The sequence below is a fragment of the Achroia grisella genome, unplaced genomic scaffold (genome assembly GCF_030625045.1).
Source record: "Achroia grisella isolate CSIRO2021 unplaced genomic scaffold, CSIRO_AGI_Agris_v1 utg546, whole genome shotgun sequence".
Taxonomy (NCBI): Eukaryota; Metazoa; Arthropoda; class Insecta; order Lepidoptera; family Pyralidae; genus Achroia; species Achroia grisella.
In genome coordinates this window covers 4,845,895-5,132,242 of record NW_026712931.1, presented here as the reverse complement: position 1 = coordinate 5,132,242, position 286,348 = coordinate 4,845,895, and the positions used below count along the sequence as shown (strand labels likewise).

Sequence of the window (286,348 nt, the reverse complement as noted above, 5' to 3'; positions counted from 1 at the left end):
TAACTATAGGTGATAGGTGTAGTTAATAATGAATAAAAAATTAATGCAATGATATATTACCTTTTATATTGAATAAAAACTCTTCTTCATCCGCAGTTTTTATTTTTATTTCTTTTGAACAGGTTACGCGGCTAGCCTTGCCATTTAAATATGTCTAGAATAAATATTTTACATTGGCTAGTCAAAGAATTTGTCATAATAATAATATTAATAGCGAAGTACTCTATATCTATTTACTGGAATGAAATTAATTTGTTGACTTTGTTAGTCAAGTTTCCACAACTTTTGGCAAATCATTATATAAATGACTTCCTATAAATAACATCCGCTTCCGTAAACGAGAACCTGGATTCAATTCTTGGTCGGGCTAATTATACAAGATACCATATTCATATTAATTTTAAAATAAAATTGTGTCTAAACCACATGCTAGATTTGTGTTGAATATTTTTTTTCTTTTTATTCAACGCAAATTTAGCATGTCTTTGTCCCATTATCATGATGTTACCAATAAATAAAATAAAGATTGGAGAACAATAATGAAAGCAATACATTTTACGAGTCAATATGAATACTGCTAATAGCTTAGGAAGAAGCTGTTATACTTGGATAGCCATACCATAGCGGAATCAAATACCTATTTAATTAGTAAAGATGAATCCTAAAGATGACAGGATAAAACACAAATGAGCTTTATGGAAGAATTCGTACACTGATGTGCAACAGCCCGGGAGGTTTCCGAGTACGAGAGACCGTGAGCACAGGAAGATCTATAATTTATTATATATAATTCTAAAAGGAATTACAATAATCTTGTAATTCCTAGGACCATTTTTAGATAGCGGTAGGATTCCATCGGATGAATTTGCCATGTAATTCAGATGGAATAATTACATCACTGAACACGCTGATGATGAGCAATAATCATTTTATGATCAACCAAATATATTAGTCTTCTTACATTAGTAGTGGTAGTAGTAAGGTATCCGTGACCTTTTGACCCTGCAACATTTCATTTTGCTTTAACAATGCACTTTTGAATGATGAAAAAGAAATTAACGAAGTTGGTTTTTTTACCATAGGAGGCGAATACAGGTTGACATAGTACAGTGCAAGCAAGGCGGGTAAGTACATATTACTGACAATCCCCAGTCCTCACCTAGGAAATTACCACTAATAATTAATTCTACCATGTACGGCGATGTACCTAATGAAAGCAGTTAGTAAATCGTTGATATCGATTAGAACGGAAACAAAGAGATGACCTTTACATGTATCGTATACCTACTTGTTGGTGAATATTGCACTATATTGTTTAGGTATTTTTTTCTAATATCAATCGTTGTATCTGTCGATATATTAATATTAGTGCTTGCATGAATGTGTTTTGATTACAATAATAAGTAATCACAGTGAAATAATTATAGCAAAATAATATTTATGTTCCGCTTTTGTATTAGGATTCTGTAAAATAGATGTAAGAGTAGAACAAATGAATAATGAAGATACCTATAGATGATATAGGTTCATGACTTCTGTTACCTCTCTAACCGTATGATCACTTACCATCCTGTCCACTTGTCTCCCGTCAGAGTATAGTATTAGCGACATATCATTATATTATTAAAATCATCTTATTGAAGAGTAAGTGCTTTTTCTACAGCGCAAGATTATGTAAGCTTGTCAGCGAGAATCTGCAAGTAAACTGTTTTTGATAACAGCAAATAATTACCCTGGCATTACATCTTCTCTAATAAACATTAATAATAATACAATATTTATTGTTAAACCAGTTAACCTATAATAGCTCGCCACGACTCTGCTCGGTTTGAACAATGTAAATAACGTGTGAATGGAACGAAATCCCATAGCAATTATTTAATAAAGATTATATTTCTACTTTGTTTTTCTTATATTATGGCGTGGCACAAAGGGCATTCATGTCGAAAAACTATAGTAATCAAAACTGACATATATAAAAAGTGTATCATATATAATATAAGGTTTATAAAAAGAATGGTAGGCAAGCTGCCAGCAATATTTATACAAATAAATAAAATTGAAGTGCGTGTAAGAAATTTCAAATTAACAGCTTTTCACTAAATGCTTATGCATATATACAGTACCTACAAAAAAAATAACTTTATATTTTTTGCCCTTATGTACGGTCTGTTTATTCTTGCTGATTTCTGAAACTTCTTGCGGATTTTTCACTCGCAGATGTTATATGGAGTAACTAAGACGACCATTAATTTAAAAATTTATATTACCGTTACTTTAGAAATTCTATGTATTTTAATAAAAAAAATCAAATTCCACGTGAACGAAGTCGCGAATAATGAAATATGTACCTACTTGTATTCATGATGTTTATGGATATTTAATTAATCGGATCTTTCGAAATATATTCCTTCTGAATGATGCAAATTTCACTAAAAAAATCCACTCCATTTGTTATACACATACATAGAGATTTGATATAAAATAACTTTCGATATATTAATATTATAGGGATGTAATGTTGGTACTTTATTGAATAAACATGAATAACATACCGAGTAGCTTGGATGGAATGATAAAAGAGATCTACTCTCACGCAAAAAAAAGAAATATTGATTTATGAAATATTTTACTAACTATTAGTCAGCAATATTTTCTGAGACAAATTCTATTAGGAAATGGGATAATTAGGCATAAATTATTGCACAGTCATTGTTAGGTTCGCTCTCACAATATCTAGGATTAAAAGTATGTAGTAACATAGGAGGTGTATATAAGTTGATAGTTCACTTCATGGGAAATTACTACAATAGCCCATCAACGAACACGTATACACACTTAAGAATTAGGTACTTATCAGTATACCTATCATATAGTAGCGAAAATTCACCGGATTCCTATAAATGCATAGATATTTACCGTAGGCGTCACCGGATACCTACGGATTGTCTAACAAAAAAATGCATGGCATCCCACTTGGTTATATGTAATTTTTACCATTACAAGTTGTCGGAGAGGTTGAAAAGTAATCGGCTATCATGGTATAAGTATGTAATATTATGTTATCTGTGGTATAAGTATGTAAAGTGTATGAATGAAGATAATATTTTAAGGAAGCTGTTATATATGAATGTTGATGGTTATAAGGGCAGAGGAAGGCCGAAAAAGAGATGGATGGAATGTCCCACATTCCTATGATATGGCAAGAAAGGGAGTAAATGACGAGATGACTGCAAACAGGGATGAATGGAAGAGAAAAACATTAGGCCGACCCCAAATAAATGGGATTAGGAAGAAGCAGATGTTGACGATTATTACAAACGCGTAAGTTTGTGAGCATGAATGGATAGATTGATGGATGTATGTTTTTTAATCTTTTACGCAAAAACTACTGAACGGATTTTAATAAAACTTTACAGTAATCGTCATTGTCACAACTCTTCTCTCTTACAACTTACCTCGCTCCCTATAGCTTATTCATCAGAATAACAATAGTCTATAAATTTCATGTGGGTGAAACCGCGGGCACAGGTAGTATATATATGCCTATGCTTATTATTATTATTCTTAGATTAATACGAACTACGTTGTTATCAATATTAGCTTCCAGGAATCAATAAATGCCTCCATAGTACATCTATTATTACTATTTACTCATTCGCTTGCAGAATGGGCAAAAAAATCGATTGTTATTCTTTGAAAAAAATATAATAGTTATATATTAACATGATATAAACAGTCACACACTTAAATATCGGAGTGTGTATCTATGTGATTCTGACTTGAATAGAAAATTGTAAAAGATAAAAATATAAATATACCATGAGTTTCTAATCTTGTATACTCATACATTCTATGATCTAGACCTTCAAGCATAAATTTTCTTTGAAAAACTAAGAGCAGTAGCGATAGGAGATCTTTCAAAGAAATTATTCTATTGATAATCAGTACATTATGTGCCAAAATCTTAGCAACCAAACAATTATTTTACTTCCTAAAAAGACAAGTAAATGTGTCCATGAGGTCAAGAAATTTCAAGGCCAGATAAATAATAACGATATAGTCATAAACAATAAAGCACTTATAGTGTAATCACGATTATAAAATAATATACATAAACTGTACCATCAAGTTGTTATCTTCATTAATCTCATTTCATATCAGTATTTTACTGATATGGAATAAAAATGGGGTTTTATAGTTTTTAAACGCATTACAAATAGCATAAAAACTACAGACGCGTTGAACGCGGTAAATTTTGTAAAAAGTTGTTTGTGTGGAACACTCACATACTCACATTCACGTGAGTAATTCATAAGTGAGATGTAACAATGAGTGTCACACTCACTCTCATTTGTTTCTGCGGGAAGCAGCTTATTTTGTAACCTGGGTTTCGGTTGAATCGTGAGATTTGGGAGTGGAATTATAGTAGAGATTTTTTTTCGGACTACTCTAATGCTGTTGGCCGCAGCTGACCTTTATACTTTTACCGGACGATAGGTCGCAAGGGCATATGGCACTCCAAATTTGCGGAAGGAGTTATGCAGTGACTTAGGGCCCACTACTGCCTGAAGGATACGATTTTAATCTGATGGTACAGATAGGCTCGGCTTATAGATAGTTCGGCTCAGGGCTTCGTAATTTCGATCCCCGTTTGAATTGGACGGAAGATCGATCGAGGGTGTCGCACCTCACTCCAATTTATTTCAGCGCGGAGTAGCTTGTTTTTTAACCTGGGTTTCGTTTGAAGCGTGAGATATAGCTGTGAAGTTATAGGGTACAGAGGCTAAACTTCTTCTTTTAGCTTAGCTTAAAAATGGAATAACGACGAGGTGTTTATTTTAAGTTTTTATAAAGTGTAAACAATAAGTAAAAATTTAACAAGTTTAAAAAAACCTAAAAGAAAGGTTTAATGCATACAGCTCATCTAGTTTTATTGAAAAATCGCTTGTGAAAGTATAACGAAGAAAGGTCGTCCTGGAGGTCGGTCAACGCACCTTCCGCCCTATTGAGACAATCGCTTTACACAAAAAAATATTCAGTTCGTGTCCTAATATCCGCATATCCAATTCAGTTAAAGATTTTGTGAACATACTTCCTGATATTATTATATAAAGGGGAAAAATTAGATTTTTCGTATGTTTCTTTGTTTGTACTGAATTATGTATTAAAAATAATCGTGATAGAAATTTCTGTTATGATAATAGAATTAAATATAGTAGAATATTTATAATTAATGTTTATTCAAATAATCATACTTTTGAATAATCATACTTTTTTATTACACCGCTCATTTCTGATAGTCCATTCAGTTTTCATAATATATATAAAAATAATACTAGGCGTTATCTGTTATTTATCTACTTATTTGATATAAAAGATAACCTAATTTAAATTTACGTAAAATTTCATCAAGGTTCGAAAGTATCTGAAAAGATAACAAATCGACAAAGAGAAACATGCTTTCGCATTTATTATACTGGCTATATCTTGCCACTTTGTCTGCTTCTGTAGATATAAAAGAGGAATCATATTCATCCTCGGGATAATATGATCTTTACGTAAAATTTGATTACAACCCATCAGCTGTTTAGTTGTATAAAGCTGAACACTGAGAGAGAAACTGACACACTACGGATTTGTAATATCTGTATAGATTATTCTTTTAATCGTTTACCTATAATTTGTAGTTTGGAAAGTATATTCTTTAAAAGAATACAACACGTGAAAGAAAACAAATGACACCTGTGCCAACGAAATTATTTTGAGGTAACGAGGTCGTCTTATATTTAGCTATCTATAGCCCGATTAATGGAATAAATAAATAGCAATTAGGTTATTGTTTGAATTATGCACGGCCTAAAAGCCACTAAAAGGTTATAGTGAAACAGTTTCCGTATGTCTGCTATTTTTAAATCAGCGGTATTCTGGGGTTGAATTCGTGATCGAGAAATCGATCGTGTATTATTAAGGTGAAGTATCTATTACTAGATAAGTAACACAATTGAAAGATTTGTTAATTGAAACTTATCTACAATTATCGTTGATTCCATTGTAGTGTAACGCATATTTTTTCATGTTGCAAGCATAGTTTTCATGTTGATATTATACTTGTGTACTTTTGTTTTAATCTTAAATAATGGTTCTACGAATTTTTAAAACAATATTATTTTATTATAAACTTTTAAAATTGTATATTAAAAAAAATAACAAATTCCAAAATCTACCTATGTATTTGTGCGTAAGAAGCATTCTTATTATATTTCCTCTCGTTTTTTTTTCAAATTCGTCTTAAATATTTGTAGTGTTTGCCCATACCTACAGCGAACGAGTTTTATTGAATTAATATTTGCAGTCTATTTTAAATTTACTTGACCTATGAACTATGAAGTAGAAATTTTAGAATTCAGTGGAAATCTAAATTTAACACGCCTGCAACAGTGACTCGTAATTATGAGAAATATCAATATTAAATAAATGAAACTTTCTTAGTACGTATCACAGGTACGTAATATTGATTTCAATATTACTATAGTACCTCCTATTATTATTCACTTAGATCTAATTTTATTGGATAAAATATTGACTCATTTTTTAATTAATGTAACTTGAATATTTATACTTATGATAATGTAGTACCTACCTATATTACTTTAATATTGTTATAGTGTTATATATGTTTCGGTACTATTTAGAAAAAATAATACAGAATAAATTCTATCCTGAAACCTATAGGTCCTACCAAATTACTAAACGATAATCTTAATTTATTACTAGATGTTTTTCATTCGTGGTTTTTGTTTTCCACATTTTGTTATGTGAGTATTCTGGTGGTTCATAATAACAGATAACATTCAACAAATCATCTATTTTGAAATTCATTTAGGTATATTTACAAAGATTACCGTAGGTACGGACTGGCCATAGTTTGAGTTAAAAGCCCATAAACAAAATTATGGTTACGTAAAAATATACTCATTTTCATTCAGTCAACATAATAATTATAATTAGATAGCAATTTAATAATATATCAACTCTCTTAAATTTTATTCTGTGGCAGTATGCGCAACTACCATAATATTGGTAACATGTGAAATTGAATATTCGAAATTTAAAATATTATAGTATACAGCATTAAGAATAAAAAATAGGTTACTAAAGAGGTTTCACCACAACTACTATTATAGTTTATGTTATTTATATAATGGTAAAATAATGTCAAATAAATATTCTAAGGCGCACAGGAATGGTAATTATTATTCAATTGCATAGGTATTTATAGAAATAGTAATTATTTAATGAATTAGATTAATTAGTAATAAGTACATAATAAGTAAGAGTAGTAAGTAAGAAAGTTAATAAGTAGATACATTATTATTATTTCGGTCCAAAGGTACGAAAAAGTATTGACGTAATTTGGGATTATTAATACAAATAAACTGATACAGTAAAACAACGTAAAAATGCAAATTATGATATATGGGTATCAGGTGTCTGGTTCGAGATGGAAAACAAATTTTACGATATCTGAGAATAGAACTGAAGATGTGTTGTTTTCTGGTTAAAAATAATTTCAGGTTATGATTTATGAACAAAAGGTATGGTGGTAGGTAATTTATACATTCCTGGTGAATTCTTATAAACGTTCGTGGTAAAGATTTTTATTGCCAGTCCTTCTCATCTCGAAATCATTCCGAACTGAAGGTAGATTTGGAATACATGAATAAATAGAATGATAATATTGTAATAGACCTACATGAATAAAGATATTTTTAATTTGAATTTGAGTTAACACTATTAAACAAGAAAAACAAAGTCTTCTGAGTGATCTCTGTCTGATCTTGGAAATTTATCACGGTTGTCCCAAATTATTTTTCAAGAAGTATATATATTAAGGTTTCTTAAGGGTCAGCAATGCGTACGTATCACCTCTGATGTCTCAGGCGTCCATAGGGTATGATAACCCTTTACCATCAGATGGGCCGTAAAATAATTTGCCGTCATAGTAGTTTTGAAAATAAAAATGTTCACAGCCGACGGAAAATAATGGAGCATTCCATTTGGTAGACTGTCCGGTCTCCTATTTCAGATACAACTACTATTTGTAGTTAAGGATAGAGTTAGGCGTAATTCAAAACTTCGGATATATGGTTCGACGACGCGGCCTCGATGTACAAATGAGGAAGCAATTGACACCAACGCATCGGTGACCTCTCAAATTGTAGAGATTCTAGAACAGTTCATTATTATTTCATAACTATCGTAGATTCGAAGATAATCTCTTTCATACCGTCCACAAATGGTAATGCTTACCTGTAGATACATATAAACAACACCACCTGTGTCACAGAACATAGCTACTGTGTAACGTCACATATTTATAATGTCACTAATTAGGTATTTAGGTACCTACAGCTTTGTATATAATAGGCAATTGAATACTCCCAAAAGTATTCTAAACGAAAAGAAGTTCTTCTGTTGTGTGTTCTATTAATATGTGTATTTCATACACATAATTTCACTTCAGTTTTTTTTAATCATTACGGAGCCATGTTAACTATACTCTGCAATAAGCAGAAAGATCCGATCTCTAGCCTTTTACATGTTTATTTATCCTGCATTTTGCCATATTTTTATTTCGTTTAGACAACACCCGCCTGTAGAAGCCAAAAACAGTACTGAAATACTTGGATATTATTTCCAACGAGACATTTTGGAATATTCATACTAAATCGATTACTGTTTCATTATATTTACTTGTTCCAATGTGTTGTTGTACAATCAGTTGTGCACCTACTTAAACAAAATTTCCCGTGGCTGCAATATTTCCGTAAAAAAATTTCATGAGACTGGAATATCAATCAAGCACACGGTCCGGATATAGGTATACATATATGAACAGCACGACAGACGTCACTCAATTATGTTCCAAATAATAATTATAACACCACTATCTACTCTACTATTATCAATTCAGATAGAATAGTCCCGTATATAAAAATAACTTAGTTAATCCATATCACAAAGATTCAGTAGTTATCCATTCATTTGTAAATTTTTCTCGAGTGACGTCGCATAGTAAGATATGATAAAGGACATCCTACAGTACCAATGAACATTTCAAATACAAGCCAACAACAAACACACTGATGAGTGACGAGTGACGAGTTGTACTTGCTTTAGTGCGATCTTAGTGCGCTTGTACTGAAGAATACGCGCGGTCATTTGTAACTTTGAATTTGTTATACATTGAATAATTTACTTTGGTTAGTTTTTGTCTGTTTGATTGACTATCTTGTGACCATGTTGTCTGCAAGAGATTGCTTTAAGCGATAATGCCGCCTTTTGTTAGTATATTTTTATTTTAAATTCTATTTTTTTATAAATATTTTTTTTGGACAATAGAGTATTATTATTATTAACTGTCTAGCGATATAAATATGGGAAATGAACTAAAATAATCTAAAGAATATACTATACGGCTTGCCCTAGTCAAGTTAAATATTCTTAACGAATGTTAGCCTGTCAATTGTTGTGTTCATCATATCCTCAATAGTTTAGTCAGAGAGAATTTCGTAACATGTTTCTTAGTCCTGAGCAATTGACTGATATACGCCACCGATATGAACTAAACATAATAATTCAGAAAGTGGAGGAGGGAAGGTAAGTAACGGTTCTTTTACGTAAAAAACACTGTTTTTAAAAGACAATGCCTAATATATTGTAATGTATACAATTTTCTAGAGGGCAACTGCACTCTATGCCACCCCACTTCCTCTCCGCTACGCCCATGTATATAGTAGGTAGTATTGGTTATATTATTATATATATACAATGAACAAAGGTCAGCGAGGTGCTAACAACGAGGTACATACGAGTATGTGTGGTTTTTTAATACAGTGATTCAGTTTACTGGTCAGTTACCGCAGTCTAAAACAATGATTAAGCATTGAGTACAGTGGATACTGTATTTTAATTAGATTAATTATTATCTGCTGTGCTTTTAGATTCATATTTCTGTACTTGTGATTCGTACTTCATGAAGTATATTAAGTACCTATGTGCTAATAAACAACGAGGGTTTCCGCAATAAATTATTAATAAATCATTAATATTATAATCGAGTAGAATATCCGTTCAAAATAGCATTCCTAATGTATCTATTTATTGATTTCGATTCAATTAATATGTCGAAATAACCTAACAAACAACGTAAAACATTAAACTTGTTTTTGCTCTCTCGTAATGCTTTAAACGGCATATAGATTACGTCATTGTTTTGTTTCTGAGTCTTAATGATGAGTCAATTGAGAATATTATTCTATTTTGTTACTTAGGACGATTGTAGCTTGGTTTACTGTTAAGAATGACAGTATAAATTAGTAAAAAGGTTAAAATGAAACTCGTTCCTTGGTACGGTATATTACCTTCAGGATACAACGAGAAAATATAATACAATGTACTATAAAACAATAGCATTCAAAATATATCGAATAAATAAATAAATGACCCTGGATAATTAACACAGATGGACAACTAGATTCCAGTCCCACGGTAAGCAGAGCTAGATAACTGATATAAATAGTTAGTTTTTTTTGTAATTACTAATACATAATATATATAAAAAACACCCAGATCGATACAAACAATCGTACTCATTAATACAAATGTTTATATCGTGCAAGGAATCGAACCCGCGACCATCGGACGTAAAGCGGTGTGCTAAAACTCTAGACCACCGAGGTCGTTACTTGAAGTCAGAAGAGTATCAAAATACAATAAAAAAAGAGTCAAAAAGAGTCAAAAGATGTAGTAGAAACTAATACCCAGGTATAAATGATAATAAAATGTACAGATCACATAAATACGATCTGTATGGATAGCAGAGAGATGAAAATAAATTAAAAGAAACTGAAGAATATGAACAAGAAGCAGACAGACAGCTTAATTTCTGTGCTTAGATAACAATGAAATATATTACGTAAATATGGCACCTATTTAAAATACGTTATTAGTACAAAAATATTGCCATTTTTATGTCGAAACACGAAAACAATATATTATGACTTTTGTTTTTGAAGTAATGCTAAACGAGTTCACAACTTGTTAAAAATGATGTGTAAATAGGTACATACATATATCTTCAAAGCAATATGTATGAGTAATTTAGGTATCGACTCACGTTTCACTGTAAATGAAATTACATTCGGAAGTCGTTAATATCGACCGATCTCATGGTTCCGTTTACATAAACGTTCGTGAGAATTTCACCTCAATATAAGTCACTTGTCACGTTCAATTATTGAGCCAATTCAGTTACAATTCAATTACCTAGTAGCGAATGTTTAGGGATGGTTAGTAATGGGGACTCTATTATCCTCCGCTGGTGCCCCGCAGTGTACACCTTTAGTGTAGACTGGTGCATCATTTCATTATCACTTATTAAAACAATAGCCTTAACAACAACCTTCCTATGCTAACAGTATCTATATGTTGACAAGGCAGCAATGAGACCAGTTAACTTAATCGTGGTGATATAGCCAAAGCACGCTCCGTTATATGTTAGCAATAAAAAAATAAAAAATGAATCTGTATTATTGTAAACATTTACAAAATTTATTTGTAAAGAATACAAACTGAATTTATTCTCAGTTCTTCTTATATCGAAATTATTCAGAACTGACGGTAGATTTCACATATCATTAGAGTCTGTAATGTACCTACATGAATAAAGATATTTTATATTTTGAATTTGTGTACGAATAAATTTGGTACCAATATGAACACCAAAACTATAATTTTTATGCCTTTTTGTGTGCCTGTCTCTGTTTGTTACCTTTTCCAATCAAACGTCTGAACGAATCTTAATTAATTTTGGATAGATTGTATATCCGAAGAGACATACCTAGGCAAAATTGTATTTGTAAACAATCTGGTCAAGTCGCGGAGTACAACTTGTTTATTAGAAATAAACAAAATTAATAATGCAAAAACAGAACGTAATAACAGTATGCTGTATACATACATATAATCTATTTTAAGATTTTCTTTGTGTCCTTGTGTAAAAATATTCATCAAGGCGTCAACATTAAACTAATTACGAGCACAAAAACAATTTTTATTTGCAATCTTCCTCCCCTAAACATTAGCTTTGTTCAAAACATTGTTGTCTGAGACAGTAGACGAGAATTTTCGCTGACTGAAAAAATAAATACAGCTAATTAACTAACACCAAGATTTAAGGTCAGTTTTAACATCAACAAACTTAGAAATCAGTGTAGAAGACGTAAATATAATGTGGAACACTTTATTTTGGTCGTATTCGAACTAGTAGATTATAAGAGATGAGATAGTCAGAGGCATTATCTACTGTCGCCGTTATGGTGAATGCAATAGTTCATATACTATACTATCATACACTTTTGTGTGCCATCGGTATTTCTATCGAGTTCACTATACATCTATACATATAAATAAAATTGGAGTGTCTGTTTGTACTATTGAAATGACCGTTGTTTACTTTTTACATGCATATGAATATAGTATACGGTACATAATAATAATATTTTATTTACAATTTTTGTCTGTCTGTTTCGGCTAATCTCTGAAATGGCTGGACCTCTGAATATCTGAATTTGCGTGAAAATGTAACAAACATCCATCCATCCATTTCTAGTCACAACTTTCGCGTTTATAATACTATTATAGTAAGATTTACTTGTATCTATCAATATACTATATTCACTAACATAATATCTACGTAATAAGTTATTACCTACTAGCCTGCTGGCCTGCTTACTGAGGAAACGGTAACCGGTCCTAATAAACGTTTCTACTTCCTAGGAAGTTGAAATAAGTATATATATTAAAGTTCCTAATCTTGAAATAACATAGGTATATTCAGAAAATGCAATTTCCCGAATTTACTTGTAGATTTCGGAACGAGAACGCGCCCAATTTTCTATTTGACATTTCTAGCAAACTTGTACTAAGTTATTTATCAAAGTTACATGTGAAAGTTTAACTTAAAACAGACTTAAAGTGTAACTAGGTTTGTCTTTAAAAGTACTTAAGCATTAAGACCGACTTATGACATCATACACTTTTTAACTGTTTCTTTCGTTTGTATAATTATCGACTGTGCAAATAAAGAATGTTAAATTCGATTATTGTTTTCTTATCTATGTACCTATATAATGCATTACATTTTGCGAATTCAGTAGGATGTTTCTAGAAAGGGCCATATTATGGTTTTCGTTCTGGGAAATATTAAAAATGAGAATTATTCGCGCCATTACTAGCAATGTACCTAACATTGCTAGTAATGGCGCGAATAATTCTCATTTTTAATATTTCCCTGGAAATTGAAGCATATTAACTACACAGATGAATATTTATGTTTAGTCATCTCTTAATCCGATAAATCATTCCAATTTGTATAGGTTTACAAGTATATTTCCAATTACAAATGTATGACATATCAGTGCTTATTAATTAATTCTCCAAATTTGGAGATATCAATCAAATATCGTTTATACACGATTAGATACTGCAATGGAATCATGTTGGATACACTGGATAATGAATTAATGACACTGGGATTGTCGTATCATCATAAGGTTTAATCTCATATTAGATGATGAATTATATCTCATAAAAGTTATTTAAGTACGTAATTGACGTTAGATTCTTACATAGAAGTTTATAAATATGACTACATGTGAAATATAGTAGGTATATGAGAAAAATATATTATTATTAAAATGATAAAATAGAAAATAAAGAAGAACTTTTGTAGTGTTTTTGTTATTCACATTGTTTACAAATAATAAATTTTAATACAAAGTCGTGGGCTCGGCTAGTACCTACATATAATAAATTCGTTTATGGCAAGGCTGAGCAGTACCTACATCGTGACCGTCGGAGACGATATGAATTATCTCGTTATTCACAACTGGCTGTTCCGGTGCACTGGGTGTGTCAGTACTGAGTTGTATTATTTTGTCCTTATAGATTACTAGTGATTTCATCCGGCTTCTCGCAGATGTTATAAGAATACGAATTACTCGGCTTTTCTGTACTATAATACACGTATACGTGTAAAATAACCTTCCTCTTTTAATCATATTCATTGGTGAAATGTAATAAAATCCATTTCGCCATTAAAAAGATTTAAGCGTAGAAACGGCGGCGACTTTGTTTTATACTATTTAAAGACTAGCTACTAGCTAGCGTACTTTGCGAGGTATTTTTTTATGCGAGCCTCTCGCTTGAAGTTGAGTTGGAATTGTATGTAATATTATGTTATCTGTGGTAGTAATGACATAGTATAAAAAAATTAGGACTAATGACCCTATTGCTAGCAAAGATATGTCAGACTGTCCTCTACGCGAAACCATCACAGTTAATTCCTGGTTTACCAAACCTGACTTCATCCAGCAAATTACGTAGAATTAACTGTTACCACCAAATTTGTTGTAGCTACAGCAATGTACCACGTGTCGATCTACCTGACCTGGTACATTGCTGTAATATCAAGTTTACAAAACATAAACGACACTTTAATAGAGTTAGTTACTTATAATGGGTAATAAAACAATGGCGCATAGGTATTGCTACAAATGTTATCAATCAACAAGAACGCAGTTAACTTTGACTAATAAACCAGAATATGTATTCTTCTCATGTATTAGAGCGGATCGCAATTGAATATCAAAACATTGCATAGATGAACTAGTGTATAGTAAATCAAATACAAAAACCATGATTTGTTTTTTTTACACATTTTTTTTATGGATCATAATGGAATGGTGCACCCGCTTGCGCTAACGGTTTATGCTGGCAGGGCACCAATGGGGGATGATAAGATGAGGCATGAGGTCAGGCTTATCGTGACAAATTCATCAAGAATTTATTTCGATGGTTTCCAGGGGGAACCGCCTGGAGGTCAACCTGACATGGTACATTGCTCAAGTAAATCTTTTTCTCCAATAAATAAAGTAGAATACTCAATGGCCGTGATACATCTCATATATCATAAGCGCAAGCAGAGCACCATTACATGATTACCCATGAAAAAATTCCAATATACTTCTGTGTCTAGTAATTGTAATAAATGTTTAATGAGTAGGTGCTAAATCTAGCAATTTACCATTAAATGCAATTATTAACCACGTCAAATGAGTTACATACCTACAGTTAATTTTAGGTAATAAACATTGTGAGAAATCTCGTATTAGATTAATGGAGTAACGCATGAGTCATACAACTGTTCCACAAATTACCTATCTGTAGATGACGATTTTAATGACGATGTTTGACCCAGAAATCTTCACTAAATTACGCATTACGTTATTTCTGTTGATAAGCAATTAAGTACTTACTAAATATAGGTATCCCTTAGTGATTAATGAAATAAAAACCTAAGCAATTAAGGAAATACATATTGTTTTAAGTTATAAGTACTTTATATGAGAGTCTCGCCCTGGCTGTTTAATATTAGTAGCAATAGTTGTTAATATTGTGAAAAAAAAATGGCTCGGTGCTTCAAGATATGCCAGATAGAGAAACGCCTGAGAAACGGTCTCTGCGTTGGATTATGATGTATTAAAAATAAAATGTATAACAATCATTACACCTAGCTTCTTTATCATCAGATAGGTTAAGCACATTTAACTCTTCTCATGGCCAGTGTCGTCTAGCTGATGGTAACCTATCTGATGGTAAAATGAAATGACTATTTATTGCTTAAAATGTGATATGTTGTTTTTAAGGTCTTTGCAATTAGTTTCACACATTTTGTCATTTCTGACATGCAACAAACAAAACAGATGTCAATTTTGGTTATTCTTAATTAGTCAATATTAAGTACGTACATTATTTATAATATGAGTAATGAGTATGTCAATTTCTTATTAATGAAATATTTATTAATTATACATGTCAATGTTTTTAATTAAGCATGTACTCCTGAACACTGTAGTAAGATTTGCTGATTATCCATCTATGTAAGAGCTAAATGTGCTTACATATATTCCATATTAATATTTCGGCTACAAAATTCTGTCATCCTTCACTCACCTATACAGTTTTATACCTCTCTCTCCCCAACCCATGTTCTCAGTTAATCTGGGATCGGTTCTCCCTGTACATCTGAGCCGTGTAACTCTGTTCTGGGTTGTCTGGTAAGGTCCACCTGCTTTTTAATATTGTTCCACCAAGTGGCTCGTGGCCTACCCATACCAGAGGTATAGAGGTCAAGTTTGGTATATTGAGCACTTTTTTAACCACGTAGTTGTTTTTCGTCTTTGAATATGGCCATGCCAGCGTCAGTGACTTTCTCTAACTTTTTCCACGATAGTAGAAGCTACTCGGCTATTATTTTATATGACCTTTGTAAACATATTTAATCCAATTTACTCCTTATTTGTTGTGAGTCTCTATTATTTGTACTATCACCATCGACCACACATACGAATAGAATAATTTTCAAAGAAAATATTATAGTTGAGCCCCTTGTGGAATTACTAGAGCAATTAGTAAAACATATTAGAGAATCATTGTATAATTGCTCCCGTGTGAGGCGCTAGTTACGAATAAGAAGGATATATAATATAATAACATTTCATTTTCTGAGAAATTAAATCAAGAACATTAAACACAATCCGTGAGCGGCCGTAATTAATCATTCGCAATTAGGTGACGTTATTAAATAATAGGTATTCGTATTTACCTACTAAATTCCGAGGCAATTGAAATATTATAAATAACTGTATATTTTCCTGGTACCTTAATACTTGTTATAGATATTAGTAATAGACTAATATTAAAACATCCTTTTAACTTTATATGTACAGCAAGTTCCAATCCTACCTTTATTAGCCGTTTATATATTGTTTACAATTGTAAACATATTCAAAATAGTGTTGTATAATTTTAAAATCCATTACATACACTAAATCTAACTGAATAACAATCCATGAAATATCACGTTGATTTGTTTGCTGCTTGCTATTTTGCTTTTGTCAAAATCAAATCAAAACAAATAACATATGCTTTCTAATAATTACTCTGTTATGAAAAGATAGACGTTGTTGTGAAGAGATATACTTTTATACGGCCAGTTCTACACGAGTTCTCATTGAAAACTATAAATTGAATTATATACATATATATGAATAATCATACAATTTACGTATGCAGTGATTTTACACTTTCCAGTATGATAAATTTAATGCAATATAAATAGATTTATTTATCTTCAAAATTTGTCATATTAACTCTTATCGAGCCTACTGAAATCGTTCAACAAATATCTAAATACAAAATATACGAAATATTAATGAAAATAGAACGAAGCTCGTCCACATTCTACTGTCACCATTAAATTATTAATTTATCAATATTCAAAGGTAAATAAAAACAAACAAAAAATCATGATAAAATACATTTTTAATTAATTTTCTAAATATGAAGAATTAGGCAGTTATTAATCAAAATATTTTTTGATAATGTTACCCACCTATATGAGTTTACATCTAATGAGAGGAAGATTAAATTTGTGTTTAATTATTTAAACTTATTTATGAGTGGTCGGCCTTAATACTGAATAATAAACAGTAGTTATACAATTAATCATTATTATTAATAAATAATAAAAAATAACTTGAAATGCTATAAAATAATATACTCGTACATTATAGATATTTATACGCGTATACATATATAATATATAGTAATATTATGCAATACATTAATAAAATTACGAAAGAAACAAAAGCTTCAAATAACAGTTATTTCAAATATATACTACATTTGAATACTTTATAATGTATGTTAATTAATAATATCGTTGTTACAATACGTTTTAAAATAATCAAGATCTGCTACTTTGTTATATAACGCGGTTGCTAACAATTGTCAATTGTAACAGATTAAGAGTGGTAGGTTTGCGATTCTATGAGTCATTTTAGAAATGCAATTGGATATAAACGAAATTTTATCATTCGCAGTCTCAACTGTGAAATAGTCTAATCGAAAAAGCATAGATTTTAATTCGTTTCAAATACAAATAGCAACTGGGTTACTTAAACCCTTGGTGTCAAGTTTTATATTAATCGCTACAATTTCATCAGTAAATTGAAGTTTTATCCAAATTATGTAACTAAAAATACAGTAGGTGGGTATTCCTGTTAAAACCATATAAAAAGACATATATATGATATTTTCTGATACCTTTAAGACATTTATGTTCTGATATATATTTAGCGTATTAAACAAGGATGTTCGATACAAAAACATCGAAGCGGAGTTCGATCTTTATCGATGTATGGAATATCTGAGAATGACTAATAATTAATAAAAACATTATTGTTACCCATTAGCCTATAAGTGTTCTTGTATTTTTAAGTCACTAGGTACTTGATATCGTTTTTTTAGAAGGCAATTATTTTTATTCGCGTCGATACTCAATTGCTTTTTTGTTTTTACGTCAATGTTACAAAAGCCTTAATGTCTGTAATTTTAGACTGTACATCGATGAATATCGATCATCCCTAGTAATAAATAAGTATAAAGCAGGTCATGGAACAGTAGCAGATACAACTTTAAGATAAATATTAAAGATGTCTATTTAATGAGAACTTGTTTCAATTCTTAAGACGAATGCGTTATTTGGTTGAATCCTACACGGCTAGCACGCGAGACCGCCGCCTTCGTTGCGTTCCAGCTCTCTTCGTACATACTCCGCTTGTTTCTCTGTCAATCCCAGGATCGAGACTTCTTTTTCGAACTGCGTAATGCCGCCGACACCAACCAGATACCCGTTCAATCTGGCCGCCAAATGAGACGTCTGCAACCTTGCGGAGTCGATTCCCAAACTGCGGCAGAGATCCTTGTGGCCTTGCAACCGATATTTTTGATGGTAGCTGTAAATTAATAAAAGAACAAATTAATAATTTGTGAAAGTAAAATAAACTATAATCTTCAGTTCTGTGTGATGAAAGAGAAATTACGGGACGAATTCAGAATAAAGTTAGTGCACAAATATATAAAATTTTAGGTTAACATAGGATACTATTTACCCGAAGACACGCGGGCAACACAGCGGGATTTATCTACTATACTTATTATATATTTATTTCATATTTCGTCGATTAAATAGATAAATGTAATTTTTCAAAATTATTAGCAAGAATTGCCTCCTTTTGTATAATCAATTAAATTAACCACACCGTCTTAATCATTATCTAAATACTTTTGAAATTATGTAATACTTAATACTTCTGTGTAAATTTATAACTTAAAAAAAATAATAATTTAAATGTTTGTCTTGGAAATAAAAAAACGACGACGATTTGTATTTTATTTTATTGATGGAATTATACAAGTTATATTTTTCATTGAAGGTACTATAGTGTGGTATGACATGGTGGTATCACACGGATGTCAACCTGACGTGGCACATTTCAACATTACTACAACAGCGGGGCAACTTTTCATCATTACTAATAATTATATTAAAATTGTTTATTGTTAATTCCACTTTATCGTTATACTAGCTTGCCCCGGCTTTGCGCGGGTGTACATGTATTTTATATATATATATAAACCATCCTCTAGAATCACTCTATCTATTAAAAAACCGCTTCAAAATACGTTGTGTAGTTTTAAAGATTTAAGCATACATAAGGACGGACAGACAACGACAGCGACTTTGTTTTATACTATGTAATGATTGCAATATATAAAGGTAACTCATTACGATATATTATTCTCACGCATATCTGAATATCCATAAAAATAAGAAACGACAAACGGAGGTGATGTCGATGATACTATTAAATTCTATTGATAACAGGTAACAGCTGCCCATTTTTATCGATTCATTCGATTTTGTTTGTCATCCAAATTCATATAAAATCTTTTTCGTGACACTTTGAGCCGGATTAAGGAAAACACAACGGAATATTTTTGATAGCCGGACAAACTCTTGTTTATTATGCAAAAATGTAATGAAGGTTGCAGGCCGACGTGAAGCCATTATAAACAGTCCTCTCTCTTATAAAGGGATAGACCATGACACATATTTTATACAAACGACAGTTTGTAATTATGAATTCTATACTATCAATACGGCACTAATAAATTAGATATGAATATTCATAACCAATTTTGACATAAAGACAAAACTTTAGCTTAATCATTTATTTATAATAATTGGTATATTTAATAAATAATTAAAATAACACATAAAAAATTGTATACATTATTAATAAATGACGGACTCGGTAGTCTAGCGGTTTAACACACCGCGTTAATTCAATAGTCGTGGATTCGATATCTCGCACGATACAAACATTTGTATTCAGAGAATAGCATGACTGATATAAACAGTAATTCTATACTCTGGTCTGGGTGTTTTCTATGTATATTATGTGCTTAAAAGGTATTTCTCTAGTATCCCCATAGCATAATGTCTTATTTTGATACTAGATGGCGCTATGTGAATTGTATTGGGTTGTTTTTATTATCATTATAGTAAATACTTAAATTGAAGTGTTTTATTCTACCTATTGTACCACAAATATATTTACGCAGTGTAATTTTGAAAAGAAGACCTTTCAAATAGAATTAATATACTTTAATGAGTATATCTAAAATTCATTAAGTACATCATCACTTCAGTGTTGAAAATTTCAAGTATGCTAAACATCAGTGTAACTTTTAAAAGTATTTATCGCTGGAATTATACTTTTTTTACATTAGTCTTCTGCCCTGGCTTCGTCCCGCTCACTCATAAATATGAGCTTATATAACTTTCTGAATTTTGCTATTATGTTAATATAATACCTATGTCATTATAAAAATAGATAATTGTAGTAGTGTGATAGATTTTAAACGGGAAGAATTTCTGAAATCGGTGCAGTAGTATCAGAGATTATTTCTTTTTTATTTTAAGTAGATATGCATTATTTACAACTTTTGTATAGATTATATAGACTTTTGCATCAGGCGCAATTAAGAAGGCGATTTGATATCTTTTGTTTGATCTCTCATTTGATCTCGTACAAAAGTCAATGTAACTGATCTTGTAACCGACCTTCCGTATATTCCTTATCTAATTTGAAATTACATTAAACTTCAATCAGACTTAGCCACTTTTAGTCTATTATATTGAGATTCCTTTTTTTAAATTTATCAAAAAAACTTAATATAAGCGTTTTCAAATAGACATTGTTTTATTTTGTCGTTAAATAGGAATTTCTCAATTGTCATAATTAAATATGAAGTTCGAATTGTTAAATACTTCAACAATTCAGAGTCAAACAGATAGTAATTCCATTTCTTAAAATTAAGCACCCATAAGTTCAATTTCCATTCCTTAAAAGTAAGCATGTTTTGGAACTGGATTTGTTTGCTAATCTGAAAATATACGATTACTTTAAAGCTACAAGGGGAGACGAACTTCTTAGTATTCCATAGATTCTTGCGGGTGCCGGGTCTATCTTGGGGCAGAGAGGAAAACTCTGAGCAGTTCCCGGGACTTGTGACTCGGGTACAGGTTTAAGGGGCTCTTTTGTCAACGTACGTCAACACTCATCTTCACCGCTCATGTTTCTCTCTCTGCCCAGTCAAATCTGGTAGTAGTCTGCTAGTGCAGCTTTAGACACACGTAGGGTTTGTCTAATGAGGTATAAGTGTTTAATGACCTAGTGTTGAATTTCTAACGATGGCCTAACTGACCTGCGGTAACTTCCGCTGGTGCCTTTTCGGATGAAAAATATGGTCACTTTCGGACTACCAAGTTATTTTTATTTTATATTATATATATTATTAGTTTATTATGAGCGTAGGGCACCATACTCCATTCCATTAAAACGCATTAAAAGAAAAAAAATATTTACTCTTCAGCGGCATAGAAGGCGCCGGCCGGTGCGATTTCAGTGCGGAGCTGGCCGTCACATTGGGTCTGCATGGCGTTGTATGAAGTTTGGGCCAGTTGTCGCTGCTCCTCATCATGGTACAGGATCAATGATTGGTACTGAATTACGAAAACAAAAATTGTTAAAATAACTTTATATAGTTTTCAATATATGTGACAACTATTGCGATAGTATATCAGTCAACAAATTCTAAAATAAAAAGAAGTAATTTCAATAATTAATTATTTAAAATGGTCTCTCAAATAAACAACAGCATCCTTAATAACGTAAACAACAATAGTTAAATATTCTCTTTCATTTACTCTTTCATTATGTGCCTAATTAGACAAGTAGCTGGGTAATTATGCCGCAAATATAAGTATAGATATTTTTCGCATATGATTATATTAAAGTACCCACATTTCCAACTGGCAAACCCTCATTAGAATCTCATTAGTTATATTATATAACTAATGAACTAATGATTTGCGTTTAAGTGAGTCGTTTTTCGTTTGTCATTAAAATCTGGCAGTGTATTCTTAAAACTATTTTTATAAACATGAATAATTAAAAAATGTTAAATTAGTATTGTAAATATATATATATTTTTGTAAATATACGTAATCTTTTTGAGTAGTGCCTATACAATGTCTTTGATATTATTGTTATATTTAGTTTATATTTCTGTCTTTATTTTTTCGTAAGAATTATAATATTTATTATCATAAAAAACATTAATACGAACATTTTAACAAAATTGCAAATTATAACCGGATTCAATAATGAAACTCGTTAAAAAATAGATAATATTGAAAAAAAAGTAAAGTGTAAACTGTAAGTCCGTACTTATTCCCTCGTATCTTAATAGTCAAACTGGCTTAGAACATGAGAGGGAGAGAAATCGCAGAACAATCACCAAAAACCTCGTGCAGAGAGTATAATACGCTGCCTCACTTATGATCTGATCTGATCGCGGGTCTCGTAACCGAGAATATTTAAATTTGGCTAGATGAAACCGCAAACGGTGTTTTGCTATATACATTTAAGTACTATTCGCTATTAAAAATAGGAGTTGGTGATAGACGGGTAAAAATGTAGGGTAGTATGTATTTTAACTGCCATTTAAAAAAAAAATTGTTGATAAAATTAAAAAAAATGTAAGGGGTGGACAACCTTTATCACTTAGGGTCTAGTCATTCTCAGGCCTATTGAATATGTATATGGTATGAGTATGGTAACTAATATTGTAAGACAAGAATTTTATATATAAGTCAATTAACAGAATAAACATCTAGTTTAAAAATATCATGAACCATTTAATTTAATCGGGCCGGTACTGGTATGAAGATAAAATTAAATCAGACAACAAAATCGTGACCTAGGATTTAATTGTGAGTATTATCTCAAAAAATTGCTCACCCAAACATACGAGTAAATGCTATTTTTATAAATGAGCGTAAATATGACTACTTTTATCATGTATTTTAATAACGAGTGGAAAAATCAAATTCGACTCAATGATAATGAATGTTGCTACGGTGACCAAATGTTTTATCAAAACAAAATAATTCTGCATTTAGTACAATGCTGGTCGATACCTATTCAGAATTAAACGATTTATGCCAGAAAAAAAACAACACCAAGAGTCAAACAAACAGGATAAATTGTCGAAGTATTTCGTTGAAGGTACCTACAATATTTTCGAGCTAAAACTGGCGTTGTGACCCAACCTACATATATGTACATAACATATCTTTTTTTATGAAAATCTTACTGGGTGCACATACCCACGTGTGTGACGTTGTTCTTGCAAATATTGTCCATTATTCAGATGAGAATCAAAAGGGGAAAAGAGGTTTGGAAAAATCAGGAAAAAAGGAAGGAACAAGGAAAGTAGTGGGATGAAGGTTTTCACTCCACCTCACTACTTTCCTTTATTTCATGAAACTGCGAGTGCCATTTCTTCTACGTCGGTCTTTTGAAATTACCCCAATGCACAATGGCTTTATAAATTGCTTTATTACCTACTAGCTACCCGTCCCGGCTACGCACGGGTGTACATATATGATGGTTGCATATAAACCTTCCTCTTGAATCACTCTATCTATTGCTAAAAATTGTAATAAAATCCGTTACGTACTTTAAAAGATCTAAGTGAACAGACAGCGGAAGTGACTTCATTAATGAAAAGACAAATTGCTTTATTACCTAATTTTCCATAATTAACTCAATTATTTATATTATAGTATTTAAATAGTTTGAAAATTTTTAGGATTGCTAGGAAGGTATTAAAAGAATATACCGTACCGTACTTAGTCTATGGCCACAGCATCTGTCACCTGTAGAATAGGTCAAAAACAACAACCTCTGTGACTAGTAGAGGTGGTCAAAAAGGTGTTAAAATCTCATCACCTGACGACCTCATGAGGAAGTAGGTATATATAGGTATTGTATGTCACCTGACTAGAGATGTGCTTAGAGACAAAAATGAATACCATGTCTATAGTGGAAAAACCGAAAACATGTCTCATTAATATTAATAAGAGCCAAACGACTCATAAACCTATACTACATTATTCCTTAATTAAATTCATCAAGTCTCACAGTGGTTGTGGAACCCAGAACCTGTATTTTTATAAAAACTTATAAGTCACCTCTGTGTCTCAAAGTCACTTTGCTTGCGTTGTTTCTTTTTCTCTTTTTGTAATAAACCATACCTGGTCTAATATTACATGCATACATAATTCCGGAGAAGGTAGGTGTTATTAGCATATTATAATGACAAGTCAAAACAATATATACGAAAATGAGTTTTTTAAAGACAAGACTAAATGGTGGTCTTAGGCAATATAAAGACATAATAATTTAGCATTAAAAAATTTAATTAACTGCTGCGTTAAATATTATTATTATATATGAATTATCATTATATACTAGTAATAATTAGTAATACACCAATTCAGGAAGGTAGCATTATCTTAAAAATAATGCCAGCATTTAGGATCTGGGTCCCATAACATTATTAAAACAATTTGAACAGGTCGCCTTATTAATGTACTAATGTTTAGCCGTAAAAACAAACAGACAGAGAAATGCACTTTCACGTTAACAATTTTAGTGTGGATTGTAATATATCTACCAGAAATATTACCTGTCTTTTTAGCTTGGTGGTTAATCCGTATTCGTGGTTGGCCCAAAACATATCCAACAGGTCTTCATATGTTACACTCTTAGGGTCGTAATCCAGTTCAATCACCTCCGTGTGGTCTCCCCTGAAAATATTTAAGTAACCAATTATATATGCGTTTGATCTCTATACATACATCTACACCCTCCAATCGATCCCTCGTCCTATTGAAACGGGGATCGAAATGACGACGGCCTGACCCGTTTCAAATCCTAAATCTATGTAAGTATCCGTCAGCCGCACGATATTGTCAATAGTTTTAGCCATTGTATGTAATTGTAAAATAATTTGGTTTTTATTAATTGAAAATATATATACTTAATATTTACACAAGAGGAATAAAACAATACACAACGTGACAGTCTTTTTCGTATATGGAGTGAAAGTTTTGTAATTAAGTTTTTCACTAAATGAACCAAGAAGCATTTTATATCAATAAAGAACTAAAAGAACCAAGAATTGGCTATATCTCATTAAAAGCTGCTCCACATAATTTGTCCCCAGTAATGACAGATAATAAGGTATTCCTTTTGTGGCATAACGTAACTGGTAACATACTGGACATAATTTAAGATACAGGTTATGCTAATAAGTTTTCTTTTTTATATAATTGGAATGACAAGCAAGCCGATGGCCCATGGAATGGTCAGTCATAACTATATCCTAAATACATGAACAGCACAACGGACGGGTGGCGGGATTGACAGTAATGTGGACTAATAATCCAATTGCTAGTCATGTACCATGTTAGGTTGACCTGCACGCGGTTCCCTCTGGAAACCAATTTTTTTTCAACAATTACAACCATTTGGGACTGTCACGCCTCTTTTCCTGTAAGAAAGCTATTTGAAATAGGACTGAGTTACGACGGCGACTTTTTACAAAGCCCACCTTGCGTAAAAAGGCTCTATTTTTTCATGTAATTGTATCGACTACTTATTACTAATATACATACTGATTACGTATAGTGACAGACAAGAAAAATGAACTTTGTCCATATAGAGAATATGAAAAAGACCAACGAATGATTAATGTTATCAACAACCAGATATCCGCTGGTGCCAAAAATTTATACAAATATTTAAATAGTTCATATTCTTACTACATTTGTACTATATCAGTTTTTAATCACCGACCTTAAGATCATTATTTAACTCTATATAACACTTTAAACAATTCCCTATATAACATTTATAGTTTAGAATACTTTATAGCTATTGTTCTTGAATGTTCAGCATGCATGCATATCATATATTAATTTAATTAATTTAACTAATAGTCCGCCCGACATCGCCCCGATGATGTAAATTTATGATTTTTATAACTATGGTTTTTATGAGAATGAAATATAAATTTCTCAAATCTGTGGTTTCAGATTTGACTATTTTTATAACATTATGTATAGATTTGTGACAGTACACGATCTCACTCTCTCTGTCAGAGCGACGGGTCAATAGCACCGAATGCCATCAGGCAATTTCAAACGCATAAAATAAAATTTATATAGTTTCATGAGATTATACAAAATTTCACAATTTTGTTTGTATGCCATATACATTTATAGTGAAACAAAATTTTCCCTCTCTATATATTGTAGAGTAGAAACTCTATACTTATGATGAGTGGATAAAAAATTCGCATGATTATAGACTTGGCGTTAGTTTTAATTTAACTGAAATAAGATCTCTGGGTCCTTCAAAATGATTGGAATATACAAGTAATACGAATGTATATATATGTTACACTCATAAATTTATAGGAATGATTAAGACAATCACGTATATTGGCATTCTTTCAATTGACTTATAATGTATTAAGGCCACTGCCGGGAGTACGTATAGTTTCTACATAATTTATTGTCTATGCAATTTGTTCGTCGTTCGCCTGTCTAATATAAAGTCAATGTACCACCAACCTTCAGTAAATGTGTTAAATTCTTTGTGACGTTTATTTAAAATTGTTTAAATATTTTATGATAGATGAAAAATATATCCAAGGCTTATTAACATTTCAAAATTCACGCTTAATATCTTTGTAAGAAATAAGAAAATACCTACCACTTTTCCAATTTATAAATTTGACTATATTTGCATTTTCATTTGTACCTGTTAAGTACAAGTATAAATGAAAATGTAAATATAGTACATATAGTGTATATGTAATACTGTACATATATGTAAAATGCCCGAATCTTTGAACTGTCGAAGTAGCTATGTTAAAATAAAAATGTAGAGATACGTAAGCATATTTTCGTACACGACTACCTTTCGTTCACCGCTCCTTTAATAAAATTCTCACTCGACTAGAGAAACAAAACACATCATTCGAAATTCGAAAATCGAAATATAACCTAGTATCAAACTGCATAAAAAGGCAGGTATTCTCTTAATGAAGATTGACACTAGTTCATAATGATTAGAACAACAAGTCATGGTACCTATTTAACATTAATTGTATACAAACTAAAAACATCAATGTTATTTTTATTTATATTTACTCGGAAGTGTAATCAATGTAAAATCATTGAAATTCGTAGCGTTACATAAACTTGGTCTAACGTCTGTCGGCGTGCGTACTGCGTACACGCATCTAACCCGCCTTGACCTTGTCGCGACGCGCAACCTTGCGTGCCGTCGAATATTACGACTAGCTTTGTACTGTTTGTTTGCATCAATCTTAATTCAAACATTCGCGTAGTAACAACTACGTAGTACTCAATATGATGTTTATATACACTATTAAAAAAAGTAACGCATACATCCATATTTAAATGTTACTAGGGTATCTCCAGTTTCTGTGGAAATGACCTTAGTGTTTACTTACAATTTAATTAATGAAATTATGAAAATAAAAACTCGGTGATCCAGCGGATTAACACCGCTTTACTTCCAATGGTCGTGGATTCGATTCCTCGCGCGGTAAAAACAGTTATATTCATGAGTATGATTGTTTGTGTAGGTCTGGATGTTTTCTATGTATATTATGTACGTGTTTAGAAAAAATGTATCTAAGTATTTATATCAGTTAAGATGATGATACTACCCTACGCATTCCGTCTACGGCGACCGCTTCAAGGACTCCCAAAGCTTTCATGTCCCCATTTTCTTATAATAGCTATTTAAACCGAAAATGCGGAAGAAATAAAATTGATTTTGTCAGTAAAATAAAATAAATGGTAGGTTTACTATTTGTACCTACTTCGTACCCACCATGACATTAGACATGTGCGAGACGTGGGTGTATATCATCACGCGTGGCATATTTTGGCATTGGCTTTCTTTACTGAAAATAGTCTGGTCTAGACCAATGAACGACTTTTACTAGAGAGAGAGACTGTAAAATTCGACTGCGTGGGTACCTCAGTCTCACCTGTTTCAGCCGCTAAATAGCTTGCTTTGTAAACTATGTGTCGATTATAGCGTGCGATTACATAGTGTCATTACAGGATAACAGTCATAACCTTAGTCCTGTGGACTTGTTATGAATGTTAATGGAATGGTGCACCCGCCTGCGCTATTGGTTTACGCTGGCGGGGCACCAGTGGAGGATGATAGGATGAACATGAGGTTCCCTCTGGAAACCATCGGGATAAATTCCTGGTGAATTTGTCACGTTGGGCTAACTAACCTGACCTCATGTTCATCCTATCATCCTCCACTGGTGCCCCGCCAGCGTAAACCGTTAGCGCATATGGGAGCATCATTCCATTATCATTCACTAAAACAAAAAAAAAAAAACAATCCCCTTCGCCCCATGATAACGTCATGTCCGTAATGCTGTCCATGTATGTGACAGTTATCACTCAGCATCAGGTCTGAAGTCAGCTTCTTTGCCATATACATGTATATTTCCGTTGGGTGTTTGGTGTAACTTGAACAAATAGATATACCAATTTTATTTGTCAGCTTTTTTTGCCCATGTTTAATAACTCATAACACTAGCCTAAAGATATTGTTAGATAATGTTGATAAATAATATCGGTATGTATTATTTTTGGTATCTAATGCGTACCCAACATGTGATTGATATATTTTTACTAAATATTTTTTCCAATTGTTTCGCCAACAACCGGACGTTTCCTTCAGGATATTTGTTTTGTCTACAGTCTTTATTTACATTAATGTCTCATACTTCATACATTACACATTCTAACAATTATATTGACATTCTAATGAATTCTAACAACTAGGTAACCATTTTTCCTTAAAGACAGATTTTACTTAATTATTAATTTATTATTAATTAATTTTACTTTTCATATACAAAAACATACTATTTATTTATTACTAGCTACTCGCCCCTGGTTTACATCTATTATATGTATATATAAATCTTCCTCTTAAATCACTCTATTAAAGAAACCGCTTCAAAATTCGTTGCGTAGTTTTAAAGGTTTAAGCATACATAGAGACGTACAGGCAGCGACAGCGACTTTTATACTTATGTAATGATTATGCTTACATTTTCGTGAGGGTGTACATTTGTTGGCACTTACAATATATTAATGATAATCAATAATCAAATGACAATAATAATTAAAACATCTGTACAACGCAATCAATAGGAGGCGGTGTATTGGAAATGTTCACGAAATTATTGCATCCTCTTCGGGGGATATTATTCTCCACTTTTTACCATATACCTTAACCAATATTTGCTAACATATTCTGTGAAAATTTCAGCCTAAGTCCGCCAATCGTCCTTAACCTCAATACAGAAACACATAAACAGACAGTTTTCGCGTTGACACAACTTTCATTGTCACGACCATCTTTTATTTGCATAGGCATGTAGATCTATTATTATTTACGTAAGTATATTAACCCTGTTGTTTCATATTCAGTTTAGTGAATACATATTATTAGCACAGCATTTTGATTTATTACATTTTTTATATTAAGTCTTAAACATCCGAAGGCATAAAAATTCATGTATACATACAGCAAAACTACAATCACGGCAGCTAACCTAACAGATAATAATAGCTAGAACAACGTCTAGTGGGGTCATTTGCCTTCTAAATATCGATTAATACGTCCTTGGTTTCAAATGTAGTTGCTTTTTCCTGGCAGACTATTGTTAAGAATGTTGTTCTGTTTCAGTACAATATTGATCATAAAAAAATCCAATTAGCTACAAATAGGTACATCAAATAATGTGACACGGGAAGACGTGATAATAATATAGAGATATACTAGTCCCTTGCTAACAATATACCTGTCTGTGTATATATCTAGAAACTACTTTGTTTAGAATCAAATCGTAACTCTTTTTTATTTTGTTTAAATTTTATGTACCTAATAAATGTATTTTAGCATAAACACTGCGTTACATGTTCCAAATGACCCTGTTCTAGTTTTGCGCTTATTTATTATACAGTAAAGTGGAAACTGTATTTAATCAAAATTATAATTATTAAAGCTTGGTATTACTGTGGATTAGTAATTTATTACCTTTACTTACATCCAGAGAGTCGTTAGATCAAATCTGGCAGACAACAAAAATAATATTGATTGACAAAGCCACTGACTATCCTATCTGGAATAACATTCGTGACAATATATTTTATATATTCTATGAAGCATTTGATATACGGTGGTTTAATTCATAATTCACCCATCGTTATATGTATAGAGTAGTCTAATCGGACTCTACATAGTATAGAACAGAATATTCTCAAGAATTGTATTCGTATATTTAAGTAATAATAAATAATCTTTGCCGCAGTGGACTTTATTCAACTTGCTAATTCTAATAGTAATTCTTCGTTATTTATAAAAATATAATACCTACTGTCTTTGTACTATGATAAGATTCAGCATCATTCTCATTTTAACTATACAAATATTAGGTCAAGAAAATTATCCAAATTTGTAAAATGTAAAAATAGTTTATGCCGCATATGGGCCCTTGTATGTTTAGAGTCGAGCCTGCAAAAGCATACTCTAACTTCTCCCAAATTATAAAACTATATCAAAAATTTCCTAATATCCTCACAGGCGAGCAGCGAACTCGATGTTTTGAAGATTAAAGTACGTTGGGATCACAGTTACGTCGTCTAGTTATGTGTTAGTGGCCGTTTCGTTTTCCTATTCAGGTTTAGTAGTATTTTACTGGTCGTTGATTTACCAATTTGATTTCACATGGGATGGTATTTTAGTTTATGATATAACAATGGGTTAGAGGATTTGTACAAAGTTCGTGTGTTCATGAAATCTACGACCCCATCCACTCTCCTAGAGATGGTCTTAAATCGATTGTGACATCGCATTTCAATATTAGTATTAATCGAGTAATGGATTATCTATAGGTACTTACATGCCCCTGTAATGTGGATTTTTGGTGGTGCCTCCCGAATAACCGACGCGGGTGCGTACCACGCCTGGGGTGGCGCCGAACAGCGAGTCGTTAGACCAGAAGCAGCCCATACCGAAGGTAGCCTTCTTCGTTGGGATGTCCACATCGTGTAACAAGGTAGCCTGTGAACAGCAAACATAAATAATCAAACTTTACGTCAAATTATTTGAGATCTCTTCAGCCGTTTAGATAATTGAGATAGACAGACATACTTTTTCATTTATAATATTGCATATGGTACGCACGTAACAGTTTTTGCCGAAGACAAAGTTGTTAATAGTTATTTTATATTGTTACAATATTTTATATTTTATAGTTCCGTTTTTCGGTAGCTGTTGTTTATATAAATGCTTTGTATACGGAAAATGTATTTAGTCTGCTGACTATACATACATTTTCCTTGCCAAAGAACGTCTCTCACTTTTAACCAGTAAATACAGTCCTCCGTCACAATTGATACCGTTATTTATTTAAGACTTGAATAGAATGCTTGTGAATGTAAATGTACTGATAATAATCAGTGAAAACGTTGATGATAACAGTCATGATTCTTCGAATGTAAGACGAAGAATTGAACGCGTCATTCTTTATCTCGCCACCATAGAGTTTCTTTTTTATTCAATATCAAGTAATTATCTAGATGAACATGGAGTACTCGACTGATATCTAAATAATAAAGTTTAATAAAGACCTATCGTTGTATATATCTAACATGAATCATCGTGATAGGTTTGATAGTATACCATTAATTAACCATATAAGAAGCTTATCATCATTTTAAGCCATTTTTTATCCATTGAACGGTCCTGACAAGTCATAACTCATTATAGATAGACAAAGAATGGAATATTACCTTTAAATAATAATAGGATCATAAAACAACGTCCGGTCATTGGTACTACTCGTACTTATATATACGAGTACTACCAATATAGGTTATTTTATATGCCTATTAAATAGCTTCACTAAATTGCGTTACAAGAAAACCTCATTTTTGACACCTTATCACAAACGCGACATTTATGAGAGCCCTCCTCACTTAGCAATGGGATCTAGTGACCTATTACTAATAATGGGTAAATAGTCCTGGAAACCATCCAGATTAATTTCTGGCCAACCCAACCCATGGCCATTCCATTCTCTCTGTTATACTGGCCGAATCTATTGACCCCTACAAATTATTTCTATTCCAGTCCCTTGTCTCACTCTCCCCGTTCTGGGGCAGCGGACGAAACAATCACAGCTTCGGTGCCGGGCAGCGCTCCTTCTTCAGCAGCATCCTCTCTTCTTGTCTCTTGCCAACTCGGCAATGAGCTAAATGACCTAACTTTATCTTCTTATCCTCAATCCTCATTTTATACTCAATTGATGTCCCGCCAGCGAACACCTAACAATGTACGCTGGCGGGTGTGTGTACCATCCATAAAAAACATCGTACTTTCTTTATAATAATAGTGTACAATAATCCGTTTATCTACTGACGTAAGTAGCTATTGTTCTTTTAGATATACACATATAGTGCCAATCATTAGGGATACCGAACTAAAAAATAAAATCTAATCCTAAAGTACGACTTTGTCGCACTGTACAGCCATTACTACCATTTCTGAAGACCACTATATGTCCTATCCTAAATCTTCAAACAGAAACATAGTTGCATAGAATGCTGCTTGGCGATAGAAATAAATAAACTGAGGTAATCAAACAGACAACTTTATGCCATTCTTCTTCATTTGATATATATTTGTGATCCTGTTTATAAGAATAATAAATAAGTGCATTCAATTTAGTCTACTGTGTGCCTTTGCGATTCTATTTCAATCGCATAAAATTGTCTACATCCCTATTACAGGATTTATTGGTTAGCCGATACTTAGTCGTGTGAGCAAAAACGTGCATTGTAGTCTGGCCACTGCTATTACGACTACAATATCAATTTAAATTGATCAATGCAAGTGTGCGTGACATTGAATTCATTGACGCTCAATCAAGCTATTAAATAAAAGCTAAATTGCCTAGCAACGCTTGTGTGAAATATCAACCCATCATACTCGCCGATATAAATGCCTCGCTAGTCTAGCGGTTTAGCTCACCGTCTTACTACCGATGGTTGCAAGTTAGATTCCACGCTAGATACAAACATTTGTAATAATAAGTACGATTGTTTGTACTGTTGTTTCGGGTGTTTTTTATGTATATTATTATGTATGCAAATTATTTATGTTTTTGTATTAGTTTTTAGTACTTTCAACACAAGCTATGCTTAACTTGGGGTTCAATGGCACTGTGTGAATTGTGCTGGATTATTGATATTAATTACTTGACTCATTGAATTTTCAAAATAGATGCAGTATTTATTTTAGTAGATTATCAACAATAAAAATCTAATCTTACCTCTTTGTAATATTCATTTAGAAAAGTTTCCATAAAAGTCAAGTGCCACTATGTATAAACCTCACTAGAGGGGACAGTATGTTCACATATAATATGTACTACATGTTCTAAAACACATCTTTATTCATAATAAATGTTAAAGACAATTAAAAATTCACCCTTCAGCTCCAGCTAGACAGTGATTGAACTCTAACTTACCGTGTTAGCATGTGTATCATATGATTTCTTTACATTTTTTATGCACGTTTTATATTTCACTAAATTTTATAGTTTTATACTATATTTTTTTATAATAATCCAGGATAATTAACATAGCGCCATCTAGTTCCACGGTAAACAGAACTTATGGTATGGATACTAGACAACTGATATAATACTTCAATTTTTTTGTAGATACACACATAAGATATATAGAAAATATAAATATTTGTACCGTGCAGGGAATCGCAGACCACTGCGGCCGTCAATTGTATTGAAAACAAGTCTAAAATCTTCAATTATAATTGTTATACTTTTTACATAATATAATTAATTATTATGTCCCTGTATTATTGCCAGTGAATGTATGCGCAGAATTAAGTAGCTACGTACCTACTCTACTTAAATAAGGAGGTGGATTTATTAATTACATTAAATTACCTCTTATAAGTACATAGGTACGATGGAGGACATAGGTAAGCTTTTTTAAATAATTAATCTCAAATTGTGGTGAATATTACTAAAAAGTAAGTAGTAGGTGCCACGAAACAATTCTTCAGATTCATTCATATATTATCTACGATCATAGACAAAAATATATTTTTTTATTTATAAAGTATAGATGTTTTAAATTGACTATCTATGTAAATTAAGAGTAAATTGTATGTATAATTTAAATTTTATTATGCTTATTATTATTAATACGAAAATGTTTCAACGTTTCTGTTATGTTTTACAAGCATATCAATGAACAGATTTGCACGTGTTTATTTAAAAAATATTAAGTATGCACAAAGTAATATTTTTCTTTTTTTTTAATAAATAAGTAGCTATTTTATCTATAAATGCATCTGTATTGTTTGAACTAAAAATTCAACAATTTAAAAAAACGATGCAACTTCAGCAGACACAGTTTTCTTAAATTATTGATCGACAAGAGTAATGTTGCAATTGACCTAAATGAAAGAACGCCTGCATTATTGCATCAGACAAGTGAAAATTACGAGGAAACACTTAAGTAAGCACACATCGAAATAATGCCACTTTCATTGAAGTGTATCTATTCTAATTAATAATCGAAAAAAAAATACTTACGTGCACTGGTGGTTTCATTGTGAATTTTCTAATAAATTTCAGCATACACCTCTAAAATGCAGGTTGAATGTGTTTGATCAGCAAATTTTCAAGCGTATAGGAATGTTTTTGTGTGAAACGCGTGCGGTCCCGCGTGATTTAGATCGTGGTGTAGTACAGAGTGAGGCCGCGACGCGTCGTACAGATGTGGCGGTCCGGCGAACACTGGCTTGGTTGCTAACTTGCTTGCTGCTCTACCACCAATTTACGACAAGATTCTCGGCGACATTGACTTGCTAACGCATGCCAGTAACTCGTTTCCAACACCAACACTAAACACAATTAACACAGTGTTCGATTTGCTGATAAAATTATTCACATCACGCTTCTGTTGGTACTTTATGTTCGAATTGGTTCTCTCTACTGTGCCATTGTTTCAGCATATTTTTTATTAAAAACCTACGTAATATGCCATACATCCATGCCTCAAATAATAATTGTCTATCTAATCATGTAAATAGGCGCATACCCATATTACCTAAATTTCTTTCGCGGTTATTTATATTTTATTAAAAAATTAATATATTTTATTAATTATTTGATAGTGATGGAAAATTATATGGATAGCGTTTTTAATCGGCACGTGTCTTATAGGAATACGGTCAATGCAGACCACGCGAAGTTTGCATAAGGCTGTTGTATTCATTTTAGCGACAAGTGAACTTTTAACTGCCTACATCTATACATCAATGTAGAATATGAACATGTTATGTTGGTAAATATATTTTATGTGAATTCAAAGTATCATTGATTTCACATAAAATTGATCATATTTTTAATTACAAATAAAGAGATTCATGGCGCCATTCCGCAACGCCCGGATCATGGGGCGAACAACATTCGCAAATTCTAATATTTATGCGTACATAAACCAAACGAACAAATTCATTGTCCATCTGACTCTTTAAGTTGTTGCACTGAATTGTACATTTTAAGGTACTTAGTAAATTGATGTTATTAGTTAAAATGTATAAGTTTGGGATTTTAACGAATCATTAATATTTGATATTTGCAAATGCGTAGATACGTTTCGCAATTGCAACTGTGAAGTGGTCCGTACATAATTGCAAAATTATATAATCGATATCAGTGTTTCATCTGACAATTGTTCGTCAGCCTTACATAATTAAGTAGTTGGTACCTATATACCTATCTATTATAGATTTACTATTTCAGTTAAACATTAAAGTTAAAGACACATTAGATTCTGTTTACCTTCCCAATCATGAGTATTGAAATTTCAGTAGGTAGATAGATGATTACCTATCTTTGTGTTTGCTATTTTTAGTGCTGCACGAGGCTTGATAACATCACAATATTATGTAGTCATGATTGATTAGTAGATACTTAGTTAAAGCAATACAGTTAAGTACTCATTTCAAGAGAATAACAAAAATAAATATTTGTTTTGAAAATATAAGAGATACCTATTAACAACCCGTGGTAGGAATCTACTACTTAGATATTTGTAGGTGAAATGGCTAGGAATGAGGAACAGTGCCACTATTGTATCATGACAGGTTAAACTCTACTCTGCCCTTCCTCAAAACCATCGTGGTTTATTTTAATTATCTATGTCACCATCAACTAACTAACCTAACTTTATTTTATCATTCTCCACTGCTGTCCCGTTAGCGAATGTGGGAGCTCATGATCATCATCATCCTTGAAAAATATATATATTGGAAGGAAACGGTTTCTTGGCCCCATTTCTAGGAATGTACTATGTTACCAGGTTAACCCCCACGCAGTTCCGTCTAGAAATCATCAGGATACATTCCAGTCATGATGGGCTAAATAACCAGATCTCATGTTCACACTGCACCTTATCATACTGCACTGGTAGGTACCCCACTAGCGTAGACGGGTAGACCTTTCCATTACCATACCTACCATATAGTCTATTATTATTATAAATGCAAAAGTTTGTGAGTATGGATGTTCTTTACTCTTTCCAGCAAAAACTACTGAACGGAATTTGATGAAACTACAGTAATATAGCTCATACATCAGAATAACATAAATATAGTCTATAAATTTCACGCGGGTGAAACCGCGGCCACAGCTAGTATTCGTATATTTCCGAGTACGCCAAGCTAACGATGGGACAGCGGCTCAAACCTGGACGTGCGTCGTAATACGTGTGTTCGTTGTGACGTGCGGCATGACGAAACCTTGCCCGCGATGGCGCGCCTCGTCTGTCTCTCGTCTACGCTCTCATCGCACGACTAATTGACAACAAATACTCTAGACAAACCCGCTGATTTTAGGCACTTCCTGTTTTCGGATAATTTTTATTTTTACATTTTCGGAATCTATGATTCATATATATATTTAGGCTCAAAAAATATTGTAATAATTCTGTATTTACATACTAATATACTCATTTTAAAATGAGTACTAAGTTGTGCGTTACGCCTCTCGAGTTAGGGAGCAATCAAAATTCCGCTTCAAAGATATCTTTCAAAATTCGTCATATCATTCTTGATACGGTGAACTTCATATTAATACATCGATAAGCAGGTTATTAGCTAAGATATTATTATGATACGACATTGATACATGTGTTGATCTTTATTTATATACTTGGTACATTTTATAACATATTAATATGATTATATAATTATCGAGGTTCACATTTGATGTTTATATCTAAACCTACCTGGATTATAGCTATATCAATAGGTAGGTAAAGTTTATATCTGCTCAATCCCATTCTATTTTTAAAAGAAAATTAATATATGTGAAATCTCACATTTCTCTCTTATATCTCACGATTATATGTATATATTTTACTAATTTATTTTGCTTTGTATAATAGTAGGTATATGTGTGTATATTAAACAATCGTTAATAGGAAGTTTTATAAATATGTTTATTTTATGGACGTGTATTTTATTTTAGTTTTTATTGTACATTGTTTTGTATTTGCATATTATCTATTTCGGTATCTGTAGAGCGCAACCAAGGCAAGGCAAGTTTTAAAGCAATAATGCCGCCTTTCCTTCCTGTAGTTTTCTTTTTGCGTAATTATTCAGTGAGCAATAGAGAATGTTAATATTAATTCCTGACTAACTAACCTGAGTTTATGCTCATCTCATAATACTTCGCTCTTGCGCTGCCAGCGCTTTGTTAGCGCAGGTTAATATACCATTCTATTACACATATACAATCTAATAAAAAAATGTGACATCGAGTGAGTAGTGACATCCTAGCTTTCGATATGTCACAAATAAAAATCTAATACATCTAGGTGTTATTAAAATCGTTCGAAACTGTAAAATGTGACTTTACACTAGGTAAGGCCCCACCCACTTTGGGGAATCCAACAAATGTGACTAACTGTTGTCACAGTTAGTCACATTTGTTGACGGGTGGGGGGGTCAAAATGAGGAAATTCGTGTGACATTATTTACGGATGACCTCATATAATCTGTGCAGTCCAGTAAATGTTAAATTAAACATTGTGACCAGTTTTGGTGAAATATAAAAAATAAGTCTGCAAATACATGATTATTGTGCCAAAACTGGTCACATCATGTTTAATTTAAAATTTTACTGGACTATGTCATTCTGGAATGATATACCTTTCAAACAGTGACAGTGTTCTTAATAATTACTACAACACTAGCTAGACTAGATCACATGTGTTACTAAGAAAAACCATTACGTTATTTTTTGTATCTAACTCGTTTGTACGCCTACATATGCTTGTTTTTAAACTCATCAGATGTTATAATTATTCTCTTAATGCGTGCGCCATTAGTTTTCGAACCACTTGTGTTCTATATAAAAATTATATATTTTTTTCTCTTTATTTTGACAACAAACAGTCGTTATATAAATATACAAATAAACCATCTTTACAATAGACGATGAGTGCCGAAAATTTTAACATAATTGTATGTATATTATATATAAATCTGGAATATATTCCAAACAATCTGATCTAATGATTAGTTGATCTGTTTTTAGCATACAAATATACTTTTTTGTTTTAAATCTTTATTCACTAAACTAACGATATACGTTTCTCATTGGTGTAATTTACATAATACAGACCATGTTGCTTGCTAATAATGTATTCGTACCTTTCCATTGCTAAAAGATTTTTTAAAGTAAATAAAATGTTTTTAAGGCTTATTCAACAAAATAAGTAAAAGTAAAATCTTTCCTGTTTGCAGTATTAGTCATGACGTTAGTTTGTTTGTCATACGCATATATTAATTGTAATGTATCCTTACACATGTACAGTATACATATAATAGTAATATTAAAAAAAATACATATTATATATAGTATACTCATGAAAATAAATGTTTGTACATCGTACGCGACTTTCGAAGTAAGGCGGTGTGCGGCCGTTAGAACACCGAGGCTGTCAATGTTTTTTATTTCTTACAAATAAACTTTTCGATGATTACTATATAATATTAATGGTTGTATTATAGAAAAAATCCAAACGCCATTTGTATATATTTATTCATTGTTTTAAGGAAACTTAAACGTTTATTTATAAACAATAAATGTTCCAATCAAAACTCACACTACTGTTCATCATGAAGGTTATACAATACCGAATGCCTAATTATGTACATTGCAATAGATAAAAACATAAAACCAACACAACTTGCATTGATTTGAAATATATAACTTCATATGCAATTCAATATATAGTATAGTACTATTTATTTAAACCAATGCATATGAAGTTATAAATACAAATAATTTGTTGTACTACAAAAATAGTTTGATTTAGACTAGTGTTTTTCAAACTTTGAATACGCGCTTCTTTTGTAACTCCTTAAGCTTTAGACTAAAATTATGAGTTACGCCTATGACATTAAAAATACTTGTAAATTGTAGTGTTTAATCAATAAATCTTTTACTGTTTTTTTTTAGTTACGGCACCGAAGGAAGCACATTACACAGTTTAAAAAACACTACTTCCGACAGTAGCGTACAATTTCAATTTGGACCATAACAGATATTAGATAAGTCACAATAGTGAATATCAAATTACTAATAATTGAAATTCTTTAATGTTAATTATTTAATGAGTATACCAACTGATTTCCGGATTCAATACTGATTATATATTTTTAGACACTATGGTACAACTCAGGAAGTGTAAACTATAGTATATTAGACCTCTACATTTGAGTGATACTTGAGCTGTTAATCTCAAAACAAAAGCAATAAACACTCATTATGTTATTTGATACGCAGAATGTTTATAACCTTTATATTAAGATTAAGTATTCCTTGTAATACAATGTTGCCGCCCACATATTAAAATTGAGCCATAGACTATAATCATTATGTTAGGGGTTATCTGTTACAACCCATAACTATTATCATTGAAATTACATTACAATTGCAATCAGTTTTGATTAAGTATCTCTCAAATTGATAAATAGTTAGTATATTTCTTGAAAATGACCTTGATATACTTTCCTGAACTTAAATAAAAATTGTGATTGTTATTAATATTTCAGTACAATATATATAATACGACTGACATAATTGGGGGGTAGAAATTAAGAAAATATATATATATTTATTATTTTTTTATTTCACTAAATTCATATTTACATGCTGGGGTTTGATATGCATCTCATGCAAAAATCTCTTTAGAAAATTTTTGTTGTTTATAAATACAATGAAAAATACTTCGCCTATCAAAACATTATAATTACACTGCATGTTTAAACTGGAAGAAAATTTTATAATATTACAAAAAAAAAATTTTAATATAAATATTATCTTTATTATGCCCTGCATCATTGTTGGGAATTACTTGTGTAGTAGCTAGTCCAATAGAAGGCAAGACTAGGTGGCAAGGTCTTAATTACAACATAAGTACAAATATTTCTATTTATTTTTTAATACCAAATATAATATATAGATAGGCGGAAACGACCATTTCCTCGTTATATATCATATTAATAATCGCTAGTCATTTATAAAAGAGCACGTAGTAAATAGTAAAGAATTTATAGCCTTAAATATGGTATATAAAAGCTTCCAATACTGTAAAACCGATACAATGTCGTAATGTGACGTTATTTTCTCTACAAGAGAATACTGCATTTGATACAGTTGTGACCAAAAGCCTGCATATTGTGTTTTTCTTTACGTGGCATGTTTATTACTATATTTTAATAATATAAATGTATTTAATAATGGTGTAATAATAAAGTACTTAGGATGTAATTATGTTTAAGTTTGCTAAAAGAAAAACACAATATAAAATAAATAATTAATATACAACATTCAACTATTTATGCATATATACAAATTTATTATAATACCTTTTATTTATCTCTTTTTAATATTAAAATATATTTGGAATGTGTATAAATGATCTCAGACACAACAATATTATGTTCAACTAATTGATTATTAAGGCAAGACTAATGAAATCAGTTAATAAATTCTAATGAAAAAAATTAGGTTGAATAAAAATAGAATTATTAATTTGTGGAGATGTTGTACAAAAGTGTTTATAATCTCATTTATTAGTCTATTATAATTTTATAAATTGCTTTAAACATACTAAATACTTTGTGGTACAGGCACTATTTAAGTTACATGTTTTAGTGCCAGATAGAGATCAAAGCGTGAAGTCGTAAAATTATTGATCACAATGATCGAAAGCAACACTAGACTTGTATATAAACTATTTTAAAGATATAATTGAACCCACGTAGAATTGTTATAATTATATACGAGATAATATTAATAATGATTTACACTGTTACTCCTGTGAAGACTCGAAGAAGTTGCCTTGCCGTCACAACCCAAGGATATAAGTATAATTTTAGAACTACCATTATAATGAAGTACGGAACATTTAAAAAAAAAGCAAAAACGTTCACCATACAATAGTATCACAAAATGTTAAAAATGTAAATTTATAAAAATAATACTGAAAATAAAACGTGAATTTGAAATATATGTTTAAGGCCTTTCAATATTGCTTCGTATACTTAACACAATAATCAAGTATACAATTTTAAATACAGAATAAATAATTTACATTCACACTAAAATACAAATGATTAAGTACTTCTTAAGTACTGAAGATATAATGATTTATAGGAATAATAATTACTATACTAATGACTAAACATGGACGAATGAATTATGGATGGGACATAATGATTTCTACACATAAATATATCTCCAAAGTCTATTTGAAAAAATAATAGGAATGTCAAGCTGCTACGTTTAAAAATTACATAGACATTGAACACGATTATCCGAAATAGACAATACCTACTTAAAACACAAATTTTATAATAAATTAATATGCATTGTTTTTTATCTTTTTCTACAAATATTTGAGGGTTCCACGATAGTGACTTTATTACTTGGTACTAAATGCAACGGGCGACACCAATAAGCATCTAAAAAAGAATCAGGAAAAGTGCAAGAGATACTTCTACTATAGTTGTCCCGCCGCTACGAATGAACGAGTCATCAGTATCATTAAATTTCAGCGAAAAATAACTAATTCAAGTCATTTGTTTTCGTACTCGTAATGTCTTCCATATTTTTCTACTCATAGTCTAAAACTGTTATATTATTACTAACTCAATGATTTTGTATGGGGTAAGTTAATATCCTTAGTTTATTTTTCAATCTGTGGCTTTACTTAAAGACAAAACGTTAATATTATTCAAATATATCAGAAGTTGATGACTCATTCATGCTTTTCGACGAGACAAAGTTTTTCAAAGAAATTATACATCAAGTTAACGAGTAATTGGGTACTTTCCCTGAAAGTGTTACTATTACGTGTGGAGCATTAATACGAAGTATAGATTGGCAAAGTACATACTGATTATATTTCTTTAATTGCATTCGATTAAAATTTGATAATATAATGAAATAGTTCGTTCTGTTATTTTTTAGCTTAGCTTACTACATAATCTTTACTCCGTATTAGTACTATATTGTAGTATATAATAAAACATAACAATGCCATGCTGTAAACAACAGATACAAAACAATTGGCACAGCTTGAGTATTTAGCACTATGAAACAATTAAAAAGGCACTCGACTATTTTAATTTATCCGTATATTGCACGTGGCGTAGTTGTTATTGGGGTTGTAAAAAGAAATGTTAACCTCAATAATAAGACTGAAGCTAATAAAAGTAAAGTAGAAATCATTTAAAAACTTAAATTAGTTAAATTATAGCTGTATGAATTAAGTACTTCGTTTGATTATTTGTAGGTACCAAAAAAAAGCATCAATCAGTCAATTAAACTTATTACATTTTGTAAACTAATTAATACTTTCATAAAACAAAGCATATTTTTAAATAGTTGCATATGAGGTAATTGAGACCACTTTGTATAGGCGCTTTAATTATAATTTGTTAATTAAAATTTAATTATTTATATCCCATACATATATTATAAAATGAAATAGATGAAGTTGGTAATTGTTATAATTTGTTGATTAGTATTAAATATTAATATCCCATATAAGAATGAAGTTAGTTATTAATCTGTCCTCTCTGTCTGTCAGCTAAGTATTGAAGAAGATAAATTACCAAATAAAAAAATTACAAGCAAAAGTTTGTACATACTTTTCAACTTTTGAATCACGTTCGAGTTGATACAGTATGTTCGTTATAAACAAATATACAACAGCAATATACGGATGTCAAAACGAACTAACAGCACGAATGCCGTGGCCCCCCTCGCTCTATCAACAATCAGCTGTATTTTGAATTCAAACACAACAGTCGATACGTATGGGCAACTATATATTATGCTTTCCAATTTAATCTTAAAATTTCGTACACAACTATTATGCAACTCCATCTCATATTTATACATACAAGGTTCACCCGCCGCGTCTCGTTTATTTTAAAAAACTAAAACCCCTTTTCATGTAATTTTCATCCATTAATAGTGATTTGTGAAGAAGGTTTAGGTGTCTAAATCCTTAAAGTTTTGGGTGTATTAGTTGTAATACCCGTCATAAAGCAGGGCGGGTCACTAGTAATAATCTCTATAAAACGTAGTCTAAAAGAATACATATAGTTGCTCATAAGTTCGACTACAATATAATATAACACCTACATAACAAATCCAGTCTTTTGTTAGAAAATTGGAATTTGGACAACATCCTCGTAAATTGTTTTGGAAGATTTCATTAAAACTAAGCTGCTCATATATCAATATTTTTTGCTAGTATTAATGTGATTTCAGCAATAAGTTGGATATCGCAAGTAAACTATACATATAAGATAATACTAAACTGCATTAAATTAGAGCAGATCCTGTAGCAAATTATTTTAAGAGGCTTTCTGAATTAGGTTTGGGTTTAAATTAAACAACAGTAACAAACGACCAATCTATTACTTGGTAAAAAAAACCAAGCGTTACTATTTTGTTTTGTTAAGTTCAGATATGTGTTAGTACGCGGGGCACGTAGCATTTGCTACTATTGCTACTTGGGAATTCAACTTTAAATGTTTTAACTCAAAGTCGATTATCAAAAAATTATAAAGTAATGCAATTTAGTATTATGCGTGCGATTTAATCACATTTAGCCTATATATAATGAGCAAGAGGATCAAAGTTATATTATTTCGTCGACAGTTGATAAAGATCACTGTTTACTAGACTTTTCCTTCAAAAGTAAATTATTCATACACTTTAATGTAACATTCTACTAAAAACACAAGTATTATGGTTACGATACTAATTAATGAGTTATTTCGTAACTATTTCGTTATAACAACAAAATGGATCCGACCTCAAAGATTTTCCACAATGCTCGCGTTTATTATGTAAATATTCAAGTATGTAACCTCAAAAATAAATTATGTCTGTTTCAATTAAGGAACTAATTAGTTTTATATATTATACTATGGATAGACAATATATATATAATATAATCGCCGTGAAATGGTCCGCATAACAAATAAATATTAGATTAGTTATTAAGGCATACATCGCAGTTAGTTTCAGTATGAATATCACCCACATTCTACTAAATTTACTAAACTATGCACAGTCACTTCATATAAATAATTGTTATCAATATACTGGGGAGCATAAATTTAGTTTTATGCACAGTACCAGAATTACACGGTCAATGTTACCGTATGAGAACTTCATCGCCACATATTATTCCGATTTTAAATAAGGCACTAGAATAAATAGTTTATAACTATGTAATTAGTATGTATTTATATCATTTAACTTGAAACGGTAAGATACATATAAAACCTTACAACTTTAAATATGGTTTCCCAATATTGACTACAATTATCTGTTTATAAAGACGACTGTACATTCTGCATTTATAAATGAAATAAATAAATCACTTTTTATTTTATTAGAATTAAAGAACTTTTTTTCATATGTTTAAATGTATACAGTCCAATCACTGAGGCACTTTCGGACAATCACTTTCATTTTATTGCATCTTGATTATTATCAATATTTAAGTAATAATTTGAATGTTTTGTATTCTACTTTTTTAAGTACTTAAAAAAATCTCTGGAATACTGTTGGCTACCTAGTTAGACATATTTACTATTTGAATAAATTATTTTTAATACAGAACACTCCTCTCGATATAAATAATACAATTTGAATGGAATGTTTAGGTAAAAATAATGTGACTACTACAAGATTTAAATACTTATATACAATAGCGCTAGAAGACCACTAACTATACACATAGGATTCAGTTCTAATACTACATAAAAGTTTAGCAACCATTTATATATTTTCCTTAACTTAGACAATAACTGTTGAGCTCTTTTAGAACTATCACACTGGCAAGCCATAGTTTCTTGAAAAATGGCAAATCCATCGGCAATGAACACCGTAAAATTACAATTATACTAATAACGGTCCCATTAAATGATTGTAATTCCCCGAATAGGTTAATTTTAAAAATCATCTGGTACGAAATAAATTTTTTTGGAATGACAATCAGACTTGTACGCTTGACCCATAGTTTGTTCACTGCATCCGTAAATTCAAAAGACTAGGATGCAACACGGAAGAGAGTTGCCATTTTCGACACTAAACTGGGATATGGACATCAATATCAAAGTTAAACAATCTTTCTTTTAATTAACTTTCTCTTCATTTAGATATTTCAATGATTTACGAGTATGATAAGAAAACCTTATGTGAAAACATACGCAGAACAGTGCGAACTCGATCCCAGCCCGAGCCGTAAATGGTCCAGTGAAATCTCTCTACACTCCAAAAGCATTCACTGTTGCCGTTCAATAAAAATTACTACTTTATGTATTTGTATCTGTATATAATTTACATAATAATACAGCACCTTTGCGACCTGGAATCACCAACTACATCACTAGTATGTCCTGAGAAACGGGTCACTGACGCCGAACTCGAAGACATGCTGAGCGGGTTCAGTTGCACCGGCATATCCTTTGTTACCTCCGGTATTGAGTTCATACTGTGATTGTTTGAGGTGACACTGCTCTCCACCGGACTGCCGTTCGTTCTTATTTGTGCTCGTTGCTTCTTCAAGTCTGCAAGAGTGCCTGGAATATAACCAGGTGAGTGATCAGAGATTGCGTAACTTCACATTATTATGTTATATTTAACGTTCTTACTAGACAAGCATAACTGTTCAATGAATATTTGATTCAATGCATCACTTTCACTGTACATATAAAACATTATGCTTATCTACATTAGAATAATACGAGCAAATTATTGAGAATACAGTCATGAGCAATAATTTATGAACAGTTTAGAACCTTGTTACAGTAAATTTATTGATAACTTCATTATACAAACTTACCAATAAATTCTTGAGACAAAGCACATCTGTTCACATGTTATTGCTTAAGGTAATTAATAAACTAAATAATAAAATAATCATTATTGGTGTAAGTGATACAAATACAAAGCCCACATTAGATAATAGAAACAGAGAAAGATACATAAATAAGAATACACATGTAACTAAGAAATAAAAAATGTGCAAGTGCGTGAAAAAAAAACGAGATAAGTCTGACTAAATCGCATACGGCATCACAATAAGGAACATTCAACCCTAATGATGGTATACATAGTTTGTGAGTAGTACGAAACCTGATCAATACGATAACTCATACGAAATCTGATTAAACAATAACTATATAAGGTCTATTTAAAGTTGATTCAGGTACGGTACATAATTACATCAATTTGTATCGTACAAACAGTCAGCCGATCTACTCTGGAGTTTAATCTTAATATCGATTTAATTCAATACATTTTTGGAGTGCTGTTTTGAAACTTCACCAAAATTAAACCGAATAAATTGATAACAGTGTCAGTTAGAGCTTCCATTGAACACGAAATATGGAATTCATACGGTAAAAATACAAAAAGGTGTAAAGTGGCGTAATCCAATGTCATTGAATTTGAATTACCAGAGTAGACCGGCTAGTCCCGTACTAATCACAATCGTACACATCATTATCCAGGCACTAGACTAGGACATCTCATGCAACTACAAACGGCGACTGCTTGCCTCATATGCATCCTCGAGAGCGATTCAATATTGGAAACCGGTAACACTCCGAACCCTCCAAACTTCAACGGACTATTTTGTTAACACTGTGCAAAACTGTTAGAATAATTTTATATGAAGTTAGACAAGTTGTTACAAATTGTGCTATGCGTATTATGTGCGTTTGTCAATTGTTCGTAAGGATGCATATAATTACCTGCATTAATCATGACGGTGACATGAACATTGATTTTACCATTATTGTCTGTGGTGTAGGTCGCGGTGCCGGCCTCTGTGATCGCGATTTGGTTGGGGTTCACTATCACCTCTTTCCTACAGTCTAAAACGTCCTCCGACTTGTACAAGTCGTTATCTTGTCCTTCAGGCGCTTTACGGACACCATTAGGTAAATTTCTCTCATAGTATTTACTTTGGTCGTTCCCATTATCAAGTTGCGGTATTGGTACTGAACCAGGCTCATAATTGGACGCCGCATTAACGCCGAATAAGGGATTTGACATCTTCGGCGGGATATACGATACACTGTTATCATTTGTTTCGTAAATATCGCTATTTTTACTTGGCCGTTGATTGTAGGAATGTTTAGGCACCGCATAATCTACATTCGAATCGTAACTTTGGTTGGACGCCGCAGAGCCAGCAGATAAACGCTGATGCGGCAAATCGTCGGGTTGTAATTGATTTGCCGTGTTCTGGTCATTCTCCACACCATTTGTCAAACCCTGTAAATTACAAAATAAAATTATATTTTCCAATCCTGCGGAACATATTAACACGTTGTTATTAGCAGAATTGGATCCAATTGGGTTCTAATTCTGCTAATTGCAATGTGTTAATTTGTAAGTTAAGCAATATCTAAATATATCGAAACGTATTCTTATTTATTACTATTCTACATTACTTTTTCGATACCTATTATTCAGCCAATAAAAATCATGTTTACTGAGCTAGTATCACACAAATGTCATGTTTTATGAAATATTAATAGGATTTCACCACCTATTTTTACCCTGACATTAAATTCAAAAAGGTTTAGAACTCTTGTCTGGATTCAAGTAGTCTCACTCAATATAAAGAACCTATATATAAAGAACGCCGCCTACAACAGTATAAAGAAAAGTATAGTATCTATTGTTTTGTCAAAAATATGCTATTTTAAAAATAACTCTCAATTGGCAAAGGTTTCATTAGCCAAGGACTCACAAATAAAAATAAATTGTCGACATTGCTTAAAAATGGCACATGTTTCTATTATATTATATATTTTTCAATTTGCTATTACTAAACAATTTTTTTCAGCTGTTAACAAAACTCAGTGAAAGTTACACTGGAAAATCTCTCATCCGAATGATTTTAACTAAGATTTTCATTAATCACATCAAACTGTCCAATTGCAATTATTACTATACTTGGTGACTAGTGTTCGTTGTATTAAAGAAAAATAAATACAAAATGCAATCTAAACACTATATATATTTCATAATTTATGATTTGCCATGTTCCAAAATTACAAAATTTTATAATATATTAGACTAATTAAGTTTTTCTGTGGGCTGAATAAACAGCAACAACATTTTAATAGTTCAGACAATAAACTAATATTAGGATATGTAGATATAATAAATAATCATTGTAGGATTGTCCATTGTTCTGTTTCGTTATATGTGTCACAGTCTTTTGTCTGTGAATAAACGCCGTTAAGTAAACACATCTATTTTATTCCACTCCGCAATAGAACATTCTAGTATTTTTAATTAATAAACACGTAACTACGTATTAATTTAAGAAAAAAATGTAATAAGTAACATAATCGGTAAACTATTCCATTACTTCTAAATAACTATTCCATTATACTATACTATCTAAAATGAAATTTGCTACAAAAATATTTTGCTACATGTTTTTGTTGTGTACAGATAAGATTCAAACAATTGTTTCCTCATATATAGGGATAGATTGATATGATAATTATAGTATGTTGCAAAATATTAAAAAAAATATATATATCCACTAATTAAGTAAAAGAAACAATAAAAATGAGAAAAAATCATCACAATGAGTTAAAAACGTATCTGTATTACCTAATTTTATTTCGGAACCACGAATTCGATTAAATAACAATCGTTACTATTATATTTTTAATATATCACCAACATAGGAATTGACACCATAGGTTGCAAAAAGAATTATCGGAATCCGATCAGTTTTAAAATCTAAATTTATACTATAATAATAAAACTATTAATGCAATATTTTAGGCATTTTAAATAAGAAGAATACATTAAATAAGTTCAATTGCGTGAATTGTCGCTCTCTACCAGTTTTTCCAGTTAGATTTTCAACGTATATTTAAAACATAGTCTTATCTTCGCCAATACTTAATCCAATATTCTATTATTTTCCTATACAAATTTTCTCTCTTTTTAAGTCTTTTTTGTGATATATAAACAGAACCTATCGTAATTTACGATCGTTCATATAACCACGTACCCGATAGCGTAATCCTAATACTTGCGGCTCCTTGCGCATTCGACGCAAGTTGTCGTGTGTCAAAAACATTATATCCAATGACATCGTCAGTGGTCAACACAGCACAGCACATAGCATGTTCACTTGGTCACGAAAAATCCTCCACAGAACAAATCACAAACACTTTATGTGGACACCATAAAGGAAGAATTGAAGTTCGAAGGGGAATTTTTTGATGTCAAAATGCATTATCGAGATGAGTGGATGGTAACGCGAGTGTGTGGTGCGTGCCGCGGTGACCACGCGGACTGGCGTGAACGCCTGACACGCGGACTGCTGGTGCCGTCCACGGCTGCGTCGGATCGCCGCCCCGGAGAGAAATCGCAGGAAAAATCATACTGACGGACGACACGATATATTATTCGCATACCGAGACTAAATACCTCAACGATGGGCAACAATATTGAACATCAATATTAGTATTGATCAATTAGAAAAAACAAAAAGGCAAATTGTGTATTTATTTTTCTTATTATGTAAAATACAATGGCATACGTGTATCATTGAGAATAAATAACATCAAAACATGTACCAAATAAACTATTTTCTTTCTTTCTTTTCTCAAAACAGTCGTTTATGAGTATCAGTAGCAAACTTTATGTTATCTCAATTTTGACGGGCTCGGTGATTTAGCACACAGCCTTCCCTCTGATGGTCGTGGATTTGATTCCACGCACTGTATAAACATTTGTATTTATGAGTATGATTGTTTGTATTGGTCTGGGTGTTTTCTATATATCCCCATAACAAGCCCTGCTAAGACTAGATAACGCTGTGTAAATTGTCTTCGGTCTTTAATATTTGACAAAATTGGAGTTGAAAAAAATATTTATAGTATATAGTTTCCATGAATAATCTCTACTAAACGTACCGATGAGTAGAACCCAGAACCCATTAAATTTATACATATGTAACAGGTGTCAGATAGACTGCCACAAATGACACTAAAAGGTAAGTTTTTTCCATGTTTTTATTGTACATGAGACGCATATAAATTGCATTTTAATGAAAGCATAATGTAAGAAATGTAGCACGCTTTACATCGATCGCTCCAATAAATATACTCAAGTGGAAATTACTACGAATTTACTTTTTAATGACCATACAAAATTGTATATAGTTGATAAAGATATTCACGATTTCATATATAATAATCTACACTAATATTATAAAGCTGAAAAATTCGTTTGTTTGTTTTTATGATGAATTTCCTGATTAGAATTGAATATGTGACACTTCACAGTGACTTTTGAAGCTAACAGAAAACGTCTACAATGCTTCTTATTTAAAAAAAAATGAAATGTTATATCACAGAATATATAATACAATATTTGATACCCGTGACCAGACGCGAGAATATTCGGAAAATTAACTATTATATAGCTATTGTCTGCGATTACGTCTTACCTTTTTTGAGATAAAAGATAGTCAGATGCAGGTTATTTATCCTTGGGATACAATCGATTCTCATCTCAAATTTAATTACGACTATAATGATAAATCTCAAGTAAGTGTCATGCAGACGAAGTTGCGCGGTTCAGCTAGTGGCCATGCCATCCTTTGGGAGTGCAAATGTATTTTTTATTGTAATAAATAAGACTCTTAAGTAGTAATGTAGTGAAATATGAAAAATGCTGGACGAACGAAAAGACATAGTACGATGTAGTGTAGATGATAGTTGTAGGTATAATTAATTATCTGAGTATAATGACTATCGTTCTCGCGTGGAAAGCAGAGAAAGTACCAAGCCAACCATATTGTTCAAGATATGCGAATTATGCTAGATATTTTATCTATTATATAATGGAAATTTGTGTCATTATTGTTGGTAAAATACAGCTATTTAAAATACGTGCATATTATTCTGTATCTATTAATATAAAATTTTGAAATATTTGGTACGTTTGTACTATGTGCTACGAAATGGATCAGTGTTTCAGATAAAACTTAGCACCTATAATAATCAATATCAAAACAAATTCAATTTTATGTGGACACTATAAAAGTTTTTTCAAACAGCTTTTCTGTAACTATATTATGTAATTGTTAAAAATATCTTCACATCACTTTACAATTTTAAATAGGCCCCCAAAAAAATTACTATTTCTCTATCCATGGCATATTGTTTTTTATGGTGAATAGTCCATTATTACATAGTATAAAATAAAGTCGCTGTTGATATCTGTCCCTACGTATGCTTAAATCTTTAAAACTACGCAACGGATTTTGAAGCGGTTTTTTTGTAATAGATACGAGTGATTCTAGAGAAAGATTTATATATATAATACATATACACCGGGGCGAGTAGCTAGTTATTCATAATAAAAGTTTTAAAAAAATTTAACTTTTATTATGAGTAACTATATAAGTATAATTAAAAATTTGTCGCAAAATAGTCTAATCAGTGCACCCTATAATTTCCACTATACCATGTTTTATGAAACTACTAAAAACAACAGAAATACAAAGGAAGATTTCTAGATCTCAAAAGGGCTGTCTAAAGCTGTTGTCGTTCTTGTTACTACCCTAATTACTTATAGAAGTTTTGTTACTGCAAGAAAAACAAAAAATATATATATACATGAAATTATTTATGTACACGACGGCAGCTAACGGGATTCAACTATACGACTATAATGGAACAGAATTATTTAATAACTCTGTGTTATAAAGCTAGTCTATCGAAACAAATATTTGGCTTACGCATCTGGAACGGATTCAACTTTTTAGAGCTGTATAAGGCATGCCGACAATTACAAGTACTTCACACACGAATTGCTTATATCTAGCCTCTTTTTTACTATAACTCTTACGTTTCTCATTTAATACTCGACGTCGATAAGATTAATTTGATATTTAGCAGATTTCAATAAAGGCTTTCATTATGACTATATTTTTATCCCCTAATATATATAAAACTTTATAAACTACTGGTAAAAGTAATACAAAAATTTTATTATCCCGAGTACAAACAAAAATCCGACAGGCATGAAAGTTCATGGGATTTAACCGTCATGCTTATATCTGACGTAAACATCCTAGTGATTATAATTGGAGGTAGAGATTGTTGGTAATGGAAGGGCATTAATAATAATCCCTACCTTCAATAATAATCAACAATGGTCATATCAAGTAGACCTTCATACGATTTCCCCTTGTTGCTGATCGCTGTTAATTTCTGGTGAATTTTTATGGGCTATCTTACTTCATTCTCATATGTCGCGGTGTTCGAGCGCAGGCGGGTCCACTATACTATTATCATCCACTAAACCACCCATTACTATTATTTCAATAGAATATTATCTGTTGATACTATGATACAAATATTGTTCTTCTTTAATAGATCGCATGCTTGATAACCTCACAAACGAAGTAACAAGAACCTAGACGTTCTTATAATCCTTTCCAAATTGATTACTCCAGATAATATCTTGTTCATTATGCGAATTGTCTTTCGCAATGGTTATGAAATGGTCATATTACAAATGTATTATTAAGTTTTTATTTTAACATAAAAATTACGACATAAGATCTAAAAATATCTACATACACATAATTATTGTATGCATTATTTTTAGAGTCATATTTGAAGACACTTATTTTTCGAACAGTTTTAGCTTTTTAAATAAGTCTTAATAAGACGGGAAGCCCTTAAATCACTTTATGTCCACCTTTGCAATCATAACGAAGATATTTCTTTTTTTTTCTGACATACATATATTTAATCTTAACAATAAAAAACATTTTCGCCACTTTCTACCACTAATGCAAAATGTGACTCTTGTTTGACTAGTAGTCTACAAGCGGCGATTAATATTTTTTAGATAAAATATGTGTATGTTAGAAAAAAAGAGAAATATTTTATATACCTATGTTTACATACATACTCGTAGACTGTACCGTAGTTAACATGCAACATCGCATATTGCATGAGGACCTAGAAATTCATCCGGCGCAGTGACCGAGCGGTCCCATAAACAAGCCGTTCTTACAATAACCACTCATTACATCGTTGAAGAAACGTCTAGATTTGATTCTTGATGTTCTGCGCCACATTCCGCCTGTTTATACGAACGTAAAGCATAGCCAAGTAGGCCTATGAGACTAATTGGAGGCCAATTAAGAGGCAGACTCGGTAAATAGCGCAAGCGACTGTGCTATTAACAATTATTACACTACTGTATTATCGGGACCTTTCATCATATTATCACGGTAAATATCTCGTATACAATTGTAAACAACCATGAAAAAAGTTAAAATCAGAAATACAGTGTTGTTTTATTTAAGAATAGATTTTATTGATGCACATGACGCATAAGACTCAATAGTGGCCTCAATGATCTGTTTGGCACACCGCCCTACTTCTGCTAGTGCGGGTTCTATTTTAGCATGACAGGAAAATTACATTCACGAGTATGATTGCATTGGTCTGGATATATTCTATGTATGCTATGTATATATTTATATAAACACGATTCTAAGTACATCAGTTGTTTAGTAACATGAGGCGTAGTGAATTATCCTGGCTTATTGGTATTATAGTTGCCAATGCTACATTACGAACACAAAGATAACAAACAAACATACTTGCCAATGAATTATTATTTTATATAATACTAGCTGTGCCCGCGGTTTCAACAGTGTGAAATTCATAGCCTATATGTTATTGTGATGTATATTGTAAAGTTTCATCATAATCCGTTCAGTAGTTTTTGCGTGAAAGAGTACAAACATCCATTCATACTCACAAACTTTCGCGTGACAAGTGTTAATAGCATTCTCAGCGAATCTCACCGTCAGGATATTATATAGAAATATAGGCAGGAAGCATTAAGAGGCAAGCTAATTAATACTTATAAACTTCATTGTTAATATTAACTCAATAAGTACTTAGAAAATAACAAGCTGTATATTTTATAGAATTTTTTCTTGTGAAAATTGTTACATGTGAAAATTACGCAATTTGCAGATTTTGAAAGGTAGATAACCTAAAAATCCATCCGTGAGTGATAGTGATATAGTTAATATAACGAATTCATTAACATAACACCGCCGTAGTTCATTAAGGGGAATTTATCGTAATTGTTTAGCTTTCGTGCGGCTAATCACCTTAATTAAAATGTACGGCTTTTAGTGAAATTACAAAACAATAACGGTTGTTAATTAATTCCTTTATTTTCATAGTTTTCTTATAGAATAAATCATTTTTACATATAATAAAAGCGTTCAATCGTGACTAGGTAAAAACTAATTCCGATTGTAAGTTTGTATATTAAAATTTTACGCAAAAACAGCTGGAGTAATTAGTTTGAAATTTTCAGAGAAAACTATATTCAATATAGATTAACAGATATTCAATATTCATTAGAACTTATTCAATATAGAACTGAAAATACAATCATAAAGGAGGGAAAACAAATAATTTTGTTAGTTATTAGTTATTTAGTTTAGTTTAATTAAAAAAAATTAAATACGCTATCTACTATTTTATAAATAAAAGTTATTTTCAATCTATTCCAACGCTGTTGGCAGCAAATGGGTGTTACAGTTTTACTGGACGAAACCAATAACTTTAATTCTTAATAATAATAATATTACACAATTTACACAGCGCTACTACTCCCAGGTTAAGAAGAGCTTGTGTTATGGGTACTAGGCAACTGATATAAATACATGGATACATTTTTTTGTAAATACATAGATAATAGACACAGACCGATACAAACAATCATACTCATGAATACAAATATTTGTACCAAACGAGGAATTGAACCTGCGATCGTTGGATATAAGGCGGTGTGCGATGCTAAAATGCTAGACCACCGAGGTCGTCAAATAAAAACTATTTTGTTTTTAATAGATGTATTAGTTTCGCATTGAATTTCAACTGAATTTCGCACTGTGAGAAAAAATAATTAAGGAAAACTTAAAATTAACAGAAAGTTTTAATTATTGTATTAAGCATACTCATAAATTTGCGTATAAGTAGGCGTAAAAGAACAATTATTGTAATTTGTTAAGTAAATACATTCGGATTAATGGAAAGCATTACACAACGTCCGTTTATACGAATGCATGATGCGTGAGCGTGTCGCTATTATACTTTTCCTTTTTTCTGTTTAGAAATTTTTCAGGCCTTTACGTACACAACAGTGCAGACAACTGACAAATCTCTCACTCTCTCTTAAAAAAATATATTGTTCCCGAAGATATTTAAGTGAGAAACTTTTTGCATTTGAATTGTTTATTTAAAGTTACTTCCAATTAAATCTGATTTTTATATAAGTACATAAATGAAAATATAAATAAATATAAGAATTTTCGAAAATTCTAGTGATAACCTTATCAAAATCCGTTGTGTGGTTTAGAAGTAAACGGAGAAACTGGCAGACTAAATTAGAGATTTTATATATTCCAATGGAAACACATTCCCGTATTACGAACAAATCTCGTCCCTCCTAGCAACTAGGCTCTTTTAATTCTAGTTTATATTTACAATATTTATTTTAAACTACTAAATTAATTTTGAATTTACATCGACTAATATCACTACGCACATCAGCATCGGATAATATTGATGAGAGCTGAAACACGATACTGTTCGGTCGTCATTAGCCTATACTGATAGGCATTTAGTCTACACTTCAGGAATCAAATAATCAATTCTGGTGCAATGACGTCATCGAAATTGGTAGCAGGTGCTTTATGTCAGGAGACTATTAGTCTATTAGAATCAAGTGACGATGGGATCGACTCTCTTCTTGATCGTTCCCTCACTGCTGAGGATCGCGACTCTACATGATCTTGTCGACTAGTTGTCGCCATCGGTTAGGTAAAAATACAAAAGAAGAAGGTAGTCACATACTTTGAAATATTTATATGTACTGTACATACATATTTCTTTTTTAAATAAATTATAGAAACGGGTATTCTTTTGCGAAAAATTTAACGTAACTAAAATGGAGGCTGATTCCCGAACGGCCACCACTAGCGTTAAAACTCGTATCGATAAATTGCCTGATATACTAATTCAATATTTTTCTTCAAAAACCTCAAAAGTAGACTAAGTAAGCCCGTTTTAACTATGTATTTATTTACTCTAAATGCTACAATGCAGCATTTAGAGTAAATAAATACACAGTTATGCATATTAAGTATTTTAAACAGAGTTTAACATAAAATGAGTTAAGTTTGAACTAAAAGAATAATACAAGCGTAACGAGGAAAAAGCTCCTTATGTGGACGGTTCAGCATTAGAACCAGGTTTAGTTAGCTAGATCAACAAATGATGCACAGAAAGTAAACAACAACTTCGAACAATTTATAGAATAAAAAATACGATATATAAATATGCTTGTATATAATCCTTGCTGTTTCAGTCTACATTACAAAGTTAATAATATTAGATGACAAATACGTCGTAACCTGGTGTACTAGCGCTATATTATGCACTGAGTCAATAATTCATTGATTATATTTTAACCATATCTAACATTCCTTGTATTTAGTATTTGACTTTAAGAACATTCATACATAAAATGGTCTACTACAACAATATTGATATTATATTACTTATTATATACCAGCCTATAAATGTAACATAAGCAATAAATAAATTATCGTCATTATGATTGGATTCGACGTACTCCTGAAACATTTGAAACACCAGGGGTGTCAAGTGCGCGTTACGACCTTTAAGAAACTTATGATCTCCTTAAAAAATACACTGGCCAATATGACACGTTTGGCTTGTATTTAAATCTTATTTCATATCGTATTTCGTTGAATTGCTCTTTACATAATGAATTATCAAATCAATAATATAAAATCAAGACAAAACAAATCAAATTTAAAATATTATATCTATAGCTATTAAAAACAGAAATACATAGCAAATGGTCTGTGGACCTAATCCTAAGTTGTTACTGACCTGCAATTCATCGTCCACCGCAGAGTCGAAAGTCTCCCGAAGTCTTGCTTCGCCTCTGGCATCCGCTTTTGCCGCCAACTGTTTCTCTCGCAACGATGTTCTTCGTACTGAACGTACCCTGCACATAAAAATTGAAAATTTTAATCATACATTTGCGTACTGGTCGCGTGGATAATTGAGGATAATTTTATGTCCATGTATTTCTTGATACAAATATATATACGATATTTTATTACGGTAAATACTTCAACCAAGAAGAGTAGTTAATTCAATTTTAAAAGATAGTCCATAACTTCTGTTCGTATTTTTATAGACATTCAAATAGAGAAAAGAGTTTTTCTATTCGATTTTGTTTCTTATAAGCAACAAAAACTAGTAGTCAGATAATCATTATAAACAGATAGTATTATTAATAAATGAAATATATTTAAAAAATAAAATAGTAATGAGGCAATTACTTATTAATTCGTCGCCAAGGTAAAAATAAGTTAACATTAGTTGAATAAGAATTTTAAATATATATACTAAAATTAAACTAAAAACATTCTTTACAAATTTACGGTATACGAATCGAATAGTTTTAGCCAAATGCTGGTAAAAAGCAAAAACTTCATGTTTGAATCAAGAACATAGTGAATGTAAACGAGATATATTACAGAATACACGGCTCGTTTTTGTTTAACGTAGCTAAAAAGTAAAATAGTTTTTCTTATTCGAAACAACGTATTTCTTATATTATAACAGAGATAATACCTGCTGGTGCTGGCGGTGGACGAGGAGCGCCTGGCGGCGGCTGCGCGGTCGGATGGCCGCCGCCGTCTCTCCTCTTGTTCCACCGCCAGCCGTAAAATGCGCCCGCGCATCTCACCCTCCTCGCATATATCTGCATCAAAACGATTGTATACAGGGTTAGTCGTAAAGGGTATAGAGAGCCCCGGCACTGTAACATTTTACCAATAACTAATTGATTGAAGAAGCAATTTTTTTAATAAATATAATATTACTGCAGTTTCACCCGCCTGAAATTTATAGCCTATATATTCTATTCTTTGATATTCAATCAAAAACAGCTGACGTTCTTGATTAGTCTAATAAGTAATATATCATTTATAAATTATAATAGTATGTAATCAAAAATAAGCAGGACCCCGATTTTCATTCATAAAAACTATGACCTTACATATTTTCCAATTATGATAGAGCTAATGACATCTGATGTTAGGGCTGTGTCTTATTATCTTTTCTTATAAATAAACTTTGAACCCATTTTTCTCGATAAATTTATATGGTTTCAGGGAAAGTTGTAGAACAATAGTTGTATTTGCCATGGTTATTTCCATATCTTTAGTATATATACCCTTTCCAACGAATATATTTATTTTTGTTGTAAATTAGAAATAAATAATAATAATTAAATAGAAACAAGTATTCCGAGAACGGATATTTATCGAAGTGTTCAAGAAGGTGATGGAGCAAAATTGTAAAAGGACAAAACTATATTAAAGCTTAAATACAAATTTTGATTATTTATTTATAATATTTTAGACATCATTTAAAATAAAAATACATAGCGTTTTATTATTACTTGCGATTTTTATTGATAAACAATCTGCTAGTTACCTAATTTTAATTTTATTTTTTTTATATTTCTACAAATCATATATATATAACATAACTATATCATATAGACTAACATAACTATGAATTAATGTTAAATCTATATAGCCTTTACTTTATAAAATCCTGTATGTTTTTGAATGAAATAATATTCTCAAGTTTTATTAACGTATATTATTCATTTCGAGATGTTAGCGAAATTGTTATTTACACTACACATTATCTTGTTCATGTATATACACAAAGACTGTCACTTAAAATCAATAGTGTCGCTTGGCCTTTCCAGTCACATAAACAAAGTTTTACGGAATTTGTAAAATAAAAAAGAGCACATTAAAAGCAGAAAGAGAGTATGACAATTCTTACCTGCTGGCGTTTCATCGTGCTTATTTCTTACGTTGAGATCGGCATTATATTGTACTAATAATTCTAATACTTCTAACTGTAACAAAAAAATATATATTTAATATAAAATCACGATACAATTATTACAAACATTTTCTACTTTTTACATTTCCAGCTATTAAAACCTATATCCTGGAGTGTATCTTTGTACGCCTGTGAGACATAGACATAAATTTAAAAAGACAGGGACAAACATAAAGTTTTTGAAATATGTTGGAGAAGGATGGAAAAAATTAGATGGAAAGAAGAAATAAGAAATTAAAAAGATTTTATGAAGATTATTATTGAACGAAGTCATATCAAGCAAATTAAGAACAAAGTTGGTGTTGAGTTGTCGATAACAGTGTGTGTGTTACATTATTAATGGAGGAACATTTGTAGTCTTATGATTAGACTAGATTAGTTACGGAATTCAGTATTACAGGTACTCATAAAGTTATTCAAAAAATTACGGACATTACGACGTGATGTCCATGATGCTATTGATGTATATATGCAACGATTATTTACCATCAGGTAGGTTTTACCATTCCAATTACTTTAAAAAGATACAAAACTAGTTCGACGATTAAAATTAGTATTAAAGTGGATAACAAAAGTCGATGACAATTGGACGGCCTAGGTGGTCCAGCAGTTTAGCACAACGCCTTACTTCCGATGCGGGTTCGATTCCTCGCACGGCACAAACATTTGTATTCCTGAGGATGATTGTTTGTATCGTTCTCCATATTTTTTATGTATAATATGTATGTACGAAAAAAAACTAAGTATTTGGATCAGTTATCTAGTGCCCATAAGCTTTAGTTAGATTAACTTGAGTCTAGATGACGCTGTACGAATTGTTCTGAGATTATTATTAATGACATACATGTCCCCAGCATGCGGCGGCGTGCACTGGCTGCCACATGTCGTGGTCGACGACGTCGGTAGAGGCGCGGTGCTCCAACAGGAACTCTACCACCTTCATGTACCCATTCGCTGACGCTATGTGCAACTGTAAACAACATTATAATTGTGTTAAAAAAAAATAATTACGACCGTAATTAATTTTACAATTAGTAACTCTATAGACAAATAGTATTAAATACAAACAATATTAATCTATTCTCGATTTGCCCATAGATATGAGTGTGTTCATTCTTATGTAGTGAAGAACTATAATTCTATATTTAACATTTTTAACGCTGAAATTTTATTAAAGTATCTGGTCCGTAATTCGACCAAAATACAATGCTTAAAAGAACAGTAACTTGTATTATATCAGCGTTATTAATATTACACCTGGCTAGTGAAGCGGTTCTGCATACTACATTTTAAAGTTATTGTATGTAGAGAATAGTTTCCACTACTAACTACAAAACAAATTCTACAAATTCTTTTATGTAAAGAAGACATGTATGGCTAAGATTTTGTATGTTTTCCATGGAAATGACAAACGATATATGATCCAGGTAAATCCGCAGGAAAACCAATAGATTGAATACCATTACCTACTTAAATAACATACATTTACTGTAAAAACAAATACTAAAATACACTTACTAAAGTAGCTCCCTGATTATCCCTCGGCTCGTCCAAATCCATTCCTTCCTTCACTAGCTCTGCCACATCCATCAACATCTTCATTTCGGTCGCCGCTCGTGTCTCGTCTATTAACCTCTGTGTTACTCCCCTAGCTGCCATTTCGCTCTCGATCGCATCTAACGTCCTTTCTTCTTCACATATGTCGTATGGCATATTTCCATCTCCGTTGACCGCTAATAAATTGGCCCCTCTTTGTATTAGTATCCGGACAAGGTTCAGGTTTCCGCAGGTAGCTGCCGCGTGGAGGGGCGTCCATTTTTCGCTATCTTCGGCGTTGACATTAGCACCGTTGTCGAGTAGGAGCCGCATCATCGCTTCGTTGTTGTCGATGCAGCATTGGTGAAGCGCTGTGAGGCCATCTTCGTTCGTTGCGTCCGGCGTAACACCTCGCGCAAGTAGCCGTCGCACTGTAATTATATTTTTTTATATATACAATAATATAAGAAAAATATACTACTTCTTTACAAATCTGAATAATAAATTAACGCAATGTACATCGTTTCCTAAACATCTATTTGAAAATAACAAAAATGCCAACTTTAAGATTGTTTTTACTGTAATCAGAGATTTACATTTACGCGTAGTCGGTCTGATGGGATGAAGATAGGGTAACGAATACTCTGATTCACTAAAATCTCTTATTCACACGAATTCAACTATTTTACTCCAGGGTGGCTCCAACCCCAAATATACCCTCATTTTCGTTGCACTCTATTCTTCTATCAACAATTTAACTTCAATTTACTACTAGAGAATTGACTAATTCTCCATAGCAATTTTCATTCCCTATTTCACAACATGTCAGATTATATTTTGAGATATAAGTTATCCAGTGTCCGGCCTCATGATATCAATTCGTCTCCATATCAAATTTCATTAATATTCATTTAGCTGCTTACTGATGAAAATATAACAATCAATTAGTGAGATACTTTCGTATTACTACTGTTATTATGAAAGTATGAATTCATCATGATTCTATAATTTCTGAAATATATTTTACCTTATATAATATGACCGATGTGACGACTCTGTTTGACGTGATATCTATATTTATCGATATTTTGTAATATGTGCTCTAAAATTATTTGTATCTTAGACTGATGCTGTAAGTATATTATCTAAAAATGCTAAATATAGAAAAGTATGATTGTATATATTTAGACATGCTAAATAACAAATGTACATATATTCATTTACATTCTATTTGGATGTATAAATATTAATAATGTGTATATATGTATATTATTAACAGGTTTTGTATATACTTATTTATATTACTACCTAACTATACTGTATCTACTGGAATAAGAAAAATAAATAACATGTACATATGAAATATTCAAGATTATGTATGGTCCACTCTCTCATCTATTATGGTCTTCTATCTCATTCTAAAACCATTCTGACATCTTCTAATTCCTCTCTATTTTTTAATACTCCTTGTATAATGTACGCGTATGTAGGACATACATATATGCGTATATGGTAGGTAATTATTAATATACAGCCATGACGGTTAATTATTGCCATTGTAACGACACGGGTTTCTTCAATTGACCATATTAGAACTAATGCATATCATGTATTGTATACGTGAGAAATACATTACTCGTGCTAACATACATACTACCAACTAGAAGGATTTGTCTTCTGTACTTTTTTAAAAAGTTCAGCCTAACCAAACCTAAATTCCGCCAACACTAAGCTAGTCTAAAACTAGGACTTAATTCAGTAATTTTAAAAAGATATTATGCTCGATTGTTTTTTTTTAGTTTACACGGCGGGGGCAACACCCCGATATAGGATTCGACCCACAATTAATGAGTGACAGAGACTATTAATAATGGAAACGTCAGATTGTCCTTAGGTCATGAAATTCAGATGGTTCTAGAAACCATCGTAATTAATTGATTCGTCATGATAGACATCATGATCATCCGTTATCATCCTCCACTGGTCTCCATCAGCGTATACCTTAACGCCAGCGATTGAACCACACCATTATTATGCATTAAAAAATACCCGTTACATTTCACCTTTCCATGCCCGCAAGAGACAAAACATCATTAACATATCAATAGAGCTATAATACACGTTAGATATACAATTAACGTAATATACTCTAATTGGGTTTTATTAAATTAGAAACATTCGAGGTAAGAGTGAATAATAATACTAGTGCAAGTGAAACTTGTGAAGTCTCCGCATATTTTTGAGATACTAATTTATCTACCGAAAGTTTACTAATAGCAACATCATAGAATAACGAACACTGCTAATGTTGAAAAGCTAAAGTCAAGAAACACAACCAACACATAATTTTTAGGATTTTAGGGCGTCTATGGATAAGAAACATACATATCAAGGTTTGTTGAAATTACAGAATAAGAGGCATGACATGTTAGTCGACAGGAATGGCAACGAATATGTGGTTTTACTGGTGGGTGCGCTATTCCATTATCGTCCATAAAAATATATTCTTTAGTTCTGTTTTCAAAAAAGTAGTATAATCATACCTTCATCGATATCATTCCTCGCAGCGGCTTCTAGCAACATAACGCTGTCATTGAAGTATATGTTACGTTTCGTGCTCTTCTCCCGTTTGGGCCTCGAGCGCGCCCACTCCTTCTCCCGTTGCTGCCATATCTTCAGTTGATTAATACGACGTCTGCAATTGAAAATATATTTTTTAGGGATGGTTTATAGTACTTGTACATTTGCACGTATCGTCCGGTGAAGCTAGTCCGGAAAAAAGTATACATATATATAAACTGACAAAGCAATCTATTATGGGCTACAAAAACTGAAAGATGTTTTGTCTTATATAGTTCGCATAAACATAGAAGACCATCAGAGTTTTATTAATGGTCCATGAAATGTTGCACCCGCCTGTGCCATACGCTGGAGCCTGTGCCTACACCTTGAGCATACTGGGAAATAAAGTCAGGTGAGTCAGTCCATCGTGACGAATTCATCAGGAATTAACTAAGATGTTTTCCAACAACCGGTACCGCAGCCTATATACATGTACAGTACTACGGATGGCGCTTTACGTAACTCATGCGTTGCCTAAAGAACTAAGATGACATGACTCTGAATCCAGCAATTTAACGGCTTATCACCCTTTAACAAAAAGCCATCTAACAAAGAAGGAAGAACATAAGTAAGAAACAAGCAGGCGACTTTGCATAAAGTCTACTTCGGCCAAAGTACCATATATAATTAGTGCAAATTACTAAAAGTATAAATCTATAGGTTACTAATGTCCTTGTAGCAAATATAGGTATAACGTACAATGTACGTAAGTGGTGCACAGTCCATTGACGCCAGTTACTTGACCCACAACCCATTCCATGAGACATATATATTGACACAATTGATATACAATTGACGTTGCGCCCTGCAAATAATTGCTACGTACGTACTCTATTGCCAATCTAAACAATATTAAGTAAGTATATACTCTTAACGCGTAAGGACATACTAATAAATAGATAAAAAATAACGCAAATTTTAATCATTCTAAACCAGGTTATTGATTGATTGACATATAACGCCTTTACTGGGTATAAAATTAGTATGACAGCGACATAGAAACAAACTATATCGACTGGAAAAATAATTAAAATGATGATGAATTTGTGCCAAACACATTTAAAATTCAAGAATTAAAGAATCCTTATTCTTGTAGGTTATTTTGTTAACTTATGCAGGTCAAGTATATTTTATTAATGTTTCTTCCGTCATTGCTAATATGTGATATAAAAAAGATGGAAGGGTAGCCTTCCATTTCCACCCAGACAACGAATTATTCCTAAAGTCTCCTTTATACAAAATAGTCAATATATTCTTAGGGGACATCAATATAATATAATATACATAATCAGATTAATAGACTATCCATAATATTGTTACCATACAACGTTCTCAGTAATGTCTCCTCAAAATATTTCAATCAATAATTCAATCATATGTGCGACATGACTTTTATGGATCACTTTAGCAATGGGGTTATTCTCTTAACAGCTAACTGACATGCAATCGTAAAAAGTGAAAACAGGGTTTCACTTGATATCAGGCAGTTTGTTTCATAATGCTCATTGGTAACAGGTAGTTAGTTAAAACTGTATCTCTAATCTTAACATAGAAAAACAGAACTATATATACCAAAATAATACTCATTGGTAGTAAGCAGATTGTTTGAAAACTGTATCTCTGGTGTTAACGTATAAAAACAGAACCATAAATCCCAAAATTCAAACAATGTGTCAGTAAAATTGTATTTCAAAGCCAAATATACATTTAAATGTAAAATTTTCTCTTTTCTTTATTAAATAAAAAGTAGATAAATCGCAATAAAATTACCACAACCAATGAGATAAAAAATAAGATAAGATGTCATGGAACGTCCCAAACAAGAATCATTTATACAAAGATTCTCTCGTAGAGAAAAAAACAGGAATTTCTGACGCCATTAATCAATTTGCCGTTGCCTAATCAGCCAGGCAATTTGGTTACAGTACATTCCCAAAATAATTAACCAGTTTATGACAGGACAGGCGGGTACACCACGCTAGGCGGCGGAGATTGGATGGAGGTCGCCCGTTGGTATTTAGCATTAAGCTTAACAGTAGGTCAGTGGGCTGGAGCCTAGTAATAACGACCACGGAAACAATTGCACACACGGACACATATGGAAACCAGTTTGACATTATTACTTACTTAATCGTGTTCCGATTTATCCATAGTAATATTATAAATGCGATAATATATCTGTCAGTCTGTTTGTTTCATTCTCTATATATAGATGACTAGCTGTACCCGCGACTTCGTCCGCGTAAAATAGTGACCTTGACCAAATAATGAAAAAATATTTAATGACCTAATCCAATAAAAGCCAAATGAAGAAGTTTCATCGATTCATCTTCAAAACTGACGACACTTCCATACATAACTCTTTCAACCCCTTATAACCCTTCTATCGCATTCAAAAGTAGCCTATGTCCTTTCTCAGGGTCTAGACTAACTGTGTAGCAAATTTCATTTAAATCGGTTCAGTAGTTTTAGCGTATAAGTGAGACTGACAGACAGACAGATAAAGTTACTTTCACAGTTATAAAATTAGTGGGGTATTTTATAAACTAACCCTAATCAAAAAATATGAATGTGGATGGATGTAAAGGGAGGGGACGCCCTAAGAAAAGATGGATGGATTGTGTGAAAGATATGAATGAAAATGATATGAATAAAAGAAGAGTATGTTCAGATATGACGACCGATAGAGAGCAGTGGAAGAGAGTGCCATACTGCGCCGACCCCAAATAATGGGATAAAGGCAAGGCAATGATGATGATATTTTATAAACTAACCCAAAAAAGCCAATGGAAAAAGTTTCATAGATCTGGCTTCAAAAATTACGAATTTACCTAATATCTTTCATCCCCTAATTTATTTGACCCCCTCAAGAGTAATGTTTTACAAACTTTGAATGTCATATTAATTTATATTTAATCAACAGCCTCAAAATTAAGTTTCAAGCTTCTAGCTTCAAAAATGAATTTACATAAAAATATTCATCCCCTATTTTATTTTACCCTCTTAAGGGTAACATTTTTATAAAATTTTATGACCTATTTATTTATATTTAATCAACAGCCTCAAAAATCAGTTTCTAGCTTCAAAAATTACAAATTTACATAAAAACTTTCATCCCCTATTTTATTTAATCCCCCCCCCTCCCCATTTTGACCCCTAACCCTACCCCTATGTTTTTTAATTGTAAGATTTTTACAAACTTAGTATGCCATATTTATTTATATTTAATCAACAGCCTCGAAAATAAGTTTCTATCTTCTAGCTTCAATAATAACGAATTTACATAAAAAAATTATCCCCTAATTTATTTAAACCCCTTTAGGGGAAATTTTTTTAAAAACTTTGTATATCATATTTATTTATATTTAATTAGCAGCCTCAAAAATAAGTTTCAAGCTTCTAGCTTCAAAAATGACGATTCTTCCATACAATCTTTCATCCCCAATTTCAACCCCTTACAACCCTTTTTTCGCATTAAAAAGTAGCCTATGTCCATTCTCAGGGTCTAGACTATCTGTGTACCAAATTTCATTTAAATCGGTTCAGTTATTTTTGCGTGAAAGCGAGACAGACAGACAGACAGACAGACAGAGTTACTTTTGCACCGTCTGTTTTTTTTTAAATAAATGATAGCCTGCGTCCGTCCTCTTGCAATCTATCTTCACGTCAAATTTACGGTAATAAAAGGTGACAGATGCATAGGTAAATTTTTGAAACAATAACCAAACTGCATTTTGTCGTCATAGTTATTTGAAGTACCCATTAATTACATCGGTGAAGATTAATAAATTAGGACGAAATCAGATCACTTAGCTCATCATGGCGTAGGATCTATACAGATTCAACGTGTTAATACTAGCAATTAAATCTCCATATATATATAACCTTAACTATACTAATAATCTCCAAAACAAACCACTTGGAGGGAATAAAGACAAACGTACTAAGTACGTAACAAAAGTGCCCAGGTACATTTATACCTTAGTGTTAAAAAGTCAATGTAATAATCAATACTATCTGATATGGCCAATAAAGGTCGATATATAAATAAGTGTATGTATCCACTGGAGCTAGCTAGGAAATGGTTCAATGTTCTTAGGCGAGGATGCCGTTGAGTTTATCGATATACCTATTCCCCGACATAAAAGGAGGTAAATTGTTTATTGTCGCTTCAATGCCTTTGGCAAGCTGTGTCAACCTCTTCTACTTGACAAGTCTTTATAAATTCCTTATAATAACATTGAAATAATATTTATATGTAGAATTACATTCTACTGCAGGTGTATGCCGTACAGTGATATTTTGATATAAGTACATTCACTTGTAAATATTTTGTGCAGTTATAAATGTTTAACCTTTTTAAAAATATGTATAGTAACAACTGCCAGAAAGACACTTTAACAACTGTATTACGAATATCACGTGCTCTACAAAATGGTTACACGTGACTCTACCATAACATATCATACTTCAATATGACAATTCTTTAGAGCCTCATAAATGTTGATGAGATGAGACACGAGGTCATGGTCTGTACTTATGATCGTATATAAACTATAATAAAATAGTAACGATCGATAATTCTCTACTCCCCGTGAACTTATTCGCAATTAGTTATTGACATTAAAAATTAGCAAAGTAACAAAAAATGGTGATTTGTTAATTGATAACGAAAATATTTATGAGCCCGACCCGGCTTCGCACGGCTGAATTAGTGGGATGAGTAGTTTTTGAATTTATTCGTATTAAACATACAAAACTTTCCTATTTCTAATATCAGAAACAGCAGATATTCTAATATTTTGTAATTATTACTAGCTAACCTGTCATACGTTTTTTGCCATATAATCAGTTATCGACCGTCGATACTATAAAATTATTAAAATGGTTATTACAAATAGAAGTTGACCATCAACCCTTATTTTTCATAAGAGGCTGAAAATTTGGCTGAAAATATGATTTTTTATAAATTTTGTCCTTGAAATAAAAAAAATTGCGATGGACCACCCTTATTACTTAGGGATATGAGAAATAGTTTACGACTTATTCTCAGACCTATTAAGTAGGTCTGAGAATAAGTACAAAAATTGTTATAAGAATCGGTCAAGCCGTTTCGGAGGAGTTTTGTTACAAATAATGTCACACGAGAATTTTATATATTAGATTGGATAGAAAGATTAATATTAGGTAAGTAAACAGCTTCAAAATAGACGCGACATAAAACAGTCAGTCGAAATTCTAGTAGTCATATTTTATGTCAAGCTATTAAGAAAATAGTAGTGCATACAAGTACTAAACACTAGTACTTGTATGCAGTAACACCTGTGTAATAATATGTGAATAGAAACAATTGTTTAAAATAATAAAGAAATAATGGCATTATACATGATATAGGCAATTCTTATCAAAACATTACAAATAATAACCTTCGTAACTATCCTGATATCAAAACATAACTTGTCATATTAATTGAGAAATCCACCCCGGCCATATAGTACCTAAATCGCATTCTAAGGAAGGCTACACTTTTCCTACGTTATACTCTCTCTCTCGCAACTTCAGTGGGAATAGTATAGGTATAGTATTATGAATTCCCACTGAATTTGCGATGGATAAGGTAATGTTATAAATTATATAGCCATAAATTATGATATAAAATGGGCTTTTGTATTTCATCATAATAATAATATTTATAATACCAACAATAACTCAAATGGTTTACTAGATGTTGAGGTCATCCATATGGTAGAAACGTGCTTACTATAGATAAGGATTAGGTCATGCATTAGATAATATCCACTTTACAAATGGCGGCCGCGTGAACATTTTCTTTAGATGGATGTTAAACCTGTATTGTGATACTACATTAATCTCACGCATAAAGAAAAAAATGTATAAAAACCCAAATATATAAGAAACAACGTATACTCTAAAAGAAATAATATTTATATGTAGAATTACATTCTACTGCAGGTGTATGCCGTACAGTGATATTTTGATATAAGTACATTCACTTGTAAATATTTTGTGCAGTTATAAATGTTTAACCTTTTTAAAAATATGTATAGTAACAACTGCCAGAAAGACACTTTAACAACTGTATTACGAATATCACGTGCTCTACAAAATGGTTACACGTGACTCTACCATAACATATCATACTTCAATATGACAATTCTTTAGAGCCTCATAAATGTTGATGAGATGAGACACGAGGTCATGGTCTGTACTTATGATCGTATATAAACTATAATAAAATAGTAACGATCGATAATTCTCTACTCCCCGTGAACTTATTCGCAATTAGTTATTGACATTAAAAATTAGCAAAGTAACAAAAAATGGTGATTTGTTAATTGATAACGAAAATATTTATGAGCCCGACCCGGCTTCGCACGGCTGAATTAGTGGGATGAGTAGTTTTTGAATTTATTCGTATTAAACATACAAAACTTTCCTATTTCTAATATCAGAAACAGCAGATATTCTAATATTTTGTAATTATTACTAGCTAACCTGTCATACGTTTTTTGCCATATAATCAGTTATCGACCGTCGATACTATAAAATTATTAAAATGGTTATTACAAATAGAAGTTGACCATCAACCCTTATTTTTCATAAGAGGCTGAAAATTTGGCTGAAAATATGATTTTTTATAAATTTTGTCCTTGAAATAAAAAAAATTGCGATGGACCACCCTTATTACTTAGGGATATGAGAAATAGTTTACGACTTATTCTCAGACCTATTAAGTAGGTCTGAGAATAAGTACAAAAATTGTTATAAGAATCGGTCAAGCCGTTTCGGAGGAGTTTTGTTACAAATAATGTCACACGAGAATTTTATATATTAGATTGGATAGAAAGATTAATATTAGGTAAGTAAACAGCTTCAAAATAGACGCGACATAAAACAGTCAGTCGAAATTCTAGTAGTCATATTTTATGTCAAGCTATTAAGAAAATAGTAGTGCATACAAGTACTAAACACTAGTACTTGTATGCAGTAACACCTGTGTAATAATATGTGAATAGAAACAATTGTTTAAAATAATAAAGAAATAATGGCATTATACATGATATAGGCAATTCTTATCAAAACATTACAAATAATAACCTTCGTAACTATCCTGATATCAAAACATAACTTGTCATATTAATTGAGAAATCCACCCCGGCCATATAGTACCTAAATCGCATTCTAAGGAAGGCTACACTTTTCCTACGTTATACTCTCTCTCTCGCAACTTCAGTGGGAATAGTATAGGTATAGTATTATGAATTCCCACTGAATTTGCGATGGATAAGGTAATGTTATAAATTATATAGCCATAAATTATGATATAAAATGGGCTTTTGTATTTCATCATAATAATAATATTTATAATACCAACAATAACTCAAATGGTTTACTAGATGTTGAGGTCATCCATATGGTAGAAACGTGCTTACTATAGATAAGGATTAGGTCATGCATTAGATAATATCCACTTTACAAATGGCGGCCGCGTGAACATTTTCTTTAGATGGATGTTAAACCTGTATTGTGATACTACATTAATCTCACGCATAAAGAAAAAAATGTATAAAAACCCAAATATATAAGAAACAACGTATACTCTAAAAGAAATCTACTGATATCAACTTGAATCATTCAATAGATACTACAACATTTATCTTTGATTGGCATTTCGTGCGATAAAAAGTATTAAATTGTCAGTACTAAATAGTTTTACGGTAATAAATAAAAACCGGTCAAATGTCTTGAGCACGCAACATTGATCTCCGTACCTATTTTCTATTCCTTTTGCAATATGTATTAAGAATGATTTTGGATTTGGAATTTTTCACTTATTTCGACTTTAGGTCAAAATGTTGACGCAGTCTTGTAACTGTAACGAATAACCACGGATAATTTGTCGCAATTGTATAGTAACATAAACATTGCTTAGAAAGATCCGTACGAACTTTACTCATCTGCTACATCTACATCTACGTGAAGGAAAAACTTCATTCCCCTTTTTATACGAAAATTGCGCGTAGGGAAGATTATGAAATTTCTTGCAGTTATACTTTATATAGAATGCAGAATGCGAGTTTTTTTTTTATTCTGCATAAAAATACATTAAATCAATAAAAACAAAAAAAATTGGACACAACACACGCGTATATACTCTTTGTTTATTGTTATAGTCTATGGTCAAGTTGAGAATAGTTTTATATTGTTTGTCTTTAATATTACTTATCTATATATAATCTTACTGGATATCAATCATGACCATAATAAAATATTACTAATATATTTAAAGTACTAATGGTCGAATTCGACCACTGGGCGACCACCAGTTATTATTAAACGAAGTAAAACTTGCGTTTGAATAAAAAATACTATTTAATTCTTAAAATAAATAAATAAATATTAATGGAATTAAAGCAAAAGTAAATTAAAACATATGGGAACGGATTGCTTAAACGATAGGATCGGATCATCTTGTATACTGTGCGTAACCTTCAAAGTGTTTGTCACTTATTGAAAACTTGAACATCCGTGTTTTACGAATTGTTGGTTCAATCTAGTGCAGTTTTCTAACACTGGTATGATAGGTACTGTTACGATGTTTTCGATTAATGTAATACTTATAACAATAAGTTAATTATGCAATAAGCAACATTATACAGTGTTCTAATTGTCCATTCCCACGCCCCGGTCATTAGCGATGTTTTGGCGAAAGTGCTTGTGAAACAGTATGCATAGGCCGCATGATGTATATTTTAATTTAAGACTACTTATCGCATATTATTATAGTAATATATGTTTATGCATAAATATATAAAGTCTAAATAAATTATTTTCAGGATATGACACTAACTTTTAAATTTTCCATTAAATTCCAATTTTTAATCAAAAGTTACATATTTTTATACGAGACGTAAGTGTTTGATGATGGCCTATAATAATACAAATGAGAATACGAGTACTTTGGTAATAAAAATGTTAATAGATATAATAATGGATTCCTTGGATAATAAACAATAAACACGAAAACAAAGTTATCAATTCAACTGTATTTGTGTGTTTTTGATAACACTGATGCCACATTTACTCCACCTTCTTTCTGTCCTTAACGTCATTACACATATACGTATTTTTTTCTCTTTAATTTCACTCTATTTGTGATCGTCCGTATGGTATTCGATACATATACAGAGTAGCAGACGTGCAGCCAATACAAAACTATTGTAATTTTTCCTTCAAGATTCGACTGAAATTCGCAAGTTACACGCCTAAATCTGTCGATACTTTTGTTACATCGATATGCATTCTATGTTTTATATTTTGGTTTATTACTCTTTAATCGAGTAGGTAAATCAAGATCTGTAAGGCAGCAGATCGATATGAAATCTCAAGCTCTATGACAGTAGATCGAGAGAAAACGCCAAAACTATAGAATATTTTTTTTAATCTGGTTCTCTCAGATCCTATATCTGTAGCTTTGTCAATCTTGTTGCCACTACATCAAGTCACATTGAATTACATCTCCATCCCCTCCGATAAGGACAATATAATCTTGTGGATTTAATGTTCTGACATATAATTATGCCACGTGCAAATACAATAAAATTTAATCACAATTGAAAATTAAATCTATTTATTTATCATTCTTCAATTATGACTGACAGACAGGAAGTAATATTATCTATAATAAGTCGTAGAAATGTACCCACTATGTTGATTATGGTGACGCATAGCAATTATATGGGTTTCAAAGATTACACTATAAAGTCATTATAAAAAAGGAAACATTAGTATCTACAAAAATATATTTCTTTGTAAGTTCTACTCAATTTCAAATTCATAATATATAGCTACGACTAGCTGTGCCCGCGGTTTCACCTGCGTGAAATATCAGCCTATATGTTATTCTAAATCTACATCCATACTCACAAACATTCGCGTTTATAATATTAACAAGATTATACTATTTTATAATAGTCTAATCTTTGGAACTTATATTTAGTAAAAGATCTTTTATTGTAAGAAAAACAGCGAGAATTTATTGTATATGAATATTATGACATATTATATTTATATATATTATATAAGATATAAAGGAATCTTGCAGAATACCAGCGTCATGGCGGCTGGTCACCGGCATTTGCTGAGCGGAAACTTTTTCAATACTACACATTAGCGTTCCATTTGTGTTTAATAACTTTTTTTTTAAGATTTTTTTGCTTAATGTTCCGTGTATGGAATAATAATATTTTCTAATTGTTTTCCGTCCGGTGATGCCAATTAATTTGTTTATATTAATAGCTGTGTAAGATTCCAGCCTTGCTTCAGTTACTCCTCATCCTTTAACTATTCCTATTCAGTTACAGTCAAATGGGAGCCATAAATAAGGCTATAGTGTAATGGAATATATGGAGAATGATGGAATGAACAATATGAAGCCAAAGTCATTTTGATAATTATAATATCAAGCCCAAACGCATCCCATTCAGAACAAAATACTGAAGAACGTAAGCCTCAACCTGAGACAGCAGATTATGCATGTGCGATAATTTATATATAACCGGGGGGATGGCTTGTTAGTAATGCGGCCTACTGACCCCATTTTTTTAATGTGTGATAATGGACTGGTGCACCTGTCTGCGATAACAGTTTACACTGACGAGCCACAGTGGAGGGTGATAAGTCAGGTCAGTCAGACAAATTCACGAAAAATTTACATATTGCTTTCCAGTGGGAACGGCGTGGAGCTCAACCTAACATTACTAACAATCTCCATACTAATAACCATAATTTTTTTTTATGGATGATAATGGAATGGTGCACCCGCCTGCGGTAACGGTTTATGCTGGCAGGGCACCAGTGGAGGATGATAAGATGAGCATGAGGTCAGGTCAATTAGCCCATCGTGACAAATTCACCAGGAATTTAACACGATTGTTTCCAGGGGGAACCGCGTGGAGGTCGACCTGATATGGTACATTGCTAGCAATGGGATTATCAATCCACATTACTAACAATCACCTTCCCCCCAATAACCATAATTGCTAGTAATGTACCATGACAGGTTGACCTCCACGTGAACGGAAACCATCGTGATAAGTTCCTAATGAATTTGCCACGATGGGCTAACTGACCTGACTTCACCTTATCGTCCTTAACTGGTGCCCCGCCGCGGGAACCGTTAGAACAGGTGGGTGAATGATTCCATTATTATCCACAATATATTTAATATAACCTACAAAACTGGCTGAATTCTACTCGACTTCACGTCAAAAGTCCAAATAAACCCTCCCTTGCATGGAAACAACACACGCTACTTTCAACAATGCTTGTAAAAAATAGGGACTCAAAAAAAATGGTTAATTAAAACAAACTTCACTAGTCTAGTCCCACTAAATAAATTCAAAGTGTACAACCTTAGCTTTCTTAATTTCTATTGAATGGTTTCAAATGTTTACGTGACATGATAACGATTTTCGTAGCAGGATTATCTCCGCTTGTTTTTGTCACTATCAAGGTGACGACTAAGATTTACTAATATTATCTACATTCGATCAATGTAGGTAACATAGTACTTATTCAGTGCTAGCTAATATAATTGTAAATATAAAACTGAGTCTTGTCGTTTTCACACCTTAACAGCTAATTTAATTTATCATTTTTGTAGAAAAAACTTAAAATTCATAGCGCTGATAATATTATCTGATTGCTCTCGGAATAAGTGCGTAGCGGTTTCCATGTTGTTTATCCAATGCCTCTTACTTGTTATTGTGTAATTATTTACTTAAAATAACATTTATTCAAAAAAGCAACACAAGTTTCTTGCGCACTCTTTTTTGTGAAGGTCCTGTGTTCCGAATAAAAAGAAATATTACTATTCAAAAGTGCTTGTATTGAGTTTATAACATACAGAATACTTCTATTTCTTAAAATTTTAAATTTGGCATATATACGAATAATTTGAGTAAAAGAAGGCCTTTTCAATCATGTCAACCCTGTCAATCAAGGTCAAGCATATGACGTCGCTAGCAGAAACTACCAATACAATGTGAAGGTAACTTTGTTGTCAACTTGAGTTTAACCAATAATTATTCAAAACTGGCATATACATAGCAATGGGATAGGATTGTTATAGCCTACAATTTATCCCGGTCAATCAATACATCTAAGTCTTACGGTCTGAGCACACAGAAAGCGAGTAATATATTTTTTACAGTATAAAGAGCAAACGAGCATGTACGGTAGGTATATTTGTGCTTTTAACACCATAAAGTGGGTACCTTTTTCGAAGGTTTCAATATCGCGTCGTATCATATGATTTTTAGAAGAATTTATTTTCCAGGAAAATATATTCTTACTTACATTGTGACAAAATTACTGAGAGTGTTCAGATTGTTCTTTTGAGAACGGGTGTGTGAGTAATTGTTTTGCACGGATGGATATGACGAAACTGTTTAGGCTTACATAACTGACTACGAAACCCAAAAAAGTATATGTACCTATGTTTGTTTATACTTCGTGGTATTTTTATATAGATAATCTGTAAAATCATTCTTATCATTCATTGGACTATGGTTTATGTTGAACAATTGTAATCCTATTTTAAACTTTCCACAATCAAGTAATTTTGATAAGGGTCTCAATACGAGAAATATATGATTCTGATCTAAGGTAATAAATTACTACACTGGAAATTATACCAATATTATTGAAACCTTTATTGCCTCCGGTCATAGACAGGGAATGCAGCCTCATACACTAGAACTTAAATGGTCTCAAACAGGACGGTTACAGAGGAGCTTCCTCCCGCGTACACTTAAATTGTGGAATGAACTCCTTACCGAGGTTTCAAGAGACTACAGTATAGTATTTTTAAGGTTTCTTACGGGTCGACAACGTGTACAGTAAACATTTACCATCAGCCTCTTGTTTACCACCATTGTAGTGTAATATAAAAAAGAAATGGAAAATCGTAAAAGTCGCCAGATGAATGGAATATGCAAAAATCTACTCGTACGTATTGCAAAAATTCAATGGTACTTTTCATATATCTATACGCATACTTATATACTTAGGGAGATAAAACAGATTACCATGAACCTAAATTCATAAACACATTTGGTGTTTTCGTTACACGGCTCACAGATACATAGTGCTTACCGAGATAATACTGAGTAACCATATCTGAAGATGATAGGTCAATCCTAAGCCTCTGACCATTACATCCATCCGCTTTACCGATATATAAATTTCTTATCGAACTATACAAATCGAGATAGCAACTCTTCAGATTAAATTGTACATCAAAACTGCATCAATATTAGTTTTATAATTGTATACCTATACAATTATAATCATCCTATCCTATTAACAACCATGTCAGACATAGATCGCCACATACGTATGGATGTTGTTAATAAATACTGATTGTTTAGTGTTATGATCCAAAGTATTCTGTTAATGCTGGAATTGTGTAAACGAAATTCATAAGACGATAATGTATTAATTTTTAAGTCACATTATTCTTTAAAAATGCAAAACCGATAACGACATCATACGAGTACAACAACATAGACTAAACTAATGGCAAGTATGGATAGATAAGATTTTGCTACCATGTACATTTAATTAAACAAGATATGAACGTCAGGTCTCTTCTAACCTTGTACTTTCCCATATGAACTGTGTGGGAAAAGTACAGTAGCTAAAAGATAAAAATATATAAACTATTGGTATATAGACCACTATGTAACTGCACTAGTAAGTAAATAAATAATTCAATGTTGTTTCCAACAATTATTGTCAAGTCTTGAGATGTTTTCGTGAGTTGATCAAATATAAACATAAGAAGTTTTTATTTTTATTTTAGCGCTTCATTACATGTAAAGTTCATTATAAGTATTTGTGACCAAAATATAAATGACATGTAACTGTAATACTACAGCAAAGATGCAAAAATTTTCTTATTAATGAAGAAGAAAGTTTTGGATTAAGATATTTATAAGCAATGATATTTGCATATTAAAACTTATGCATTATATGCAACACTCTAGCAGCTTAGGCTCCATATAATTCTTCTAAGATATAATATATATTAGAAGACATAATAGTACACTCCACATTAAACAATCTATAATATGTGAAACAGAAGATTATATTACCTTCTAGCTAAGTGTAGCCGCTCCTGAGTGGTCATGTGTTCAACCTGAGCCATCTCGGCTACTAGATCGGAGTGTTCCATCTTTCTGTTTGTTACCTGTAAAACATAGATAATAATATTAACCTTTAGTTTTGATATATCAACATTATCTTTTTGTCATGACATTTCTGCATTTGACCTGATGGCTGAAAGCATGTATTATAAATAGTTCTGCAGAATCAGCAGCAATATGCTAGCTGCTTGTATATGTTTCTCTGTGTGCTTTTTAGAACCTATCTCATGTGTAAGTAATAATAGAGTAAGTTATAAATATTTATATAGCTCAATAATATGAAGATGGACAATTTAAAAACCGTAAACAATTTAATTCAATCATATTCCAATTACAAGGTGGTCATAACATTTAAACAGTATGAGATAGTAGTTGTAGTAGTAGTAGTAGTTCTGAGAGCATATTAAATATTAATAGAAATACAGGGGAAGTTTGATAAGAAAAGAAATGCATTGCTCTGATAGATCTCCAAAAAGTGAATTAAAAGTAGTTTCTCCTGTATTTCTATTAATATTTAATATGCTCTCAGAAACAAAGTTTTTTATAATCAATAGATATTGGTGGTGGGGCAACAATGGAGGAAAACAGAATGAATATAAAATGAGATCAGTCAGTCCACTGTAACTGGTTTACCAACCAAATGACCACCAGGTTTCCAAGGATGACTGTGTACTATCAAACTGATGGGGTACATTTCTAGCAATGGGGCCACTAGTACAAACCATATATTGTCTGTCCAATAAAAACTATACATTTCAATTTATGATCTCTATGTCACATGTTATTTCACAAGCATTGTTTAAGAAAAGTTTTACACATAGTCATATATTGCCTATTAGATGCGACACATAATACAGATGCATATTTGACCTCAGTATTTTGTATTTTGTATTTATATATTTTAAATAGTATTTAAAAAAATATCTAAATACATATATCTTATTGCCTTGATAGTATATGATATCTAGTTTCGAATATTTCATGTGTGTAAATTACCTTGGTTGGTGTTTTGATATTATACTATAATACTTACCAAGAGCATGTAATTTTATAAATAAATAACATATTTGAAAAAACTTCATTGATCACTTATTTCATAATGGATATATAATATTTAACCAATTAATAAATATACATAATAAATAGCAAAAAAAAAAATGCAGCATATAGTGAAGAATAGTCACACCTGATATTATTGACAGTAATAAATTTAGTAGGACAAATAAAAAAGAATAATACATACTTTGAACAACAAAACAACATTTTTATGTCTCATCATAAGTTCAATTTACAACTTTAATAAAGACAAAGACTAGTGAATATAAAAAAAAAATATTTTTTGATATGTAAAATTTTCATATCTACATCAGCACATTGACAATTAATTATGTAAAACAGATAAAGCTGGTAGATACTACTTTGATTACGATTAGTGATAAATATTCATATATTAAAATCTTAGCTAGAATATATATAATATATACACATAATAGAACATATAATAGCTAAGTAATGGTATTACTAAGCTTTATAAGTAGTACTGTAGTTGTGATTTTTTTTATAATGCCGGTTGACGGTTAACAGTAGAATTACATACAAAATCATTGTTGTTTTTTAGGCTTTCTGTAAAGTTGCTCGTAAAATAATACGTATGATAACTATTGTAATTACGAATGATAAGATATTAAAAAGAGTTGTAGACCAATAAATACATTTGTACAAATGAAATTTTATTTATTATAATAGAAAGTATTGTTTTTTTTCTGTAACAAACTTTTAATAGGTAATTACGATCTGAGAATTTTAGAAAGGGAGCTAACTTCTACTATGTATAACACCTGTAGAGTCAGTACTATATTGGAGTAATGTTCAAAAAAGAAATTATACAATCCTACAGCATAACTTTATATGTTTAATAAATTACTTACGTTTATTCCTGTCTATTACAAAGCAAAAGTATGTTTCATTCTTGTCTTGATACCTTTGCCACACATGATAAAATACACTAATGAAAGTTAAACACACGAATGTACACGTATGAAATACATATCAATTAACAATACAAGTCACAAAATATTTTACATTTACACCACATTGCAGTTTAATTTTAAAGAAAATCTTATTAAAAACAAGAAGACAAATCACAAGACAACGATTGAACGAGCGGGTACGACAGTGTTGCCTAACTGATAAAGTAAAATAATACTATTGTAAGTTTTGTTTCCTATCGTCAGATTACCTACTAAAAAAAACCAATGTAAAATGTTACTGTTATTTCTTTAATATATCATAAATTTTAGAATTATGTTCTGTAAAATCTTGTAACGCAGAAATGTAATACTATCAGTCACAAATAATAAGTCCCGGAAAAGGCAAGAATTAAAGAGTTCTTTCTAAACGTATTTAAAACATGTTAATGAGATAAAGACAAATTGATAACTGAAGTAAAGTATACGCACCTAAAACATTTGGTATATAACGTAAAGATTTATAGAAAGAATGATATTCCTGTCCGGAGAACGGACAGGAATATCATTCTTATTCAACAATTTAACTCAAATAAACAATGCCAGACTTCCATATATTACGTAAAAATCAATTTTTTTGCGCCTTTAGATTGAAAAAACATTTAGAGTGAGATACAAAACTTATTTTACAAGATTTTCTGAGAATGGTATTGATTAGGTATTGATTTTAGACTATGTGATAAAGGTCATAACTGTACTTAACGTATGAAGATTGACCACGACAAATTCGGAGAAAACAGTTTATATTCCTCTTAGAAATAAGAGTAAATTATAATTGAGTTAGTAAACAGATAAACATAGTCATCCGGCATCAACGGAAATCAAACAATTTTAAAATATGCTTTATTTCTACCATAGTATTTCAATTCATGGACTGGCAAACTGTACGAAAGCGACAGAAATTCTTATCTCGCAGTCTCATAGTACAATAGGTTTACTTAATGCTACAACTGAATAAAACGAACTTTATAATTATGCAGTAAGATTTATTTTCATTTTATACAATTCAATCCCAGCTTTTATTATGAATAGTTTACCAAATGCGCCTTCTAGTACACAGGTTTATCTTGTATCAAAAGTAGTTTCGTATGTTGTGGTCTACGGCGCGTTTATCTCATTGCTATAGGTACATAAATTTTTCTTAACTTATTATAGCCATATTAGCGGAAAGGTTACTGACATGAGTTTTTGATGGATGATAATGAATTGGTGCACCCGCCTAACGGGGTATCATCTTATTATCCTCCACTGACGCACCCTTCCATTATTAATTACTAAAAACCCCGTTGCTATCAATAGACCTTGTTAGGACGACCTCTACGCGGTCCTCTCTGGAAAACATGGTAATTGGTGATTTTGCTACGATGCGAATTAACTGACCAGTTTCGTCATCATACTATCATCCATTTCTGATACCTACTCAGCTTATACCATTAACGAAGTCTGGTGCAGCATACAATGTTCGGCCATTTTCAAAAAGGGGTGAAGGGGATTGTTAGTAACATGAAATAGATCCCTATGCCATATACCGTACCTATCATATCCGTCGATCTCCAAGCGCTTCTTTCTTGGAACCTGATATTATTCTTGCTGAATTTACCACAATGAACTGCCTAACCAAATTTCTTGCTCGTTCTATCATCGTCCTATTTATTATAATAGACCATAATAAAGTGGCCAGTGACATTGCATTAAAACGGAAAAATAGCAATGAGGACAAGTCATCTATTATTTAATAAGTATCATATTGTAGGTACCAATACCTAATAACGGCTATTGAAAATATTACATACAAGTCACTATATCCACGGCCTCAACAAAATGACTCAAAATTGTTATTCCTGTATGGTATGCAAAATATACCACCACATGGTGAATGGCTATTATCATCTATAAACATGAACAGCACCATAGGAAGTGAGTGATCTCCCAATTCCTCAGACGTTGATATTTCAAGCTGCTTAGCGACTCTGCAGATGATTTTGTACCACGTCTACCTATTACCGAAGATTAGGTATAACTTGGAAGCTTCCAAGCCTTATTCTTCGCGTATTCGAGCTCTATTAATTGCTATTAGGCTCCAAGCTATGTATATCTGAATTACTTAATGATGCCTCATTCAGAAGCTAAACACATTTCGCAAAATGGGTGTAGATACAATAACGGTTAAAATTCCCGCACAGAATATATTTGGTTTCAAACATGTGAATACAAACTTAAATGAGTGCGGAAATAAACAAAATAGTACTAATCCAAAGTATTTAGTTTTATTGAAAATTGCAAGTCATAAAGTTTCTCTTTAATTATGTTGTAGGTATATCATATAAGAAGGGTGGAGGGAAAATCTATACTTACTTATTAAGAAAAGAAAGAACAGGTATGTCGCATACGAGATCTTTAATAAAATATTTCACCAGCCCCTAATCTTATTTATTACCTATAACAAAATGCTCTATAAAAAAATCTACAGGATGAAGAGATCAATAAGAAAAATATTTCACCAAATTCTAACTGACATTCACTATGTACTTAGTACCTACATCAAAATGATCTATAGATTCACAGTTTCCAATTCGTGTTAGCTGTATTCTATTTTTTTTCTATAAAACTTACATAAAAATTTTAGAATGTTATACCTCTAGGCAGTTCAGAAGTTCTTGTCAATGCTAAAACTGTATGGTAACAATATTTTTCGCACACTCGATCATTGCGTAAGTGTCAACTACATTTTTATAATAACGTGTTGAATATAGGCACTATTATTTTCAATTGACACGCCATATTCTTACAAAAGCTTCCATAATGATATTGCATGAGATTAAACTATTAAATAGTTTTACAGATACTTAATTACATAATACTATTTGGTTTTCTAATACTGAGTCTGCTTTGTATGAACATTGATATCCTTTCAAATTGGTAGGTATATATATATATACTCTCCTTTGTAGAATGTGATGATAAAGTTCCTCTTATTTCCGTTCATATTTAATAAGTACGTTAAATACATACGCATAGTTCATCAAGTTACTACACTATTTACTACTTTTACAGCGATATTTAGTGTCAAAATGATGGTGTTTTAATTATTAACACAATTTGACATGCTATTAATACATTTCAGTTACATAACGTTACATGATGTCGATTTTATAGATATAGATAATTCCAAGCGAGTTACATGCCAAGTGTAATTATACAGTATAGGTACGTACAATGAAATAAAATATGATATTTAAAACGGAATTCAGTATTTGATATCAACCAATAAAGAGACCAGAGTTCATTCACAAAATAAGAGAAGTATTTCTAAGATTTTCTCTATGGTAAAGTTATAAATTCCTATTCCTATCCGCCCAAATTAACTACTTCTGCTAGGTATACATCCCAATCGACAAACAATGATAACATAAAACACACTAACTATACTATTGTCGATGTTGTATCTTTATTATGTACAATTTCAACAATTAATTATAAAAGTATACTGAATAAGCAACTCTTATTGTAATTATTATGTACTTATATACAATATCACAACCCTCGTTACTTTGTCGAGGGGGACACATATGTATGTATATTTATCAAAATTGTGCATGCTATGAAAATGCACGAAAGCATTACGTTGATGTAAAGATTACGACAAATTATGCTGGTGTGGACTAAGTACATGCAATAAGTTACTACAAATTCCATATTAGATTCACAAAATATTATTATTATTAATGTATTATTCATTAATAACTAGAAAATATTTCAGTTCCAAGTCAGATGCATAGCATGGTTTTTAGCACCGAATTCCGTCAAAAGTCATCTATATGCATCTGACATAAAACAAGCACTAGATCTAAGAGGTTTAGATGAAAAGTTATACGAACATATTTTTTACAAACATCAAAAGTATATGGATCCAATTCAATAAATAGATTTTAAACAAAATATCTATATCCATCAATTAAATACCTACTAACTATTATTGTACTAATTACTTACAAACGGGACAAATATTATATATACATTTCCATAAGTTTGTTTTAGAAACAGTTACATCATCTTACTAACTATTTAACATTATTATTATCATAAAAGCTTTATATCTAATTATTTCAATACCGAAAACATTGATGTCCAATTGTGAATGACAGATTAACAAAGAATTTAAAAAATCCTGTTGGCGCTTATTGTTATGGGTAAGGAACGGGCAGAACATAACACCTTTTGGTATATGCTATCAGCACTTGTGTGTTTAGTGAGATTAGTAGTATTGATAAAAATGGTCATCATATTATCTGTGGATGCTAGTAACTGCATAATCTTGGAATAAACTAGGTATATGTAAAAGATGAAAATCTAATTACATGCATATCTAATCTTTGTAACTAAGTAATAAAATTAAACAAATGTTATGTAATATAGAATTGTACTAGTTATATAAATATATATAATAGCACACATGACAACGCTGTTTAATTATTTTTAGGCCCGGTTATGTCAGGATAGGCCGGATGTACGTGTAACTTCATTTTAGACTGATATATTTTACTGCTGGGGCCGACGTTAATTGTAGTCAGAATTAATTTACGTACTTTTAAGATAAAACTATAAATGAAGTAGTCAGGACATCTGTCTGTTTTAAATAAGCCTATAGTTATAATTTCCTAAGCACCTCTATATAATATTATATTTTCCAGTACATATTATAGCTACTTATTTAAATAAAATTGGCACTAAAATAATTTGCAGTAATGAAATTCATTTGTGATTTATTTCGAAGTATTTATTAGAAGTGTTGTTAGCTATTACTAAATATACGATATTCCATCCATCCCTGAAGTGTACCTACACTACAGTAGGTAAATATATTGCAAATAGTAAATTTAGGCAAAAAATAAATAAATAAGTTGATATAACAATTTGTAAAAAATGTTTAGATGTTCATAACTTAATCACGATTCTATAAACAGCTTGTATTTGAATATCTTTATGGGCCGTTACCTTGATTTGTTTTATACCTATTTATTTTACCATATATACCTGGGTAAAGTGCAAGATAGGTGTTCAATATTCATTTTGCATATTTATAGTAATTAACACAGACTAGCAGTATATTATGAGAGGTATATATTGCAATCCCTGGATATTCATATTACAATTATACACAGCAGTAATTTGAAAATTCTTTTGCTTCGAAAGCTAGTATAGATATATTTTAAATTCAGTAAATGTTGTTCTATAGGATTTTAAAGATATTTTAATGTTATCTAGAATGCAAAAACAACTGTATATATCTACGTTAAAACAGCAGTCTAAACATAGAACACCTCTTAAAAAAAGGTATTCATTTAGTTCTATTCTCTACACTTTTAACTACGGAATAATAAAACCACAAGTATATCATATTATTAAAAAAAAAGTATAAAAAGTAAGAGTCAAAGAACCTACACACGACATGATTTGACAGTCATTTATTAGAGCCGATGCTTTCTTTTTCGGACTTTTTTAAAGCCCTCGGCCACAGCCGACCTTTACAGCTTCACCGAACGATAGGGGGTAGCAGATGGCACTCTAAACCCGCGGAAGGACTTATGGAGAGGTTGAAGGCCAACTCCCGCCTGACGGATACGTCTTAAGCCTGAGTTTAGGCACCGCTAGGAGTTCGAGCCTCGGCTCAGGCTGTCGAAATTTCGATCCCCGTAAGGATTTTGATTATCGCTCGGAGGGGGTTAGTGCCCATGTGTTGGATCTACACAAATTCTTAAGGCCCAATTAAATGGTGTGGCATAATGCGATCTGACAATACAAGCTGAAAAGAATGGGGTCGGCAGATGAATGCATAGTTGATATACATATATTGAAACAGTACATGATATCAGCCCAACAGATTGGCCTGACGGTTCGGTTGGAGGCCCAGTCTTGTCACGTGTAGATGCTTTAAATATTTATATGTGACACTTAAAATACATTATAAATTGCCCTAACTAAAAAACTATATATACCTATCTACATTACATTGTGGGCAATTTTTTTATATTGTCATTAGCAACAATGGCCATTTAAAATTAACAAAATATCTATAATATTGATAAGTAATATATTATCAGCATCATTCAAATACTTACTTTAGAATATCATACAAAAATAATCTATCTAAAAGTCAAATTAGATATACATATATATAGTAGGTAAATTAATGATTTTCAATAATAAATTCACTGAGGAAAGATGTTAACAGACTGAAATAATGTTAGATCTAAAACATAGAATTAAATACATATATAACCAAACACAAATTAACTTAATTCAATTCAATTAATTAATGGTATTTTCATAAACATTCAATTTGTGTAATTAATTGTGTATTTTATCAAAGGTGATTGTTTGTATATACACAATTAAGTTGTGCTTAACGCGCATTTAAGTCAATTTATTAGAGCTAATTTAATAAACAACACCACAAATTCACAGCACTGTTTAGAAACTGTTTATTACACTCAATGTCTATTCACTTTACTCTAGGGTTCTGTATTTCAGAAGTGGTAACCTGTCCGGGTCACCACGACGGGGTACTCAGGTGTTTTCGTCAGAAGATTCGTCGGAAGATGAACTAGTGAGGAGTGTGGACGCCATGGTGAGTTGGCGAATAAAAGGCTCCCGTGGTAGACTTTGCTGCCCGAGTGGTAGCCGCCTAACTCCCATACGTTCGCTTTCTGGTAATGATTTACTGCACTTTTCCTCTGTGATGGCATCGCGAGATAAGGATCTGGAAATAACGAATTAAAATAAAAAATCATTAATAGAGATACCATATAATTTATTACCAAGCAATAGAAGCCATTCTTCGTATCGTTCTAGTATTTTCAGGATTTTGGGAACACTTTCACTGTTATATTGCACACCAGACACTGAACATACATTGATGACGTGCATAACCAATTAATCCTTACCCACGAATAGTAGGATAGGTGTACCTATTATTACGGCATACATACTATTTACCTGCTAAATTATAAATAAAAAAGTGAGAGTTTATTAATTATTTGTAATTGGTTTACAATTTAATAAGCGTCATAAAAATAATATTTATTCAAATTTCAGGCACAAAGAGGACTTTATTTAATATTAATAAATTATATTCATCAATCATATTCAGCCATAATATTCGATTGTGAACTCTTTACCTCACGAAATACGTGCCAGTTCTAGTATTGCAATATTCAAAAGCCGATTAAAAACGTATTAGCTTTCGCAATGCTGACGTATTTTTATATTTATATATTATACATAAATTTTAACTTATGTCTTATAATTTATTTATGTACCATTTATGTATGTCTATATATTTATGTATATCTATTGATACTTATAGTTAATATCATTAGAACAATATTTTAATATCTCCTCTTTTCGTACACATATGTATGACTATTCTATTTAATACGCTATCCTATAACATTTTCTAGGTTTGCTGAAAGAAATCTCTTTTTAGAGATAAGCTCGCCCTTGTACATTAAATTTATTCTATATAATTTCATTAACTATGTGTGTGTGTGTACAATAAAGAATAAATTAATAAATCATATAAGACATTATTGCAATACAAATGTGTGGTCCTTACCCAGTTAATTCCAACATTGACCCCCGCCTGCATTGTCCTCGATGCGGCCCTTGCATTATGCTGGCAGGGCGAGACGATGCACCCAATGGGTCGGAGTGAGCGACGTCCTCCATCAGCAGCACTGAAGGACCTCCAAGGCTGGTGCTCCTCTTAGATAGCATACTAGGTCCTGGTCGCAATTGTCCTGTACTCTCTCCTTTGTTAGATAATGTATCTGCCTTGCTGCTCTCCCCCCTACTCCCTCCATCAGAGTCTGATGCTGCAGCCTCCATAGCCCCCTGCGCCGAGCCAGAACTCTCTCTTCTGAAGAGACCTATGATAGATTTTGGATGTTTTGGCTTCTCTATACCACCTATTTGTGGGGTGATGATAATGGAGGTATTTTTACGTAGGCAGAGGAGAGGAAAGGAGAAAAGAGAAAAAAATAAATGAGAATATGTTACATGTATATAGATACTTTATTAAATAGTGTAGGATGGAAAATAAATTATTATTGATGCATCTAAATATATAAACTTACTTTTAATTAAATAGGCTATTATGTTTGTGACAATAGAATTATGATGAGGGTCATAAAAAGGTAGAGCTAAAATCGATCCTTTTCTAAGACAAAACATCATGCAAAGTAATAATATTTTAGATATAAATACATATTATTCTAAATAACAGCAAAAAAATATAGATAAGATTTAGATTTCGTCGTATATATAATAAATTTATTATGAAAGTCGGAGAAATTAAATCCGGTAGTCCTTTTATATAATAAAATATTATAAATATATGTAGACGATTATACATATATCGTCATGATGGAATTATAGAGTTATTTGCATATATACCTCATGTATATATGATTTATTGACTACAATCTTAACTTTAACTTTAATTAAATTTTAACAAAATTCATATGATCAAATATTTATAGTGATAGTCGCGAGTAGAACTCCCTTACGATACCAACATAATATTCATTACTTTTTATTGTATTGGGTCGAATATTTTTGCGTCTATATTTTGTATTTAACTGCTTATTCTCATTCTTGAACCATAACACAACTTACAAAGAAAGCTATTTGCCCACAGAAATTGGTTAGACTGATCTCAGTTAGGCTTTATAAAAAATTGCCTTCGTAGGTAGATTACAATTAATTGTACAATAACCTAAAAGTAACTATAGTATCCACGGTATACACTCCAATTAGTTTGTTACTAGATGGCGCTGCGTGATATGTCTATCATTATTGATTGAATTATTCACCTAGGAAAGTAGCCGAGGGGGAGCTATAAGCGAGATATTCTTTGTTGGATGCCCACGACGGGAACTCGGATTGTTTGAGTGCGCCGGAACCCTCTGCCTCCTCTCGTTTCCATGGCAACATGGTCTCCGTAGCAGTAGGGGTGGCGACCCGTGCTGTTTCCGCCACAGTCATGTACGTGTCTGTAAGTGAAATTATCTGATGTCTAATCACGATTTTATAGAATATTATATTTATTTACATACTAATATTAATTAGGAATAGATATGTACACTCGATCCCACCCGGTGCAAATATGTTAGAGATCTCTATTTTTTTTTATTAAACAATATGTTATATTAGGCCTAGATAGTCTAGTGCTTTACACACCGCCTTACTTTAGAAGTCGCAGGTTCTATTCCTCGCATAAACATTTGTATTCATTAATATGATATCCTGGGTGTTTTATAAAAATATTTACGTACGAGTATTAAGCGTACGTATGTAGCGGTAGTATAATACCCATAACACAAGCTCAAATTTAAGCTGTAGCTTTTTGGACTAAATAGGCTTTGTATTTTCGGGGTTATTATTATCATGACAGGGGTGCTATTTGAATGCCAATATTAATCGCTGTTAATATATCAAAGTTTCGAAAACGATATCAAAATTGTGACTAGATTTGTGAAATTTAACGACATAACGTTTCCAAAAAAGCAAATTGGAGAAATGATAATAATTTTTAAAGCGCTATTAATAAATATTTATATATAAATATATTTGTATACCGTTTTCATCCGACATTCTCCTCTCGTCCTCTTCAAGGATATCCTCATTGGGCACTAAAAGATATAAATAGTATTTATTTACTTAATAAAATAAGATACTTATTAATATATCATATTTTGAATTATATAGTTATTTTTTTTATATAACTTATCTTGAATTATGTGATGACTGATTTTCATATGTCTTTTTCCATTGTTATGATGAGACTTAAATAATATATTCTATATAATATTTCAATATAAATAAATTAATTTAAATAATAATCCATGCTGTACTTACGTTTCGTAAATTAGCATAATTAATATACTGTATATAAATCTACGACACAGACAACCATAATAAAAAAAAGTGTATTATTAATACAGTAATTGAACAACAATTAATTTCATAACTATTTTTACATCGAAACTTTCAAATATCTACTTATAGAATAGACATTCAGAAATATATACTTATATCATAATATTCCTAGTAGTATTAAAAGTTAAAATAACTTTTAAAGTTGTCTTCGTCATAGATGTGAACTTAAAACTAATAAAGCAGTGGATGTATAGGTAATAAAATATATCACACAGCAAGAAAAAAGTAGTTGAAGTACCTACGTATATCTAGAAATTAGAAGATAAATATAGTATGTGTTTAATAGTGTAGTAACATGCAATTTTATTATTTTCTTAATGTGAAGTACCTTTTTAGCGCCTGATGAAATACTGTCTTACTTGTAACTTACAACAACTGGAATTAGGTACTATTTTTATTACTGTAGGGGGAACAGTAAACTATATAATACTTTGTTTAGTAATGTCCTATTGCATCTAATAAGTACCAAACATGCACCATATTGTTTTTATTACAATAGAGTACCTACTAAAAAACTCTAAATCTTTCGACAATATATTGAATGTTAAATGACATTAGTTTGTCCATAAGCTTACTCTAGTAAACTTAAAAGTGATACTAATTTATTCAGAATATTTATTCTACGTCTATCTACATTACACATAATAGATTTCTAGCTCGCAGTAACCAAAATGTGATGTTTTAATCAATTTTTCTGTGAACTATGGATTAATCTATGTAGATGCCTATATATAATGTAGATTTTATAATGTTATAATTAATCAGATATATAATACACCAATTTTCAATAACAGGCATATAAAATAATATTTTTTATGAGAGAAAAATAATAAAGTAAAATATTTAAACATTAATAGGCATTATGACTACGAAATTTAAATGTAACTAAATGTGTATTCGTAGTGCCTACTTGCAAACTAGTTACAGTGTCAATAGTATAAAGCATGGAAAGTGTACAATTTAGCGTCATACTCGTTACCTTCAATTCTTCCCAATATTAAAAACTCATTGAAAGTAATACTAAATAAAAAGCATTAAACCTAATTCAGCATAGAGCATGTAATAAAACTAAATAATTTGATTTAGAATTATTGTACTCTTCAAATTGTCTATATGATCATTTTAATGAGAGATGTCTGAATACGAAGTATTATTGCATTAATGTAAGTCATTTCGAACTCTTTAAGATCATCAGACGCAGTAGGCAATGACAAAAATGATTAGTTTTCAATAAACACATACCAAAATTATACGTGGATCTGTCCCTTCTCCACGGTAAGGATTTCTCAACAGCTGTCGGCAGTATCTCTTCAGGTGTTTTAGCATATTGTTTAACGATTCTCGCTTTCAAAGGATTGAATCCAGGCAGGTTAGCCAACTGGTTTAAAAGCGAACTACTATTCTCTTTATGTGAGGACGTCGGACTGACTTCTTTAAATCCAGCTTAACATCGCCAGTTGTCGAGATTATCGTTAGTTTGCGGTGCCACATGAAGTTTGCCAGAAGGGAAGAAAATGACAATCAAACAAACAATATTAACAAGCAGAAATGAAGAGCAGATACATGGGAATCGGGAGCAACTGGCACTGTGGAGTCTAGCGGACGTTACGATAGTGTTAAGAGACAGATTTTCAAAAGTAGGTACTGCTTAATACGGAGCTGCCTCTAAGTAAGCAATTAGCGACTATATAATGCGTTAGGTCTACTAAAGTGTAAGCAATATAAACTAATGTCATTACGGTTGTTATTAACTTTGTAGACAAATCTATTATGATATCATTGTTTTTGTTATTTAATCTTAAATGAAATCGGTTTTAGTAATAAGAAGTTGAAGCAGTCCCGTATAAAGTTAAAAGTAAAGCTCTTGTTCTTAATACACAAAATAGTAAAGATTACATATAGAAGATTAGAAATTTATAACATGCCACCACAAATACGAATCAGCACATTCTCACAGTTGGTAGCCACCAGACCCAGGTCCCGGCAAATGAAATTACCATTATGTTAATAAGGCTGGTAAACATTTATATTAAAATTCACCGTTTATATAGTCTGAAGTGCAAATTAAGTGAAAGTACATTTGGTCCACAACATTTAATACTGTTTGGATTTGAATTAATCTGAAACTTTTATTAATATTATTGTTACCGTATTAGTTGTTAATATCAATCTTTGATTCTATATTAATAATTGGTAAAAATCTCCATTGTTCATTATAATATACATACAATGAAGTCTATATCATCTGGTTTTATGTATTTGGAAACAAACAGGTTGTTAACCTGGATTTTAATTAAACTACATTGATTACATATAATTGTAACTTGTAGCGTGCATCACTTGGAACCAGATGATTAATTTAATATTCAATTCCAAACGTAATCTCACACAGGGCGTCATGCAGAATACCTACGCGGGGATTTGGCAGTAAATGTAATACCGCCATCATCGCCTTCCCGGCGAGGTTCCCGCTCCTCACAGTCCTCCTGCAGCACCTCGTCAATGTAGTCTGTAACACATCCCTCAAATTGACACTAATGCTGCGGAATCGTAACCGCAAACTTGTGCGAATCAATGTATGTAATCTAGATACAGTTTTGTAATCTACATTGTCTAAATTCAATATACTCGTACTTATTTATATATCATCACTCTATGAAATATTAAGCAGTGGTAATTTGAAACCTATAAATCTCTTATCATAATTAATTGCTGTTCAATACATTTAAAAATATAATTACAACATGCACTACAAATTAAAATCTCGTGTTATAATGTAACTCTAATATTCACGTGTGTTTTTTATATCGCTAGTGTAAAACAAAGCTCGTGTGCTCTGCAAAATAATGTAATAATGATATTATATAATTAAGAACAAAATAATTTGGACCCACACGTGCATGCGATCGACACTCGTGATATTAAAAAAGTATAAAATAAGTACCTAATCTATAATACTTTTTTTTACCGTGCGTGAACTGTTTAGCCGAACCATTTTGCTGGAATTCGGGGAAAGTGACATGGTTTTTGCCATCCTGAAAATATATAACAACCAATTATGTTATTATATAAAAATAAGAACAATAAAAAATGAAATTTTATGACAAATATACGTAAAACACTCTTCTTTCTATGACGATGTAACGACTGTGCTGCTTTTTATGTGTACCCATTCCTTGTATCTTGTACCCTGTAATTTCAATCTCATTTTCTTTAAACTTAACACAATTATTAAGGACCTTTCTTCACAACAGAAATAGTAGTAAAGATAGCTCTAAAAATATAGTAATTGAATATGTACGGAAAATACCTGCTTTCCACGTTTACTGCGTTTATGGTGATGCTTTCGATCGCCAACACGCCGTCGTATGTTCATATGTGTCTTGTAGTTCACCTGCTGAATACCGAGGTCCCTATCATTTACAGCATGACGGCTGTAGCTGAGTCGCCGATGCTAAAAAATATAATAACCATAAATGGTAGCACTAAATTAACTGAAACTATGCCTGAAATTATATAAATGTACAAAACTTGTAAACGTGGTTTGGATATTCGAAACAGCTATAATATGATATTCTCGCAACGATTTTTATGACTATACAAGAAACATCTTGCACGGTTTCTACCGTAAATTTGGGTGAAGTTTTGATGTACTCGTATCTATTACACATCTATCTGTCATACATCATTCGAATCCGTTCAGTAGATTTTGAGTGACAGATTGACAAACATATATCTTTCCTCACAGTCTTTCGCGTCTACTATAATAGAATAGTACTCATTCTAATATAAATAAAAATTTAAGTACATTGGTGATACCTACACGTCTAAAGGGTTTACACAATTCCTCGGCTAACAAGTGATGAATTTTGGCATCAGTTAAGTCTTTCTTAGATGGATTATATTCCAATTCTTGCATATCTATATTCCATGTTGAGGAGTCCAGTTGACTAAAGCTTGGACTGCAAAAACAAATTAAGTAACACATTTGGCAATTAACTGAAAAAGTAAATATAATACCATAATATTCCGCGTACTACACTGTAATGGTCCTAATTTAAAAAAATATATGTCCGTTGCACTAGTAATTATAAAAACTAGCAACCTAATCTTGGTTCGCACACGGAAAAGATATTTTCGGCGTGGCTGCGGTAAAAAGCCTATCATATTTTATGTCACATCTTTAGCAATACATTGATAAAAAATTCTTTCCATTACATTTACTATTATTTACTCTTACTTTATTAAATCCCTCCCTGAAATTAGTTTTGTTTTTAATATAAAAAGAATTACCAATGCAACTACGTGGTGCAAGATATTATTTATCAATAACTCTATACATATATCCATAAGTTACAGAAAAGGTAGCATCAGTCAAATTAAAAAGAAATATATAGTGCTGCGCAAATAGCTACAATTTTATATAATTTGACTAACCTTCCATTTAAGTTTGCATTCGTATAATTTTTAAATATAGCTGACATCGATTCGGCGCCAGATATGTTACCAATTGTTGAAGCGTTTCTTTGCATATACTCTATAGCGTCTTTCATAGCTAATTTTGAGTAAGTTTCCAAAATTTTTGGTTCTGCACCCTGGAATATTATAAAATGCATGTGTATATATACATAAAATGATCAAGTAACTATATTTTTTATTAATTTTGACGTAATATTCTGAAATGTTATCTTACCTGATAATTTCTAAGTAAAAACGGCCTAATAAATCGATTATCAAATCTCTTAAATTTGTCACGCATGTGATGATTACCGTGTTTACCTAAGATATCCTCTACACCTGCCATCAAGTGGTCCATAAACTGAAAAAGGAGTGACATTCATAATTCTAATAAAACCAGAACATTAAATACCAATTATATAAAAATATTAGATGTGTAGTATCATTCCTGAGCTACTGAAATTATAAAAATCTTTATGACGTAGATTACTTATAAACTAGACTAAGAAAAACCTTTGGATTGCTTTATATAATTGTAATGGCAAACAAGCTGATGGCCTAACTGATAAACTGGTAAACAGTAACAAATATACCATAGCCTGCCAAATATACATGAACACAGCCTATATAATATACATGAACAGCACTATGGACATCGAGTTATCAAGTGACATTTGTAATAAGACTCATTGCCATTCCAGAGGACTAAGGTATCAGTCCTCGTATCGCGTAATTTTACTGACTACTTTCTTCCTACAACCGAAACACAGCTTACAAAGCAAGTTACTTGGAGGCTTATAAATATTTCAGACTGAGGTACCCACGTAGACAAGGATTTACATTTTTAAGCTTAAGATGATATCTTGATGAATTAATATTCAAAACACGAATTGGATTTTGTAATAATTAAAATCTTTTTAACGTCAAACTTGAGATAATTTTAATAAAAAAAATTACAGTAAGTAACATCAATGTCCAATATTTATTATTACTAGTATTTACATAACCTAATTGTACAACTAAGGACCTAAAATTAAAAAGCTTAAAAAAATAAATATAATATCCAAAATATACAATGAAATGGAAATATAGAATTCAAATTTATCTAAATAAAAGGTAAGCCTAAAAGTAATCTCAGAATATACTGTATCGTTCTTAACACTCTGACCTATTCATATATTGACATATGATTAATATAATCATTGTTTGACATTTGGATGGAAACACCAGGGTTAGCCAGTTATAGGCCACGAGACTTGGTTGCCCTTTCCCGTAATTTTAAAATATAACTTAACTTACCCTTTCATGTATCCTTTCATTCATGGTCGGCTTCCTCTTCTCTGCTGTTTTAACATTTAGTATTTTGACTAAGGGCTTAATCGTGATACCCTGTATGAATACCGTAAAGTATATTACTGCTATAGTGGTGGTGACGAACATAGGTTGAAGCTTCACCACTTCAGGATCTATTAATAGCACCAATGCAAAAGCAACCGCACCTCGCAGACCTAGTAAAAACATTTGTATCAATACACAATTTTTGAAACATAAAAAAGATCTATGTAGAAACAAATTCTTACCTCCGTACGACATAACAAATTTTTCGACCCTATTTAGTTTGTGTAATCGAAACTTATTAGCTACTGCACTAAATATGTACACGCCTGTAACAAAAAAATATGGATTGTTTAATAATTATTTAGACTGGCACAGAAAATATTACAAGAGCATTATGTCACTAAATTTGCAGACTCCAAACTTTTATGCTCTTACAAAATTAATGAATAAAGTAGAGACCCCGTGAAAAGTGACACTTTATGAATAAATTATGGGTTAGATTCCGAAAGTTCTCCCTGACGACGTAGCCAAAGTCTTACTTTGCGGATAGGTACATTACAAGAAGGGTTCCAAATTAAGTTCCAAGAAGAACATTTTATAAACATATTGATAATTATTAAAATTTTAATCGAAAAAATTAGTGTTCTACATCAACAAGTTCTACATTTTGCTAAACTTAACATGTACAACTAAACATGTCTTACCTATAATCCGAAAGATTGAGCAGAAAACAATGGTGAGCAACACAAACCACGTGTTCCAATCGTGGTTGTTATTCACTGTGGCAACACCAAGGAACATGAAGATGATAGTCTCCGACGAGGACGATAACATCTTCATTGTGTACTTGATTGTTGTGTGAGATTTGTGCGATATATTCGCCTCTACGTAATTTTTCATGGTAATACCACAAAATGTTATCCTGTGAAATTATTTGTTTGATTGTGTTAAAATAACATCAGTGTTTGTACCACGATAAATATGTTTATCCTAATAATGGTATAAGAAGTTTGGCTAAAACACTGTTAAATTTGTTTTAAGTTAATACTTTTTTGCCAGACTGCAGGTAAATTTGCAAAGTCAATTATAATGAAAAAATAATAATGTTATGAATAACAAAATTAATAAACCGTAATACTTACGCAAGTATTCCACTCATATGGAACATTTCAGCGTTCAAATACGCTAAGTATGCCATGACGAAGATAAAAATGGGCTCGATGACACGGACTTCGTGTGTGAATCGTGTAACAAGGCCCGTGGCGAAACCCCAAACAACACCAATGCAAGTACCTCCCAACGCGACTACTAGAAATGAGGCCAAGCCAGCTAGGAAGTCGGTGTACATCAGACGGGAAGGACCCATCTCCCTGTTGAAATATGATTATTAATTACAACCAAATTATACGCATATTAAGGGGGTCTTCCTATGTGATGGGTTGAAAAAATCGATTTTTTTTTTCATAAATTGCCCCCTTAACATGTCTAGAATACGGTAGTAAAGCGATTTTAGAAAATTCGAAGTCGTTTTAAAGATACAGCAGGTAAAAGAAAGAGCGGTTCGGAGCGGTGAGTTGGCAGTTAGAGACCGGGCCTATTGTGTACCGTCGGCTTTATACCTGGCCTCCCTTTTATTAATATATTTGTTTATACAAGTTTAGACACGTTTCTACAGACTTAAACAGAAATTTCTATTGTTATAATATTTTACCGAAGTTATTTTAGTCTTGGTTGAACTTCGAAGAGAGCAACAGCTACAAATTATTTTTTTTCATAATGAGTGGACGGAAAGGAAGTACGAGTGGAAATGTTCATCCTGGTCGTAGTAAAAAAAGAAAGTTTAGTGGAAACCGTTTTACCCACCAAAATGATACGGTATTTACATCAGCTTCGGCCAAAAAACTTAAAAATAACATGAACATGAATGTTCCCATCGCTTCGAATTTCGCATATTGCATTTTGGAGTTTGTTTCTGTATTTGCTGCAATCTCTGAAATAGTTATATGTAAAACTTGTAAAAGTGACGTGTCTATTTCGCGATCAAGTTTCCGAGGCCTAGGCTTTAGACTTTCGCTCCTAAACATCTTCATTCTGGTCCCAAAGTTGTTGAAATTGCTAGCTACTTAGCAGTTATTATCTTTAATGAAGGTTTTCAAGGTATTTTAAAAGTTATGTCGATTATGGGATGCCCTGTTGGTCGTGAAGCCCAAGCGTATGTTGAGAAACGGGATGAAAAGCGAATCTTACGCTCTGAGCGGCGCGTAAGTGATGTCGTTAAACAAGCCAGGATTGACTCAAGAGCTGAACAATCTGCTTTAAAAGAGTTTCACGAGGAAGAGGAAGGAATACTCTATGGACCAGGCATCGCCGATTGAGAGTAAGTTGATATTTTAATAGTTTTTAACGGACTTGAAACTTTAAACGCGTTTTTCTCAAAACTGTGTTTTTCAAACTTTCCTCCATTGTATCTCAGAAACAGCTGGACCGAATTACTTGAAATTTACAGAGCACACTCAATATATGTAAACGCATGGAATGAACTATTATCAATCGAAAATTTTCAAAACTTCGAAAAAAAAAACGCCTAATTTGCAACTTTTATTTCAAATGTCTATCAAAAATCCAATTTTTTTTATATTCATTTGATTATAGGTCATTCCGTGCTTTTAAGCCTACAAATTAAAACGCCGTTTTTTTTTTTTTTTTTCAGATAAGCCGATCAGCCGGAATCGTGGAGGAAGTGGGAGCTCTTTTTTTTTTCGAGGCGGGGGTGTTCAGAGCGCTGTAACTCTAGTTTGACTGAATATTTTTAGCTGAAATTTTATATTTATACTGTCCAAATATGTGTTAATAAATGATAAAAAACTTGAAGCTCTAAATATTTACTGGTCGTAGAAAAAAATCCTAAAATATCCCTAAAAAACAGGCCGTCACATAGGAAGACCCCCTTAAATACTTGCAGTTTACTCTACGGTAAATAATAATGAATATTAAACTACAGAAAGAGACGACCTGTGCTTTCAGAAATGTGACTACTAATTTATTTATATTTCTATGTGTTAGCTTTTTTAACTCCGGAAATTATGTAATGCCACTATTATTTTTTACTGAAAGATTGCTACAGGATATTGCAATTTGAGTGGGCAGTTACGGTGTGGTGTTGGCAGGACATATATTCGAATTTCAGAGTTTTTCTAAGTTGTCCGACTGCAGATGTGGTAACGCTAATTTTGTAATATATTGTCATATTCAACGTGAGAGAGCAGAGGCTACAAGATATGTCGAATTTTCTAAGTTCACAGTTAGATACATAGTAACTGTTACTATTTTTTGTAAATATGTAGGTATATGTATTTTTATAATCATTATTACTTACGTGTAAGCTTCAAACATATGATACAAAACCACGGTGACGGCATCATTTAGGAGTGATTCGCCGAAAACTACTATATACAAGACCTCATCAACATGGATCTCTTCGAAAACAGCCAGGACGGCAACTGGATCTACCGCTGAGATGAGAGCACCAAATAGAAGCATATCGAGTAGTGGAGTATTGCATCCAAACATTCCAGTTTGACCACAGGCCCATAAAGATGCACCTGACAAATAATATATATTTTTAAACATGTAATATAAGAAATGTTTAAAGAAATATTTTCTTTTTATTTTAAAATAATACGATAGTAGTAAAGTCAGTCAGAACAAATATTTTTTATTTTTTATCCGTAAATAATACAATACCAATTTATTATGAACTGTAATGATAATGCAATATTTATATATGTATTTTTATAGGATTAATTCGAATGCTCTAATAATCTGCCGCACAAGGTAGTTATACCTTGTGCGGCGTAAAAAACAGTTTTGAGAAAATATCACTTAAAGTTCATCAACTTTAAATATAATATTCTCACAACTTACTGCGGATATATATTGTACAGCATTAATATTTAAAAAATACAGGTATTGTAAACAGGCATTAACTTACCGATAGTTAAAGTATTAAAAACAGTCCCAACTACTGCAAATAATAAAATAGTTCCGAGGTGATCGAAAAATAGTCTGTTGGGCATAAAGTATCCAGCATCCAAAATGATCGGTGGTAGCATGTAGAGGAAGAATGTGTCAGGCGTCAACGGTTGTACGTGCACGCTATGGGTGCTTAACAACAACGCACCAATTAATACCCCAACGAAGATTAATAGACATGACTCGGGGAACATCTTCGAAAATCTCGGTGCCATATGAAAACCTGCAATTATTATTTTATATGAAATCTTATTATTAAAAAATAAACAGTTGTCATTTATGATAAAAACGGTAAAATGTCACAGCATACAAAATAAATACAAAATGTATAAATTAAATAAAAGTGGACAAAAACTTACAGTTCTTGAGTTTCATATTATCTAAACTACATTGTTATACGGAATCACGTAAATCATTTACATTTACTATAAAAACTTGCAACGGCATTTATAAGGTGAAATGCATGTTACCAATGAAAAGATATTACCACATGCGAAGTCACATACTAGTATTTATGAGTTATTTGGATCTACTCTCGTCAATAATACACTGTATAAGAATGCCAAAAGAGGCAATGTTTCGATATTTCAAACAACTTGTGACAATACATCCACCAAGTACACAAGTGAACGTTCGGAAATGTTAAATCAGACATCTTACACTACGTGTGAGAAATATCACGTTTTAAACAAAGATTCCAGTCATAAGTCTATCATCCATTCAACAAGTACTTTATTTTATAACTTAGACGATATTACAAAAAGGCACTCATTTCATTATATTTCCGAATTCAGTTCATCTAATGCCAATGTACGAAAGGTTATGAATATATCATTAAACCCTAATGGATTCAAAGGAAAAGCCAATGCTATAGTTCAAGAATGTGGGACACAACTACAGCCCAATATTATACATAAAGATAGTATAGAAATAAATTCAAAGAAAATTAAAAAATATTTTCCTAATGATGCCGATATTTCCTCAGAAATTTTTTTAAGAGATGACTATGCAGACACTAATAAAAATAGTCATTACAACAACAAAGAACTCAGTGATAGACAACAAAAATTTTGGTCATATGCAAAGTATCGCACAGAATATACCAATCCTCTTTCAGAAAAGAAAAAACATAAGAAAAAAGATCGCGGTAAACGTACTGAAGATCCATGTCCTTGTCAATTATTTTCATATGCTTGTCCGTGTTCAGATAAAAAGTCCTTAACTGAATTAGCACAAAACAGTGAATCATTTATGGTAGCTCATCAAAGCACTAGTACATCAAAAATTATTTCTGAAAATTTAAAAAATATAAAAGCTACCAACGTGAATAATAATAAAAACGAATCAATAAAGGAAAATAAACCTACGAGTGCCAGAGAATTTAAGAATTTTGATATTGCTACAACTAGCAACCCTGTCGTTAAAGATTCCGACCAAAATGACAGTTTAAAACTGATGAATAATATGCAAAATATTGAAGGTGGAAGCATTATTAGTAAGTCTAATAAAAGACGCAAGAAAATAGTATGTCCTAATTGCAGGGAAAAAGTAGAAATTATGAGTACTACAGAAGAAGAAGACAGCTTAAAATGTAATAATTTATCATCATATAAAATTAGGAATATACTATCAAAATCATATGCTTACAGATCTTCACCAATACGGAATAGACCAGTAAATGACGATGGTACTTGCGAACACGAACCACGTTGTGAGTTAATTCCAATTTGTCAAATATTACCTACAGACAATATCTATGTAAATCCTAATATAAAAAAAATGAGTCCAAAGTCTACACCACGTATAATAAGAATAACTAAAGCATGTAGACATCATCCACCCTGTACTGTTGCGCCTTCATGTCAGAGAGCAAATATATTAAAGAACAATTGTGAATTTATACCTCCATGTTTACATCAACCTCGTTGCGTCAATTTACCTTTATGCGTCCCAATATGTAAAAATTTATTTTATGACGAAACTACAAGGAAAGTTGATAATATAGAAAATAATGACTGCCCTCATATTCCAAGATGCAAGTACATTCCTGAATGCCAGAGAGATATTAATAGTGTTCGTAATATGGATAATTCTATTAATATGGTTTCTCAAGTGCAGAATGCATGTGAGTTTTTAAATGGTTTTCAATCGCCACCGTACAGCACACATACCAAGTCACCTTGTCTAGCAAATTCTTTTTCTCCCTGTCAGATTCCATCTCTGACTCGATGTAATTGCTACAAATCAAATAAATCATGTCAGTATCATTGTTTGGACTGTAAATGTAATATAACTAATTTACCTAAAGAACATGAGAGCAGTGAAGCCGTTATATTTATTAGAGATGTTGGCTGTCAATTCCGAAACAAAAATTATTCACACACGAATTCTGTACTCCAATCAACACATTCAAGTACATCATTTGATTTAGCAAACGTTAGAAAAGGAGATTATTATACAAATGTTCACACCTTAATATACGAAGATAAGTTCACGAATCCCATTTCATGTAACAAGGGTTCAGAATCAACGCTGTCGATTTCTAATTTGGGGATTGATAGTCAGTGTCCAACAAGCAAGGCAATTGTTGCTCGTAACTCTCGCGACCGAAATGGATTTAATCCAAAACCTACTACATCCCCGTATATTGCTGCATTCACAACATACACAGGAATGTTTCCTTCCGAAATATCTGTACATAATAATAAAGCTGTAGATAAATCCGTACATCCAAAATGTCAATTTAACAATAATATATTTACAGTGAAATCCCACAGGAGTTTCTTTAGAGGAAAATATAAAAAGATGTTAACTGTGAAACGAAGAAGAAAATCTCGAGTAAGCAGCCATTATTTTACAGGGTTATCAAGAAAGTGTTTGCACTACTGAAATTACGCTTAAATTAAAAATATAAATTTGAAGATAAATTCGTACAGAATGTATTATATTGTTATTTGTTTGTGATATAATTATTAAAATATAAATAATTTAATAACGTATAAATCTTTTATTATTAGCTGAGCCCGCGTTTCACCCTCATGAAATTTATAGCTTATTTGTTATTCTGGTATATAAGCTATATTGTAAAGTTTCATCAAAATCCGTTCAGTAGTTTTTGCGTGAAAGTGTAACAAACATCCATCCATCCATCTATCTATCCATACTTACAAACTTTCGAGTTTATAATATTTATAAAATTTAAACTGTCTTCGTACAGCTATTTTATGGATAAAAATGATGTTCTCAGTTAAGAAGGTGGAAAGTGATGGTTGAACTTAGGATAATTTAATGTACAGTATAAACTTAAAATACGAGTTAGTTTTTAGGAAGTGAAGGAGTATAGTAGTGGATAATTTATTCCAGTAAACTTTGGATTGCCTAATTATTTGCTTTACTGAATTTAAAAGAAATGTGTAACAAAGATACGTATATATCTAGTGTGTAGTTGGTAAATACATTATGGGTAAGTATTGATAAGCGACGCTCCATACGTACCAAAAGTTCTCAAATCGGTATAGCTTATTGATGCCAAGTGTTCCTAAGGTTGCCTTTTTCAATTTACGTTTACATAGAGTTGTGACATACGAAACTACTTGAAACATATCCCACATCAAAAAGGTATGAATGTTCGCATTTCGCAAAGGGAAGGAAAACTCAGACGTCTACTAAGAAACTGGTTCAAGGATAGAGCGTAACCGCTCTTGATTACAAATTGAACATTTATTCTAAAAAGTGACGCATTATTAAGTCCTAAGTTTAAAGTATGACATTGACGACGCTTTTAAATATACGCTGTATAGATGAATAACCACACAAAAGTTTTAACAGGGTAATCCGATTTCCGCCAGTCCAAATTTAACGTATCCTGTCCAATAAAAATAAGAGTCGAAATCAAATCACTCTGTAAAACATTAAGCGTTGTTTTATTTATATGTACATAATACAATGGCTTGGATGTATCGTCAATAGCTATATTTTAAATCAATATATAGCAATTCCGATTGTAAATATCAATCCAATAGTTGTTCCGTATATTTGGTCAAAATCTATTCAGGATTTATTTTACTCATAGCATATATTTTTATTATGGTGGGTTAAAAACTACATATTATAAATGATCCACGTGAATAAGTTATTTTGATTTAATTACAAGGTCGTAATTAAGTATACCTAGTAGGTGTTTATACAAGAATTAATAACAAAGCAACAAATCTACACGATAATTACATACAATAAATTTCGATGCTTCAAGAAATTACATATCGCTTTAGTATTACCACAGATGTATTACACAAACCCAAATGACGCTAGTCGTAGGTATTAAGAATAACTTTTAATCTCAATTGCTTCTATCTAATATTGAAAACATATATGTATAAGTAGGTAAGTACTTCTTTTGAAATGTTTATTGGGGTATGTGCTTAATGAGAAGTTAAAAAGGGATGTAGGTTAGGAGAAAGGTGAAGGTACATCGAACACAAATCAATTCCATTTGAGTGGAGATTTCTTTACTTCCCTGACTAGATCTAATTAACTTCGGACTAGATTATTTAACCACAAACAATAAGCAATTATCGAAAATAAAAGAATCTCATCTATCTACACAAGGGGGAGGGGATTGATAATGGAGTGTTAGGAAAGGAAACTAGTGATCCATTTCTAACAATCGATTTGCACAGTCCCCTCCAAACGATCTTGTTAAATTCAACATGTTGGACTAACTGACCAGATTTAATTCATTCCGACATCATCCATTAGCGCCTCGTCAGCGTATACCGTTAGCGCAAAGGAGTGCACCATTCTGTTATAACCGACAAAATAATAAATACTACATAATATAATGTAAAGTCGTTTTCAAACTCACCAATTTTTGCAATACTTGCAAAAAAGATCCACAGGCCGATCAAAAATGGCGTCTCCACTCTGTGGAATTCAAATGCAGCGATCACGAAAGTTCTTTCTTTCTTCGGCTTGATGGTGGCCGGTAAATCAGTGGTGGTCTCCTGGTTTTGTCGCAATTGGGTGCCAAGCGGCTCGCCGGGAAGCGGCACCACAGGACCCATGGGCCCGAACCCAAGTCCCGGGAATGTGGAGCTCTCATCGATAATGGACGGACTTTGTCTCGTAGTGCTCTGGAAAGATAATACAACTTTAACAAGAAGAACTTTAACAAATATTTAGTTAGCATTTTACAAAAAAACAAACAGTCCGATTAGGTTATATGAGACTAACATCGCGTATGACCTGTATAAAAGTATTTAGGTAGGTAGGTTATAATCTTTATGGTAGAATAGAAAGAATAGAATAGGAAATAATTTATTCAAATAAACTTTCATTGAAGCATTTTTTAAATAGTCATCACATTTTTTTTTTTCAATCAACCTCTTTTTGCAAGCTGTCTCATCATAAGAAGAATGAGTAAGAAACTTGCGTGTAGCTCTTTTACATCTTTTTGTTGTTACTTTACATTTTAAAGTTGAAGTGTGAATACAAACTACCAACTAACACTAATTCAAATAGAGACAGAATTATTATACATAACTAGTGGACCGAGCATACGTCGTACTCCACAGAAAAACAACGCAGGTGGCGTTATTTTTTCAAACCATTCAGGTAACAAATAGGTTCCTGAAAAATTTATACACTAAAGGTGAATCAAATCGGTCCAGTGGTTCATAAGGAGTTAGAAAAGTTAGAGTGACAAACACACGTACAGTAGAAATATTGTGTATTGAAAATAATAATAAAGTGAAAAGTTTTAGAGACTAATGAATTAAAATAAAGAATAAAGAAACGCATCCTGAGAATATAAGTAAGAGGAAGAATAACTATTAAAATAAATACTAATTATTCAGCTACTCTGAGTACAAAACTCCAATGACAGTGTTTTAAAAAGGGGCTAATCCGTTAGAGTTTTACGCCCTACTGTAAACATAAAATAGTAATTAGATATTAAATTTAATTTTGTTATAAAATGATAAATATTTTATTTGGTATAAGGTCGCAAACAAAACTCCCTAGGTAGACAAAGCGTGACTATGAATAAGGTCAAGTTTCATGCTTATGTAGCGACTGGCCCTGTGTCTATAAAATAAACCTAGAAAGTTTCATCGACGCCCTTACAATTTCTAATAATTATATTGTATAACCAAATGTAACCTTTATTACTTAGAGGATAATGAAAATGACTATAAAAAGTACTAATGAAATATAAAAATATAAAAGAGTTTAATTTTATATGATGATACGACTGAAATGGCAAGCAACTTGATGTACTTAACACCGGACATCACGAATTCCATTGTCACATGTATATGACATGATGTACATATAAAATCATGCTGAATATTTATTGCATCGAATTAATTATTAAATTTAATTAAAATAAAAAAATACCTATATTAAACAGCGAACTCTTAAGTTTCTTCTGTATCTATAAAATACAATGAATGTAATTTACAAAGTAATGCACAAACCAATTATACGCACAAGATGATAGAAATTATCTATCCAAATACTGCATTCATTAACTGTACAAAAACTATACTTAGGTACTATTTTTTAATGGCGTCTTATAATTAAGTATTTTACTACTCAACTACATACTTAGTTTCTTAATGTACAATTTTAAGCTACCTATACAAAAATAAAGTAGGGTCGTGACATCATTTGAACAGAAAAATGTTAATTTAGGAAATGACGTGAATTTAAATATCCAATGATCCAAACACTTTGTAGATATAATGTAAAGAACAATAAATTCGGATAACTGAACGAGTTACCTTCGTCAACTGTTTAAAATGACCACGCAAAAGCCATGTAAGGATGGGGGAAAGTTACACACTTCTGAAATTGTTAATTTATGAGAAATAGATAATACAGGTATGTAATATTATGTTATCTGTGATACAGGTAATAAATTAAAATTCTTTTATAATTTTCTTTACAAAACATTAGTTCTTGTATTTCACAGTCCTCCCGTATTCGGATCTTTTACGCTATGTCGAATCTATATATTTCAAGCCTGTTAGCTAACAATATCTGCTGCTCTTTATACCTTGCTAAGCAAGCTACTTGGCGTCAGAAGTAGGTGACGTAATCGTAGAGTTAGTAAAATATACTAAATATCAAGTCTATTAATGGAACCTAGGTGATGGAATTGATCCTGAAATAGCATTAATATCAAGTACGTGTCCCGTACAGAGGACCTACCGTTGTGACGCATTCTGTTATTTGTGACGTCAAAGAAGACATTTTAGTTCTTAGACACTAATAATTACAAAGTAACAAGTTCATAGTTATAGATAAAGATAATAACCTTATATAGAAACTGAAAACAATACACAAACAACCAATAACTAAATATAAAAACATATTTCAAAATTATTCATATGCATTAAATGTGACAGCGCGATTTCCACTATGGTCAAAGATTTTTATATACTATTGTGTTGTATTTTCTTCATGTATTGTTAAATATAACCACTACTGTACAAAATATTGCAAGTAAATGTTTCTATCTATTACGCCGTCCAAAGTCTTACAGGTCTTAAGTACGCTTTCATTTGCTTTTATTTTTACGACAATGACTGACGTAAAGCTTGACATGTGTATGTTTATATTGTTTATATATAAATATACGTATGTTTGTTAATAATGGTTGACAATAAATGGTTTTTTTCTTTCTTTCATACCATTTAATAAAAATGGTAAATGTCGTTTATAAATATACTTCAGAAAGTAGGTATAGTGTGACTTTCTACATGCTTGCTCTAAAAACTGTTATACGACTGAATGTACCTGACATATCTCACTTCTCAAATGACAACAAACTTACAACGCAAGCTACATGACGTCAAAAAAAGGAAGATACCCATAATACCCACGACTTGGTACAGTCTCCCTCTTGTACTGTAGGTATTTGTGGTTTTATTATATTTGTTAAATAAAAATGTTATGCTAAATAATTATGTGAATGTTAATATACCAATATTAAGAAATATAGGAAAAACAATATAAGTCCTACAATTTATAAAACTATTCTACAGTATTAGTTTTATTGGTACATTGGTAGGTACTGTTTTAATTGCAGATTGCTTTGTCTTGACACTTCGTTACATAAAACATTTTAAAACATCAACATTTTAAATTTGTAGTTTAAAGTATATAGTCGTTTCTAACCGGACAGTTTTTTTAAAGAATTAGTCTTTAAAAAAACTGTATGTTATAAATTTTTTTCAAACCCTCATTTTTATATCTGTGTTTAAAATTAGCTGTACTCTTCTATTACCTTTTCGACGTACTTTTATATCACAAGTTTCATATGATTGTTAGCGCTAAAAAATATTCGTTTACTGTTTATTACACCAGAAGTCAATTACAAAGAACATAAACAGAAGTAATATCGTACAAAAGATGGTCTTATCGCGTAAGCAATCTCTTCCAGACAGCTTTTCGGTAGAGGAGAGAAGACAGAAAGTGGTAGATGGCGTAAGAATGGACTAGAGAAATAACAAAAATACTTGCTTTTAGAGAACTCTCTTGCCTCTCTCTTTTGGAAAACTTAGATAGGTGTTAAAACCTAGGCGAGTTTCACAACCTGTATATTTTCAGGAGTCTTATAGAAACACAGTGTACGCTTGTTGTGTTTAAGATCCAACATCTACGTAGCAATTGCATGGCGTATGGTGTATAAAAATAAAACATCAGTTTATACTAACCTCAATAGGTGTGGCGTGTACAATCGGTAATAAAATCGCTGCTGCCCACAGCACGAGGGCCCGCCTGCACGCGCGTCTGCTCAAATTGACTCCATGTTTTAGGGACGTCATGGCGCACTCAACTCATCGATCACACACACATAAAAATAAATTTCTATTAACAATACTTTGGTACATATTTAGTCTTCACTAATTAGTAATTACATTACTTGCCATACACTGTTCTAGAATCACAAACGACTGAACTCCATGTTTTCGTAGGAAGGTATACCTATTTCTGTACATGAGGTATGACGCGAGATAATAATGTATGAAATTTGATTAGGTATGAATGAGTAAATAAACTCATGGATGTTATTCTAAAATGTTAATGTAAACTGAAACATAGGTGAATAATGTGTATGCCAAGTTTTCTTTTCCCTCTGATTTGAAACGCTGTTGATAAGAGTAATTGTAATATTTTTCTATTTGTGTACTGCAAAGATTAGTTCGTATTTTATGCAGTAATGTGTACTTACCTACTTGTATTTAGTGAAATTATTATATTATTTATTTGAAATTAATAATATCAATACTCATTCCCGTTTTACATGCAAAAAGTACTTGAAAGATGAGAAAGAAATATTTGAATGACTAAAACTAATATATTAAATATTTCAATTGTTTATATGAACAAGGGGATTTGACAAAAATAATAAGTATATTTAAGTATAATTTATATGCGAGGTTCGGATTGTTAACAATATACCTATCAATTGAAAATCGTCGTGATAAATTCCTGGTGAACTCGTCAAGATGGTCTAAGTGACCTGACTTGATGTTCATCATATCATTCTCCGCCGGAGCCCCCCTTGCGTATACCGTTAGGTGATTCCATTAACATCCAATATAATTTTTTAATTTTTGAATACTCCTAATTGGCAATGTGCTATTTTTATTTACAATAGTCCAATTTGATGGCTCCTTTTCATTAATTATTTGTATTCCATTTAAATTCATGATGCTGCTCTAATGAGTCCAATATAAAAATATTATTTGTTGATTAGTTTGTTTCAGAAAACCACGATAATTTATATCATTTCATTATTCTCCTTTTAAAACAGTCGGATTATTTAGTAAATACTTATAAAATTTCTACAACAATGCGAATGTTTCTGAATTCGTTCACGTTTGGTTGATAAATAGCTACTTTATGGCATAACTAAAGAACGGAGCTGAATATTAGTAAGTTTATGGTCTGTGGTGAGCGATGAAGGCGACGCGACGACGCCACCACGTGACTCCAGATCAGGGTTGTCACAATATAGATATTAAGGTTTGTTTTATTTATTTACGATATTTTATTGCACCAACATTAACAAGAAAACTATAATCAATAAATATAACATAATAATACATAATATGTATAGAAGATATTCATATATATATATATAATCTACATAATATATACAGAAGTTCGAAATTTATAATTTTACGTTTCCAAAGCTGTTTCTTTTTATTGTGCACCCGCTTGCGCTAACAGAATAGGCAGTTACTAACGAAGGATGATAGGATGGTTAAGGATGATGATAGAACCAGTCACGAAGAATTAATTAATTTATTATTTAAGTAGTTTCCAAGAAGGCCAACATGACATGAAACTTTGCCAGCAATGAGACAGTTGACCACTAGCCATTACAAATAATCCCAACCCCTCCTGCTACGCTTGTATTAAAATGAAGATAAGAAAGTAGATAAAGTAAACTAAAATAACTATACTGACTCTTTCAAGTTATAATACTAATAGGTCCTAAAGTGACCCAAAACTTGCTACAATAATAGAATGATATTGCATATTTTGAATCAACTACGTAGGCTTCTGATTTTCTTTCTAAAGCTTTGTTGGTAGGCTCAGGCCACACTGGCGCCGTACCAACACCAAGGCCACGTTACTAGATTAAAATGTAGATTAGGTACTTATATAATACCATGTTTTTATAATAGAGACCTTTTTTTGTAGAGGGATATTGTTTTTGTGCTTAAAAAAGAAAGACCTCAAAGAAAAGTTGCTTAAATTTAATCATTGTTATTTTTTACCAGCGAATGCAACGACTGTTTGTAATTTAAAACATAAGCTATGTCCGTTCTCTTGAAACAATATATCTTCAAGTCAGACTGTTGTATGGGTGGTTCTACACGAGGGCATATCTAAGAAAATAAAATAACCAATAATGTCTGCATGATGACGAGTCTGTGTGAACTAATATTATAGAATCTTAATCTTAATAATATTATAAACGCGATAGTTTGTGAGTATGATTGTTTGTTTCTCTTTCATGCAAAAAGTACTGAACGTAAATATAGCTTATACATCAGAATTACACATAGACTATATTGTTTATTGAAATTTATATAATTAAACTTAATGCGGGTGAAACCATGGCTAGTACATGATATTTTATACCTTTTACCCCTCTCTCTTGTGACAACCCTACATATAGTCCTTACGTTCTCGTTGAAAGACGTTGACTCTGCAGGACTCCTACAGTATATTGTATTATTAGTCTTACACAAATGTAAACTGTTGGCATTGATCCTAAACTTATACAGAGTTATTTACATTAAGCGAGTAACTCATTTCTTTTATTAAGGACTTAATGTAACGGTAAATGTACGGAGAATTTAGGTTAATTCTAGTAGACAATAAAGAACTAAAACACTTCAGAGAACATAAAGACTACAGTAACTGATGTGAAAGGCTTTAAATAAGTCCAAATAAAGCTTGTATTGTGGGTCCGAGACAACTGGTAGATATACTTGTATATTTTTTTAAATACATAAATAATAAAGCGGCGTGTATACAAGAAACAAATTATAAAAGACTGTCAAAAAATAATCGTTGTAAGTATATAAGCCAAAGCAAAAACATGTCCCATATGACATTTAGCATGAAGATACCTGCTAACATATATTTCCACATACCTTTCTAGTTGGAAGGTAACCATTTCATAAGCCCTATTTCTTTCTGACGAGCGAAACCTAAAAGTAGACCGCGTATGACCTAACAACATACCGTTATGACGACCATGTGTATGTGGTAAACGGGCCATTTCTTTTCCAGTTCAAATGTATTGTTTCCCCTTGACCGAGTTGCCACGCCTAAATGTAAACGCACCTTTGCGACGCCTGAAATTTATTGCCTCTGCCGACGGACAGAGTTGTTCCTTTCTTCAAATGGACACGGACCAATTCTGTCAATATTACGTTGGGGAATAGTGGATCGATCTATATTGATGTCTGTGAATAGATTCAATACAAACAACAACATAAAACAAAAAATATTTGCTGTAAAGAAATTTTGCATAAGGAAATACTACATCACTAAAGTTATTATGTGTGTTGCTTGATCCATTAGAACTCGGCAAATTTTTATTTCCAATGCTTGCAAATCCGCACGCAAAAAAAATTAGAAGATAGCTAATATTCAACAATTCCTACTTAGGTACACACATTGCCAATCCGTACTAATATTATAAATCCAAAATGTGTGTATCTGTCTGTCTGTCGTTTTGTATGAAAGGGTATTTAAAGATTAAACAGCGGATCTTATATAAAATTTGAGCGATTATTCGTTATAGATTGTATCTTTTAACTAAAAAGAAGAGATGAAATTGCGGCATATCTCTAATTTTATCTATCATTGAGCTTTAGATTACTCCTACTACCTACCTCATTGTTTTTGCTAACATATGACTACCCTATTAAGTTTTTTTTATATAGAAGTTAATCTCAATTATTGTTTCTTCTGCGAAATAGATACTACATATACCAGATGCAGTTAGAGAATGGCCTATCGAAGCGGCCAGCTCTCATCCGCCGGGAAACTACTAGCTGTAAGTTCAGGGACACTGCAGTGGCAACCGACGCTTAGGTAACCATACGTGACTGTCGCATTTAATGGAGGCCTTTATTTTTTTATATAGTTTACTAAAATGGCATATAAACTGACGGAACACTTAATGTTAAGTAACAATCGTCATCAATGTAGGTACATGAACAGTAACACAGAGATAACGCCTTGAAGTAACGCCAGTGGCACCTCTCTTCGGAGAAGTAAGATGTATTACTTTGTAATTTCACTACCCTGTGCCACATCTCACTATACAAATGAAATACATCTTACAATGTAAGCTGCTTAGCGACTGAAATAGGTGAGACAGAAGCACCTACAAAGATTTTATACTTCAGACTATTCTCTGTTAGAAATGTTAATATATGTTGACAGTATGATATATTAAACAACTTCAAAAACGTCAACTCCATTTCTATTACTTTACCTATATATGTAATATTATGTTATCTGTGCTATAACTAACAATCCACCACAACTTCGCACGGGTGGGTACAATTATTATCGTTTCTATGATAATTTCTTAATTACAGCACATAATACTCGTTGATATTGTAACTTTCCTAAAGTGAAATAATTTTAGTTTATTCATTCTAAATAAAGATATCAGAATTTGCTTTTTATAACTAATACTTATGTATGTTATATATTTTTATTTCTTTCGGATATAATTCATTCATTCTTTAGTAATGTTATATATTATATAGATATACAGCATATCCAACTCCAGAACATTGGGTCTGAAGCAGAGTAACTACTGATGCCCAGAAGTGGATAATACGATATACTTGCCGTGAAAGAACTTTTTACTATATTCACAGATAACATAATATTACATACTATATTATTAGTAATTATTAGTCCCTACTTTAATTTACAATAAGATTAATTTTTGACGTATAAATTCAGACCAAATTAATACCTATAAATATGTAAATCATACTTCATGACGATTGATTGAGTCATTATGTCGCCAACAAGAAGTAAAGAACATATAAACTCACTTACACATTTCGTTATACTAAATGTTAGTAGCCATGGAATTGTTGAACGATTCCTATAAAAACAACACGGTCACGTAAACAATTTACATAATAAGAAAGTTACAAAAATTATATCCATTGTTCAAATAGTCGAACAATGAATACATATATATTTTTGCCACTAAATGCCTTGTATAATATTACTCGAGTTTCATGAATAGATATAGCAATATTATGTTATTTGTAATATAGCTGAATTTTAGCTTGTTTTATCCACTCTAACCTTACTTTGATTATGTATTAATATCCACCAACATTATCCATACCAATATTGTAACCTTTTCGCGAAACAAACCGCTGAACGGATCAAACTGAATCAAGTAGTATGTTGTTAAATATGCGTTTAATTATAGGACAAAGAAAGTTGGAAAAACTACACCCCAAGAAGGTAATAATTAATTTTGTATAAATTATCACCTGTCTACAATGTTAGGGAAATTATTAATTAAAACATAGGTGGCGTAATATAGATTCTTCATTTATTACCAACAATGAAATATGGCGATTCATAAATGTTTGCGTACGAAGTCGCAGATTATATAATAATATTAAAGTAAATAAATAGATAGCTGCAGATTGTTTATTGGTTTGCGAGGATTGATATAAAAATAGACGTATAGTCGAGAGAACCACTCATGCTACAATAATTCTGGTATTGACGTTGATTGTGAAATGCAGTCCAAGGGCGAAGTAGCAAGTGAATATTAACATTCGATACGTTACATAGATTTCTATATTCTATATTATTATATTCACACGTTAAGAACATTTATACTGATAGTTGAAACATATTAACTTAGAGTATAGTGTTGTGGTAAAATGAATAGAGTTCAGTCTGAAACATACAATATTTTGTTCTTACCTCTATATAAAATATTATATAATCAAAAGAGTTTCTCAAAAATATCTAATCATTTAATTTCTGATTTCAAATTATATTTTATTTCTAATATCGAATTACTAACTATTTGATGTTAGAAAGGTTTTAACTTTAATATCTAACTGCAATATACAAATAAAACTAATGAAAACCTGATTTAATCTTGCAGTGCTTTGACCTTTTTGCCAGTGAAAATGATAAACATTCACTGAAAAAACATGGATACATTGTATCTAAACGTTATTAATATTTAAAATCCCTTTTGTCGTCCGTTGTAATCCGCGCAATGTTCGTGACCCCTCGTCTGAATCTCATGGGAGGTAATAATATAAACAACATTGCTTCCCTGAAAACCTTACGAAATTCCCTCTATCTCATTCTATATAAATTTACAAGAGTTTAATTATTGTAACCTTAACGATTAAATCAGAGCAGCAGGGTATTTGTGAATAGAGAGTAGGTTTTTTGTTATTACACTTCACAATTTTTTTTCCTCCTGATAGTAAATACATTTTTCTTGCATATGTGTCGTCTCCTGATTTCATGAAAATAATGCTGCCCTTAACGGAACTTATGAGATTAGAAAGATGTATTTGAATTACAAGTTTTTTAGTTCAAGCGATTTAGTTTAATTTATGAGTTGATAGATCAGTCAATCTGTTTCAGGTCAAGTCCTTTTATATATAGAGATTGAAATGGATTAAAAAGTTGATTGCTCTATTATAGGTATATTATCTGATAAAATAATCAATATTGCTTTACGAGGATACAGGTAATTATAGAGAAAAAATCTAGTTACACGACACGGCATATCCAACCTATACATACTTTTCTAGTAAATCGTTTACCGTTATTCAATTGTAAATGACAACACGAAAAATAAAGAACTCCTACAAACATTTACCAAAGGTATATTCTAATAAAAAAAGTCTAAATTAGATGTAAAGTTAAAACCACAAATAAATTAATTTAATTTAAAAATTTAACAATTAAGCCCGTTAATTGTTAAATTTCAAATATATATATTTTCAAAATCGCTGGTGAATTTTTGACTGAATAAAACAGTACACAGCATGTGTACTGTTTTACTGTTGTATTCAGTTTTAGCCAATAAGAATATAGAATGAGTTATAAAAAGCCATATTAGTAACAGCGAAAACAGAACCAACCAATATTTAGTAAACAACTAAACGTCATGAACGTTCTACAATAACGGATATATGTAATTAATTATTCGCGGTTACTTTTATTATAAAAATACCTCAACAGTATATATCCATAAAGATAAATTATTTCCTTAAAAGAAAATACGTTAAAAAGTTACAAAGCTAGCTTGCAAGTTAGAAAGTTGCTTTTACGAGTACAGCGGATGAAAAAGCATAAATTTTAGAATTTCTTTAGAGAGGAGTGCCACAATAGAAAACAGTCTAGACTTCGTCTGTCGCCTTATATATATACGTATACCTACGTATACGTAACACAGACTGGAGAGTCTAGACTAAACTGTATAATTAATAATTTGGTATAAATTGAATCATTTTCGTGCAATTTTTGGACAGCAGTGTCTTACTTATATGTTACTTTAATATTTTTTCCATAATATCAACAGGAATCAGTCAATCTCATGATAAACATTTGTATTCATGAATATGATTGTTTGTATTGGTCATCGAGTTTTCTATATATACAAATGTATGTATTTAAAAAATGTATCTAATCTATCTATATTATATATACATTTCTTTAGCATATCTATACAACCGTCTACAATTTTCCTCGCCATTTTATCTCTACATCGTAAAACATATATGTTGACGACGCGTACCTACCTCATTAAGTGTGAAGACATTTCCATATTACATCCTTATCTATCACACCTTCTCACCAAATTGATAAACACGTAATATGAAACTTATGAATTTCTTTTCCTTCTCTCTAAATACTTTAAACATCCACACTAATGTTATAAATGCCAAAGTTGTCGGTCTGTCCATCTATTTGTATCTTTATACAACGAAACTGAATGGATGGTAATGAAATTTCAAGTTAGGAGTAAATATGATGAGGGCGGTCATCTTTTATTTAAAAAAAGCAGACAGTGCCTCGGATATAAATTAGTGTTGTATATACTTAAACAAAACAAAGTTATAACTGAGATTCTTCCCAAGTGCTGAAAACATTCTAATTATAATTTTTTCTGTAAAGCACCGTATTAAAGGAAAATGGAAAGCCAACTATAAGCAAAAGAAACCTGTCATTTGCAGAACCGACTCTATTAATATTTTTAAATAAAACGTTATGTAAAAATGTGCGTAATACAAGTTTTATTATTGGCCATAACAAACATTTAATAAATAATTCTACAATTTCAACGTTTATTACTTAATTGAAGTAATTAAGAAATCAGAATTCATTTGTCTGTTTTTTTAATTTTCGTGGATAACTAAACTTGAATAATTAAAATATATACTTATACCTACATGTCAGAAAACTGAATGTCATAATTTCATTTTATCCACATATCTTCATAAGTCTGTCTTTGCCTTTCACTCACTGTTATATTTATTATTTAATTTTTTAAAGGCACTTTTGATTTAGATACATATAATATTTACATAAATAGTAAATTTACATAATAAATAAGATTTAAAAAAAAGTAAATTTTCTGATGATTTAAATAATAATGGGATGAAACGGTGCTATTAGAGGTTGAAACCCTTACCATTGAAACTCATTTCATTTTAGAATACGCTACAGGAATTATATTGCCTTGAATAGTAATCATTAAGGTCGCAAGGGATGTATCCTTCCGAAGGTCATAGTACAATCTTAAATACAACCTTGAACTTACTGCGAAATAGGCCGGCACCCGCCCGCGTATCTACAGGCAATGAAAAAGATAACTACCTAGCTACAGACATATCTCTCTGAATGTAGAAACATGTTAGATAACAGTTTGCCGCATAGGTACAATCTATGAGGTGAGAATTGGACATATATGTGGTAGGTACTCTTAGACTGAGGTATTCCTTTTATAAGAGACTTTAAGTTCTTTGCAATTATACTAAAGTTAGTTTATCAGCAAAGGGCAGTTTTCAATTTATATGCTTTCGTCATTGGCTTTTTTGTTATAATAAATTACTAATGATAATAATGATAAATTCTAGAACAGAATAGCAGAGAGGGTGGACGGACCTTCCTGTTTTTGGCCATTTTATCTCGATTTTATAATTCAAATTATTGTAACCAGAAAATTGTAACATTTTATTATTTGAGACTAATAATGATTATTATTAACATCGTCGAGGTAATCTCAGTAGGTCTGTGTACTAAGTTTTTATAAGAAAGTTTATTTCACTGTTATTTCATGCACGAGTACGTAAATGTGTATTTTCGGTTTTTCTACATTTCGATTTGATTGTTGAATTTCATTTTCAAGCATTTGCTTATATAGTGAAGTTGTCTGACAATTTTGAAACCTGTTTTAGTTTGATCATGAAATCTAAATATTTCTAAAAGGTCATTTTAAGTAGTGTTTCCAAATATAATTCATCTAGATAACTGTACACACCCACTCAGTTTTCATCATCAATCTAAAATTATCCTACACCTCCATCCTTAAATCTTTTGAATATTAGATATATTAATATTGCCTCTAATTCGTATCGTGTTCGTCATTATTTAATACTTAAAATTACTACAGAACAAGAAATGTATGTACAACTAGCCGTTCCCGCGACTTCGTCCGCGTGGTATTTAACTTTATTTTACAAAAATAAAAGTGGCCTAAGTTACTCCTTATTACAGCTATTACAGGTACCTGCCACAAAAAGTCCCGTCAAAATAGGTCCAACCATTTCAGAAATTAGTCGGAACAAACAGCCAGACAGACAAAAATTTAAAAAAAATATATTTTGGTGTAATATACCGTATTTATATGCATGTAGTAAAAACGGTTATTTCAACATTACGAACAGATACTCCAATTATTATTTATATGTATAGAAAGCTCTTGGTCTCATGGCCGTTTTATATATAGGTACCTCCCTGTTTCAAGTGTGTATGTAACATCTATCAGTAAATATCCGTTTATTCGTTTTTGATTAATATTTTACACGTAATTTCAGTAACGTTAATAGTTTATTCAATACAGGAATTATCGACAATGGTACAATCAGAATCCTTATCAGTTTTGAAGTCATCTACATATGTAGTTCAATTGAACAATTTGTGCTGAACCACTCTGGTTGTGGACCCTATCAAAATTATTTAATTATAGTTTTGTAATACTTTTTATTAATAAAAAATATAACCATACATCACAATAGTGGTCCAATGAAGCTTAATAATAAATAAAAAGTACTACAACTTAATTCATTTATGTTTCAGTAGGATTTTCAATTAAGCCATCGTAAAAACATATGGTAAAATTACGCACCTATGTTTTTTGATAGTAAGTATGTTTGTAGAATCTAGGATTCTATAAATATTATATTGATCATTTCTACGATATAAAACTACTAGAAATTTTTACTAGTAGACTAATTATATTGTAATAATATATTATATTAGGATATACAATAGCTGTCAGTAAGCAATAAAATTCCGTTTAGTTACTTCTGATTAATGATTTAAAACAAACGGGTAAATTCACTCACGTTAATAGTTTATTCAATACCGGAATCATCAAATCCACAAAGTCACTTAGGTGCTATTAAATATTAATTCTTATCGTTTTTGGATGTTAGGTGCTGCGGTAAATATATTTTCTTCGTTAAAAATCATTTTCTCTTTAAAGTACATATTTAATAATATGACCAGGAGTGAAATTTTTGAAGAAACAGATTACTACTTATAGAGCGAATAGTAATCTGTTTAGTGAGTGAAAAACTATTTGTTACATGACATAAAATAATGTAAATAATATTTGATCATTTATGTGAATTGATATAGTAATTTTATATTATGATTATAAAAACGGTTTCTAACCTACTCATAGATTTTAGGCACCGTTATTTCGATAAAAATACACCCCAAGATTGTTTATTAAATATACCACGCTTCTAAAACAGAATACCGGATGTATTTGTTTACAGTGAGGATAAAATTTATCATATTTTTTAAAACAAAATTCAAATCTCTTAGTATGATGGTAACTGTAGTTTGTCCACTATCTATTTCTATCTATTTCTATTTCTGCCGGGTCCAATAGTATACTATTGGACCCGGCAGAAATCGTCCATTCCGAAAAAAAGGCTATCGAAGAATACATTGACAAATACACAAAAATGTCATACAAATCTGTCTAGCCGTTTACCAGGAGTTAGTGACATATACACGACTTTATTTACTAGGAAATGGAAATAATGTCATCCAATATATTGCTCATGAGTATCTAATCCTACCTACCAAGTAGTAGTAGAGTATGGTTATACAAAAAAATAATTTTATTGTTATGGAATTTAGGTACATTATTATTATTTATAAAAACTAGCCAACAAATTGTAGTAACCGTGTAAATAGTTTTGTTAGCAAACAACTACAGCGTCCCATATATACTATATTTAGCATTGACTAAAGCGTTGCATGACCCACATTTCCTGCTGTTAATATCGGTCTCAATATTAGGTAAAGTTATAACTATACCAATACACATACTGCCCAAATTACTAAACCTATTGTTACAATGGAGTCTAACAATACATTAAATTATTGTATGTATCCTGTAGTCATAAAATATCAATGTCTGTATATATAATAAATAAATAAAAGAGTGTTCGAGTAAACATCTGATAATATTCAAATATAACACTTGAAGTGTTCGATTACCTTCCTTAGTACTGACTCGTGTCATGACATAATTTTGTAAATTTAATTTGTTCCACAGTATTACACATTTGTAATTTGACTACTTTTAAAAAGTTCTAACTTGTACTTTCAAATCTTGTAGTGACCTTTCAAAATAATCATCAGTTAGGTAGTTAAATCATATAGACAATCCATCACACAAGGCTAAACTCGAAGAGACAATCCCTTCTTTTATTCCTATTCTTACAGTAATTTTCTGACTTCAACATGTGATTATCTGTATGGTAACATATCATTACATCCGACATTTTATGTTACAAATGAGTTTTATGAAAAATTTCAAATACAAATTTCAATTCACTCTGACTAAAATCAGGTACTATATAATCTATCCTTCGTCTTCTAATCTGATTTCTATTTAACTTAGTCAATTCCGAACCATCATTGGAGATGCGAATAGTATCCTCAATACGATCCAAGTATGTACTTACCTAAACAAACATCGGTATACACTTGGACCAAAGAGTTTTCACTGTTCCCTTACGTCATAACAAGGATAAAGTTATATAATAAGGTTGAATTTTCTTTACACATCTGATTTTTAAGCCCTAGCAATTAGTTTTACCATAGCAATAATACTATGTTAAACTCCAATGCCTCTAATATAGACAGAGATAACAGATATTCGACGCAAAGTGTTAGATGTAAATGATTTCAATAAATTAATAATCAAATCATTTCGTGGAACATTTAATAACTTATTGATTTTACACACCGCCCAAACTTCATTTACGTAACGCTACAAAAAAAACACAATGTGCCCATATAAATTAGCACACGTAAACAATTTGAGTATGGCCGATGTCGGCTTAGTGTTTGATGGTAGTGATCATGTGTTTTGTTAAGGTTCCCATGTCTTATGGTGTTACCAACAGGGAAGTGATGTCGTCAATGTAACTTTACCAACAACGATATAGATTTTCTGATGCCTCAATGTAGCGATGGAGTTCAATCGATGGTGATTATTTTGTAGAAATTTTTCAAGTTGTTATGAGGTTAGTCGTTATTGATCGCGGGGCGCAGTAGAGCGCGAAGTACGCGCGGGCGGCAGGCTGCGCCGCGACTGCCAGGGCGGCGGGCGACTGGCAGCTAGCGCCCGCCCTGCGCCACCCGCCCTCTATCGCTAGCTACGACTGCGCGATACAAGTTTTATTTTGATCCGCAACGGTTACCAGGGTACTGTCGGGATGAAATCATCCACGTGACGAAGATTGTCAATAAACTTGTGACGCTACGTGTTAGTTATATATTAAGGAAAATCCATCTTATTTCTTCATCAAAATTTCGTACTTTAATAAGTTAATAAAATATATTTATTTAGCAAATATTATTGACATTAACAGCTAATACAAATGCATACATGAAATTAAATTGCCTCCATCTTAAATTAGTTATTCGTGTCACAATTAGTAATTGGCTCAAGTATGTAATTCGATACAGGCGAAAGACATCACAAAGTGAAAATATTTCATAAAAGCTCTTTATATATCTTTGAATTTTTTCACACCACGTACAATAAGCAAAGTAAAGTAATATCAAGATAAAAATTTAATAGTTTTTTTTTTGTATTTTTAACAAAAAATCTATTAACAACAGCGTTATCTTACCTGCATACTAGTACCTATCAATTTTATACTGCTGCTTCCTAAATGTCGATTGGCAATTCAAAACCATTATGAAAAAGGAAGTCAATTGTTTTACGATTTTTCATGCCGTTATAATGACAGCGAGGCAGCAATCAAAAATAAACTGGTGAGTGACTGTAGTCACAGTATCAATTAAAGCAGGTGTGCGACCGCAGCACTGCACTCTTATAGAAGTGTTTATATTTATTAATTATTGCTGGTCAAAATAGTTGAAAATGGTGGGAATATTATTTATTGTAAATGTTCCTCGAAAGGAGCATGAATGTGAATTAAGAAAAGGAGAAAACCTATCAAAACTTATTCTAGAAAATGACAAGTATGAAAACACCTGTGAAGTAATTCGTGAACTTAAACAAAATAAAAGATTTGGCAGTAAATCACCATCCGGCGAGTTATCATTACAGGACGATAACAACGCTATTACATGTAAGTATAATTCCACTGACTGTTTACACAGAGATGAGAAAAATGCCGGTTTATACAAATCTAGAAGCGAGAATACTCTTAACAATTATTTGGACGTTGACTGTAAGACGAAGTCCTCTTGGGATGAAATAAAACAAGTGATCAGGCCTAGAAAGAATAAAATGAAAATAACAAGACCTTTAAGGGGAGTGGACATTCTTGGCGCTTTTCATTGGGACACTCCGCTCGAAACTGTAAGTATAATGTAGGTAGCATAATGTATACAATATTATAAAAATAATTAAAATTATATAAAATATTTTTCATGAAATTTAGTATTAAATTAGAACTAGCCAGTTGTTGACATGTAAAGGAAGTTCTTAATGCATATTACAATGTAATATTTTATGTATGCGAAACGATATCTTCACGAAAACGGTAATTGCTAGGGTTTTTTTCCAAGTACCTTCTGGTGACATCGACTGAGTTAAAGATAAGTTAATTTCCAACTATCTCTTATTTGTATATATATTCATTATAATACCAACTTACTTAAAGAGTAGGCAGAAGGTACCAAGTGACATTGTCTTCTACATCTACTTACACGTAATTCTTTGAATTTCATAGCACGTCATTATGCATAGGCACTCGCAGATTCTGCAAACTTTTAACTTCTATATTACATATATTAGGTAGAACATAGTCTATTCGACCTACCCACCAACTTACATCTAAATATGAATACGTGAAGCAAAAATGTTGTAGTCCTTTTTATAAAAATTGCGCAGTATGAAATTTTGCACACTTATAGTTTAGGTATATAGAGAAGCAGTGCAGTATGCTAAAGTGCATGCATAAAAAATACATTAAATCAATAAAAAATCACTACACATACATAGTAGTGTATTTGACACTCAGACGTATATATACACTTGTGTTTATTGCCCGTGCAACTGATAATGCCTGTGTTTATAGTACTAGTCTTTTATTTAAAATAACTTTTGTTTACTGGTATATATTTTCTATGTGTAGCATTATTAAAGTTACGAGTATATTTGTTGATAGACTAATGACCTATATGTCCAATTAGAGAGCTAAGATTATATATCACTTTTACTACAGAAAACTTAACAATGTTTTTGTTATAGTAAATATGCTATTTGCTTATTTAATATTTTTTAAATAATAATTAAATTTATCATTTAAAAAATATTTACTAGAGTAAATTCCAAATTGGTAATCAGAACCATTCGTATATTAGAATTAATACTGCACTTATAACAAGTAAATTACAAATTATGTAACACGAACAAATAGTTGAAATGTAAATAATTAATTACACAAAATATAAAAAAGGAAATTGCCAAACATTGTACTTAGGTATATTTCGTCATTGTAGACTTTATGGAACTTTCGCTTGAGTTCAACTTCCGTCCGAGCATTGTGCTAGTACTACTACTAACTTTATGGCCTAATAACTTGTAACAATTGACAGTTTAGCTAAGATTTCCAAATTTATTTACAAAGCCAATTAGTTTAACTAATTGTTGCTAATTGTAATTTATTATTTTGCCTTCTGAATTCACTACACTTTTATTTATAATGCTTGAAGACAAACACACTGATATATTGGCTCATTACGAAATGAAAACAGTCCTTCTTACTTGTCATTTGAAGCTGCAGAAACCTCATTAATGATAATTCACAGAGAAAATTTATTATACACAACAAAGTGAAAACCAATTTCAGGTGTTAATGTAGTCACAAATGCAGAATTCTATCAAACCAAAGGATCCCTTGTACCATATCGTCTGCCTGGGTGTTCAGTCTCTCGGAGTTTTTACCCATTTAAGCCTGCGAGAAAGCAGCTTTGTAAAATGTATTTCGGTTGAAAAACGAGATAAGGCAGTACACCTACAGAGTCGTAACATCTTAGTACTGGGGGGAAGGGGATTGTTAGTAATGAGGACTGTTGACCCCATTGCTAGCAATGTACCATGTCAGGTTGACCCCCTCGCGGTTCCCCCTGGAAACCATCGTGATAAATTCCTGATTAATTTGTCACGATGGGCTGACCTGACCTCATGTTCATCTTATCATCCTTCACTGGTGCCCCGCCAGGGTAAACCGTTAGCGCAGGTGGGTGCACCATTCCATTATCATTCCTAAAAAAAAACAAATTAGTACTCCTCAGAAGAACACCGCATGATTATAATATTATAGAATAGAATGATAAATGTATTGACTATATTATAATTATATAGTCAGTACGTTTATCATTCTAGTTGCATAAAAATTCTTCTTGCTCTTGTCTTCAGATACTATTAGAAATCATACAACGCCTCGATATTTGCAATGCAACATGGACTAAAACAAGAGATGACCAGTTTTGGAAGGTGAGTGGTAATAATATGTTGGCAAATGTATATAATATACTCAAAATCTATTATATTAGTATTTCATCATCATACAGTTGCTTCATCGAGCAGATTGAAATCATAACCAGTAGTTACTTATAATATAATAATAATGCTATTCGCATATGTTAGGAAGTCATTATAGACTATCTAACAATTGGCCAGTCGTATAAATGTGTCATTTTAATAAACAAATCATAATTAAGACATAAAAGGCACACAAGCATCGACACTAACGTTACCTGTTCGAATGGGGATTCAAATTACATTGTTGGTTACAAAAGCAAGACTCATTATATTTTCATTGATGATTATTTGTTTTTATGAAATTCCGACTTTTTCCTAGTAAATTTTGTTAACATTCTGATGTTTATGGTTTTATTATTTACTATTAACTAATTTTCACATTGCAAACTTGTGTTTCACTACACTCATATTTTATGCTCATACTTTCAATTATACGCAACTAAAACCATAAAAACTTTAGCTTGAAATTCTCTAAGAATGAATGAATTTTCTACCGTGTTATTGTTTTTACAGGTGATATTTTCCCTGGAGTCTGGCAACTTGTGTGAGGAGTTGCTACAAGTGTTAAGGACATTTGGCATCGGTTCGCGACATCAATCTTCCGTGAGCGTGATCCCTTGCACACTGTACTATAAATCAAGCAAAAATGACAAACAGCCGACGACTGAACAAGAAAAATTGTGGCATAGGTCAGTGGACTACATAGATTCGTTGTATAGATGTATAAGTACCTACATAGTACGTGCGAAATCGAAGATCAATATGTTTACAGAGTTTCTTGTGAATTCGTAATGGGTGAGCATTTTGTAGTTCGTAGAAGCCATTCATGTTCGTAAAACGTTGGGTAGTAAATACAGAAGTTAAATTACAAAAGATTTATTTACAGTTATATTTGTAAAATTCTTCTGTTTAATAAAGAAAAATAAGGCAAAATAATACAAACTTAAGAATTTGTATTATTATTATAGTTTGTTGTTATTGTTATTATAGTAATGGTAGACTTATTCTAAATGTTACTTTTCCATCAATTCCAAAACAGATAAATATTCTCAATTTGACTGTATATTGTGTGTGTATGCTTTTCATTATTATAACTGCCAAAGTTTTTCTGTCTGTATATACATGTAATTATGAACTTTTCATGACTAAATTTGATATAAAATACGTAGATGGTATTATGAGAACAAGTATAGACTACGCTATCATTGATCTCAAAAACTAGTGTGAAAGGTGATAAAATAAGGTATAAAAGTTTAAGCAAACGAAATCACGGTATAACCTAGTGTTATATAAAACCTAAGTCAAATGTATACAAAACTGATGATTGATTTAGCATCAGCATTCTAAATTCGGAATTTTTTTTTGTTCCTTAAAATAAATACATATATTAATAATTTATATTACTTTTTCATTCCAGTGATGCAAATTCAGCTTGGAGTCGATTTTCTTCGTCAGTACGAAAGCGCACCAACTTAGCTCAAGTGCTGCACGGAGTACAAGCAGACGCGGCTCTTACTTTTGACTGGTTGTTCCTACTTCTGGTGGCCGCTTTCGTCGCCGCCATCGGCCTAGTTGAGAACTCCACTGTCATACTAGTTGCTAGTATGCTAATATCACCTCTAATGGTAATTAATATGGAACCAATATTATTTTAACATTTTGCAATTGAAATCCTGACATCGGTTTTCTGATGAATAATTATAAAAGTACTGTACTGTAATATAGGCTTAGGAAATAAATAGACTAAATGTTTTTGTTTAAACAAGAGATCAGTTATGTATCTGGAAAATTTATACTTAAAATTTTCTTCATTCTTGCGCAATCGTTTTGGAACCTGCATTCTGAATGTGGTGTACAATTTAAAAAATATATCAAAAGTGCTTATACTAAGTTACTTAAAACTTCGTTTAGGTACATGGTACACCTCAGTCTAACCAAACATTTTGCTTTGTAAGCTGTGTTTCGGTTGTAGACTAGAGATTGGACAGTGATTACAGGATAAGCGGCATGGCATCTTAATTCTCTAAAATGGCAACGTATGAGTGTTATCGCAACTGTCATGTGATAACATGATGTCGATAGTGCTGTTCATGTATAGAGCGACGATTACCACTTAACATGAGGTGGGCCGCCAGCTTGTTTGCCATTCCCAATTACATAAAACTTTTTGTTTAAACTACACGTTTTTGTCGAATGAGATTCCATATAAGAAAGTATCACAATTATGTACAGAATGTTTATACGAAGGTACAGTGTGTTCCAGTCAACATCTATTGCAGGGTCCAATAACAGCGGGGACCTTAGGTACAGCTGTCCGTGACCGCTCTTTACAACAGATGGGCGTGATGCACGAGATGCTGGGTCTGTTCCTTGCGCTTGTTATTGGCTTCATATTTGGTCTAATAATTTGTGCCGTCGATGAGCGCTACGGTGTTGGAGATTGGCCTACATACGAAATGATGTCTCGGTACGTAAATGAAATCCTAGCAAAACAAGTCCTGATGATTGCTTGAAGTTTTAATTTGTTATGTACCTGCTTAATTCTATTGCTATTTGCTACTAAACATTTAAACAAATTTGTACATATTATACATTCGGTATTTTTCCGTGATAATATTACTTATGAGCTCCCGTTATTTTGACGCTGTTACAAACGTCGTAGTCATTGTTCTAATGGAGATGAATGTAAATAATAAATAGGGGCATACAAATTGGATACAGAGTGTGTATTCCTCTCAAATTTTGTCAAAACTCCCCCAAAAATTCAAATTTGAAAGGATAAAGACGTCCTAATTACTATTATTTTAGACCAATTCCATAACAGTTCTTCAATTCTTGTTTTCGATCTCTTGGGAAAGGGGATTGTTAGTAATGTGGACTAATGACCCCATTACTATCAATGTACCGTGTCAAGTCGACCTCCACGCGTTTCCCCGTGAAAACCATCGTGATACTTGGTGAATTTGTTACTATGGGCTAACTGACCTGACCTCATGTTCATCTTTTCATCATCCACTGACACCCCGCCAGCGTAAAGCGTATGCGCAGGTTAGCGGTGTGCAAAAGCACCATTCCATTACCATCTATTAAAATAAATGTAACTTATTATTTTCAGATGTGAGGTTCGTTCGCTATGGGTAGGCGCGCTCGTAGCACTGCCGAGTGGCGCAGGCGTGGCTCTGGCAGTGCTAGGCGAGTATACTGCCTCACTGGTGGGCGCCGCCATCTCAGCCTCGCTACTACCACCCGCTGTCAATGCTGTTAGTGTCTCCAAATCTTTGGTGTCGTCGTCTTTGAAGTGCTTACATATCCCTATAATGCACTTTAATGCACTCTAATGCACATTACTTTCCTAGTATATCCCTATATTTATATATATTTATTCCACTTTCCAATTTCGAAATTATAGTTATAAACAATCATTTAATTAAATGTATATTTTTTTATTGTAACACTAAAGATAACATAGAGCTTAACAAAAAGACGAGCAACGCCGCGGAAAAGATAGTATAGATAGTAGTGTCTATAACTGAGATTCAATCAAGAACCATTAAATGCTTCAGGAGTGGAAAGGCCAGTTCTTTCTACTTTTATTTAGTTGTCAGCTATTGCTAAGAGACTAATCATCATTATAATAATTATAACAGGGACTACTTTGGGCTATGGCGTTGGTACACCTAATATTCGCGAATGATGATGCTCATTGGACCAATGTTGTAAGAACTTCAAACTTCAGTGGCGACCCGGCGACAGAGCTAGCAATACTCGGCACGGTATCTCTCTCGCTCACACTTGTCAATATATTCTGGATTTTCGTCGCTGGCGTCATTGTTTATAAGGTACAGTTCATTAAAAATAGAAATTAGCGGCAACTCTGTGTATCTTGGCTGGGTCAGTACCATTAATCTATTTCTACCGTAACATCGGTTGGAATTTTTTTATAAAATTGGAAACAAGCTGATGACCCACCTGGTACACTACAATAATGCTAATGTACAATAAATGCTAACTTTCGCCTATATACATGAAGAACACTCCATCACGTTTAATGATCGTCGGGGATTTGATTTGGTCCTTCAACAAAAAGTCCTAAAATTTTTAATAAACCCAAAACACATTAGATTAGTCAAACAATTCGTTTGTGGAGATCTGTGATTAAGCAGTCAATTATGAAATAATTTTACTAGGTGTTCATTTGAACTAAGGATAAACAAATGATGATGATCTCATGTATTTTAGCCTATCATGGTAAAAATATTTACCTAGATAAATTCCAAGAAACACAGGGCCAAAGTCTGTTCTTACAAGTTCTTCTTATAAGTCTATAAATAAGCAGTTAGTCATTAGTATATTGTTTTACAGGTTAAAGAAGTTTGTCCTCTAGAGAGAAAAGATATACCATGGTGGAGAGAAAATAGAAATCTTCTTCAAGCTTCTAGCGACATTAAAAATGAGAATAATGCATGGGAAGTTTACAGGTAATTACTACCACTTGTTACTATAGAATGCAATATTATGAGATAATAATAACTCAGGCCGATTCACACAGAGCCTTTTAGTCCCTAAGCAGAACTTATGTTATAAATACTTACCATCAAATAGAAATACATTACTATATATTTTTTCTTGTGATATAGAAAATGGCCAGACGAAACATAACAACCATGCTCTTGAATACAAACGTTCGCATCGTGCGACAAACCGAAACGGCGAGTTTAAGAAGGATAGTGTGCTAAACCGTTAGACAAGCATACCGTAATACTTATTTATATATAAGTTTTTATACTTTACATAATATTATTGTTATGTAGCAAATGGTCCACCGATCCCGATGAAACTGCAGACAGGAAGGAAACCCATGGTGTTGTGCAAAGCGACACGGTCACCTACCGCAGACATCAAGTCAGGACGAGGCGTCTGCAGGCACAGAACCTTGAAAACTTCTGCATTCAGAAATCACAGTAAATATATATCAAAGCTGCTTACTTTTGCAAATCCTACCTGCGTTTACTATTTTCCTTTAATGTACATACGTATACTATATACATATGGAGATATTGAAAACAATTGATTAAGAAGTTTATAACTTCTGATCATATAATTCTGTTTTGTAGGTAACTTTATATTTATACTTTATTGAAAGTTATTTTTTTTAACAATTGTACCAGAGTACCTACTAGGAGACATTCTCATCTCAATTGTCGATGTCAAGGTGAATGCAAATATAAATGTCTTTTTTTATATAATTTAAATGACAAAGAAGCTAACAGTCCACCTCATGGTGAGTGGTAGCCATCGCCTATATTCATGAACAGCACCACCGGGTTCATCGGTTTATCATATGACACCCGTGATACTATCAATGCGTTGCCATTCTGGAGGTGTAATATGTCATAATAAGAATAAGAAATAAATACAATGCAAAAAAAGGCATGGACATATACCTACTACATCCTATCTATGGACAATAATGGTGAAACTTAATAAAAAAAAATTTTAAGTCTCCATCACCTCATTTCGCTAATATATTTAATAAAATGTATTCTATTACAGATCAGGAGAGAGTTATATACCTTTAGACCCAGAAGCCAACATTGTAGAGAATACAAGTGTCATTAAAGATAAAGAAAAACCCAATAGCATAGGACATAATAATTTGAATGGTAATTCTTTCAAAAACAACAACTCTCTAAATTCAAACAATTTTAGTTTTTATAATATGGGCTTTGATGATGAACATAATGATGGTAAATCTAGTGCCAACATAAATACACATCCAACAATTGAACCATCCTTAAATTATACAGTTGACGCAAAAAACTATAATCTGGTTTTGGGTTCTAAGTCTTTTCACGTGTAAGAAGATATTAAAAACAATATTGACATACCTACTTAGTAAATATTACATAATGAAAACTTATTTAATCAAATGGTTCGATAATATTGTTGCATACAATTTAAAAAATACTTGAATTTTAAGAACAAATGTTTATGGAAATTATAAAAAATGATTATAAGAAAAAAATTGAATAGGTAGTGTTATTTATTAAGTTTGTATTAATGTTAGAATAATAAATTTGTAATTTTTTTAGTAATGTTTATTATTTAATTAATCCTATGTATTCTATACTATACTTTGGGAAAATTAATATCTTTATGCGCCCGATACAAATGCTATAAAAGTAGCCTTCCGCCTGTTTGTCCTTCAAAATATCAGTTTATGTAAAAAAAACTCGTCTAGTTTTCTTTAACGACGTTCACAACTGTGATCAACGGTGGACTTTACAAAAATTCATTCCATTCCATTTTAAATTAGTTTTTATGTAATAGATAATAATACTCGTACCTAAAAAGATACCGGAACAATTCAAACTCTCGCAGATATGTATATTAGTAGGTACCCGTAGTCCCTTCCGGAATTTGCTCATAATTAACAAATAGTTGTTGATGGATAATGTATTTAAAAGTTGACTTGACTGACTACTTAACAAGATATTATGACACCTCTTCACTAATCCCGAGTAGAGGGGCGAAATAATTAATACTACAATAATAACTATGCAACAAATAATCGCAAATCAACAGTCAGTATACTGATGTTATTGAAGCGAAAATGCCGTCAGGCGTTGTGTTTGTCATTTGCATTCCATCAAGTAATTATGAGCATATTCTTAGATTTGGAAAATCGAAAAATACATCTCCAGTAGAAGTGCCTTCGACATTCAAGCCTTATCATTTAGAAGTCGAGTTACGAAATAAAAAGGCTAAAAACCTGCCAATTCGTATAACACAACAATATTCCAATGAAGCATTTAGTACAACTTTGGATAAAATCAACGAGGATGATGAAATTTTCAGCATGGAAAGCGTTAGTATCTCATTATTTATCTCATATGAAAATAAACTCTTGTTGATTTGATATTAATATACAGTAATAAGTTTTATTGTCCAGTCCGAATGTCTTTATTGTCAAATCTTTAGCTACATAGTATAAAACAAAGTCGCCGCCAGTGCCTGTACGATTAGTTCTTTTAAAATACGCAATAAAGCAGTTTTCAGCAAGAGATATAGTAATTAAAGAGGAAGGTTTATATGTTTAATACATGCATCGTTAAATTCAAAGATTGGTAGTACATCCGTTCGAAGCCGGGGCGGTCACTGGTACCTAAACTAAACATATTATAAAAATGATGCTTTCATAAAATTTTGTAAAGACCCAATAGGAATTGTTGGGAAGCCGTGTCTCAGTACTACAATAAATAGTTACTTATTTTTACTACCAGATATTACAAGAGCTCTTAAATAAGATGCATGTGGAACAAGTTGTATGGACGAGTGATAAAACTGGGAATTACTTTGAAATCATCTTCCCATTGTCAACTGGTGATAAATGTGAGACGATGTTGCATTGCCTTACCGAACTTGGAATTGGGGTCCATTACAAGTCTATAGTGAGGTAAAATTGTTATACTTAAGGTTCTTTCAAAAACAGATTTTTTTATGGACGACCTCGGTGTTCTTGTCTTTTAGCACACCGCTTTACGTCCGATGGTCGTGGGTTCGAATCCTCGCACGGCACAAACATTTGTATTCATGAGTATGATTGTTTGTATCAGTCTGGGTGTTTTCTATATATAATATGTATATATTTACGAGAAACATTACATTTATTATATAATTTTTTCGTCCCAATTATGTCATAATTACATTTCAGTGTAGTTCCATGTAATGTTGTACACTCAGCAATTGACAATGAGGATGATGAGGAGACCATATTGTAAGTATATTAGACATCATTACTGCTCTCGTAACAAAGTAGACATATATGATACTTTAATTTCAAACGCAAGGTCTAGTAGAGCAAGAGCCAATTCATATCAAATTCGTTATTTTAAGATGCTCCATTTTTTCACATATTGCTCGTAACAGTATTATAACTTGCTCTGATCGTTGCCAGACCCTTAGTGTGGTTCCAACCCACCGCCGGACCCCCCTAAACTATACTATTTTAGAAATAAACTTACGTCATTTTAATAAAGCTGAAATTTATATATATTATTGAGAGTTCTCTCAAACTGAGTTTCCTAAATTGCCAGACAGTTTTGTTGGTTCCTTATACTACCAGACTCATTGAAACCGAATATTGGGTAACAACGGTGTATACAATTTCATATCAAATTCGTTATTTTAAGATGCTCTATTTTTTCACATATTGCTCGTAACAGTATTATAACTTGCTCTTGCAATTGTTACTTGTAAAGTTATAATAATGCTACGAACAATATATGAAAATATGGAGTTTCTTAAAATAACGAATTTGATATGATTTTTTTTACACCTTTGTTACCTGATACCTGCCAAAGGAACCACGATCCAGGTTTCATGTTTGGGGATCGTTCTTACCTGTGTTGGGGACACACATACAAGAACTTTCACGTTTACTAAAATGACGTATGTCTGGCAGTCGTGGGCTCTTGGGCTATAGCTATAACTACTGAAGCACTGCAATAGGATTTATAAACGACAACCAAAAACAATAAAAACCAGTATCTACACATGAAAATTATTTTATACTTTTTATATAAATCATGTCACAAAATATTATACACTAGTAGAATTTGTTTTTAGTTGTAGTCTATGCCACTCGGGGATAGATATTATGCATTCTAATGGTGAAAGAATTTTTAAAATGTCCTGTAGTATTTCAATTTTATCGTTACAAACATACAAAAATAGAAATCGTTTCTCTTAATAACATTAGTATGACCATTACTAAGGTATACCTGTTATTTAGAAAATGCTAAGTTAATTTTCCAAGTAGTATTTGCAAAATTTGATTTGTGATGATGCATTGAAACTTCACAAAACTTAAGATATAAATATTATGTAGCTATCATTTGACATCTCTTCACATTTCTAGTGATTATTCCGCATATAAGCACAAAACTGAAGAGGCGAAACGTTGGCGCAACTTTGTGGAGTCAATCCGGTCGAAACTAACTGTGAGACAGGTGGTCGATGGCGTCAGAAGTGGTGGAGAATTATCATTCGATTATCTGACTTTAATTATTACTGCTGAGTAAGTTATTTAAGCTATGAGTAGAAAATTCTTCAAAGTAAATAATTCACACCGTCACGAGTGTATCCTAGATGTGGTAGCCAGATGTCAATTTCAGTTCTGATTGTCAAGCAATATTTCAATGGGTATATTTGAATCCAACGTAGCAGGTGGCGAGCCTCCCACCATATATTGAATTAATTTTTGATTTGACATTTGTTTAACATACATTTATGTCACAAGAATATTATTTAGTTACTGTTATTTTCATATATAATAACATTATGTAAACTGCTAATTATATTTTATTTGCAGCTCCCTCGCTGCTCTGGGGTTAGTTGAAAATAACTCATCAAATATAGTTGCGGCTATGTTGGTATCGCCTCTAATGGGTCCAGTAATGTCTATCACATTCGGAACCATAATTGCTGATAGAAGTCTCGTAAAGAGTGGATTCGAAAGTTTAGTTTTGGGCATGCTTCTTTCATTGCTGTTTGGATTCATATTTGGATTAATATTGGGTACAACTGAAATGCCTTGGGGCTTTGGAGACTGGCCGACAGAGGAAATGAAATCACGGTAAAATTAACAGATTTCATAACATGTTTCTATATTATGGATTACTTAAATATGATAGACTAGATACCCTTAAAATATTCCGCAAACGTACATAAATATTTTAAGTATTTCTTAATTAATTAAATTCTTGATTCGAAATATATAATTCACTAATATAAAGACATGCCTATATTTAATTTAATTTGCAATAAGATACCAAAGGATATATTGGAATTACCCTTAAATAAATTCAAAACATCTGTTAAATCATATTTACTGAGTAAGGCCTATTACTCACTAAACGATTACTTGAATGACGAGCGTGCATGGCAATAGTTTTCATGTTTGGGATTTTCATTTAATGTTAGACATAGACACCTATATAAATACCGATGCATTGAAAATAAACTCTATTAAAAAAAAAGTAATTCAATTGAGTTTCTTGCCAGTTCTTCTCAATTGGATGTATATACCGAATATATTCCAAATTGGACGGTAGGGAAAAAATATAATCTAAAAACTTGACGTTCATAAGCGGCTAAAATGTCCTACATGAATAAATGATTTTTGAATTTGAATTTGAATAATAATAATTGATGAGTCTAGGTCAGGTTGGTCAGAGCTCAGTGTTTATATTCATATGCATCTAGTAAAAAACGGTTATTTCAATGTTACAAACAGACACTCCAATATTATTTATATGTATAGATAATTGCAAATATGATATTTCTGACAGTGGCAATGTGCGTTCATTGTGGATGGGAGTGCTATGGGCTCTAACGTCAGGCACTGGAGTAGCCCTAGCACTACTCCAGGGCAGTGCGGGACCACTCATCGGTATAGCAATATCTGCGTCATTGTTACCGCCCGTGGTGAACTGTGTAAGTTAATAGAAGTCAGACTAATTGATCGGAGTGCTCTAAATTTATCTACATATAACCATAACTTTAATTTTACGTAATAACTAGCTGGACCCGCGACTTCGTCCACGTGGAATTTAACTTTAAATTTCTAAAATAAAATAAAATAAAAGAGCCTAAGTTACTCCTTATCACATGAGCTACCTGTCAAAAAAAGTTCCGTCACAATCGGTCCAGCCATTTCAGAGATGAGCCGGAACAAACAGACAGACAGACAAAAATTGCAAAAAATGTTATTTTTGTCTATGTACCGTATTTATATTCATATGCATGTAGTAAAAAACGGTTATTTCAATATTACAAACAGACACTCCAATTTTATTTATATGCATAGAAGTATAGATGATGCTTAATGTTACCGTACCCTATATGCATCACGTTAAGATGTAATAACAGCAATACCATGTATGAAAATGGATTCATCCATTCCGGAGGACTAGATGTTATGTCACCTATCTTGTAATTTCATTATCTCGCCATTCAATCGAAATTACTACGCAGACGACTTTTTACAGTCTATATTCGTGAATGATGTTGAAATTGATCTACCCTATACTTGATAGAGTAAGTTCTAGGCCAACATGATTAATCTGAACATTATTGGAGAGATGTTCATTAGCGCACGGTACACGCCTGGTTTTTGATAAATGACACCTAGCTCGATAAAAGTGTAAGACTTCAAACATCACAACATTTTTATTCCTGATGATCCCTACATTACGTAATGGCACGTAACATAATACTGTATGTTTGTTACGTAATGGTTTGCATGCAGAGTGCACTTAGCTTTTGCAAAGCAAATATACTAGGTATGCATGAATAGTTTCAAGTTACTTTTCATTTTGTAATTTCAACTAGGTATATAGGCACGTATATATGTGTATAGGCACAACAAATATAGATATAGGCATCATACAGAATAATGAACAATAACAGAAATAAAATTGATATTTTTTATCTGAATATCACTGAAGCCAATCAAAAAAATCTTGAGGTTTTAATTAATTTAATTTAATGTATAAAAAATAATACATATATATATATATATATAGGAATGTATACTGCATTAAGTTGCAACATCGATTCTCTAGATATTCTGTTATGGTGCCGTAATAATGAAATAAAAAAAATCAGATCTACTTAAAATATCAATTTATGAAGCTACTAACAGATTCTTTATTTTATCTGTAAATGTATTTATCTTATCATCTATTTAAGAAATCATTTATCGAGAATAATGTTATCATGATTACTACTGTCAACTCGTCTGGTTTTATTTTTATTCTCTTTATTGTTCCATTTTAACACATGGTCATAAAATATTTTTGCAATATTCTAAAAATCTAATAACAAATATCGTGACACAATATTTGTTATTTAACTCCTTCGAAATAGATTGACCACTTTTTTTATTACTTTTAGTGTGTCAAATGTAGGTTTCAGAATAGGTCATAGGCCATTTTTTATACTCCTTGGTGATAAGAGTAGTCCTCAGATTTATATGGCAAAACAACCTTTGTCGGATCAACTGGTATTATATAAAAAGTACCTAGAAATAATATGCTCTAATAAATATTATTCCATACTTCAGGGTTTATTTTGGGCCCTAGCTTGTATTTGGCTGTTATATCCTGAGGTTAAGATTCCTCACATTAAAGGAGAAGTATATTATGGCAACACCACCTATGAACCGTTGTACCATGATTACATGCCTATAGAATTCGCTGTTAATGGTAAGTGGACACTTAAATTTTTCTCTTGACTTAGATAAGGAAATCAACTTCGATCATTTTTATTTTATATAAAGTTGTTTCCAATGGTACACATGGACCTCAGGGGCCGGTTACACCTCATATTATGGATTTGAAAATGCCTTACATGATGTACATGTACTCACTCAGATAGAACATCCCCTCTGATTTTGGATTCCAGTGCAGTTGAGTATAATTATCAAAAACTATACCTTAAAATTGCAAATGAGGTAGGTACACTTTTTTATGTTTTAGGTATATATTGTACTTTTCTTATAACTCAGTAGGTATCTCTATATTTGAAGACCATTATCATTTTCTTTAAAATATGTACATTATAGATAGTAAACATAATTTAAAAACGATAATTGTTTTTACATTGTTCAGGAATCGTGAGTTGCTGCCTCACTATAGTGAACGTTATTTGCATATTTATAACTGCAATAATATTCCTCAAAATAAAAGAGGTTGCAGCACCTTATACGTCAACTCCAGAATTAAGACGGTTCTGGGAGCAAGACATCAAAATCGCTCGGGATGCCAACAGAGCGAATATGCAGCGAGCGGAAGCAGAAGAACGCGCTGAGTAAGTTTTTTTTTTTCAATGACAATGTATTTAGGTAATTATATATATAACGCATTTAGATAACTAATTATATAAAAGGTTACATACATTAATAAGCATTAATCTTTACAAAGTAGTATAAGTAAAGTGCAAATAAAATTAATATTTTTTATCAACAATCTGGATGATTTGTTTGAGAGATGGTACCATTGAGCAGATGCAATTATAAGTAGCCAGCATAATATAATATGGTGTAAATATGTGTCTACGTTTCAGATTGGTTCTAGAAGATTTTAATCAGACAGATATAGTGAAAGAAAAATTGGAAGCTGCAGTTAAAGAAGCATTGGACGACGAAACTTACAGAATGGTTAAAAGAATGAGCTATCAAAGCCATAACGCTGATGAGGTATTTTTATGTTTACCTATTTATTCTTTGTGTGCCCTATGATTATAATATAGAAGAATCATAGGGCACATAAAGGATTTTAGTGATAAAGTAGATGTGCTCTACGATTATATCTAGATATATATTTAGGTATAGGTAGGATATTATCTAGGTATTTATAATAAAGTAAATAACACAAACGTATTGACTGTTTATCTAAAGAGAAGTTTATAGTCATCTATGCATAACATTTTTGACACTAGAAGGTGCTAGTATATTCCAGGCTTTGAATTTGTACATTTTTTTCCATTTTTTAATGACATTCACATAGTTTAACACGGGGGGCCGGGCAGTACATGTCATTTAAAATATGGATGTACTCTTAGTTCTCAGGTCGTTCAATTCTTCTAAGTGGAAAAGGTACAACTGGCATAAAAATAAGATGTGTACGGCTACGTCTTTTATCATGCGCATTGACTACAGATCGTCGTTAATCATACCGAACGACGATGTACTTATTTTGAGAGTTGCTCAGCGACATTTTATTACCAAATCCGGTATTGAGAGATAAAATCCCGAACCATCATAAATTTTACAAGAAAATACCAGTTTCTAGATTATTCAATACTAACTAGATCTAAATCCAGTTCCATACGTTTTATTTTCAGGTGATACGTACTATTGGGCTGCAATCTCAAACTCCTGCTTCAAAACGTTCCAGCCTTAATAACACGGGTGCATCATCACCCAATTATACACATTGTAGAACATCTAATGTTGAAGATATAGCAGCTCTTGACAAACTGCTAACTTCACTGCTGGGAATGAAAGAGAACAAAAGACTCCGGGGTACGCCCGGTTCCAGTAGAATGTCTATAGCGACAGGTCACAATAGGCGCATAGAATCATGGTCAGATAAAATATTGGAGAACTCAATAGTGAGCAGTGTGTTGAATAACTTGAAATCTAAGAGATATTCGGCAGTAGACGAACCATTTTTGACGCCCAATTAACCAGCATACCTAATGCCCACATGGAATCAATGTTAAGGAATGGGATATTAGAATTCTCTTATACACTTGTGACTACATACATTAGTTTATTACCAAGTAAATACATTTGTAAATCTCAAACGTAAACAATAAACAAACAATACATTCATTTGAAGTATTTTTAATTTACTAAGAATAGCTTTCGGTTCCTGCTCGTTCCACGTTACGTGTCCACTCCACTCACTGGTGAAATTATCCGGTTATAGATTCTATTCTCACACGTATACGGTGCATCTAAGCCGCATCTGTGCAGTTATATTTAAAGACATCAACACTTTGACTGTATACGGTGCGAAAAGATTGCCAACTTGGCATGATATGGAAGCACATGATATACGTGAATTTACACGCCAAACTTTTCTTACGTCTCTATAGCAATTTAATTGATTTATATATGACATATAATATATGTGCGTGATTTTTAATAAAATATTTACTAATAATAATAATACCAACCCATCTTCCACCTCCAAGCAGTTGCCCCCGATTTCGATGTCATCTATATATATAATATAAATAGTTCTATCTTATTCCGGAATGGATAGTAATCCATAGAACAAAATATTCCTCCCCGATATACAGCAGAGTAAAGTGTAATGATTTATGGCATGAAATTTCGATACATAGATATAAAATATTAATGCAAATTGTATATAGGTAAGTATAAAAATAACATAAACAAAGGTTTATAAAATCTCGATAGATTAACTGTTAATAGAATACTTTGTGAGGGCTTAGTGTATGTTGGTCTAGATCCATCCAACCTTCTTATTTAGGCGGGAGCTTTTTGAAAGTTACACAAAATTGCGAATTTGTAATAATATGTTTTTATAAATAGATTTTTAATTGTTTACTTATGTTTAAACACACAAAACTCTGATGAATTATGATTAAAATTTGTTTATTGATTTTTAGAGAAACATCCAGTTTGGCATTACGATTAGGGGAATGTAAGATGGTATGCATAAACTGTATGCTATGTACATGCGCAAATTAGAGTGTTTGGGAAAATTAAAGCAAATTGACATAATAAAATTGCAATATTTTTATTAATCTATAAATTGTAAATATCCTATTACATACTTATTATACATGCAATAAATAACAATATATTTTATTAATATTCAACGTATTATTCATAACTATTAAGTCAATTTGTTAATCACTATTATCACAGCACTTTTACTTTATTATAATAGAAATAATAAAAATAAATTGGTGCATGATATTACCCGTGTGGTTGGCATGTTAGCTACACATGTGCCCAGTCAAACATACCACTAATAAATATAAAATTAAATAAGTATATACATAATGCATATAAATTATTCATAATACTCTAGAAATTAGACAACAAATTGGTCCATAAATAAAATTATAGTACAAGACTAATTTCAATATGTAAGTACTTCATTTTTAAGTTATGTGTATAATTTTAAGTACTTTTTCTTGATATTATAAAATTCATATTTCATTCCTCAATGTGGAATAATTTACTAAAATAGATTGCTATGCACAGATATGCTTACCAATAAATTTGACTACATTACACTAAATTTATTGTCAGCATGATATACTTTTAGATTCTTTTGGAATAGATTTTAGGCTTTTACTATGTTTAACTTGTGAGGTATAAACATCATAGCCTAATGATATCGTATTATCATACAGTACTCTATACCTAGTTGGCAGGAAATAAAAGTTTATAACTTGAGCAGGTGGCCAAACCATCCATTCGGCTCTGTAGAGTGTTACAAATTTATCTTTAACTTCCTCTTTAAAATTCTCCAGTGGATTCTCTTCAAATAAAGCTAGACTACCAAAGAATGTGACAATCATGATAGGTGAAAATACAATTTGATCGAGAAACAATTTCTTACTTACCATACCTAAAGATTTTCCTACAATGAACTTATCTAGAATTTTGTACCAATTATGACACAATACACCCACTGCTATACCAGAAAAAGCCATATGCAGAGTCCGTATGCCATCAAATTTTTCTTGCTGTTTAATATAAATTTCATACTTTTGCTCAAATATGTCGCCTAAAGATGACAGACCCATTGATATAGTAACATTTGTGTAGAACAAATAATTATCACTAAATGCTACCTTCATTAGTCTCTTAAAATGTGAAGTAGGTTCAGAATGACGAACACATGTTGCTAGTTTCCTCCATGTTAGTCCTAGTGATTGCATTTCTTGTATCTAAAAAAAAATGAAATTAAACTATGTATGTTATCAAATACTAATCAAAACCAAAAATCATTTATTCTAGTAGGACATTTTAGCCACTTATAGATACTTTTTTCCCTACCATCCAGTTTAATATCCAGTTTCAAGTAAAAAGAACTGGCAAGAAACACAACTTTTAATACATTTTGTTTACATTGTGTACTTATGAACTTATGAAACATGAACAACTGTGTACTTATGAAACATGAACAACTTTAAATTAAAGAAACTACTTGTTTGTATTTTATAAATGTTCAATTTAATATCTCAATAAACATATAATAGAAAACTCGTCTACCAGAATAAATACATTCCCAATATTTATTTCAATATTAAAACATAAAATAATATCATAAACCACTTAGAACATTAAAAAAATAATTAATGACACTCTAATTTTAATTGTGTATCTGTTTTCTTTGATTTGCTATGTTTGACTTGAGAAGTATATATGTCATATCCAAGAGATATACTATTATCATACACTACTCTGAATCTTGTTGGTAGAAAGTAAAAGTTTATAAGCTGAGCTGGTGGCCACACTAACCATTCAGCTGTATACAATGTCCAGAATTTGTCTCTAACTTCATCTGTAAAGTTATCTAGTGGCCGGTCCTCAAACAGAGCCACAGTTGCAAAAAATGTCATGATTATAATGGGTGAACAAATAAATTGATCGAGCATTAACTTCTTCATCACAGTGCCAAAACTTCTTCCAACAACAACTCGATCAATAAAATTATACCAGTTATGACAAATAATACCTGCCATCAGGCCCGATAAAGCCATATGACCTGTTCTTCCTAAATCTATTCTTTCAATTTCATTCTTGTAAAGTTCATACCTCTGTTCTATGACATCCCCAGTCATAGATATCCCTATAGACAACAACACATTGGTGTAAAACAGATATTTTCGGCTAAACAATATACCTACTCCATGTTTGTAAGTTGTAAATACTTTAGAAAAGACCCTTCCAAATGTCATTACTTTATAGAAACATGTTTAACCTAAAACAAATAAAATATTGAATACTATAGGCACTACTGTTTTACAACAATATATTGCGTATTGTCTAAATTTATATATTTTATAACATTACATATATGTAAAAGTAATTAAATAAGGAAGCTATTGTTAATAATCGGACTGTAACATCATACTCAATGCTTTCCCCTGAAGTTCGTACTCAATCACTGCTGAATTTGGGCCCGCTTGACTACATCCTCATGGTACCATCATCCACCATCTGTCAGCTAATACCGTTAACGTAGGCAGGGACACAATCAAGTAAAAACTACCTAATTAAAAATCTCAAATCATCATTACTAAAAGTAATTGCATAATAGATAAATACTGTCAAGGACGTAAATTCAATATTCTACAAACAAATATTAAGTTACTTTCATAAAACAATTATTTTATAGGTTCTGCAATGTTTTGGTTATGTACTTACATAGTATTAGCGAGGACGTAAAAACTACAGGCATAGAATGAATATTCTATACAATAGAATAATATTAAATGCCACTAATTTCTTTATGAACGCTATACTATTATTATTAACACCCATGCAGCTAAACACAGCTTATTTTGGCATACGGCATATAACCTAAAAAATTTAAATTAGGAAAATTTAAATTTATCAAATGATTTTGTGTGTTGCTAAATAAACCTGCCGCTGTCCTCATTTTCTACAAAAAAAACTCCCTCCTTCAAAGCCATAATTATTTAATCCCTTAAAAACGACACCAAAAGCAGAGTAATAGTGACAGAGTCGGTAGCTTTCTTCCCAACATTAACGTAATCCCTCTTCCTCCTTTCCTTCCAGCCAAATGTTTTGTAGCCACGGTGGGGCAGGGTGGGGCGCTTTCACCAAACCTAAAAAAATAAATTATCTAATTACTAACGGCAAGACCTATTATCCTTAAGAAAGTGCATATTCGACGTACAGATACAGTTTGCTATAGGGTGTAACTGTTTTGTATGAATAAAATAATCTGAGTAAGGCCGCGGGTACCCTGAGCTCATGACCGCCAACGCCCATGGTGAGTACTACATTATCTATTGAATCCACATTGACATTTCAAGATCTTCCCTTTCAATTCCCCTAAATTGGGGAGGTTCCGCCTATACTAGCATCACATAATATTAATAAAATCTTCATGTCCCTACTCTATCTCTGACAGTGAAATTGACAATAGATGTCACCTAGTTGTCATATCTGAATTCTTTCATGTCATCTCCTCTTTTTCTATAATGTACTCTGTACTGATACTGATGCTGTTTTGAAGTTTTCTATTAAAGCTATTCATAAAAATTAATTTGGGTTTTTACAGATAGTACATAAAAGTAAACCTAGGACTGCTTGTTTTTCTTAAATTCGAGTTTAATTTAATCCAATAACCATGGCAGGTACGTAATTAAAACTCATTATATTCAGGCTTTAATTTGGCATATTGACTTTTCATTTCTATATATTAGCTTTTTTATTTACATATTTAAAACTGTAGTATGTTAAAAAGTATGATATATATATATATATATATTATTTTATCCAATATAGAAAGTATTTTATTTGAATTTGTATTATTCTGCTGTGAATACGAACTCTTTTTTGGCAGATAAACTAACTTTAGATAGACAGGCAATGAAAGACCGGTCTACATCTCATCTACGAATATACGTTGGCGGCATCCCAGACAACACTACAGTTGAACAAATCTTTGACCATTTTACGACATATGGTAAAATTAATGGTATTGTCACAAACAGAAATTTTGGATTTGTTCAATTTGAAGAGGAGTCAAGTGTTCAAGATGCTATAGCTAAGGGCAATGGTACCACATTTCAGGGGAAAACATTGACTGTTAGAACTGCGCAGCAGAATTCTGAGAAAAGGTATGTTTTTAATGGATGTCAATGCAAATTGTTTCAAAATATTAATTTTGAGTGAATGAAATGGCAAACAACCTGTCTGTCTACCTGATGGTAAGCAATAAGCAGCACCTATAAACGTGAAGAACACTATGGTCTTTACATTATCATGTGATATGCATGATACACACTAGCATTGCCCTTCCAGAGGACTGAGATGTTATGTTTCTTATCCTGTAATTTCATAGCCATACTGCACCATACAACAGAAATATAGCTCATTAAGCAAGCTGCTTGGTGGCTGAAACAGGTAAGAGAGGTAACCATGCAGACAACTTTTTACCTACCTTTGATATGATGTGTGTAAGCCTCCTATTTTCTCCTACATTGCTGCTGTTATTGAGTATATACTTGAGGTGCTCAATGTTTTAAACTGGCAATTTAGTTGTATGTAGGTATAATTATGATACTTATATTTTTTTGCTGAAAATATTGTATTTCAATAATATTATAAATATTTTATATAGATTATAAGATTTCATTATGTAAAAGATTATTAAAATAATTATGTATGTTATGATACATGATTTTTTTTGTACTATAACTATACTTGCCATGCCATGGGTATAGACCCTATTTTAACAAAATATATTTAATAATCAATATTGATGGGATTGGATATAAAATACTTATCCCTTAGTCATATTTTTATTGATTATGGAAGAAATAAAATAGGATGATCGATGTGAAAGTTGTTACACGTAAAATGAGAGTGAAACCAGATGTCAAAACAAATAAGGAACCAGTGGAACAAGATAATATATTGTGTTAATCCTAAATAAGTTACAACATCAAATTATGATTATGCAGGACAGAAGTGGTGGTTGTGCATCCTGAAGTTCCGCCAGCAGTAGCTCTCACTGATTCACATGTTCCTAGTAATGACGAGCCCAGTGAAGACCCGTATGATAGCTATGGCAACTTTGTTGGAGATCAAGGTATTTTTTTCATCCCTAAATTATATCACAAATTATAAGGAATAAGTGTTATAAGGGATGGAAACTGATGAGTAATCACTTTTGGGCTGTGATATTTAATTATCTCTAGATTTATTACTAAATATGTGTCAATATTAAATAATAATAAGTATATTAGACTATTTTTCCCACATTTACATTCCAATTTGGGACTGTTATGTGTCAGTTGGGCAGAGACTAAAAAAGAACTGTGATCAGCTTTGACAAAGATGAGGACATGCAGTCAAAAAACAATGAAATTTTTATAATGTATAAATCTAGAATAATAACTAGCTGACTTAGCAATCATTGTTTTGTCATTTGTTTTAAAAAACTATTGTTTTGTTTTAAAAAACCGGGATGAAGGTGGTGAAAATTTAGTAGGGTATATATATATGTATTTTTAGATGTTACATCATAATCATTCTATTCTATTCTATTATTTTTTTATTATTCACTAGCAGGTTACAGAGATGAAGAATATGATGAAAGTTACAATCAGACTTGGAATGATGGACGCGGTGGAAGGGGTCGAGTCCTTCCCCGAGGTCGCGGTCGCGGAGTCCGAGGTCGCCCACCTAGCTTTCAAGAACGATCTCCTGTACCTGGCAGAGGTATAATTTTTATCATTGTGTATAATGATATGTTGCACGCGCTTTTTTTACGTGATGAAATGTCCGTCCTCGAGATCCGGCTGCCTCCTTCAACTATGGCTGGTAGTAGTATGGTTATGGTTACATTTTATTTTTCTTTTGTTTTTAAAAATATACTTTTCATATCATATGAAAAGGAAAAATGCTTTTTTAAAGTAGCCTAATAGAGAAGAACAACTGTAGAAGAAGATACAACTCGAATTAAAACCTGAAGGTTTAAGTTATCTTCAAATCGATTAAACATAGAACCTCTTTATCTTTATTTGTATATTTATATATTACTATAGAAGTTATTAATGAAATGAAATACACAGCTTATAAAGGAGGTGAGACTGAGATACCCACGCCGACGGCTTAAGCCAAGTCCTACTTACATAATTACAGTATAAAACCCAAAATTTATAGGTAGCGAATGGGCAGACCGAGGTGGTTATGAAAGGTACCCACCATCGCGCCCAGATTACTCCAGAACGCTAACTGTATCTGAGAAAAACGACTGCGAAATTATTGTGGTTTCCAAAACCCTCACGTATGTATCCTTGGCTATTATTTAATTATAATAAATTTATTTATACACATATATAAAATTTAAGTGACTGTTTATAATTTTAAATTAACAACTTCTTTGTCTTTTTTAAGTTATTTATTTATTTTTATTTTCCTTGCGCCGTTCAGATCCAGTTGTAGATTCATTTACTTAGTTGTAACACAGTTATACTCACACAACGCAACATATTTATATTTTTTATGGGGGCTTCGGGCTATTGTCAGGTGCACCTGTAGCTCTGCGCCGTACATTGATCTATTGTGCTCGCCTTTGAAGAGCCCTTTTTTTTTAAGAGTTCGCTTCCCAGACCCGTAAGGACAAGAATTGAAGGATATTCTTAGCACCTTATGGTTTTTATATTCCCAGGATAGAGTGTAAACTTTTCTGTTTGACAAAATGTGCAGATTTTTGCTGTGCGTTGTACACAACATGTAACTGTCACAACAAAATTGTATAGACTAAATTTGTTGTTTAATATTACTTTTTTTTAGAGAGTATGCTGAATACATTGAAGGTCGATTAAAACGGCTCGGTATTGTTGTGGATCTCCTATTTCCCATGGAAGATGTACCAATCGGAAAAGTTTTGGGCAACATAGCGTCCAGAGGTTGTTTATATGCAATACTAGTCATGCCGCAAAACCAGGAGAACAGATCTTTAACATTAACTATCTTACATGGATTACCACAAGGTACAGAAATATAATACTTTGTTTATAAAAAAGTATTTATCTTTTTTATTACATTGCAACGGATTTTGATGCAGTTTTCAGCAATAGATAAAATGATTACGAAGCAAAGTTTATAGGTATAATACATGCATATTATAATACAGAAAGTAGAAAAACCGATAACCTGATGTCCATAGTGCATGTTCATAAGTGCCAGTTTTCATTTATTATCTAGTAAGACTTTGGTTTACCATTAAAATTAAAAAAAAAATGGTACTACAACATTCCAATTTTCATTTAAATTCGTTCATCTATTTAAGCCTGTAACAAAAACCTTTACATTTATACTAATCAGATAAAGGATACTTTCTTTCTTTCTTTATGATTATATAACTTTACATATAATAGAAAAGATACTCAAAATCTTCAATTCAACTATACTACTAGTACAAAGTTAGCCTTGTTTAAGTACAGTATGGTGCTGTTTAATATCGAGGATTATTTGTTTATTTTAGAACACCGCAACATGCCATTAGAGGACGCTCTGCAGCTAATATCTAGAAACTTCCAAGAAGTGCAACGAGGCGGGCCGTCGGGAAGGGAAGCAGTGTACGCGCTACTGGGACAATTAGCCGATGGTCGCACACTCACTGTTTTACAATACGACAAGGTTATAGAATATTTGCAGGTACATAACTTGAACTACATAATTATTTTATATGTGTAATGACAGACTAAGAATACAACATATTACTTGATAAAAAAGGAATTCGCTTAAATGGTATTCGTATTTTATGGGAAATAACCATATTCTGCAGTCACAGGATGATAAGTTACTTCATTGGTGTGATTAATCGCACTACAGCATTGTTTTAATTGTGTATGTTATTATTTGACCATAAAATGATGCATTGCATTGAATTATTATTATTGTAAGCTCTCTTTCGCTTTCAATCTCTAAATGCTCACCAATTTGTGCTTATGAAAGCCTAACAAGATTAGTGATCATCACTAATAATCAAAGAACCTTATTAAACTTTATCATTTTCAGTAAGGATTTCATTGTAGTTAATATGGGGAGGTAGCGCTTAAATCACGTCTTTTTCATTTCTTATACAGCCCTCAAAATTATATGAATTTCAAATGTTAACATGTTTTTTCAGGAACGTAAGCACCAACAAGTGAAAATAGAGTTGGGCGAGCCTCTTACAACAGCACCTGCCACATCAAAAACTCAAGTGGATCTTCAGGAAAGAATATTAAGTATTTTGAATGACAAGAAAATGGTACCACAGAAGGATACTCAAGTGACACCCGCGCCACCACAGCCGCAGCCAAAGCCATCTCTCCCACAAACAAGCCAAAACACGCTTCTTAAAGATCCTACAGTCAGAAAAGCTTTGGACACTATACTTAAAAAGTTTGCTTAGATTTATTGTTGTAATACTATGGATTTATGTATGTAAGATTAAAATCGGATTTTATTCCTATTTTTTATAATGCTCGAAATAATACATTACTGTCATTTATTTAAATGTATGAAATATAAATTAGTGCTGTAAAAGTACCGCCAGATTGAGTATATACTACAACTACTAATATGTAACAACAGTATTGTTATTAGTACCTTTGATCAGGACCTATTTGATTTAGTATCACATTGCAATTGAAATGACGCACATTTATCTGGTTTCCTATATCTTTGTATTATGATTTATTTTTTTAGGGCGTAACTATCTCATGTCTTTCTGGTAATTCTTGCAGTAACTAAGTACATACCAGTTATTAAATACATAGTCCTTATTCTAACCTTTAGACAAAGGATCTTCAGTTCCACTGCAGGTGTTTAGTACATACTTAGTAAAAATAATAGTACACAAGTCATGCATTTCAATGATAATGCTTAAGTTATATTGCTCTTGAATACTGTCCATATTGATCTGTATAGATAGCATAGTACTAAAGTTTTGATATTGTAAGACATAATGTACATTCAAAAAGGCTCTTATGTATATGACTATAATCAAGTAAGAAGTACTATGATATGAAATATAATTAATATGTTAAAAATTTAATAATTGACATATTCTCATTTCAGGTATCCAAAAATAAAAATAAAATAAAAGAAAGCCGTAATTTAATACATTTGTTTTATTCAATAAGTTCATACAGATATATAATTAAAGGTGGTCTAGACAGGTCCGTTCAGAACTATCTAGTAACTAGTCCGTTCAGAGCTGTTCATTGGTGATGTGAAATGACAAACAGTGCCGTTTATGTTATGTACATACACACAAAAGTAATTTGTCAAATACTACTAACTAAGATCCATACTGTACATTAATAACATCGATAATATTGATTCCCGTTTAAATTTGATGTAATACAGAATTCGGGCATTTCTACAAACATTGAAAGCTCAAAATTGTCATTGTATATATATATCATGAATTAAAAATGTCTACATGCATTGATTGAAAAGTTTCACAATAACATTCTACTTTTATCTTTTTAAAATAAATCAAGAGAATGCAATAATGATGAACGCATGCGAGGTTGTGGAGACCGCCTGCGGCATTTGAGATCATCTCAACATAATTTAAATATATTATCATCATGCCCATATCATATTTTCACTATACACAATTTATAAATATTATAAACTCAGAAATATACCCTTTACTACCAGTAAGATATTGTGTTATCACGAATATACTATGGCATTATTATTATTATTATGTCAATTATTTTTATAATGGTTAATTTGATTTCACAATTTCCGATTGAGATCAAGGGCCTTCATCTCACAAATATTAAGCATCGACTTTTAAAAATCCTATTCATTACCATTCTATAATTAAGCTATACAAGACATTATTTATACTTTGATAATATTAGGAATATCCACAACTTAATCTATATAAACAGTTCCACAACGCCCTTACTACTACAGTGACTAAATGCCATCACACACCCATCGAACCCCATAAAGCTATTATTTGGAAGAAATTTGGTGTCAATGAGGAGCTCGATAGGTGAGCGCGATATTTACAATTACAAGGTATCAGTCAGGTATGACCGCACCGCCGTCCGGTCCCCTAGGCGAATTTGCAATCCTCAATCATTTTAATACCTGTCAAAAACTTAAGATCTCTCCGGGAGATCCTCTTGTTTAGAGGGATCAAAGCCCTCTTTAATGTGCCCACCTGTGCCTTTAGGATCTAAATCTGTAGCCCAACTGAAGTGCATAAGTGCCAAGTGTGTGTTCCCTAATTTGTTGTGGACTTTTCCAAGCAAATAATAAACTAATGATTCTCTTGGAGCAATATCTTTTAAATGATGGAGGTCTGCCAAAGCATCTTGTGGTCTACCAGCACGCAATAAAACAGAAGCCCTATGAAAGCGACACAATGGGTTTTCTGTGTCCAATGCAACAGCTCTCTCCAATGTTGCTAGAGCTCTATCCATTTTACCTAAAGCAGCTTGCGCTAATCCTAGCTGACACCTTAATACACCTGAATGGGGATGAATAGTAAGGGCGCGACGAATATGAACCTCTGAAGCTTTCCAGCGCTCTTGTCTTGCATATACTGTTGCAATACCAAACCAAGCAACATAATTACGTGGATCAATATTAACTGCAGTTCTAAAACTTGCCAGAGCTTTGTCACTTTCCTCAGCAACAGCATATTCATGGCCTAATAATGCATGTGCATATGCCATATCTGGTTCTATCTGTACAGCTCGTTTAAAGAATTTGAGAGCGGTTTCACGTTCTTTATGAAGAGAAAAACAATTACCAGAAGCTAACCATGCAATGGGATCTGTTCTATTTAATTCTACTAACTCTTGGGCTAACGAAGATAATTGTGCTTCTTTCTGTAAATGCCACAAACAGGTACTATAAATATCCATGCCTTCTGTGCGACTAGGGAATTGTTTCCTAATATCAGAGAAAATTTTTGCTGCTGCTTCATATTGGGCTAATTCATAATGAGCACGAGCAATCATAGTTTGCACCCATGGTGAAGCTAACTGCCTTGATGGTACATCTTGGAATAATTTTATTGCATTCTTGCATTCCAAAAATGATAGTGCCTTATATGCGTCACCTAATTCTTTCAATAAATGTAATAATGCTATGCCATTAGAATTCTTTGGTGTTATAGTAGGTGTCACTGCTTCTATACTTTTGTTTCTTTCATTGGTTTCAACTGAATTTGGCTTGATGTTTTTGGCAGATCGTTGCTTATTTTTTCTTGATGGACTCTTAGGAGCTACAAATTTCCTGCTTGGTGATTTATTATTTTCTTTAACTGAGTAACTACTATTGTTATTACTAAACAGTCTAGATGATCGTCGAGGAGCTGGTCCCAAACACCTTGGAGCTGGACTGAACACTGCTGACATTTGAGCTTTTAAAGAATTCACTATCTTGGGTATAGCTTTTTGTTCATTGGAATCAGTAAGTGTTGGAGTATATAAGACCGGAGACTCTTCCATAGGCAACATGCCAAATGATGGTGAAAAAGGTATTGGTGCCATGCCACTGAACACACTGTGCATACGTTTCACCGGAGCTTGTGTTTCTGGTGTTATGCTTGTCGACATAGTCATGGGTGTCCGAGAAATAATATTATTTGGAGTCACATTAGAATTCATACTAGTATTATTAGGAATGTTAGTATTAACAAATGAAATATTCTCTGAATTACTGACTAGATTCATTAATGAGGTTACTCCAAATGAAAACTCTGTATTATTGATTTGAAACACATGATGAGGATCTATTTTCTCACCCATATTACATAATTGCGTAAATGATTTCCACATGAAAGGATTTAATGATAATGCTTTCCTATGGGCATCTGCAGCTTTACTTCTTCTTTCTGTAATGTTGTAAATCTTTGCAAGAACTTGTAATGCAAAAGGTGCTTGCTCTCCAAATTCTGATGCAACAATATCCAGATTTGATCCTATTGCTATTTCAGCATCTTTATAGCTGTAAAAGAAAATATACTATGATATATATAAATTTAACTACATTAAATACAATAAAAAAATATAAAGTAAAAGAATTTTAAACCTTGTTCTATTGTGTTATAAGTATTATTCAATAAAGGATCTGCCCACTAATCCTCCAGCAAGTATTACAATAACAAAGTGTTTTTATTAAAAAAAATATTCAAGAATGGATTATATTTTTTAAAGAAATATACTACCAACTAGATGCCTTTGGAATTTTAACATGCATTAGTTAACCAATGAACAAAAAAGATATATATTTTTGGAAAGTCTCAATTTGGGGGTTAAGATAAAAAAAGCAAATACAAAAAACATTCCGATTTAATTTACGGTTTCCAATATATCAAAATTTCTAAAAATATATGAATCCTAGGGAGTCATGATCCTTTAAATTTAATAAAGATGTCTTCCATAAAAGAAAAAAATAATCTTGTTAATGATGGTCAACCTCATAGTCCCTTTTTATAGGGGTTAGGGAAATGAAAATAATTGTGTGCTTATTCCTCTAGAGGAATAAATTGAAAAAACGAGGTGAAATTCTCTATATTTGTGTTGATTTCATATGCTTAATCCTTTATGAAGCCTACCTTCCAATATAATTACTATTATGTAAACAGCTTGCTTGGAAATTATGTATGCAACATAATACAAGGTGCACTTCAATATTACTGACAAAAGAATATTAGTGCTTCCTCTGCATTGTATTGTCAGGCATTTTATTATATCTTTTGAAAGCAATAAAAATAAAAACTTACAGTTTTAGATCTATTGAACATTTTGCTAACAAAAATCTTGCTTGTGGTAATGTTAATAGTATATTTTGTAGTAAATTATGTGCTTCATTCACTCGTCCTGATCTGTAATAACATGTACCCAGCAAAAATGCTGTTTCTTCTGATGAAACTAAAAGAAAAAGAGATAAAGATTACATACATATTTTTAAAATGCATCCATAAACCAAGTGCATACTAAACCTTGAAAAGTACCAGTTGCGTAAAAATCAATATTACACGTAAAATGCAGGTCGAGTTGAATATCAACGGTTTGCAGTTTTGTGGGTATGAAAACGAATTAAGATATTTACCTTCAGCGTGCAATCTCTCTGCCAAAAATATAGCATTGTCATACTCATAATTATTGAGACAATCCCAAACGATCACCTGTTGGAAATTCAAATGATTTATTTTATAAGATTCAACCAAATACATTGACAGTTCCATTAATATGTGCCCATTTAATGTATACTTACTTGTATTGGTTCTTGAACAATCATTGTTGAAGTTACTACACTCTTATAAAAATAAATTACAAAATATATTTCACATTGCAAGCCACGTTAATTATACATTAAGAAACTAAACTAAAACGTTTCTTTTACGACGGACATTTTCATTTTTCAGTTTGTTGATTGTCTATGAAAATTGGCACAGACAATATATATATATATGTCCTATGGAAACAGGTAAGACAGTATGCCTCACAGTAGATTCTATGTTAAATAGTAGGTGCTATCACAAATGAAAAAGTAAGAGGCTGGACAGAGATATAGATAAAATACTTTATAATTCATATTTTACTTTTGCAGATTTCAAATATAATAAATATTATTTTTTATGAGAATGGCACATTTTTTATGCGATTTTTTCAATATTGTTTGTACATAAGGTTTGGAAATAAATAACTAAGATAGTAGTAAAAAATTCTTAATTTCAGATTGTTGTTAAATGTTTTATACTTATATAGAAATAAATACTATTTCTCTGTTTAAATTACTATAATCACTGATATATTCATAGATTTATATTTATCTATAGAATATCTTTTAGTGTTATATAATCTGTGACCAGTATTGCCCGATTAATTTTGCACAATTTCAGGTATAAAAATTCACCCAGACAAATTATGAATTTTTTAATAATTTAAAATGCTTAAAGAAACATAAATATTTAACGTTTTTGGGTAATTAGTTTTTGTGTGGGATTCGTATTTCTTTAATAATATGCATAAGTAATATGAAATTAATACATATATAACTACGCACTCATCAATTTCTATAACACCATTTTGTAATTTTCTAAAATATACTTCATATATTTGGGAAGTAAATAAAACACGGCTTTGGTAATCTAATCTATAGTATCAATTTATGATCTGTGGAGAAAGAGGGAAAGAGAAGGTATATGATGTACTGACAATGTTTGTCTATGGTTTATGTTATGAGGAAAAAATTGCGAGTTCGTCACTGCTTTCCATTACAACTGCTTAAATCTGTTACGGACAAGAAATAAGTGATTTTTAAAGTATTTCATTGTTTTTACTTTGTGTTAAGACTTTGTTTATACAGTTTACTGCAATTAAAATACGTGAAAGTGTGTTTTGTGGCTCAGACAGTATGTGCGCTGTGTTGATAACTAATGACATCTGTTAACAAAAGGAAAACAGTACTTATCTCGACCACTTTCTTACTCATAATTCAGGTAATAGTAAGCGTTTATTCCATGTAACCGTGGTTCAATTATGATTTAAGAATAGGTACAAATGAACTTGTTTTTGAGGCGTTAGAAATAAAACAATTGCCCTTCACTATGGATAAGGTACCCGAAACAAGAGAAAATGTCAAGACGTGTGACCTCCAATTTTTTGTTCCGTGATTACTCCGTATATTCTAATATTTCGTATCTCTAAATCTATCTAGGTATATTGGCAATCGTGTTTTTGTTGAATGAACATAATTGGCGCTTTCAGTAAAAATGCCCTAGTTGGCATGTAGGCGAAACGAAATGGTGATTGAGCATCTTTAATTACTACCGTGTACAGTATTTAAAAATGTTTTCTTATATGCTAGCTCTTACGTCCACGTAGTATTGCAACATGAGTAATAACATTATTATTATGAAGACTTGAATTATAATTAAACAAAACAGAAAGGTGTGTAACTAGTGATTGTTTATTATACTTTATGAAGTCAGTTTGTTACAAATGCTGAATTTTATCATGTGAGTAAATATTTTGTTTTGGACCTAATGTGCCATACCTGTATTTTACATGTAAAAATATATTTTATATTTTTTGAAAAAATAATCTACTGATTTTTGAATTGGTTATTACCTCTGTGGTCAGTGGGTGACCTTAATCTTTATAGTATCAAGTCAAGTTTTGTATGAAATTTGAGCATATTTGAAATGTTAATATATCCTACTTCATCATACAATAAAACTTGTTGACCTTGTTATGTTTTGCAGAACACTTTAAATTTAAATGCCATACAATACTTTATAATATACATAGCAAAGTTTTGCAAAATATATATGTGTATATATTATACCTTGAAAACATTGAAAATATTTACTATTATTTATTTTATAGGTTTATTTTTATAGGTAATTAATAATTTAACCAATTTATTATATTGCTGTTAACAAAACAATTATGTTTTCACTGGCATAAATAAGTACTATCTGTCCTATTTATATTTAATGTTCATTTGTATACAGATCATTTTGATTTAAATCAATAAGAATGAGTTCTCAGAAGTAATCATCTCTCAATTATTTAATGTTAAGAATGTAACAAAATTGCTTTTTAAATAAATTTGCAGTAGTTTCAGTAGATATTAGCTTCGAAATTAAACTCAACTTTGTATTGTTTTGAGATAAAATCTATCATCCTATCAATTTAAGTGTGATAGATACACATAGATAGATACTGTTTTGCATGTATAATATTAAATTAAAGATGTAACTTGTACACTGTTACATATCAGACATACATTGTGTATACAGGTGGTAGATTTAAATATTACAGACGTCATAGTAATGTCAATAGCAAATAACTACTGTTTTATAGAAAATATTAATTTAAATGTATTGAATATGTCATTTGATTATAATGACCTGAGATACTTTTATAAACCTTACATGTACTTAATGTATTTTACTAAGAATGTATAATTTATTCCTAAAGTTTATGCCTTTGTTAATGTATGAAGGAATTATTTCACTAAAAACAACCTTCAAAACTCAAACACACAATTTTTATTCTCAACAAACTTTTTATTCCACTAATTTTAACAACTCTCTAATACTACTGAATACAGACCACAGACTCATTACATTTTTAGATTGTAATATATATATTTTTTTTTTTTTTTAATCAACTTCAACATTCTCCGCCGCCAAGGATATGCCCATATCCTTGTACGTATCATTCTCAGTTGAAATCAGGAAGTCTACAAAGTTTAGATACCGAACGCTGCATAACACCTGTGGCTGTACGAACATCGTAAACTCTAGTTAGGCCATCGGAACTCGGATACTTCTTTTGTATTCGACCAAGGCGCCAACTGGATGGAGACGCTCTTGAGTCTTTTATTAAGACCATATCTCCAATCTCGAAATCTTTTTGAACTCTCATCCATTTCGGACGTTGCTGTAATTGAGACAAATATTCAGTTTGCCATCTTGACCAAAAATCACGCACCATTTTCTGAGTCAATTGCCATCTCGTTAAATTGGATACATTTACCTTTTCATAGTTTCTGTCTGGTAAAGTTATAGTAGGCTCTCCAACAAGGAAATGTCCGGGTGTCAGATACTCGTAATCATCATTAAGTGCTGTTAGTGGACGCGAATTAAGACAAGCCTCTACTTGAGTCAAGACTGTGTATAACTCCTCAAAAGTAAGCGTAGTATCTCCTAGTATACGCTTAAGGTGATACTTCACAGATTTCACCCCGGCTTCCCATAAGCCTCCAAAGTTAGGAGCGCCAGGTGGTATATATTTCCAAACAGTGCCTCTATCATCCAACAAAATTCTCAATTCTTCAGGAAGTTCGTTTCTACCCTGTTTCCACATCTCAAATAGGGTTTTCTCTGCTGATATAAATGTAGTTCCGTGATCACTCCACAGCTCATAACATCGACCTCTTCGTGCAACGAATCTTTTAAATGACGAAATAAATGCTTCTGTTGTCATGTCACTGAACTAACTCAAGGTGTATGGCTTTTGTTGCCATGCAAATAAATAGGCATATATATGATTTATATGCTTTAGCTCCTCGTCCTTTGCTCATTCGACATAGTATAGGACCAGCATAATCGACTCCACTTATTGAAAATGGGCGAGATGGATTCACTCTAACGTCAGGTAAGTTTCCCATTAATTGATTACTAGTAGTAGCATTATATATAGCACATTTTTTGCACTGTCTATAAAATCTCTTTATTCTTTGACCGCCATTTATAATCCAATAATTATTTTGCAGGTATGAAGTCATTAATCAAGGACCTCCATGCAGCGTCTCTTTGTGTGCATCATTCAACAGAAGTGGTATAAGTGGATTATCTCTGGTAAGTATGACAGGATGTTTTCTTTCATATTTCAGCTCTGCATGCTTTAAATGGCCACCAACTCTCAGAACATCATTCTCATCAAGGTAAGGACATAATGGTAATAATCGACTACATCTTTTAATAATTTTCTTCTTTTTCAGGGTTTCTATTTCATCTGTAAAGTCTATTTGCTGAGCTATTTTAACACAAACGGTAAGTGCCTTATCTCTTTCTTCACAATCTATGCTTTTATGTTTAATATTTTCTCTTTTTACATTTTTCATCCATCTTCTACAAAAGGCAACAACGTTCAATAGTTTCTTCAGTGACGAAAATCTATTCAATAAGGTAAGTTTAAATTCATCATCTTTAGTTTTTATAACTGTCGTATTACATTTAATCTGAACTCTTTTTTCCAACTCTGTTTCAGGAATTATATCTTTTGGTAACATAAAATTAGACATTTGCAGAAATTCTGGACCTTGCCACCATAAATGACTCTCTTTTAGTACACTGGGTAATAATCCTCGTGATGCTGGATCAGCGGGGTTCTCTTTTGTATTAATGTACAACCACTGAATATTCAAATTGTTTCTAATTTCTATAACTCTATTTTTAACAAATGGTGTCCATTTATTTGGGTCGCCTTTTATCCAGGCCAATGTTACTTTGGAGTCAGACCAAGCAAATGTTTTACTGGTATCAATGGAAAGTATTCTCATAACATGTTTAAGTAATTTACTTAACAATGCTGCTGCACATAGTTCCAAGCGCGGTAAAGATATTTGTTTTACAGGCGCAACTTTAGTTCTTGCCATAATCAACGTTGTTTGGCAGGGATTTTTATTATTACTCAATACTCTAGTATAAACTACGGCTGCATATGCTGATTGCGAGGCGTCTGCAAATCCATGTAACTCCACTTCCACATCAATAGTACTTCCATTCCATCTAGGAATCTTGATTTCGGACAGTACAGGTAAATCATTTTTATATTTATTCCATTCTTCTTTCAGATCATTCGACAGTTCTTCATCCCAATCTACTTGATTTAGCCAGAGCTTTTGCATAAATATCTTTGCTTTAATTATGGCAGGTGATAACCAACCCATAGGATCGAATAAAGAAGCTATCTGGCGCAATATATTTCTCTTAGTAAGTAAATTAGTATTTTCGCTTTTCATATAAGTAGGTGCTATTTTTAAACTGTCCTCATTTGTCTCCCACATAATACCCAAAGTCTTCACAGTCTCTTTATGATTTATATCTAATACAATACTATTCACTCTTTTCTCAGGATCTATTGAATTCATAAATTCTTGACTATTTGAAGATATTTTTTGTAATTCAAATTTTCCTTTCAATAACATTTCTGCTAACTCTTTTTGTGCATTTATCGCATCGCTCACATTATCAAAACCAGTTAATACATCGTCCATATAAAATCTGAATTCACAATTTTCGAGGCAACAGGATACTGTGTATTTTCATCTTTAGCAAGCTGTCTCATGGTTTTTATTGCAAGGTAAGGTGCTGAAGCCATGCCAAAGGTAACTGTCAGTAATTTATAGGTTTGTACTTCATTATTTTGATTAAATCTATATAATATTCTCTGATATTTTGTGTCTCTCTCTTGTATTTTTATTTGGCGATACATTTTAATAATATCTGCCACAAAAACTATTTTATGTGTTCTCCATCTTAGGATAATATCTCTTAACTCTTCTTGTAAATTAGGTCCAATCAAAAGCCCATCGTTAAGTGATACTCCGTTTGTACCTCGACACGAAGCATCGAATACGACACGTACTTTCGATGTTGTTTTATCATCTCTGAAAACTGCGTGATGCGGTAAGTAGACTGTATCTTTCTCTCTCTCATCTTTTACTAATTCCATATGGTTTAATGTTATATACTCTTTTAACACATTATCATACTCTCGTTTTAAGTTTTCATTTCCAGCCAATCTTCTCTCTAAACCTCTTAATCTTCTCATTGCTATTTCTCTAGAATTTTCAGGTAAGATTGGATTGTCTCTCACAAATGGTAAGCTGACTACATATCGTCCTTGTTCATCTCTCATGACTGTTTTCTCATATATTTCTTCTGCTCTAGCTTCTTGGGAGGTAAGTGTATTTTTATTCTCAGACTCTAGTGACTCACATTCCCAAAATCTCTGTAGCATATTATCTAACGTTACACTCAAATGCATACTAATAATTTGGCCCTTATTTGGTAATCTCTCAACAGCTTCGCCGCCAGATATTATCCACCCTAAGTAAGTTTGTTGGGCGATTGGTTCTCCTTGCTTTCTCTTTAAAACTCCACTCATCAAAATATCTGTGTAGACATGAACACCCAATAAAAGGTCTACATTTCCATGTATGGTAAGTTGGATCTGCTAACTCGATGCCACTGAAATGTGTCCAATGCTCATAATTTATTCTTGTAGCGGGCATGATATCTGTAACATGCTTAATTACATAAGCAGTACACTTTAATTTATAATTTTTATTCATTCTAGAGGACAACTCAATCTCCGCCGCGTGCTTGAACGGGGTAGACACCTGTCCAACTGCTGATACCTGACCTTCTACATCTTTACATTTCAATTGTAATCTCTTTACAACTGCTTCACTTATAAAAGATTCTTCTGAGCAAGGGTCTATTAAAGCTCGTACAAACTGTGGCCCTCTGCTCGTTTCTAAATTCACCAAAGCAGTAGCAAGTAATGACACACGGCCTCGTATTGACACATGTGAAAGAATATTGTGTTAACTCATTGTTTGATTATCTGGTGTTCTAATCTCTTCAGTCTCATTATTAATAGTCTCTAAATTTGGTTTAGTTATATGTATCAACGTGTGGTGCTTTCTATTACAGATATCGCATCTCATTCTATATCTACAAAATTTTACACTATGACCAGGACGCAAACAATTAAAGCATAATCTCTCCTTTTTAATGTACTCTGTTCTCATAACTGGATCTAGCTTAATAAACTCTTTGCATGAAAATATGTCGTGATTCTCTTTACACTTTCCACATTCTGTATTTCTACTTCTCTACTCTGTATTTCTTTTTACAGCATTACTAGTTATTGTAGCAAACGATTTTGGTTTAATTTGAGTTCTCTCTTTCATATAAGATGTTTGAATCATTTCTGTTACTCTAAATCTTCCTTCTAAATATTTCTTAAATTTTTCTAACGTAGGTAATTCTTCAACAGGTATTGTTTGCAATTCTTCTTCCCATGTTTTTTGAGACTCCGAGTCTAATTTATTACTAATTATATGTATTATTAATGGATCCCAATTCTCAATATTAATGTTGTTATTCTTTAAATTATTTAAACATTCATTTGTTGTATCTAATAAATCTTTTATGTTCTTTGATAAAGCTGTAAATATTCGTCTCTGTCCCAAAAGTCTAGTCAAAATTGAATTTACTATTATTCTTTTATTATTATATCTATTAGATAATGTACTCCAGGCGATGTCATAATTATTTTCGGTAATTTGTATGTGTTTCAAAAGTTGTTCAGCTTCGCCAGTTAAACTGGACTTCAGGTAATGCATCTTTTGTATTTTACTCAAATTTTTATTGTTATGAATTAATGATGTGTACAAATCTTTGAATGTTATCCACTCGCTATAATCGCCTTGGTATAGGGGTATATTTATTTTGGGTAATTTTACGTCTTGATTTACATATTTTGTACATGGCTCTTGGACTATATTTGATGACTCAAAACTTTCTAACATCTCTGTGATATCTGCTTTGCAAAACAAATACTCTTCTTCGCATTTCGAAAATAAATCCTTTTCAAAATATTCATGCTTCTTTCTTTGTTCTAATGTAGATGTCTTTACTATATTTCTATGTGTCTCATCAAAGATATCCCAATGTTTCTCTAAACTTTCTAATCTCACTTTCAAGTAACTTTTATTTAATCTTGGCTTCGGTGTTTTCTTAAAATTAGATATAGTTTTTTGTAAGATAGAATAATTATTTTCTTGAAGCACTAATAAATTTTCCATTTTTCTAAATATTTTTTATGCACTGAATAAATATTAAATGTTTTTAAAACAAAAAAAAAATGTTTCGATATTATAAGTCAATAATCACTATTTCAAATAAAATATTGTGTAATAGTTACTTTATGAACTGAGTCCAACGGAACGTCTGTACCGGTATTGACTATGATCTATTTTCGCGCTCACTTAATTACACTGTGCTCAATGTATTTATTAAATGTTCAATTATTTAATAATATCACTCAAAATACAAGTTCTTTTTTATTTCAAACTTATCCGGATCGTAAGGACCACTTAATATGAAGGAATTATTTCACTAAAACAACCTTCAAAACTCAAACACACAATTTTTATTCTCAACAAACTTTTTATTCCACTAATTTTAACAACTCTCTAATACTACTGAATACAGACCACAGACTAATTACATTTTTAGATTGTAATATTTTTTGTTTTTTTTTTTTAATCAACTTCAACAATGTACATGATTTAACCAATTGTACATAAAATATATATGATAAAACTACTATTGGAGCAGTTTATGAACATAATAGAATCTGAAGCAATGGTTGTTAGAATTGTTTTTATTTATTTGTACAAGATTTGGATGTAATTTTCTCTAACATCTAACATTTGGTGATGGTTTTATTTCAATTTATTAACAAAAACATTATATAGGTATGAAGGTGCTAGTTCAGCTAATACTTACTGCTAATGCCACTTTACACCTACTTTTATTCATTCAATGAAGTAACAGAAACAATAGTATCTCACATTTAACATCACATGAATTAACTTATGATATTACAATGCCCACTTCCCATGACATTAATGTAGTTTATAAAAACCTGAAGTTAGATAATGAAATTGTTGACACTAAAATAAAGTTATAAATAATTTTAACTCATACAAATATTTATTCAATTAATAATAAATAAAACAAAATAAATTTAAGTTTATTTATTTACTCTGTAATAGATATAATTAATAATAATTTTAAAGTGGTTGGGTGATTTTTACTTAAAAATAACTTCAACTTTATCAATAATAGCTTAAATACATAAAACAATCAATTATTTTTTACAACAATGTTTTTTTTAAACTTAAATTATCATGCAGATTATTATTTATGTTCCTAATTATATTAGTCTAGGGTAATATACCCTGGATTAAGACTATACTAAAGAGTAAATACTATTGTCCAGTTGAAATCTCCTTGATGACAAGTAAACTTTGAGAGTCAGTTTATATTTTTGACTGATTTCTTTGATGATGAAACACAAATGACAAACCAAATTAATCCAAAAGAAGGTAGTAGGATTCCCTACTGCTAGTTTTTATTCATACATCCAGTAAAATCTGGCTGGTAAATGTCCCTGACTACCCCATCTAGTATAACAGTTGTGAATCTATGTATATTACTACTATTAAATACTCTAACAAGGTAACATTAAATTGTACAGTTTCTGTTAAGGATTAAATATATAAGATTTGCTGGCTACTGATTATATTTTTTAAATTTATATGGAATATTTTGTAATAGTATAAATTTGCATGAATAGTATTATTATTACATTTTACTCCTAATATCAGTGAGGCACAGTTTACCATACAGGTGTGTATATATTTACGCATTTCATCATTATTGTTTCAACTCATTGTTATATTAGACCTTGCATATACATAACTATATACTGTATGATTAATACAATGCATAGAATATCTTCATATTATTGTATCATGTTACCACTAATATTAAATATAGACAATGTATGTCCTCAGGATATAATTTATTGTCATGTCAAATTTTATTAAATCTGATCAGCCATTTAGTCATGAACAGGCATGAAATGGAGTGACAATATAGAGGGTTTCAAATTTCTAATAGGATTATTTTCATTTTCAAAATACTTACTAAGATTATTTAATAATCAAAAGTAATTATAATATGTAGCTATTACAGTTTTTATTTACGCTATATAGCTATTATTGTCACCTAAAATGATGATAGCTATTATTGTCACCTAAAATGATGTTTAATATGTTATTTTACTAAACATTAGAAATTATTAAAACACGGCTAAACTTGTCTATTTTAGCTATTTCCATAGCATTATGTCATATGGTATTTTGTTATGGGGCAAAGCAGCTGATATAAATACAATATTTACTTTACAAAAGAGGGCCATTCGCTCCATTTATGGTATGGGTTCCAGGGAGTCATTGCGAGAGTGTTTTAAGGAATCAAATATCCTCACCGTTGCTTCTCAATACATTTATGAAAATATCATCTATGCCAGAAGGAATATAGACAGTTTCAAAAGAGTTAGTGATTGCACTAATAAAAGCTTACGTAACAATAACAAACTGATTTTACCTAAATGTCGTTTGGCTAAAGTTAGTAATTCGTTTTATGGCAATTGCATAAGGTTTTACAATAAAATACCAGAGTCTGTTATAAATCTGCCAGAAAAAAGATTTAAATGTCAAATAAAACAGTTCCTTTGCAAAAAAGCTTACTATAAAATTGAAGAATTCGTTAACGATAATAATGTTTTTATAGAAAAACTTTAAATCTATAGCACTGACAATATTATCTGATTACATTAATAATGAGTGCGTAGCGACTTCTATGTTGATTATCGCATGCCTCTTACTTGTTATACTGTAATTATTTATATAAAAAAAAACATCTGTTAGAAAGAGCAACACACAAGTTTCTTGCTCATTCTTCTTGTGATGAATCTGCATTCCGAATGAGTGGTAGAATCAAAATATGACTATTCAAAAGTGCTTGTAATGAGTTTATTTGAATAAAGATTATTTCTATTTCTATTTCATTATCTTGAATGTTTGTTAAACTTCATTATAGTTTAGTGAGTTTAAATTGGACTAATTACTTGATTAGATGTGATTGATACATTTTATTCAAATAATACATTCAATTTTATTGGTAGAAAGGTAAAACTGTAGGAAGATATATAATTAAAAAAAAATTAGTCAAGACTAAAAATTCCTACATATATTAAATGATTTTTTTTATTAAAATTTGAGCTAATAATTGTTTTATAATATTTAGTCTGCGAATGTACCAACGGTAATTGGGATATTTAGTTAAATACTCCAATTATATTTTTCTTTATATACCTTCCATGTACATACAGGGAACAGTTACATACTTATGTATTATTTGTATAGATGAAATGAGGAGAAGGGTATAGGAAAAATATAAGTACTATAGACAAATACTATAAAAATAAGATTAGGAATTAATGAAATGAAATAAATACACCTACATATATGAAATATTGAAAGACACGGAGAGACCTGCCTAAAGACATATGAACAAAAAACTGCAATTGGTCATTTTTTGTAATTACTTACAAATTATTCTATTATAGATAAGCTTTTTATGATTTCCTAAAAATTTAACAGTAAGTTAAAAAACTCCGAACGTACTTTTGCATAAACTAATAACTGTTTTTTAATGAGATACAGAGGAAACCATAAACATAGTATTTATTGTTTACTCTTTTCAAGTTATAATATGGGCAAAATTATAGAATGCTTTGTCATAATAAGTATAAGTACGACATGTTATGAGATGATCGCAGTACATGTGAAAGTCGACATTCCTAACTTTCTATGATTAACAGTAACTATCGTAAAGTAATTTTAATTTCATGGAAGCTATTTTTCCGAATACTTACGAGTCCGAACTCAACCAGCCTACTGAATATTCGGCTACCACTATACTGAAATAGCAATTTTAATGATGCTAAGTCTGCATTTGGTCCCGGATTTCGATTCTTAGTTGATCCAATTTGTGAAATGAAATTTCTCATAATTGGATCGGGGTTTGGGTAACTGTTCTGAGCTCATTATTTTTTGTAGCTCACTTGAGGATTAATTTTAACAACTTGTTTCTGGTGTAATTAATTGTTTAACTAAACATGCCGGTCGTTGTACCTATCTATGATATCTCTAACGTTATTTTTAGTAACCAAATGGACTTGGTTTAAGTGTTGATACGATAGATGGATGCACGTGAAAAATTTTATGCTTCGGCGGCGGCATACAAGCGTAAACAACCTTCACTGCTTTTACACACATGCAACAGAACCATCACACGCGTATTACTGATCTATACTACCAAGATCTTAAATCTTGTTATCCAGTTCAACATGCAAGTAAATTGCTTGACTGTAGAATTGATAGATGAGACAGGTACGCGCACAAGCAACTCTGTAAAATTTAACGAGATACCCTAATTGGCTTCACTATTATAGTACAGACTTTCCAAATAGTGGTATAATACCAATTAATTAAATATTCGGGTGTATTCGATTCAGCACATTGCCGTCACGGATCCGATTTTTCGCTCGGTACAAACATTTGTCTTATAACCACCATTTATATCTATAACCGCCACTTTCCTTCAAGTGGACCCTCAGATTTATAATTTTAATAATAACATTAAAAATCTATTGTGTTATATTGCAGGATGAGTTCGACGGAAACGATCGATGTAACGGCGCAGCCGATTGCAGAAGTTGTTCATGAAATGTTCAAGCCGCTGCAGGAACCTGTATTCCTACAGACTCGCACCGCTCAGGTTATCGCAGGGATATTCGTGTGGACAGCACTCTTTATTACTTGCCAACAGGTACGTGTCCGACTACGAAAGTAATATATTACATAGTGTAACAAGAGACCCCTTGATCTGATCTTCAATAGAGGGGTCTATTGAAGCTGCAGCAATATACAAAGAAAGAATGTTTGACTTTCATGAATGTCTTTAAAATTAAAAAGTCTTAATTAATTCTTGTGTAACAATCTGTTATGTTGCTGTTTTGGATGTTACATAGCAGTGGCTAGTTATGTAAATCTACACTATTATAATTGTAGCACTCCCAGAATAACATTTTATTGCTATATTAGAACGAGAACTTCGTTGCATGTTATTATCCCAACCTACCCCCAAAAGGTCGAGCGTCCAAATCAATCAAATCAGGCAGATAATAAAAAAATACTTTGTGTGTAATTTATGTAACTGACTGAAAAACACTAATAACAAAACTAAAAATTAATCCGAGTGATGGCAGTAGGCATCGCCCTCTACTACGTTTCAAATATACCTAACGAAATGTGGGCATGTCAAATACTGCGTTTCAACAATATTGTAACTATATACTAACTACTAATAATTAACACTCTGACTACTCCACCCGGCGTAACAGTCGTGTGGTTGTGATGTTGGATTGTTGTCATTGTTACGGTATAATATTTATTCTCACTTTTTAAATCTATCATAATAATATTATAAAGAAAAATCTGTATGTCCATTGTTAGTTGATTTGACGTGAAAATAGATCGTATCACGAGGACATAGACTGTGTTTTATCTCAAAATATAAGAAGATGAGAGAATATAATTAAGTAAATGAAACTTTAAAATATTATTCCTCTACCTGGTTATGAAATAAATTAGATAGATAAAAATAATGTAATCATATACTCAACTCTGCACAATCTGCGTTACACAATAGATATTTAAATTATTGCAAATAATTAATTCTTGAAATTCTTTATTCTTGTTTTACCTATATTGCGGCCTCCATAGATTCATAGCACATTTTACCGTTGTTTTCTCATTTGTTAGATCAATGGAAAGTCTACGACGCGTAACGCAATCGTAATTATAATTTATAGTTAAATATTCTTCTATTTTTTGTCTAGTACATACATGCGTCATCATTTTTTGTGAATAAAATAATGATTTTCCACAATAATAAAGAAATAACGATATGTAATAATAACCGTGTATATGACAATAAACTTTCGGCCTCGTGTGCACGTCATATATTTTATCACTCTAGCTACTTTAGTTGAGAATAAAGAATATCCCTTTATCCCATTATTTTGGGTCGGTGCAGAATATCCTCTTCTTCCACGTGTGCAAGAATTACAAACCCATCTGTCAAACTTCTTACGTGAAGCGATTTTGACCGTTATTCGAAGCGCTTGGGATATTGTGAGAGTTACACTTTAAACCCTCTGTACGTAAGATTGTGTGATATTCTGCTCTAATATCCCCCTCTCCCCATCACCTCATGGAATTAAAGAATGCCGTCTAATTAGATAATTTTTACATTTATTTACATATCTGCTGCATAAATTGTATCATTAGGCACTCGGTTATATGTATATGAAGTATATATTCGTGAAGAAATCTGTATTGTGAAGAAATCAATAGAATAATGTTGTAGTTAATGAATCATTGTTTCATTGCGTGTGAGGAGTAACTACTATTGTGTTGATGTTAACATGTTTCATTATTTACTCAGAAGACGGCTATTATTATTGCAGTATGTATGTGTTTCAGAGGTTGCCTTTGTCTTAGTGGAATATATTGCCAAAATACCTTATAAATATTTGTTAATATAACTTGAATAATGAAGATTTTATTATAAAAATGATTAATAAAATATCATGCAACGACTTTGTCATAACAAAACTAATTTTTCATATTGCGTTTGACAAGGTTTCCCTGATGGTCTCATACTTAATTAGATCACGATGAAATTAGGCTCTATTTTTTTTAACAATTTTAGAATTTTTTTAGTGAATATTTATTGTATAAATTTTTATCAATTTGTTCAATATATAATTTTTATATTATTACACATTTTATTTATGTCTTCATCAATTAACAAGCTGCAATAAATTTATATTAATATAACAAAATAAATAGAAATTTGATTTTATAGATTCACATGTGGTTTAAGCGCGTTTTGACTTAAACTTATACTTATTTATTTTATTTTGTATTTATGTATATGACCTCTATTAGAAGACATTATTATATCGATTATTAGTATTATTGTATCTACTATTAGTAGGTATATCAACTCTTATCGTACCATGACCTCTTTTCCCATATACTGTATAAGTGCCTCCAAAATCTAACGTAGCTTGTGTTAAGTGCATGTAGAATATCTACTCGTATGCGGGTAATAGCCGTTTTTTTGCAAAAAAACCTTTTACGGCATTGCGGCTTAGACTATGAATTACAAATGCCCATTCTTTTGTGTATTATCGGACTCTTATCAGTGTCGCTCCAGTTATGAACTATGTTCCGTTTTGTTATACTGAGTTTCTACAATGTTCAATGGCGGTTTACACTACCTATACATTTTTTTATAACTTACTTTGCAAATAAACTGACAATTACTGTTGCAAATATATTATAACTACATAGAAAAAAAAGCAAACTGAATATAAAATTTACTTATGCATTTTTCATGTTACACAGCGACACATTCGTCTTTGGAATAAGCATACGACCCAATTACCACTTGCTGACTAGTGAACAGTACTTGTCGCCTATTGATTTACATACACCGACATCCATATTACTCCACATGTTATTCCTTCGGACCAATAATTGTATTGATATCTAATGCTAAACAGGATGTAAGCAAACTCCTATCGAAGAAATATATCCTCACCTCAACACCTCAACACCGATTTTGTATCAAATCTGTTACTAAGTCTGGTAAAATTGTATTAGGTTCCCGTGTACAGTATCTGTATCTATTTAAATAGTAATAACTTTTAACAAAAAGGAAAAGAATATCTATGTAATGTATAGACGTTGTAGACCGTTATACGGATTATTATTCAGACGCATGCATTTTGGTTTGATACCGTTTGCGTGGCAATGGTATCTTATGGATGATAATAAAATGAGCATGAGGTCAGGCCAGTTAGTCCATCGTGGTAAATTCACCATAAATTTATCACGATGGTTTCCAGGGGGAACCACATAATCAACCTGACATGGGACATTCCTAGCAGTGGGGTTATTAGTCCACATTACTAACAATCTCCTTCCCAGTTCAGTGGAATTAGATGATAGTTTGAAGTTGATTTTATTGTAGTGATCTAGTTTTTCTTATATACTTTGGAACTGTAAATGAAATTATGAATAAGTTTCTAGCAGTTCAAGTACAGCCTGTAGATGTCAGTATCATGTTCTGTTTACTACACACACATACATGTATCTAGTTTCAAAATAACTAATTAATTACGTCGCCTATAGATAAGCATTTCTAGTAATTAACAAAGTCCATTATATAGTTTACTTGCTGTTCGCGACTATGTCTACCTTCTTTTAGATAACAGATAGCCTGTCCGTGTTCGTGATACGATCTATCTTAACATATTTTAATGGAGATTCATATCTAAGAAAAATATGTAGTTAGTTGGTTATATTTTGTTTTAGCCCACTTCTTAAAGGTGTAAGCAGATTACCAATGAAATTTTTTCGCATTCCATTAAGATTTCTTCTATCTTAATCTATTTATGATTGAAGTCTGTTATTCTAAAATTAAACCATTGTGATTCCCAATTATAATAAGATATCAATTAAGGAAGGATGATATTGGTCTTAAATGGAAAATATATAATCTATTAAATTTTTGATACGAACGCATTCATACAGCATAGTAATATAACATTTTAAAACAATATGAATGTTTATAATCATTTTGTTTAGTAAAGAATCATATCTATTTATTATATTTAGGTATATAAAATCATGCACTGTCTTAGAAGCAGATATTTGTAAATATAAATGGATGAGTAAAGGCTTACGTCAGACGCACTGCCGCTCCCAATATCCTTATTGACTAATAACCTAATGGTAACAGCTAGATGCTAAGGTAATAGATATTATGTTCACGGCTATAATGTGCAAAAATAGTAGACTTGAGACATTTTGTTGATCGGTAGCGATGTCTTATATCAGAACAGTGTACACTTAAGTAATTGGAATAAAAAAACTTTATTAACCTTGTTTTAAAAGGCGAAGTAACTAACACTTTAAGCATGAATACTTTTATATAAAATAATAGTTTCAAATAATAAATATTTTAAATTGCCCTTATAAAGATAATACTAAATATCTATCTAAATATAATATTGTTTATGTAGAACAACACTAATAGTCATCTTTGTGATTTTATAACTAGCTATAATTCGCGGTCTCGTACGTGCTACGTAATTACAGATATGTGTTCTAAAAATGTAATAAAACAAGCTCAGCAATTAAAATTTTCAGACAAACTGTAAGAAAATTATGACAACATATATTTTCCCATACCACCAGATATAACACTACTCACGTGTTATCCTGTTTATATAAATAATTATGTACATGTTTGACTGAATTATGTAAAACTTCTCATGGGATGTAGATTAAATTCTATAATTTCTAATGTACGGACAATTTGTAATTGCAAACCAATTTAGTTTATAACTAATAAATGGTTTATAGAAAATCTTAATCTATTGCAATTAAGAATTGTTACTAAAAACACATGTCAGTAGTTTGTCGATAGAAATGATAGATTTGTATAACAAACATTATCGCAGTTTATCGTTTGAAACGAATTTATGTTTGTATCACAAATTTAATAGAAACGATTTCATACAATCTTACATAATTATACGGCCGGTCTACATAACTATCAAAATAAAAAATTATATTGTCATTGCAGATTTACCAGCATCTTCGCTGGTACACAAATCCATCAGAACAGCGCTGGATAGTCCGGATATTGTTCATCGTACCTATCTACGGCTGCTACAGTTGGATCTCGCTGCTCTTCTTCAATGGAAACTCATATTACGTCTACTTTTTCACCGTCAGGGATTGCTATGAAGGTGTGTATATGTATGGAACAGCAGCAATGCAATGTATCAATTTGACAACAGGAAAATATCATAAAAGTCCTCAAGTTTTGTTATATGTTACATAATGAATGTATTATTTTTTTATAATTCAAGTTTCAAAATCCAATCATATAGGTTATAATAATTTTCAGAATGGGCTACAAAGGGAATTCATAAAAGTAGAAATATATTATTTGATTTATATGATCAAAAAAAATACCGTTTCGATAGTACATTCGTAAATTATGTAAAAAGATACTCAAAAACTTTTAAAAAGGTATGTAATGTAGCAAAGTCTAATTATCTAAATAAAAAAATTAAAGAATCCAAGGATAAGATTAGGACAGTGTGGAATATTATTAATAAAGAAACTGGCAAAGTTAAAAGTCCATATAATGATTTTACGTTAAATTATAATGATAAACTAGTAACGTCCACGAAAGAAATAGTCAATATTTTTGAAAAATTTTTTGCTAGTATTCCAACTGATATTACGTCCTCTTTGGACTCTTCTCCAAGTACAGCTAAATCATTCCTTATTGACAATGTTGCTTCGTGTCCGGTTACATTTAAATTTACATTTATTGACATTGCTACAATTACGAAAACATTTAAACAATTAAATTTAAAAAATACTGAAGACCATTGGGGCATGTCTGTTAAAGTTATTAACACCGCTATAGATGTTATTGCTCCATATTTAGTAACTATCTTCAATAAATGTATTTTTGACGGTGTTTTTCCCAATTTAATGAAACATAGCAAAATAACTCCACTCTTTAAGTTAGGGGATAAAACTGAAGTAGGTAATTATAGGCCCATTTCTATCTTACCAGTACTAAGTAAAGTGTTTGAAAAAATTATGCTCAATCAGATGCTTCAACACTTTAAAATAAATAGACTGCTTCACAGTCGGCAATTTGGTTTCACAGCCGGTAAATCAACTACTGACGCTGGTGTAGCTTTAATGAAACACATTTTTGACTGTTGGGAGAGGTCTCAGGATGCTATCGGTGTATTCTGTGACCTCTCAAAAGCATTTGATTGCGTTGATCATGAAACACTCTTACTCAAATTAGAACATTACGGTATTAGATATGAAGCACTATGCATGATGAAATCCTATCTAAATAATAGAATGCAAGTTGTTGAAATAAATGGTGCAAAGTCTGAGGGAACTAGTATTAAAATGGGTGTTCCTCAGGGCTCTATTCTGGGTCCTTTCTTATTTTTAGTTTACATAAACGATCTTCCTTATATGGTAGAAAAGATAGCTGACATAGTTCTGTTTGCTGATGATACTTCATTAGTATTCAAAGTCAATCGACATATTGATGATATGGACGAAGTAAACGGTTCTCTCTCTTATGTTTTAAAATGGTTTACGGCAAATAATATGCTACTAAATGCAAATAAAACTAAATGTATAAAATTTACTCTCCCCAATGTAAGGCCGGTAGATTCAAAAATCGTATTGGACAATAAATCTATTAATTTTGTTGACGATACTGTATTTCTAGGTATCACATTAGATTCCAAGTTGCAATGGGGTGCTCATATTACTAAATTGGCGAGTCGACTTAGTTCTGCCGCTTATGCGGTAAGAAGAATTAGACAATTAACAGACGTGGCAACGGCTAAACTTGTGTACTTTAGCTATTTCCATAGCATTATGTCGTATGGTATTTTGTTATGGGGCAAAGCAGCTGATATAATTACAATATTTACTTTACAAAAGAGGGCCATTCGCTCCATTTATGGTATGGGTTCCAGGGAGTCATTGCGAGAGTGTTTTAAGGAATCAAATATCCTCACCGTTGCTTCTCAATACATTTATGAAAATATCATCTATGCCAGAAGGAATATAGACAGTTTCAAAAGAGTTAGTGATTGCACTAATAAAAGCTTACGTAACAATAACAAACTGATTTTACCTAAATGTCGTTTGGCTAAAGTTAGTAATTCGTTTTATGGCAATTGCGTAAGGTTTTACAATAAAATACCAGAGTATGTTATAAATCTGCCAGAAAAAAGATTTAAATGTCAAATAAAACAGTTCCTTTGCAAAAAAGCTTACTATAAAATTGAAGAATTCGTTAACGATAATTGGTTACGCCAAACGCGATGCGTACCTGGTTTGTTGATGTGCATTGACACCCCTCCCGGCTAATTCAATAATCAGTGATGTCATAGCTTTCGCCGCGCGCGCACGTCGCACTCATATCGCACGCATGTCTTAATAGTTGTAATCAACCTGAGTGAATTCCTGAGATTCCCGTAACCGTGTGGGCCCACTGAAGAACAAGCACATTGAAGTAGGGTAAGTCATTCATATACGACCAGCCAGTTTCCTATACAACAATATAGTCCATCGAAGAAGGCTAGATCATAGCCACCGCCGCACCATTTATTGGCCTTCCGTCGCCGGATCACAATAGGAATCGCAATTTATTTATTTAAAATTTGTTTTAATTTTTTCCTATTGTGAAAGTCGAGTGAATGACTCGCATGTAATATTGAACCTTATTGCGCATGTAATAGGATCTATTCAAATTGCATACCACGGTTGCACAAATATAACGATACATTGGTATTTTCGTTAATAAATAAGTTTATATTTATGTCGCTTATGAATTGTTCATAACTCGCAGCTCAATTCTTCAATTTCGCTTTATATCTGTTTGCGTTGTTTCGTTCATTTAATTTCACATTCACCCGCATTATATCGATATTGTTCGATCGATCGAAGCTTCTAGAAATATTATAGTTGTCGTTATACTATTTGACGAAACAATATTACCTGTCGAATATTATGTATGATGATTGTAGTGTTTGAATGTTAAGATTGTTAGTGTTGGTTACCGTAGTCTTTACACAAGAAAGTGAGCAGGGAAAGCACACTATTTAATCTGAATAATTATTGATAAGCAGCGATTTTATTTCTGTTCGTAATAGATATTTTATTTCCTTGCAGTACTCGCCGTATAATACGCTGGTTATTGTAAATTGTTTGGGTATTTAGTTCGCATAGCTGTTTTATACAATACATGTCGGTTAAAGATCGTGCCCTACGTACCTATGATTAAGTTATACGTGGTGTATCGACACAGTGACTAACAACAACGCTTTAGACTACTCCCGCGTAAAATAATAGTTGTGAACATAGTTATTTTATATCTTTTAGTTATAGTTATAGATATTGGTTACGCCAAACGCGATGCGTACCTGGTTTGTTGATGTGCATTGACACCCCTCCCGGCTAATTCAATAATCAGTGATGTCATAGCTTTCGCCGCGCGCGCACGTCGCACTCATATCGCACGCATGTCTTAATAGTTGTAATCAACCTGAGTGAATTCCTGAGATTCCCGTAACCGTGTGGGCCCACTGAAGAACAAGCACATTGAAGTAAGGGTAAGTCATTCATATTTGACCAGCCAGTTTCCTATACAATAATATAGTCCATCGAAGAAGGCTAGATCATAGCCATCGCCGCACCATTTATTGGCCTTCCGTCGCCGGATCACAATAGGAATCGCAATTTATTTATTTAAAATTTGTTTTAATTTTTTCCTATTGTGAAAGTCGAGTGAATGACTCGCATGTAATATTGAACCTTATTGCGCATGTAATAGGATCTATTCAAATTGCATACCACGGTTGCACAAATATAACGATACATTGGTATTTTCGTTAATAAATAAGTTTATATTTATGTCGCTTATGAATTGTTCATAACTCGCAGCTCAATTCTTCAATTTCGCTTTATATCTGTTTGCGTTGTTTCGTTCATTTAATTTCACATTCACCCGCATTATATCGATATTGTTCGATCGATCGAAGCTTCTAGAAATATTATAGTTGTCGTTATACTATTTGACGAAACAATATTACCTGTCGAATATTATGTATGATGATTGTAGTGTTTGAATGTTAAGATTGTTAGTGTTAATTACCGTAGTCTTTACACAAGAAAGTGAGCAGGGAAAGCACACTATTTAATCTGAATAATTATTGATAAGCAGCGATTTTATTTCTGTTCGTAATAGATATTTTATTTCCTTGCATGTCGGTTAAAGATCGTGCCCTACGTACCTATGATTAAGTTATACGTGGTGTATCGACACAGTGACTAACAACAACGCTTTAGAATACTCCCGCGTAAAATAATAGTTGTGAACATAGTTATTTTATATCTTTTTAGTTATAGTTATAGATATATTATCTGATTTTCTATGACATCACTCACTTCGATTTCGCTTTATGTATAGTTTATGTTTCGCTCGCATATTTTTTTTTGTAGATGTATGGTCGATACCTACATTCCGTATTGTCGCACTTATGTACCTACATACTACCGCTTATGAGTAGGTATATATAAATTTATTTGTCACGCGCTTTAGTGTTTAAAACGTTATTGTGATTTACTTCTCGCACCGCATATTTAAAATATTGCTTTATGCATTATTTTACTTTTCTCGCATATAGGTATATATAGATAATAGTTGTACCTATTTTTCGCATTATTAATTAGTAGTTTTATAGCATAGCAAGCATATATTTTTTATGTATGCTAGTTTATATCGCGCATCATTTCTCGCATTTGTGTACTTTATTTTCGCTACAAGTACTTTTGTCTTTCTTGTAGGTATTTAGTACATTAAATACCTATTATACTTTATTATTGTTTATCGCTCGCCCTTTTACGGTAGTACAGGTATAGTTGTACGTTATTACCGCACATAGTTTTATATATCGCATTTATTGGTTTTCCTTTGTTATTTTTTAAGAAGTATATATATATAAATAATAATAATGGCTAACACAAACGCAAAATTAAAAATGTATGAAGCAAAACGTGCACAATATTTTTCGCAACTTCAGTCTATTTATGAATTATCTTCGAAAACTAAAATGGAGAAACATCGTAATGTTTTTATTGCAAAAGTTAGCCTGATCGATCAAATGCGCACCGAGTATGTTAAAATTGTCGATGAAATTATTCTCCTTAATTTGGAACTAAACCCTGATTATGTAGTTAATTATCAATCTCTCACCGCTTTTGACGAAATGTTTTATTCTATAAAGATGATGGCGGTCTCGTTACAACCTCAATCTTCGCGAACTCCAGCTCCCGCTTGTCAGTCTGCTTTACCAGACAACAAACAGGGATCAGTAAGGATCCCCCAAATTGTGTTACCAGTCTTCTCAGGTGATATTTTAGAATTTCCTTTCTTTTACGAAACATTCAAACAGGTTATTCATGACAATGAATCCTTTTCGGACTCAGAACGTTTTCATTATCTTATGAGTCACCTGTCAGGAAAGGCTAGAAATCTGTGTGCTGGCTTAGTACCAGCAGCCGAAAATTATCCTATATTGTGGCAAGCTTTAATCGACAAGTATCAAGATAAACGCTCTCTTGCAACGTCATATTTAGATAAATTATTTTCTTTAAAATCAATTAACGGTCCTTCGGCAATAAACTTAGAAAAATTTATTGATACTTTCTCGTCGACTATCGCAGCATTAAAGCAACTTAAAATTGAAAAGCTGGATGATTTTGTATTTATTTATATGGGATTAAAGGCATTAGATCAGGCTACCGCGCAGTCGTATGAGTCATCAATTAGAGGAGAAGATGACATACCGCAGTTTGAAAATTTTATAAAATTTATACGTCAACACGTAAAAATATTACAACGCACGTGTAACCGCACCGCCGGCGCCGCTCCCGCTACCAAGTTGGACGGTCCCGCCGCCGCGTCCGCCAGTGGTCGTGCACAGTCGCATCAACGATCGATCGCTCGATCGCCACGTACATTTTTAGGTACTAATCCTACGCAACGCATTTATTGTTCCTTATGTAAAGGTGATTCACATTCTCAATTATATAAATGTAAACAATTTTCAACTTTCACAATTAATGATCGATTTAATTATATTAAAACTAACCGTATGTGTACTAGATGTCTAAGTAGTCAACATAACTCTTTCAGTTGTCAATCAACTTCCGCCTGTCGAAATTGTAACAATCCGAGACATCATACGTTGCTTTGTTTTAAAAATAATAATTCCGCACCTACGCAAGTATCTCAGGGTACGAAAAACGCACAGACATCTTCTACGCAAGGTCGCCAATTACCACCATCTTCTTCGTCGCAATTGACTCCGCTTGCGCACACACAACCCACACAACAGACACGATTAGAACCAACTCCCGTTCCTATTGGAACCACCACTGGTGGAGACAAGGAGTCGTTATGCACGCTTTCATCGTCCATTCATGAGCAGCCGTATGTGACTGAAGTACTTGCTACTGCCAAGGTATTTGCTACTGCTCGTAATGGGAGTGATGTTGTCATTCGCTGCTTATTGGACCCCGGGTCACAAAAGCATTATATTACTTCTAAGTGTTGTTTAAAATTGGGTTTAACCATGCAGCCGGACGCACATACCACCGTTAAGGGTATAGGTGGCGCCACTGAACCAGTTAAGGGTGCAGTTGATCTCTCTTTCCGATCGAGATTTAATCATGAGCAATATTATAATATTCGCGCTTTAGTTTTGAATAAAATAACAGGTAACTTACCAACATGTCAAATTGATGTTGGCGCGCTCAGTTACTTAACTAATATTCCGCTCGCAGATGATACGTGGGGAACACCATCAGAAATTGACCTTTTGATTGGTGTCAATCTATTCGCGACCCTTTTGTCTGGAGGTAAAATTATAAATTCACCTGGTACTCCAAACGCGTTGGAGACTGTTCTCGGTTATCTTATTTTAGGTGAAGCTCCCACCTTAACTTCTACGTCTTCTTCATTCTCGTTCTGTTCCACCACTTCGTGCGAGGTTTCAGTATTAATTCGCAAATTTTGGGAGATTGAAGAAGTAGATCGCAAACCAATAACAAGTATAGACGATAAATACTGTGAAGATTTTTATACCACAACGACCACTCGTAACGAATCAGGTCACTACGAAGTCGCTTTACCATTTAAGTATAGTTCTAAGTCTTTAGGGAACTCTTTCGATATCGCTAAACGCAGATTTTATCATTTGGAACGTAAATTCGCATCGCAACCGCAACTGAAATACCTTTATGATGAGGTAATTCACGAATGTATAGAAAAACAATATATTTCTCCCGTAGACGTAATTGAAAATAACAGCCCTAGTTATTTTATACCGCATCACGCAGTCTTACGTGAGGACAAAGTGTCCACGAAAATAAGGCCGGTACTAGACGCAAGCGCGAAGTCTAGTACTGGATTTTCGCTTAATGATATTCTACATACAGGTCCTTCCTTACAACAGGATTTATTTATTATTCTCTTGAATATGAGATTGTTCGCAGTCGCCATCTCAGCTGATGTGCGACAAATGTATTTACGAATAAAAGTTCGCCCGCAAGATCGTTGTTTTCAACGTATTGTATATAGATTTAGTCCTAATAAACCGCTCCAAGTCTTTGAATTTAATAAAGTTGCATTTGGCTTACGTTGCAGCCCGTACTTAGCGTTACGTACTGTAGCTCAGTTAGCTTCCGATGAAGGAAATAAAAACCCTATCGCACTGGTTACCATTGAAGATTCTATGGAACCTTATTTATATTCGCTCGCTCGCAAATTTTCGTCATGGATGAAATTACTTCGTGTAATTTGTTATATTTATAAGTTCGCTAACATTCTTCCACGCGGCGTCATATCCAGTTCCGATTTGGATTTCGCCGAACGTATAATTATTCGCGCTGTGCAGGGGTTTCATTTTAAAAACGATATTAGCAAGTTAAATAATAAAAAACCTTGTACCGCATCAATAATTAAATTAAATCCATTTTTATCAGACAATCTCTTAAGAGTTGGTGGTCGTCTGACTCATTCTGATGAAGATTTCGATTATAAACACCCTATATTACTTCCGGGCAGAGATCATATAGTTCAATTAATTGTAACACACTTTCATCGTAAAAACCTGCATACAGGCCCAGAATTGTTAATGTCAATACTACGTACTAAATATTGGATTCTCGCAGCTCGACGTATGATTCGCACGATCGTAGCTAATTGTAATATTTGTTTCCGCAATAAACCGCGTCCTACATTCCCACCGATGGGTGATCTGCCTGCACTAAGGGTGAAGGAAGTTCCTAAAGCCTTTGTCCATTGTGGCTGTGATTTCGCAGGTCCGTTTTTTGTAACCCCTTATCGCGGTCGTGGTATAACCACTCGCAAAGCATACGTTTGCTTATTCACGTGCTTAACCACTCGGGCTGTTCATATTGAGCTCGCAAGTGAATTGAGTACAGTTTGTTTTCTCGCCGCGTTAAAACGTTTTCTCGCTCGCCGCGGTCCTATTCAATGCATGTATACGGATCATGGTACTAATTTTATAGGGGCACGATCCTACCTACGTGAACTTTATTTGTTTTTATCGCAAGAATGTAGATCTGTTTGGGATAAGGAATTAGCTAACAATGGAATTAAATGGACCCTTATCCCTCCTAACGCACCGCATATGTCCATTGCCTTTGCAATAATATGTATTCTATAAGATAGGTAGTACGCATTTATAATAGGTTAATAAGTTAAGTTAAAATCCTTTGCATTTTTCTTATTTAGTAAATTCCGCATTTGATATTTTTTGTATTTTTTCTTTCTTGTTTTTTGTATTTGTCGCATTCGCAATAAGGTTCAATTGTGTAGTTCCTTTATTTTTTTTTTCTTTTGTTAATTTTACTTTGACATTATGTCAAGGCGGGGGGCATGGTTACGCCAAACGCGATGCGTACCTGGTTTGTTGATGTGCATTGACACCCCTCCCGGCTAATTCAATAATCAGTGATGTCATAGCTTTCGCCGCGCGCGCACGTCGCACTCATATCGCACGCATGTCTTAATAGTTGTAATCAACCTGAGTGAATTCCTGAGATTCCCGTAACCGTGTGGGCCCACTGAAGAACAAGCACATTGAAGTAAGGGTAAGTCATTCATATTTGACCAGCCAGTTTCCTATACAATAATATAGTCCATCGAAGAAGGCTAGATCATAGCCATCGCCGCACCATTTATTGGCCTTCCGTCGCCGGATCACAATAGGAATCGCAATTTATTTATTTAAAATTTGTTTTAATTTTTTCCTATTGTGAAAGTCGAGTGAATGACTCGCATGTAATATTGAACCTTATTGCGCATGTAATAGGATCTATTCAAATTGCATACCACGGTTGCACAAATATAACGATACATTGGTATTTTCGTTAATAAATAAGTTTATATTTATGTCGCTTATGAATTGTTCATAACTCGCAGCTCAATTCTTCAATTTCGCTTTATATCTGTTTGCGTTGTTTCGTTCATTTAATTTCACATTCACCCGCATTATATCGATATTGTTCGATCGATCGAAGCTTCTAGAAATATTATAGTTGTCGTTATACTATTTGACGAAACAATATTACCTGTCGAATATTATGTATGATGATTGTAGTGTTTGAATGTTAAGATTGTTAGTGTTAATTACCGTAGTCTTTACACAAGAAAGTGAGCAGGGAAAGCACACTATTTAATCTGAATAATTATTGATAAGCAGCGATTTTATTTCTGTTCGTAATAGATATTTTATTTCCTTGCATGTCGGTTAAAGATCGTGCCCTACGTACCTATGATTAAGTTATACGTGGTGTATCGACACAGTGACTAACAACAACGCTTTAGAATACTCCCGCGTAAAATAATAGTTGTGAACATAGTTATTTTATATCTTTTTAGTTATAGTTATAGATATATTATCTGATTTTCTATGACATCACTCACTTCGATTTCGCTTTATGTATAGTTTATGTTTCGCTCGCATATTTTTTTTTTGTAGATGTATGGTCGATACCTACATTCCGTATTGTCGCACTTATGTACCTACATACTACCGCTTATGAGTAGGTATATATAAATTTATTTGTCACGCGCTTTAGTGTTTAAAACGTTATTGTGATTTACTTCTCGCACCGCATATTTAAAATATTGCTTTATGCATTATTTTACTTTTCTCGCATATAGGTATATATAGATAATAGTTGTACCTATTTTTCGCATTATTAATTAGTAGTTTTATAGCATAGCAAGCATATATTTTTTATGTATGCTAGTTTATATCGCGCATCATTTCTCGCATTTGTGTACTTTATTTTCGCTACAAGTACTTTTGTCTTTCTTGTAGGTATTTAGTACATTAAATACCTATTATACTTTATTATTGTTTATCGCTCGCCCTTTTATGGTAGTACAGGTATAGTTGTACGTTATTACCGCACATAGTTTTATATATCGCATTTATTGGTTTTCCTTTGTTATTTTTTAAGAAGTATATATATATAAATAATAATAATGGCTAACACAAACGCAAAATTAAAAATGTATGAAGCAAAACGTGCACAATATTTTTCGCAACTTCAGTCTATTTATGAATTATCTTCGAAAACTAAAATGGAGAAACATCGTAATGTTTTTATTGCAAAAGTTAGCCTGATCGATCAAATGCGCACCGAGTATGTTAAAATTGTCGATGAAATTATTCTCCTTAATTTGGAACTAAACCCTGATTATGTAGTTAATTATCAATCTCTCACCGCTTTTGACGAAATGTTTTATTCTATAAAGATGATGGCGGTCTCGTTACAACCTCAATCTTCGCGAACTCCAGCTCCCGCTTGTCAGTCTGCTTTACCAGACAACAAACAGGGATCAGTAAGGATCCCCCAAATTGTGTTACCAGTCTTCTCAGGTGATATTTTAGAATTTCCTTTCTTTTACGAAACATTCAAACAGGTTATTCATGACAATGAATCCTTTTCGGACTCAGAACGTTTTCATTATCTTATGAGTCACCTGTCAGGAAAGGCTAGAAATCTGTGTGCTGGCTTAGTACCAGCAGCCGAAAATTATCCTATATTGTGGCAAGCTTTAATCGACAAGTATCAAGATAAACGCTCTCTTGCAACGTCATATTTAGATAAATTATTTTCTTTAAAATCAATTAACGGTCCTTCGGCAATAAACTTAGAAAAATTTATTGATACTTTCTCGTCGACTATCGCAGCATTAAAGCAACTTAAAATTGAAAAGCTGGATGATTTTGTATTTATTTATATGGGATTAAAGGCATTAGATCAGGCTACCGCGCAGTCGTATGAGTCATCAATTAGAGGAGAAGATGACATACCGCAGTTTGAAAATTTTATAAAATTTATACGTCAACACGTAAAAATATTACAACGCACGTGTAACCGCACCGCCGGCGCCGCTCCCGCTACCAAGTTGGACGGTCCCGCCGCCGCGTCCGCCAGTGGTCGTGCACAGTCGCATCAACGATCGATCGCTCGATCGCCACGTACATTTTTAGGTACTAATCCTACGCAACGCATTTATTGTTCCTTATGTAAAGGTGATTCACATTCTCAATTATATAAATGTAAACAATTTTCAACTTTCACAATTAATGATCGATTTAATTATATTAAAACTAACCGTATGTGTACTAGATGTCTAAGTAGTCAACATAACTCTTTCAGTTGTCAATCAACTTCCGCCTGTCGAAATTGTAACAATCCGAGACATCATACGTTGCTTTGTTTTAAAAATAATAATTCCGCACCTACGCAAGTATCTCAGGGTACGAAAAACGCACAGACATCTTCTACGCAAGGTCGCCAATTACCACCATCTTCTTCGTCGCAATTGACTCCGCTTGCGCACACACAACCCACACAACAGACACGATTAGAACCAACTCCCGTTCCTATTGGAACCACCACTGGTGGAGACAAGGAGTCGTTATGCACGCTTTCATCGTCCATTCATGAGCAGCCGTATGTGACTGAAGTACTTGCTACTGCCAAGGTATTTGCTACTGCTCGTAATGGGAGTGATGTTGTCATTCGCTGCTTATTGGACCCCGGGTCACAAAAGCATTATATTACTTCTAAGTGTTGTTTAAAATTGGGTTTAACCATGCAGCCGGACGCACATACCACCGTTAAGGGTATAGGTGGCGCCACTGAACCAGTTAAGGGTGCAGTTGATCTCTCTTTCCGATCGAGATTTAATCATGAGCAATATTATAATATTCGCGCTTTAGTTTTGAATAAAATAACAGGTAACTTACCAACATGTCAAATTGATGTTGGCGCGCTCAGTTACTTAACTAATATTCCGCTCGCAGATGATACGTGGGGAACACCATCAGAAATTGACCTTTTGATTGGTGTCAATCTATTCGCGACCCTTTTGTCTGGAGGTAAAATTATAAATTCACCTGGTACTCCAAACGCGTTGGAGACTGTTCTCGGTTATCTTATTTTAGGTGAAGCTCCCACCTTAACTTCTACGTCTTCTTCATTCTCGTTCTGTTCCACCACTTCGTGCGAGGTTTCAGTATTAATTCGCAAATTTTGGGAGATTGAAGAAGTAGATCGCAAACCAATAACAAGTATAGACGATAAATACTGTGAAGATTTTTATACCACAACGACCACTCGTAACGAATCAGGTCACTACGAAGTCGCTTTACCATTTAAGTATAGTTCTAAGTCTTTAGGGAACTCTTTCGATATCGCTAAACGCAGATTTTATCATTTGGAACGTAAATTCGCATCGCAACCGCAACTGAAATACCTTTATGATGAGGTAATTCACGAATGTATAGAAAAACAATATATTTCTCCCGTAGACGTAATTGAAAATAACAGCCCTAGTTATTTTATACCGCATCACGCAGTCTTACGTGAGGACAAAGTGTCCACGAAAATAAGGCCGGTACTAGACGCAAGCGCGAAGTCTAGTACTGGATTTTCGCTTAATGATATTCTACATACAGGTCCTTCCTTACAACAGGATTTATTTATTATTCTCTTGAATATGAGATTGTTCGCAGTCGCCATCTCAGCTGATGTGCGACAAATGTATTTACGAATAAAAGTTCGCCCGCAAGATCGTTGTTTTCAACGTATTGTATATAGATTTAGTCCTAATAAACCGCTCCAAGTCTTTGAATTTAATAAAGTTGCATTTGGCTTACGTTGCAGCCCGTACTTAGCGTTACGTACTGTAGCTCAGTTAGCTTCCGATGAAGGAAATAAAAACCCTATCGCACTGGTTACCATTGAAGATTCTATGGAACCTTATTTATATTCGCTCGCTCGCAAATTTTCGTCATGGATGAAATTACTTCGTGTAATTTGTTATATTTATAAGTTCGCTAACATTCTTCCACGCGGCGTCATATCCAGTTCCGATTTGGATTTCGCCGAACGTATAATTATTCGCGCTGTGCAGGGGTTTCATTTTAAAAACGATATTAGCAAGTTAAATAATAAAAAACCTTGTACCGCATCAATAATTAAATTAAATCCATTTTTATCAGACAATCTCTTAAGAGTTGGTGGTCGTCTGACTCATTCTGATGAAGATTTCGATTATAAACACCCTATATTACTTCCGGGCAGAGATCATATAGTTCAATTAATTGTAACACACTTTCATCGTAAAAACCTGCATACAGGCCCAGAATTGTTAATGTCAATACTACGTACTAAATATTGGATTCTCGCAGCTCGACGTATGATTCGCACGATCGTAGCTAATTGTAATATTTGTTTCCGCAATAAACCGCGTCCTACATTCCCACCGATGGGTGATCTGCCTGCACTAAGGGTGAAGGAAGTTCCTAAAGCCTTTGTCCATTGTGGCTGTGATTTCGCAGGTCCGTTTTTTGTAACCCCTTATCGCGGTCGTGGTATAACCACTCGCAAAGCATACGTTTGCTTATTCACGTGCTTAACCACTCGGGCTGTTCATATTGAGCTCGCAAGTGAATTGAGTACAGTTTGTTTTCTCGCCGCGTTAAAACGTTTTCTCGCTCGCCGCGGTCCTATTCAATGCATGTATACGGATCATGGTACTAATTTTATAGGGGCACGATCCTACCTACGTGAACTTTATTTGTTTTTATCGCAAGAATGTAGATCTGTTTGGGATAAGGAATTAGCTAACAATGGAATTAAATGGACCCTTATCCCTCCTAACGCACCGCATATGTCCATTGCCTTTGCAATAATATGTATTCTATAAGATAGGTAGTACGCATTTATAATAGGTTAATAAGTTAAGTTAAAATCCTTTGCATTTTTCTTATTTAGTAAATTCCGCATTTGATATTTTTTGTATTTTTTCTTTCTTGTTTTTTGTATTTGTCGCATTCGCAATAAGGTTCAATTGTGTAGTTCCTTTATTTTTTTTTCTTTTGTTAATTTTACTTTGACATTATGTCAAGGCGGGGGGCATGGTTACGCCAAACGCGATGCGTACCTGGTTTGTTGATGTGCATTGACACCCCTCCCGGCTAATTCAATAATCAGTGATGTCATAGCTTTCGCCGCGCGCGCACGTCGCACTCATATCGCACGCATGTCTTAATAGTTGTAATCAACCTGAGTGAATTCCTGAGATTCCCGTAACCGTGTGGGCCCACTGAAGAACAAGCACATTGAAGTAAGGGTAAGTCATTCATATTTGACCAGCCAGTTTCCTATACAATAATATAGTCCATCGAAGAAGGCTAGATCATAGCCACCGCCGCACCAGATATATTATCTGATTTTCTATGACATCACTCACTTCGATTTCGCTTTATGTATAGTTTATGTTTCGCTCGCATATTTTTTTTGTAGATGTATGGTCGATACCTACATTCCGTATTGTCGCACTTATGTACCTACATACTACCGCTTATGAGTAGGTATATATAAATTTATTTGTCACGCGCTTTAGTGTTTAAAACGTTATGGTGATTTACTTCTCGCACCGCATATTTAAAATATTGCTTTTATGCATTATTTTATTTTTCTCGCATATAGGTATATATAGATAATAGTTGTACCTATTTTTCGCATTATTAATTAGTAGTTTTATAGCATAGTAAGCATATATTTTTTATGTATGCTAGTTTATATCGCGCATCATTTCTCGCATTTGTGTACTTATTTTCGCTACAAGTACATCTGTCTGTCTTGTAGGTATTTAGTACATTAAATACCTATTATACGTTATTATTGTTTATCGCTCGCACTTTTACGGTAGTACAGGTATAGTTGTACGTTATTACCGCACATAGTTTTATATATCGCATTTATTGGTTTTCCTTTGTTATTTTTTAAGAAGTATATATATAAATAATAATAATGGCTAACACAAACGCAAAATTAAAAATGTATGAAGCAAAACGTGCACAATATTTTTCGCAACTTCAGTCTATTTATGAATTATCTTCGAAAACTAAAATGGAGAAACATCGTAATGTTTTTATTGCAAAAGTTAGCCTGATCGATCAAATGCGCACCGAGTATGTTAAAATTGTCGATGAAATTATTCTCCTTAATTTGGAACTAAACCCTGATTATGTAGTTAATTATCAATCTCTCACCGCTTTTGACGAAATGTTTTATTCTATAAAGATGATGGCGGTCTCGTTACAACCTCAATCTTCGCGAACTCCAGCTCCCGCTTGTCAGTCTGCTTTACCAGACAACAAACAGGGATCAGTAAGGATCCCCCAAATTGTGTTACCAGTCTTCTCAGGTGATATTTTAGAATTTCCTTTCTTTTACGAAACATTCAAACAGGTTATTCATGACAATGAATCCTTTTCGGACTCAGAACGTTTTCATTATCTTATGAGTCACCTGTCAGGAAAGGCTAGAAATCTGTGTGCTGGCTTAGTACCAGCAGCCGAAAATTATCCTATATTGTGGCAAGCTTTAATCGACAAGTATCAAGATAAACGCTCTCTTGCAACGTCATATTTAGATAAATTATTTTCTTTAAAATCAATTAACGGTCCTTCGGCAATAAACTTAGAAAAATTTATTGATACTTTCTCGTCGACTATCGCAGCATTAAAGCAACTTAAAATTGAAAAGCTGGATGATTTTATATTTATTTATATGGGATTAAAGGCATTAGATCAGGCTACCGCGCAGTCGTATGAGTCATCAATTAGAGGAGAAGATGACATACCGCAGTTTGAAAATTTTATAAAATTTATACGTCAACACGTAAAAATATTACAACGCACGTGTAACCGCACCGCCGGCGCCGCTGCCGCCACCAAGTTGGACGGTCCCGCCGCCGCGTCCGCCAGTGGTCGTGCACAGTCGCATCAACGATCGATCGCTCGATCGCCACGTACATTTTTAGGTACTAATCCTACGCAACGCATTTATTGTTCCTTATGTAAAGGTGATTCACATTCTCAATTATATAAATGTAAACAATTTTCAACTTTCACAATTAATGATCGATTTAATTATATTAAAACTAACCGTATGTGTACTAGATGTCTAAGTAGTCAACATAACTCTTTCAGTTGTCAATCAACTTCCGCCTGTCGAAATTGTAACAATCCGAGACATCATACGTTGCTTTGTTTTAAAAATAATAATTCCGCACCTACGCAAGTATCTCAGGGTACGAAAAACGCACAGACATCTTCTACGCAAGGTCGCCAATTACCACCATCTTCTTCGTCGCAATTGCCTCCGCTTGCGCACACACAACCCACACAACAGACACGATTAGAACCAACTCCCGTTCCTATTGAAACCACCACTGGTGGAGACAAGGAGTCGTTATGCACGCTTTCATCGTCCATTCATGAGCAGCCGTATGTGACTGAAGTACTTGCTACTGCCAAGGTATTTGCTACTGCTCGTAATGGGAGTGATGTTGTCATTCGCTGCTTATTGGACCCCGGGTCACAAAAGCATTATATTACTTCTAAGTGTTGTTTAAAATTGGGTTTAACCATGCAGCCGGACGCACATACCACCGTTAAGGGTATAGGTGGCGCCACTGAACCAGTTAAGGGTGCAGTTGATCTCTCTTTCCGATCGAGATTTAATCATGAGCAATATTATAATATTCGCGCTTTAGTTTTGAATAAAATAACAGGTAACTTACCAACATGTCAAATTGATGTTGGCGCGCTCAGTTACTTAACTAATATTCCGCTCGCAGATGATACGTGGGGAACACCATCAGAAATTGACCTTTTGATTGGTGTCAATCTATTCGCGACCCTTTTGTCTGGAGGTAAAATTATAAATTCACCTGGTACTCCAAACGCGTTGGAGACTGTTCTCGGTTATCTTATTTTAGGTGAAGCTCCCACCTTAACTTCTACGTCTTCTTCATTCTCGTTCTGTTCCACCACTTCGTGCGAGGTTTCAGTATTAATTCGCAAATTTTGGGAGATTGAAGAAGTAGATCGCAAACCAATAACAAGTATAGACGATAAATACTGTGAAGATTTTTATACCACAACGACCACTCGTAACGAATCAGGTCACTACGAAGTCGCTTTACCATTTAAGTATAGTTCTAAGTCTTTAGGGAACTCTTTCGATATCGCTAAACGCAGATTTTATCATTTGGAACGTAAATTCGCATCGCAACCGCAACTGAAATACCTTTATGATGAGGTAATTCACGAATGTATAGAAAAACAATATATTTCTCCCGTAGACGTAATTGAAAATAACAGCCCTAGTTATTTTATACCGCATCACGCAGTCTTACGTGACGACAAAGTGTCCACGAAAATAAGGCCGGTACTAGACGCAAGCGCGAAGTCTAGTACTGGATTTTCGCTTAATGATATTCTACATACAGGTCCTTCCTTACAACAGGATTTATTTATTATTCTCTTGAATATGAGATTGTTCGCAGTCGCCATCTCAGCTGATGTGCGACAAATGTATTTACGAATAAAAGTTCGCCCGCAAGATCGTTGTTTTCAACGTATTGTATATAGATTTAGTCCTAATAAACCGCTCCAAGTCTTTGAATTTAATAAAGTTGCATTTGGCTTACGTTGCAGCCCGTACTTAGCGTTACGTACTGTAGCTCAGTTAGCTTCCGATGAAGGAAATAAAAACCCTATCGCACTGGTTACCATTGAAGATTCTATGGAACCTTATTTATATTCGCTCGCTCGCAAATTTTCGTCATGGATGAAATTACTTCGTGTAATTTGTTATATTTATAAGTTCGCTAACATTCTTCCACGCGGCGTCATATCCAGTTCCGATTTGGATTTCGCCGAACGTATAATTATTCGCGCTGTGCAGGGGTTTCATTTTAAAAACGATATTAGCAAGTTAAATAATAAAAAACCTTGTACCGCATCAATAATTAAATTAAATCCATTTTTATCAGACAATCTCTTAAGAGTTGGTGGTCGTCTGACTCATTCTGATGAAGATTTCGATTATAAACACCCTATATTACTTCCGGGCAGAGATCATATAGTTCAATTAATTGTAACACACTTTCATCGTAAAAACCTGCATACAGGCCCAGAATTGTTAATGTCAATATTACGTACTAAATATTGGATTCTCGCAGCTCGACGTATGATTCGCACGATCGTAGCTAATTGTAATATTTGTTTCCGCAATAAACCGCGTCCTACATTCCCACCGATGGGTGATCTGCCTGCACTAAGGGTGAAGGAAGTTCCTAAAGCCTTTGTCCATTGTGGCTGTGATTTCGCAGGTCCGTTTTTTGTAACCCCTTATCGCGGTCGTGGTATAACCACTCGCAAAGCATACGTTTGCTTATTCACGTGCTTAACCACTCGGGCTGTTCATATTGAGCTCGCAAGTGAATTGAGTACAGTTTGTTTTCTCGCCGCGTTAAAACGTTTTCTCGCTCGCCGCGGTCCTATTCAATGCATGTATACGGATCATGGTACTAATTTTATAGGGGCACGATCCTACCTACGTGAACTTTATTTGTTTTTATCGCAAGAATGTAGATCTGTTTGGGATAAGGAATTAGCTAACAATGGAATTAAGTGGACCCTTATCCCTCCTAACGCACCGCATATGTCCATTGCCTTTGCAATAATATGTATTCTATAAGATAGGTAGTACGCATTTATAATAGGTTAATAAATTAAGTTAAAATCCTTTGCATTTTTCTTATTTAGTAAATTCCGCATTTGATATTTTTTGTATTTTTTCTTTCTTGTTTTTTGTATTTGTCGCATTCGCAATAAGGTTCAATTGTGTAGTTCCTTTATTTTTTTTTCTTTTGTTAATTTTACTTTGACATTATGTCAAGGCGGGGGGCATGGTTACGCCAAACGCGATGCGTACCTGGTTTGTTGATGTGCATTGACACCCCTCCCGGCTAATTCAATAATCAGTGATGTCATAGCTTTCGCCGCGCGCGCACGTCGCACTCATATCGCACGCATGTCTTAATAGTTGTAATCAACCTGAGTGAATTCCTGAGATTCCCGTAACCGTGTGGGCCCACTGAAGAACAAGCACATTGAAGTAGGGTAAGTCATTCATATACGACCAGCCAGTTTCCTATACAACAATATAGTCCATCGAAGAAGGCTAGATCATAGCCACCGCCGCACCAATAATAATGTTTTTATAGAAAAACTTTAAATCTATAGCACTGACAATATTATCTGATTACATTAATAATGAGTGCGTAGCGACTTCTATGTTGATTATCGCATGCCTCTTACTTGTTATACTGTAATTATTTATATAAAAAAAAAACATCTATTAAAAAGAGCAACACACAAGTTTCTTGCTCATTCTTCTTGTGATGAATCTGCATTCCGAATGAGTGGTAGAATCAAAATATGACTATTCAAAAGTGCTTGTAATGAGTTTATTTGAATAAAGATTATTTCTATTTCTATTTATTTCTATTTCTAATCGATACATTTATAGGTTTTAATAAATTAGTTACACACGAAAAATAAATGTATTGTAAAGTATTTAAAATGAAAGGATCGTGCGAGGAATCGAACCCGCGACCCTCGGAAGTAAAGCGGTGAGCTAAAACGCTAGACCACCGAGGCCGTCGATATGTGACTTGTACAAACTTACATTGAAATATCTATTTTATATGTGTATGTATATTGAAACGTATAATTTTACACGTGTTTCAGCCTTCGTGATCTACAGTTTCCTATCACTTTGCTACGAGTATCTCGGTGGCGAAGGGAACATAATGTCGGAGCTTCGAGGGCGGCCCGTGCGCGCCTCGTGTGTCAATGGAACGTGCTGCCTCTCAGGCGCCACCTATACTATCGGATTCCTCCGTTTCTGCAAACAGGCTACCTTACAGTTCTGTCTTGTCAAGCCACTTTGTGCGTTCATCATCATATTTTTACAGGTAAAATTTCTATAAAGTTCCTTTTTCTATCTTTTTATGTAGCTGGTTGGAAGAGGTGAGTCTCGTTTCAAGATACGAACAACACTGACGTGGCAAAATCCAATGTGGTCTGAAGACACCCTTATTAACACTTTTTTTATACTTTATTAATCTAAAGACTTGTCCATTTTTGGTTGGTTTCCATCGTACCGTTATCTGTAATCTAAACAAAAAACACGTAGTGTGGACAAAAAGTCTACAATACAAAAAGAAATTAAATCTAGACCCTATAAGAAATGGTACGCTTAAAATATACTACAATAGTACGCTTAAACTATACCAATCTTAAGATAACACGTTTGAAGTAAGCTACTTGTAGGCACAAATAGATGACACTCATGCAAACGGCTTTGTAGAATCTCCCTCGTTATTTTAAATTAAAAAGTAATTTTAGATGTATGTTGTTTATTAATTCGTGTTTTTATTATATACCTACATATATGCAACATACGTATGTTGATACGATTGTATGTTTATTAGATAGATATTTAATAACGTTATAAATGTTAGTCTTAGTAAAATTATTACGGTTTTAGTTGCAGACAATTGAATTCGCTGATAAATTGATAACTAAAACGTGACTAATATCTTTATAGGCAATTATTGCGTACAATCGAATCAGTAATAGTAACATGATAAATAATTTAAACGTAATCACAGCCGTACAATGATATTAAGATAAGACATACTATAGTGAATAAGATATGCAAATGATAAAATATATTAGGTCGTAATAAATTACTGTTGTAAATTGTGACAAAATTACTAATACTACTTCTCGCTGTTATTTAGATAGATTTTTGATATTCATGTATTTTGTTCTCTTCTCGAAGCGCTGTACTCTGCCTTACCTTTCTGCCTATGCTTAGTCCTGTGGAGATGCGTTGAATTCAAAATATACCGTGCGAAATCAAATGTTGCGTTCATCACAAAATCTACTGTTGATTATACCTATAACTGTTATTTTTTACTTTGTTATTCTTTTTCTCATTTGATACATTCTTGACAGATTGTTATGTAGTGGGGTAAGAGGCTGATGTTATCCGCAGTGCTCCTTATTTGTCTCCACTGGCTGCCATTCTGGTACACTCGTGCAGTGAATATTACCGCTTTGTTATTATATATTAAAAATTACTGTTTCAGGCTGCAGGCAAATATCATGACGGCGATTGGAGCATCAGCGGCGGGTACATATACATAACGATCGTGTACAACTTCTCTGTGAGTCTGGCGCTCTACGGGCTGTTCCTGTTCCTCGGTGCCACCAGGGAGATGCTCAAACCCTTCGACCCAGTGCTCAAGTTTTTCACTGTCAAATCCGTTATCTTCCTCTCGTTTTGGCAAGGTAATTTATGAATTTATTTATTAAATTAATACAATATAAATTTACAACTAATTGCCAATACGTTTATATCTTAAAACTATTATTTTACTACTACTTTATAAGGACAGGTACATTCTAATTGTATTTATTAGATAAGGAAAGATAGTTCCATAGGCGTCAGCATCTTGGACCTTACACAGCAATGAATTTAAAAGGTGCAATGCTTAAACAGTGGGTCAATTATTAAGCGTGGCTTGAGACTACATGATTGTTAACATTTGTACATTAGATGGGATGCAAGGCGTAGAGTACCGCAGGCTGACCTATTTCAGCCATGCCAAGCAGCTTGTTTCGTAAGCTGTGTATCGGTTGAAGCATCAAAAACAAGGCATTGAAATTACAGGATAACATACATAATATAATGATATCATCCTGTTGAATTACTTAGGCGAAGGTTACTACTTACCATTGGGTCAGTGAATAACTATTCTATTAGGAAAAAATAAATATAACAAAAAAAATCTAAGGGTTATGTGTGTTTATAGATTATCTGTTATCGTTCATGATTATCTTTATGTCTGAATTACTTTTTAATGACTAATTTTGATAAATGCATGTTAAAATTATTTACGGAATATGTCACTGATAATCATATATGTAAATATATTTGGTTAGAGTGCCTATTGTAAGATTCAGCTGACTTGCATTGTTGGTGTAGGTCAATTAAAATTTTTTATATTACGTATCTTACTAAGGATTGTATTTCCTGATTTACAGTTTACGTCCATATACATAAGCTCGTTACTTATGTATAGTGGAATAATACATATATATGTATTTATAATATCTTTAATAAAAATATTTTATCTCCAGGTGTAGCCCTTGCCATTCTCGAGAAGGCGGAGGTGATCTCGCCGATAATGGGCGAGAACGAGCAGCCGACGTCGGCCGGTACGGTGTCGGCGGGCTACCAGAACTTCCTGATCTGTATCGAGATGCTGGCGGCCGCCATCGCGCTGCGGTACGCGTTCCCGGCCGCGCCCTACGCGCTCGCTCGCCGCGACCCGCACCGCTCCGTCACCATGCAGTCCATCTCCAGCAGCCTCAAGGTACGACACACGATAACAGACGTGACATACTAGTACACCGAATTGGCATTGCATTAGTGTATAAAGAAAGATTATGTATTTGTCTATTATAAGTCAATGGTAGTAATTCTGTATTGAAACCAGCCTCTGGTCGACAGAAACTACTGCGAACTGGACCCATAACCGCTCACTATATTTATTTACATTGCGGATTAAATGAATTTACGCCGGTTCCTGTGTTAAACTACATTTTAACAAAGTAACCATCATTTGTTTATATATCTAGGACAACTTATAAGAAGTAGTCAAGCAAGACTTGTTAGAATTCGCGTTGTGTAGTGTTAGAATTCAATGCCATGGCTTTTTCTGCCTATGGCGCGAAGCTATATGTCTATGACATGTTATATTTTTACATGCTAATATAGCAAAGTCACGGTTCTTTTGTCTTTCTTCTGTTCACGATTAAACATGTCCTAATGTGTGACGGGAAGATAGATTTTATCACTAAAACCGACATAAGCTAGTTTTTATCTAAGAATATCAGAGGTAGTCGCAAATAACAGCCAAAGTGTTCTTATTATCATAGTACTGATATGAATAAAATGGCCATAATTATTTTTGCAGGAGACGATGAATCCCAAGGATATAATGACGGACGCGTTCCACAATTTTCACCCGCAGTACCAACAGTACACTCAATACAGCTCTGGTGAGTACCCACATGGTAGTTTCCGCTGACATATTGCATGATTTCATTCGCTGCCTGCTCACATTTTGTTTGCTGACAGATTGCTATTCTGAGGTAGTAAACTCAATCCAATGCTCAGGACCGAAAACTTACATTACATTGAATTAGATTAAAAAAACCTGCACTTGTAGTAGGAAACCAAACTATTTACTAAAACGTAGTAGTACGTATTATAGTCCTTATTGTATTTGTGACTATGTATATAGTAATGTAATATTTAAGAATAGATTCTATATCTGAGTTGATATAACTAGTTCAGGATATTATTAATTATGTATAATTATTGAATTGTTATTAACAAAATATCTACTTTTCACTTACCCCACTACCAAATAATTAAAATATTTAATAAGTTCCCTGCAGATATTAAATGTTTATAATAGAAAAGGAAGCTTAAACAATAATTAAATATTATATATATCATTGACTTGATAGCTTATATTGTGATAATAATTTTTGTATTTTTTTTGACACAATATACATTATTTATGAAATAAAAGTTGCCTTACACTGCCAAGACTATATTTAAGATGACTTTAGAAGTTATAGATATTATCGCTGTTTGTTAGTTATTTAGTCGCACAGACAATTAGTTTATTACGTTACCTAAGTTAAATTAGGCAAGCTTACCAAAATATAGGTTGTTTCTATTTTTATTATATTTACATAGTTTATCACACATTTAAAGTTAATTACTATTATAATTGTTGCGATCTATGAACTCATTAGTTAGGACCCTCTTATTTTTTTTTATTTTACTTTCTTTCAGATGTTACTTCTCAACTGCCTTATGAGAAACTATAAGCTCTGCCATACGTGTGCTCTGCATGAAGTGCATTGATGTCTGTTCGTTACGTATATAATAAACTGTCCATATTGCCCGAGCATGGAAACACCACTAACAATGATTTGCAATACATCCAGGGTTGCCAACCTTAAAACACTTATCCACATATAAAGAAAAAAAACATTAAATCTCACACATTACATTACGCTCTTTAACCTTGTACATAATAGTATTTTGACTAATTTACGTAGTTCAAATTCTAGTACATACTTGTGTGGGGGTGAAAATATCCTCGTACAAAAGCCAACAATCTCGTATTGGTATGAGGATCTACGTACGTTTGGCAACCCTGTATAAATCAAGTCATCATATTAATCATCCAGAGGTTAAATTACAAAATGTAATTTTTATTCTTAGTAAAAATCTGTCATATATATTAGTGAATAATAATTAGTGCCTTGAAATAAATAAAAAATCATAAACAATTAATTTGTGATTTGGCTTTCGGTGCTCGGCCTCGGAACTGTTCATTAATATAAGATTTTTTTTTCATTATTATATTTAGTATCAAGGTATATGTCTAGTCCGAAACATAATACAGAATTCAATAATATGAGAGCATTATTCAAATAATTCATACTCATAGGATGATACGTTTTTATTATAGAATGATCTACCAAATCGCTGATCAAAACTCATGCAGTTACACACTTAGCATTTATTCTCTTTCATTTCCTCGAAACTGCATTTCGTTCTTACTGCGTTATTCATAATGCCTTGTTGTAGTAGTAGTATGGCGAAGGTCATTCATTGATACTGTTTTCGTTTGATATTTTCTTAAAAAAAGAAATTTAAATTAATAATTCAAGCATATTTTTGTTATAGAATAGAAACTTACATATATAGAGCATGTATACATAGGACAAAACGTTTGTCTACAGACTTTATATATTTATTTGATTACTTGTGTCGTTAAAAAAATTAACATTATAGTAATCCTTTTTTTTTCGGATAATGCTCTGCAGTTATTTTTTTGAAATACACATTTGTTTACAAAGTTTTATTGTATGATTGTTCGGACTATACATTGCCCTATAATTAAGTATTTTGTATATTGAAAATACCGGTAATAGCTTTGGTCCACATAAGATTACTTATTGGTTATGTAAAACATTTATAGAGTTATCCTGAAAAGATATTACATACTCGTTCATAAACCTATATCATCAAAATCATCAGAATATTCATCGGAATGTTGTATAATCATGAGATTATTAGTGTTATAATTAATCTAAAGGCAAATTTAAACATTACGATAACAAATATTCTTTGAGAATATTATAATTATAGTTTAATATCATAAAAGTTAAACACTATTCTAATTTTATTAATAAAGGACCATACCCATTATCGGCATAGTTATATGTTACAAGTACCTATGTAAATGTTTCGTTTTCTGTGATTTTATTCTTTTTTTTTTGTATAATTTTTGTTATTTGTCTTATAGTTAGCGGATGAAATCCTTAGATGAAAGCTAGATAATTTTAAATTTACTTTGTGTTTAGTTACTAACCTAAATTATATTTCGTACGAACCTATAAAGGCATGTATCAGGTTGTTACCTTTTAAACAGTATATTTGATTCAGTAATATTTTTGTTTAATTGTATTTATTACAAAACCAAAGAGCGGCATTTTATGTTTGTTCGTTAGACAACACGATGCAGAATGTCGAGGAATAATGTATATATGCGCTTTTTGATACGCGAACTTTGCGTTTATTAAAGATATAGTAATATTTTTTTACTGAAAATCGCTGTCAGCAATCTGTAGGGCCAATAAATTGCATCTACTTCATCTTGCAATAATAATGTATATAATATTTATTAGTGTACGTTTTATAACTTTTATTAAAAATTATAATTAAGTTTTCAGTTGATGTGTAAAGTTGGGGGAGATATTAAGGTAGGGACGTAGAAACCGGATTTATTCATTTCAGTTATTTCTGTATAGTTTTAATAGAAGTAAAATGTTTATTTCAGCCTGTATTCCCGTATTTTTTATTTAAGAAAGTAACATTCAGGAAACGAATTTACCACACTGCCCCCGTTGTTTGCACTTCAATAATGTAGTAATTGATTTAGTTAAGTTTATTTCTTGATTAGATAACGAATTTAAAACACCTTGTACTTTACCTCTCACTAATAAATAATTTTATATATACAAATATTGCCTTTATTTTTATACTAAGTAGAAGCTAAAAAAATGAAAATATTAAACCACTTATTGGCTTCAAATTATTGTTATATAAATTATGATATATTGATATAATTTTATAAAATATTTATATAGTTAAATAAAATTTTGTAAATTTTTACTTATTTGTCGCTGGAAGATACTAAATATCTATTATACAGGCTCGGTATATTTTAGATACTAGTAGTTAATTCTCTGAAATGTATCCTGCGTATATAATAAGAACGAAATACATGAACACAATCTACGTGACCGTACGCAGGGAATAATTACTATTAATTAAAGGTAAGTTAAATATGTAATAATAATGGAATGACTCGCTTCTTATTCATTTTTTGCAGCATGCTTCCATATGTGCAATTTGTATGAATCTGTCATGTGTTTTTATAAATATAGCGGATAATTTTGTTTACCATACGGAAAAAATATGGCATAATAGGTACATGACGGTAATAATTAGTAATATTAAACCTTTTTAATTTATTTTTGTAGAAAATGCACAATACATTGTAACTGTAGTTGAACTATACTACTTCATGTAGCGTGTAATTTTTTGATTGATTTTCTGCAGATATAAAAAATAGTCATTTGGTATTTTATAACTAAAAATGTTTAATTACATATACATTGTATTCACAGCAACATATAGATATTAGGGTCAGAACAAACAACAGTCAGTCTATTCTGATTTATAATGCATTTTTTACATCTAATGTGGTATGTTTAGTCCGTTATGTATGTTATAGCTTGCCATTCTATGCAAGTATTTAAAGTTTTAACCATGCCAGGTTCCTTCTGGAGTATCTATATACATTCCAATCGTTTATGACAACTTTTTATCCATTCTTATATTTCGTCGGTTGTAAACAGACCAACGTACCCAGTATGTATCATGGTTATAGAGATTCTTAACTATTTTTAATAATATAATAATCAATAAATAATTAAATATATACAGTATAATTGAAGTATATGTTTTATGTGTGTATATATACCATATTATAGAACAATGCACAGTTTATACGCACAATAGTTAAATAAGCGCTATAACTTTACACCGCGTTTCCACTTAAGACTCCAAGCGTATACAACGTTAGTTCTAAAGGATATACATAGCCAAGAGCCAGAAATACCAATGACACTGAATCACTTTCATCAAGAAAGGAAGTGGAAATTATATTGTAAAGAGTGATATTAGACATTTTCGTAAGTTGATTTAATTTTAATTCTATTCAGTAGAATCTATAAAATTGTTATTGTATAAAACTGTAAGATGTGTCATTTATCTTAAAACCCACTCAACCTATTTATGTGCGTTCCAGGAATCTGTAACGGTCATCCACGACATCTATCCTTCCGATCGACCATACTAATACATCAATTATCTGCATAGTTTAAAAAAATATTGCCATATTTCTACTTTGCTTCTTTATGTAAATTTTTCAATTTCTGGTTTTTGTTTGGTATAGCCGTTATAACTAACCCTATAAATATAATATTATATTTATTGTATATAGGTATGTAGGAACCACAACCAATTATCATATATAAACATATGTCTACCGAAAAAATATTTAACACACACGACCATAAAACACGTTTTTTACAATTTCGTAACACTTAGGTATTTTATGTACAACCGCTTAGAAAGGGTAACCTATCCTATAAATACAATCCAATTAATATATTATACTGCTTAATTAAAAATAGTGATGCGAGGTGGTGCAGGGACAGGGAAGCCTGGCGAGGAGGGCGCAGCCCTAGCACCGCGCCCCGTGCCTCAACGTGTTGCGACCATCAGCCACGCAACCAACTACCACGAGAAAACTACGTTACTCAGCTCCGACGACGAATTTCAATGAATCCTTAGTAAGAGATAACAGGCATGAGGTATTTGGATTGTTGTGCCAGAAATAGATATTTTATTATTATTTTATGTTAGCAATTTGCACAATGACACGAGCATTTTTCGCTTTACATCTATGTGAAAAAATATTCCTGAATGTTTTTATTTAGTTTTTGTTAGTTATTTATGAATTACCTCTTAGTATAATTAATATTCTGTATTTGAATAATCTACCACATTTATATTATTACGCACCGAATTAAGTGCGTAATAAATTAACACTGAAAATAGTAACAAATAAAATTTATGTATAGTTATTTTCAGAAGTTTTTATGAATATTTACAAACATCCAAATTAAGGAATACAAAATGGCTGCCCAATGTTGCAAACAAAAACGAATAAAGCGAGAAAAAATTTGAATATATGTAATTAACTATTAATAGTATTCAAGTAGATACTTATTGATGGAACTTTATTATATAGATTATAATAATTTAAATACTTACTTCATTTCATACTGTGGAACTAACTTCACGTATGTTACGTTAATATTTTTATAGCTGTATCATTAAGTGTTTTATAAGATTATTTATTTAAGTTATATAAAAACATAATATATTTTGATCTAAGTCTTTCCTCTTTGTTCTATTTATAAAGTGTCATACAAGTTGGTCCGAAGTTCCTTGAAACAATAATTTTTTAAATTAGTTGCCACACTTCGCCATATATATAATAGAAACTACTACTCATAGCACGAATAATGTTGCCCTAGCCGATATAATATTAATGCAGAGAAATCATGCAAGCTAAACACAGTTCGAATGTAGAAAGAAAAAGTTGAATTTAAAATACCATTTTGTATTTTAATTTAATAATACCTACATGTTTCATTCAAAATTATTCTGAATTACCTATATTAACTCTACAATCAATGTAATTGTAGTTTAATTTTAGTCTTTGCTAAGATGATGATTAAGCCTATTTTTCTTGTAGATAACATACCTACTTCTTTTTGTTCGACAGGACTGTTCACCTATCGCGTCTTTACCATTAACGGGAATGCGGTTATAGAGTTGATTGTAAAGATCAAAAGTGTCTTGTTGATCTCCTATAATTATTTTAGCAAAGACTGGCACGTCTCGGCTATAATCGCTGCCTTATGCCATCGGGCCGATGTATACCTCCTTAGTGCCTAAATGTTATCTAAAATAGAACAAAACTAGTAAACTGAGACGCGCACTGGCAACATAATATTTATATTGTTTGAAAATGTTGGATTTATTGTAATTTGGCTGAAAATATAACTGGTAGGTAATTATTCATTCTTACTAATCAGAAATCGATCTATTCTGTAAATGAAAATATACACCAAAAAGGAAAGAAAAATAGGTGACATTTTAACTTAAAATTACCGGACCTAGACAGACAACTGATAAAAACAATGGAAGTCCTGGTATGCATTGCCCACAAATAAATTATATGTAAGAACACTTTCCTTTTTAACGGTAATAAATAAATATAATTTTACCTTGCAACGTGACAGTTAAATATAATATTCTACTTGGTAATGAACGATTGAAAATGTTAGAGTTTGCGATTTATCTGTGTTCCCAGAAAATTTATTCACAGTAATTGTACAAAGTTAGAATTATGAAAGTTACACATTTTTGGAGCTTGAAGTCCATATCACGACGTATAATATTACCAAAGTCGAATTTAACCGGAATAATTATCCTCTAATGTGGAATACGAAAGCCTTGCCATTTTGTCGTAGCAATCCGTAGTGAATATTCAGCTGCCTCCGCTTCGCCGTCCAGTCCTAACGGTACACTTGATAGAAACGCTATTTTGATATGAGTACCTATTGATCAGTGACTAAATATTTGGTACAAATGAGAGTGAAGTGAGTAGGTACCTACTTAGAGTCGATTGTGTATTTGCAAATATTGTCTACAAGAATTCATGCCTACACATTCTCACACAAATTGATCTCCTGTAGCGCATGGCTTATAATTGTATATTTTATTTAACATGTATTTTCTATGGAATTATTGATATACCTACTTTTTATTTACTTGTTATAATTATCATAAAATTTGTGAAAGATTCTAGGCAGAGTCCATAAATTTGTACATAAAACTTACGGTAACGTTTAAAAAAAGCGATAACGTTTATAGTGGATTTAAAGTTACCATTTTTAGAACATGTCTGTGTTTATGTCAGTCTAATGCCAGTTTTAATTAACACCATTAAAAATCTGATTAAACTGAGAGACTAAAACTAGTTACATTCGATTCGATTTTTAATATCGGTCGGTGAGTTCTGGACATAGGACCAACAGACGCATCTAAACGGAATTATCTATTTATCCACGTGCCATCATATCTTGATTATGAAACGAATTATAAATAATTTTGTTTGTTTAATTGTTGAAATTGATATAACAATTTAATAGTTCAAGCTATAAATAATTATACGGTTGCAACTGCAACTGCCAAATAGGATCTACATAATCAAAATCTGGCAATTCTAATTTCAAATGAGAACTACCGGAACTCTATTTCTTAATCAAACCACTGGTAATGCGTATGAAAATGTTTAAGAGATTAGTAACAAAATTACTGTATTTATGTAAGTATTTAAAATCTAAGTATAATATATACATAGTGGGTATCTACTTAGGTACCCAGAGAAGTATAATATTTGGACATTAATTTTGTATCTACGTGTCATAATGAACAGAGGAATTCAGATCATTATTCATTTTTAAATGCATCCACTAAGCTTGGATACAGACGTTTCAGCCTAATTTTATTATACTGCATTTTCTATTTTAGATTGTATGTAATTGTGAACTATTTTTTAATATATTTAAGTAACTACTTGTTAAATGTACGTACCTATACATATTATTTGTTCTAAACTAGATAAATGTTAATTGCCATTGTTTCATTGACAGTTATGTTATACTTTTTGTCAATTATGAATCTGAAAGCCGGGGCCAAACTAATGGAGCTGATTAGGAAATTCGATAGTTTAACCATTGCAAAATTTGCAACACAAGTGCCCTAATGGGGAGTTTTTGCAATGCGTCAGCTTGTATTTGAAGTAGGTACTAAGTATTAAGTGAAAAATTAACCTTCTACGTTGGAAGTTTAAATTTTTCAATTAAATTTAGTATAAGTGTATTACGAAAGATCACATTTTGTAATATTATTAAACAATGTAGGTAATTGTGAAAAGCTTACCTATTTAGAAAAAAATGACTCTAGGTAACAAGATGGAGGCAAAAAAGTGTATTAAATTGTAAGTACTTATACTAGATATTGTAGACGTATCTTTCTGTAAATTCACCCTGAAAACTATAGATAACTATTAGAAACTATCACGACTCGAATCGACTCGACGAATCTTTATAATTGCACCGCTCCGATGTATCAAGCAACTTGTAATGTAATAATATATATTTAGTGTTTTTTTTCATTTATAACGAGGTATATTAGCCGCTGCCGTAATTTTTAAAAATAAAGGATTAACATGGTAAATAAAGAGTTATGCTGTATATTAACTCTATTAAGAAATAGAAAAAATATTTGTTTTATAAATTAACTAGACCCAAATCGCCTTCCCTGTGTTGAAAGATGAAAATAAGTGCAAAATAAATTAAATAAAAAATTATTATTATTATTAAAAAACTAAATTACCTATTTCAGATGAACACAGGCGTGTTCATCTGAAATAGGTAATTTAGTTATTTCTCAAATGGTAAGAATTTTTGAATGGGAATAGTCATTTAGGTATGTATAGAGTTGGAGATATCTGTACAAAACTGTAAAATCCGCACTTCCGTATATATTAAATCAGAAAAATTGTTGGTTTCTTTTTAAAGCTAGCTAACTTTGTGCCAAATGTCAGAATATGTGTCAATAGAGTACAATATACTCTGTTTTGTAGTAGCTAAGACTATGTACCTGAAGGTTGGCAGGCTTGTATTAAGCCAAACCCAATCAACCCAATTGGGTTAATTTATCTCGTTATTTGGATATAAAAAAAACATACGTGACAAGTTGCTCGTTGTTTCGAAGACGCTATTAATGTTATTGAGCTATGTGCTTGCTGTAAGTGATTATTATGATCGCACAGTTTCGTTTTGCCTCGGCTTTAAACTTGTGAATAGTAATTGATATAGATTTTGCGACAGGATCATATACCTGCCTATTTAGGTACAAATGGTCATTATCCTGACACAAAATTATAAACATTTTAATCAATTCGAGTAATAAGTCACTGTAATATAGAGTTTATATTTATTTAATTCTCTCAAATATAAATAAAATTATTTTTGTAAATGAAATAGTGAAAAAAGCAGCAAGTGATAGAGCAGTTTTGTCTGGAACATTGTTGAAAAAGAGTATGATATAAAAAATGTTAGATATTAATTGAAATATTTTAGCTCCAAGTTTTTAAGTACTACATAACAAAATACATATTGATATAACAAATAAATTTGTTTTTATTCAATATAATTTATATTATTGTATAATATATATTACATTGTATATGGGTTTGAAAAGTAGGAAATGAAACGTAATATTTAAATAAGTATATTTTTTTATTAAAAATATAGGTACATTGCAGTAATTATAATTATGATCTCCAAGTTTTTACGTGATCACAAAATAGATACCCATAAAATTTATTGCTTTCATTTTTTAATTATAAAGTAATGCATCTAAATCGGGAATTCAGTGGAATATTATCTATGACAAATAAAAATCGTAAAAGGCGAGTTCGAGCAATACTTTCTTTCTTTATTAATATACCAACATTGTACCATTCTACCTTTATTTATTCTACAATTATTTATTTCAATATCTTATAAAATTGAAATAATTTCACCTTTTAATTCTCCATTTCCTTTCTTTTATATAATTGATGAAAAAGCTGGCAATAGTCGTCTATTTACCTTCATGAATAGCACTACGGACATCACATCATCCTATAACGGCTATGTTGACTAAATTGTTGTTATGCCTCCATACCATGTAATTTTCTGCCTTTTAAGCCGGAACAAGTTTTACAGCTTGCAAAATAAACTACTGATTACAGATATGATGGTAGAGTTAGGTACATAAATTTGTGTAACTTGTGATGTACAGTACATCAATTTGTACATAATAATTTCTGTATATATAATGACCATATAATCTGACGACAATTTCATAACAAAGCTACAGTGGCAGCGTTTTATAATAATTAAAAAATAGGATTGTCTGGCCGAGTCGTGAGGTAAGTAATAACACTTAAGAGCAAAGTAAATTTGTCACTTTTATACTTCTTTTGACACCGAATCATATCAAGTACCGCTCAAATCATATGCAGACCTACGGACCATCCGCAACTTTCGTTATTTTGCCATTGAGAAGAAAAATAAAATCCTCTCCAAATAAAAGTAATTAGTACCTATATTAAGTACCTCCTTATATATATAAATACACTGTTTGGTAGGTATCTACGTACAGAAAATTTGTGTCTTTTTCTAATTCTTAATATTTTTTTCTAATATTTGGTACAAAAAATGCTATATTTTGTAAAACATTTGATTGGTTGAATCTATTCTCCATTTCACTCCCATCCTTTAGCTCCAGCATCTATCCTCTCCTCGGCCGTACAATCTGTAATTACTTAGATACTAATCAACTACAAATGCCACCGTGCTAAAGGCATCTAAGTAAATCACAATTTTCTAATTCAGGCTAGGCCTGGAATAGAGAGAAAAAGAGATACAAGATATGCAAAATTTCACAACGTAGTTCAACTCTAAAATTGAGTTTTCCACTCTTAAATTGCTAAGTATAATAGAGTTAGCGCAAAATGACAAGTTTGTACAAGTGTGAATGAAATTAAATTGTGCAGTACTAGGAACGGACTCGGTTTCAATTTGAGCAAAGACAAGGATTTATAAATACAAGGTTATAGTTAGCAATTAAAATTAATTAATTAAGTTCACCCAATAGACACTAGTGCTTTGAAAATATAATCAAAGACTTACAACTACGTAAATACCTACTAAAGCACATCATTTGTGGGATTGATCCAAAAAGTCATATTCTCATGGTGTAGCTTCTTATATAATTTCGTACAATAACATAGTCCTGGGTAATATTCCCTAAAAATAATCCTATATGTATACGACAATAGGTTTATTTTAAAATGCATATTAGCCTAGTTTTGCTTTTAACGAAAACAAAAATGAAATACAAATATAACTATATCGTAACTCCGTGACGAACAGCTCCATTCAAAATAATAATAAAATATAAAAAAATATAACTATTTTACGGTTATTTACAATTGTACCTACAATCACTATTAGATTAATTATGTATCCAGTTTGACTAAATACAGTTTTCTACGAGAGCAGAAGGGTCAGCTATCTCCACAACGAGCCGCTACACGCGAAGTATAATTCATTACATATCTAGAGAAATGAGGAGAATAATATGAAGTAGTTAGGTATTATGTGAATTAATTAGATGAATTCATGACTTATATGTAGATATTGTTATAACAAATATGTATTAAATGCCTGTAATTGTAGCCAATTGGAGATAGAGCACTCTGAAAGAAAGAAGAAAGAAAAATATTTTATTCAGTGCAATGTAAAAAATACAATATAAACAACAAACGAAAAAAAAGAGCAAATAAAATGTACATATAATTAAACTTAATTTACCATAATTGATCAATGTTCAAAAAGCTAAAATTTTTTTGTCTGCAGAACACTTCCAAGTCTGAGTTGTTAGCAAGCAGCATACTCACAGCTCTAGCTATAGATAATGTAAATCAATTTAAAGGATTAAAATAGGATATTATAAAGATTTTTAGGTTTCCATGGGTAGGTAATTATCACTTCGAATCCATCGTGATACCATGAATATTACCAATATTTTAAAAAATAAATTTACGAGTCTTCGTTTGAAAGATAGGTACGTTTAGAATACCATCACAGGAATTACCTATTGGTAATTTTGTATTTATATCAATTATTATGATGAGTTTCTACGTCAATGTGTATTACGGGAGGGTAGCGGGGTACCTGTGGCACATAGGTGTTAAAGGTACCTACATTATAAATATACTTATCTACAACTTTCAATTAACAATTGAAATAATAGTAAGAAAATCTTACAAAACAGAATTTTCTTAAAATAATCCTTAGTGCTTTTTCTTAAATGTTATTTTCTAGGTTTCTCGTGACAAAATTTGCAATCTTCAATAATTTCTACCTATCTATCCACGCCACACAAATTTTTAACTAAGTACATAAATATTTATTATGAAAAATGTTCTACACTCCAAATCAGAAATCTTAAATTTATAAATTTGTACCAGCCAGATTTTATAATCCAAACCTACCAAGTCAAGATACTACATGGATCAATCAATTTTGCACTCGTATGTGCCTAATGGATTTATTATAATCAAATATATAATATAGTATATATACTACTTTACACAATTCATTTGTATAAATTATTTCTTTCTTTGTTAGATATTACATACGTTGTACTCTTGCTTCCATAATTTTAATTGAATCTAATAATAAGACATTTTCTTGGTAATATTTAAAGTAATCTTTAAGATAATATTTAAGATTATTTTAGATTTCCCTTAAATTAAATAAAAAAGAAATACCTACGTTACGTTTAAAATTAAGAAAGTAGTAGTCGTGAAGTAGGAAAGTGGATTATTTTGAAAGAATTGATTTCTTTTGATTGCAACAAAGTTTTAGTTAAAGTGAAATTATAAAATATTTAACAGTTACAAATGCATAGGTATATTTTTACTTTGATTTCATTTTTACGAAAATATAATATAAATATATACCTACCCTAATCTACCTCTCATTGAGACACATAAATTTTTTATATCTTGGACAACAAATTTAAATAATTAATATTTCAAATCTGATTTTCTACAGATAACAATTCTGATATCTTCTGTTCATAATTTATTCGCGCTAAAATTATAATAATTGCACTAGCTATATAAAATATTTGTAGCTTCCGCTACACTTATTTTTATATTTACAACGACAATGGCGAAATATTCTAGCTTAATTTCGTTGACAAGTGGACATATTTCACAATTTCCTCCATCCATACGGCTAGACGTATCACATCTTTATTAATCTAGCGATAGTCCCTCCTTAACGCAGAAACAGCACAAAGACGTGTTACACACTATCTTATGCATAAAAACATTTGGACTTATAAGGCAGAGTGTATACATTAACATACGTCGCCTTCCGACTTCGTAACTTAATTACTACTTATATACAGTAATTATGTTAATAATTCAGAAACAAGTAATAGTAATCCAATATGGCGGCGTCGAAGACTTGACAATGCCTTAACTTATCTTTAAGAAATATGGCAATCGAATTCTCAGGGGTTACCTTCTATGTACCTATTTGTCCGCAACCTCAGTAGTGAGGATAGCAATTTGATGTTCTAATACATTTAGGCAGCAGGCTTCTTATAGCATTTAGGTTTATTTTGTATAATTTTACACCCCAATAAGCTATGAAAATTAGACATTTTTGAGATTCGATTCGAGATTGTTTCCTCTGTCCAATTAGTTCAATTATATTTGGATGGAAGCCTTCATCGTCCATGTGCGGATGAAACTGGGCGGATGCGGGATGACGGACGAGGTGGTGCCTGCTACGAACATCTTTGGACTGCACGGGACCTGTGAATTTCAGACACATCTACAGCTGTAGTAATGTTTATGCGATCATAAAAATAATGTATATCTTATGTCAGGTCTCATACAAGGGAAAGTTGATTGATTAATCAACAGATGCTGATGGATTTGAATGTATTTATCTGTATAGGAATCTTTCTAGCAATCCTCTGATATATTAAGTGGAGATTCACTTAAAACGCAATCATTAGTGTTTGAAAGGGTGTCATTGTGTCGTCGTCATTGACAGAGGGACCACTCTGAAAATGTATATGAACACAAAATAGACGTCGAAGTCTATTGTGTGGTCATATACCTGTATACAGGAACCACGAATCCCACGTCGACTTGTGGCCCCAATTGTACCCCTCAGATTTACCATTCCGGAAGACTAACGTGTCAAACCTTCATGCCTTATAATATCACTACCATATTGAAATACAGCTTACAGAAAATACTAAAAAGATTTTGGGGCTAAAATACTCAAAACAACCTTTGCCTCTGTCCACGCAGATAATTTTATTTCTAGGTAAAATTCCAAAATGCATTAGCAAGTTGCTTTTTAGAACTACTCACTGTTTAAATGACTGACACAAAAAAGGAACATCGTAAATAAAGTCTATTGTTAAAGGAAGAATTTGTTTGTATAATTTGGATAAGCTGCCAGCAGCAGCTTGTCAGCTATTCAATATGTTAATCTGTGACATTAATAATGCAGATGAATGGAAAGCAGCGTTAAAACAAATGCCAAAAAAATAGTTTGTGATCATTTACATCGTTACAGCTGTAGTCTGGATGGAATCAGACGATTAAAGCTATTCATGGAGAAAATCGATGTAGTCAACTTTAAATGCGGATCAAGTGACGACAACGGAATACATAAGTACCTATTCAAACGGAAAATATCTTCCAATTTCCTATACCAAAATATTGTTTCTACATTATTACATTACGTTCCTATTTACTAAGTATTTATGTTCTATCTTATTTTCTTACTTTCAGCCAAATCTTTATATTTTTCTCTATTCATAGTACCTAAGTATAATTGGTTGACGTAGCTATATCGTTACTGAATGAAGGGAATTCAGCAGCCAGGAATCTTGCTTAGTTGCTTTTCTGGTATTTGTTTCAATAATCGTTTGCTTTTGTTATTTCTGAAACTAATTCTGGGGCAGTGAAAGAACGTTTCATGTATAAACGTATAATAATAATTACTGTAACATATTGTATCAACATAAATAACTTTAATCACGCAGAAAAAAAGCAAAAATAACCTTGGTGAAGTGTATGCGACGTGTTTTATCAATTGCTCCAAAGTGCAGTAACTACATAGATTCAGGATCCCAGTTAACATTGGGTATATTCCAACAACAGCCGCTACTCCTGGGATCAAAAATAAACATGGTAAACAATAAGGCAAACAAAACAAAAAACCTCAAGGAGAAGACGACTATATGAAAAAAATAATAAAAATTGGTACAGGATTGAAAATCTACTATTGTGTAATATACTCAAAAACACAGAGAATTTTAGTTAAATGGGACCAAATGTTTGTACCGTGCAAGGAATCGAACCCGTGACCATCGGATGTGAGGCGGTGAGCTAAACTGCTAGATCACGATAGATGAAGGTATAACGCTATAGTAGTATTCATGATATTATGCCTACAGCCGTCACATGATGACATGAGGATGATGGTGCTGTTCGTGTCTCATGGATCAGCTTGTTAACTATCCAGTAATATAATAGTGTATTTCAACGCACTTGTTCGTAAAATGGATCTAATTACACTTGTTTTTCATTATACAAAACAGTTCATAAAACACGCGTGCGTTGTATTCCATAACCGCACTATTTGCTTTTATTATTTAATTTCGAACTGACTGATAAGACGCGCGGCGCCAGGTAGCGCACTGATTTAAAAACGTAAAACGGCGGTAAAGTGGCAAAATTAACAAAATATAATTTCATGATTTTCTATTCTGTTTCCTCGCAAGTGTGTTGAAAAACGTCGAAAAGTGCGTCTTAAAAAAAGTCTAGTTGAGAAAGTTCATTCACCTTTGGGTAGCTCTATGCGGCGATCCTGGCGGTGACGAGGCGGGTGACAGCGCTGGCGTGGCGGGCGCGGATGCAGCGCGCCGCCGCGAGTATTCCGTACCACCCACCGCCACCGCGGTACCACCACCCACGGGGTCCGTGATACGAGTCACGCTTAGCCCTGACGCTGACCGTGACGGTCGCGAAGGGGCTGCAAAATAATTTATTTGTTTGGGAAAACATTCGTTACTTGTAGAAACTCATTCTACAAAGTTCTTCCTAGGGGAAATGGGATTGTTTGTAATGTGAATTGCTATACTCATAGCTAGCAATGTAGCAAACCAAAATCGTTGTCTCACAATAACAATCCTCCCAGTTTCTTGTAATTTGTCACAATGAGGTAAATGAATTAATCTCATGCTCATCTTATCATACTCTACTGGTGCCCCACTAGCGTAAACCGTTAGCGCAGGCGGGTGAAAGATTCCATCATCATTAATAAAGTGAAAAGCGATACACATGACAATATTACGAAATTCTTGCACAAATATCAGCGTCTTGTCTTGTATCAAATAGCGAAGACGTGTCGCCTACTTACCTTCCCTATTACTTATAAAAAACTCAGTCCACGATAAATTTCTACCGACGTAAGTTTTGTTTTTTATGGATAATAATGGAATGGAGCTTCGCCTGCATTACCGGTTTATGCTGGCGGGGCACCAAGGGGGGATGATAAAATGAGCATGAGGTCAGGTCAGTTAGCCCATCGTAACAAATTCACCAGGAATTTATCACGATGGTTTCCAGGGGGAACCACGTGGAGGTCAACCTGACATAGTACATTGCTAGTAATGAGGTTATCAGTCTATATTACTAACAATCCCTTTCCTCTCAAACCGGCGTAAGTTAAAAATTAAATACCATAATTTATCCGTACTAATAAAATAATACGACTCAACGGATTAATGGGTCTTAATTGAAATTGATGCGAAAATATATTGAATCACGAGGACAGACGTAACCAATTTATCTAAAAAATCAGACGTAGTCATGGGTAACAGTTAGTATTACACAGGTAACAGATACCTGTGCACTGACACTACCTACCTTTAATGTGTGTAATTAATTAACAATTATGTAATTAAAATTAAAAGGTATTAATTAACTTATTATTAATCTTTACATAGTATAACAATAAAAAAATAGCGGCGGCTGTCTTATTGCTTATATCTTTTAAATTACGGAACGGATTTTAACGCGCTTTTCAGTAATAGAGCAACGTTTATATATTTAATAGTGTTATAGTATAGAACAAGCAATGTTTACATACATCCATGCGAATACAGGACAGGTCGCTAATGTTATATAAATATACATATATTTCATCTATAGGAATTATTATTAAATTCAATACATTACTATCATGACATTGTGTGATTTTTATTTGGTAACAATTGTAAACACTATCTCTGTGCAGGCTTTGTAAAGATTTTTCAATGTTAAACAAAAGTAGGTACATGAAATATGTTATTATTGTAGCAGAATTGTAACAATATAGTGTCAAAGTGCGTCTAAAACAGTAAGTAAAACAGTAAAGATTTATAGATCAAGATTTTTTCAATCCAAAATTTGGCCCATCATTTATAAATCCAAACATGGATATATCTGAGAATAATATCCAAATCATTATATCAGACTACACTCACCACCAGTGTAACTGTAGAGACCCGCCGGCGAGGATCTAGGGCGATACCCTGATGCTGTGGAAGTGGTGGAAAGGGTTGAAGGCGATCTTCTTAAACCACCGCCTCCGCTAACAGTTTCCGTTGTTGTTATGGCTGTAGGGATAGAAGGCTTCCGAGACCTGGGTTGTCTTTTCGATCCCGTTCTACAAACACCTGGTAAACACAACATTATACATTATGTATTTGTTACATTTCTGCATATAAAGACAAACATTATGGAGAAATTTATGAAAACATTTTTTTTTCATTACGTTTTATTGATTTTTAATATGGTAACTATTCAGTAATGAGAGGCTAAGACCGAAAGCTTACGTGACTAGGATCGACGGACACGTTAACCTCTATACATAAAAATAGAAATAAGTAGGCAAGGCAGCTATTATGCCCCTATAGAAACTAGAACATATTTTCTGTATCAATGTATCTAATACGTATCAAATTTTGTCTATTCATAATATATCAGATAGATTAGAATTCAACGCTATCGGATAGTTACACGCATATAATACTTTCGGGTCATTACATCAAAATATAGGGTAATATTTACAAACACTGTCATATGGCATAAAGCTCAAATTTTGTACATTTTTATAGTATAAAGAATAATAAAAAGAAGTCTGAAATGCATGAAATTAGCCTAAGTACCTATTGAAGATCCCGAATAATATTTTATCCAATATTATATTTTTTATTAACATTAATACATATACAAATTAGCATATTAATATTTCTAATTCTTATAGCATATTCATCTTACAGAGAAGTAATTATGAACCTATAGAATTCAGTCTTTGACAAGGTTTTGCTTTTCTAGATTCTTTAACATAAGCTACGAAGAAATTTTTTATTTAAACTTAACCCACGAGTTATGCAAATTTCTATAGAGTTTCTATCGTAGCGGAGCGTCTGAAGAAAGCACCTTCATAATCCAGAATATTTTCAAAGTTCAGAACAACGAATATAAGATTTATGATTAAATTTGTATTTTTTATGTTATTTTCTTACCCTGAACAATTCACATATCAGCATCAGTGTCAGCATCATTAATTCTTGGACTGTTAAGCAACTCGCATAATTTTATTGCATTGATTGCATTGCATGATTAAATGAGAGGGATTGACTGAAAATTAGTTCCGTTCACAACATAAGCTGAGTCAGTCACTTTTGCCCAGAATACGCAGTATGAGGTACTGCTGTTTCTATTTAATACGTAGTTTAAGAGGTTATTTTTTTTATAGTTTTTGTTCAACAAACAGTGTACGAACTCAAATTTATATCTATCTTTTGTTCTGGCAATAAATAATAATAATTATTATTATCTTATCTCAAGCTAATCTGAGCTTATGTTATACTCATAAGTAAATACATAGTTACATAATATACACAGAAAAGACCCACATCGATGCAAACAATCATACCTATGAATACAAATGTTTGCATTGTGCGAGGAATAGAACCTGAGACCTTTGGTAGTAATGCGGTTTTCAAATTATCTATATTGTACAAGTTGTATTACCTTCTGTATTTATATTCTACACTGTTATATGTAATCTATTTATAAGGAGGATGATATTGTTATCTAGTAATGTGACCTAATGACTCCATAGCTATAATCTACTATGTCAGACTCACACGGTTTTCGCCTGAAAACCATCGTAATAAATTCCTAATGAATTTGTCACGATGGGCAAATTGACTTGATCTTGTTCTCATCTCATCACTCTTCACTGGTATCCCGCTAGCTGGTAGCTTGTAAACCTTCGCGCGGGCGGGTGCACTTTTCCGTTATCATGGTTAGAAAAAAATCTGCTTAGAACAACGGCAAACCATAGATAATTGATCAGTTTCCACGTTAACGATGCTCAAAGTTAAAATAAGAGAGTTTATAGGTCATCTATAAATACTGACGATAACCCGACATTGTGCTGAAGTTTTTACATTATTAAATATTGTATTCAAATATTAGATATTCTTCACTTTTAAGTCAAGTCAACAAATACAGGATAAATATAATTATACAAAGCATTATACTTCATAATGATAGGTTCATATTTTAATGTCTTTATATATTAATAAAAATGTACCTATAAGATAGTTGAATATAGGTATATTGTAGATAACTTTATATAATTTCCTAATCTTTTAATAGTTATGCTTGCGTCTTCATACACCTATACATCTGTACCATTTGTATTGATGATTATCAAACGATATTTCTATAAAGCTGTTGCCATTTATTATATCATATATCGTTAAAAAATAATTAAAATTGTGAATTAGTTCCCACCTTTGAGGGGTATTTTACTGAACTTTCTTTAGCATATGTGATGACATATTCTGTGGAAATTTCACCCTTATTTATCCAGCTGTTTTCAGTTGAAATCTTAACATATATCCTCTCCATGATTTTGTGATTTTATTACATAAAAAATTACTCCAAACTGCAGATTTGTTCCACTATTTCAATTCAATAGGAATTACTTCAATAGGACTTGAATAGGAAAAACGCGTGTGTGATGTAAAAAATATATAGGTAATTCTAAAACAACGTGCACTATTGTGATTGTGTGAAAGCATATTTAGTTGAAATCATAAAGTGGTAATAAGTGGTTCACATAATGTTATATTACTGTCATCTCCACAGAAGATACTTAACAAATACAGATGTATAATATAATCAATACATATAAATAAATACTATGTAGGTACACACATAATTGATCTTAATGATAACTGTTAAGCACGAAATGTATAATATGATGACATACAATACATTGAATTCTGACAAACTGTGATTATTCTATGTTTAAAGAAGACATTGAAGTCCAAACATTTTATTTTCAAATGAAAACAGTGATTTTGTTCGTACATACTATTCTTTCCCCGATTACTAAACAATAGAATACATGTTAGAAGACTACAACTATGTTATTATGGTTGAAAATGGTAAATGAAAGCTTTTGATTTATTTTTTGTTGAGGTGCTCACAAATTATGGAGTCAATCGACATAATCACTCAACAAAAGCCAATAAACTTACAAAGTAAAAGTAAAAACCCCTGAGAGAACCCCGAATCCAGGTTTTGCTGTGGTCATCATCAGATCCTCGGATCTACGCGTGTAAGAAATACCAATAAATATATAATACAACCTATTGGAGTCTAAACTCTAAAAATGCATGATTGATTAAAATTTTAGGTAAACTATTCGTAATGAAACTGGAAAATCCTCTCAAAACTTTATCCCCGATTTATCACTTCAACTAAATAACTTTAGAATAAGGAAAGTTGTGCTCGCTTTGAAATCGATGTAAATATAGGTATAGCTACTATATTTTCTAACTTCAAGATATTTTGAGGCGATAAAAATAAACATTTTAAATTACAGTAATAAAGTTCTTAGTAATTTCTTTCTCCAATGTAAGAAACTGTAGGATGTCCTTCATATTGATAGACGAAGCAATAGAATTAGATATGTATCACTTAATAACTAAACTAACTAACTGACGTTTCGAAGCTTAATATTGGTGACGTATACTTAGGTATTTACCTGTAGGACATTGTCGGCCCATAGCACATTTCCCTTCGCAGATGGTCTTCTCGCTTAACATCGTTTGATACGAGTCCAACATTATCCGACACTCGGAGAGATCGCGGTCAGTTAACGCTAGGGACGGATACCGCTCCTTGAGTCGTCTTCTTTCCTATTTTATAAATAAATTTCTATTAAAAACAAGTTTTTAAGTTCACCATTGGATTTGAACTGACATCATTATATTTTTCGTATACTGTCCAATAAACTCTTTTGTATTCATATTATGGAAGTGTATAAAACTAAATCGCTCGCTATTTTGGGATTTCCGTCGTATCAGATTAAGAATATATAAATGCTAACTAATCAGATATTATCTGTCATCAATAATTTCTGTTGTAAAATTTGTATCGAACATATAAACATTAAAATTTAAAGAAATCATCTTTATTGGAATGATAAGCGAGCTGACAGCACTACAGATATGACAATATGCTATGACATCCGTGATACACACACACATTCGTTGCTGTTGCAGTAGATATAAACGAAGAGGAATAAAACTAATACATATATAGAAATCAAGGTACTTACAGTTGAGAAAAGGTAAAAAGTTATAAGAAAAGAGAATAACGGTAATGTAATATATATATATTTTAATTAAATAGTAACATCAATATTTACGTTACAAATACCGAAATATATTTATTACCAATTATATTCTAAATGTGTAATTCCAAATAAAATATTAGTCATCTGAATGTGAAAGCTCGGTATAATATTAGTATTATTTATTGAACAATTCTGATTTATAGTTCTCTGCCAACTTTGGTAATGGAGGGACCTAAGTTATTCCGGTTTCCTTTCCCGACAAAATGTAGTTATTGAATACACGTTCTGCATAATAATGAGAAGGTTGATACTTCATTTTTCAGATTCATTTTAGACACTTGGCTGATTTTGTCTCATGCAACAGTTGCATTCTACATCTACAGTAATAATAAACATATATTTTTGTTTATATTATTAACATACTTATACTTACTTACGTTTATATTATTATTATTTTTTAATATGTTAACATACTTAAGAAGAATTATTGTAATAATTTAATAGGATATAATTAAATAATAGAAATTAAAGTATGCGTAAATATAAGGCAAGATAGGGTATGCCTTTTGTAACTTATTAGCATTCATAATCTCACGATCATATTAAGATTTTGAGAAAAGTGTAATACTTATACAGCTGCTGTCATAATACCTAACAAGTAGATTGTGATTGAAATTGTTTAAATGTGATTTCGTCTATAAATCAATATGCCTAAACTGTGTCTTAAGTATTTAAGAAGACGTTTAGTCGAATTGGGTTTTAGTTAGTCCAATTTACGTCCATGGAGACTTTTAGCAAATTACTGACATTCTTTCAAAAGAATGACGACAATTAAATTCATCGCTGACTGTCATAGTAATTAGGTCTAAATTAGGTACCTCGACTAGCTTGTAAGTCTCAAAGTCCTGTAGCTGCCTTTGGAAGCCAAAGTTTGGGTTAGCGACCGCGCGGCCAGCTCTCACAACTTTTAGGGCTTCTCTCCAAGTGAGCGATGTCACCGACATTATGTATGCGACAGCCACCGTTACACTTCGGGACATACCCGCTAAACTAAAAGAAAATATAATACGTAGTTATATTCATACATAATACAACATAGAGACAAGAATAACTAAATTATACTTAACGAGATTGCTTCTTGTGACTAGAATAACAAACAACCTGTTAGAAAGTGATAAAGCATCTCCGATATGTACATATGTATACACAGAGCACTATGATGCTTTGATGTATATCACATTGTGATGCTCGTAGTACCTCTCTTCGCTGAAGAATAAGGTATTACGACCAAGTGACATACTCATAAATCCAGAACAGTATACAAAATACAAAGTATGCTGCTGGTAGTAAAATTAACTGAGACTTAGTTAATGTAGACGACTTCTGAAGACGATCTTCTGATATCTTGGCAAATGGACAAGTGTTGACAGGGAATTTTTATTGCGATAAAAATCTACTAACTACACCTAACTAATAGGCAGGCAAGAAGGTACAAACTTACCAATGTATAAGTACGTTGCCGTCTCTGAGTCTTGCTGCATGTATAAAATCATTGCACAAACTGAAGTATTGTGTCAAATTCTGGTCAGGAGAATCAGAAGCCATTATGCAAAGATAGTGTTTATCCTGAGAACAAACAAATTGAACAATTATAATGAATATATAAAAAGAACAAATCTTATAATAAGCATTAAAAATATGTTGCAGAATTCCTGACAGATCAATATCTTTTTCTGTATTTGCCTGAATTTATACCTGAAATTCACTGTCCCATTTAATTGCCTTTACATACATATAAAACACAGCCAATATATAGAGAGAACGCTTTAAAAATTATATCTAACAAATGGTAAAGTTACAGTTAATAATTTGTATAACCTACATTTGATTTAAGGAAGGTTTATAGTAGAAGGTAGGTAAATAAAGCACCTACTTCAATTCAATAAAACAAATAGAAACCAAGCTCTGCGCTCCGGTGCAACTAAAAGCTCGCTCCGTTTGAAATATCTCCCGTGGGGGTAACTTTAAGATGTCAATCTAGAAAATGCTTTTACATTCTATTGCTGTCGTAGTTACATAGCATGAGTTGATATTGATTACTCCACAGTGTCATTTTTTGCTTTTTTTTATATCTTAATAGGAATAACTTTCTATAAACCACTTGAGATCCGAGTTGATATCAGATGATTTGTTCGTATCTCTGTCTGAATTGTATTTTAGTTTAAAGGATCAAATGATTGCTAGCTACAGAGGCGTAAGATATTGTAGTCTACATACGGGCCAGGAGTAACCTTATATTAACGGTGACGCAGCTGGAGTCGAGCCACCACGCGAGTTTCAAAGCATTTGGGACCTCATCAACATGCTGACCGCCTTCATAAAGGAGGACAACTAGGACAATGGGACAATCAGCTACGGAAGCGCCAATACACCTCGCTACCGTAGCAGATTGCCGTCGTCAGTGCCGTGATTACAAAGACGATTACTTATATATGTTAGTTTATAAGGTTATTGTAATAATATGGTCAAATAGTATTTTGAAAGAAATAAATAAAAGTATACCATAGAAATCGAAAATTTATTTGGCGCTGTTTATTTTAATCTACACGTGAACTTCAACATAACAATAATAGTATTATTCTCAACGGTCAATGCTTTCCATAAACTAGGACATCTAATTTATCATTCCAAGTCATAAAAAATGGTGCCGAAGGTAGTTATGGCAACGAAATCAATTACAAAGACTCGGCTGTCGTCCAAAAATTTCATGATAAATGTTCTAGATAAGATTTGCAAGATCATAATGCAAATGATATTTTGATAAATAACGCCAATATTGCCATTACTAGATCTTATTTTACTATGATACATTGAAGTAACTCATTTAAACTCTGATGACTATATATGTTAACCAAAGTAATGATAAATAAGTACACATATTTAACTAAAACTGATTTTTTTTAAATAAAGTTAGTATAGAGGTCTCTTAAGAAACAGGATTTTAAGCACGTATAATTTGAGGTTTCATTAGACAAGAAAAAAAAAGTTAATGATGACAAATACTAATTGTTCTGCTATCCTAATTGTTAGTATGTATATAAAATCCCTAAAAGTGACTACCTATGAATAATACTTAAATTTAATTACTGTTTTTCTTGTAAAATGTCGACCTTTCGGCATCCTACCGAATCCGATATTTGACAGGGAACCCATATCAGTCCTTATAGTGACGATGAGATTGATGGTAGATAGCCAGTAGATAAGCTATTTACAAAATATGTATTGTGCATGGCATATTACAGAATTATAATAATACTAAATATCCACATATCACCATTATAATAATAATAATCTTTATTTGTCTCAAATAATAAACTATTACCATTGCTGCTTATAATAAAATTAAGAGGTATTTATCGAGACAAAACGGTCTACAACTTAGAGGGGGCAGTAAGTCCGCCCTCTCTGTTATTCTGTTACAGCCTGTAGGCTAGCAACCTCCTTACATTCACAACAACCATATGTATATTTTACATACGTACATTAACTGAAATGTATATTTTTAAAACATCAAATTAATAGCTTACTAATTTTAGTCTTGAGAGTTATATGTAATTTTTATTCGTTGTTTTTATTCTACTTTAACTCCTTTTGTTATCAACACGCCAACCAAACCACCACCACCTACAACCCTATTATGAAAAATATCTATATGTTATGCAAAGATAAAATTGTGCTTTTTTCATTACATTAGACAGCACGCCCCAAAGATTTCATGGGCACGGCCGCTACGCCAGATTTTATGCGTGTTTGATTAATCATCCCCTGACACTTTCTCTTACGTGTGATGTGCTATAAACCACGGTTCATTCCCCAAAGGTGAATTTACCATTGTTTGATGTATTTATTAAGTCGACAAGTACAGTCACCAAAATGGGTATGTATTGTCCTAATGATTCTATTATAATAAGAATATTAAAGAAGAAATTAAACTGATTTTTCCCTCAAATTGATTTGCGTGACTGGCATAATTTGACAGTTTGGGGATTTTCTACTTCGTTACAAATATAATGTACTTGTAGGCTGTGTTATTTTGCGATTTCAGCCAATTCAGTGATATTTGTGTTATAATAGTAAAAACATTATTTACTAGTATTGACACCATAGTAACCTAAAATAGAACAGTAAGAAATGGTAACGGTACAGTATGATAAAGCGAATGCTCGAATCTAAAGAGGTATAATATTACTCACTCGCAGCTTTTTTTCTTTCACATTTGATCCGTTTTCAGATTATTTTATTTCATTAAACTCCGAACAGTCCTCCGAAATATAACATACTCATACAATTTAGTATTCAGTATGAATTGAACTCTAAATTCAAGATAAGCGTAACTTCCTTCAAATATTCTCGGGAGAGTCTCGGTTCACTTAGTAGGTACATAATCGTTGTCTGTGTCGAATACAGACGATTTATTGTGTCGTTAAGTTTACGAGCCAGTGTTATTATCACGACTTTATTGTCCATAGAGTAAATCTGGGAAACACGGATTCACAACATGAATTAATAGAATCACAATTTTATTGGCCTATTTATGAACGGTCAACAAGTTAATATATTAACTGAATATAGAATAACGAAATCTCATTTGACCATATATTTTTTCTAATCCCGTTGAATGCAGTTGGCCTTAACAATTTTCTTAAGCGATTTACATACAACCGGTTATTGCCGTTCTTTCCTTTTTTTAATCCTTCAGGGATGAAAATCCTTTATTATTAGACGATATGTATTAAGTAGCATTTTTAACTCCTGTGGGTATGGGTGAATCGGCCATATTTAAAATTAAAATATATAGATAATGTATAGATATATAAGTGTATATATCTATAAACTTTAATTTGGTAATTAATATAAGGATTACTCTTAAATAGGAAATTATATACAATAGATTGATGATGATGGATGAACCAACAGAGTGTAATAAATTTATAATATTATATATATAATAAGTTTGAATAATGCGAAAAACAGTTTAATAGAAGAATCTCAGTATTAATAAATAAACGTAGCGATGGGAGATTAGTACTACAGAAAATCTTTGTGTGTCAGTTTATAGGTATATCTGACTTACCTTTTCTTAATGAAAACACTGAAAAGAATAAGTGTCTACTGAATCCGAGAGATGGCGGTAGGCCTCACTGAGAAATGGGCACGATAAGTGTAGAGTTCAACATGACGCGACCTCTATATTTAACAAAGCCTCTTTTTAACGACTAGGTTCTTAAGAACTGTATTTTTAATATTATATGAAGAGAACTATGATCACTGTTGGTAAAGAGATGTATTTCAAAAGATAACAAATAATTTTACTAATATTATAAAGGTGGAATTTTGTGATTGTGAATTTGTATGGATGGATGGATGTTTGTTATTTTTTCACGCAAAAACTTGTAGATTTTATTGATACTGTACAATAATATTGCTTATACATCAGAATAACACATAGGTTATACATATGACGCATGTGAAACCGCGGGCAGAGCTAGTAAAAAAATATTAAAAAACATATCTGAATCTTAATATATATATATTATAATATTATAAACGCGAAAGTTTGTGAGTATGGATGTATGTTTGTTACGCTTTCACGCAAAAGTTCTAAACGAATTTTGATGAAGCTTTACAATAATATAGCTTATACACCAGAATAACATATAGGCTATAAATTTCATGCAGGTGAAACCGCGGGGACAGCTAGTATATAATGAAAGTCTAAAAAGGTGCGGCCTCTACTAACTACTCTAACTGAGTCGTTATTAGTACTGTGCATATGAAATTGTAGAAGCACGTATGCACAATCGGCAATCCCTGCAGGGTCGTGTGCAAAATTAGACTGTTTGAATATTCAGAGCTAGCCGGAGCGACAGCATTCAATATGCAAAATCCTTTCCCGCGTTATTGTGAATATAACGAGCGCCTACACGTATGTCCAAGTTGATAACTATATTATTAATTTGAATGTATGTAGTTTCAGCACTGAACAAGTTTGAATTTTCTATGTATAATTTATTTACCTATTTCAGGTCACTTAATGTTATTTAGATAACAATATCGTGTCATATTATATATATCTTAACGACTAACATATGTACAAAATAAAATATTAAATGTAGACTTTGTGGTAACGGCGATACATAACTCCCTTCGGTCATCATTTATTTATCTATAAATATAAATAAAATTGGAGTGTCTGTTTGTAATATTGGAATAACCGTTTCGTACTACATGCATATGAATATAAATACGGTACATACAGCAAAATAACATTTTTTACTATTTTTGTCTATCTGTCTGTTTGTTCCGGCTAATCTCTGAAACAGCTGGATCGATTTTGACGGCACTTTTTTTGGCAGGTAGCTGACGTAATAAGGAGTGACTTAGGCTACTTTTATTTTAGAAAAATAAAGTTAACTTCCACGCGGACTAAGTTGCGGGTACAGCTAGTTTATATATATAAATAAAGGAAGATTGATCGTTGTTCTCATATGAGAACAACAATTTTAGCCATGTTTTTATATTGATTAAGTTACATGTTGCTTTATGCTAAGTTTCTACATTTAGATTTCATCGTTTTACCTTTTTATGGTTGGTTATTATTGTACCTATGGCACATCTTAGCACCAGTGGAGGAGGAGTGATAGGATGAGTATAAGGTCAGGTCAGAGAGCACACCGTGGCGAATTCACCAGGAAACAATCACAATGGTTTCCAGAGGGACTGCAAGACGTTGAAATATCATGATAGCAATTGGGCCACTAATCCCCATAACTAACAATTCTCTCCCTCCTAAAAAAACGAGTTTTGTAGCCTTCTATCCGTTGGTACATTCAACAATTACAATTGGTCCTTCCTAGTCTAATCTAATTGACAACCTCGGTTATGTAGCGTATGAGTATGATTGTTTGTTTCTGTCTGGGCGTTTTCTGTCTTTTATGTATGTATTTACAAAACAAAACGTATTTAAGTATTTATAACAATTGTCTAATGCCCAAAATAAAAGCTCTGATTACCTCAAAATGGATTTACCCTGACAGACGGATTCATTTTGAATCCCTATTAGCAGGGAGATAGCCTACCGCCGTCTCTGGGATTAATCGTTGGTTTAATATCGGTGACACAAAAAGTTTTTATTGTTTCGGAACTCACGACCTTTTGAGTTATTCAGGGTAGTAAACAACTAAGCAGCGATGGTCTATCTCTTATAAATTTTCTGGTCTGGGGAGCTATATAGTTTAATGATATTAATTTCAGCTAGTGCCTCGCGTGTAAACTCTATACCGTAGTGATGGGTAACGTACATTGTTGCGAAAACTTACCTACATAATAATGCGGTTATGATTTCAGGGATTTCTTTACAGATCTGAATTTAAGAGCTACACCTAAATTCATAGTATTAATTTAGGAAAGCATAGGAAGTTATAAAGTAAATTAAAGAAATGTTATACATGATTTGATTTCTGACTTGAAGTAGAGTAAATAATAATGATTACTCGGTTTCAGGTCCACTAATCAAATCTAACCAATTGAGACGATGCCAAGCAAACAACATCTCCATTGAATCGAGCCCAGTGAAAGCGACAAGCCCGAGATAGTCCAAACAAATATACCTACCTACTTGTATAATATGTATACTAGAAAATCAATAAACATAATATATATTTAATAAGTAAATAAGTTAAACCAACGGTCTGTCCTCACTAACATTAAAGTCGGTAGCTCGAAACTGGCCAACATAAAAATATATTTTATGTCTATTTATAATATACTGCGCACTCTTCGGCGATGGCGATGAGCAAACCAAATTAATCCGTTTAACGTTATAAATAAATAAAGAAATCGATCATCATGAAGGTTTTCCTCTAATAAAAGTGGCGGTGTGTAAGCTCCCTGAAGGAACCCTCACATTTATAAAATTCTCCTGGGGCTAGTCTCGATTCGGATATCAAGTTGATACGGGTACTTACTTGACAGTCATTTAATTATGAATTGTCAGGTCAATCAATCCTAATGCTAGGTTAGAACTATAGTATACCTTTTTTAAGCCATATATATATTTATATATATTGCTTAAATATTTAATTCTTAATTAAAGTGAATTAACATACATATAAAGCTTATATGTATGTTAATTCACTTTAACCTCTTCTTAATCAGAATTTCACAGGTTCTAAGTCGCGGTCTTAGCTAGTTCATATCACAAATAAAAGTCTAACTATAACATAATAAGATATATCTTCATGACCACGTTATCTCAGACAAGGCAGTTAGTGGCATTGCCAACCGATACATTTGACATGCCAATATTTTGCTGGGTATATACAACGTGTCAGGTGACGAGCCTACCCCATTTTTCGGATTCTTTTTTAATTTATTAACGGTGTTACCTCCAGCGTAAAGATATAAATATAAATTGACACGCATAGTTTTTGGTTGTGTCAGTTTTGAACTCGCGAGCACTTGGGTGTAAGTTGAGGTAGAAAATTACTAACACGACGATCTCAACATATCTTAATGTATACAAATAAATAAAATTGAAGTATCAGTTTGTAATTTTTTACTAAATTCACATGTTTTAAAAAATAAGTAAGATGTTTTTTAGTCAGTCTGTCAGTCTGTTTGATAATCTCTGAAACGGCTGGACCATTTTTGACGGAACTTTCTTTCACTGGCAGTAGCTAATGTTATAAGGAGTAACTTAGACTTTTGTTTTAGACATATTATTTATATTTTAATTTAGAAAAGTTAAATTTCAACGGATGTAGTCTTAAGTCTTAAATCAAATCACATCAAAATACCTTTATTCATGTAGTCTTTCTTTTACAGACACTTAAGATATGTCGAATCCATCATCAATTCAGAACATAATTTTGAACTAAAAAGAACTGTTGAGATACTCAGCTCTTATTCTTTATCAATAATCTTGTACATGATTACAAAAATACAGATTCATGTTTAAATTAAATTAGGAAGAATTTAGTTACGACTAGCATGCATTTGCATTTTTTCAAAGTTAAACTGCCTAAATACACTTAACACAATTTCCAACCGTGGCCGAGTTTCAGCCGGTGGTATGAATAATACAGGCTACACGAACACTGACGTAATAACTAGCTGTCTAAATTAATAGGTAGCTTCCTAATGCATGACGTGAGCATTTGAATACATCAACCTACACACATATGTATGTATTTACCTCAAGTAACGTACGTAAATGTGAACCAATTGTGGTTACTTTCAATATACGTTAATTATCTTGTTATAAGTTGTAATTGTGATAATTATATATATATTGGGGTATGGGGATTGTTAGTTATGGGAACTGGATCCCATTGCTTGTACCACACGGCCCTTCCGGGAAATCGTCGTAGTTATTTCCTGGTGAATGAATTACGGCTATCTAACCTGATTTCATGCCCATCCTTTAGATCGAGTGATGTCCCGCCATGGTGTAACCATGTAGGCACATCGTTCCATTTTCACCCATAAAAATAACAAACAGATATTTAGGGTCTAGAATATACATATATATGTAAAGTACTAAATGTAGCATATAGTAAAGTTATTATTATTTTAAAGTCTACCTCTGGTAAAAAAATAATTAAAAATAATGGAATAAATAAAATAAGGTCATATTTTTTTATTTATTGGATCTCATCGCGTTTGGAGGATGCAGAAAACCTGTGTTAGTGTTTGTCTACAATTCCCACTATCAGTACCATAATTAACAAAATATTTGAATATAGGTAACAAGCTTGTTCCAGATGTTTCCATTTACTTCAGCAACATACACAGTGGACGCTCCGAAAACACGCGACTACTAAACTTTATTTTATTGGTTTAATCTTTAGAGATATTTTAAATAACTTCATTGATAAAAAAAAACATGGTACAAAAGGTGAACTTAATGTTAAATGCGTTCTCTACCAGTTCACTTTTGTAATCCATATTCTAACACGCGATTTCGTCACGAAAATATAACCTATGTCTGTCCTCGAGATATATTCGATCTTTACGTTACATTTAATTAAAATTTGTTAAACCGTCATAAAAAGGTTTTCACGCTTTCGCATTTATAATATTATGTATGAATTATGTACGATATGAACGACAACATAAAATATTGCAAATAGTTACCCTCTTTGCAATATTTTGTATTATTTGATAATTGAAAGTTCTCGATTTACCTAACCATATTTTTATATACAAATATACACGGTTACTACACCAATATTGAAACCATTCTGATGATTCTTTACACTCACGATTAAATAAAGAATTTCATTATGGCTAATAGATTAGAGATTTAGATAAGACAAGATTGTTTTTTTGTTTATAAAACAAAATCTCCAAATATGTACTTATTATCTATTTATTTATAATGCGTTTGCTTCTTTATAAAGATAAAAAATAGCGCCACCCACCTTAGCACAATATACATATGTTTGCGTCAAATTTCATTAAGATCCGATCCATCCGGCATACCTATATGATTATTGAAACCCTAAGCTAATTGCAGGAGTTCTTAATTGTTAATTTCTTTCTTTCTTTTCTTTAGCCAATCTAATTCGAAAAATACCAACAATATTGTATGGAGTTATCCGACCAGAATACGATAGGATCATAGGATTCTGGTAATACCCGATAAGACAGGGCGAATAACAACGTCGTACCTAATTTGGTATAAATTCCCTATGTAATGTCATCCCCGAAGTAGACAGAATTTTATTATTACATATGTCAAAATTCCACCTCAACAAGCTAGGCTAGCTAGCTAATAAGTATATATTATGAGAAATTAATATAAAAATTCAAATCCAAACCTTACCTAAATTAAAAATATTTATAGGTTTTCGTACCGTTCCTAGTACAAATTTTAAAATCTTATTTATTACCATTTATTATTATAAATAACTCGAATTTCTAATCACATGAAAAAATATATATTTTGTTATACTTAATCTATAGTTATTACATATAAATACTAAGGAACATACATTTATTGTATAACTAAGCATCAGATAGTCTGGTATTTAAGAAAACAATCTGACTGACAGTCTGATTTAGGTAACACGCAATCAAAACCTACTGATTTTAGATCACAGCATAAAATTTTTTTTGGGGAGTTTCTAATCAAATAAAATGTAGAAAGACAGGAAATAAATCACGAAATTTCTTTAGAAACCGATCATTCAGGGGCAAAACCGCTTGCAACAGCTGGTAAAAATATGATATTGGTCTCAATATATGAACACACACGTTTAAATTTGTAATTGTCAGCATAACCTATTGATCCCATGCAATTTATTGCTGAATTGGTAATAAGTCTGTTGATTTTTATAAAGAAAATATAAAAGTAAAAGCTGTCATTATCTGTTATGAATAAAGAGAGTTTTTAATTGAAAATGTATTTTAGTAGAATACTCATGGTACAAGAATAAAGTCTAGTGTACCTAGAATTAAGAATGTGCTTATGGATTTGAATGTATTAATATAAAAATACTTACGGCGTGTATTCGTCTAGCGGAGTCGTGTATGGACAGTATATGTGTTATTTTGTACTTTTCGAGCTGCACGGGGTCCTTTGAATCCCTATAGTTACCCACGTACAGCCCATGAAGAACCTGCCAACAAACATAACAACCAGGTGTAAACACTTTGTAATGAGATATGTGTATATATATATTTAAAACGTTGTGACCTATTTACCTTAGATCCTAATGATCGTGAGTTTGAATTTGGCTGATACAAAAATGACTGTATTTATCAATTTATATTTTTGGCTTTCCGGTGGTGCAAACAAATTATTCAACAAATTTATGTGCCAATTTATTGCATTTAAATGTATATGGCAATGTTATATATTTAAATCTAAGCAAGTCTGTTCACCGTTACAATTAACATTAACTGTTGACAAACCCTCTGACCATTATCTGGGATAACAATCACTACCTATTTATATTAAATTTTATTATGCATAATTAAATAATTAATCTAACATTATGGAATAAATATTTACGTTACAAAGGATGTAGAGTTTTGGGAAGAGACAAATGTGTCAAAAAAGGGACCAGAAATAAATTGAGCTTGCATACAAGGAGCCCTTGGTCACATTATTTTTGTTTTTTTAATACGGATTAGCCCGATTGTATGTCCGCGTGAAACCAGGGTCTAAAATATGATTTTTAAATAAAGTATAGACTTCAATACGAAATTCCATATGCATATATTCAATTAATAATTTATTAACTTTATTCAATTTCGCAAAATATTTGTGGTCATCTTAAAATATTTCGATAACCCGTATCAAGTACGATTTAGGTATACTTAAGTGGTTATTAAACCGAAAGGAAGGGACGCATACTTCCGAACATTATCTAAGCCCGCAGAAATATTTGGCATTGTTCATTATAAAAGGGGTTAAGTCGATTATATAATAATATTCTTAGGTATCTAAATGCAAATATTGTCTGTTTATCTGTTTGTTAAATTCTAAACTATATAAATGGCTTATCTTACATGATATGTGGTAAAGAAAGAGTAGAAACTTATTTAGAATTTTGACTCTCGGAAGAATACTCCCAGGTTAGGTTAGGAGGTAACCTACAGTTTTACTTGTTTTTTGCATTGGTACATTACTTTGATGCAAAAGAATAGTTGATGGGGATTAAAAAGTGACACCACAACTGCATTTCTACTTTATTACTATAAAGAGTAAAAATTTATATTAACTTAGTAATGATTGGAATTTACACAAAATATCTATTATATTATCTATCTTATTAAATCTATTTTAGTAGAAACAAATAGTATATAAATTATACAATTGTGTATACATATACCTAGCATTTCAGAGATAGTCATCAATAAAATATAGTAGGACTAATATTAAAAATAGGTATATATTGGAATACATTTTTTACACTGAAATTGATGATGAATAATAGCTGATATTTAATAGTTTGTTACTTGAATAAATTAATATATAGTTTCTTGATAAATTCTGACTTTTAATACAGCATTAAAAAAGTAATATCGTATAATACAGGCTTGCAGCGCGGCAAACAGACGTTTAATAAAGGTGATATTTTCCGATTCCCCGACGAATCGAGAGAGGTCGGGAATTGTTTTCGTAAACGCTGATGGTAATATTTACCGTGTAGAAGACCTTTTTCGTCATATAATATGTTTGTGCCGAACTTAAGTTTATTAAAACCACCTTGTTAATATTCCACCTACATTATTGAATTAATAATTATATATTTAGTTAAACATTTAATTGTGTAATAACTATAGAATAATATTTACTGTTTTAAACTTTTTTTGCTGTCTTTACATATTTGCACACATTAAACAAATTATAAACAGAATATTTACGTAATAATATTTTTTAAGAGTTTCGGTATTTATATATTTTATTTCTACTCTGACTAGCAATGACTCTTGACCAGGTGCTTATAAGTAAGCAGGCGTAAATAATATTGTGATAGTACATATCCCTTTAACATAATGTGCAAAATAACATATGGGATATACAAATTAGGCAACATTATTTAGAATCCAGCGTACACATTCTTTCTCTCTCTTTCTTTACCTAACTGTAAATCGTACATGTAGGCAAAGTTAGCTTTTCTTATTTTCCTTCGCCACTACCATTTCCTGCACAGCATTTTCAGAGACGTCGCAGTCTACTACGTTTCTTGTGATTACATAATCTCGACCTTTCCTTAGACTGCCTTTAGTTCTACTGGGATGGAATGCGTACACATAAACATACTGCAATTTTAATGTAAATTCCCCAGTAGAATATATTTTGTTTCAGCGGAAACATTTTATATTTATATAACGAGCCGACAAATACGTAGCTTGGTACTATTATATCAATTTCGGAAGCTCTAGTAGTTACAATTTTTTGTGATATTATTTTTTCTTCATTGGTAGAGACAGCATGAGTAAATTATTAAACAATACTTAGGTAGTGTTTATTTCTAATGCCTTTAATGGCGTATGGGACTGACTAATATATACTCCTAGTAAGTACATATGTGATTATGCGTTATTTATTAGTATCAGTATCTGTACAACAAACCCAGTTCATCTGTTAGGATTTAAATAAACATAAACCTTTCATCAAGCTCACAAGAACTAGGGGCTGTTTTAAGTATGCTACAGCAAAAATTTCATATCAATCTCATATTGTATTATTTTACTGATAAAGGCTATAACAGAATAACAGAGAGGGTGGACTCACTGCCCTCACTCAGTTATAAACCGTTTTGTCTCATTCTTTAGTTTTAAATTATATTATTGTATGGGCAACAGTTGTATTGTGTGAAAAGTTTTTGTTTGAGACAAATAAAGATTATTATTTTTTTTTTTTATTATTATTAAATTTGATATTTGCTAAGCCTAGCTATAGGATTTTTGCAGTATCTTGACTAAAATTGTAGCATGAGCATAGTCTTATAACGTCAAATCTTATAATAATAATTGTAATACCTCTAACAACAATATTTGACGATTGAAGAAAATTTACACGAAATGTTTATAACTCAAAATACTTGGACTTCATGTGTACAAAACATTTAGAACAAGGAGTGGCCGTGCCTAATTCCAATTCTTTCATAACACACAAATCTGACAGGTATAACGTATTATTGTATCATACACGTCACACAAATTACATTATATTCTGTGATGTCAATAATATATTATTGTTCATGTCTATACATAATCTAGGGCGACAGCAGGCATTTTCCATCATTTGAATGTTTTTTAAATTTCTATTCGAACAAAAAGTAAAGTAGACTCATTTATAAGTATTGGATAAATAAATAAAACCAAAAGAAAATAAATTGTATAATTAACTAAAACAATTACTGATAGAAGAAATTGGGCCGAGCCAATTACAATTGATTCAATATAGTTTCGGGGTAGTTTGAAATAGGAAAAGTTAGATTTAATGGAATTCAAAGAACAGGTGGGCATAGCTATTGTAAGTTAGATACACACTAATTATAATACTATTAATGTTCTAGTAGATATCCAGCACGATTCCATGAAATTCTCTTTCTCAAGGAAAATTAATTATAGCGAGATATGCGTATATAACAGTACTGTGACACCCAAAAAGCGGCTATAATTTTTAGCATAGTGCCTAAATGAATATTTAAGTGAAGAAATATTTAAACTATTTTAAGAGGCTAAATAACAAAGAGTACTTATTAAAAATCCATTCATTCATGTTTCCAGGGAAATTTTGCACTTTTTAGCTTAACCGTAAAGTAAGCTCAAGTGTTTCAAACGAATTGGTTTGTTTTTTATGTAGTAGTTTATATTATTTTCCTTACAGTATACTCGTATCAAGATATAAATAATATATTAAACTATACATGTAAGGTGGCCTTATTGCTGAAAGCAAACTTTTTAAGACAACCTTAAGGAAACTAATTTATTATATAAATTTTATTTCGTATTATATATTTATTCGTATATATATTATATTATATAATTATATATATATAAATTGCTCGACACCGTATTAACCCTAAACTTAAGCTTACATATTAATTATTATAATTATGTACAAATTGAAAATGAAATGAAGATATTAAGAGCAGACTTTCTTGTCAGTCCTTTTCTGTTCAAACTATATTACATTTGACTTTTCATAAATATCTGTAATAATTTAATAGCAAGATATAGACCTACATAAGGTTATTATGATCACTAACAATAGGTGACAATTTCGAGACATCTCTGATGTTTCAGGCGTCCATTGGCTATGAAAACCGTTTACCATACGTTTATAGGCTTTTTGCCACCATTATGATAGAAAAATCTGATACTAACAAAATGTTATCAAAGATGTATTTAAAAACGTTACGTCATCTCCGTATAGCTATTTTACGAGCGCGTTTTAGGCGTATTGCCAATTTTATGGCACTGTATTGCCTATGAAAGATATATTATGCAAAGGAGAACTGAATACTTACGAATCATGATCGAATAATATATTTATAGATAATATATATAGATAAATAAATATGTTTTCACTAATCTACCAACGCAGACTTCGTAAAAAGAGATCTACGTGGTCTTAGCCTCACCTTTTTAAGCCACCTAGCTTGCTTTGAGTATTTCGGTGGTAGGGCGAGTGATATTAATTCTCCGGAATAGCAACGAATGAGTGGTATTACGGACGTAACATGATGTCCTTAGTGTTGTTCATGTATATAGGCGACGGTTACCATTTACCATCAAGTAAAACATCAGCATACTTGGATATAAAATAAATAAATACATTAAAAGCCTACAGTAAATTTATTATCTGAAAAATTGTGAAAATGTTTGAACGTTTGTTTCGGAATCTCTGTAAGTATCAAATCTTACTTCTCACTTAGAAAGTGTCTTTTAGGTGACGGGACTTAAAATACAACATTGTTGTTCCCAAGATTGTTATTATTCTATGAAGGCGAAAAATATTTTATGTGTCACCAACCATCCTTCATTTATATTCATGTTGTGGAATATGGAATATTTCACAATATGAATGTGAGTGAATTACACTTTGCATTATCTTGTGAGTGAGGTAATCGTCGACGTCGCCGTCGTGGTGATCGCACCTTTTGACATATCTGAATTTCGCTGTTTCCATCGCCTGACAGTCAGTCAGTAGTATAAGATTGTCCGTAAAGGCCTCAACTTCACAAAAATTACATTGATAATTTCACGCGTATATTTCATAATCACGTAAGAGTAATGTGTATGTATGCAAATTTGTTAAAGGACATACAGTAAGACAATAATTTCCAAATTAAAATAATATATATTGTAAGGAATCGGAAAAAAAACATACAAATTTTATATTGGACAAATTTAGTAGTTTAAGTGTTTTATAAGAAACTGCAAAACGGAATTAATGAGATGCGTCTTGGAAACAAACAACGCAACATAGGAAATGTTCTAATAACAATCTTGTTGCCGAGTGCTGACGGGTACCTACCGTACCAAGTTCTATAATTTTATATTCAAATTATTGAAAGCATTTTTTATATTTTGTACATAGAATATTTTACACAATCAATACATGATTTGACACAATACCTACATCAGCAAGAAATATAATAATAATAAGCAAACAAAGTTACTGGTTTTTAATAACTAATAGTGCATTACTTGTTTTAGAATTATAGTATATGTATACAACATGGATAAATAATACATCAATCTTAAAAAAAAACAAAGAAGCCGATGATACCAAAATACACTGCTACAGACGCTACGAGCGTTCTACGAGCTACTAGCAGCTACGCGGTCCTTGTTACGTAACGATCTGTCGCAAATAAAAAACATAACCTCCATTTGATAAAATTAAAAAACACAAACTAATATAGCGATCTATTATTACTTCAATTTATCTTTACCTTATTCATTCCATTCCCCATTTTCACTAATTATTTTACAAAACTTATTCAACTGTATTCAATTATTGTCGATTCTAAAATGTATAAAAAATAATAACACAACAATGTATTGTAAAGTTCATAAATAATAATTGCATCGTCGCCTCATTATAAAGTGTCAAACTGTCAACACGGCACGTCACTATGGCTACATTGTTGACGCCGGTGCGCCACGCGATTCTGTATGGACGTAGATTACACTCGGTTACATAAAAATGTGGAATGCATTAAGTCGGATGAACACGTATAGGTATTGGATAGTAGTTATATGGACGCATCAAATTATAATCATGGTTACAATTGGTTTTGTTATTGATCGAGAGAATCTTTCAAACGAGACGGGGCGTGTAGGCGATGTCGCGGAGTTACGAATCAGACCGATAATATACGTGAAGTAAGCTCGATCCGCGACGCGCTACTGGCGGCGTCACTGCGTCTATAAAATACAAATGTGATGTGTTGATGTCGATAGAAAAATGTCGATTTACAAGAAATTATTGTATTTATGGTGTTGGTACGCCTCCAAGTACTATAAGTCCGAAAACAAGTAGGTATTACATTAACTTTAGTAAAATAATATTTAAATTTTTTTGCACAGATTAAAATTATCATATTTAATATACACTTTTTCTTCAGTCATTATATAAAGGAATGCCTGACTTTCTCTTTAGTCTATATGTTTTAACTTTCTCAAAGTACTTAAAATTCCGAGAATACCTACTGACACATTTTTTACGTACCAGAATGCCTGCTTGAGTCACCAATCTTATGTAGTGCAAGCAAAGGTGTAAAGAACGAACATATTGACTAAAAATTAAAATGGAACAATTCAGCTGAGTTATTTACCAGTTCTTCTCAATTGAATATACTGAACACATATCATATAATAATCAGCAAATACTAAGAAAATACTGGCTTTATATTTTTGTTTTTACCGTGTGTCGTGTTTCCTCGATATTGTTTTAATAATTATGTTATGAAAGTTTTTCTTGTGTGACTTGTTTTGACCAATCAAGCGCTTTCTTGATTATTATAGGCCATTCGTAGCTACGATGAGCAGATCACGTAATAACTTACTTGATAAAATAATTGAGAGTCTCGATTCAAACGGTATATGTACAGTATTTATAAAATCAAAATTCGAGTATTATGAGCAAGAACTTCATTTAAGTGTTTTATAAAATTGGGCAACGTATAGTGGAAACCATCTTTTGAGTGTATAGTATAACTCTTTCATATCTGTTAAAATATCGACATCGATAAACATAGCAACTCGCCATGCCTAGTAGAGACTGGTTGAAAGCTATGCAAAGGGTGAGTTGATACTTTTTAGTATAGTCGTATTTTGCCCTTAGTAACACTTTTTAAGTGTAAAAGGAGTATAATACTACCTATTTATTTTGCAAGCAATCTGTAGTGTTTATCGATTAACTTTTGAAATACTTTGGTTTCTTTTACGGTGATATTAGTAGGCGTACTTGAGTATCTACTCGGTGAGTAGTTTTCACAAGATAAATCTATAAACAAACACATAACTCTAAACCATAGTAGCAATTATTACCGAGTAAAAATAGATTGGATACACTTACATTAAACGGCTATTTCAAATGGAATCAATTAATTAATCCCTTGGGAAAGTTACTTATACTTTTTCGCAGTTATAATTTAACATGACAAAGCAGAAGCCGTATCTCATATATATATAGTATACATATACATATAGTGAATATAACCTTATTTTTTAAGTTGGTTAAAGATACATAAACAGGTTTTAAGCGGAAAAGTCAAACAGAATTCTACAATAACATTTCATTTAATTCAAGTAACAATTATATTAACAGTATATGTACTTACTCTATTTGAAGGAATGACGAATTGTTCTAAGAATAAGATTATGTTATGGTAATTATTAGTTACCCGTTGTAAGTTATCTACTTGTTAAACTTAATTAAGCAATATCGATCAATAATAAGAAGCCATATAAAATGTACGTAATTTGTACGTTCGAAAGACAGACAATAGGTCGAATATACATAGGGAGTTAATTAGGTACCGTTAAATATTAAATTTCATTGTTTCAATTAAATAACATTTACAATAACTACTGACGAACTGAAACAGTCAATAATTATGTTCGTGATAAATGAGAAATACAGTTAAATATATATAAGGTATACAGTAAAATGATACTTATAGTATAAATGCAAAACTGTTATTAATTAACATTGTATCATGAAGGCTATTTCCTATCTCAAATAAGAATATAAAAGGTACTTAATATAGAAGAATGAAAAAAAGGATGAAAGATTGCGCAGACAAATTCGCTGGAATCAGCTAGTAATATAAAATTCCTAATCGTAAAGCTTCTATGGGAATACTTTTACGAAGGTACATTACCTAAGTAACCGACATTGCACTTCTTAAGTAAGTTATATCATGTAATATTGAACACCTACGTCAATCAAATCATAGTAGGTAGGTACTTACTTATATTATTTATACATACGTACATACACTCCACAGAGTTGGGAGCTATAAGTATAGATAATACTGCGTGCTTCATTTATACGATGATTGAAAAATATATTTAATATATAATATTCTCGTGGTGTTTGTTACCAAACTCCACAGAAACGGCTTTACCAATTTTTATGAAATTTTATGTGCATATCGGATAGGTCTTAGAATCGGCCAACGGGGTCGGGTCTTAGAATATTTCATAACCTCAATGATATGTGTAAATAATATAAATTACGCTAAATATTATTTTTTTGTATTTATTTTTTATGATATGCATTAAAAATACATACAACCCTTAATTTTCACTACAATAGCGATTTTAATTTATATGGTAAAACAACGTTTGCAGAATCAGACAGTAGTTAGATATATATTTCAACTATTACTAGTAACAGATTAGTAAATTTTACAAACATTCACGTTGGAATCTATAAAAGATATAAAAATAAAAACTTATCCATTTACATTTCGTTCGTATTTAAATTATGCGCAGAGCAATTTCCAATAAATTAAATGTAAGTACTATTTTAAAAATAAGCACGGAATTATTTCTGTAATACGCTCCATTCATTCTTTTGTTTAGAAGACATTAATTTATTTGTTTGCTGAATGCTGGAAACACGAAAGCTATGCAGATTTATGCTTGTTCCGTGGTCGGGCCACGAATGCCAGGCCGGTAACGATGAGAACAGCGCCAGCCCACCACCGCACCGAAGCACCCTCCTCGAATAAAGCTATTCCGATAACCCCCTGTTTACAATAAAGGTATAATATATAAACACACAAATGTATATCTTGGTAAAATTAATTGAGCATCCTGGATAGCTGCAATCGATACAGAAAGAAAATGTAGCCTAAATATAGTTAACTACTGAAATAGGTATTAATAAATAAGACTAAAAAGGGGAAGTTCATTAATTACATGAGGCGATTTTATCAAATTTTCGACCCCCAATTGGATCCCCCTTGGTAAAATGTCGTGGAATTGGGTTCGACTCAATCCCTTTTTCATTAATCTCAAGAGAGAAATTTTTTTGGAAACGTATTGAGAAGCCACCTACTACTGTGCTACTTGCTTTCGATGATAATAATAATTCTTCACAATATTTTACACTGTTTCTTGCAGAACAAACATTCTTAAATATTATAATATTTGCCGAGACCCCCTCTCTCCCGCCACGTGCCGTTTAGGTGAGAATCGACTCTTCCTCATCAAACTCACTTTCACATTTATATTATTTTTTCCTTTTAGTGTTTGGGGAAAATGTCATGGTCTAGTTGACTTAGTATTCAAACTTACAACCACTGGGAATTTTTAATGAATTAATAATATGGTGCACCCGTTAGCTCTAACGGTATACACTGGCGGGGCACCAATGAAAGATGATAGTATGAGCAAGAAATTAGTCCATCCGTACAGATGATATACGTATGAGCAACAGTTAGTCCATCGTACCGATTTCACCGAAAATTAACCACGATGGCTTCCAGGGGAAACCGCGTGGAGTTCGACCTCAAAAAAAACTGAAAATTAATACAAGTGACGGCACTAGGCTCGCTCTCTGCCACGTTGGAATCAAATATACCCAGCAAAATGTGAGTATGTGATGTGTAGCATTCATAATAAAATCGATAGTTGACAATGGCAATCCCATTGTTAATTAGCAATATGGACTGATATTAAATGTGCCATGTTTTTTTTTTAGTGGATGATAATGTAATGATGCACCCGCCTGCGCTAACGGTTTACGCTGGCGGGGAACCAGTGGAGGATGATAGGATGAACATGAAGTCAGATCAGTTAGCTCATTGTGACAAATTCACCGGAAATTTATCACGATGATTTCCAGGGGGAACCACGTGGAGGTCGACCTGACATGATACATTGCTAGCAAAGGGATCATTAGTCCACATTACTAATAATCCCCTTCCCCTCCAGTGGGCCATGTTTTTTTTGTGGATGATAATGGAATGGTACACCCGCCTGCGCTAACGGTTTACGCTGGCGGGGCACCAGTGGAGGATGATAAGATGAGCATGAGGTCAGGTTAGTTAGCCCATCGTGACAAATTCACCAGTAATTTAACACGGTGGTTTCCAGGGGGAACCGCGTGGAGGTCGACCTGACATGGTACATTGCTAGCAATGGGGTTATCAATCCACATTACTAACAATCCCCTTCCCCCCCCAGTGGGCCATGTTAACCACGTGGTAATAAAGTTGACCACGCGGTATCTAATAAAAACCATTGTAATACCTTTCAGCTGAATTTATCACGATGGGCTAACTGACCTGGCCTCATGCTTATATTTTCATTCATTGTTACCCACCGATACTGCACCTATATAGCAAGTGGGTGCACCATTCCATTATTACCCATTAAATTTAAAAAAATGCCATTTGATATATGAGTCGTAAAGGTATTTAGAGAATATACTTACAGATAGAACATAGCTGGACGCAGCTGATATAACTGTAGGTTTTACGGAGTTTGTAGCGGCGTCGAGGGAGCGAAGATAGTGTCGACAACCCCATGTATTGGCGATCACCATAGCCACTAGCAACCCGCCCCATATGAGGTAGCTGTCACCCTAGTAAAATAATTATGACATACATTTTATTATTATTATTATTAATTTCTATACATTAAATAACTTCATTACTGGATATTAGATGGCCCTGAAGTAGCAAAATGTTGATATTTTATATTTTTGTTTTTTTATAAAAAAAAAATTTGTTTTTTTAAATAAAAAGTAAGCATGTGTACAAATATTGATAATGATCGGTTCAGTAGTTTGTGCGTTATAATACTATACAAATAAATAAAATTGAAGTGTCTGTTTGTAATTTAAAATTAACGGCTATTCACTAAATGTATATGACAGTACTTATGCAACTTAAATAAAAAAATATTTTCAATATTTTTATCTGTTTTTCTAACAAATGCTGCTGTTTCTCTAAAACGGCAGAACCGATTATGACATAGCCTTCACTAGTAACTAAAGATTCTGAGAAATTTATTTTAATAAAAAAAGTAATAAAAGACGACGCGAACGAATTCGTAGCTAACAGCTAGAGTAATACAATAATTTCGATGACTCGACCTATTTTTGCACTATAAATAATTTTGAATAACATTAGTTCCTGAATAAATAAATTAGGTATTTCCAATTTACGCGATGAAATTACAGTCTTCGCCGTCGTTTCAAACTATTCATTAACTCACTACGGCTAAGTATTTTGAAGCAAAACGTCAACCGCTAATTTAAGTCCTTAGGATGTTTGTATAAATCTTTTATATACACTAGCTGTGCCCGCGGTTTCATCCCCGTGAACTTTATAGCTTACTTGCTTAGCTTTTACCTGAGGCGCTTCGCTTGCATTGAATCAGAAATATTTGTTTTTTTTTTTAATAAAAAGTGTCCTATGTTCCTTCTTATTGAATGATGATCGTTCAGTAGTTTTTGCGTGAAAGCGTAACAGACATCCCCACATTCACATTTATAATTTTATTAAGGATTTGTTATTCTAATCTACATATGTATCTATAAGCTATATTACTGTAAAGTTTCATTAAAATCCGTTCAGTAGTTTTTGCGTGAAAGAGTAACAAAGATCCATCCATACTCACAAACTTTTATCTTTAGCCTAAAGTATACTATAAAAGTTTTTAGGGGTATGTGAGGGAAGTTATATCGAAAATTCTTCTTTCGGTGCTAATTCAAAGGAGTGGAAGTCGCAGGAACCAATAGATCGTGCGTGATGCTCTTCTTGGTACCCACATGAGTTTTCAGTAAAACACTGTTTTACTGAAAACTCATGTGGGCTACATAAACGATAGGCTAATCGGTAGTTGGGTTCGTGCCTTAGTAGGTACTTCCGCCATTGCATCGACCGAATGAAACCGACAATAACAGAAAGTTTTCTGATCATATAATATTATTTTCACTCGAAATACCGGGTTTTAAGAGGAAATCCCTTGTTTGGGAATATTTGGGGTATTTTATATTTTAAATGCAGCCATGCATGCGCTCCATATCCACTACGGAGCGCATGCTTTCGCGGGTTTGGAGTACCATTCCTTTCACCCCCTATGGTTCGGTAAAGTTGTCAAAGCCTGCTTGTAGATGGCGGTGTCAGTTAAATTCATAGGGAATTTGCTCTATAGTTGTATTCTCTTTGTTTACTTTATTGATGGTTGCAAATAGATTAATTATAAATATGCAACTTTAACTGTATGTAATAATGTAACATTTAAAATATTTTTTATTTTAACAAATTATTACTTATATTTTTTTGTTACCTAAACACCAAACATAAAAAAGTCGTTATGTTACTTACAACTATACTGTGTACTCCTGATAATTTTCCTAAAGTACTTCCTACAGACGCCCAAATACCAGCTAAAAATGCTTCTATAAACATTGTACGTATTTAATCTTTTTCCTTAATACGTCATTAAAATGTCATGTGTTTCTTATTTAAATTAAATTACTAGTTTAAGTCACTTCACGCATATTCAAAAGCTAAACTAATAATAAACAATACACGAAGAGAGGTTAGACAAGACACCATATATTATTATGACTTTATCAGTAAATAACTACATACATTACGTACTAAAACTCGTCAACAGTGTTGCCAACCTTAAAGCACTCAACATGGTATAAATAAATAAAATGTCTTAGATATATTTAGTTATTAGTTTAATTTGGTTCTCTACTTATAGTTTATGTTTTTTTACTTTTATAAGTGGCATATAAAAAGAAAAATAAGTCTCGTACATCATTACCTTATTTTAATCGATTTTTTAAGGACAAATCTCGTACCAATTTGTTCGAGGTATGTTTATTTTAAATATGAATAAATATTTCATTAAGTTATAAAAAAACATGGTAGAAGTATAAGTCCAGTTCTAGATTAATCATTGCCTACATCAATTAATGTGATTAGATAATATAAAAATAACAGTTTATATGAATTCATATTTGTATTAGTAAACAATTCCATACATATCGTATATATCTTGAAATTAGTTTCAGATACTACCAGCAAAAAAATATTGTTGGCACGATGTAAGTACATTAATCTTGATATAATACACACACATTGTGCCGAACATTGTGCTAACCACAGATAATATAATATTACATAGTGCTAACACAGGGAGTTAGCATAGAGTAACATTCCTGCTATCAACTTATGATCATATTTTTTAAATGACAGTGGCATGCCATTAGTTTGACAATAGAGATCATAAGTTTAAATTGACAGGCATTGACAAATTATTGCTATCTTCTTTTATCACCTAAAGTGACACATTTGTGCAACTGGGATAAAACAATAGTCATAAATATTGCTATATAAATGCATTCTATCTACTTATTTCCATTTATCTGTGCCACAGAAAATTTATATCAGCCTCTCAGTAGTGTGCAAGTAGTGTACTATCATTTAGTTATCTGTAATACAAACTTTCATATTTTTTTCTGTTTCTGCATTTTAGCACTAAAAATGAATAATATACGCGATAGTGACAATGTATTGATAATTTGGAAAAACAGCGAACCAAATGACTTAAGTAATTTAGTAAATGAAATTAAAATTTTGTCTAGAACGGGAAATGTTGTTCTAGAAAACTCCGAAATGATCACAGAATGTGAGTGAATAAATTTATTTGGTTTTAAGTTAAATAATAAAGATTAAAGATGTTAAAGTGCAGTGTATTTTAATTTAACTATATAGTATATTTTTTTATTTACACAGGTGTCTTAAATAAGTTTCACATCTCTGGTCATCTGTGATATATAGTTGTGTCCTTTCATGCTGTTCTGGGTTCTTATTTTATACTACACTATTTTTATTTCAGCTTCTCGAGCACCATCATCATTTAATATTGTAGTATCAAATTGGTTATCTCCTCAATCAGTCGTTCACAATGATGATCTATTAGAAATAATTATGAAACTCCTAAAACCTAGTGGAAAATTGATATTGAAGGATGCAACAAATCTAACAAGTACTCTCAAGTTGAATGGCTTTATGAACATAGTAAAAGATTTAGATAATGTGTATATTGCCGAAAAGCCTAATTTTGAGGTAAGGTCACATTAAATATATTACAACATAATATTTTTAAATATTAAAAATGCAATAATACAAGCAAGAAAATCTTCTATCCATATATTTCAAAAAACGTTAAAATCTCATTTTATTTTTATCAATATATAACTGTTTTAATTCAATTTTATATTTGCAAATTAGTTACAAATAACACACTTCATGTAGTGCAACTAGTTTTGCTATAATTATGTGTACTAGTGGCCGAAATTCAGCCACAGACTAACAATAAATAAAAGAGTATATAAGTGTGTGTGTGTCAAATGCATGGTAGTGTGTGTAATATTGATTATATTGATTTATTGTATTTCTTATGCATAATTTTAAAAGAATATTAGCATACTGCATTCTCAATATAAATTTATAAGTGTGTGGAATATCATTTTTCTCCGCCTACACAATATTTTGTAAAAATGTGTACTAAATATTTGATTTACATATTAATATATAGATATATAGAAATTATATGCTGCAAATATTTGTCATGTGTATTCTTGCCTTTACAATTACAAGTGCTATATATATATATGTCATATGTACAACATGCACTACCAATAAATACCTCTACTATCACTGCATTAGGTTGGCAGGAAGATTTCTTATATACATAGCTACAAGTGCAGTATGGAGTGTAATATTATATTTTTTAATTAAAACTATAACATACTTCATGATGATTATGTAGTTATGAATGAAATAATTACCTGTTTAAAATGCTGCTCTAGTGATTGAGTTTTCATGTCTTTAACTGACATTTATTTCAATCACTAAAAGATTAGTTCCACAAACAATATGAAAATCCTTCTTATGGCACCACTATTACTATAATTAGAACTTATTTGATAAAAAATGTTTTGCAATATAATTATAAAATATGATAATTTTGAAATTGTAGGTTGGATCAAAAGTATTTCTTAATCTCGCAAAGAAACCAGCAGTTTGGAAAATAGATGATACAGTCGAAGCAGCTTGGACGGGAGGAAATGATGATGATATAATTGATCCTGATCAACTATTAGATGAAAATGATCTGAAAAAACCAGAGCAATCATTAAGAGGTAATGTTTTGCTTAGTATTATTTTTAATAACTGTTTAATTTTCATTATAATAGACAAACAGTTAACATATTTGTTTGTGTTGTATTAATAATATGCATATTTAAATTTGGTATTTGGGTCCATATTTATTTCATCAAAATGAAAGTAGCTTTAGTGCTGTATCATTATTATTAGCCTAATTTTATTTTAGATAAAAAATGTTAATGAGTTATATCAATATTTTTTCTTATTAATAAGGAATTCTAAAATATCATCATTACCTTGCATTTAAACATTATTTTACTTCACTGTGGTCCCTCTTTTATACACTATTTTCAATCAGCTATATATCCGAATTTACTCTCCATGCATTATCATCTTTTACATAGCTTGTTTATACTATTTTTGGTTGTCTTTTCCCATTCAGTCTTTCCCACAAGGCACAAAATGATTTACTTTACAACTAGTCGCAGGCTCAATTTTCAGACATCCTCATATTTACATTTTAATCAATAATTTCTGATCACTCCTCACACCCATCTCAAAATCCACTGCAAATATACAAATACATATAAATTATAGGTATATACCTTGATGATAAAAATTTATGGTACCTACCGTAATACACAATGAAAAGGACTTTAAATTACTGTACTAGTAATCTCAAATAGTAAATGGGTTAATTCTGTAATTGAAATAGGTATTGGACTAAAATACAGTTTATAATTTTAAACTCATTGCAATAGCGTAAAATTATACACTAAATGAATATTGCAATGTAATTAGTACTTATTCGCATACTATATATTTTTATCAATCTGCTAGTAATCTTGATAAACAAATTGAGGTTTTGTGTTTCAAGCTGGCATTGATAATAATACGGCACGCGGGGGTTTTGTGTTGCCAATAATGACTCATACAGTTTTGTTAGGTCAGTGCCACCTTGCTGTTCTAACATACATTATAGTCATTTCGCATTTCAAGTCTCAGTGCACGTCTTGTACAAAGGCTTGCTTATTATACGATGTTATTGATATTACTTAACCTATACCATATCTCCTCCTAATCCCCTCATGCCTGGGTACAACATGTACAGGAGGAGGATTCTACGTGGACCAGGCTAGAAACCAACACCTCTTCATCTTATTGTCCAGCACTGGTGTCCTGCGTATACCGTTAGCACTGGCAGGTGCATCATTCCATTATAAACAGCTCAATTACAAGATAAACAAAAATATCTGTGTGGCTAAAAATCTTTAACAAATATTTCAATAGAAAACTTTACCATAATGGACAAATATATTGTTTTAAGACTCTTTAGATTGATAGTTTGGCAAGCAAAGCTGCATTCCGTTGCTATGATTATTATGTTAAATACGGGGACAGTAACTCATTGGGGAATATAATACACCAACTAATAAATATTCCATACGATTAAAAGAGAGTAACACAGAGTATTTGTTATGAAGAGCCGGAAATTAGTGAAACTTTTGTACCTACTAACGGTACTGGTAAATAAACAGATTGGTTACCGGATGAAACGGTAACCGCCGTCTAATTGACTGTTACCTTCACAAGATTATACCGTGATGACTGAGATGTCCGACATATATATGTATGTACCTGTATATTTACAATATACAATAAATTATTTATCAATAGACTATTACTACTAGAATCGAGCTATTAAAATCCATTTTGCCAATAATGTGATATAAATCAGGTTTTGCATAGGTATAGGTGTAGACTGTATATGAATGAGATAGTATAATAAAAACGAAGAAATTATAGTGAAACACTTATTAATCGAAATATCGTCTGTTTATTTTTGGATTTACTTCTTTCGATTAATAAGTGTTTCATTATAAACAGGACTTTCCTTTGTAGGTACTTATATCTAAAATATGTAAGTTATTAAACGATTAATTGGCGTGTTGTTTATATATTTAGTGCATTAAATACCTAATAAAACATTCTGACACGTTAAGTTGGGGTCATGTGTGATATTATGAGATAAGCGATAACTGTTATCTTTTCTTATAATGGTCAGACCATTGATATTGTTGATACCTACACACTATAAACAATTTTGATGACGTCAATACATATTGTAAACGTGCATAAACTTCGGTTTGGTACTGTTTGCTGGGAATATCCATGTATTTATTATCTTTTATGTAGGAGTCATATGGTACGTGATGAATAACCAACTTCAGACCAAAGTTTTCGTCTGACATTTGCAAATAGGCCCTCGTCACTGCGTGATCAACATTAAAAAATATTTGACAGAAAAGCCAATATTATATAGACAATAACTAAGCAGCACTCAATATGTGCAGATATTATTTTTTGTGTAAAAAATAAAATAAAATAAATTTCGTCTATTCGATTTTGACTAATTTTTGATTATTTCATATATAACTGAAGCAAATTGATTGCTCCTTGTCATAAGTCTGTTTAATGAGTAGTAGAATAAAAAAATAAGGATTAAAGTGCTTAATTAAGTTGATTTAAAGTGAAACTACTTATATTTTTAATAAATAAAGGTTCATTTCACTTTATTTCACTTAATAATTGTACTAGGTTTGTTTTTTGGTACCTTATTCACTATGACACCCTTGTATACAAAAACATTGTAATGTCAATTTAAATTCTACGGTGGTGTATGCCATCGTTCAATACGGTTTGAATTCAGTGTGGTGAAATTTAGTGCATACTTATTTATGTAGCTGACTATGACAGTATCTCTCTCGCGTTGATACACGTAGCTGCTCATAAGTTGGACCCATTTTCGAAACCATCACTAACTAACTAACTAATATTTACAGTATGTGCGACAACTGGGAAACGAAAAGCATGCGCCGACTGTTCGTGCGGTCTCGCCGAAGAGCTACGCGGCGAAACCAAGCAGACGCCTAAGTCATCCTGTGGAAGTGTAAATATTTATTTTTTTACTAATATTATAAACGCGGAAGTTTGTGAGTGTGGATGGATGGATGTTTATTATTCTTTCACGCAAAAAACCACTGAATGAATTTTAATGAAACTTTAAATATATTGTAATTGTTTACGTATTTACAAGATACGTCACTATTGTGCAGGTTTCATTGTCTATAGTTATAGAAGTCGTTTGCTAAGAAATTGAACAAGTATTTCTTCGGACTGCTGCTGCTTTCGTCGTATTTCTATTATAAACAAATATCTCTTTAAGTAATAGCTGTATTACTGTTAAGAGTAAAACTAGTATTAAGTTATTTTACTATATATTTCACCTTTTACACGTTTTACAAATAACTGTTGAATATATTATAAAAAATAAAAACAGGAAATACTTATAGAAAATCAGCCGACTCGCGCGATATATTTTCCCCGTTTTTACAACGTTTTCATTGCAACTCCGCTCATGATGGTTGAAACATGATGTTGTCTTCCTCGATAAATCGGTTATCCAACACTAAATAATTTTCAAGAAAGGTCGTTAACTCAAGGGTTCATGAGTCCTTTGGCTATTAGATTGTCGCTCGAACTGTGCATTTTAAAATTATGAGATTGGTAGTCGATAAGATGTATGTATGCCTATGCCTACGGTTCTATGACTGCTCTTCACGACGCAGCAGAAGGGAGGTCTTACTCAACATTGGATAAATGTGTACTATGACTAAGCCTTACAAATTGCTCATTTCTTATTATACATTTTTATGACATCATGAGTTTCGTGTTTCCTGTTTTCATAAGTATGTGTTATTTATTTCAGTGCTACCTGGGCGATGCTTTCCGCTGCGCTACGTGCCCGTACCTAGGTATGCCGGCATTCAAACCAGGAGAAAAAGTTGTGCTGGATCTCAAATCAGATATATGAAAGTACTCTCATTCCTCTCGCTTCAGTAAAACTCTAGGTTTATACATTTTTGTACTACGAGTAGTATTCTATGTTGTGATTGTTTAAATATATTATAATTATGCACATACATTATATTTTTTTAATCATACAAGAATTTATGTACCTACCACCTTTCTATGGAAATAAGGGACTAATTATTTAATCAGGGAGCAACAATTGATGGAACGTAATTTAACGTATAAACATATGGACAACAGATTTCGCAAATAGATTCTGAAATGCTCCGAAAAAAAATTACAAAATGCAATGTGAGTAATGCAAATTTTATATGTATCATTGACTTATTGGTACCATATACTTTTGATAAGACACAAAAAATCTAGATTTACGTCTTATGCACATTTACTTCACATTTTTAATTCTTTTCTATGTTTTTGTATTTTTTATTATATATGATCTTTTATTTCGATATTCCTCATTGTGTAATTGTCACACTTTACGCTTTATTTATGTATCTAATTGAAATTATACTGTTTCTGCATTTCCACTACGAAAGATTAACATGTCATGCATTTTCTCCTGTAATTTCACTGCCATATCTCAGCCTATAAACACAAAGTAAACTGCTTGCCGCCTGAATTAGTCGAGACCGAGGTACCTACGCGTACTTTTTACTTCGTTTCTCCGCATGATGCTAATATTTGTATTATAATTCAGGAGTATGATTGCTTGTTTTGGTCTGCTTGATTTATATATATTATATTATGTATGTATTCACAAAAAAACTATATTTAAGTATTTTTAGCAGTTGTCTAGTACCCATAAGATAAGCTCTATTTAGCTTTGTAGTAGGTTTGTAGTAGGACTGTGAATTGTCCAGGTTCATTATTATTCTTTAAAATCAGAAGGATTGTGACAATAAAACAAATTGTTAGCAAATATTCATTATACATATTTTCTCTTCTTTTTACAAACAGTTAACTTATTTTAACATATCTCGATCTATAACATTTTCCATTTACAATTTAAATCTGAAATAGTACTCATTCCGCTATACAATAAAATATAGTAATATATTTTTGCCATATTTGTCATATAATTATATAACAATTTTTATATTTATTTATCTATTAAATGACACAACATTTCCTGTTCTCTACATATTAATCTTACGAAAACAGTTTGAAGTGTGTAAAAATATTTTATATTTTATAAAACACATTACAATGGAAATATACAGAATTCAGTATGTCATATTACTGTATCTGTCTGGGATGAAAAGAAAGACAAGATAATTCTTATGTTTCGTGTGTTAAACCTAATAAAATATGTTTCTTAAACTAGTGAAAGACTATCCCCTTTATTTATAAAAACTCTAAACATCTAATAAACCTATTTTAGTTATTGACATACTTTGTCCCTCTTTCGAGTTATTTTAGTAACTTGAAGGAAAGTGATATAAATTCAATACTTAAAATAGGTTTGTACAATGTTTTAGTGTTTATAAACAAGTATGTATATTATATATTGATAAAATTGCTATGAATGGCACAATCATTTGTGTCGATCATTCGTAATGTTAGTTGGCGGCGTATGGAATTTACAAACTATGAAAACCAGTACTGGCCGTGTTGGCAACCACATATTTGATATATTTCTTGGTTTAATATCTTATAGCGTTATTTGAAATTATAGTAATTCATATGAAAACTATATAAAACTTATTAGACCTTTCACTATATATACACTGACTGTATTTATTTTGGACTGTAATTAACATGTAAATATCACTATAAAGTAAATATATCGTTGATTGTTTTTATATTAAATTTGATTTAATGACCAGGGTCTTAATTATGTTACTGCTGCTAAATACGTTATGCCATTAACAATTCTCACTTGTAACCTATATAATATTGATGGGTTTGTGTTTGTATGAACCGTTTGAGAGATGCTGCCGTTAGTAATCGTACGGTAGGTAAATGCAACTGTAAAAGGTCATTTAGTACGTAAAATGGTACTTTTAATCTATTTCAAATGAGAATTGTTACGAACATCGTTACATAATTAAGTTCATAGTTGCAATTACGAACCATACAACTTGTAAATGCAAGTCTCAAAAGGGAAATGTAAAATTGCTAACCTTTCGATTTTAATCAGTCACAACTGAGAATTGATTGCAACTGGTTCATGTACCGAAACACAAGGTTTTTGCAATACAAACAAGTTAGAAATGTATAAACTCAACAGACTGACACAAGTACCAGCGTCATAAATATAAAGAACAAGGTATATTAGGGCAGTAGAGCCTATACACGTGCATTTTTTTAAAGTCTTAAACGTTAATATAAAATAGTATAATATTAATGAGGCGAAAACTATTTAATTGTATGTGTAGGTTTCACTTAAAGCAGCTGGAAGAACTAGAATACGTTGTCAACATATAGGCTAAAGAACGCGAAGATAAACATAGTTATAACTTTCCTTTGAGACATTGTTATTTTTCTATATTTTACAGTATGATATCTTCAATTTCATTAAGTTAGTAATTAAATTATCATTCTATGAATGTTTTATTTATTATTGTACTTTGGGGATTTAACGGTATGTGCAAATTTTACTTTTTTCCTATTTTATGGATATTCTCATTACAAAATAATTTATATTTTTCACAGTTTTTATTTATTGTTCCTTTGTTTCATATTTCTAAATTATTATCATATAAATGTAGTAAGCAGATTTTATTGTAAAATTTGTATTAAATTATATTTATTTGTCTGTATATATAATAATTAATAATCTTTAAGTATATAAGAATTAATATTTATAATAGAAAAATATAATTATCCAATAGGTAGTAAATATCAGAATTGCCAATAAATATATATACACACATATTTGAATACAATCATCTGTCTTATATAATTGAAATAAATTTCCTTGTTTTCGAATGCATAATGATTCATGTAAATTAAAATTTCAAATTACATTCACGTAGGTAAAAATAGTTTTGTTATGTAGAGATTAGAAAACTCCGAATTATCGCTAAGGTAAAGCTATAGATCAATTTATCAGACGTACAGTATGGAAAAAATGTTTTTATTTTGGAAGAAAGTTCCGAATGTTTAATTAGAACTTAGTACTAAATAATGTGGAGTTGTCTTATTATTGCGAGTCTAACTCACACTTCACCTTTTAATTCATATAACAATTTTTTTTATTGTATTTATACTTCATGTTACTTATTTAATTTGTGTCAATTGTAACGTTTATTTTACATCAACCTCATTTATACACAGTGAATAGGCTCTTACTTATACTGCTCATACTTATCTTAATGTTTCAAGTTATATTTATTAGTGGATCAGAGAAGATATATCAGAGACTTTTTGGTTCACTTTTAAATGATAACGTTTGGTTGATCACAAATAAATCTAAAATTATTATGTCAGTCTCTTGCGTCTAAATAATATTATTTACAATTAACTCACAGTAACAATTATAATAATAATAATAATAAATCGTAACTTTTAATACAAAGGTCATGCTGAAACTCATTTACATCTACAGAAGGTTAAGTTAAATGTAAATTGTACAAAATTACAAAGACATGACGTTTATCTATATTTGTAAGTGTGTGTATAATTAACTCCATAATAAATAATAGGAGACGTGGAAGAACAATGATTACGCCAATTAAAGGGCCAATAGATAAATAATATAAGTATGGAGAGACATGCCGTGACACCACGTGTGTTTATATTGTTATTTCTATAAGTAATATCTACCATGATTGTGCCAGATGTATTTTCGTAGTTCAAAGCTATTAATAGCACCATTCACTGAAATAAGTTAATACTTTCTGAATGTGGATTTTAGGATATAATACTTTTTGTAACGAATTTTGTACTAAATGACCATCCAGCTTTTTGGATTGATTGGAAGCGAGGCCGAGCATGACATGCACGGAGTTAGCGCGCCCATATTCATAATAAATGCTCCTATCTCATAAATTTAAGTAATATCTTCAGTGAAACTATTATCCCACAACATTCAGTAAAGCGTCCCAGTCTTTTTAAAAGTTTATTTTCATCAAATTGAGATCTTGTTTAGACTTGTTTGCGACCGGCTCGCGAGAGGCGGGCCTCGCCGCGGCGAGACACTAGTCTTAAAGTTTGTGAGGTAGGCATAGTCATGATCTAATGAAAGCGCCTTGTTAGAAAATACCGATTAATAAAATGAGATCTTTCATTATAATTACAAATAATATAAAGACGATAAAACTACAATTACATACAACATAATTATTAAATGTACAACACCTTCCGTCCCCGGGTAGGTGTTTACTTCGTGGCAGTCAACAATGAACATACCAATATAAGCTCGAAACGTTTGGCGGTACAATGAAACTAACATTTGTCAAACAAACTCAACGGTCCAATTCCATTTTGTTATGTTGCTTAACGGACAAACTGCGATATTTGGCAATTTCACTAATTTACTCGTTTGCTTCGGACTATGGCAAATTTTCTAAAAACATTATATTATTAAAAGGTGGCATAGTTATGCGACATATGCACTATAACAACTTGACTATGCTACCTTCCACCTAATTACACTACATAACATTCTAGAATTCCATGGCTTAACATCGCCCCACATCGTAATTGCTACCGATGAATTAAATCGTCGTAGTATATTATGAAAACTTAATTTGGACAAGACGAAACAATTGAAATAACTTAGTTACTTATTAATAATATACAAAAAATAATTTGATTTTTGATATGGCCATGCATTAGTCGTTATTTCACATAACGATATATGTATATTAATCACAGACGCTACTTGTTACATTTGTTTTAAGTATCAGATTTCCCAGCGATGTATTTTTGAGTATACAACAATATACTTAGCATAACTCACTTATCCTAAAACATATACATTTCCTTTATCAACCAATACCTCTTACCACTCTGACCAATAACTACAAAATATCACAGACTGTGTGTTTATTATGTATACATCTTCTCATAGAAAAGTTATGTGTATCACACATGGACGTCAAAAACCAATAGAGATGACATCTAATAACCATGATTATTACATATTATATTACAATATATATCAATTATCAACATTTATATTATTTATATACGATCGAATTATTTGTCAGAAGAATTTGCCATTGTTATTTAGCGAAGTATCTACCACTTGTATCTACAATTACCGTGAAGGATTGGGAATTGTTTGAATGCCCTTGTGTAGTATTCCGAGGGTTACGTTATAGGTACCGACGCGGCGCTGCCAGCGTCGGGCTCGCAGCCACGTCGGTGGATATGTTTGCAGTCACAACCATTGAATGATAATGGAACTTTTGACTCGACTGCTTGCAAGAAACTTATTGAACCGGAGTACACGAAGGACGAGCATCAGTCAAGAATTAAGCACACGTCAGCCCATTACTACTATCTACTACTAACATTCATTGTACCATGTGTCTAAAGTATGCGGAGCCATTTCATCTCTGACAATTTAAATCTCATTGGTTATCACAATATCTAACCTACTTTAAGATCTGGTAGAAACTTACACATTGATATTTTGTGCTGAATTGTAAATTATTTACTCCATTTTCAACACTTCATAGTGCTTTGGAGTGCACAAACTGTCTTTGCGCATTCCATTAACATTCGCGTGTCCATAACATACGAGCACCCCTGCTGTGGTACTATGCGGCACACCGAAGCGACGTGTTACAGTTAGTGATAACAACGATGCTATATTTGTGACATATTAATTTAGTCATGGAGTGTAGTAACGTTAACTTTGACCTAAGTTACATACATATTTACAAACATCGTACACGAACGCGTACAGAAGCACCCGACAGTAAAAAGCACCTAAAGTTCCCGAATAGAATATCATAAGCGTACGATTGTGGACTGCCGATCGCTGCAGGATCTGGTAACCACCCCGTGCTCTCGGGCGACGCACGAGGTCAGCAACTCACTGGGATACGATTTAATTTACATTGGTTTCCTCATAAAAAATCTAGTATTTTATACTAAAATAGTAACAGTACCTACGCATCCACCGACAATTGTGATGGCTTGTCACGAACGCTTCCAGAAAATATGGACACTAAAACAATCAGAGTTCGAAATGAGAGTTTTTGCAACGAAGGCGATCACACCACATTTAAGATAGTTCTCCTCCAAACTTACACATAAAATACCGACAGTTCGTCATTAACAGCGTAGTTCAGCGTTTCTTATGTGGCGGACGGTCATCCTCGCAGACGTCGGACGCCGACCACCGTCGTTTGCGAGCGTCTTCTTTGACGCTGAGGTTCTCAGGATGCGTTTGCGGAGGCGCCGGGCTGTGAAGCGCGGGCGCCGGTGCCGGAGCTGGCGCCGCATGCTTGCGTGCCACTAGCGATACACACACGTCGCCGACCTGCAACCTTTGCACGCGCAGACCGTACCGCGCCAGCGTACGCTCTGGCTTGTACGACGACCATCCTCGCCCGTATACGAAGAACGGATGCTCCACGGTGGACTCCAATTCCACCTGAAATTAAATAGCTCCATTTTAACCACTTTATATAAATTATCTGCAAAAAAATGATGAAAAAGCGTAATTTATAAACTTTTGAAATTATACAGAATTATATAGAAAGTCGGTAAATTTCTTCACCGAAAATAAAACGCCTAATATACTTGTATTATCCAAATAATGAGAAATGTAAAAAAAATATAAATATAAAATCTATGTCACACAAAATGTTTTTTTTCTATCTATGAATCTAAATAAAACTATTAACTATCATAGGGAAGTATTGACACAGCATTTGAAATATGGTACCCACAATAGGCGACCCACCCTTGGAGACGTCTTTGCACAAATTGTTCCTTGGGTAAATTTAATAGGTAATCATACGTAAAATAAAATCGTAATTCTGTCTTTTGTACAAAAAAACAAATTGTATATATTGTACATGTTGCTAAGTATTTTTCGTTCCAATCAGATAACAATCAAAACAGTAACAGTTAGAGCCTATTATTGTTCAAAATATAAACAAGTATAATTAAGGATAGAAAACAAAAATATACCTGTGAGCGATTCCTATCGTAAGTGAGAGTAAGGGCCAACTTGTCACCCCGCTCGTCCAGACGTAGTACAGTGCACTGTGTTAGAGTTAAATCACCATTTCTCTCTGCGCTTGACATGAAGTCCTCTATGCGCATCTCCTCGACGCGCCGTAGCGAACCATCCTCCAATCGAATGAGCGCACCTCGGCAGAAATACGGCGCGGGAGCACCGCGTTCTGGAGACATTGGCGGCTCCTGGAATGTGTTGTGAATACATTAATTAGTAAAATTTTACATTTTTACCTTCAGGGGTACAGAATGTGCTTGATTCTGAAGCACCTACAAATAAATCGAACCGTGAAGCTAAAATTGTAACTTGAGAGTTTAAAGCATTTCTTTCATAAAATAAACTAAATTCAAAGTAGTTTCGACTTCATCTATACTAATATAAATACTTGATTTGTTGTATGTTCGTTTGGCTGTAAGCACAAAAAACTAGAACAATTTTATTTATTCTTTCCCTATAGCTACACCACATAGGCTATTTTTCAAGCGGGCGTAACCTGATGCTGAAGCATGTTTAGTTCTTTAAAATAACCTTCATTCAGAATTGATATAGAATTTTTGACACAGGTTTTTCAAATTTTGTGAATAGTTTTTTTAGCTATATTTTTTTAAACAAAAGTATGAATTAATACTAACCTCTCTGAGTGGGGGAACGGGCGCCGGTGCTGATACAGGTGGCGAATGAGGCGCTGGTGCCGGCGGCACAAACCCTGAAGTGGGACGTGGCCGTAGAGGATAGTTAGCGGGCGGAGGCTGAGGGGGCGCTCGAGTTCGATATAGATACGACGTATACGGAGTTGGATGGGAAAGGAACTGTGCATACGCAGGGACAGATGGAAACGGCGCTGGAGCAGGCGTCGGAGGCGCCGGCATAGTATCGCGGGGCCGACGTGGCGCGTAGCGAGCGTAGGGCCGCGGCGGAGGTGCGAGGAACTCGGGTGCCATGCCGGTGGGCGGTGGTGGCGGGTACAGATGGCTCAGGGGCCCGAGCTGCCCCAACTGGGGCAGCGCCTCGCCAGGAAGGCTAGCCGAGATCATCGGACGCGCTGTGGACAAAAAAATAACATCGTTAATTAACATTGACTAAAAATGTCAAGTTGTTAAAATCTATAAATCTATTCTAAAAATCTATAAATGGTTATTAATAAATAGTTATTATACGCTTGATGGAAGGTGATACCTAATTAACCATCGCTTAGACATGAACATAGGGACATCAAAGTGGGTATAAACCTGTTTAGTTACCTAGTTATATATGATACCCCTCATGCCATTCTATTTCTGAAGACAAAGCTGTTATGCCGACGTAACTAGTAATTTTATTGCCATATTGTGATATGGCGATAATAAAAAAACGACTAGACAAAGGTACTACATACTTCATACGTTTGCCTCTAATAACGTAGGTATAAGAGGAGAATAAGAGTAAAGTATAAGAAATAAATAAGTAAAAATAACAGATGGTACAATAAAAACAGTTACATATATATCTATATTATAGATATTTGGAGTGGACAATATAGATACTCAGCTGAACTTATTAAAGCATACTTTATATTTATGTGAATGGTGTGTTATAAATCCTTCTTTAGGTATAGTCAGTGAATCTTGTCCATAAATAAACATGAACTGGACCGGTTCGTAGTAAGCCCTTGTTCTGCTACATACATATGGTATCATCTGACATCTGTGAGATTACTAACTCGACTTTAGAATAATGTCGAGATAAGAATGTAGAGCGAGTCGACGCCAACATTATAAATAGACTTTATTCACGTACATAAATGTTGGTAATTCAGTATATTTGCCACATGACGTTGTGTTGTCTGTCGTGTAACTATAAACACCATTTAATTTTAAGCCACTGGTATCTACCAGTGACTGCCAAGTCGAGAACATAAATTTTAATTGTTTTGGCGTCTTCTATCGGTCAAAGACTGAAGCCAATTAGGTGCTACAATTAGAATAATAATAGGTACACTCATTAAATAAGAACTAAGCTAGTTCTATCATTAAAATATATTGTAGCCGACTGTGTCAATGTTGAATAGGTTTGTAAATATTTATTGCAATATTTTTCAATACCATATGTTCGCGAAAATATATTGTTTATTTATAAACGTAATATATACATAAATATTTTCACAATACTTCATTACACCTTGCATGATATAAGTAGTTTTTGCACAAAATAGATGTACCTATGACATTGTAGTTAGATAATTAACAAATTTAATCATACACAGTTTACGTCAATATATATATACGATTATTGCGATTGATTGAAATAAACAAATATTATATAAACATATTATTGTTACACAGATATGTGTATATCTTGTTATTAGACCTGCCGTATGTTTATTAGGTGCCTCAATCACACTGGATAAAATTAAAACTAAATACGCTCTTGGATTACTATTAGTCAGGTCAGATACCTCAACGATACATCTATTATATAAACCACGATAAATGCATCTATATATATCGGTAACATAATTTCAATATATGACTCTACTGAATCCTTAAGATTCCTTCGCGCATTATTCAGGCGATAATTAGAAGAGCCAAGAGTGCTCCGACGCACCTGCGCAAACAATAAGCTTTTGTCGAGTTAGCACTGCGCACTGAGGGGTTGGGTTTACTCGTATCGAATTGGAAGTCCACAGCAGGGATGTCAAACGTACGAGTGTTTTTTTTATTGGGCGACAATGGTATGCTGCACTCGCCTACGCTAACGGTTTACGCTAGCGGGGCACCAGTGGAGCCCAGCCAGCCAGAGTATAAGATGAGCGTGAAGAAGAGTAGGATGGTTTCCAGGAGAAACTGCGTGGAGGTCAACCATTAATAGTACATTAATAGCAATGATGTTATTGGAATTGGACAGTCCTCATTACTAACAAATCCCTTACCCCCCGTACGAGTGATATACGAGATTTTTTAAATTCTTCATACCTTAGTATGAAGAATTTAAAAACTCTCGTATTATCATCTTGATAATGTCTTATGGTTGGTAACCCTCGTTTACAGTCCAAACAATGCACTTAAGCTCATGTTACACGCGTGCACGTGTCTCAAAGTTGAAGTGGCTGAATCTAGGCTTAAAATCGTTATGTATATTGAATATCAATAAAGGGTCTATACTATAGGCAAGATGTTTTACAGTATCTGTATACACATCATAGTGTATAGGTAGAGTAAATTATTTGTCATATTTACTTCTTATTATAAATTAAGTAGAGAATATAAAGATTGTCTCTACCAGTATATCGGTATTTGAATTTAGAATAAGATAAATAGTAGTTGATACCTAATCAAAATTTAGATAACATCAAATTAACTCCTTAAAACTATAAAAAAATTATAAAAATGATTTTTAGTTCTTACGTAGCCTTGATATCGTAGGAGAGATTTTGTATGTGCTCCTAGTCACATTTTGTGTTCGTTTCAAATCGATAATTTGATAAGGAAAGTGTGTGTTAAATTAATAAGAAATTATATACCTAGTAGTTGTATTTATAAACATTGAAATTAATATAAAACCATTAGGTTTTCACAAAAATATGATCATATTGTTGTTCTTGTTTTTCCGCAAGTTTTGTGAGTGAGTAAATTAGCCTCAATGTATTCTTGCTTGTGTGATTCAGGACGCGGTGAAATGACTGTTCAATTCGAGATACTTTGCATAAATTATAAACCTTATATCCTCATGAGAAAATAATGATAATTATCATAAATAATTTTATTGAGTAAGTTGTATAATAGTGTTGATACTCTTTGGTATTACCCATGGAGTTAATTATGCATGAGATGTAGCCCGATTCTGCCATTGTACATTCTATGTTTATATATCTATCAATGTACGCATAGAATGTACCAAAAAACGAAATTAAAAAAGCTAAATATACTCTCATCTCACGTAATGCCGAATGACATTTAGAATTGTTTCAACTATTATTATGTTTAGGATGTTTACATATACATACGATATAACCATGTCTACTAGATTACAGATTACACTATCTGCCCTCCAATATACCTACATAACTCGCATTGTCCGTCTACATCATAGTAAAAAGCATAAGACATTTTGATTTAGAACATTCTAATTTTGAATGTTTCATTGCTCACACACGACGTTCGTAGATACGGGCAACAGCGCGTAGGCGCAGCAAGGACGCGAGTTCGCCGGCCGCGTGCCTACTAAAAAACATCAGAATGAATGGCGAGCTGAATTTATGAAGCTGTGCGGAACTTACATCACGCGGCGCACAGCGATCTAGCGCAACAATCGCAATATGGCGACTGCCGCGTATCATTGAACCGTAACTATGCCGTTGCTAATTATTTGTTTAATAAAATAGTCGCCGCCGCGTTCAGAGCATACTTTCGTTGGAATCGGGTACACATTACACTTACGTGTTTTTCTGAATTGGAACTGAATTAAAAGTTAAGGTATATGTTTTGTCGAAAGCAAAAGTATTATGTTCGTTAATATAGAAATTAAACGCGGTACAATTTCCACATAGTATAGAATAAACCGAAAGTAGTCATCGACGCTGTCTATTCGCTTATATCTTTTCAACTACGCAACAGATTTTAATGCAGTATATAATTGAAATTATAGATAGAGAGATTCAATAAAAACATTTATATGTATAATACAGTCGTGTTACAGTATAGAACAAGCCGAGAAATTGAAGGATTTGTAATGCATCCCTCGCGCAGCCGGAGCGGGTCGCTAATTCTTTATATAACCAATACACTTACTTTATTTATCTCAGTCAATTTTAAATTGTTGAGCTGTAATTTGGCTGGGTTACTATTGTATTTTATGTATTATTATGATAAAAAATAATTCAGCTTAAATTATAAAGACGTAATTGTGTATTTTTTTCATTATAATAATACAGCTGTGTTAGGCGGCGCGGCGTAGCGGGCGGCACGGTCGATAGGGCGCCGCGCCGCCCGTAACCCACTTCCGTCGCCCATGACCTTGCTACCGCCATTCACGCCGCGTCTTACAGGGGCTACAGTCTCCCCCTGCACCTCTCCACCACCAGTTTCCCCCCACAAACGAAACGCCCCCTAGAACCACCCGCTACTGAACTTACAAATGCCAGGATTATTTTGACTTTACTCTTGGTTAGTTCGTATCTGTTAACAGTTTGTTTTGTTAATGGTTGTTATAGTTTACCTAGAAACAAATGATCGAAATTGTTAGTCAATAACTTGGTAAAGTAATTAGGGAATGCAGGACTATATTAGTAGTTTGCTCACGATTTCGACCCTACTGACTACGATTTGTTTAGGTACTCCTTGAAATAATTTATTCTAGATTAGCTTTTTCGCATAACGTAGTCCACGTTTGCTTTTCTTTACACAATAGATAACTTCGACCTCATGTCTTATCATTATCTAACTCCACGCAACATTTCATTAAGACATGTTTAGCGCTTTAGTTTTTAAAAGATAACAATGAGTCCAATTAGGCAATTGTTAGTAAGTTTTATCACTTAAGATAAAATAAAATATCCGGACTAACTATAGAAAATATTATAAATATACAATTTATTTGTTACGCGTTTGTTTAAACACACCACAGTTGGTTCTGCCTATGTCTAGTTTTCCGTAGAGATAATAAATAACCACTTTGGGCGTATCTATTCTACTGTACTATTTTTGTTAGTAACATTCCATGTCATGCAATCAATATTGTTACACAATAATCAATCTGTAACGCATTCCACGATATTTATAATTGATAACTTCGAGAGTTTGTTCACAATTTTACATTTATGAATACTACTACATTTATTACATATATTTTTTTATACTAGTATTACCCGCGTAATATATTTACTATTATTTATTCTATATTATCTAATCGAAACTAATATTATAAATAAAAGTATGTCTATTAACGGTTCATAACCAAAGCTTTCCAAAGCTTTAAAACAAGTAAATACTTCACTTGACTTATTGCACTATACTTGCTGTCATATTACGTTTTAGACCTTGTATATTATCCTACACAATTTATATTGTTTTGGATGGATTAATATGTAAATTCAACGAAATTTAATTTAAGTAAAGAGGTGTGTATTACAACGACCGTATAATAAGCTATCCTTTGCCTCCAAAAATATGAAGCCGAAGCTAGTCTCAAATAAATATTTGGATGAGGGTGAAATGGGTAATGATGCCTATTTCAGTCTACTCCCTTATCCTTAGTAGGCTAAAGAGAATGGAGGAGACCATGTGTGAAATAATGTCCATCTTAATGGTATAATATATCTTCTTTAATATAAGGTCAAATTTCATTAATACCCATTCAGTCATTTAGTAATGAAAACATAACATATAGAGACAGACACCCTTTATATTTTTTATAATATTAGTATGGATAAAAATACATTTATTATACGATACAAGGAAGAACATATTCTGCTATATAAGTTTTCGGTCTATTTGTTATTTCAAACCTTAATACATTATATTGCGTAGCATTACATGTAAGTTCTATTATGATTCCTATGATTCATTATATTATCCATATAGGGAAAACAATGATATGACCATGCCAGTACATCTATTTATGTTATACATGATGTAATCACAATCTATTTTTTTGTACAGTCCCCATTGGTTATAAATTTGCCGGTATCCGGTTCTGTAATGAAATTATACGGGTCAAAAACTGACTGAATTTATTTTTGTGATATTAAAGGATAAAAATGTATTGAAGGAATACAGATTTGCAAAAAATATTGTATCTTCAGGTCAATAAGTTTAACGGTTTGATGCCCCCGTCGGGGTACTGACCTTTACAAAATGAATATGCTTACGTAGCCATATAACGTAGACGTAGAAGGGTCTTGTATCTAGCGCTATAGCGCTATATTTTTTTACATATTATAATGTGTAAAAAAATATATTTAATTCAGAATTGTAAACGTAATTATTTATCGTGTATTCTTAAATTAAATGTATATTTTTTTATGACTGCATTAAATAGGAAAACAGATAAACCTGAGAACGTAGTCACGAATAGCCTGTCCATCTAAGAATATCATGTTCAATTCGGTTCGAAAATACGCATGGCAATTGCCCACTTCAATACAGTCAGAGGCAATAATATGTATGTAAGCACTTTGTCTTTGACTGAATTGAAGTAATACTTTAGTTATTGTCGGCGTTAGGCTGCCTGTAAACTCTTCTTTTACTTTTTTTGTTAGAATGTATTTAAATGCGAAAGTATGTCTGTTCGTTTGATACCTTTTTAGGAATCGACGGCTCGGGTATTAAAGAAATTTGCAGGTAGCAGGTAACAGTAATAATTATTATCGGCATGAAGAAAATAGTCATAGAAATACATTTAGTTAAATATACAAATCTTTAACATTGGCAAAGCGTGATTGACGTCATATCGTATTAGTGTTACCACATACTTAATATTAAAATGATAGAGTATCGAGAATAATTGTAATGGTTCCTATAATTATATCTAAGCTATTCATCATACATAATTATAATACCTAAAATTATACCTGAAATGTAATAAAAAATATTAATTCTGTATTATGTAGATAATTCTTTATGTATCTAATTTACGTACTCTATTCGATTGAATAAATATTATATAAAAGTTATAACATTGAAACAGTATGTAACAAAACAAAAATAACAAAGAGAAGCAGTTTCATACCTTGAAGTTATTTTCTTCATTCAATTTTACTGTAGGCACTACAGTTTGTATAAGATAGAGAAAAGGTCTACTACAATCGTTTAAGCATGTGAAGTGAGTGTTGGATAATTGCAGTTACTTGAGAAGTTAAAGATCTTATTGCCTACCCTTTAAGAAACGTAATATGAAAATATACAGATACTTATATGTACAAAATATTGACACTGGTTTTTGTACATTCAACAAGCAGCAAGTGATTTTAATAGTGGAAATTTAAATTAAAGTATCTCGATTACTATACATGTCAATAACTTATTTCTTTTAACTGTACCGCAGTGTACTTCTTATGCACCACATTTATTAATTACCGATAATTTGAATCAAATATATTCACATTCTCTGCGCATTATCGACATCATAATGTTCCGATGCAGAGAATGTAAAGTGTATTTAGCTTGAATGAACGCTCGTCCAGTCACGCGACCAGTGTTACGTAAACGCGAGATTTCCACAATACTTACCCATTTGCGGTAAAGGCAACTGACGTGTTAATTGCACTATTTACATTGCCGTAACACTGATTATAATATTAATATTGCATTTTGATCGATATCGGAACCTGATTTCTTTTTCCATTCGCAACTCTACCCGTTATGGAATGCGTTAACGCAGCGCCGACGGTTTTTGAGAAAATATCCACATAAATAAACATGTTAATGACAGATAATTGCATGTCTTTAAACAACTTTATGTGGTTTAATTAAAAATAATGCGAGCTATTTACATTGCAATCGGAATAAAAGTCTCTTTTTAGGTTCAGATCTAGAGCAACTAATGAAGACCAGATGACCTTTATTAAAATAGAATACAAGGCACAATCCGTGCTAGTCTCTGCTGTTTTTTGTAGTATTGAATGTTAAACAATCCGGTTACCTACACCTCAGGTTCAACTGAGGAACATGGTAACAATTACCAGCAGACATAAAAACATGGAGAGTCTAATGGAATATATAGTAAATGATATCTTTTCTGGCAATAAATCAAGTATGCATAGACTATACTCCTACTTTGTTTGTAATAATTACAGTACAGATAGTCTTCATATGTTGCCACAACTGTAAACTACTGAGAATATTTTACAATTCACAGTCAATCCAAGTATTGTTTTAACTACAGGTAAGATATTGTAAGATTGAAAATATTTTTATCATATTAATATACATATACCATGAATAGTTTATACCAGATTTCAGAAGTATTCATGAAATTTCAAAACGAATGATTTGCAACTCCTTCATTTTGAATATGACATTTCGAATATATTTGCTTTCATATTATCTTAGCTCGGAGTTGTGTATATAAGTATAAAGGCGGTATAGCGAGTTCGTTTAAATGTCCAATTTGGAGACCAACAACAGTTTTATTGAGTGGATCACGCAATAGGAACCGAGGCAAACAACCCCGCCTACACTGAGGTACTGCATCACGGACCGCACCGCGACACTATATCGCCTAGGGCTGTGACTATCTGCAGAAAAAAATCGATTATTTTATCAGCATGGTAATCGATTAAATAAATATTGAATTTTTTCAATAATACATTTTTCTATAATGCATTACTTTATCACAACTTTAATTTTTGTTTCCTTTGGGCTATGAATGTTCTTATTTTTTTTCTCGAAATCACTTGTTTCACTCACTCATTCTCTTTTATGAGTACTTGGATAAAAAATAGGATCAAGAAATCTATTGTTAATGAATCGACGTTTTGAGTATAATCCGACAAAAAAAAATTTCTTGAATAATAAGTGATTTTTCCATAATCGATCATTTCTGCACATCCCTAGTGTCGTGGTGTCGCACTCATAAGCCATATGCCAATTTAGTTTTATATATATAACTAAACATATTTTACAAACATTGTCAAGGCAACACAACTTAGGAAGTCAAAACTTTATTAGGAATATTGTGTATTTATTTAAATAATACTGTTTTATAAATTTTGTAATAAGTTTAAATTTGGTCTGAACCTAACAAAATATGTTGCATGTATTATTAGAAAGATATTTGCCATATCATATCTTATCCTTTTCTGAATTTAAAATGGGTCTGTGGTAATATGTGGTAAATCCCAAAATAACCTTGATATCTAATCGCTGACGCCGTCAGTCTGCCTCGCACTCGGTCCCTGTGACTTTTGTATTTCAAAGACCTCGTCTTAACGTTATTTCAATTCCACTAATTCGTTAATGGTAATTTAATATCTTAATGATAATGAAACGAAATAATTTATATTCTTTAAAAGATAGATAAAGACACTTTTATGAGACTCAAGTCAGTACCATTTTGGATAAAAGGAATATCTTTAAATAATCAACAAAATGCGTAAAAGCTAAGTAGTTACATGTGTATTTCGTATCGTACTTGTTATTGTTTAAAAGTTTCTAATAAGTTTTAAACTTCACTATATGTTATAGAATAAACCAACCCATAATGTAACACTTGATATAAACAATAAATCTCAAAATTACATTATTATATTCATGTATATTTTCAAACACTATTACACATGTATTCTAAATTATCATAATAAATAAGGAAGGTCGACCATTGTATTACCATTATTGCAAATATTATAAAATTTAATTTTATAATATTTGGTATATTATTAGTATTATAATGTAACATCTTACATAAATACATATAACATTAATATTTATACGGCAATAATCATTCTATAATAAATAAGTGCAATTTACATTTCTAATGATAGTATTCGACTAACTACCTAGATACTTACATATATTGAACACACTAGCACACACTTGACCAAATTTAAATAAAAAATAATCGTTTCGATCATAACGTCAAATCACAAATGTTTCTAAACACTGTCAATTTACATAATCACGATGTACCTTTAAAAAGTGGTTCCGCAATGCCTTTTTAATTAAAGAAGAAAAAGTTAGTCACATTATTTCAATTAAGTATCTACACGACTATATGTGGCAATTTGTTACATTTATTTATTAAGTTATTGGAATGTCATACAAGATGACTGTAGTATGTATGTATGTACAACCGTCATCTATATATGTACATGAACAGCACTCTATCATATGACGCTATGAATACCACTCATACATTGCGATTATGGGTACTTAGATGCCTCTTATCCTGTAAATTCAATGCGTTATCTCAATCTTCAACCGCAACATAGCTTACTAAGCAAGCTGCTAGGCTATTGTAACACATGAGACTGAGGTACCTATGCAGATGACTTACTTTTATAAAGTTTACTTCTTAACTTTACTTGAAACTTGTGAATATAGAAGTATATTCATTATGATCTGATAATCTTTTGTGTATGAGCTTAAAAATTAGATATTCTATAAAAATAGATACTTCATAACATATCTACTTTAATTGTTGAAAAAAATGTGACATAGAAAGCAAACACATTTAACTAAAATTTGTTCATGATTATTTGATAGATTGCTATAATAAACACATCTGATTTGAGTACCTTCTCTTTCTGTAGTTGATTACAAATCGTTACTCGCTAAATATCTATATAGGTGCAACATACTGTTATTTTGTTTACGCCAAGTGACCCGTTACGGACGAAAGTTATTTGCGCAAAATTTTACGGTGCGGCTATTTGGAATTCAAAGAAACTATTGGAACGATAAGCGTTGCTGTTAAATGAACATTAAACAGAGTTCAATGACCGCAAACTGGTTATTAGCTAATTTACGAATCCAGTTAATTACGATGACACTATTATGTTTTGCTAATATGCATTAAATTTGGTCGATTGGCCAACTTATCTACACGTGGAGCAGGCGTGCTTTATACGAACTCCAAGTAATAGAAACAATCAAACAGATGGCGTTCTAATATTGAAGAAAAGATTATATATTATACCACTCGGATTTTCTTTTAGGGTTGTGGTAATGTAACTAGCATTACCATAACCGTAAAAGAAAATGTTGTCAGAGTTGGTTTTAATTAATTTTTCAATGAAAAATAATTAACAACAATTTTTAACAATTTTCTCTCTCTCTGTACTCCTATGCTTATTTTCAGGATAAGTACATATGTGATTTGAAGACTAAAAGGAAGGAAGGAAGAGCTATTTTACCTAATTTAATTTTATATTTTATATGGAAATACAATTTATCCATTTCAATTATTCTATATTTAAATTATAAAATAACGTATTTTTCTGATTAGTAGTGAGACAGATACGTGTATTGTTACGTTATCTATCATAACACATGGCCGTTGGCAAAGGTGTGCCCTATGCCATTGCATCCCTTGGGTATCCATGGATCACATGACACTAGGTCACAAGCCAGATAAGTAATGTTCAGAATTGTTTATTTTGTCGCATGACAATAATCTATATGAAATTTAAGGCGGCACCCCTTAGGGCTGGTGCCCATGTCAACACGTCACCGTACCGAAATAAAAATAAACATAAATAGATTAACTACACGCTTAGTAAAAGATAATATGGCAAAATTATGATTGCAGTATGATATTATAAAATAGAAAGTAATTACGTATGCGATGTTCAACATAAGTATCAATCTTAATTAGCCAGTTCAAAGTTTAATTACCATTTTTTATTGTCAACATAGCAAACATCGCTTGTTTATATTAATTGTAATAAATCAAAATGAAAGATGTACCTATAACTATACATGAAAACAGATATTTTTTTGATAAATAGGTTTACCTAACATACACTTTATCATAAACCTGCGTACATTAATTAAACTTCTTTCATGGTTGTTTACGTAAGTGCGATTATAACTTTTTATTACCTCCTGATATTTCGACTTTATACAGTAAGATAGAATCCAGTGATGGTAGTTTTAAAAACAAGTTTGAAGTCTAAGTAATCGTAGTACTATTTAGAATTGAGATCGTACTGTGAGTATATTTTGTACCTATACAAAAAATCTAATACAAATATCAAATGTACTCCAGTAGTAATAGAGACAGTATAAATAGAAAAGACTATTATTCTATTCGTATTATCTAGATACCTTGTAACAGTAAACGCAAAATACACATGTATCTACTACCTGTACTGAATTCGTCGATTTTGTTTTTACCTGACCAGTTTCGCCTTTCATCTTTTCACACTTGTTGGTTGTTAATTAAATTGTTGAAGTGAAAAATATCCTGACTAATATTACGATATGTGAAAGTGAGTTTCGTTGTTACCTTTTGGCGCTTTAACAGCTTAACCAATCGTCATGTTTTAGCATACACGTTTCGTATATTTGTGGACACATAATGCTTCTTTTTATACCCGTCAATGCCATCAATGTTGTTCGATGTTCTAAATATACATAATATATTTATAAAAAGACTAGTGCTATGTTCCAGATAAAATACCAAACAAATTAAAAGTTTATAGCACCTCGGATTCTATAATTCATTTACCATGTAATAGTAAAACTAAAATGATCGAATACACATTGTATACTAATGCCTTTAACTATGCTTGGTTATGTAAAGAATTGTTTTTAAACTTCTATGTACAGTTAAGTGACCTGGGAAATTGATAAATCCCAAGTAAACAAAGCGGTATAACTACTTTAATTTGGGCACATGGAACGAACGTCAGAACGTCCGCCCACGACGCCAAATGGACGCTATTTCAGATCGCTTCTGCATTACTAGGCACAAGGCTAACGTCCCGTTAACTTAAAAGTTCCTTTGGACCGTAAAATGGTAGCTAAGGTTGACATTTTTAACACTGTGAAAACGTAAAATGTCATGTGCATCTCAATGTATCATTACCCTAGTAGTCATCAGAAAATAGTCTAATAAAGTTTTCTTCATGAACTACGTTTGTGTGACGTCTACCGGAAATCAAAGAGATTATTGAAATAGCAATATAAATTGTAGGTAGAGTATCTAATAATATATTCAACGATTCTTGTATTGCATTTCATTTCAATTGACATGACACTGTCGTGAATGTAGGATATATTTTATGATCTTCAAGTTCTATCGTATTTTATTTGATGATTCTAGTGGTAAATAGATAATTATAACGTTGCATCATTTGTGGTAGTAGTTGCAGCTAAGTATAAATATTATTATTGCATATATGTACAAATCTGGAGGAATTAAATTAAATAAATAAATTAAAAATATTATAGTTACCTATTTATTAAAAAATACTATGAATATAAAGTATAAAAGTGAAAACAAATCGTCTGTCGTAGAAATATCTACAGAGACAGGGATTTGATGTCATGCCAAAGGGTTTTTTTTTATAATACAGCCAAGTGCCTATCAATAGTCGTTGATGCTCGATTAATCGATCGTGTCGATACATTATACACTGCCAAAGACATCCTCGTAACTTGCCAACAATGCTACGTTCACTTTGAATTACGTTAGCTAATTGTTTACTATCATTAAAAAACTGTTTTGGACCTTTAACCTAAAAATATAATGGACTTCCGAAATCAAAACTTTCCGTGCTAAGTAGGTCAGCCATATTGCAACTAAAAATATCTAATATTTATATACATGCTGCAGTGAACATTTGTATTCTAATCTAAATATTTTTATATCCGTAGTAGTATAAACATAGTTATAAAGAATTTATCAAGCGGTTATTTTAAATTCACACACTTTAGAATGTTAGACTTAAACAACGAAGAGTTGTGGAATCGCAATATCATTGTATCTCACAATAATATTATAACGGTTGCTTGAAGATTATTCTCATGAACCCCTACTTAAGCTTATACTGTTTGTGCAGTTTGCCTACATTTTTCTTATTATGAACAAATTAATCAGAAATGCAAAAGACAATCGCCCATACATATGTATATGAGAACAAACAAGCGTTGATGCATAAGCACTTAACTGTCAGTGCCTAACGCGGCGCGTTCGTAGCGACCTAATACAGGCAACACCTTTAAAGTATGTTCGTGTCCTATTTAGTAGTATTTGCAAACGTATAAATGCTGACCTCGTGTGAACAGTTATTGCCTATCGATTTAGATTCCATTGGCGAGTGGTTCCAGTGTAGGCGGACGCTGGCCCCTCTAGAATACGAATACGTAGATCTGAACAGCCGCGTGACTCATCCAACAGTAGGAATTACCGAGGATTGTAGCCATTGTATGCTAAACAGTAACAAGCTAAACGCCACATTGACTCGAACCACGATACTCGATTAAGCGCTTGAAAAGAACACGACGTTAATAGTATTCTACGTTGTTTACCTACTCGTCACGTATTCTATTTCGACTGCCGAATGTGACTTGGAATTGCACAGTTAACAGCGATCATCTGTGCAAACATTGTAATAGGTACGGGCAATGACTAACTGTAAGAGTATGTCGTGTGTTTTACAATACTCAAGGTTATAACACGGTATTACAATTTTAGATTACATATAGTATTGATAATTATGTGATAAGCTGAAGTTACAGTTATAAATCCGTGTTTTCATGATAACTTTATGATTATAGATTACTACAGTTACTATTCAGAATTGAATTGAAACTCTAATTGATTATTTATAAATTTACCAAAAAACAATATATTATGTTTTTTCTTTGTATGTAGAGTTTATTGCATTTCTGTATTGTTGAATAATTTAATCGACAATAAGATAAAACTCATTTTCAGAAGTAATAATCTACAATGCCACCTGCATTGTAGATTATTACTTCAATCATTACTTCCAAAATCTATACCCATAACAGTTAAAAAACAGATATGTTAGTTAAAAGCGGTAGCTACATTATTAATGATGACTGCGTTGTAACCATCGAATTTTAATTATATATGGGGGTGTGTAAGGGCTATGCTGGTCTGTTCAAGTGTAAGCGACTAACCTTTTAAATCGCACATTACATATATCTCTTGACTGGGTAAGATGATGTAATTAATCACGTGACAGAAAGCTATTTTGACAACGCTTATCCGAGAAGTTTGACTTTATAATGAAAACAAACAGTGTTATCAAAGTTATCAACTGCCACTGAAGTAAATGTTCGTTATAGATCACTTGTTTTTACGCGTGTTTATAATGAGTTGACAGCGAAAATAAATAATAAAGCAACAGGTAAGGTACGTTTGTATTGCAAGAGATGTACCATATGTAGAGACCTACTCTAGTAACACTAATGTTACTTTTCATACCACGTAGGGACCTGGTGTAAAACTAATAGATACAACGTTATATAATTGTTATTTTGATAGAAACCGTACCTGAGTACACTAACTTATTGTACCGGTACCTAGGGTATTTATTATGTCGATCTGTCATTTGTCAAATGCCTTGACATCAAAAACGGTAACTATACTGATTATCTACATGTATGTAATCTCTCTTTTCATTACCTAGGCAGGTATTTACTGCATTTGCAGGATAATATCTCATATCTATAGGTAGATATTTATATTATTGAAGAACATGTGTAACGTATACATTCAATGCATGACAAAACTGTTGAATCGTGACAATGGTCTTCAGAAGAAATTTACTTATTTCTTCATTGAAAATATTTATATTTTCTAATTTATTGCACTAATCCAATTGCAGATTCACATAGTTTCGTTTTCTGACAGTCATATTTCTCTTTCGTGTCGCGGGTACAAAGATAAATGTATTATGTGTTTACACTTTATTCGTTCATGTCAATTTAGGTATACTTTAATCTCTATCTAGTAAATAGTAATAAAATGTATCATATAAATATTTTATTAACATCTCAAAAAGAATGAAATTTTTATTAAAGTTTCCATTTTGTAAAATACATTTGCTTATCATCATTCTTCATAATTCTATTTCAGTACTACCGAAAGTATATCGACCCCTATAAACTAGGTTTTTGTTGATAAATGACTGGTTTTAACTTGCAAATATTTAATTCCGTTATCAATTCCATGCACTTCCCGGGTTACATGACAGCTGTTGGATTAAATATGCTTATTTTTATTACTGTTATCGGGTGTTGTGGATAAGATAGCACGTATCCAGCTGCTGTTATTAGGTAGGTATCACAAGCGACATAAAACGAATACATCTGACCCGTGGCATCATCTGTCTGACCCCACCGTTCTACAATAAGAAGAAAATAGGCCAATTTAATATTTAATAATATTATAAAGAAGTAATGTTAGAGAGTTTGGATATTTGGGATTTTCTATAGTATTACTTATCTGATTTTGAAAATTCTTTATTTATTGGATATATATATACATCGAGAATAATGCTATATGCCATATAATATCACGCTACCATCTGTAGAAGCAGAGCTGCAATAAAAAACAATGTTTCATTATTTTTTATTCGGCTAAATGTGACGCTGGTGAATTTGTGCGGTTCACCTAGTAACAAATAAATATGAAATATTGTGTTTATCACATCCTTAAATTTGAGGCAAAAACAACAGTATTATTCCACAGATACTTTATTTTCAGATATTGTGTTTATTAATATTGATACTGACATCATTTTTACTGATAATGATGATAGGTACTTGACGTGATGTGCGGAGAAAGTAGGACGATATCAAATATATAGGTAAAAAAGCATTGTATAATCAGGCATAATTGTATTTATGTAAATAATACTGTCGTAGATATTCATGTAATTAAATATATTAGTGATAAACTCGTTGGACCTGATGACGTTTGTCACGTAGACCACGCTAGATATTTAGCTAATTCATAAATTAGAAGCTGGTGTTCTCAGCATCCAATTGTTAAACAAATTTGGCAAATCAATCTTCTATACCACTACATATTGTCTAAATTATGTAAAATTACCCATAGATCATATAAGGTTCAAATAAACGGTTTCAGTGTATTTCAAAGAGTTTCAACTGAGAATTATGAGCAAATAGTTTAACTTATTTTCAGCCAACTAACTATAGAGATAGGATATAAATTATAGCAGGTAACTACAAAACAAACAATATAATATGTTATAATATTTGTTTTAAATAAGATATTTAAATACCTTAATAAAACTGTAATTATCGTACCCGTAAAAAATTGATTTCAATTAGGAAAGCACTCGATTAACTCTACATACCTTTATACCACTTAGCAACAGATAAATAAAATAATAATAAATAACATATCTTGAGGAAAATGGTTAATAATAAGTTCTAATTACATATCCACAAAACACAAGCGACGTTGCTATGTAAATACTAAATATTCGGAAGTGAATGCAGTTTGACGTCACAATGGCTAAGTGACCACATGCGGATGGTACCCGACGGATGGTACGTGTTGACAGTTGCGCACGCGTTCTTCTAGGAACTGTCAACATGTAGACGCAGACGCGAGTATGTTTTCATAACCACAGATTTAAAGTAAATTCCAATGATCGTCGTAAAACCCACGTACTATTATCAAAATGCCTTTCAGATGATACTAACTGTTACCAGCGACCTCAACTACTTACTTTAGCATTTGTCATGGTATATATAATCTATCTTAATTTAATATGTCAATTAGAACTGTTTAATTAAGCCATTTATTCATGGAAATGTGACTAACTGACAGAAGGACACACATTCGCATTTATAATAATTGGTATGGATTACTTGGAATATGCCAAATTAAAATGTTCTTTGACAGGTGTATAAATTTTATTAATTCTTGTATATATTCATGTAAAATTTCCCAGACGCAACAATATTTTATATGAAATATTCACAAAGAAAGTATGTAAGGTACCTACGTATATTGTCATCATAATCATAAATATTTCTAGTACGTACTACATATAAGTGTATGTACTTTGTATATGAAAATGGGTAGATAAAAGTGACGCTTAAAGTATATGACAAATTTAATAAACGTGTAGGTAGTATATGGTGATAAAATCATATTTTGATAGTAGATAGTCTTGTCACGTATGTACCTCACTCCGAGTGATACTATGAACTAAAACTAGGATAGGTATAGTTAACTGACATTATAAACAGTTATTATCTAATATTAGATGAAATAAGCTAGTAGATCTGTCCATAAATACTGTCTTCTCTATATTATTAGTTCGTTGCGCAGTCTCACTAAATATAGGTAATGGAAAATAAAAATACATTTCATGTCCACGGTCACATGCTGAACATGATTTGTTTTGTAAGAGATACAAATTATATCTTTCTATTTATCGTAAACAAGTAGAATAAAAGTGTTTTCAACAATACACGGTCAAGGAGTTTATACAAAGTCATTTGCAGGAGTACCTCTGTCTCATCCATTTCATCCATCCAGCTAAAGCTAGCTTCTTTGTGAGCTCTATTTAGTTGAAGATTGACAAATGACATTGAATTATTTAGTCCTCGGAAATAGTATATAATATGACGAATGAGTGGAACTAAGGGCGTCTCATAGTAAAGCGTCAAGGACACGTACCTAACACTTTCCATATATATTGCCTATTACCATCATAAAAAGAAACACATCATACAAATTCGATTCTTGTTTACTTTATATTCCAATTATAGCATTATTTATTTTTAAGTACCACATTTTTTGAGTTCGCTCTTCCACTATGTTTATTCCCAATGATGATATACTCGTATTATTATGAGGAACACTGGTATTCCAACAATATGAGTCAGGCTTTACATTGAGATTAAACGTGAATTGAATAAACTGTAATGTCTAAAGAACTTCGTACTTCAGCCACGAATATTATAAATTAGAAAGATGTATATTCTATTAAAAGTTTGACATTAAATATAGTTATTTTATATAATTGTAATAGTAAAAAAAGTCAACTGATCATCTAATGGTAAGTGGTAAGCGCTAAGCGCTAAGCGACGCTTAGAACAGTACCACGGTACATTGTTATGTGAAGCCCCTGAAATTTTCCTATAATTTCACTGTCTCTAACTGTCACTAATCTCATTCTACAACCGAAACACAGGTTACAAAATAAGTTGCTTGGCAGCTGAAATTGTTGAGACTGAAATATGCATCCTGACGACCATTTTATAAAAACTCCCTCGTTCAAATTATCTCGATTATTTCAACTCTTTTGTAAACCTTTTAAATACCTGCGTATACTTTACAGCTACATGAAAAGTTTCGAAAAAGAGTATTTAAGTTCAAAGACTAGAAACTGTAGTAAATGAATGAAAAAACGAAACTGTGTGGTAATGCAACTGAAATTACAGCATCTGGAAGAACAACACCATTCTGTGATATCTAACTCGTTAGTCCTTTCGTAAGACAACGCAATGTCAAGTGCTATTCACGTTTACTATCATCGTCGTCATCATCAGATGTGCTATCAACTTATACTAATCTGCAAAGCATGAATGTAATAAGCGAAGTAATCAAAGAAACAAACTGTATGTTTTATAATAAAATGTTAAATTGAAATAGAAAAATTAATAGATTCTAGTTACACACAATACAGAATTAGTGTAGTGCTGACAGCCACTCGGTGGTGGAAAGGCACGATAAAATTAATAGTCAACATTGAACTTGAACGGCGACGGTGCGTGCGCGAGTGACGTCACCATACACGTGCGCCGCACTACGGTCGCAAGGCCACGCCACCTAACCATACAGTAACGGACCGAATTTGTTAAATAGCCATGCATATAAAATAGCCTATTATTACTACTAGTGGTCGCCCAGTCGTTGAAATTCGACATTAATTAATTAAAATTATAAGTTTTAACATTATTAACGCTCTATGTTGTCTGTTTCACGTATTAAAATAATTACCTAGATAACAACACAGAAACAAACCTCGATTTGCTGAGTTGACAATTAACAAGATTGACATTATTGTGCGAAATTTCCTACTTTTCGCGCAATTTTCGTAAGGTTTTTACTCCACGTATTAAGATTAAGTAGTAAGTAACGTACCTACTGCTATATGGGTATTTTGATTTAGTAAGCATACATTCGATATAGCTGTTACCTTCTTTTTTTAGAAGAATGCCTAATATAATATTAGTATGCATTACTGATAAGAATCAATCAAGTTTGATTTGTATACTTCACTATAAATAAAATGCTAATTTGTTGGTATTAGTAGTCATTCACACCTGACACACTATATTATATTTCTCAAACAAAGAAATTGAAGAACTAAACACTAGTGTAATTCTTAGAAAATAGTTTGTTTATTAACATATTATATGAGAATATCGAGTTACATTGAAGTGTATTTATATCTAAAAACATAATTGGAGGCTTGAAAATGAAACTATAATATACACAAGCAACATAGAAAATTCTGCTGTAAACTGAGTAATTTATAACATTCACTAATTGTTTCTAAAACATCTCTACATAAGACCAATATATAGTTATTTACTTCGATTATTGTATTAGAATGTGTACCGAAGAAGGTCATATTTTATTCATAGTTACATATCAGCTCATTAGTAGCCATTTTCCCTGTTGCTCAGTCTCATGGCAATTACTACCTTACGAAACACCTTTCTAAGGTCGAAGTTTAATCCGTGACACGGCACCAATGTGGTAATACGATATAAGGTAACTAACTCATTCATCTTGCATAATACAGATAAATTACTACATATATAGAAAAGAAGCGTATTGAAATGTAATTCTACAATAATACGATCTAGCTAGTTTTATGTAGAGTTAGCAATATCTACATTAAATTCATGCAACATTTATCGTTTGTATAACTCGTATAGAAATCGTATCATATGTGTGGATAAGTTATCAGTCATATCTTATCTCAGTGCATAGATTACGCAAATAAAATGAAATTGAAAACAATGAATGGTTTCTTTCAAAAATTCTTTGTTTGCCCGGATAGATAACGATATTATTATTGCATGTTATATCTACATTTATCTTTGAATATAATTATAGTACTTAAATGGTATCATAATAGTAATCATAATAATGATTATGAGCGAGCTGAATGATCGGGCGGATTGTCAATATTGAGCGACATGGCGATCATCTTTAGAATGTACTTTACACTTAAGGCGTTTATGATTATGTGGAATTTTTAAAAAAAGCAGATCTAGTCTCCTCTGCCTTTTTAGTGTATACAAGGTACTTTTTGTCAAGTTCTCTTCAACGACTTGGAGTGCAAAATTTCTGTTGGCAATTATAATTACATTAGATATAACAGCTTTCTTTTGATTACAATAAACTGAAATCTCTTCTAACATAACTATTATATATATATAATATTTGAAATCATTTTTGGTAAACCGTTGGATCGCGACTACCAAATTTAATAGTCGGGTTTTAGTAATTTAATTTAAGTGTTCTGCGTGAAAAAGATATTTTCTTACACACCGTTGATAAAATTAAATGGAACGGACTAATGCACTCTATTCATTTAAGCATGCCCACCGAGTAGATACTCACATAACAGTCACATGCAGATAACATTGTTTGAAAGTGGATCAGTGAACCTAATACTGAATACATTCATAAAGAAATCTTAAACTTACTTATCTAATGGGAGAAACGGTAAAACGGAAGTACGTAATCACTTTTTTAGGCGTAGTAAATTGTTATGGGTTTCGTCAATTAACATTATCGGTTCTTTAAAAGTATTTTTATACGACACAATAAAATGGCTCATGTGATGGAAACTGCTAACTGCGAAAGAATGTCACAGAACCTGAAAAACTTTCTGACTTTAGTCACAAAGTTTTTACACAAACCTACATTATTGTAGGTCATATTTTAATTTCCAATACATCTTATCAAATATGAAACAGATGGTTTGGCTTTTCTGTCTGATTATTTAGACACAAAGACACTTCTGCATCGCACTCTCTCTCTTACTTAACACAAGAGATCAGCCGGCCATGTCATGAACTAATGACCTATTTATTCGTTTGCCAAAAAAAGAATTCAATATATCAACGATGCAACACCATATTAACATGATGTGTATGCAATGTTCATTTGGCATATTTTAGTATCACATTATTCTTGCATAAGTGTTGTATTTCACAACATCTTACTACGTTGTGGCCACGAAAGTTCTGACGTAACTGTTAGCTGCATCGGCGTATAGGCCCATTGATTAACTTCGCTGTACACGTGAATACAGTTACTTAACGCCACTCACTACTAAAAACTAATCATATATTTAACTATATTTATAGCATTTTCAAATACTGTGACCCCTGGCCATTCTTTTTTTTGGCGAAGTAGTGATGAAGGATTTTGACGGACATATAGTCTACAAAGTAGTTATGTAGTATACTCTAATCTGTACCACAGTCCACAGATAACGTGAATTAATAGTATAGTGTATTATATCAATAATAGTAATATGTAAAAAAGCGATATAATAATAATATTACTATTGAGTGAATAATAAAATTCATTAGTATTATACAGAAAAGGTTGTATTTTATTAGTATAGTTATATTACACCAACCTAAAATTATTAAAAAATTAATACATAATATAATTAGTTTATAGTACTGAGACAGATTGACGAAATCGCGACATAAGGGACGTTTCCTAAGTGTGTTCTCATCTTAAAAAGTCATAACCATAACGAGATATAACTTCAAATGTAGAGAACTTAGAACAACTAAAATTTGAACACTTACCATCTTTTAAGAATAATAAAGAATTTCCTCATGAAACATAAATGAATATTTTTAAATTCAAAACTTATAATTCATACAGTAACTTCTAGAACACAAAGTAAACGTTGTAGAGTTAGGAGAAGAAATTTCTTTATTGTTCAGAGAAAAAAAGGTTTGTTCAATATAACAATAAATTTATTTTCTTTTAAACTAATATCCAGTAAATTTAATATCTGGGCCACCGTCGAATGCCTATAAAAGGGAAAAAAAGAAATTATTTAAATACAAATAATGCACGAAGCCCATCTAATAATATATTAAATTCATGATTTGTAATTATAAATATATTGATAGAGTTATTTACGTTTGTGGAGTAAATTACACGCTATCTCTGTTTGATAAGACATATCTATGCATATGTAGGTACAAAATACATAGTAGATAAATCTACAATTAATGTTTAGACCTACAACTACGTCGGACAACCAATGTGGCGTAATGAATTACGCTTAATGTAAATAGCATCGTATACCTATATAAAAGTAGGAAATTTATATAGACAGATGGTACTTAGGCTACAATATTTTTAACAGCTTTCCACAGTCCTTTCGTGATATTTATTGCCTAAGTTTTAAAAATATTTTTCATATCTTCTTTGAGAATAATTTTAACACAATACCAGTGGCTTTTAGATTATTATTCACACTAAGATTGTTTTATTTATACAATTTTGTTACCATAACATACTACTTCCATGCAAATAAAAAATAAAACAGAACGAATAATTCTCTACAAAAGGAAGTATGTACAATACAACGGTTGTCTACTTTTCAAAGAGAAATCCAGCTGTGACCTAACTTCCATTAAACATTGTAATGAATAATAAGTGAAGATGTTTTCTCCATCTCTCCTCCTATTACCATCTTACAATCGAGTACTAGTTATAATCAACTGTGTCGTCATATTTAATTCGAATTATATTTGAGCATTTCTATTTGTTCCTTTTTACTTCTTTAACTTGTTGTTTTCATACAATTATTGGACAGGTTTCTGTCATGATTCTAGAATATTTGGATCTTTTTAACGATTTCTTCCAAGAACTGCCGAGGTACCGAGCAAAGGTGAAGGTTAGTAATTGATAAATAACGAAAACATAATATACATAGTTCGATAGACAATATGCCTACAGTAACATCGAACTGTTTGTTTATTAAAGATTAATTGTTAAGACGAGAGAACAGACAGAACACTTTACAAACAAACAGAAGGGATTGTACCTATTAGTAAACATTATTACTGTATTAATAAATATTGTTTAAATAGCAATAGCGTCCATTCAAATATCTAAAGTACAAAGTCTTTGCGTTCATTCAACATTCAAAATAAACAATACAATAATATCCACAATATAGTATTATAAGTAAATAGAGAGTTCGAATATAGTATGTTTGTAGAGAGAATCACCGAAACCATTGCAGCTGAAAAATCTTTATTTCGAAGGTTTATTATTCGAGGTGGACATATGTACCTACATAATAATATATCGTTCAACCCAAGCAAAGTACACACCACGCATCTCCCAAGTATAAATAATAATTTTGAAAAGTTAAATAACGCTCCTATGCATAATGATAACAGTTAAAAAATATTACATTTTTGGTACAAAAACACACTAGTTAAATTAATAAGTAGTTGTTAACATACAGTGACAATTATTACTATGGATTCGTTCATGTGATTATAATTTATTGCAAACAACTCTAAAGGCGTTTGGCAAAACAAATCTCAGTATATGAACTTCGGGAAAACTATCCTATATACATATACCTAATCCCATAGATGATATTCAATAATCCTATATTATAGTTTAATTATCTACCACATAAGGAAAAACCGCATGACAAAATATGATGTCCATTATATGGTTTGTAATAAACAATGATAGTAGAATAATGTTTATTTTGTTTTACTCATATTTACGCTTAATTAGCATGTAATATCTAAATAATATTGTAACCAATTTTAGTGTTATACCATGCGTGGAATTTTCCTAGTCCGTACCTAATACAAAATACATTAATTTTGTACGGATTCTATTGATATTTGATCCCAAAAGAAAAGCTGAGGTGCGTATATCCTAATTATCAAGTCAATTCAGAGCTAACGTTGAAGTAAACTCATTACCTTAAACGCTTCCCACGTATTTAGGCTGATGCATGTATAGTAAATGAAAACAGTAAATATTTGTTTTCGAATTATTATTTGTATTTTAACGGATAGCATATTAAGCTACGTACAGTACTACTGATAATGAGCACGGACTCCATACTGCTACAGATTGTAGAAAAAACTATATATGTATATTTTTTAATACACAATACTGTACCTAAGATAACTTTTTAAGACGCAGTAATAGTACTAACAGTAATATGACCACTTTCTCAAAGTGTATATTATAACTCTTTTTACTATATGTAATCCTTAATTTTTTATATGATCAGAATGTCTTTCTGTTAGTTATTTTTAGTAACCAAAATTGACAAAAACAGCACGGGTGTAGATGAGATTCAGAGTTAGAAATAGAACTAATATACTTACAACAACTTTACTTGCACAAGTTAGGCGTTTAGAATGCTCATCACTACTCTGTAGCTATATTTGATATAATTTTATTAATACTTTCAATAACTGTTGGCAAAATTTATGTATAATAGAAATAACTGTAGATTTCGGTAGGTTCGAGAATTTTAACCGTACTCACATTAATGATTAGTAGAAACAAATATGATACAATGACTCATTAGTGCAGTACAAATTTAGCAAACTATTGATAGTGTAGTACGATTGTAGAATATTGTAACAAAAGTTTATGCTTATTATTTAGTTTTAAACCTTGAGGCAAGTACGATGAAGTGACTACTGTAATTATATGTAGCAACGTACTCGAGGGTCGAAGTTTATCATCAGTACTTTATTGCCGACCGCGTCACTGTTGTACTTTTCCTATTTGTTCTAATTTTAAATAATTAATTACAATATAACTTACATTGTATTATAGTAAATTGAGTACTAGTAGATAATGTAGTTATTTTGATTATCTTTTAGTTGGGCGAAGATTTATGTGTTTAGGTTCTTTATTAAAGAATCCTGTAATCATAGGAAAGTTAGTTAATAACTCACATAGACTTGAGCGTTCAGAGAAGAAAATTAAGTAAAACTACATTTTATGCAACTATTTATTAGATGGTATAATATGAAGAAGGGAAACTCTTTTCTTGGAAGACGACGGCTCTTTAAAACTGTCGCATTGTATAAAAGAAGTTAGCATTGGTGAAATTTTAATTTGTTGCATATATTTCAATGGTATACCTACTAGTGAAACTTAACAAAGAATTTTGCTGACACCTGTGAAGACGAGTCATAACGAAGTGTATGAAACGCGTAAAAAAATGACGGTTAAATCGTAAATTATGTTTGATTTAATCTACAAAAACTACTTGTTTAACAAATATACGGATATAAAATGAATTTATAAATAACATAAAAATTGAATAAAATAATAATCTATTATTAAAATATTTTTAACAACTTTATCTACAATATTTGATATTACTTTACAAATACGTAAACAAGGAATTAAAGACAATTTTATCATCGAAAAATACCTACATTAGTATATCTATAGAAAATAATAATTAGTAAAACATTACTAATACAAGTAATAAATAAACAGTGTATGCAAATTTACAGAACAATCATGATGTATATTTTATATTTATAGACGAGAAAAATGTAGATGAATAAAGGTCAGAGAATATTAGAAACATAATTTTAAGAAGTCCTTGAATAGGAGATAAATGTAAGTATATACAAGTGGATCAGTAGACGTAAACGTAAAGTTTGGTTATTAAAAGAAATGAGAAGGAACTAAAAGTAACTGTGCAATGTAGGTATAACGAATGGAAAAGAGATAAGGATGTAAAGTAATAGAAACCATGAAGGTCGTTGAAAAAATTACTTCAATATAGACTTTCCTAGAAAATAGATATTAAAATTGATATGAGATGAGAAAATAAGTTGTACTAAATTATAATGTGAAACAAATTAAAAAGAATTGATACCACGAAAGACTGAACGTCATGTCAGACAGAGAGACTAATGACTACTTTATGTACTACCTATTTTCTTTGAGAGAAGGAATGATAGCTTCACTATACGTATGTTTAGTGTAAGTTTTTGACTAGACACATTAATTACGGACATTCCACAAAATTTATTAAAAATTTACACAATATTCTCAATAATTATTAATAAATTTTCGTGTAGATAATTAAAATGACTGAATCGTGATCTCGCCTGTGACTACTCCACTGCTAGATTTAGACCATGACTGCAATAAATGATTGAATAGTTAGACGTTAGTTAACCAAAAGCAAAGCATGCATGTGATATTTATTTATTTGTATATGTAGTTGTATTATCAAGCCAAATTTAAGCAATTCCTAAAAAACCTGTTTAACGACCTTTGTATTTACTACCTACGATATGTGATAATTTGCATACCTATCAGTGTTTGCATTGCAAGTCACTATTACAATCGTCCATGTACAGTCAGAGCCGTGTCGTAGTTTATTATCTTAGAATGCCGACTTAACTTATAATAGATCTTTTTTTTTATAAACTATCTATAAATTAAGAAATTTGCTGACCCTAAGATGTTTTCAAATTAAACTTATGTAACTACTAACTAGGATTACAAACCAAATTTATCAGCATGTGTATCCAATTGTATTTTCTCAATCTATATTCGGTTTTTAAAAAGCAAATAATAAGTGGGTCTATCAAAGTCTGTTCTGTTCTGTCCACTACATCCGTCTGGGCGCTACATTTTTATCAAAATTTTACATATAGAGTTTTCTCGATTATCATCTTTATCCCATCGCAGCCTTTTCTCTAACTAGGCATTTTAGCAGATATCGTCGAAGTCGTAAGTTTCCAATTTAATTGCAGAATTAATATATATAGACAAGAAACGTGTTGGAGACAAGTAGCGTGTAAGTAACCGGTTTTTATTAGCGCTATCAGTTTATTATCTAACTCGATTTATCTAAAGCCAGTTCAGTACCTACCTTTTGCTTCGGTAAACATTTCGTTTATGTTGCACGACGGTATTCATTTAAATGGAATTTACAATTCACTTCCGGCGCTGTCGCCACAATTAGAAAAACTAGATAACTTTTGAATAAGCAATTTAAAAACACGATGAGTACAACGATTTGTTTACTATTGCGTATCGGTACGAAGACGATGCTCTACATAGATTTAAAATGTGCACAGGTAACAGGAGACCGACAGCGACTAGACGGACTGGAGAGACGGTGGCGGTGGGCGCCAGGCCTAGCGCTGCCGGTACGCTCAGAAACAACCTAAATAAAGCAGGCCAGCAGGGAGTAGCCGTCTCAGCGAACGCGGAACGCGACGCGCACACACACCCACCGCGCACACTAGCCGCACCGCACCTCACACACACTCGCTCTACGCACACATCTGCCGCCAGACAAAAATAAAATCCACTCGAATGCGCCATGCAAATAGGAAGGCAGCTCGAACACGCGAACCATCCGAATGAACGGATAGTAGGACTGGTCCATAGTAATCCTTACTTTTCGTGGCACTGTCGCAAGACGGTCACGGGCGCAGCATCGCAGGCCGCAGATCACAGCAACGCTTGCCACTCGAAGATCTCATCCGAAGAAAGGCGATGTCCGCCGTACCGAACAGGTTTCGCGAGCTCGGGATCCGATGGAAAAGTACACGGGCGTGACGAACATTCGGCACTCACGGTACAGCGCGCTGATTCCACGGCGGTCACTCGGCAGGAAAATCAACAGCCGGAGATTAACATGAATGATATCACGAATATCGCGAAAAGTCAGACACGAACGTAATGCGACTATGGCGCAGGTCGCAGCGCGACTGACGGCGGCACTACGCGGAGCCCCGACGCCCCGTGCGTAGTGAGTGGCCGTGAGGAGCGGGGACGAGGAAACCCGGCGCGAGTACGGAGCGCCCGGCCACGGACCAGGGTGTGGGGGCGGGGGGACGAGGATTAATCACGTAGTAAGTATGCCCCCCTGGGCCGCGCTCCGCCCGCGGCGCCGCCGACTCCGATAGAACCTGCGCCCGACCGATACATAAATAAATACTAAATGCAATATGAGCGCTCGTCGTGCCAGACTGAAACCGGACACTTCTCGAGGCGAAATGAATTCCTGCGTGAACGTTGCCACCGAATATTACCCGCCGGTCGCCGTCGGCGTCAGCTCCGTCGCGTCACCATGTAAACTCGTGATGCAATTCTCCATCTCCATTGGAATCACTCAAGATTCAGTGAATTGCGTAGCTCTATTTTACATATCCCAACATACGAGTTGTTTGCTGGACAATATTGTTGGCTTTATATGACAATGAGCGTACTTTTTGTAGTTTGTAGTACAGTTTATTTCCAATTACTTTTAAAAAACATTGTACAACACGCTACAAAAGAGGGATTTTCCAACATAGTCAACTTTGTTAGAAAGGTTCTAAAACCGGTTCAGCATGTTTACTGTCACATTATAACATCTTCGTATTTGTGGTCGTACATACTTGGGAAACATCTAATTGATAAGCTGGGAAGTCATAGAAAACATTCTATCAATACCATAATTGCATTGTGAATATTTGAAGTTACAAATTAGCCTACAAATTAACACACATTGCTACCCAATTTCAATATAATGAGTATCGGGAGGATATAACATTGTATACTTAGATACTGTTAATGAAAATGCTCAAAATACATAAAATTGACATATTATTATTGTTCTAGCCAATCATCACATCTCAATCCATAATATCAACTTAACATGGTATGAATAATTCGTATAAAATTCCTAATTATGAATTTTTTTTGATAAGTTCAAAATAAATTACAAAATATGTAATTTCAAATAGTAACTTAGTTGATCGCTAACGAAAGAAGTTTCCCATTGGTCATACACTTTTTTTTATACACTACTAAAATGTATATAAATAATAACTGACACGTATTACTATTATTAGTATTAGTATATAATATTGGAATGATAAATTAATTATTAATAAATATTTGTAATCTTATTATGTTCAGCTGATAATGACAATTGATGGAAGTTTAGTCAATCGAAGAAAAAACAAAAAAATGATGTTAATGAAAACCACGATCTGTGAAAGGTGTAATTACAAGATTTATTTTACCTTCACGAAAGACAATTTTCTGTCATGAAATCAATTTCTAAATATCAGTAAGAATGGTTTCGCTTATAGGTTACGAATGAAAACGCAACAGGTATTTTAATAAATCTATAATAAACACAGACGACTTCTTGGATATAGCATGTTTTATAGTCAAATGCTCTTACTTAATAGTAGCATACTTTAAATAGTAAATAACAATTCTGCATTATAAGCTATTAAAATGTCTTTTGTATTCCACGCGGATTTCTTAGATATACAAATACATACCTACTTATAAACATACTTGTTTTGAATTAAATTCTATTTAGCAGATAATTTTATTTATTTAATAATTAAACATAACGCCGTTCATAAAACAAAGAGTGATCAACGTAAGCAAATAGTTTAACATCATTATATTGAGAGTAGTTACGAGTTTACAACCGAGTTGAACTCTAGCTAGGGCCATCGGACGATTTGCTACGCTCAGTCGCAAGGAAAAAATAAACTTGTTTTTTAACGATCTCGACCACAACGGAAAACATTTCCTGGACTATTTGAGTTGTGTAATGTAATATTATACTATTCACACAGTGTTATATTTTATTAATAATCCTCTAGAGTATAGAAGGTTAACTTGTTTTGAATAAAGTTTACAGTTCTTCATAACAAGGTCTAAGAGGACAAAACACAAATTGTCGTAAAAAGTCTCATTAACTCGCTGACATAAGTAAGAAAAAATATAAATATAAATGTATAATATTGTAAATATTTCTACATTATTATGTACAGGTCTATAATAATA

The 286,348-nt window shown here is 32.1% G+C and overlaps 16 protein-coding genes across 28 annotated transcripts; 6 read left to right on the top strand and 10 right to left on the bottom strand.

Annotated features, from left to right (window-relative positions):
• Positions 1–17,779: 17,779 nt before the first annotated feature.
• Positions 17,780–35,387, bottom strand: LOC131848124 (peptide methionine sulfoxide reductase). The gene is made up of 6 exons (XM_059197885.1): positions 35,155–35,387; positions 31,429–31,589; positions 25,075–25,195; positions 21,906–22,042; positions 18,687–18,926; positions 17,780–18,650 (listed from the first exon to the last, which is right to left on the bottom strand). Exons 1-5 carry the CDS (start codon positions 35,197–35,199, stop codon positions 18,692–18,694), a joined length of 699 nt encoding a protein of 232 aa, XP_059053868.1. The 5' UTR covers positions 35,200–35,387; the 3' UTR covers positions 17,780–18,650; positions 18,687–18,691.
• An 11,079-nt stretch (positions 35,388–46,466) lies between these two features.
• Positions 46,467–80,785, bottom strand: LOC131848024 (protein phosphatase 1 regulatory subunit 16A-like). Of its 3 annotated transcripts, none has more exons than XM_059197770.1 (10): positions 80,554–80,785; positions 78,575–78,669; positions 64,316–64,467; positions 61,755–62,203; positions 61,081–61,206; positions 60,174–60,249; positions 58,944–59,073; positions 58,191–58,308; positions 47,928–48,453; positions 46,467–46,751 (listed from the first exon to the last, which is right to left on the bottom strand). In XM_059197770.1, exons 2-10 carry the CDS (start codon positions 78,652–78,654, stop codon positions 46,510–46,512), a joined length of 1,899 nt encoding a protein of 632 aa, XP_059053753.1. In that variant the 5' UTR covers positions 78,655–78,669; positions 80,554–80,785; the 3' UTR covers positions 46,467–46,509. The 3 variants fall into 3 exon arrangements, with proteins under 3 accessions (XP_059053753.1, XP_059053754.1, XP_059053755.1); XM_059197771.1 differs by having other exon boundaries at positions 47,967–48,453; XM_059197772.1 differs by having other exon boundaries at positions 46,467–46,739; positions 47,967–48,453.
• Positions 80,786–82,815: 2,030 nt separating this feature from the next.
• On the bottom strand, positions 82,816–121,902 carry LOC131848020 (sodium/hydrogen exchanger 3). 6 transcript variants are annotated; one of them, XM_059197759.1, is made up of 20 exons: positions 121,783–121,902; positions 109,200–109,423; positions 105,344–105,611; positions 100,439–100,702; positions 99,824–100,049; positions 97,590–97,817; positions 97,152–97,369; positions 96,690–96,773; positions 96,409–96,617; positions 95,345–95,470; positions 95,089–95,246; positions 94,475–94,613; positions 93,962–94,105; positions 93,596–93,686; positions 93,065–93,160; positions 91,894–92,094; positions 90,291–90,344; positions 89,526–89,705; positions 88,268–88,619; positions 82,816–87,412 (listed from the first exon to the last, which is right to left on the bottom strand). In XM_059197759.1, the coding sequence occupies exons 2-20, from the start codon at positions 109,308–109,310 to the stop codon at positions 87,220–87,222; spliced, it is 3,342 nt and encodes a 1,113-aa protein (XP_059053742.1). In that variant the 5' UTR covers positions 109,311–109,423; positions 121,783–121,902; the 3' UTR covers positions 82,816–87,219. The 6 variants fall into 6 exon arrangements, with proteins under 6 accessions (XP_059053742.1, XP_059053743.1, XP_059053746.1 ...); XM_059197760.1 differs by having other exon boundaries at positions 93,620–93,686; XM_059197763.1 differs by having other exon boundaries at positions 88,268–88,580; positions 93,620–93,686.
• On the top strand, positions 100,775–103,438 carry LOC131848021 (uncharacterized). Its single transcript, XM_059197767.1, has one exon. It carries the CDS (start codon positions 100,939–100,941, stop codon positions 103,366–103,368), a length of 2,430 nt encoding a protein of 809 aa, XP_059053750.1. The 5' UTR covers positions 100,775–100,938; the 3' UTR covers positions 103,369–103,438.
• Positions 121,903–122,740: 838 nt separating the features above from the next.
• On the top strand, positions 122,741–131,234 carry LOC131848023 (uncharacterized). Its single transcript, XM_059197769.1, has 10 exons — positions 122,741–123,184; positions 125,249–125,326; positions 125,888–126,063; positions 126,792–126,999; positions 127,654–127,841; positions 128,490–128,634; positions 129,022–129,213; positions 129,737–129,852; positions 130,186–130,335; positions 130,928–131,234. The coding sequence occupies exons 1-10, from the start codon at positions 122,741–122,743 to the stop codon at positions 131,232–131,234; spliced, it is 2,004 nt and encodes a 667-aa protein (XP_059053752.1).
• Positions 131,235–131,987: 753 nt separating this feature from the next.
• Positions 131,988–139,739, top strand: LOC131848025 (uncharacterized). Its single transcript, XM_059197773.1, is given in 10 exon segments — positions 131,988–132,242; positions 132,658–132,830; positions 133,089–133,155; positions 134,314–134,453; positions 134,748–135,011; positions 135,727–135,871; positions 137,502–137,643; positions 138,049–138,247; positions 138,503–138,635; positions 139,283–139,739. Coding segments are annotated over 10 exon segments (1,863 nt in total). The 3' UTR covers positions 139,628–139,739.
• Positions 139,740–140,744: 1,005 nt separating this feature from the next.
• Positions 140,745–143,445, bottom strand: LOC131848028 (mpv17-like protein 2). 2 transcript variants are annotated; one of them, XM_059197779.1, is made up of 2 exons: positions 143,361–143,445; positions 140,745–141,877 (listed from the first exon to the last, which is right to left on the bottom strand). In XM_059197779.1, exon 2 carries the CDS (start codon positions 141,866–141,868, stop codon positions 141,230–141,232), a length of 639 nt encoding a protein of 212 aa, XP_059053762.1. In that variant the 5' UTR covers positions 141,869–141,877; positions 143,361–143,445; the 3' UTR covers positions 140,745–141,229. The 2 variants fall into 2 exon arrangements, with proteins under 2 accessions (XP_059053762.1, XP_059053761.1); XM_059197778.1 differs by lacking the exon at positions 143,361–143,445 and adding an exon at positions 142,452–142,526.
• Positions 141,887–143,445, bottom strand: LOC131848029 (mpv17-like protein 2). The gene is made up of 2 exons (XM_059197780.1): positions 143,361–143,445; positions 141,887–142,914 (listed from the first exon to the last, which is right to left on the bottom strand). The coding sequence occupies exon 2, from the start codon at positions 142,889–142,891 to the stop codon at positions 142,286–142,288; it is 606 nt and encodes a 201-aa protein (XP_059053763.1). The 5' UTR covers positions 142,892–142,914; positions 143,361–143,445; the 3' UTR covers positions 141,887–142,285.
• Positions 143,446–144,179: 734 nt separating this feature from the next.
• Positions 144,180–149,797, top strand: LOC131848026 (nuclear receptor coactivator 5). Of its 2 annotated transcripts, none has more exons than XM_059197775.1 (8): positions 144,180–144,319; positions 144,529–144,805; positions 145,652–145,779; positions 146,262–146,411; positions 146,856–146,979; positions 147,489–147,688; positions 148,183–148,355; positions 148,831–149,797. In XM_059197775.1, exons 1-8 carry the CDS (start codon positions 144,313–144,315, stop codon positions 149,095–149,097), a joined length of 1,326 nt encoding a protein of 441 aa, XP_059053758.1. In that variant the 5' UTR covers positions 144,180–144,312; the 3' UTR covers positions 149,098–149,797. The 2 variants fall into 2 exon arrangements, with proteins under 2 accessions (XP_059053758.1, XP_059053757.1); XM_059197774.1 differs by having other exon boundaries at positions 146,259–146,411.
• A 6-nt stretch (positions 149,798–149,803) lies between these two features.
• Positions 149,804–154,107, bottom strand: LOC131848022 (cell division cycle protein 27 homolog). Its single transcript, XM_059197768.1, has 4 exons — positions 153,942–154,107; positions 153,777–153,852; positions 153,448–153,595; positions 149,804–152,669 (listed from the first exon to the last, which is right to left on the bottom strand). Exons 1-4 carry the CDS (start codon positions 153,963–153,965, stop codon positions 150,812–150,814), a joined length of 2,106 nt encoding a protein of 701 aa, XP_059053751.1. The 5' UTR covers positions 153,966–154,107; the 3' UTR covers positions 149,804–150,811.
• Positions 154,108–154,905: 798 nt separating this feature from the next.
• Positions 154,906–203,479, top strand: LOC131848027 (transmembrane protein 184B). 2 transcript variants are annotated; one of them, XM_059197776.1, is made up of 8 exons: positions 154,906–155,169; positions 166,563–166,725; positions 171,622–171,787; positions 191,828–192,054; positions 193,237–193,438; positions 194,291–194,526; positions 195,130–195,214; positions 200,006–203,479. In XM_059197776.1, exons 2-8 carry the CDS (start codon positions 166,564–166,566, stop codon positions 200,155–200,157), a joined length of 1,230 nt encoding a protein of 409 aa, XP_059053759.1. In that variant the 5' UTR covers positions 154,906–155,169; position 166,563; the 3' UTR covers positions 200,158–203,479. The 2 variants fall into 2 exon arrangements, with proteins under 2 accessions (XP_059053759.1, XP_059053760.1); XM_059197777.1 differs by lacking the exon at positions 200,006–203,479 and adding an exon at positions 196,023–198,259.
• LOC131848084 (uncharacterized) lies at positions 157,971–162,062 on the bottom strand. The gene is made up of 4 exons (XM_059197839.1): positions 161,744–162,062; positions 161,117–161,296; positions 159,744–160,362; positions 157,971–159,468 (listed from the first exon to the last, which is right to left on the bottom strand). Exons 1-4 carry the CDS (start codon positions 162,060–162,062, stop codon positions 157,971–157,973), a joined length of 2,616 nt encoding a protein of 871 aa, XP_059053822.1.
• A 5,035-nt stretch (positions 203,480–208,514) lies between the features above and the next one.
• On the bottom strand, positions 208,515–234,818 carry LOC131848180 (dual specificity protein phosphatase 22-like). Of its 3 annotated transcripts, XM_059197956.1 has the most exons (9): positions 234,304–234,818; positions 228,385–228,501; positions 218,319–218,443; positions 217,696–217,867; positions 216,224–216,377; positions 212,637–212,828; positions 210,952–211,141; positions 210,168–210,276; positions 208,515–208,899 (listed from the first exon to the last, which is right to left on the bottom strand). In XM_059197956.1, the coding sequence occupies exons 1-8, from the start codon at positions 234,322–234,324 to the stop codon at positions 210,219–210,221; spliced, it is 1,029 nt and encodes a 342-aa protein (XP_059053939.1). In that variant the 5' UTR covers positions 234,325–234,818; the 3' UTR covers positions 208,515–208,899; positions 210,168–210,218. The 3 variants fall into 3 exon arrangements, with proteins under 3 accessions (XP_059053939.1, XP_059053940.1, XP_059053941.1); XM_059197957.1 differs by lacking the exon at positions 210,168–210,276; XM_059197958.1 differs by lacking the exon at positions 228,385–228,501.
• Positions 234,819–237,256: 2,438 nt separating this feature from the next.
• LOC131848248 (uncharacterized) lies at positions 237,257–241,484 on the bottom strand. Its single transcript, XM_059198042.1, has 3 exons — positions 241,204–241,484; positions 239,304–239,453; positions 237,257–237,612 (listed from the first exon to the last, which is right to left on the bottom strand). The coding sequence occupies exons 1-3, from the start codon at positions 241,285–241,287 to the stop codon at positions 237,490–237,492; spliced, it is 357 nt and encodes a 118-aa protein (XP_059054025.1). The 5' UTR covers positions 241,288–241,484; the 3' UTR covers positions 237,257–237,489.
• An 802-nt stretch (positions 241,485–242,286) lies between these two features.
• LOC131848076 (anamorsin homolog) lies at positions 242,287–248,017 on the top strand. Its single transcript, XM_059197834.1, has 5 exons — positions 242,287–242,521; positions 242,732–242,961; positions 243,878–244,040; positions 246,849–246,955; positions 247,775–248,017. The coding sequence occupies exons 1-5, from the start codon at positions 242,377–242,379 to the stop codon at positions 247,877–247,879; spliced, it is 750 nt and encodes a 249-aa protein (XP_059053817.1). The 5' UTR covers positions 242,287–242,376; the 3' UTR covers positions 247,880–248,017.
• A 1,336-nt stretch (positions 248,018–249,353) lies between these two features.
• LOC131848164 (ataxin-1-like) lies at positions 249,354–283,697 on the bottom strand. The gene is made up of 4 exons (XM_059197933.1): positions 283,416–283,697; positions 255,658–256,067; positions 254,977–255,210; positions 249,354–254,434 (listed from the first exon to the last, which is right to left on the bottom strand). Exons 1-4 carry the CDS (start codon positions 283,432–283,434, stop codon positions 254,126–254,128), a joined length of 972 nt encoding a protein of 323 aa, XP_059053916.1. The 5' UTR covers positions 283,435–283,697; the 3' UTR covers positions 249,354–254,125.
• Between the last annotated feature and the right edge of the window lie 2,651 nt (positions 283,698–286,348).

What these genes read in the sequence shown, in the direction of transcription:
- LOC131848029 (XM_059197780.1), bottom strand. Translation starts at nt 142,891, where the DNA reads ATGACATTTGGAAGGGTCTTTTCTAAAGTATTTACAACTTACAAACAT.
- LOC131848024 (XM_059197770.1), bottom strand. Translation starts at nt 78,654, where the DNA reads ATGGAACACTCCGATCTAGTAGCCGAGATGGCTCAGGTTGAACACATG. An exon ending in CGGTGGACGATGAATTGCAG is followed by an intron (nt 48,454 to 58,190) that starts GTCAGTAACAAC and finishes TGTAATTTACAG; the next exon opens with GGTTTGACAAATGGTGTGGA. An exon ending in CACCGTCATGATTAATGCAG is followed by an intron (nt 46,752 to 47,927) that starts GTAATTATATGC and finishes GTTATATTCCAG; the next exon opens with GCACTCTTGCAGACTTGAAG.
- LOC131848124 (XM_059197885.1), bottom strand. Translation starts at nt 35,199, where the DNA reads ATGCTGAAATTTATTAGAAAATTCACAATGAAACCACCAGTGCAC. An exon ending in CCACCAAGCTAAAAAGACAG is followed by an intron (nt 22,043 to 25,074) that starts GTAATATTTCTG and finishes TTCGTAATTCAG; the next exon opens with TACCAATCATTGATCCTGTA. An exon ending in GCCTTCTATGCCGCTGAAGA is followed by an intron (nt 18,927 to 21,905) that starts GTAAATATTTTT and finishes ATTAATTTACAG; the next exon opens with CTACCATCAAAAATATCGGT.
- LOC131848026 (XM_059197774.1), top strand. An exon ending in GTGGTTTCCAAAACCCTCAC is followed by an intron (nt 146,980 to 147,488) that starts GTATGTATCCTT and finishes ACTTTTTTTTAG; the next exon opens with AGAGTATGCTGAATACATTG. An exon ending in CTTACATGGATTACCACAAG is followed by an intron (nt 147,689 to 148,182) that starts GTACAGAAATAT and finishes TGTTTATTTTAG; the next exon opens with AACACCGCAACATGCCATTA.
- LOC131848084 (XM_059197839.1), bottom strand. Translation starts at nt 162,062, where the DNA reads ATGGAAAATTTATTAGTGCTTCAAGAAAATAATTATTCTATCTTACAA. An exon ending in AAATATAGTCCAAGAGCCAT is followed by an intron (nt 161,297 to 161,743) that starts GTACAAAATATG and finishes GTAATAAATTAG; the next exon opens with ACTCGGAGTCTCAAAAAACA. An exon ending in GGACCTAATTTACAAGAAGA is followed by an intron (nt 159,469 to 159,743) that starts GTTAAGAGATAT and finishes TTGTGAATTCAG; the next exon opens with ATTTTATATGGACGATGTAT.
- LOC131848021 (XM_059197767.1), top strand. Translation starts at nt 100,939, where the DNA reads ATGCATGTTACCAATGAAAAGATATTACCACATGCGAAGTCACATACT.
- LOC131848022 (XM_059197768.1), bottom strand. Translation starts at nt 153,965, where the DNA reads ATGATTGTTCAAGAACCAATACAA. An exon ending in AGAGAGATTGCACGCTGAAG is followed by an intron (nt 153,596 to 153,776) that starts GTAAATATCTTA and finishes TTTTTCTTTTAG; the next exon opens with TTTCATCAGAAGAAACAGCA. An exon ending in TGTTCAATAGATCTAAAACT is followed by an intron (nt 152,670 to 153,447) that starts GTAAGTTTTTAT and finishes TTTCTTTTACAG; the next exon opens with CTATAAAGATGCTGAAATAG.
- LOC131848020 (XM_059197759.1), bottom strand. Translation starts at nt 109,310, where the DNA reads ATGACGTCCCTAAAACATGGAGTCAATTTGAGCAGACGCGCGTGCAGG. An exon ending in TTTTACTTAGAAATTATCAG is followed by an intron (nt 95,247 to 95,344) that starts GTAAGATAACAT and finishes ATAATATTCCAG; the next exon opens with GGTGCAGAACCAAAAATTTT. An exon ending in CCCCTCGGCTACTTTCCTAG is followed by an intron (nt 88,620 to 89,525) that starts GTGAATAATTCA and finishes CCCCACAAATAG; the next exon opens with GTGGTATAGAGAAGCCAAAA.
- LOC131848027 (XM_059197776.1), top strand. Translation starts at nt 166,564, where the DNA reads ATGAGTTCGACGGAAACGATCGATGTAACGGCGCAGCCGATTGCAGAA. An exon ending in CGTCAGGGATTGCTATGAAG is followed by an intron (nt 171,788 to 191,827) that starts GTGTGTATATGT and finishes CACGTGTTTCAG; the next exon opens with CCTTCGTGATCTACAGTTTC. An exon ending in CCATCTCCAGCAGCCTCAAG is followed by an intron (nt 194,527 to 195,129) that starts GTACGACACACG and finishes TTATTTTTGCAG; the next exon opens with GAGACGATGAATCCCAAGGA.
- LOC131848248 (XM_059198042.1), bottom strand. Translation starts at nt 241,287, where the DNA reads ATGTTTATAGAAGCATTTTTAGCTGGTATTTGGGCGTCTGTAGGAAGT. An exon ending in CAGGAGTACACAGTATAGTT is followed by an intron (nt 239,454 to 241,203) that starts GTAAGTAACATA and finishes TTATTTTACTAG; the next exon opens with GGTGACAGCTACCTCATATG. An exon ending in CGTCCAGCTATGTTCTATCT is followed by an intron (nt 237,613 to 239,303) that starts GTAAGTATATTC and finishes TATTGTAAACAG; the next exon opens with GGGGTTATCGGAATAGCTTT.
- LOC131848164 (XM_059197933.1), bottom strand. An exon ending in CCGTTCCCCCACTCAGAGAG is followed by an intron (nt 255,211 to 255,657) that starts GTTAGTATTAAT and finishes AACACATTCCAG; the next exon opens with GAGCCGCCAATGTCTCCAGA. An exon ending in ACGATAGGAATCGCTCACAG is followed by an intron (nt 254,435 to 254,976) that starts GTATATTTTTGT and finishes ATTTAATTTCAG; the next exon opens with GTGGAATTGGAGTCCACCGT.
- LOC131848180 (XM_059197956.1), bottom strand. Translation starts at nt 234,324, where the DNA reads ATGGGGAATGGAATGAATAAG. An exon ending in GGCAACGTACTTATACATTG is followed by an intron (nt 217,868 to 218,318) that starts GTAAGTTTGTAC and finishes ATTTTCTTTTAG; the next exon opens with TTTAGCGGGTATGTCCCGAA. An exon ending in TCTCTACAGTTACACTGGTG is followed by an intron (nt 211,142 to 212,636) that starts GTGAGTGTAGTC and finishes ATTATTTTGCAG; the next exon opens with CCCCTTCGCGACCGTCACGG.
- LOC131848023 (XM_059197769.1), top strand. Translation starts at nt 122,741, where the DNA reads ATGGTGGGAATATTATTTATTGTAAATGTTCCTCGAAAGGAGCATGAA. An exon ending in ACATACGAAATGATGTCTCG is followed by an intron (nt 127,842 to 128,489) that starts GTACGTAAATGA and finishes TATTATTTTCAG; the next exon opens with ATGTGAGGTTCGTTCGCTAT. An exon ending in TACCACCCGCTGTCAATGCT is followed by an intron (nt 128,635 to 129,021) that starts GTTAGTGTCTCC and finishes TAATTATAACAG; the next exon opens with GGACTACTTTGGGCTATGGC.
- LOC131848076 (XM_059197834.1), top strand. Translation starts at nt 242,377, where the DNA reads ATGAATAATATACGCGATAGTGACAATGTATTGATAATTTGGAAAAAC. An exon ending in ACCAGAGCAATCATTAAGAG is followed by an intron (nt 244,041 to 246,848) that starts GTAATGTTTTGC and finishes TAATATTTACAG; the next exon opens with TATGTGCGACAACTGGGAAA. An exon ending in CTAAGTCATCCTGTGGAAGT is followed by an intron (nt 246,956 to 247,774) that starts GTAAATATTTAT and finishes TATTTATTTCAG; the next exon opens with TGCTACCTGGGCGATGCTTT.